Below are 258,972 nucleotides of genomic sequence, written 5' to 3'. Positions count from 1 at the left end.
CAGATTAAGCATGAATTTGGTTGCTCAGATCTCAAACTTGGATTTGAGATCGATGGTTTAAGATGCATATCTCCAAACTGATCCCAGCCAATACTGGATAAGTGATGTGAATTTCAACTGAAATGAGAATCTCAGATCTTTGTTTTTTGAAGAGCTTTGAGATTCAGTGTTTGTTTATATCTCTGTTTCTAATGTGAATTTCATGCCACATTCAGTACACAGATCTGAGATCCGAGGCATTCAAATGCGCCCTAAGCAGCCTAAAGAGACCATCAAAACTTTGTCCATTCTAGTGGTCAACGCAGAGTCCATTGCTTCCAACCAACCTTATAAGCCCTATGTAACCTAAAGTGTGCACAAGTCATCATTGGTCACTTGTTGACTAGGTGTGATGCAGTAACAGGGCTGCGGATATGTTGCCCGACTTCTCTACGGGTTTGTTTGGAATCTCGGTGCTGGGATGGGTGTTTATGCATTTGGGATGGGAAGTGAGGCTCACTACAAGAAAAATTGTAATTAGCGACCGAAATTGCTGATGGATTTTTTCCGTCGCCAATTTGCGATGAATTAGCTAGAGAAAACTATTCATCGCTAACATTCGATTTATTTACGGTCTTAGCAACGGAAAAAATTTCGTTGGGAATCCGTCGCGAATTAGCGACGGCAAAATTCTGTCTCAAATTTTGTCGCAACTTTGCGACGGCTCAGCATCAAAAAAAATTTGTTGCTACTCCGACGCACATTTGCAACGAAATTTTATCGTCGATAATTCGTCGTTAAATTTCTCGTAAATTCTTAATGTGAGCCCCTTTTCCCATTCTGTTTCGTCAATCGCCCGACCACTGCTCGTCGGCCTCCCATCGCTCTCCCGCTGCCAGGTGACCTCTCGTCGCCCGCTCGATCGGTGCTCGATGACTTCCGTTGGCCCGTCTGCCTCTCGTCGCCCGCTCGATCGCCGACCTCCCATCGCCCGCCCGACCGACACCCGTTGACCTCCGTTTGCCCGTCCGACCAACCGGCGTCTGTCGACCTCTCTTGCCCCTTCCCATTTTCTCTCATGTTGCTCCTCCTCTGGATTTTCCGGCGAGCCCCGTCCAACAAACCCCGAACGCAGGTAAACATTTTCTTTTCTCGTATGGTGTAGTTGCCCCCTTCCCCCAACGATTGCCAAAGGGGCAGCAGAGGCTCGACAACCTCTGTCGAGCCCTCCCCACCTCTGTGTGGTCGACGGGGGACTGGCAGAGGCCCCAGTCGCTTCTTTTTCTTCGACATGATAGGGGGCTTCGCCCCTGTCCTTTTGAATGCCGACAGGGGGGGGGGGGGCATGTCGTCTTGACTTTGTCGATAGGGGCCCCCTTGTCCTCTTGACTTTGTCGACAGGGCTCCCCCTTTGTCCGTTGTCAGACAATGATCGGCAGAGGGAGAAGCCCCCTGCCCTTTTGTTTTCCCTGACAGGGGGTGGTCCCCCCCCCCCCCCCTCTCCTCGATAATTTCGGTAGGGGGGCAAAGCCCCCTTGTCTATTTTGCCCGGCAGGGGGCGAATCTTCCAGCCATTTTGCCCGACATGGAGCGGATCCCTCTACCGAAAAATTTAGCCTCTGCAGGGGGCGAGACCCCCCTGCCTCATGATTGATACGGGAGGGGACGAAACCTCCCTGCCTTGACCTTACTGCCGGTAGGGGCAGCGCCCCTGTCTGTCTCGCTTTCACCAGAGGGTTGTGTCTCCCTATCCGGAATCATTTCCGACAGGAGGCGTCACCCTCCTTGTTATCGGGTAATAAACTTCATGTTAACATAGTATCTCTTGCATATTTCTCAACGGATTTTGCTTGTGCCCCGCCACCCGTGGTAAGTAAGTGACAAAAGCAATGCAAATCGGGTAAATACCCGTGGTGAGTAAGTGATGCATGTGCATCACAGGTTATTTAATTTCTTGGATGCAACACTTTTTTGTTCACACTCATTTAGTTGTGGATATCTAGGACTGTTTTGACGGAGTTCAGAGATCATGTTGAGCATGATTTTAATGTATGAAAATAGAAGTGTTCTTATTTTTGAAGTTCGGATTCCATGCTAGTCATGGTAGTAGTTAGCGGGATATTGGAGTATGTTTGTTGTAGGTACATGTTTGGCATTATTTTGATATGAATGATTTGAATGTATTGCAATGTTTGATATGATTATATTCATGCTTGCATGAAGTTACTTTCAATTTGATTATAACTTTCATGTGAAATTGTATCATGAAAACATGTTTCAAATGAATGCATCGTGTTATGAATAGTTTGCACATGAAAATATTAAGTTATCATTTCATGCATCATAGTTCTTGTGATTGTATGACATTATATGTGTGTGTGTGATATATATATCAAATCATTACATCTACCACGAATGCATGATAAATTTGATATTTTCTTCATCATAGCATTCTGATGATTATCTTTTAACTGGTTAAGATACTATTGGTAACATCATACGACAAAATGACTGCAAACTGTGACTGGATGTACCGTAAGATAGTTGACAATGAGGTATCGCTTGAATATATGGATGATGTTGAAAGTTTTATTGAATTTACAATGGCAAGTGTCAGTACAGTGGATCTCACAGGTCGGATTAGGTGTCCCTGTAAGATTTGTAAGAACAATCGATTTATAGAATCTCATGGAGTTAGACATCACCTATGCAGGAAGGGTTTTGTGAGTGATTATCAGAATTGGACGTTTCATGGTGAAGAATTTAAGAACAATTTTGACACACAGGTGGATGTGGTGCACGATAATCCTTATATGGATTTGATATTTGATGTCGTAGGACCAGAACTGGGTTTTGCTATGAGTCTTAGTGATGTAACAACTGGGGTAGAGGAAGAAGCATCAAACGATGCAGCTAGCAGATTTTATGATTTACTTAGAGATGTTGATTAGTCACTTTGGAATGGTTGCTAGAGTCACATTATCTTATCTACAGTTCTTCAACTACTGAATTTGAAATTCGAGTTTAATTTGAGTCAATCATGTTTTGACTGTTTGTGCTCTATTGTGAAGAATATGTTGCCCAAAGATGAGAAATTGCCACAAAATTTCTATCGTGCGAAGGTTATGGTCAACGCTCTAGGTATGGGGTATCAAAAGATAGGTGTTTGTCCAAATCACTGCATGTTGTATTTCAAAGATTAGAAAAATAGCAGATCATGCCCGTCATGTGAGCATTCTCGATTCAAGCCAAAGACAAGAGGCAATGGTAACACGAGGTCAAAAGAAGTGTCATACAAGTCACTCCACTACTTCTCTTTCACCCCTAGATTGCAACGATTGTATATGTCTTCGAGGACAGCAAAACACATGAGATGACATGCAAATAAAGTTCAACATGATGAAGACAAGATCATGCATCATGTTGACGTCGAAGCTTGAAAGCACTTTGATCATACTCATTAGAACTTTGCAATGGAAGTGAGAAATGTTAGGCTCGGTCTATGTACAAATTGATTTAATCCATTTGGGGGTAGATCAACTTCATACTCGTGTTGGCCAGTATTTATAACTTCATACAACTTTCCTCCAAGCTTGTGTATGAAGTTTCAAAATTTTTTCTTGTCTCTATTGATCCCTAGTTCGACCTCTCTGGGTCAAAATCTTGATGTATATTTAAAGTCATTGATTGATGAATTGAAAGTACTCTGTGATGATGGTGTTCTCACATACGATGCCCACAAAAAATAAAATTTTAATCTAAAGGTTGTTGTTTTATGGACAATCAGTGACTTCCCTGCATATAGTAGTTATTTGGTTGGAGCACACATGAGAGGTTGGCATGTTCGTACTGCATATAGGATACAAAATCATTTAGATTGACGCATGGAAGAAAGTCATGCTAGTTTGATTGTGATCATCGATTTCTACCCAGCGACCATCTGTTCTGACGATAAAGGAATGTGTTTCGAGCAGGCACAACTGAAATAGAAGGTCCACCCACAAGATTTTCTGGCATAGAGATTTTAAAAAGATTGCAATACTTTTCATATGGACTGACATATGCCTGTAGCTCGACGCCCTTTCTTGGATTTGGGAAGGATCACAATTGGACAAAGAAATCTATATTTTGAGAACTACCATATTGGCTGACCTTATTGATATGATATAATTCGGATGTGATGCATGTGGAGAAAAATGTGTTTGATAATGTGTTTAATACAGTAATGAATGTGAAAGAGAAAACGAAGGATAATCCGAAAGCTCGTATGGATTTAAAAGTAATATGTAAAAGACCATAATTAAAACTCAAAGAGTACAATGGCAAAGTACTGAAACCAAAGGCAAGGTACGTGTTTGGACCAGATCAAATAAAGCAAGTATGTCAATGATTGAGACAGTTGAGATTTCCAGATGGATACGTCTCTAACATTGCTCGGGTTGTGAAGATAGACGAGGGACAATTATATGGGTTGAAGAGCCATGATTGTCATGTCTTTATGCAACGATTGATACCCCTAGCATTCCATGATATGTTAGACAAACTTATATGTGGGGTATTATCTGAGTTGAGTAGATTTTTTAGAACATTGTGCGCATCAGAAGTCGTAGTGTCTGAGGTAAAGAATCTCAAGAATTTTGTAGTCACTGCTATTTGTCAGCTAGAGAAGATATTTTTGCGAACATTTTTCAATGTTATGGAACATTTGATCATACATTTGCCATATAAACTATGGGTTTGTGGTCCTGTGCAATATCAGTGGATATACCCATTTGAAAGGTATATATTTTCTTATAGTTTTCTCTTCAATGCTATTGAAAAATTTATTGTAATCCGAGATGTATATTTTTGACAGATGCATGTTTGACCTCAAAAAAAAAGGTTTGGAATAAATCAAGAGTAGAGGGCTCTATTTGTGAGGCATACACTTTAGAAGAAATTTCAAATTTCTCATCTATGCATTTTAAACTTCACATTCCAACATGTTACACATGCCCACCTCATAATGATGATGAAGAACAATTTACAGTAGCTGATAAACTGTCGATATTTCAACTACTTGGGCATGCCTTTGATAGTTGCCGGCCAAGACTCTTGAAAGATCGAGAGCAAGACGCAACAAAAATCTATATCATTTTTAATTGCTTAGCGATCGACTCATACATCGAGTAAGTATATGTAGACGCAACACAAATCTATATCATTTTATGTTCTATACATGCATACATGGTTCAGTAATATAAGTATTTGATAAGTACAGACGATTTGATCTAGAGTTACGAAGAAAACTTTCACATCTCACTGATACAGAAGTACAAAAAGAACGTGAAACTAAGTTTGTGGCATGGTTAAAAAAGTTGGTAAGGACGATGACATAAATTGTCTCCGTGTAAACAACAATAACTTACTTAATTGGTCGTGATCACAATCATTGTTTATGTTTGTAGGTCCGCCATGGTGACGTTAAAGATCAAGGAATATGTGATTTACAAAATTGTCCCACCAAAGTTGTGCAATTTTACAACGGGTACATTGTAAATGGTTATTGATTCCATACAAAAGACTACAGTGTAAACAAATCAATGATGAATAGTGGCATGTGTGTCAAGGGTAGCAGCTACAGTGAAAATGAACATGATTACTATGGTGTTATAGAAGAAATAATGGAGTTGACTTACTTAGGCATAGATAATAGGGTAACTTTATTCAAGTGTCATTGGTTTGATCTCACTGCAATAAGAGTCGACAAAGCCTCAGGCATTGTGGAGGTGAATCATAAATCAAGGTTTGGAACATATAAATCATTCATATTAGCATCGCAAGCTCAACAAGTTTACTATACTTCATATCCGAGTATAAAGAAGTCAGATATAAATGAATGGTGGGTAGTTTGCAAGATGAAGTCCAAACTATACCCCCAGTATGATCAGTTACAGGAAGATAAGTTAACTGAAGATAGTGATTACTATCAATCAGATGATATTTATGACTTTTTTTATGGTCACGATGTCACGCATGATATGCATGTCATATCTCCATTGGTCGATGGAACATTCATTAAAGAATGTGATCCAAATGATATACCAAGTGGATGAGTGGACAAAGAAGAAGAAGAAAAGGAGGAGGAGGAAGAAGAAGAATATGAAAGTCAAACAAGTGATGAGGAAGAATTCTCAAGCTAGTGAAATAAATCTTGTAATACAAACCTCTATTTGATATGAATGATTTGAATTATTTGAATGTATTGAAATGTATTGCAATGATTTGAATGATTTAAAAGTATTGCAATGTTTGAATGTATTGCATGATATTTTGTATTCTTTGATACGTATAGAGTTATGATTTGAATGTATTGTAATGTGTTTTAATGATTTAAATATATTATAATATTTGATGTGAATGATTTGAATTATTTGAATGTATTAAAATGTATTACAATGATTTGAAGGTATTACAATGTTTGAATATATTGTATGATATTTTTTATTTGTTAGAATGTATCTTCGATACGTATAGAGTTATGATTTGAATATATTATAACGTGTTTGAATGATTTGAATGTATTGCAATATTTGATGTGAATTATTTGAATTATTTGAATGTGTTGAAATGTATTGCAATGATTTGAAGGTATTGCAATGTTTGAATATATTGCATGACATTTTTTATTTGTTAGAATGTATCTTCGATACGTATAAAGTTATGATTTGAATGTATTGTAACGTGTTTGAATGATTTGAATGTATTGCAATATTTGATATGGATGATTTGAATTATTTGAATGTATTGAAATGTATTGCAATGATTTGAATGATTTGAAGGTATTGCAATATTTGAATGTATTGCATGACATTTTTTATTTGTTAGAATGTATCTTCGATACGTATAAAATTATGATTTGAATGTATTATAACGTGTTTGAATGATTTGAATGTATTGCAATATTTGATGTGAATTATTTGAATGTATTGAAATATATTTTATTGATTTGAATGATTTGAAGGTATTGCAATGTTTGAATGTGTTGCATGATGTTTTTTATTCTTTGATTATGTATCTTTATTACATATAGAGTTATGATTTAAATGTATTGTAACATGTTTGAATGATTTGAATGTATTGCAATATTTGATGTGAATGATTTGAATTATTTGAATGTATTGAAATGTATTGCAATGACTTGAATGATTTGAAGGTATTGCAATGTTTGAATGTATTGCATGATATTTTTTATTTGTTAGAATATGGTTCATGGAGGTTACAGTGGTCGATCACCCAATGATAACCAGTCTCAACCTTCATCTTCACGGGTTGCTTCGATTGGTATATTATTTAACTAATTGTATACTTGATTAGTTTAAATGCGCGTTGTGTAAATTTCTAACTCATTTTTCTGCAGATGATGTTTTGTCTGCACATGACCCACCTACACCAGTTGTTTATACAAGTCACGAGACAACGCTAAATGCAGGGTCTTCTCAGTCTGACACAAGATGACTCATTCAAATAGTGTATATCGATAATCAACCGTAAGTATTTTATTTTCACTTATCCTATACTTATCTTATAAATATTATATATTGATAGTTAATGTGTACCAATTCATATGCAGCGCGAGGTTCGATCCATAAGAAGTAATACAAAAGATTATGAATTCACTAGTTCAACATCTACCAGAACTGGTCGTTCAATGAAAAGAGTACCTGAATGAGGTGTTGGACAGATTGTGGTCATCATTTATGGTATACAATCGTTTCTCATAGTTAATGTGTTTTATATTTAATTTTTTTGTTATAGTCATGTCTACTAACTTAATGAAAATATTTATAGGCTTCGAATCGCTTCGCAACTACGATGGAGGAGCAGGATGCGAGGAAGTTGTGGCAGAAGGTGGTTGTCAATCGATTTGCAGACATGCTGCACAATATGAAGACTGCAACAAGAAAAGCATTTGGCGGGATAGATGATCCACTGCAGTGGAAGAGCCATGAACCTCCTAGTATCAGGTCAGATGTTTGGGATGCAATGTACAACAAGTGGGCGGGGCATGAATTTTGAAACCGCTCAGCGAAGGCTACACAAAACTGAGCGAAAATGCTCAATTCTCATCTACACACAGGTGGATGTAGGACTTTTGGGAGCCACCTGAAGAAAATGGTAACTCATTAATCTATATATATTATTAATTTTATAAGTATTGTTGCAAACTTGTTAAATAATTCTTTTATCATTTAACTTCGCAGAAAGCATAAAAAGGAGGCATTGTGCCATATAAGAATGTGTTTGTTGAAACACATAAACGTAAGACCACGGGAGAGTTCATATCAGAGAAGGCGAGAACGACAACAATATGTATTTATTGTATTAATAAACATTATAATATATAAGTTATCATAAACATTATAATTCTTAATTATTAATTCATACTATAATCATTACTTTGTAGGAGTTATATGAGCAACAGATGGTAGAGCGATATGGCGATGACTTCACCCAGCATCCACCTTTTGATCCTGCAACATAGGTGACTGTAACAAGTGAACCCAAAAATGATCGTATGTTTGGGTTTGAGAGTAATATGAATACCTCACATGTCGTTGCTTCCTTCAGTCACGGCTCACAGAGTTCTCCCGTCAGCATCAGCTCCAAGCATCCGACTGACTTGCCTAATTCTTGGGATGGTGTATGCCAGCTCGTTAAGGACACAATGCGTGACTATTTACATGAAGCAATTTCCGATGTTGTCCGTAATGAGTTGTGCAATTTTTTGGGGGACAGAGAAACTTCATCTGCAGGTGCCTCTCAGGTATGAAAGTTTCATGTGATGTATTGCATGTCGTTAGATTTCATGTTACTTTGATTGCCTTAATTTAGATGCATTACATATAATTTATTTCATTATATTTTGTTTATCAATACTAACCTTTCTTTTCTCTTGTAGGTTGCTGGAGATAATCAACGTAGAGGAGCTGAAGGGGCAGATCGAGACAATGAAGAAGATGACACACAAAATCTTGGCAATGATTAAATTCATGTGTTGAATTTGTTTTACCTTCTTGTTGTTTCAAAAATGTAAATGTTCACTTGTAAATAATTATAACTTGGCGAAAATTATAGTGGATCGATAAATTGTTTTAGTTGTTTTTTATATATTTTTTTATGTGTACTTTATTTTTTATACACAAAAAATATAAATTGTATCACGAGAAATTTTTTTTCGATATTTATGTTTTAAACAATTTTATTCAAAATTTGTTTCTTGTTTGCGACGGATATTTTTTGTCGTTATTTACTACCGATGTTCAATTTAGCGACGGATTAGGGACGAATATTAATCCATCGCAAATGTGAATCAACCAATATTTTTGCGATGGATTTTAATTCATCGCTAAGTCCGTCGTTACAATAGTGACGGAATTAACGACAGATTTTAATCCATCACAAAACCAAAATCTTTGTATATTAACGATAGCCTTGCGATGAATCATGGCATTCGCTAATTCGTCGCAAATTAGCGACGAAATTTACGACAGATAGTTTTCATCACTAATTAACGACTATAATGTTGCGATAGAAGCTATCCATCGCTAAGTCGATGTTAATCCATCGCTAAACTGTTTAGCGATAAATTGGCGACAGATTGAGATCGTCATTAATCCACAGATTTCTTGTAGTGGCTCTTTCTCCTTTGTATTTACACTAAAGGATGGATTTGGCAGCTACCAGCTACCAGCTGGCAAAGCAGCTGCCCCTTCCTCAAATGGCCCAAGTATCTTTCGCCAAAGACATGGCTCGGTCTTGAACGAGGTTGGTGTGGACTTGTGCAACTAGTAGGTCCAAGTTTAGCTCTTTGGCCGAGTCAATCAGTTGCAAGACCTGTTTCGACTTACTGAGTTGATCATTTGAGTAGAGGCAGTTGAATCGAAACATGTCCCAAGCTTGGTTTGTTTCAAACATACTGAAAGGCAACATAGTCATTTTGGTTTAATTGTTAAAAATTTGGATAAGCCAAGTCATTTGTCCTTGCCCTTGACTTTGACTTCTTCGTTCATTTAATGGATAAGAAAATACCCCTAACCAAGACAACTCTTGAGACTGAGCAATGAAATTATTAAATTACCCTTGGTGATTAAAAAACCGTACACATTAGGTGGCCTTCAGTTGGTAAAACCCATGAGGTCCCCTGTCACAAGAAAGTACACCCATCTTCGACCATGCCGCAATATCTAACACCCGTAGATTTTGAACTTGTGATGTCCCATCAACTAGGTGACATTCAGAAATTGCCCCTACCAGAAGACCATTTGCTCAAGCTAGCGCTGCTCAAACCTTTTACATTGCAAAGTTGGATAACTCTTCCTTAAGTTATATTTAGGCTTTTAAGAGATATAAAAAAAATGACAAAATGACATTACTGTCTTTGTAAAATAGTGTGCTTTTCACAAAAGCCTTGTAATTTGCCAAAATTTACTTCATGTTCAAAATTTTAATTATCGATCTTCTAGGATATTTTCCCCAACAAATATAGAACAACATTCACAACTCATACTTGCTAATATTTCTAAAAATTGCAAATATCTTTAATGTTCTCAAAATGTGTGAACCTTTATTTATATAGTATGATTTTTGTAACTAATGTTCTCAAATTATGTGAATTTATTTTTACTAAAATCACATAAGGGACATAAGTGGGCAAATGTGAAAGTTTTTAATTAAAGGAAGTTTGCATATTTTGAAGACCCTTACAACTCATTATTAGCAAATGCGAGAGTATTTAGTAAAAAGAGATTCACACATTTTGAATACATTTGTCACCTTGAGTTGCAAAGGTCATTATATTTGTGAATGTCTTCGTGCTTGCGATTCTTTTTTTTTTTAGTAAAAAAGTTTGCATATAGTTTGATTTTTTTTTTTTAAAGGCAAGCTGGGGTTAGGCAGATCTTACCAATTACACTATACCATTGGATTTTGAACCTGCAATGTCCCAACACAAGGTGACGTGAACTAGCTGCTCCTACCAGACACGCAGAGCCCTGATTAATTACAAATTAATGCAAAAACAGATGGCCATGCTCACAAGGGCTCTGCTCGTTTAGTAGGGGAGACTCATAAACATTTCTAAGTTGACAACGAGATGACACGAGTTCAAAATTCACTGGTGTGTCCTTTGCTACAAGGTCATTTTTTATTTATTTTTTACGATGAGAAACCCTCACAAAGAACCAGGCCACTTAATGGGCCTGACCCACCACCAGATAAAACCTGGGGTGGGGTCACCGATACCCAAGCCCACCAGTTAAGGGCGGAGACTTCAAGGGGACCTAGGGTTTTATGCCAATATCTCAGTCGGCAAGGCAGTTTTCCTATTATTATTATAAAAAAAAAAATCACAATTTTCTTTAGCAAGCATATACTGGAGTCCTTGTGGGCATGGCAAGCTGTGACAGCGCGACCAGGGCTTCGTGCCGGGAGCGGTTTCTTCGGGTTATAAATTCAATATACTGGATCATTTATTAAAATGCCCTTAATAACTTTTGAAATATCATAAAAGCCGTAGCTTATTTTTTGCAATTTCTTGATCAAATAGGGGCAACCTAGGTATTTGAATGATATAATAAAAATTTCATGATAAAACAGATATTTCCTTTTCTTAGGCGCAAAGCAATGAAAATGAATAAAAAAAAAAGAGACTGTCAGTTGTGACTGGTAGATTGATAAGATCTTCTTGGTGGGAGACAATTACAGCTATTAAATAAATGCATTTATCCTTATATTCCAAAATTGACTAGAAATTTATTCTTACACCCAAACTTTATCCATCTCCACCCAACAGCCATTTTTAGATATTCTCCAACCCATATTCCAAAACTGGCCCTTTGGCCTAAGAAAATTCCAGGATTATCCTGGTTTTGTTATCTAGGCTGAAGCATATGGATGGATTTAGTTTGGATTTAGTCAAGATATGGTTTGTAGCCATGTAGGGTGCAAATGGGTCGGGTTTGCTCGGGCGTCAGATCTGAATCTGATGCTTTATTTCTGGATACAGATTCATGAAAGGAGTTCTGAATGTGTATTTGGATTTTATTACATATTTGGATTGGGATTAGTGTTTTTAATCGAATCAATGGTAGATTCGGATCTAGTGTGGTGCATTTGATGTGAAAAACCATGAGCCTGGTCTTATTTTATCAGGTCCAGTATTACCAAACATACTACGGATCCGGATTTGACCCTATTATCATTGAATCATATTTGGGTATGGGCTCTAATTTGAATCTAGGGCACGAAATTTGAATTTAAATTTGGATCAGGTACAGTTCATCCTGTATCCGATCCGTTTGCATCCTGTACTGGACCCGTAACTCAACCATATCTTGATCCAGTTTGGTTGTCCTGAAGATTTCTGACAAGGAGATGCAGGTCTTTCCTATCAATGGGTATGGGCAATTAAGGTATCTTGGTCCTTCCTCTCTTACTGGTTAACAAGGATTGCCTCTATCAGCTGACTCAGCTCCACATGAGGCCCATCAAACTGGGACCCACATGAAGTGCATCCAACGGCTATGATTATAGCCAATTGTGGTGGACTTTCAATCCCTTAGGTTGAGAGAATCCTTTGGGGACTCTACCATCGGTGGGCTCCACCATGAGTTTGGAGCCTAGTAGGTAGTGTAAGAATGTCAACGATACGGGTCTGGGTCATATATCCAATTGACCAAAAATGAACTTAGTTGTCGGCGCCAACCTTCCGGGTTTGGGTTGGATCAGATTATTAATTGGATATGGGTTCAGTTTTAGTATTTTACGTTGGAATTTGAATCGGACTCTAAATCCAACAACAACATATGACCTAGATCGCATGCTATAACGTATATCTGATCAGGATAAATAGCTGATCGGGTTTGGATTCATTGAAGGATTTCTCCATCCAACTCTGGGTCCGACCGATGTCTGATTAGGCTGCATGAATTTTTACCGTACCCGAATACAACTCTGATGTCTGAAGCTTTGTATTCCAACTGTCTGGGTTGTGTTTGGTTTCATAATTTTGAATCCAACTCCGAATAGATTAATCCGATTCGATCATTTAAACTGTAAATGTATATCCAATTAAGAAATATAGCTATTTGGATTCTGGATTCGATAAAGGCTTTTCTTTATCCATTTAAGAATCCAACTCTAAATCTGATTAAGCAACTTCTGATTAACATGGATTAAGGAATGCCTACATCCGGACCGAGTCTGGCCCGTGCATAAGCAGTTCGGTGTTAGTTCATCAAATCTGGATGAAGATTTGGATTTGGATCCGAATAGGAAGTGTTCTTGTGTGATCCATATTTGATTAGCTGGGTAAACCAGATTTGGGTCCGAACCCAGTTCACATTTTCAGATTAACATGAAAATGCCAAACTGGATCTAGCTCTTTAGCTTGTCATATCTGGAATAAATATGGGTAAATGATAGTTTGTTGGCCAGATGTATGACCCAGAACCTGATCTTGACATCCCATCTGATGGGTCTCTGTGAATGGTAAAATTAGGTGGCCCTTTCAGTGGATCAGATATGGATTTTTTTAGGCAAGTTGGAGGTAGTCCTTGTCAAGGATTCAAACCCAAAAGTCTATGGGTCTCCACCAATTTTAGTTATTACATTCATCCCCAAATATATTTTAATTATTTATGTAAATTAGGCCAAAACTCAGGTTTTCTTTTTTTTCCTAGTCCAAGAGAACCCCCTCCGTGCCTCTGGTTGATATAACCCTCATTATCGACCGCACATTATGCATTAATTAATGCATGAATATTTATGTTTAGAAAAAAAAAAATCTTTAAAAAAAATATAGTATGGGCTGTGTATCCAATTTTGTCATATATCAGGTTTGGATCATGTTAAATCTTAAATTCGAACTCCAAAGAAAAAACTCATATACATATCCATTTGTATTACCTCTTATTATTAATTTACCACAATTAAGCGCATTGTTTAATGACCTTTATTTTACCCTATTTTTTATGCAGTTTTCATCTGTATTTTTTAATGAAAAATATTTGTATGCATGTACATGAGCAAGTTGGACCCAGATAAAGCCCAAAAATGATATTTAGGCAATAATTCATTCATGACAACAACAATAAGAAGAAGAAAAATCTTGTTCAAACTGCCAAAAATAGCACAAGAAAATTACCAAATTGTAATATTGTAAATTCTACAATGGATATAAGAAGATGAGTGATTGTCAAGTTATGTTGTCCAATAAGAAATAAATGGGTAGCTTGTACATCTCAATTTGAGGTAGTCTTTTCTATAGGAATTTCATAGAAATTATGGTCTCCTTGTTAGTTGATGCAGGAGCGAGCGATGCATATTCGGGTCTATTTTTATTGAATATTTTGATATTCATATTATTTAATTTGAATACTTTTATTATTTAAATTATTTTTTAATGAATTTTGGATTTGATATTCAGATTTAATAAAATTAAGATAATTAAGAAGAGTTTTATATTTTTAAGAGTTTATTAGATTAGGTAGTTTAATTGAGATTTGGGACATCTCATCTATAAAAATATGAGAGCCTTATGTAGAAAATGGAGAGTTCAAGAGAGTTATTTTTCAGTATTTCATTTTAAATCAAATTTCCTGAAATTTTCCTGCTTTCTGATCAATTTCTCTCTTTTTTCTGTTTTTTTTTTTTTATTTTCATGCATAAGAATAGCATAATGTAGATTTTATCGTAAAATTGAGCCCTCTCAATTTTCATCTTTAATTCAATATTCACATCTATGCCTATTTATCTTATGTTATGCTTCAAGATTTCCAAATCTGTTACTCATAAGTTGGAGTAAATTATGAGCAAGTTTCTTTGGCAGCTGAAGTGAAACAAGTGACTCACTTGTTTCACTGGGAGACCGTTTGCACCCCAAGAGACGAAGGTGGCTTTGGCATCATAAGACTTTCTAAGGTAAATCTTGCCTTGTTAGCTAAGCTAGATTGGCTAGCAGCATGTAAGAAGATAACATGGGTGAATTTGGTATAAAATAAAAATACTGCTCCTCATTCAAGATAAAACAGTTAGATATTCTTGGGGTTGGTCCAGTATTTTGCAAATTGTTTCTAATATCTCCAATCTTGCTAGATTGAAGCTTGGAAATGGAAAGTTCATAGACTTCTGGCTTGATCCATGGGTGTACAGTATCCTGTTAGTTTGCATTGCTCAAAATGAGATTTTCAGAAAACTGGTTTGTTTGTTTGTTAAGGAACGACGCTTTGACCTACCAATAGATTGGAGAAACAAGCAAGAAAAAGCAAAAAAAAGAAAACAACCGCCACACACGAAAACAAGGATTTTACGTGGTTTGACAAAAAATTGCCTATGTCTACAATCATACTCAACTTTCTTCTTTATTGATTGAGATACCCAATATAGAGGAAAATGCCTCATTGAACAGAGTCTATAAATTTTATATGGAGCCTACTAGGATACAACAAGGTGTCTGAGCTAAAATTATAGAACTACCCTTCAAAAAAAACTGCCTCGAGGCTAACACCCTCAACCTCCACTTACAGGCACGGAGTCGACCTCCTTGCCAAAAAATTAAAAATTTATATGCAGGTAGAAAACAAGCTACACACTCCTCCAACATTGTTCGCTAAAGAATATCAAGGTAACAAATATGGTGCATATGGACACTATCATGGGGTGCAGTCTTAATGAATACAAGGTTGGATCGACTCTCATAGTTGATCTTCAAATTTTTAAGCACCTCATACACAATCAAAGATTTTGCTCAAATAAAGAAGATATCATACCGTGAAAGGAAAAAGAAGTTTTCAAATATAAATAAGCATGTAACTCAACTCGTGTACATCAACCAAAATTTAGAATCAAACAAGATTTTGATTACAAGTCTTTCTAATAAAACAAATAAGCATAAAAAATACAAAAAAAAATTCATGCAATAGTTTAAATAAATACTACTGCAATAAGAATATAATTTAAATAAACATCAAAGATATTCAACATGCAACAGGATAAAATATCATGCAGTTAATCATACAGGATAAGTAGAAAATCAAATAAACATGAAAATGGGTAAGTCGACTTCCTTAACAGTCGATTTGATGTTAACCTACACTATGAATCTCCATGTAAGTGTAACAACATTTACGCTTTCTAAAGATTTAAGAGACTAACATATGAAAATTTTATGTTTAGGAGCTTTGATTTTTAAATATAACATTTTTTACGGCAAAAGAACCCTCATCAAGAACCGGGTTACTTAATGGGCCCGCCTCCTGCAAGGTAAAACTCTGGGTTGAAGATACGACCTGCCTTACGTGCCCCAACCATGATAAAGCAACGAAAGTCTCCATGCACCAAGCGGGATTTGATCCTGGTCCTTCAGCTTGACACAAGAACCTACTGACCACATTGGGAGTCACCGCCGTGGTTTTAATTGTTTTAACATAAACCACTATCTTTCAAAAAAATTACTCATATAACCTCCTGGCTTACTCTTTATATATATCACCTAGCCTAGCTCTTCAATTCATTTTGAACCTTCTTTTTTTTCTTTTTTTAATTATTAAATGGTACTTTTATCGCCCTCCTTTTAACAGTTTCTTCAAAAAAAAAGTAATTTTAGAATGCAGGTGGTCATCTAAGCAAATTTGCTTGTGTGTGTGTGGATAATCCAAGGGAAAGACTCCATCACCAACAAGCTGGCCTCCGGTTAGTAAAACCCTCGAGGTCTCCCTACCATCAGGAAGTACATCTAGTTTGGATTTTGCAGCAAGGGATGCCACCAATGGGTTTCGAACTTATGACTTCCCGTCAATTTGGTGACATCCATAAGTGGCCTTTGCCAAATGAGCAGAGCCCTTGTGGGCAATTTAAAAATATATATATACTTTAGTGTTTCTCAAATGTTCCAAAATTCAGGCAGTCCCACCTATTTGTAAATTACCTTACATTATTTTTCACTGAATTTGTGATTTAAAGCCTAATAAAATTTTAATGGGACCCAGCCTGACCTTGCCTGTTTACCAGTCAGGGCTAAAGGGTCCGCCGGACCCATCAGGTCCAATAATTAATCAGGGCTTTGAATCCTTTGGGTCTGGGTCGGACTTTTTGGGCCTTAATGGGCCTCGGCCGGCCCTTAGTTGGCTCAAGAACAAGTGGTGGACAACTGGACATGGTCGATGATGATCATCATCATGAACCATCGTTTTCATTTGGCGGCAAAAAATCGACTCCAATATCCAACAAAGTAAAATCAAGGAGCAAAATAAAAAAAAATATATAGAAAAGAAGTAATCAAATTAGCAAAATATATGTAAAAAGAATAAAAGGTTAAATGGTTATTACAACTATATAAAAAATTCTGGTAGTTTTTCCCAATAAATAGGTCGCAATATATGTCTCAAAGGTAAAATCTCAATAATTTCAATATGTCAAAATCTTCTTATTCCAGCTTTTAATATGCCAAAATGACTTACTATTTATCCTCTCACTCTCATACAAACAGTGGTAGGAATGTGGTAAGTAGGGGTGGACAACGATGGGCTAAGCCAACCGGCCCGCCATGGGTCAGGTTTGGGTCAAGGTTTTAGGCTTCGTCCGTTAGCTATCGGGCCAAAACCCGGTCTGTTATGTACGTGGGGTGGGCAATGGGTCAGGTGGCTCGATGGGCCAAGCTGACCCAGCCCGCCATGGGCCAGATTTGGGTCAAGGTTTTAGGCCCCGGCTCGTTAGCTATCGGGCCGAAACCCTGCCCATTATGTACGTGGGTCGGGCCCTGGTCAGCACATGGGCTATCGGGGCTGGCATGATGGGCTTGAGCTATCTATTAATTTTTTAATAATATAAAAATAAAAAATTTGACTAATTGCACAGTAACTTAGTAACTGTTACTAATTAGCTAATTAGTTGCACTTAAAACTTGGCCGGCTCTAAACGGGCCAGCCCCATGCCCACCCCTAGTGGTAAGCTTTTGTAATCCAATGGAAGACTTGCCACAGCACATGGTACAATTCAAAAGCTATCTACTTCAAATTTTAGGGAGGATCAGGTGCAATGTAATTGCACACTTTTAGTGTGCTGCTGCACCCGATCTCCTTCTATCATTCCTTGGGCCCCACAGCTGACAGTCTATATCCTCAAAATGGAGGATGATGGCGGCACACTAAAAGTGTGCAATCACATTGCACCAGATCCTCTAGTCAAAATTTTCAATTACATTTCTAAGACAACTGCAAATTGTTTGAAATATCACAAATCAAGATCTCATATGTGGCCTGAACTTATAAAGGGTGACTTCTATACTACTATGTAAGGATAAATTACAGATAACGAAGGAGAGAAAGAAAAACTAAACCAAACATGTAAAAAGGAGTTCAACATTATCATCCACATCTATGATCAAATTAAACCTCACGTCTCTCTCTCATTTACTATTGATGCTAATATTTCAAGAAATATATCACGAGAATGGTGATTGAATCTCCATGAATAATTCATATCTTTTTTTGTGATGTGGAACTTTTATAGGGATCCGGGTCACTAATGGCCTGCCTCTTTCATGCCATGAAAACAGGTGTTGAATCTTGGTACGGATCATGAATCTAAAGATTGATTCAAGTATTTGATCTAAAATATGACTCTAAGTATTAAATCTCGAATGTATCATTCAATCTTATAAGAGAATCCAATGACCCAAAGTAGTAGATCAAGAATCCTAAGACTCACTTACATAGTGGTGGGCACACAACTCATTGGAAGAATCTAATGAGACAATTATGACTGAGAACCGAATCCTCCTTGTATCATTCAATCTCATAAGAGAATCCAATGACCCAAAGTAGTAGATCAAGAATCCTAAGACTCACTTACATAGTGGTGGGCACACAACTCATTAGAAGAATCTAATGAGACAATTATGGCTGAGAACCGAATCCTCCTTGTATCATTCAATCTCATAAGAGAATCCAATGACCCAAAGTAGTAGATCAAGAATCCTAAGACTCACTTACATAGTGGTGGGCACACAACTCATTGGAAGAATCTAATGAGACAATTATGGCTGAGAACCGAATCCTCCTTGTATCATTCAATCTCATAAGAGAATCCAATGACCCAAAGTAGTAGATCAAGAATCCTAAGACTCACTTACATAGTGGTGGGCACACAACTCATTGGAAGAATCTAATGAGACAATTATGACTGAGAACCGAATCCTCCTTGTATCATTCAATCTCATAAGAGAATCCAATGACCCAAAGTAGTAGATCAAGAATCCTAAGACTCACTTACATAGTGGTGGGCACACAACTCATTAGAAGAATCTAATGAGACAATTATGGCTGAGAACCGAATCCTCCTTGTATCATTCAATCTCATAAGAGAATCCAATGACCCAAAGTAGTAGATCAAGAATCCTAAGACTCACTTACATAGTGGTGGGCACACAACTCATTGGAAGAATCTAATGAGACAATTATGGCTGAGAACCGAATCCTCCTTGTATCATTCAATCTCATAAGAGAATCCAATGACCCAAAGTAGTAGATCAAGAATCCTAAGACTCACTTACATAGTGGTGGGCACACAACTCATTGGAAGAATCTAATGAGACAATTATGGCTGAGAACCGAATCCTCCTTGAAGAATGCTGATAATCACTGTGGCTGATGCTCACCCTAATCTGAAACCCAACAATAGGGGGGTTTTCACGAAAACACAAAAAGCTTGAAACCTTTTCGCAGGCCCCACTGGCTACGCAAACACTGCCCTCTCTTTCTCCACAGAAGAGAGAGTCATTTTCAAGGTGATCGGAAGAAGACTCCGCAAAAACCCTTGAGTGAAGTCTTGTTCTCCTGCACACAAACACCTTCTCCTAGGAGAAGGGTTTGCTCCGGCATCCTTCGTCTCAAGTGTCTTCACTCACTCTCTAAAGAGTCGTGTCAACAAAGCCATTTTACACAAAAGAAGATGCCTTGAGAATGGTTCTATGGAGATTTGAAAGTGAACTCAGCCTTTACATTGAGAAAGCAAGAGGCGTAATGACCTCATGAAAATTGTCTTACCATGTTTTCTTTTGGATTTCATAGGCTTTACAAAGGAGTCCAAGCAAAAGTGCATGAAACAAACACACCCGTAGGATGCAATGTGCAATCAATGATGGGTGGTGTACACCAAATGGGCCTGATACCCAACCTATTGTGAACCCTGTTTTGGAGCCTTCGTTACCAAATCCAAAACTGATTAAAATAACCCAAAATCAGAACTGAAAAAGTTAACAAATAGTGAACTGGTAAGAAATCCATGAAACAATTAAAGAGGTATCCAAGTATGCAGGATCCAGTAATGCCCACATCTACACCGTTTACATCCCCATTTTTCCTGATAGAACATCTGATGTGGATCAATCAAAAATGTATCCTCATTGATCCATGCCTGGATCTGGATCTTCATATGCAAGTTGTATATAGGATGAACCAACTCAGATCCCGATGTTTTCTGCTTTTCTTTTTATTGTGTAAAACCCTCCGATCCTGATCCAAAAACCATGTCCATATCCGACTGAGTGAATGAATTAATAATGCTTCTATGTGTTCTCCATGATGCATTCTCATGCCAACTTGGTACCTTGGATATACACTGTTTTACTTTATTCCTGTGGAGACTCGTGAAGTCTAACCCACGTAATATTGTAAATCTTTAGGTCAAGAATGAATAATACTTGAGAAGTTGCGGGATGCTGCGACGATGCTATTAATTTATGTGCTCTTGGGATATCGTTTGAACATTTATTTATTCATCTATGTGATGACTGGTTTAAATTGAGTGATGAAATTGTAGTATTTGAATCAAACACCTATAACTCGCTCAAAATTTTTAATAAAAAACAAACAAATGTTTCTGTTGTATTTATTAAAAAAAGTTGGATATATTTTTTGGGTTAAATTTTAAGCCATTACAGTAAGTCTAGACTTTATGTGAGTTTTTAATTAAAGGAGGTGATGTATGCAATTGTGTGATGCAAACCTGCTGAGCTTAAACTTTTAAATTCTAGAAGGTTAGCATCGGGCACATGTGAATCTCCTATGTTGAGATTCAAGTTAGTCATGTTCGCAAATACTTTATGTGGATTTTATCATATTCACAAAATGTTCATGTGAATCTTTTTTTTATTGAAATATTGTGACTTTCGAACAATGTATGTATCTATCGCACAAACATCAGCAAGTTCGCTTGTGCAAAGGATAAAAATGTCCTTAAAACGTCGAGAACCAAACATTTTGGACATGAAAAAGATTTCAGCAAATCGCGAGGCATTTTTTGAAATTGCACCATTTTTATAAAGACAATAAAACCATTTTTCTGACCATCTTTAATTGACAGGGTCTTCAAATATGCTCCCAACTTTTCTTCAAATAAGCTCCCAACTTTTGGTACATGTGAAGTTTCAAATAGCTTATTTGATTGGAGTGAGAAGCTCGTCCACATGAAATAACCAAACCTTGTATAGGAAACACCATTTGGTTTTGGAACTAAGGGCCACCATTCCAAAAGATTAAACCAACCAAACCTTCCATTAGTATAAGCTAGTCATACATGTGATCTGGCTAAATACGTGGAGGTCCATAATTAAGATCTTGTTAAGTTACGAGTGGGCCCTCAAATACATGTGGGGGCCCCACCACGGTGACACCACTTTACTGCAAGACCTGGCTCTGCTCGTCTGGTAGGAGCAGTTAGGGCACGCCACCATTTGTTGGGACATTGCAAGTTCGAAACCCACTGGTATATAGGTGGTAAAAGGAAGGGGCATTAATTCTATCTTCAGCTCTGTTACAGGAAAAAAAATGGTGTTTTCCCACAGGACCCTCCAGCTTTCCTATGAAACAAACAGGGGACTCTAGACCATGACATCCACCACTAAGTTGGACTGCTTTGATCGTATTGAAATGATACTGTAGTCTTGATTCTTGACTCTTACGGTGACTTTTTGAGAACGTGACTGCAACTCCCACTAATTCTTTTTTAGGGGTGCACAACGAGCCGAGCTAGCTTGAACTTGGCTCGGGCTCAGACTTGTCCCGGTAAGTAACCAAGCCGAGCTTGAACAAGAGCTCAGGCTCGTTAAACATAAACGAGCCGAGTTTGATCAACCATTAAAACCCTATTAAGTTCTGTTTGTAGTTGTATAATGAAGAATATTGCTATATGTATAATTTTTGTTTCTTAAAAATCATAAAAACTGGTTTAGCCCAAGTGGTTAGGGTGCTGTAACCTTGTGCATGAGATTCGGGGTTTGAATCTGCTTTTTATGCTTGTTTGAAAATACCTTTTTGAAACAAATCAACTCGGCTCGAGCCGAGCCAATTTTGCAAGTTGAGTGTTCAAGCTCGGCTCGTGTGTACCCTAGTTACAGATACACTGATTGCCTAACAAAACCGACACTAATTATACTTTAGTTATGTATGAGAAATGTGACCAAGAAATCATCAAAAATCAGCAGATGCATATATACAAGATAAGGGGGGGTGCAATGAACAACTGAGCATAAAAAGTGATACAAGAATGAACTGGTCTGCAGCAGGGAGGTAAAATATTTCATTGCTACCATCTATCAACTGATCAAACAAAGGGTCCAGGCCCCATTGAATAACAGCAGACGGATCGTTCTAGTTCCTCTCACAATTTAGATGGTATGGATCTCGTGCACACACACGCACACACATAATGGCATTAGCAAAGAAAGACCTTATCTCACCAACAGGCGCTCCGCTTGTCTGGCAGGAGCAGTTAGTGGGTGTCACCTTGTGTTGGGACGTTGCACGTTCGAATCCCAATGGTATAGTTGTATAACTGGTAGGGGTGTGCCTAACCCCAGCTTTCTCTGTCAAAAAAAAAAAAGAATGACCTTATCTCAATTTTTAACATGGACGCATCAGGCAGAATTGATTCTTAGTCCTGTGTAATTGGACTTTGAATAACAAACTGAAAACATAAGGCTCCAACACAAGATTATTGGCCTTTGATCAATTTAATTATGCATGCAATCTCTCTCTCTCTCTCTCTCTCTCTCTCTCTCTCTCTCTCTCTCTCTCTCTCTGATCGTTTCAGCTAGAGTCTACCATCCAGCTCCAAAAGGTCCTGATGCAAAGAAAAAAACACATGATGCCAGGAAGCCGATGGCCACATATTTTTCCTTGCATATGATACTGCTTAAACCTTCTCCAGGGCTCTGCTTCACAGTAGTTGGTCTAAATCAAAGGTCATCGGCATTTTATGAAACTAGAAACTAGGGTGTGTAGACCCCAACAAAATTAAACTATTTCCTGGGATACTGCATTGTTAGATTTTAGTTTGCAATGTCATCATACATTAACAAAAGTGAACAAGATGACCAAAGTACAAAACCTGAACTACCATGAAATTTTAAGCCAACATTAGGACACCCGACACCAGGCCAATATTCACTAGTTTCATCTCAAGTGCCGTATGTTGCAATACCTGAACTACCATGAAATGACCAAAGTACAAAACCTGATCTGTCGCTTGTGATCGAGCCTTAAAAGGCAAGCTGGGGTTAGACAGACCCCTACCAGTATCATTACTCTGTAAAACTGAACTACCTGTAGGGGTGCCCACGAGCTGGCCTCGAAGCCGAGCTCAGTCTCAAAAAGCTCGGCTTGAATCTAGCCGAGATTGAAAGGCTGTGTACAAACTCAGATGTAGAGGGCAGGATTTGTATCAAAGATACTCCATATACACGGCAAACATGATACCCACTTAGCTAAAAGCAAGTTATATGATCATTGGCCAACAAAAATACTAGAGATAGTAAAAGTAGTCTGTATATGCCTGTATCAGCTGAGCTTAATATGGCCAATCGAGTTTAATCAGGCTCGAATGCCTGAGTTGAGCCTCAGATAGCTCGGCTCGTTGTGCAGCCCTAATTACATGGAGAAGAGTCAGGTGATCCTTCCACAATTTTTGGATACCCCCCTTCGCTAGTATAGTTCAAATTGCTGTATGACTAATCTATCATAACTGTACAAAAAAAATCTCACTTCATGGGGAATTGTATTCCTTTGAGCTCTTCCAAAAAATTCCTTAGCCTAGCACCAAATCTGCTCTTCCTGATCATATAATGACTTTAGAATCTGAACTGACTAGTCACAGCCAAAAAATCGGATTATTTCAACAATATTTACAGATAACTCTCTTTTGGAGAGTTAAATGGCTCTGTAGTTTTCATTAAGGCCATTGTATTAAGTCCAGAGAGAACTAAAATAGAGGGGAAAGTATCATGAAATGACATGGGAATCAAATTGGAAACGGGCCACAATTAATGATCAACTTTCATGCCTATAGTTTTCAAGACCGTTGGATTCAAATTTAATTACAGCTTGAGCATATTAAAACCTAGAAAATGGATTTGTCCTTTTAGACGATCAATGAAGTTCCTGAATATACCATGAAGTTAGTTGTGCTAAACAATTTTTCACATGAATAGAACCAAGGGTTGGGGTGCAAACGGATCAAGTATGGTTAAATCATATCCATTGAAGATTAAATCCAGATCCAACGTATATGTGATAATACTGGATCAGGTACAAAGGAAATCAGATAAACTTTGGATCCAAATTTGAAAAAAGAAAAGCAGAAAAACCATAGACACAAGCATTGATTGTTCATTTGGAGATGCAGCTCTTGAGATATACAAGGGGCAAGTATATGGTCTAATAATGACTGTCACAAGGATATGGTGAAAACGACACGAGATACAGCATTATTGCCTAAATCTCCACTGAGAATATTACAAGAAGACACGGCACGAGAGCAAATCCGAGTAACAAGGCAGTCTAAAATGCATCAATGAACCGAACATCAAAAGTGTGAGGATGAATCTGCCACACGTTAAGTGAAGCGTACTCCTCTAAGCATTCCTTCAGCTGAGCTTCACTGTACCCCTGCAAAAATTCAAACCAGTCCAAGTCTCACTTCACCAGTTGTACCATAACCAACCCAAAACAAGTTCAAGATTGTCAAAATATGCAAAGATGGTACAGTTTGAACTTTGATGACTGAGCTCTTCATGAAGAAAAGAAATCAAGGTAGCTACAGTCATCAATGATGCACAGACTTCAGAAAATAAGGTCCATCTTAAATTGACAAGAATCCATGTACAAGATTTTGTATTAGAAAAGCTTACAACTTGCAGAAAGGGTACTAACCTTCCTGGAGATCCAGTTAAGTGCATGAGCATATCCCACATCCATGATGTTCATCCTTGCAGCTTCATCCCTTATGATAGAATAGATATCAGATATGGCATCTAGACCAGACCTTCTTCTTTCATCTGAATAGAGCGAGAACTTTGACATTCTCATCAACCTCAGAGCCTCGTCAACATCACTTTGAGATACAAATTTTGATGGTCGGAGCCTTGCCAGTGCCTAAGAAAGCATATACATATAATGACATATAGGTGCATCGAATTAAAAAGAAAACAAATAGGGTACTTAAAAATTTTCCAGGTGTAAGCATACCATTGCCAGCCGAAGGATACTGAGAAGTGTTCTGATTGTTGTATAAGAATGAGGAGTATTGGTCTTTGCTTCATCTTGCCGCATGCCAGCATACACGCTTGCAATGTATTCTGTGAGGTCTTCAGGAACACCTGGGTTCTCTTTCCTTGCCCTTGCTATAAAAGCTCTAGACCATATAGCAGAAAATAAAGCGTTGTTAATTGGTCACAACCAAAAATGCTGCAAATCACTTAATAAGTATTCTGGATAATAGATGAACAATGATTGTAATTATTGATTATAAGTTGAGAATTTTCTCTTAAGCAAAATACACACCACTATTTGTGAAAAGCTATTAAATCAAAGCCCACTTTCCAATGGTGCAGGAAGAGAGAGCTATAGGAGCTAAAGCTAAAAGCTGACAACTAATTTGACGAGACAAAAACTACCTTAGCAAAGATGGTTCAATTGGGTTAAATCCAAGGGAAGGCGGTTTCTGGTGTTGATGCACATAGGTGACATGCCTTGCCATTTCAAGATCACTGTCCATATCAGCCCGATCAAGAATTAGCCACAACAGATCAAACCTTGAGAGTAAAGCAGGTGGAAGATTTATGTTTTCTGCTGGAGTCCTACGAAGATCATATCGCCCCCTGAATAGATGAAAATATAATGAATTAGAGGGATTCGTGGCAACATTACAGAGGATCTTGTGGCTAAAAGATGGCAATTACTCAATCTGTAATATGTCTAAAACAAAGACAGAAAATCAAGAGGGAAAAAACTTAAGCCGCAATTACCATGCAGGATTTGCAGCTGCAAGAACAGCAGTTCGAGCATTTAGAGATGTAGTTATTCCAGCCTTGGCAATGCTAACAGTTTGCTGCTCCATAACTTCATGAATTGAAGTTCTATCAGATTCCTCCATCTTGTCAAATTCATCAATACCGCAAATACCCTTATCTGCTAGCACCTGCAGAAAACTTTTGGTTTTGCTGAGAATTTATCAAAGCAGCAGAACTCAAGAAAGTATTAGCCTTGAATCCAAAATGTAGAACAGAATTCCATGGAATTCCAGGATTTTCAGTTGATTTGAATAATTAATGAAGACAAACAGAAATTCTGAAAGCCAACAGTGCAGTTAACTATTATCCCTTTAATTTTGATGGCAACTCAAGCATCTTTAGATTATTCAGAAAGAATCATAAAGGGAATTTCTTAAGGACAATGCATAGTCAAGAGAGATATGTATATGTTATGAGCAATTTTCACTTAGTGCTGATAAACAGTAGAGAAGGAGATTGAAGCCCATAAAGAAATAATTTTCAGATGGAACAGAACTTGAATGCTTGGCGCTTAGTGATTTATCCATGTTCATATAAGGATCCAAAACGTTGGACTTACCAGAGCACCTCCTTCAAGCACCATCTCACCAGTGACAGGGTCCTTCTGAACAGCAGCCGTTAGACCAACCCCACTACTTCCTTTTCCGGTGGTATAAACCCCTCTTGGAGCTATTTTTATTATGTGCTTTAAAAGCTGGCTTTTGGCAACACCAGGATCTCCCATCAAACAAATATGCAAGTCCCCTCTGATCTGCACCCACGGAGCAAGTTTTGAAATATTTAGTAAAGTGAACAAACATCAATCAAGAAAAGAAATTAGTTCAAGGTTACTGAAAGACTAAAATTCCATAAAAGACCTCATAAAAGTAAGTAAATTTAAAATTCCTAAGAGACTACCTTCATTCCATCCTTCAGAGTCTTATCAGGAGCACTAACAAGTTGAAGAAGTAGAGCTTTCTTAACATCTTCATGGCCGAATATTTCAGGAGCCAAAGAATGCGCCAACTTATTATAAATATCACCCTCTTCTTGTAGACAATGGATCTGCTCTTCATCTTCCCCAAGTTCATATCTATCATGAGGGGAAAAAGTAGCAAAATCAGAACTGTAACAAATGAGAATCAACAATAGAAGAAGAGCATTGGCTATGAAGTCAAAAACCAACAGCAACACTAGTCGAATGAGTTGTTAAATATAGGTAGTCAAATATTTGATGCTTTTCACTCTGGCAACCTATATATACATAGGTATGTATGTACATATAGTATCATACTATCTAGCAGGTTCAATGATTTTCTGATATTTACATTAAATGTTCTGTCCATCTGACCATAGAAATGTTATCACCACAGTGTTTTTAAAAGAGTACAAGCAGTGTTGTGAAAAGCATTGAGGCGTAGCGAGAAGCTCCACCAAAAAACAAGGCGAGGCGTAAAGCGTAAGCCTAAATTTTTTTTTTTGAAAACTTCAAAAAAATTATAAAAAATCTCTAAAAATATAAAGAAATAAAGAAATGCTTTATTGATGAAATAACAACCAATAATAAATAGAAAATCTAAAATAACTACTAAAAATATGAGATTAACATATAAAAGTAACTAAAAACTGATTACATAACTGGAAAATATATGAGATTAACCAACAAAAGTTAAAATATACTAAGAAACTGATTACATAACTGAAATAACTGAAAATATATGAGATTATTCTAAAAAAAAAGTTGTCTTTCTGATTTATATATTAGTTCAGACTAGAGGCCATTGAGATGCATGTCTCTATGATGGTTTAATAGAGCATTCAGTTCCTCAAGGCTCTGTTTTTTTTCTATAAAGTAGCTTATTTGTATAGATAGTTGGAAATCCTATGAATTGTTTTACCAATTTAAGTAATTGTGTATTCTTGTTGATTATGTGACATCAAGCTATACATCTTCTTAGACAACTTATTGAGAGAGTACCTAGGGACGTTCTCTGGTGGACAATGATGAAGAAAGGTGTTTCTCTCAAGTACGTTAGTATAATTAAAGATATGTACGAAGGAGTAGTAACCAATGTCCACACTTGTGGAGGGGTGACAACCAATTTTCCTATAACGGTTGGGTTACATCAAGGATTTGCTTTAAGCCCTTTCCTATTTGCTATAGTGATGGATGAGCTTACGAGATCAATTCAAGAAAATGTGTCGTGGCGTATGTGAGTAAGAGTAAGACAAAATATATGGAATGTCGGTTTAGTAAGCAACAAAGTAATGATGAGAGTGTAATGAAGCTTGGTGAGCAAGAAATACCGGTGAATGATTATTTCAAATATTTGGGATCTATCATTCAAAAGTATGGAGAAATTGATAGATGTAAATCATAGGATAAAGGTTGGGTGGATGAAATGGAAAAGTGCAACTGGAGTGTTGTGTGATCATAGAATGCCATTGTGATTGAAGGAAAAGTTTTATAGGACAACTATTAAGCCCGCTTTACTATACGGTACAGAATGTTGGGCTGCCAAGAGACATCATATTCAAAAAATGAGTGTAGTTGAGATGCGTATGCTTAGATGGATGTGTGGAAATACAATAAAAGATAAGATTCGGAACGAGGAGATACGTAAGAAAGTAGGCATTGCACCCATTGAAAATAAGATGAGAGAATCATTTACGGTGGTTTGGACATATTCGGCGAAGGCCTAATGATGCTCCAGTTAGAAGGATGGAGAAATGGGAAAATATATTAGTTAAAAGAGGTCGGGGTAGGCTTAGGAAGACTTGGATGGAGATGATAGGAAAGGATATGAATGCTTTGAACCTCACCGAGGACATGGCATTGGATAGAAATGATTGGAGAAGGATTCATGTGGAAGACCCAGAATGATTTTCTTTTTTGGTTTATATTGCCAACCCCAATTGTTTTCGGATGAAGGCGTAGTTGTTGTTGTTGATTATGTGACATCCCAGAAATCTTGTTGTAAAAAAAAATTGCACCTCACACCTCCGCCTTGAGACAAAGAGGGTTGCTCCTCAAGGTAAGGTGTGCCTTTTACGCCTCAAGGCGCGTTTTTGATAACGATGAGTACACACATTAAATCAAGAGCTTTTGATGCCATTTAAAATTCTAAAAAATATTAGCCCCATATGTACAAAAATTTTATAACAAAAGACTTACAAAGCATGTTTCCCAATAAACAAACTATGGTCGTGTAGACACCCTAATTTTGACCAGGTCATTGAATGTCAAGAGTCTTATGCCAAAATCTAGTGTTTTCGGCCCATTTTAGAGTTATTCCAACTTCAGCTTCATTTTTGGCCTTCAAAACGGCATCCTCAAGATTTTTGTCCAAAAGATGAAATAAACTAAAGAATTCCAGCTTTCAAAGAAGACAAAAATTAGGTCAATGTGATATCAAAGTAGAAAGTTTGACCAGAACAAGGTGGACTTGATCAGTAAAAATCTTGTTTTTCAAGTAGGGCCCATGTTGAGTGCATTTTTTACCACCAAATTTATCGAATTCGGCCAAACTAAGCTAACATGTCGGAGTTATCTCAACTGGTTGCTAATGACAATTGAGGATTATCATTAGAAACTGATAATGATGCATTAAATTATCATTAGAAGGTCTTGAATTGTTGTTAGCATAATCCAAAAATGGTGAATTGTCGTTAGCACTCCCTTATGTGTAGTTAGCACTTCATGATGTATCATTAGCAGAATGTATCGTTCGTGACTCATTTGCCTCATTTGGTCTAGATTCACGCATAGGATAATGATAAACCAATAATAATGATAAACCTTTAGAAACCCACCATTCCTATCTCAAACTCTCAAAACTTCTATACAATGAACCTAACCTTCATTTAAGAATTCCAAAAACCCCCTCATGTCTATCTTCTTATCATAGAAACCTTAGCCCCTAAACAAGGTAACTCTAACCAATCAAAAAGAGGCCTTAAAACCTCCAACTAATAAGCTCATGACATGTAGGGATGCACACGAGCCAAGCTAGCTCGGGCTCAGCTCGGCTCGATAAAGCTCCACTGGAGCTCCACTCGCCCCATAAATCGATCGAGATTGAACTGAGCCATGAGGCTCGGCCGAGCAAACGATTCGAGCTTGATTGGCCTACCGAGCTCAAAAAGGCTCGATAGGCTCATATTTATATTTTATATAATATATATTAATTATATAAAAATAAGACTTGACAAGGACCATCTCTCTCTCTCTCTCTCTCTCTCTCTCTCTCTCTCTCTCTCTCTCTCTCTCTCTCTCTCTCTCTCTCTCTCTCTCTCTCTCTATATATATATATATATATATATATATATATATATATATATATATATATATATATATATATATTTGCAGCTCCAGCAGCACTCAAAGGGCCATGAAGGTCCCGGTGAAGGAGCACCAGTTGGCTCGAGCAAACCATGCCAATGGGGGAGGAAAACTCGTCCTACTTGGTGGCGAGTAACCGGCCTAGCGGGAGGCGACAGACGGCGGTGAAGCAAGATGAGATCTGAGGGAATGGTGGCATTGGCAAAGGTGGAGGAGGAGTAACGGCGGGCAAGGTTGGTGATGGTGGTGAGCTCTCGAAGGAGCTGATCGGGGATGGAGGAAGGAGGCGGGTTCAGAGGGTTGCAGATAGAGGAGAGATGGTAGAGAGAGAAGATGTTGGAACAACAACAAGGTTCAAATATCTCTCTCTCTCTCTCTCTCTCTCTCTCTCTCTCTCTCTCTCTCTCTCTCTCTCTCTCTCTCTCTCTCTCTCTCTCTCTAGCCCGAAATGAAACCAGCTCAGCTCGATACTCAACACGAGTCGAATCTGAACACCAATGGTCCAGGATCGAGCCGAGCCTATACACTAGTTTACATGAGTGAAACAAGCTTGAAGTTCAACTCGTGTGCATCAAACTTACCCCTATTTTTTCTTTCAAAATTTAAAGATCAAAAAGAGAAAAAATCTGCAGGTTTAATTGAGTAAAAAATATATGGTATTACCAATAGTAGTAACCATAAATTATAAATTGTAGACGTGAGAAACATGGTAAATTTATTCATTGCAATATTTACATGGCAATTTAATTGAATACCATGGTAAAAAATGTCCATACTATAGACATATTTAAGCAATGTGTTATTAAATATTAGCACGTGTCACCTTGAATAGAAAATAAATGATGAAAACCAAAACTAGAAAAAAAGGAAAGGACAAAGAAGTCAATTATTGTTGAACATCAGGTCCATGACCAAAGCATGTAACTAGGCTTGATAGTTTCAAAATATAGAACTAATAAAATAAGGAAATTAGAAGACTGAGTGGAAATTTGCACAAAAAGTAATAAATAACTTTTTTTTGCATGTATATGAGATGAACAAAATAGTTATCTTAGGTCATTCAAAGTCCAGAGTATTCTCCAACTCAATATCAAGAAATTAGTAAATGAAGCCCAAAAAGAAAAAAAAAAGGAGAAAATGGAACAACGTACTCCTCGTATCTTTTCTTGGAATGAGTAATAGACATTGCTTCCAAGAATATGTCGGCTAGTAAGCCAGCTTTCATTGCTCTAAAACCTGTATAAGAAATAGGGAGAAAAATCCCAGATACCTCAACCACATCACCAGGGCCAACCTGACAAGAAAAAAATATGTTAGAAATCAGAAACAACAAAGTTGTATGTCAATTAGTTTCTGTTTATCATCAAACCTTTCTGGTTAGTTCTCCTCTGATATGAATAGTCAAAGACCGTGGAAGGCAGCCTTTTGGAACATGCTGAGATAGCTCTTGGATTCTTGCCTATAGTAATGAGGGGAAAAAAAGTTAAAATGCTAACAAACCATGAAAATTGGACAATTAGTATATCAAATTAACTATGACTTGTCTCTATTTCATTTCAAATAGTTCATTATGCAGCTAGACTCTCCTATTAATGTTTAATGAACATCTAGTGCTATATAAAAGAAACAAGAAAATCAATGTAATGCACAAAATAAGTAATGAATACTGCTAAATTCCTCAAGATAATTGAAATCTTTGAAACCTAGTTTTATTGGATTTATAGAAAGGTACCATTTGTCATTCTAACCAATGTTGTCAGTATCGTATCGACACAAGAGATTGATACGATACACACTCGCGTCTCAATATGAGTGTGTATCGTAGGTGTATCACATGTATCATACAATACGATGTCTGCGAACTTAAAATGGGCAAAATTGTGCGTTTATGTTTGTTGGTTTTAAAGAGTTTTTGAGGGTTTCCCACACACCCTAAGAGTTGTGAGACCGTTTTGGGGGCCAATCTTTGCGTCGGAAAGAGGGCTTTCGTGATTTCGTCAAGAGTGCATTTCCACAATCAAGTTGGATCCACGAAAATTAAAGATTTATAAAGGTAAAAATAAGGCTTCACACTCCTCCAACAAAGATGACATCAGATGATCCGGCATGGTAATGGAGCACTCAAGTAATGAGTGAAAACCAATTGAAAATCAAGTGTAACTATTGCACTAATATTTTTGTTCATGTAATATGAAAGCATGAGTTGATGTTTGATGATGTCTTATGCAGCTCATAGAGACAGAAATGCTTCATATGTGATTTTGTGGTTGCAGTTTGTGCATTTCTTGTTTCATGCGTATTATAATTTTGACATTTTTCTATTTTTAAAAAAAAAATTTAAAAAAAATTATGACTTTTTATGATACAATACATATCATATTTTGGGCCCAACCAATACAGGTTACTATACAATACTTACAACCTTGATTCTAACAGTGAAAAACTTTTAGCAAGCAGTAAATTCTTTTATTAGACTAATAAAGAAATCTCAATAAAGGAGGATTCAACAATACGAGGAAAGAAAATGCAATGATTCTAAAAAGGGAGGCAGCTGCAGTCACAATTCTACATGTTTACAGGAACTAACTATGTATACCAATTACCACCAGATGGTGTTTGAGCTTTGTTGGGTTCAGATTATTTCAATTCCATTGATCCTTTTTACTTGACCCTGTTTACTCGGTAATCCAAAAGATCCATAAGCAGCATCTAATGGCTCCCTCATTTTCAAGAAAGATTATTAGGTTCTGACTCTTTTTCTCTCAAAATTTTCTATATGGAAACTATGGCATTTGAGCCCAAGCCCCTTGGTTAAGTTGTTGTAAGTCCAACCATACTTCGCATCCAAAACCATTTCCACAGCAGTAGAAAATGTCCACATTTCTAGCAATAAAGCAACACAAGACCGCCAGTGTTTTTGGGAAAGAATTAGTTTTATGGTCCTGCATATCTCAAATTTCAACTTTAGTAAGAAAGACAAATCCAGTGAAGCCATTACTAGGCATATTTTTTGTATACCAAGTAGTCAAAAAACATACTTTTTTATCTTAGAGCTTCTGGGGATACTTTCAGTAATTTGCAAAATGGGTTGATGTACTTGAATCATCTATATAATTATTTAAGAAAAATGTATTTTTTGTTTTTGCCCGTAGAATTTATAGAGCTAGATGCAGAAATGAATATCATACCTCTTGAAACTTCATGAACTTCGAAGCTCTTAGCTGGAGGATTAAGTTACCCTTTGTGTTGTTTGTTCTGCAACTACTTGATGGACACTCAAATAGCGGCATGTACACTCTAGCAGTAACCTCCTGTTTGTGGCATAAAATCATTATTATAAGACTATGAAAAATATACCTCAAACTTATTAAACAAGCTTGTTATTTATTTTCACATCAATAATTACAGGAAAATGGAGAAAATGAGTTGTTATAGCAAGGTGTGGAAAATAAGCCATGTCGAAGAGTTCTAAAAAATAAAAAATCCTGTTCACCTCCGAAGAAGATGTTACTGCACTTCTAAGAAGGCTAGCATTTTATTTCTGAATACAACGGTGATAATCCATTACTAAAAACCACTTTAATGTTATAAAGCAACCTTTTTACCTAAATGAGGGGAAAACAAAAAAGAAAATGTTCTATAAGATTTATCACCAAATGAAATGCTTCAATGGCATTGTAGCTTTGGTAAGCCATCCTACCTTTTTAAACATATTCTGCTTGAGTATTTAATTAAGTCATGTTGTTTAAAGATTTATGTGCAGACAAGTAGCAACTGTGATTGTGCCAGAGACATCAACACATGCAGTAAACATATAAGCCTAAAACAGATATGATCAAAGTTTGGTACCTGATAAATTTCAAACCCACACGCTTCACATGTATAGACAGCAACCTGCATCAAAGGCTTGACATTGGAGCAACGAGTTACAAGGCCAGATACCTTCACAAGCTGGCCAATATATGAGGAATTAACCTCTCGAATAGTAAATACCCGCTCTTTAGAGAAGGGTTTTAAGTACACCTCACTGCAGTCAGTGGACAAGCAAGTTAGAATTTATGTTGTAAATCTATCATTCGCAACAAGACAAGCTAGCAGGTTCACCATTCTTATTACGTATTACTCTTCACAGTTGAGTGAGTGGGAAGGAAAAAGAAATGAAAGATGCAAACAAGGTAAACCTAGTGTAGTTTTATCAATGTATAGCTGCAGACTCAGCATTCTTATGATAACCTTGAAGAATGACCAAGAAAAAATTCAGGTACTATTTCAATTTTCTAAAGCATGCATATGTGCCATTTCAGGGAAAACACTTTGGCAAACAATATTCTATTGATCATATATCACAACCACAACCATCATACAAAACAAGTCTGGAGTTCCAAGATGTTGCATTTTTCAAACCATATGCTTATCATTATTGTTCAATTTTGTTGTCAACCTTGACAAAATTTTACTAGTGTTGCTTGTTCAAGAAAGTTTCAGAAGAATACTCATTCTTCAAAAAATTTTACAAGCCAAAGCAACTGACTTTACTTCATCCTGAATTGCAGCTTGTTTGGTCATAAAGGCATCACTCCAACCATTTTAAAATAAGACATATAATTTGCTTTCAAACCATGGTCTCAAATGTCGTTCTCGGGAAAATCTCACGATATTTACAAAAATCTGATTTTCTGGAAAATATTGGTATCTATACAATAAATAATACAAAAAAATTGTTAAAACATTGTTAAGATATTAAATTCATGTTAAATTGTGATATATGTTACTATGTTTCAAACTTCAAATTAAAAGGAGTTTTTGTCCTTGTTTCCTTATGTGAAACAAAGGTAATGTTCAAGTCCAATGCCTAGGGATTTGCTGCAGCGCTGACAGCAAATGATTACAAGTCAAATTATGGAATAAGATCAACCAATTTTTACATGCCCAGACACGTAGAAAATTTTCTGTAATTTGTTGCAATTAAGTGCAGTATATGTGAAGAATCAAGCATGCATGAGGAACAAAGTTGCTAAGAAGAATATCTTTCTCATGATCAAAATATTCACTTCAGCTTAAGTAATGAACATGTGGTTTTGCTTATGGTTGTTAATGCAACCAATTATAGGCCACATTTGTGTTGGATAGAACAACAACTTGAGCAGACCATGCTTGCTTAACAGCTATGTAACACTGACTCTTCTAACAGGGCACCACACCCACATTGCACCCGCACCCATGCAGGTGCAACACTTGGACATGGCTTCCTTTGTGTCAGATGAAGTCAACCACATTGAGGTCCATTTCTATCCAAAAGTAGATTCAGTTAACCCTAACAAATTCCAGTTTTATATATATTATATATATAAATACATAAATGCACACACACACATCCATATATTTATATATATAAACCTCCGCACCAGTGTGGTTTTATTTTTTATTGTTGAGGAATAACAATTGTAGATTATTAATTGGATTTATTGCATTAATTTATGCATGATGAATTGATGATATGATCATTGTTTTTATTTCATTAGTGTTAACTTAAAACTGTTAAAATATATATATATATATATATATATATATATCCTCCCCGCATCCCCGCACCCAAGTTTTTTTACAGTGCGCCATATCCGCACCCACATCTGCACCCGCACTTATGTGACAGCTTAACCGCCAAGAAAGCAAAGAGCTGTGTGGACTAAATACGAGACAACTTGGTTGAAATCGCTTGTCTTCTTTTCAATTTTTCCCTTTTCCTTATCTTTTGGTGGGGTGGGTGGGTGGGTGGTTTGAGGTCAAGAGACCAGCCCCACCCAAGTGAACTGAGCCTAGGTTTGAATCAGGCTTCAGGCTATGGGCACAGGCCATCAGTTTAACAATCAGACCCTGTGGTGGTGTATCAGAAAATGGCATCGTTCAATCATTTCATTTTCCACACAATCTGAAGTATTTTAATCACTTTCAAATGCTCAATGCTTTCAATAGGCATGATATTGCAGAAAAAAGGTTAAAATCACATCAAGAATGACAAGTAATAATAAAGTAAGTTCATTTATGTCAGAGATAAAATTGGCAAGGTGGTACATGAAAAGAAAATGGCATCATTCAATGATTTTATTATTCTTAAAAATCTTTAGCATTTTCATCATCTTCAACTACAAGGTACTTACAAGAGACGCTTCATCTCAGGAGGCATTTTCTGAAACGGATCTGTAGTATCACCAGTCTCTGTATTTTCTTCTAATCTTTGGGTCATTAATATATCAACATCATCATCACCTGGATAAGGTACTGTTGGTTCTGGCAGAAGTTCATCAACAGCTTGTGCAAACAAACTAATATATCTGCGGGTATTTGTTCGAACACGTTGAACAAGTCCTTCAGAGTCCTTAAACTGCCAAGATCAAAGTGTTTACATGTCATATATAATAATATATAGTTCTAGATAAAGTTAAAATGGAGGCTTGAAGGAATTACCGTGTCAAGATCATCCAATTCAATTTCAATGGTGCGCAATGTTCTATTGGCAACGTCTTGCTGCATGAAGTTATTGTTGCAATGATGAATACAATACTTAGTCAGCAACAATGAATAATATATTTATATACACATGAAAAAAGAAGATAGCTAGGATTGCTAACCAACAATGAATCTAAATTTCTTAAGTTCCTTAAATCCGACCAACTCTTCCCAATACGACTACAAACAAAGAAAAAATATTGATTTCATTTTGGAAGCTTACAACCATCACATTTACAGTTTACAATATGCTTCCTGTTAGGAAAGTTTTAAAATATTAAATCTTGATGATTTTGTTTACTACCAAAAGTGTTTTGAAAAATGTTTAGTCCCATATCTAAGAGAGAAAAGTTTTTCAAGAGGTTTAAATAGAGAGTTTGTTATCTATTATTTACTTTGGTAAGCCATGAGTCTTAAGGTGGATTGCGGACGTTGCTGCACATCAACGGACGCGCCGTTTGCGCACGCACGCACGTGCACACGCAAGGGCGCTTGAGTCGCAATGTGGCATTTTGATGGCGCACTTTGCACCTTTGGCTGTTTGAAAGGTTTTAATAGCATTTATATTGAGTTTATGTTGGATGGTGACTGTTAGACGGTTTTGAAGGCCTTTGATTGACAGTCAAAGGTGGGTGACCGTTCAAGGACCTTTTTCGTCCTATTTTCAAACCATCTGAATTATGGCCATTAATCTCATTTATCTCAAAACGTTTTGGCCTTTCTCACAAGTCTATAAATCCCTTCCTTTTCCGTCTTTTGAATTATCAGAATTTCTGACTCTCCAGTTTTCACATTTCTTTCTTCTAGGTTTGGCTTGCAGAGTTCATGTGTGGGAGAGGTCATATGTTCTTGCGATGCAGTGACTCTCTTGAGGTTCAAGCCTAGTTGTATCCTGGAAACTCAGTCGTAACAAAACCCTTTTTCGCATCTTCGGAATTTTCGGAGTGGGGCGATTGAAGTTCTAAAGATAGCGATCTTAAGAACGTGCCTCTAGGCTTGAAATCTCTTTTCTGAAATCCATTTTTCACAAGGTTGCTGTAACATTTCCTCCACCTAATAATCCGTGTTTAAACATTTTTCTTGTTCGAATGGTCTGTAAAACATGATTGTGAGCTTCAAGGGAAATTAAATCTAAAAGAAACCACCAGAAAGATAAAGATAACAATTTTTACCCTATATTTTGTTGGTATTTAACAATGCAAAAATATTTAAATCAGCATGACAAAACAAACACACAAAGCAGAACACTCATAAAGCAAATCAGGGCCATGACTATAAGACTGGCACGGTCGATACTCTAGCACATTTCTGCAAATCTCCAAATTGAAATTCCTTTTCATTCTCACGGTGTATGAGTTATCAAAATCCAATCCAAACACACAAATCAGCGATGTGTGGACCATCAGACTCTTGGATTAACAAAAGAAAAAACGAACAAAGAGACACCATTCTACCTAAACCCTACCCATGTATGCTGAAACGTTTCGTAGAGAGATAAAAAGGAAGATCGTACTTCTTCCCAGTATTTCCATGAATCGAGAATAATGTTCTGTTAACACAAATCTATCTGTTTCGGCTTTTCAAATCAATCAGAAGATTTTATCAAAATAACATTGAAGAAATGAAACCTCTGCATGATTTCTTCTTATCGAAGAAAACACGACAAATAAATCAAGCTACAACCTACATGAAACCCCGACGAAGCACACAAAAAAAGGAAATGTAATCTAATTATTAGATAACCAACTTTTTCCTTCCCTCCTCAATATCAACCACTCAAGAAAAGAAGTAGACGATGAGAAAGAGAGAGATGCTGACCAGGATGTTCATATACTTGACTTCTCCATCGGCATCGACGAAATTGCTCAGAAACTCCTTGCATAACTCTACAGGAGGTAACAAAAACACGAAAATTACCATAAACAAGACAAAATGGAACACTTTAGGCCGTTTAAATGGGAAAAGAAATGAAATGAAGAAAAGAAAAATGTGTGTGTGTGTGTGTGTGTGTGGGGGGGGGGGGGGGGGGGTGGCGAGAGTGAGATATTTCATGAAAAGTTGAGGGTTTTTTTTTTCATGAAGGACGGAGAAACCACTCCCAGAACCAGAGACCTAGTCGTGCTGGCTATGGCTGCCATACTTACGGTCGCTGTTGCAGCATTGTAAACCCGTGGCTTACCCGTCGCCCTCATGGAGTCGCCGCGCTTCCGCATTAATTCAAGCGGGTGACTCCCTGGGGAATGGAACCTTGACAGCCCGCCTACCGGCCAAGGCCAAACTCGCATTTCACCAATTCATGAAGAATCGAGGGATTAGGGTTAGGGTTTTACGCTTGTCTCCTTTGTAATCGGGGCCCGGCATTATTCTTCTCTTTCTTCTTTCTTCTTTCTTCTTCTTCTTCTTCGTTTCCCTCTGCGTCGATCGAGCGAGCGAGCCAGATAGAGAGATGAAATAGTCCGATTTAGGGCGGGAAATTTTGGCGGGAAGATCCCCTGATCTTTTTTACCAGGAATGCTCCTGAATGGCCATCGTTTTTACCATACTGGGACTATTTTTACTTTTAGGGTTTAGAGCAGTGCTTGCTTGACCTCCGAAAGAACCCAAAAATCAAGTATAAAGCGCGGAGAAACTCGTAGGGTTCCATGTGGAGATAAGTGATGACAGATGCCTTTATGGCTGTCCGGGCTTATTTCTTGAACTCAATAAAAATTTTCTTCTTCCACGAGAATTGTGTCTTCGTTTCATGAGAACTGGTTCTAAAGGAGTCAACAGGTCGGACCTCCGCTAGAAATGAGTGGATCCGAATCCGTATTTGGTGGTACTGGTCCAGACCCACTTATTAACTGATCTTCATTAGAAAAACTATACTCACATCCAATGTTGTCAGTATCGGTATCGGCCCTGAATCCTTTGGCCAACGATTCAGCAGTATCGGCCGATACCGATACTCTCGGCCAAAAAATAAAAAAAAAATTATTATGTATCAAGCAGAACGTGAAACGTTTTTAAAACCATTAAATTAAGATTTAAAAAATATTTGTTAATATTTTTTTACATTTATTAAAAATAACTGATTCAAGAGTGATGCGTATTGATTTTCTGCCGATACGATACCATATGTATTGACCGATACTCACTGATACTGACAACATTGCTCAGATCTGACAAGAATTACATAAACCAGAACTCGACGTGATCGATACCTGTTTTTTTTCATGTTTTAAATTGAAAATTGCAGATCTTAAGCCTAACTCGAGTCGGACCCAGGTTTGGTATAAAATTTCATAAACCATACCTAGTTTCCCATGCGCAAACCTCAGGTCTGACCTAGATAATTAACAGGACTATCTCCTTTGTCCTAACTGAACTGGATCTGGTACAGATCGGGATCAGATCATACCGCCCCACAAACTGAATGGGTATCGCAAAACGACCTAAACCTAAAGTGTTTCGGATCGTTGTTAATCTCTACATTATTTGGATTTGGAAATACTCATTGGAGGTTTAAGGGGTTTACTAAATCCAATTGGGTTGGATGCGGACCGACCCAAAGAGGTGTGGAGAAAAACGATACATAAAAAGTATAAGGTGTGGCTGCTGGGATTCGAGCCCAGGTCTCTACGGCCACAACGTAGAATTCTTACCACTAAACTACAGCCACTTGATGTGAAGGATATGAGTGATTTATTTATTTTGTATTTACACTAACATAAGCCTGGCGCACATTACAATAAATACGAAAATCAGAAAAAAGTGCTTACTCTGTCGAGGTAATCTGAGCCGTACATGAGCTCAATGCGGTTTCTTCAACGAAGTCCGTGTTTTGAATTAGGCTGTTCCAATAGGAATGTCAACGGGTCGGGTTTACCCGGACCAAACCTATAGGGTCCGGGTATGGTGAAGACCCGATTAAGAATTGGGTCCAAACCCAAAGGTCTGATTAATATATTGACCCGGGTATAGTTTGTGAAATTTTATATCGGACCAGAGCTGAGTTCCGATTAAGGCCTGAAATTTATCAGTATGGTCCGGGTCCGGTTCATGTAGTTCTTATCAGATCCGAGTATGGTTTTTCTTATAGTAGACCCAGTTCAGGACCCGATACCATACCCAAAAACCTGGTCCAAGTTTGGTTCTACCTAGGTCCGAACCAAACCCGACCCGTTGACACCCCTGTCTTCCAACCTAAAAACACCAAAAAATTTGATGTTGGTACTCTTAAAGAAGTGTTGTCAAAATAAAATTTTGGCCTTCATTGATTTCATCCTATAAGGCATCATTTACTGTATTTCTATATTTTCTTTATTTTAGACAAATTTTTTTAGTATTTGTATTCGACTAATTTATATGACATTTTTTTACATTTTTAGAAATAAATAAAATAAATAGCCTGGGTCAAAAGGATTCAATTCAATTTGAGCTGATTTTCTAAATTGTTTTGAAAAACAAATTAGTTCGCAAACAAATTCTAACATTGTCGCAAAGGGCTCATTCAAACTTGTAAGATAGGCTCGACAAATTTTACACTAATGATAGGTGTTTAGGTCAGTTTTTTTTTTTTTGCTTTTTTGAAAGGCAAGCTGGGGTTAGGCAGACCCCTAATAATGATACCATTGGAATTCGAACTTGCAACGTCCCAACACAAGGCGACGTGCACTAGCTGCACCTACAAGACAAGCAGAGCCCCCCGTTGGTTGTTCAGGTCACGCTTGTTAAGCAGGAATAGCCGGGCATTTTAGAGAACCATAATGTTTTTATTGCTGTGGACTGTTTTTTTGAATTCTTATATATATATATATATATATATATATATATATAGAGAGAGAGAGAGAGAGAGAGAGAGAGAGAGAGAGAGTAATGGGTCCGTGCTAAACCGCATGCTAAATAGGTTTTTTGGGCATTTTTATTTTATTTTTAAATTATGACCGTATAGATGTGATCTATGAAATTGTTTTTTTTAGGGATCACAGCTCTTGAAGTGTTTGACTCCAACACATTAGTGGGTTTTTATGAAGTTCAAAAAATCAACTGTCTAAAACCTTTGTAAATTTTCAAGGCTCCAAACATCATTTTTTTCATCAAAAACACATGATCCAGGTATGAATTCTCAGTAAATCAACAATGCCCAACACATTTATAGGGCTGGAACCCAATAAAAAGCACTGGAGAAGATGAAAAAAACAATTGAGCACACGGTTTAGCACGGACCCATTACTCTCTCTCTCTCTCTCTCTCTCTCTCTCTCTCTCTATATATATATATATATATATATATATATATATATAATGAGGGAAAACCTTGGTTCAGGTGGTGCACCAGGAAGAGATTGACACCCTGCCATATAACACACTCTTAAATGGTTAAAACCCCTTCATCACCCTCTTTGCTTATCAAGGAACCTGCTGCTTCAACTTGAGACAAGAGATGTGCAACTTGACCATTAAACTCTCTTGACGTCCTTCAACTCAAGGTTGTTAAATGTGATGAGGCGAAGTGAGGCATTGAGCATGTTATGAATCGAGACGTAAGCCTCGAGGCGTTGAAGCGTAAGCTTCATGATCAAAATAATAAAATATATAATATTAATAAAATAATAAAAATTTTAAAATAATGAAGATTGAGAAATCAAAGCCAAGGCAAGGGGATTGAACGTGCAAGAAATGACGATATATTAAATTTGGAAGAATAATACAATGTGTGACCGACCATATGGGACTAACAACCTGAACCTCATTGTCTATAAGTCAAGGGTTAACAACAGTCGATTCCCAGAAGCATAGAGGATCGTTCGGATGACAGAAGATCTAAAGGTTAAAGAGGGGGCTGGCCTAAAAACATATTTGGAAGCCTTGTGGAAGCAGCTAGAACTATTAAGGATACGACAACTGTGTGATGGATGAGAATCAAAGGGTGCAACATAGAAGGGAAGTCGGGGGATGGTTTGTGCAGTTGGAATCATCTTCCATGATGCAGTCACACAACAGAAGGCACCGTACATTCAAGTACGCTTTAGGTACTTAGTGTGCGCCTCAATACCTTGAGCATGCGCCTCACCTCCGAGGCGTACGCCTCTCACAACACTGCTTCAACTTGAAGATCTTAAGCCAACCCACCTAGCGAGGTGTGCGGAGCCCTTTTGAGCATTGAAATCCCATATAAACTAAACAGTTCACAGTTTTTGAAATATATAATAATAATAATAATGTTTCTAAGGTAGAACATGTCATAGTCACATTACTTGGAACATGTTCAAGCTTCAATTCGGACATTTGCAATTTGCAATTACTAGAAACGTCAAAAAATCATAAACTTGGGTACATTTTGTGCAGCACTACACTGAAATAGTTTTTTTTGGAAAACAAAGAATTAGCAAAAGTGTCAACCACAAAATTTTTTGTTGGGATAATCCAAGGGAAGAAACCCCCACCAGTTGGTAAAACCTTTGAGGTTCACCCTGCCTGCTGGGGAGTAGGCCCCGCTTCAACCTTGCAGCAAGGGACGCCACCGTACGTTTCAAACTTGTGACGTCCGTCAAACTTGGTGACATTCACAAGTTGCCCCTACCGTATGAGCGGAGCCCTTGTGGGCAGTTTCAACCATAGTTAGCACTACATGAAACAACACTGGTGACTAATGCATATCAATTTACTTTGGCTTTAGTATTGAGAGGTAAAAAAATGCGATGTCATAATCATAATCGAGTCCCATGCAAATTACATCAGGTCTTCTTTACAGGTCTTGTTAAAAGAGTTCATAAAATCTACAAAATATATACTAGAAGTTCTCTAGAAGTTTTTCTTTCCATTGGGGTTGTCCCAAGTCATTTTAAGGCGCTAACCTCTGCGCCCTCAAGGTTTGTCACCTGACATGAAGGCTGAAATTGGTGCATTCTCCAGTGGGCAGGGGGACATCAAAGGTTTTACCAACAGGAGGGCTGATAATATGTGGTCAGTATTTTAGGTTAGGGGGAGGGGAAGAGCTTGCCTTGTCTAGCAAAATAAAAAGGTATGCTTCATGGCACCTTAAATAACCTGTCTGACTCATATACTTATCTACTAAAGCATCACAGAGCAATAAAACAAAAGTTTTCTCAATAAAACATCTACTAAAGCATCATTATTGATTTTCAAAAAGTAATGCAAATTACCAGAAAGTTGCATTATCCCCAATAAAAATAATACTATTTATTTTTATAGAAAACAAATTCAAAGTTGTTTTCTAAAGGGAAATGAAGCTCACTCTGCAGAATTACAATGATGTCCTACCCTAGACAATACTCAGCAATCTTAATCTGCACTGGTTCAATTGGAATCATCCCTTGTTCCCTCTGATAGTGAAGCATTCCCTAGATCTGGAGTAACATAGGACGTTAACAGATGGTCTAGAGGGCTATAAGGGATCCATTTGACATCAGTAGCCTCCATATCTGTCTGGATACAGAAGACTGCTTTCAGCTGCAATTTGATTGTACACCATGTTAGAATTATCTTCTTGGTATACGCTCATGGAGATATTGTCTGCTTCAATAAGAGAGCACAACGATTTCACTCTCGCATTGATTGGCTGATTCTGAGTATTACAACATTCAGAAATAAGAGGATCAAGAAGCAAATGTCTGGCAATATTGTCAAGAACTTGTTGATTGGAAGAAGAGCCCATCGCTCCATTTGCTGAAAAGGAGGGATTATAGGCGACTGCATGCCCTTGAGAGAAATGGTTGACTTGGTTGGCTAACACCATGTAGTTTGACATATTCAAATTTGTGTTTTGAGGAACATCATGAATGCTACCCTGGACTGGTTCCCCATATCTCAGACTTCTACTATCATCAGAATCACTAACACCAATATCTTCATTAATAGAACAATCCATATCTGCATTCGTAGGAAAAGATACCATGAAGTTATTTTTGTTCTTGCATGCTTCTCATATATATGAATGTGAATCTGCACTAGTTTTCTTTCATAAAAAAATCTCTTATTTACAGGCAATATCAGAAGTAACCAGTGGTGGATAATCAAAGATATTCATACTTGAACTCGGGGAAGTTGTCTCAAAATCACACGCAGGTTTGAAATGCTCAAAGTCACCTTGATGAAGAGGAGCACTAACTCTTGGTGCGTCAATGTAGGCTTGAACTGGTGGATGAGAAATTTCATTTGAACTATTGAATCCATATGAAATGGTTGATTTCTTCTGTGTCAGACCATGGGAAAGATGACCTCCATGCCCTTGATACTCCTCATCAGTTGACTCAAAATATGGAGAACCTGAACTGGGAAAATGGGTCTTACTTAACATACATAGTCGAGAATCACATTGTAACAACTTTTCATAATGCTTCTCAAGAGTTCCTTCAGCAAATTGAATTAAGTGCCTCCTGTATAGAGAAACGAACATGAGCAACAAGATAGACCTTTTTTGTTTTTGGGGGCTCACTTTCTGTGTTTGTAATATACTTGATAAAAGGTTGAAGTCATTGCTTTTATATATTGTGCCTAAAAATATGAAAAACTCAATGACACCGTCTTTATGGAAACATGTGAAGACAGACTACACATACCAGAAATATATGAAGGGAAACTGGCCATTGTACACATGGTAAAACTCAACAATGCTTGTGTAAATACATTATAGTAAATTCAAGACTTCAACTCCTATTTACCTGCATGTAACTGCCTGACCTCCTGTAAAATCACGAGCAGATTGCCATAGAGTGTGCTTTCTAGGTTGAGGATTTGTCTCACGAAAGAAGTGGGGTACCCTTGAGATCTGCATTGTGCATAACAGTTATTAATAAATAAGATTTCAGAAAGACCAAATACGTAGGCTTTCATATTGATTCCCAAATCAAAGAAACACCACATCACAATGTCAAATACAAACCTCAATTTCCAAAGTGTCAGGCTTATTTTCATGATAAGTTGCTCTAAGAGAAGTTATATCTGACCACTGGACCTCAATTTTACTTTTCAATCCTCCTTCCAAAACTTCCCATACCAGCTTGCGCTTAGCAAAATAGCACTTGGCCACCAAGTCTCCAACATATCTTGAAACACGCTGCAAGTTCGAAAGCCATAATTCGACAAAGTATCCAGTCAGTTATCTGCCATATAAGGAATAAAAACTTATCCAAGTTTCACAACGAAACCGAATTGTGAAAACAGATTGTACCTCCCATGAACCTATCTTGAGAAAAGTTGCAGTGAAATTTGAAGCCTTCATCTTTTCTGCACCAGGAGGAATTAGATCTACATTGTCTACTTTATCCATTACCATCTCATGCTTGAGATTCTGCTTTGAATCAGACCTTGGCGATCGTCCTTGAGATAGTTTCATTTCAATGAGATCCAAAAATGATGGAGTTTTTCTCAATGTCAAACCAAGGGGACTTGACTGAGTTGATTCTTCATCCAGATCAACCTCAATCCACTGTAAATTTCAATTTGAAGACCATGCTATTGACTATGTATGTCCAAAATTATTTGCAGGGCATGGTAAATAAAATGAAAATGTGGAGATGAAAAACCATGTATTCAGATTAAAGCAAATGTTTGTAATCTTGAATTGATGGCCATCAATGACACCAACATCCTCAAACTTATTACTGTTGTTTGCTGTAAATGGTGTAAAATGAACTCAACAAGGTAAAGTGCAAGATTCCAATTCTACCAGTCTATCCAAATGCTAAGCACTGGAATCTGAAATTTTAAGCTTATAACTGCACCAAAAACTGCCCATGCATGATTTATTACCAACACAAAAATTAGAGAAACAGGAGCTTGCAGTATCATAAGTTCCTTGTTCCCCACAACCTTCGAATCTATGTCACGCGGGTGAGGATGAGGGTGCGGGTGCGGCGATGCGGCACTTTAAAAAAACTTGGGTGCGGGGAGGGTATATATATATATATAATATAGATAAAAATGGACTCGATTAGGGTTAACTGAATCTACTTTTGGATAGAAATGGGCCTCAGTGTGATTGACTTCACCTAACACAAAGGAAGTTGTGTCCAAGTGCCGCACCCGCACCCATGCGGTGCCCTGTTAGAAGAGTCCGTGTTACATAGCTTCAAATTCAAACTACCAACCAATCAATAAATGAGAGCATGCAACCATTATTTTTCATCTCTCATTTAGAACTTTATTTTATACACACAACTGGACCAGGGCACACTGAGAGCAAGCCATCACAAATGGTTGACATGAACCATTTCTTACTGTGTGCAATAGCCAGTAGGCCAATAAGGCCTACAGAGATCATTTAAAAGAACAGCACAACCAAGATGCGAGGGTATGTTGTCAACATGGTGCATGACAATCTTCTTTTTTCCCTGGAATCTTAAGAGACCATAGACCGTCATAACCTTTTTCATCCTGTGTGCAATCATGTCAACAATAGCTACTCATCAACAGTTCAAGTTGAAATAATACTGTCAGCCCTTCTGCCCATCTTGAAGCAGAGCAAGATGGGCTTATCATCAACCTCCTGTCCCACAACAGAGGATTATCATGCCCCATACATCAGGCTACAGGGCTTGTCATATCTCTCAGTCAATAGGCACGTGTCTCTATCTTCATTAAACATGCAAAGTCATGTTGAACTTTTTGCTATGAGCCATTGACTCATGTGAACCAAGTTTTTTCTTGGACATGTTTTCAATACAATAACTAGCAAAACTTCTCTTATAACCTGTATTGCCAACAAAACTTTGATAAACAGAGCAAACAAAAAAGGTCCAGAATGTCATAAAAAAAAACCTGTAAAAAAACACAAACTATACAATATAGACTAATTTAAAACAAAAACCTTAACATAGGTCCAAATTCACCAAATCTTGTGTTCAAATCACAATGGGTCTTGAATTCAAATCCAGTGGCTCCTATCCTCTAGCTTGTCAGAGAAAAAATCTCACATTTGTAAGTGCTTTTAGTTAGGAAATACCGAACAAAATCTATGTATACAAAATTTTTAAAAGTGAAAACCCCTATTGTTTGAGACAGAACCTATAAAACCAACCCTTGTAATTTTTGTAAGGCTTTGTGACCAACCTACAGACTTTTTTTTTAATGCATGTTTATAAAACTAAAGTGAATCGAACCATAATTACAATTTCCTATTTTTTCTGATCTGTCCTTTTAATGTAAAGCATTTTTATCCCATATTCATGTTTTAGTGAATCTCTGCTGATTATATTGCTAACTATGCCCAGGGTCCCTGGTTTCTAGATAGTTCTCTTAACTCCTTGGTGGATTGTGATGTCCAAGTTATAGAGGTGTCTCATCATATGCTGAGAATTCATGGCAAGAAAGCACATTGAGAGTGAAGAATGGTAAATAAATACAGCAAGGTCCACATCTAAGTATTGAGAAAGGATGGCTTCAATGCTAATTACATGTCGAAAACAATGATTTTACTTCTATGATTGAGAAATTATAGCCGCAATGCAAACATAAAATTCTGGAGTGTAGAAGTTCCACATGGAGCTGGTTGACCAGAAAAGTGGGATAAAACAATGCCCTGACTTATCACATATCCTTCTTTTCAGGACAAGTGGGTGCATCTAACTTCAAAACATGCCTAAGCAATCTTTGATATAATCTAACAAACACTATTTTCAACATCTACATACATAAAAATGCTTATCACCAACGATAAAAAAAACAGCAAACATAGAAAACAATGAAGTAACCCAACTTATTCATTGGATGTCTGTGTGTGTGGTGAATCAAAATTCAGAACACCTCCTATAGGTGATGATTGTGTTCAGGCGGATAGATTGTTCAGTAAAAGGATGAACAAGACAAAAAAAATCATAAAAGACATCTAGAAAAGCAACAAAAAGTCTAAAACAGAGGAACCATCATTTTTTTCGCTAAAAACAGGGTATTAACAACACTGAGTCCCATAAGAAAGTACAGACTCGCAAAACCAAAAACAAAAGTACAAAAAAACACAGAAACCCCTATAAATCATCAGCAACACAAAGACCAAAAAAGGAAGGTCATCACAAAGAAGGAGATGAAAAACCAAAAAAACGAAACGCATACTAAGATAAAAAATTCGACTAAACCAGAGAAGGAAAAACCAAACCTGTTGATTGGGTGCCACTAGTCTAAGACGCTTGCACCGCGACACCTTCTCCCCATAACCCACCATGGAAACAGGGCCACCATACTGATCCCCACAACCCACCATCCCTCTCCCACACCCTTCTTTCATCCCATGCAACCGACCCATCATCAAAGCAAAACCCACACAAAATAAGACAGCAAAAAAAAAAATGGAACAAAAGATGAAGACTTGGCCCCTCTAGACTTCTCCCCCTGACTGATTCCTTCTGATAAAAACTAAACCAGGTTGGAAAACGAAAGAAATCCGAAAGATGTTATGCTTTAAAAGGAGAGAGAAAGTCGAGAGGGAGAATATCCTAGAGAGAGAAGGAAGTTGAAGGGAGGCCCCAATTTCGGGGTTTGACGTCCCCAAGAGTCCAAGATTACTCCAACTGAGTACAAAGGGTCTTTATTCAACTCGAATTGACAACGGTGTACTGACGTCATGGACGTCCGTTGGCGTCATCCTGCCCCTGTAATTTTTGTTGACAGTAATGACACGTATGTCCCTTTAGGTTAGGTGAGAAATGATAGATTAGGGTTTGGCCATCGAATCTCTTATATGGACCTGAGACCACTTAATGAGTTGGGAATTGAGATTCAAACATAACCATTCTTATGATCAAGCTCATAATATCAATCAGGTGGGTTTTTTTTTGTGTGTGTGTCGGGCCAATACAGTGCTGCTAGGGCGGTCAATGGGTCTGGTTTGACCCAAATCCGACCCGTGCTACCAACCCCTATAGGATCTCGGTTCGGCGAAAAGGAAGGATGTCCAATTAGAATTCGGGTCGGACTTAGAGGCTGATTAGTATATGGAGTTGGGTATGGTTTATGAAATTTTGTACCAGTCCGAGAGCGACCTTAAGTTCCCCCTGATTTTTCAATGTAAAAAAAAGTATTATTTTACCATGACTGTGGTTTTTCTTATGGCAAACCCAACCAGACCTGGGTAGGGATGCAGTACAAACATTTCAAAGTCAAACTCAAGTTTGGATCCACCTAAGTCTGAACCAGGTCTGACCCGTTGACACCCGTAGCCCGTAGGTGCTGCCATGTGATTGGTCATTATGATATTGTTCATGACATTTCAGATGATCCATATCTAGATTTGGATGAAGAATTTCAGTATCAGATTCAGCTTTGAATCCATATTGGTTCTAATTAGGTCAGCAAATGTATTGGATATGGTCAATATTCGATCAGAGTCTGAATGTTATTCCGGATTTTGATCCTTTAAGTAAAATCCGAATGTGCATTCATGTTGAATTTGGATATGTTCAATTGGATTACTTGCGGATTCGGATAAATATTTTATTCTAGATATGAAATTGATCCGAATCAAAATCTGATCCATTTGCATTTTTTACATGTAAATAGTTTGTTTTCGTTTATTTTTTCTAGATCCAGTATTATCACTTATAATTCGTATTTGGATCAACCTTAGCTCATCATATCTAATTCGTACCTGGATTTGGATTCAGATCTACCATTTGCATTTTAGATTCGGATTTGGATCTACCAGGATCCAGCTCGAATCCAACCTGTTTGTACCCGTAGTTCTGATTTTGATGTAAAACCCTATGTCCAACCAATTCTTTTACCATGTTACAGTGCAGCAATTTGATTTATATGCATAAAAGAACAGATTCAAGAACTTTGAAGTTCATGATCTAAGTACAATGCTTCATGATCTTGTTTGCACTGCAGCACTATTATTGAAACCCTATTACTTCGCAAGCAAAAAATTTGAAGGGGATATTTTGGTCATTCCAAAAAAGTTGAAAACTACCAACTAAAGGAAATCTTATGCAATCCAAAAGCCCCTAAACTTTGAAACCAAAAAAAACGGAGCTGACTGATTTTCTTTTCTCCATAATCCAATAATTTTATTTCTAAGAAATGTTGAAAATATCTTTTTAAGGGTTAAGGGGCTTAATGTCAATCTGGAAATGATCAGGGCATCTGAAGAAATTTACAATTTGACAGAGTCTGAAGTGTTATTGAAGACAAACCGTCCGTTTCTGATGACGCCTCTTCATTTGGTCCTAATTTCATAAACATCCTTGTCCTGTAAAAGAAAAAAAAAATGAGTAAAACATTTCTAAGAATAGGAAGTCCCATGATATAAAAAAAAATTGAAGATTTGGCAATTATGTTAGCATACTCAACGGTTGCAGTTAGAAAAGTAGACTGTTTGGTTCGGGTCGGATGTAGCTAATACCAAATCCGACTAATCCGATATTGGCTAATCGATTTGGATTCGGATGGAAAAAAGTTGATACTACAAAGATTTGGATATCCATTGCAATCAAATATCAGCCGGATCCGGTCATGAAACCCTTATACTGAATCTGAATCCAATTACTAATCAAAGTCAATTTTCTTGACTGAATCCGACTAATCGGATTTAGAATTGAGTCGGATATCAGATATATCCAATCTGTTGACAACCCTGGTTGCAGTGGTAGTCATATCCATTTTTTTACTTGAAGAAACCACCCCCAGGCGCAGAGAACTAGCCGTGCTGACTCAGTCTGCCGTGCCCCACATCATCAAATCCTATTAGTTTTTTTTTTTTTTTATATATATATATATTTACATGAAGAAACTACCCCAGGATTAGGGGGCCTAGTTCGGCTTACTCTGTCTGCCATACTTAAGATCACTGTAAAACTTAGTGAGCTTAATCGTTGCCTTCATAGAGTTGCCACACTTTGGCTTGTGCAAAGGGTGACGCCCATAAGATTTGAATCAAATTTTACAGGTTTGATGACAAAAAGTTATATGATCAACTCTCTTGAGTCTTTTTTTTAAGCCAAGGAAAAAACATCACATCATCAACTCACATTGGCAGACCTGTAAAACCCTTAAGGTTTCTTCTGCTCACCATGGAGTACATCCAGCTTTGGCCTTGCGACGTGGATAAACTATGATAAACCCTAACTAAAAAGTTGGAGCTCTTGTAAGCAACTCTCTTAAGTTTTAGAGCTAAAGATATATACTATGAAAAATCTTGTGGGGCAAGGCTCATGCAAGTCCCCATTTGGTTCATTGTGCTCTCTTGTGACATTCACTCGGCTGGTGCCTGAAGCTTTTTTTACCTGCCACTTGCCTACCACAAATGGATAGGTGGTTTTCATATCGATTTGCTAGAAAATCACACTTGGATCATTATTTTTTAGAAAAAAAGATGATTTATAAAGTATTGAATATTTTTTAAAATTATAGACCGTTGATTTTTAATCTTATCAAAACCTAACTTGGTGTTGAAATCAGACAAACAATCCAAAAATCGATTCCCATAAAATCAAGCATGTAGATCACATATGTATGGTCAGATTTCAGAAAAAATATAAACAATCTTTTCAAAGCTTAAAAGGCACAAAAAGCTTCAAGCACCTACCCCTTACTCTCTCTATGTATAATATATAAAAAAAGTGATAGTTGCACAACCCTTAGGTGCACAGGTACCTGCACAATTGCACAGGAGCTTGATGTATAACCAGCACAAAAAAAATGCTAAAAAAAGTTAAAAATGCTTTTAAAGGCAGTTTTTTGACCAGCTAGAGATCCAAGATTTCGTTGAGACCTTTGGCGGCGGTTAAGAACTTTTGCTAAAAGAGCTTTCTTGCATTTTTGCAGAAAAAACACTGAGCGTCTATCACCCCTACGATGGACGCTCAAAGTCATTTCACTCAGGTTGCGTTCTTATGGAAGGAGCATCTCTCTCTTTCTCTCTCTCTCTCTCTCTCTCTCTCTATATATATATATATATATATATATATATATATAGTTGCTAGAATATGAGAATTAGAAAGATAGGCATTTTCAACACCTTTTTAGCAAATTCAATCACGTAGATGTGCTTGGCATGGCGAATTTGCTAGGAATCAACTATTGGAACGTATATTTTTGATGAAAAAGCATGATTTTTTAATGCTTCAATATTCATGAAGATCATGAGCCAGTGATTTTAAAGCCTTAAAAAAATCTTGTTTATACATCAAAATAAGATGATTCAAGAGTAGGTTCTTATAAGATTAAGCATGTAGATTCAAGAGAAAGGAACCAAAAATCCATGAAAATAGTGGTTCACACATTAGTTATCAGTTCACATTTTACTGACTCTCTCTCTCTCTCTCACACACACACACACACACATATATATATATATATATATATATATATATATATGTGAATCAGTAAAATGTATATATATTTTGATTATCTAACTTTGAATTAATTCTAACAAAAATCTATTAACTTTCTACGTACACCTTTGAGTGTACGTTTTGGCATCTGTCAACTCCACTGCTTCTCTTAGCATTTAAAAGTTTAGACTAACAGAAATGTACGAGTCAGATAAGATGAGCCCCCACAAACATGTGTCTAGCTAAGAATGAGTCAGGTGAGGTAGAGACCCTTAAACCATGTGACCCTTTTGAACCTTCCAAAGCCCCCCTGACCCATCCAGTGTTGCAGGAGGTCTCAACCCTGCCAAGCTGCCATCTCTCAATCATTCATTTTCAAGCATGGGGGGGCTTTACTTTTGTCGTCGCATGCCATTTTTTCCCACTTAACCTTGCCTCTTTCTCTAGTGGGAGTGAGTAGCTACAGTGAGTCCAATCATGCAAGTAATGCTGTACATGCCCCACTTTGATTAAACAAATTGCACGTAGAAGGTTGGGGAGAATTTTCTGATAGACAATGAAGACTGCTCATCAGGTCAGAGCTACATCTATAACCAGCTGGTTCTCGGTGAGAGTTCCTTAGACACACACAAAAAAAGAGATGTCCAAACCATAGGGGGTACATGGATGCTCTGAACGAGAAGAATTAGATCCTCATTGAAGCTTTTTTGAGGAAAATTGCTGCTTACCATACATAAGCAGATCGACAGTTATTACTGTAATTAATAAAAGGAAGGAATTGGTTTTCATTGTAATTAAATACATCACCCACACCCCCAATCTTTCTCTTTCTCTTTTTATCTCTTGCTTGCTTAATTAATAAATGTAATATCAAAGTTGTCTGACAGCGAAAGTGAGATATTTTAAAATTTTATAGAAACCAAGAAGAAAATGAATGAAAAAGACAAATTGAAAATAAAATGCAAAACCAAACTGAAAACGAAATTAAATTCAAACAATTAGTTAATTCATTTTCCCTTAAATTAATTGGTGTTTTGAAAATTTTGCCAAAAATAATTCTATAATAGATTGTTGACCAACTGAGGCACTAGTTATGGCTAGGGATGGGCATCGGGCTGGTCCGGCCGTCCACCGGGCTTTAAGTGTGGCCCGACCCATTTACTAACAGGTCTGGTTATGGCTCTATTCTTAATGGGCTCGGTTTTGAAGAGCAGCACATGTCTAATGTGAAGTGGGTCAGATCCAGCTCTGCCCAGCCCCAATCAAATTGTAAATAGTAACAAGTTCTCAACTTCCTATCCACCCAATTATTACTTTTTTTAGTTTTTATAAAATTAATGTAACTAATTAGGTAAATAGCAATAGTTAAGTCAAATTCTTTAATTTTTATATTATTAAAAAATTAATAAAGAACTCAGGCCCATCGAGTCGATCCGGTAGCCCACGGGCCAGCCCAAGCCTGGCCAGGGCTGGGTTTCGTCCCGATACCTAACGGGCCCAGGCTTAAAATATTGGCCCAAACCTGGCCTATGGCAGGCCAGGTCGGCTTGGCCCATCAGGTCGCTCAGCCCATTGTCCACCCCTAGTTATGGCCTTCGGCTTGAACTACAGTTGACCAAATGAATAGCAAGTTGCCTCATGAACCAGCGGATCTACACTACAACAAAGCAGTAGATTAGCAACAATCACATTCCGTCGCTAATCCGTCGCTACGCCTGTTAGCGACAGATTAGCGACGGTATGCTTACGTCGCAAATTTTTTGACGCTAACTGGCGACGGAATAAATCCGTCGCCAGGTTTGTCGCTAAGTGCGACGGACTAACGAGCGCTGTATTCCGTCGCCAATCCGCTGGTACTAAACGGCGACCATGGCTTGGCGACGGATTTACGTCCGTCGCTAGGCCGTCACTAGATTTATATGAATAGTGACGGATGGTTTCGTCGCTAATCTGTCGCAAACACGAAAAAAAATTAAAAAAAATTATTTGAAAATTAAATACCGAGAACGGTACAATTTATATTTCCTGTAAATAAAAAACAAACCACACAAAAAATTCCATATAAAAAGAATCTACAACAATTAATCGTTCCACCTCAAAATTAACAAGTTTAATTATTTACAATTCAACAATTACAATTAGGAAACATAAAAAAATAGAACTTCTTCAACACAGATCTCTAATCATCGCCAAGATTTTGTGCGTCTTCTTGTTCATTGCCTTTGTCTGTCCCTTCAGCTCCGCTACGCTGATTATCGCTAGCAGCCTACATAAGAAAAGAACAGTCAGTATTGATAAACAAAATATAATGAAATAAATTACACACTATATGTGATTCTATCATGTGCTCATGTGTGTTCTAAGGCAATAAAAAAATTCTATATATGATTCTATCATGCTCATATGTGCTCTAAGGCAGACAAAAAGTTATATATGTGATTCTATCATACTCATATGTGTGCTAAGGCAGTCAAAAAATTGAATATGTGATTATAGCATGTTCATATGTGTTCTAAGGCAGCTAGAAAAACTCTATATGTGATTCTACCATGCTCAGATGTGCTTTAAGGTAGAAAAAAAGCTATATATGTGATTCGATCATGCTCGTATGTGTGCTAAGGCAGTCAAAAAATTGAATATGTGATTATAGCATGCTCATATGTGCTCTAAGGCAGGCAAAACAAAAAAAATTATATGTGATTCTATCATAAATGATATATGTTCTAAGGCAGTAAAAAAACTCAATATGTGATTCTATCATGCTCATATGTGTGCTAAGGCAGTCAAAAAACTGAATATGTGATTATAACATGCTATATGTGTTCTTAGCCAGTCAAAAAACTGAATATGTGATTATAGCATGCTCATATGTGTTCTAAGGCAGTCAAAAAAACTTTATATGTAATTCTATCATGCTCATATGTGTTATTAGGCAGTCAAAAAACTGAATATGTGATTATAGCATGCTCATATGTGCTCAAAGGCAGGCAAAAAAATTTATATGTGCTTATAGCATGCTCATATGTGCTCTAAGGCAATAAAAAAGCTCTATATGTTATTATAGCATGCTCATATATGCTCTAAGTAAATAAAAAAACTCTATATGTGCTTCTATCATGCTCATATGTGCTCTGAGGCAGGCAAAAAGTTATATATGTGATTCTATCATGCTCATATGTGTGCTAAGGCAGTTAAAAAACCGAATATGTGATTATACCTGAGAGGGACCTGCAATCGAAGATCCCCTGTTCAGCACAAGATTGTTGATCTCATCTCGAAGAAAGGGGGCGACGGTGTCATGGAAGTAGTTATCCAATGTGTCCTTAATGATCTGTCGTACATCATCACCAGAAAGAATAGGTTGGTGCTTGGAGCTTATGTCGGCGAAAGTAGCCTTTGAGCCGTAACTGAAAGAAGCAATAACTGGTGAAGTGTTCGGATTACTCCCAAACCCGAACACACGACCTTTTTTGGATTCACCTGCTGCAGTCACCCATGCTGCAGGATCAAATGATGGATGCTGAGTAGCGTCATCGTCATATCGCTCTACCATATGTTGCTCATATGCCTCCTACAAAATAATGTTTAAAGTATGCATTAATAATTAATGATAACATTATGATAACTTGCATATTGCAATAATTATTAATAGAATAAATACATACCGTCGTTGTTCTCGCCTTCTCTGATACGAAGACTCTCGTGGTCTTCCGTTTATGTGTTTTAACAAACACATCCTTATATGGTACACTGCCTCTTTTTTCTGCTTCCTGCGAAGTTAAATGACAAAAGATTTAGTACACAAGTTTGCAACAATTCTTATAAAATTAATATTATATATTGATGAGTTACCATTTTCTTCAGGTGGCTCCCAAATGTCTTAGATTCACCTGTGTGTAGATGGGCTTCGGGCATCTTCGCTTGATTTTGTGCAGCCTTCGCAAAGCGAGTTCTAAATGCATCTCCCTACCACTTATCGCATATTTCATCCCAGTAATCTCTCCTGATAGTAATAGGGTCATGGCCCTTCCACAGTAGTGGATCATCTACTACGCCAGATGCTTTTTTTGCTGCAGTCTTCATAGTGTGTAGCATGTCTGCAAATCGATTGGCAGCCACCTTCTGCCACACCTTCCTTGCATCATTTTCTTCTACCGTAGTTGCGAAGCGATTCGAAGCCTACAAATATTTTCAGAAAGTTAGTAGACATTACTTAAATAAATTAAATATGAAACACATTAACTATGAGGAACAACTGTATACCGTGAATGAGGACCACAATCTGTCTAACACCTCCTTTGGGTACTCTTTCCATTGAGCAACCGGTCCTGGTAGATGTTGAAGAAGTGAATTATTAATCTCCCGTACTACTTCTTGTGACTCAAACCTCATGCTGCACATGAATTGTTACACAGTAAATATCAATATAAAATATTCATAAGATATACAATAATTGAAAACAAAATACTTACGGTCGATTATCGATATACACTATTCGAATGAGTCTTCTTGTGCCAGACTGAGAAGACCCTACTTCCTGTGTTGGTTCCTGACTTGTGTGATCACTTGGTGTAGGTGGGTCGTCTATAGGCGAAACATCATCTGTAAAAAAATACGTTATAAGTTCTCAGAATGCTCATTTGAACTAATCAAGCATCCAATTAGTTAATCAATATACCTATCACAGGAGCCCGTGAAGATGAAGGTTGGGCCTGGCTACTACTGGATGAGCGACCACTTTAACCTCCATGAACCATATTCTAACAAATAACATATGTCATACAATACATTCAAATAATTCACATCAAGTATTACAATACATTCAAGTCATTCGCATCAAGTATTACAATAATTCAAATCATTCATATCAGGTACTGCAATGCATTCAAGTCATTCACATCAAGCATTGCAATGCATTCAAATCATTCGCATCAAGTATTACAATGCATTCAAATAATTCAAATCATTCACATCAAGTATTGCAATAATTCAAATCATTCGTTGCATAAATTATAATACATTCAAATAATTTAAATCATTCACATCAAGTATTGCAATGCATTCGAATCATTCGTATCAAGTATTACAATATATTCAAATAATTCAAATCATTCACATCAAGTATTACAATGCATTCAAATAATTCGTATCAAGTATCACAATACATTCAAATAAAATTTTTAATCATTCACATCAAGTGTTGCAATACAACTCATGCATTCGCATCAAGTATTACAATACATTCAAATAATTCAAATAATTCAAATCATTCACATCAAGTATTGCAATGCATTCGAATCATTCGTATCAAGTATTACAATACATTCAAATAAAATTTTTAATCATTCACACCAAGTATTGCAATACAACTCGCATCAAGTACTGCAATGCATTTAAATAGAGGTTTGTAGTACAAGATTTTGCTCACTAGCTTGAGAATTCTTCCTCGTCACTAGTTTGACTTTCTTTTTCTTCTTCTTCTTCTTCTTTATTGTTTGCCCATCCACTTGGTACATCATTTGGATCATATTCCTTTATGAATGTTTCATTGGTCAATGAAGATATGACATGCATATCATGCACAACATCGTGACCATAAGCGAAGTCATAGACATCATCTGATTGATAGTAATCGTTGTCTTCAGCTAACTCATATTCCTGTAACTGATCATACTCGGGGTATAGTTTGGACTTCACCTTGCAAACTGCCCACCATTCATTTCTATCTGACTTTTTTATACTCGAATATGAAGTATAATAAACTTGTTGAGCTTGCGAGGCTAATATGAATGATTCATATGTTCCAAACCTGGATTTATGATTCACCTCCACAATGCCTGAAGCTTTGTCGAGTCTTGTTGCAGTTGGATCAAACCAATGACACTTGAATAAAGTTACCCTGTTATTCATGCCTAAGTAAGTCAACTCCATTATTTCCTCTATAACACCGTAGTAATCATGTTCATTTTCACCGTAGATGCTACCCTTGACACACACGCCACTATTTATCGTTGATTTGTCTATACCGTAATCTTTTGTATGAAATCGATAACCATTTACGATATACCCGTTGTAGCATTGCACAACTTTGGTCAGACCATTTTCTAAATCACATATTCCTTGATCTTTAACATCACCATGATGAACCTACGCACAGACATAAACAATGATTGTGATCACGATCAATTTAGTAACTTGGTGTTGTTTATAAGTACAAAACTTATGTTAGCTTCTTTACCAACTGTTTCAACCACTCCACAAACTTAGTTTCACGTTCTTTTTGTACTTCTGCATCAATGAGATGTGAAACTTCTCTTTGCAACTCTAGATCAAATCGTCTGCAAACCACAAATACTTATATTACTGAGCCATGTATCCACATATAGAACATAAAAAAATTTATAATTGAGTTGCATATACATATACTTACTCGATGTATGGGTCGATCACTCAGCAATTAAAAAGAATATAGATGTGTGTTGCGTCTTGCTCTCGATCTGTCAATAGCCTTGATCGACAACTACCAAATGCATGCCCAAGTGGTTGAAATATCGACAGCTTGTCAGCTATAGTTACTTGTTCTTCATCATCGTTACGGGGCGGGCATGTGTAACGTGTTGGAATATGAGGTTCGAAGTACATAGATGAGAAATTTGAAATCTCTTCTAAAGTGTACGCCTCACAAATAGAGCCTTCTACTCTTGCTTTATTATGAACCTTTTTTTTTAGGTCGAACATGCATCTGACAAGAATATACATTTCAAATTTTAAATATCTCTCATTAAAGAGACAAATATAAAAAAACATATACCTTTCAAATGGGTACATCCATCGATATTGCACAGGGCCACCAACCCTTAGTTCATATGGCACATGTATGATCAAATGTTCCATAACATCAAAAAATGCTGGCGAAAATATCTTTTCTAGCAGACAAACAGTGGTGATGACAAAGTCCTCGAGATTCTTTACATCTGATACTACGACCTCCGATGCGCACAATGTTCTGAAAATTTCGCTCAACTCAGACAATACCCCCCATATAGGTTTGCCTAACATATCATGGAATGCTAGGGGTATCAATCGTTGCATAAATATATGACAATCATGGCTCTTAAACCCATATAACTGTCCATCGTCAATCTTCACAGCCCGAGCAATGTTAGAGACATATCCATCTGGAAATCTCAGTTGTCTCAACCATTGACATACATGTTTTATTTGATCAGGTTTGAGCACGTACTTTGCCTTTGGTTTCAGTACTTTGCCATTATACTCTTTGAGTTCCAATTCTGGTCTTTTACATATTAATTTTAAATCCATACGGGCCTTTTAATTATCCTTTATTTTTTCTTTAATATTCATTACTGTATTGAACACATTATCAAACACATTTTATCTACATGCATCACATCCAAATTATGTCGTATCAATAGGGTCGGCCAATACGGTAGTTCTCAAAAAATAGATTTCTTCGTCCAATTATGATCCTTCCCAAATCCACGGAAGGGTGTAGGACTATGGGCATCTGTTAATACATCTGGAAAGTATCGCAATTTTCTTAGAATCTCTATGCCAGACAATTTTGAGGATGAACCTTCCGTTTCAGTTGTGCCTGCTTTAAACGCATTATTTTGTCGTCGGAACGGATGATCGCTGGGTAGAAATCGACGATGGCACTCAAACCAGCAAGGCTTCCTTCCATGCCTAAATCTAAAAGCTTTGGAATCCTCCATGCAGTACGGACAAGCCAACCTCCCATGTGTGCTCCAACCAGATAGCATACCATATGCAGGGAAGTCACTGATTGTCCATAGAACAACGACCTTCATGTTGAAATTTTGTTTTTTGTGGGCATCATGCGTGGTAACACCGTCATCCCACAGTACTTTTAGTTCATCAATTAATGACCTTAAATATACATCAAGATTTTGGCTAGGTGAGGTCGGACCAGGGATCAACAGAGACAAGAAAAGATTTGGACGTTTCATACACAAGTTTGGTGGAAGGTTGTATGGAGTTACAAATACTGGCCAGCATGAGTATGGAGTTGATCTACCCCCAAATGGATTAAATTCATCTGTACATAGACCGAGTCTAACATTTCGCACTTTCATTGTGAAGTTCTGATGAGTACGATCAAAGTGCTTCCAAGCTTCAGCGTCAATAGGATGCATGATCTTGTTTTCATCGTGTCGAACTTTATTTGCATGCCATCTCATGTGTTTAGCTGTCCTTGAAGACATATACAATCGCTGTAATCTAGAAGTAATAGGAAAGTAGCAGAGCGACTTGTATGGAACTTCCTTTGATCTCGTGCTACCATTGCCTCTTGTTTTTGGCTTGAACCGAGGATGCCCACATGACGGGCATGATATGTTGTTTTTCTGCTCCTTGAAATACAACATGCAGTGATTTGGACAAGCATCAATCTTTTTGTAACCCATACCTAAAGCGTTGACCATAACTTTCGCACGATAAAAATTTTGTGGCAATTTCTCATCTTTGGGCAACATACTCTTCACAATCATGCACAAACGGTCAAAACATAATTGACTCAAATTATACTCGGACTTCAAATTCATTAGTTGAAGAACTGCAGACAAGATAGTGTGACTCTCGCAACCGTTCCAAAGTGGCTCATCAGCATCTCTAAGTAAATCATAAAATCTATTAGCTGCATCGTTTGGTGATTCTTCATCTACGACAGTTCTTATATTACTAGAACTCATAGCAGAACCCAGTTCTGTTCCTGCGGCATCAAATATCAAATCCGTATATGGATTATCGTGCACCACATTCACCCGTGCATCAAAATCGTTTCTAAATTCTTCTTCATGAAACATCCAGTTCTGATAATCACTCACAAAACCCTTCCTGTATAGGTGATGTCTAACGCTATGAGGTTCTACAAATCGATTATTCTTACAAATCTTGCAGGGACACCTAATCTGACCCGTGGGATCCACTGTACTGACATTTGTCGTTGCAAATTCAATAAAACTGTCAACACCATCCATATATTCATGCGATAACTCATTGTCCACTATCCTACGGTACATCCATTCACGGTTTGCAGTCATTTTCTTATGATGTTACGAATAATAGCCTAACGAATTAAAAGAAAACAATCAGAATGCTACGATGAAGAACATATCAAATTTATCATGCAATATATGATGTCATACAATAACAAGAATTTTGATGCATGCATTGATAACTTAATATTTTCATGTGCAAACTATCAATGACACGATACAATTATTTGAAGCATGCTTTCATTATACAATTTCACATGGAAGTCATAATCAAATTGAAAGTAACTACATGCAAGCATAAATACAATTACATCAAACATTGCAATACATTGTAATCATTCATATCAAACAAATGGCAAACATGTACCTGCAGCAAACACACTTCAATATCTCACTAACTACTACCATGCCTAGCATGGACTCCGTACTCCAAAAATAAGAACACTTCAATATTCATACATTAAAATCATGCTCAGCATGATCTCCGAACTCCAACAAAGCAACCCTAAATACTTACAACTAAGTGAGTGTGTGAACAATAAAGTGTTACATCTAATAAATTAAATAACATGCGATACACTTGCATCACTTACTCACCACGGGTATTTACCCGATTTGCATTATTTTTGTCCCTTACTTACCACAAGTGGCTGAGCACGAGCTGGTTTCGTTGAAAAATCTGCACAAAAAAATGTTGTTTTAAAATGAAGTCACAAAAAAAAAAACCGAAGCAAATAAAAACATATTGTATAGGGCTTGAGAAACCTAGTACCTAATGACCTACCGAAACCGCAGGGGGTCGACCCCCTGTAGGAACACAGGGGGTCGACCCTCTGCCGGGGTTGACCCCCTACCGGACACGGCAAGGGGTCGACCCCCTACCGGACACGGCAAGGGGTCGACCCCCTGCCGGAACCGTAGGGGGTCGACCCCCTGACGGGGTCGAGCGTCTGCCGGGGTCGACCCCCTGACGGGGTCGAGCGTCTGTCGGGGTCGACCCTCTACCGGGGTTGACCCCCTGCCGGACATGATAAGGGGGTTGACCCCCTGCCGGGGTTGACCCCCGGCTGGACACGACAAGGGGTTGACCTCCGGCCGGACACAGCAAGGGGTCGACCCCCTACTGGACACGGCAAGGGGTCGACCCCCTGCCGGAACCGCAGGGGGTCGACCCCCTGCCGGGATCGACCCTCTGCCGGGGTCGACCCCCTACCGAACACGACAAGGGGTCGACCCCTTGTCGGGGTCGACCCCCTGACGGGGTCGAGCGCCTGCCGGGGTCGACCCTCTACCGGGGTCGACCCCCTGCCGGACATGATAAGGGGTTGACCCCCTGTCGGGGTTGACCCCCGGCCGGACACGGCAAGGGGTCGACCTCCTGCTGGGGTCGAGCGCCTGGCGGAGTCGACCCCCTGCCGGAAAACGCAGGGGGTTGACCCCCAATCCATTTAACGGTGGGGCCCGGAAATACCTGCGCTTCCTCTAGGCGGCGGCAGTGGAAGGTTGACGGAGAACGACTTCCGACAAACGGTGGGGGCCGGCAGAGAGGTCGACGGGATGGATAGGGCGGCAGGAGGGAGAGGGCGGCGGGCGGGAGCGGGAGCAGCGAAAGAAGAAAGGAAAAAGAGGGCTGGGATTAGGGGTTATGCGACATTTAGCGACGGCTTAGCGACAGATTACTTCCGTCGCTAAGCCATCGTAATTCAAAACACGAAAAAGGCGACAGAATATATTCTGTCACCCAGGCCGTCGCTAAATAGCGACGGAATATAATCCATCGCAATTCTATCGCTAAATGCCGTATTTATTACGTCAAAATATTCTCTCGCACAATCCGTCGCTACTTAGCGACGGATTTTGCGAGAGAAAATAATCTGTCGCTATTTTCGTAAAATTCTCCAATTATAACGACGGATGCATTTCTCTCGTTAATCCGTCGCTAAATAGCGACAAAATAATGTCGTCACTAATCAACTGTTTTTTTGTAGTGCTAGTTTGATAACACTGATTAACTCAGTCCTAGATTGCATCTAAGTCTTAATTCGAGCAATCATCTAGTCAGTCAACTTAATGAAAATCCAAACATTCAAATAAAGTTTGAAAAGATAATAATAAAAAAAAGTTTGAAAAAGTTCGACTTGATGGTGTGACTCAAACCAAGTTACACCTAGACTAACTTTGTTTTTTTTTTCTAAATAAAGGATATTCTTATTTTGATGACTAAAAACCCTCATCGAAACCCGGGTCACTTAATGAGTCCGCCTGAGTAAGGTCACTGACACCCAAACTCTTACGGAGACACTCACATATAATAGGAATCAAACTTGAGACGAAGGGATCAACACCTTCTCCCCAGGCCCGCTGCCACTGGCGACCCGGGTGGGTGTTAAAGGTCCAGCATCTTGACTCAAAGTCTAGTGCCTTACGCCATATTTAGTTAGCTTTCCCACTAAGAATATCCAAAACATGAAATTTTAACACATTGACTGCATTTCTTTAACTCAGCATCCGATATGAACAACTAAAAATTTAAATAAATCCATATTCTACAATAATGTGTTGGATCTGATTCAAAGGACCCACCTAACCCGATCCATTTGGACCCTAGCACCAAGAGATAAGTGTGCTCAACAACCACTCGACATCTATGGAAGCCACGTGGCACAGTGAAGGCCTTCGACAGGATAAATTACGTTAGCACATTCAGCACTGTTCCATCAAATGGAATGACTAAGAAAACAATTAAACAAATATATACCTATACACGAAAATTAGTACCTTGTTCGCTCGTTAGGTGCTCAAACTAAAGTCACTCACGCTGAAGCATCCATCGCATGGTGTGATGGACGTTCAACGTCTTTTTTGCTCAAAAACTTTTATTGGCGCTAAATTAGCGCCAATAAAATTCTAAGCGATTCACTTCTAGACTTTTACTGGCGCTATTTTAGGACCAGTAAAAGTCTTTTGGGGGCAAAAAAGACATTGAGCGTCAGCTTGAGTGACCTTCGTTTGAGCACCTAACAGTGAGCAGCTACACATCACTCTACTCATATATAGTGAAATGAAAACCTACAAAATACAAAGCTTATTAAATGACACATGCTATTGGATTTTCATGAATTTCTGGTGTTTTTTTGGAATGTCTGATTATGTTTGTTTTATAAGAATCACTTCTTGGAATATTTGATTTTGATGCATGGATAGGTTTTTATAAGGTTTCAAAAATCAACAGCTTACAATTTTCATAAAATTTTGAGGCTACAAATACTATTTATTTCATCCAAATGCATGATCCAAGTATCTATTTCCAGTAAATCAATCATGCTAAACACCAAAAAACCACTATCATTTTTCATTTAGAAGGTTTTGTATTTTGTTGGTTTCCATTTATCATCATCCCCTCATATATATATATATATATATATATATATATATATATATATATATATATATATATATATATATATATAGAGAGAGAGAGAGAGAGAGAGAGAGAGAGAGAGAGATTAAACATTCCAACTAATCAAGTACTCTCTAACTGTGACACACAATCCAAGAGTCAGAGTTTCTTCACGTGTGGATGACATGGACGCTAATTCGATCATGTCTACGTTATCAAATTTGCCACATCATATCGCCTTCATGGGCTTCCCAAATCATGTTAACGCCCGGGAGAAACCAATGTTGTTAAGTTCCGGTCACTAGGTGAATCAATTTCTTAAACAAAATGAAAAAATCTAATAGAAGCCGAGTCGGCCAACTTTCCCCATCAAATGACGTCTCATTTTAAAATAAAATTATTTAAAAACATTAAAAATTTTAATACCCTTGAATAAAGATATTAAAACCCCGAATTGAATTGGTCCATTTAGAATTGCTGTTGGGCCAATTAGATCTGGATCGGCTGATCGGAACAGCCAAAAATTGCAAAACCTGCATCCTAGATCTAACCCATTTGCATCCCTACATGGAACACACCCGGGAAGTTTCAAACTTGATAAGCTAGCAAAAATCAAGCAGCCCTCTAGCTGGGTTAGCAGAACAGTTCAGATCCGAAACAGCTAAATACATGGGGGAGTCAGATACCTATGGATTTGGAACAGCAAAAAAGTTGCAAAACCTCCATCTTGGATCTAACCCATTTGCATCATTAATGAGCACGACTGCCCAGTTGAATATTGAAAGCCACCAATAGGTCTTGAGCTCCGGCTGATTCAATCTTCGAAGAGTGGGACCGTAGCGCTAATGCATCACATAGTAAGTGGAGGAGCTATTTATGATTGGATGCATACGGCTGTATTTGACTCATGATGATTGCATCTTCACTTATCTCCATGACTCCATCCTCCTTTTGGCCATTCTTTTACAGAGCAAAGTTGAAAAGTATGGGGGATCCAACCAACCTCTTCTTATTTACGTGAAAGCCCACTTTTGCACTTCTTATCCTTTTGATGGGTGAAGCAAATGGGGGAAATGAGAGCTTTTTAACTTTTAGGTTTCAAAGTGCAGGACTAAACCTTTCAAGTTTCGAATATCACAATCCAGTGGATTCTCCAAAATTGTACAGACTTGGATTCCAAATACACGAGTAGTGAGTAGGTGCTTGAAAGTTAGATGTTTGATGGGTTTTTCAGTTTTTCCAGTGCTTTTTACGCGATTCCGGCCTTATAAGTGCGTCGGGCATGTTCGATTTACTAAGAATCCACACTTGGGTCGTGTTTTTGATGAAAAAAATGATGTTTGGAGCCTCAAAATTTTACAAAGATTTCGGACCGTAGATTTTTCAAACCTTATAAAAATCTACCCATGTGTCAGAATAGAACACTTCAAGAGCTGATCCCTGTAAAATTAAGTAAATAGATCACATCTGTACAGTCAAATTTTAAAAATAAAATGAAAAAGGCTGAAAACCCCATCAAGCACCTAACGTTCAAGCACCTACTCACTACTCTTAAATACATCCCATCTTTATGGACATATGCATAAAACTCCCCACCTTACACAAGACTGATCATGGTTAAGTGATGATGGGACACGGTTAACCCTACCAATTTTTCTAACTATCACTTATCCCACCAAGATGGGCGACTGAAAATGGAGATTTGTTAGAAACAAAGACTGCCACAAAAGAAACATAGCTGGGAAATCAACCTTGGTGGTAGGAAGTCTGCTCAACAATGGGCTCACTTGTTCTAAAACAGGCTTCTTGGATTAAAAACAAGCTTATTTGATGAGCCCGTCCTACTTAACAAGCCAAGCCTTGCTCAACTCAGTTTTGGTTGTGCACTTGAGCTCCCAAATTTAAAACATACTATTATCACATGACAATGTCCAGCTTGCATGCAAGAGGTTGAGAGTTCAACTCTTATAAGAAAAGGAAGACTCTTCATAGGCAAAGGAAGACCAGCTATAATGAGACACCGCTATGGAGATGAATGGAGGAGCTAAACTATCAGATACAGTAGGGTAGATGAAGTCCTTTACACCAGTTTCGGTCGCATGCCTAAGCTCAATCCGTCTGGACAATGACCCGGACTGACAAAATGTAGGTGACCAATATATAACCATTTTTAAAGTGTGGAGATTGATCCCATGCTTTGTGCTGCTTATCAAAATCCAGCGAAAATAGGATGCAACTGAACTTTGGATTACAAACAAGTTCTACGTCTCAAATATATAATGATGAACAATCATTAAGTTAGTGATCATCCTGAGTTGGAACGACCAGTATGTGTGGGGCGCACCAGATCAACAAAATACATAAGCATTTAAACTCCATATAAATGACCTTTGAAACATGCATCTCATTGAGTTACGGAATCCTTCACAAATAAATTTCAAAAAAATGAAAGCTGGACTGCTCCATCTGGATGTGGCATATTTATTTAAATTGGCAAACTTCCTGAATTAATGGCCTGCAAAACCCTTAATTCAAGACGTATAATAAAGCTCCAAGAGTTTGGGAGGAATAAATTCAGTTTTACATGCCAAACTGGCCAGACAATAGAGCAACTTGTAGGTAGAATTTTCGGGTCCTCCAGCAGAGGTTGCAAGCTCTCAAGAGCAAGTCATGTTTTAAAATGGAAAAGGAAATTTCAGACATCTGAGTGTTCAGAAAATGATCAGGCATAAACACATTATAATATTTTGTAAAAACACTTGTAATTTCCAGACAAAATTCTGTACATGTGATCTTAACAAGGATAAAAAAGTAGGAATAAAATGAGCAGAGGGAAGTGTACACATCTTTGCTTGCAGCATAATACGTTGGATCTATTTCAGGCCATCAGATCCACCACTCGACTCTTGGATAATTTTGCTTGGATCAGTTTCTCTAAAATAGCAGGTTCAAGAGGAATTGGATCAAGACAACGCTCTGCAGCCGCCACACAAACCTGCAAATTTCAAACAAGAAATTCGTTCATGAATTAAATTTCTCAAAGGACCCCTTTTTGCAGAACAAAAGCAAAAAAGATGTCATTCATGAATTCACTTTGGGAGAGAGATGCAGATTCCAATGGAACACATCAGTGCTATGACTTGATCGAGCCAGTCATAACGAAGTAAAAATATAACAGAACTCAAGAGATACCAGTAAAATATCCCCAACTTCTGAAAGACCAAATTAAAAAAATGCTTATAATTTTCAAATTAGATAATCTGATCCGATTCCGTTGTGGGTATTTCTATCCTACTATTTCCATTAAACTTGACCTTCAGAATTTGCCCTCAAAAGTCGCATAAAATGTATAATTTGACAGAACAAATCCACATAAAATATCCCACAGCTGTTATCATTGTTTTCAGGAGAACCATTTCTTGACCAGCTTCAGGTTCACAAATAAGTGTTAAAAGCAGTCTGTTGCCACGTGCAGAGTAGTGAAGACTTTCCCTCAAAATCACCTTTATCTTTTCTGCTGATTTCAGAATACCCTTAAATTCTGCACAACTGCAGCATGAAACAGACACTTTGTAAAGGAGGAGCCTTTAAGCAAGAACAAATGTCCACCAAAGAAACCGAAATAGACAAGCACAAAAGCCACTAAGGGCACACACCAAAGGGCTCACAATATATAAAAAATATTATTTTATTGAGTCACAAAGTATTCAAGAAAAGAAGCATACTTACAAAAGAAGGGGAGATCCCCTATATATACACATAAGAGAATGAAGAGAAAGAGTAACAAGAGGAGAGAGAGAGAAGCGGGCAAAGGTTTCTTCATAATCTATCTCATATTCTTGAGAATATCCTTCGGCTACTAATCTAGCGTTATACTTCTCAAGAGTCTTATCACTCTTGGTTTTTACCTTATATACCCACCTACATCTTATAGGTTTCTTTCCTTGTGGAAGATATTGAAGTGTTTAAGTTTTGACTTACTCTAAGGCTTTTAGTTCTACTTTCATGACTTTTACCCACTTGGAATGTTCTTTAGCTTGAACATAGGACGAGAGCTCTACGTAAGAATGAATTAATGCAATACAAGCCTGGTATTTGAATGAAAAAGGCTTAGATACAAAATTTTCTGGGAGCTTTGGTGCTCCAGATGATCTCCTAGATTGCACCTCATGTTCATTTTCAATGTTTGAATATTTCTCATGAATCCGACATCAAGTGTATTGCAAATAAGTTCTATCACCATGGGGTTGTTCTTCACTGATCATTTGATCTCTTGATTCATTGTCATTATCAAGAACAAACTCACAATCATCAATATCATGCTTCAAAATAAAATCAAATATAAAAGAATACTCAATTACTTTCTTAGATTTAATGACACATTTCTTGAAACATATAATTTTCTATTTTTAGAAGCAAAACACCTATAACCTAACCTTTTTGGTTATCTGCATATCCAAAAAAAGCACAAGAAATAGCTCAAGAAATAGCTCAGGGAGATAGCTTGTCATTTTTGTTGGTTAAGATAAAACACTTGCATCCAAAGACTTAATCTAGAATAATTAGAAGTAAGTTTGAAAAGTCTTTCTACTGGGGATATGTTTTACAATGAGAAGATGACATTTTGATTATAAGATACACAACGATCAAAGCGACTTCAGCCCAAAAAAATTTAAGTACATGACTTGAAATAGGTAAAGTTCTTTTGGCTTCCATGATATAGAGTTTTCTTTCCACCAAACCATTCTGTTGTGGTGTATGTGGGCAAGATCTTTGATGTGTAATACCATGCAAATTAAGATAATATTTAAATTATTTTGATAAAAACTCTCCCTCTAAATCACTGCAAAAAATATTATTTTTAAAACTATTTTGACCAAGTTATGAAAATTTTGGAAATACAAAAAAACTTTGGACTTATGTTTAAAAGAGTAAAGCCAAGTATGCCAAGTAAATCTAGAAAAGTCATCCACAAATATCACATAATATACATATCCACAAACAAACATTCGAATGGACTAACTCAAGTGGTCTAGTAGAATCAAAACTCCTCTCGTGAAATGGTAAGTTCTTCATTTTACCAAGAATACAATTATTACAAGTAAAATTGTCATCGTTACAAAATATTTTTAAATTTGAAAAATATGGAAATTTTGATACATTTCGATGTCCTAATCTTTTGTGCTACACATCTAGATCTAATTTTTTAACATTACAACAAAGTGTATTTTTTGGTACTTCCAAAAAGTCCATGTAGTAAAGGCCTCCTCTATGACCTTCCCCAATCAACTTTCCTGACTGTCGATCCTACACCCAATAACCATTTGATGAGGAGACATTACATCCATGGTTCGATATTTGTGAAACCGCTAAAATAATTAAATTCAATTTATAAATATATCTAATTTTTTGAATTGATTTTTTTTTGGAGTTTCGAAGGTTTCTTTTAAAATTTCCTATTCCTTTGATTTCATATCTTGATTGTTCATGTCCTTAGTCTCTTGAGGTGGACTAACCTAAGTCACCTTCTTTTATTCCATTTTTCGCAACTTGGGACATAAGGGTTTGGTGTGTCCTGGTTCATGGCAATAGTGACAAATGATATGCCTCTTATTGTCACACTCATTGCCTTGTCTTCCAAAGTGAGGTGACTTGTATGTGCGAGTACAACTTTTTGGCCTAGATACGATCAAGACAGACTCATCATCATTCTTGAGAATAAGTCTTTTCAATCTATTTTCCTCCATACTTAGCTTTTCAATTGTATCAACAATAAAAAGAACCTTTCCACTATGGAGAAGAGCCGACTTGGTGGCTTCAAACTTGGGTCGTAACCCATTTATGAATTGGTAGAAATGCTCTACATCAATTTGCTTTTGTCGGAGTTCTATACCAAAGGGCAATGCCACTTTGGTTCAAGAAAAAATAATTCTTCCCAAAAGTTCAAATATCACATTATAGTATTCGCTAATGCTCATATCTTCTTGAGTCAGGGTTCTAATTTTATCTTGAAGATTGCACACATGCAATATCTTTAAGGGAATACATTTTTTTGAAGTAGTCTCATTCATCATTGACATACTCACACTTAGCTAGGCTAGAGCATTTCTTTATGTCTATTATTGATAAGCCAAAACAATTTTCGTGTCTCTCCATTCTTTTCATTTTTTTTCATAATCGGTTATGGTTTTTGTCATCTCATCATCTTGAATTGCAACATCCATTCCATTCTCTACTTTGGTGAAGAGTAATTTAGGTTCCGGATCGGATCCATCGGCTAATCCCCACAAGCCTGGTGCTTCATGATTGAAGACCACATTACATAATTAGTGTCATTTAGTTTAGTGGTAACGACGACACTCTCTTTGTCCTTTATAATTACAAAGAGAGAGAGAGAGGTTGAAGTAAAGAAGGAACACGCCCACTTGAGCCACCATGAACACTTGACGAGTGATCCAGGAGCATACGAACAATGAGGTCGTCAACTTCAAAGATAAAAAGCACTATGACTTTGATATCATGTAAAGAAGGAGCCTTCAAGCAAGAACAAATGTCCATCAAATAAACTGAAATGGACAAGAACAAAGAGCCACTAAGGGCACACGCCAAAGAAAGCTCACAATATATAAAAAATAATATTTTACTGAGTCACAAAGTATGCAAGAAGCATACTTACAAAAGAGGTATATATACATATAAGAGAGGAGAGAGAGAGAGAGAGAGAAGTCTTCTAGCTGTCAGACTAGGTCGAACTGCTAGTTTGACTAGCAGTTAGATCAGCTCTAACAGCCAGCCCTAGTTTGACTAAGAAATAAAAAATATAAAATGTTAATAATAAATAAAAATAAAAATAAAAATAGAATATATATATATATTATATACATAATATATACATAATATATACATGTATATACATATACATAAACATACAAATGTATCTATACAGATAACATGTATAGATATATACACACGATGTACATATTTTAACACGCTTGACACTTTAATTCTATCTGAGAGTGTATCACTGATCTTTTCAGAAATTGTAGCGAAGAGCCGCATGTGTATAGACAGATCACAACTTTCATCTATCATTGCCAGCAGCAACCATTGGTTGCATGCACAAAATCACATGGATATAACTAGAAAAATTCATGAAAAGACAACCAATGTTTGGCATGTTTACATTTATCTGCCTAACGAATTGAATATTACTTTTACCTGCTCGGGTGAAACAAACATCTCTCAAACAGCCACTCCACTGACAATGAGCGACATGAACCGTTAGGAGACATAGAATTACTCTTTTACCCTTTATCTAAAACCTGTTTTGACTTTTGACCTTCCTTTTCCAGCATACATCAGTTTCTAGAGTCTTCGCTTCTCACTCTAGTTCTTGCTGATCGCTAGAACAAAGGTCATAGTTTTCTGGCAAGGTCTCTCTCTCCCCCTCATGTAAAAGACATTTTAGGGGTTGGGGTGACAGGTTTCTCTCCTTCTTTCATTGGTTTGTTTAAAAAAAATACATGAGGGAGAATCTCAATCTGAGAGTCATAAGCTGGAACGGAGATAAAAAATGGGTAGTAGAGGGCACTTCCACTCTCATGTCTTAGTATTTGTGTACAGGAGAGAATAAGGGGTTGCTTTGAAAGTCTGTTGCTGATGAGTGATAATAAATTGGTGAGCTCCCTTGGCAGCAAGAGAGAGAGAGAGAGAGAGAGAGAGAGAGAGAGAGAGAGAGAGAGAGAGAGAGAGAGAGAGAGAGGAGGGCTGCAACTGCTGCAATTGACTAGCTCTACCAATAGGCAAGTCCACGATAGTTGAGTCGCTTTCTGAGATGGGTAATGACAGCAATGGTGGGGAGGAAAAACTGAAAGGGAGGATGTGAGGAAGATGGCGATTGAAGTTAACAGGGGGATAACCGAGGGCCAAATTCATCACTAACCTACATGTTCAACTAGGGTTAACCTAACGGTGGTGTGCTAGAGCAGCTATCTGATAATTATCTGTAAATATTAGGTGGGTAAATATCATATTCAAAAGGTTAGGTGGGTAAACATAAATATACCAAACATTGAGCACCTTTTTGTGAATTTTCTAGATATTATCTATCTTCTGGGATTCTTTGGTGCAGGACCTCAAGTTCATAGTTATGAAGCTCAGAATTCCAATCAAGTACCTCATCGAGCAGGAAATCAATAGCTGCATCATCATCAGCGACTTCCTTAAGAGCAGCCCTCAGGAACTGGATATCCAACTGAATTTGCTGAAATCCGCTCCGATTAAATGTTTGGAGTCGTACAAACTGTTGAAAGCTTTTCAAGCAAAGTTTCACTATGGTTGAGATCACCGACTCCTGTGAATATAGAGTAAAACATTCATTTTCTCCCAAACATACCATGTTGGCAAACACATTCAAATCAATTAGACAATTACCTGTGTATACTCAATTTTTGTGAAGATCTCCATCTTTTGCTTTAAGAGCTTAGCAAGATGGCTTTCAAGCAGTTGGCTTCGACCTTGCTGTGTATTTGTCCGGTTGATTTTATCATCACGAAGTGGATTACTGCGAGAGGAATTTGTGCTCCCAGCGCTGTCAGAGCGGTGATGTTTTGGGGTGGAGCTACGAATTAAAACCTGTTTGACTTCATTCTCTGCAGCTTGCAGCTGAAAACAGGAAAATTTATTATGAACAAATATTCACATGCATCTGCTTTACAAATTCTCAGGAGTAATCTTAAATTGGTCAAAGAATTATGATTTGTAATTTGATTTTCTATTTGATTAAAGCAATGGCAAAACTTGCTTGTCTCACTATTTTTAAAAGAATTGAATTAGGATTTACCCTTAATCCCCTCTTTTATTCAATATGCTCTTGGATACCTGGGGACAGAAAAGGATATTTGCTTTTTCTAGAGTGTGTTTGCATGATGCGGAATAATTGACAATTCTGCAGGCCCCACACAAGCCAGCTACAGATGATAACACTTATTATGGTTATTTTTCATCTGAGTGTTAATTATATATTTCATTATTCCAGAGAAATTTGTACTTTATATGCAAGTTAAGCTTATTTTCCATTCACCAATGAAAATAAAATTAGTCCCGTGTTTCTATTCCCATTTACACTAACAAGCTCTTTACAGCTCCTACCGTGTATTTTTCCATGACTTTTTAAAATCGAAAAATATAATTTTTAAATTATATATTTATTTAAATTGATAAAATCGTGAGAAAATATATCAAAATATAGGTGATGTCAGCAAGGTCTGGGCATGTCCCAGAGTCCTCTGACATGAACTATTTGAGTTAATTATGATTTCAGAAATTTTCACTTTTTAACCTTTAAATTCGAGCGAAAATAGAGTAAAATTCAAGTTAAATTCAGGCAAAATTCAGAGGCAAAAATAAGGTATGACCACTGTTAGATTTGCCTCTCGTTGGCAACCTGTTTCCCGAAATCATATTACGATTGGCCCAAAAATTGCATTATTAAAAAATGACTGGCCTCTATTTTTGACATTTTTTTGAATTGGATTAGACTGGATCAACTTCGTTTGATCCAAGTTAATATGGATCTGGATTCTAGACCAGTCTAGGATCCAGATTGACTATGATCTAGTTCGGGTAGGATCCATGTGAATTTGGATCTTGGATCCAAATCTAGATCTGAAATCCATCTATGACTAAAGATAGGATGAGGTAGAGTTCTACATGGGGTAGAACTCTACCCCATAGTCTTCCAGAGGGGGGCGACACTCTCTCAAATATTCTTTAGAATATTAAATAAAAAATAATATTTAATAATAATAATATATCTATAAGATAGAGTAGAGTTCTACATAAAATAGAACTCTACCCATAAGAGGCATTCTAGAGGGGATGTCACCCCTGTCTAGAAACAATTAAAATAAAATAAAATATTAGAAACAATATAAAAGGGTTAGTATCTCCCTCTCTCTAGAACTCGTGTTCTAGAGAGAGAGAAAGTGAGATAGAGAAAAACCAAGAGAGGGAAAATCGTGTAGAGAGAGAGAGAGAAAGAAAAAAGAAAAGAAAGAAGGAAAAGAAGAAGAAAAATAGTTTTTCTAAGGCATCCATCGATTTTTCCACGCTACGAATCAAGGTACGGGTTTCTCTCTGTGAACACCCCAAATTTTCAAAGTTTTGTAAAAATGACCCTTTTGCCCCTAACTCCATTTTCTGAGAAATCGAAGCAAATTCTTCAGACTTTCTGGATTAAAAACCATATTGATCCATTCAAAATCATTTTCAGGTTCAAATCTAGCACTTTAAATCCGTATTTCCTCAAAATTCGGGTCAAAACCCATGTCTAAAGAAATTTTCTCAAAATAGTTTTTAAATTCTCAGAAAAATTCCTTTTTTTGAATATTTTTGCAAAAACACACACAAAAAAAAAATTTTATTAGTTTTAACTTTTGTTTTCTCACAAACTTTAGGATTTTTATTCTAAAAATACAAAAAAAAAAAAAAAGAAAAATAACATAAAAAACCAAAAAATTTGGAAAGATTTTTAGAAAAACAAAAAAAAATGATTTCGAGCCTTTTTGAAAAATAATTTTCGCTAAAGACCTCTGAAGCCCTCTTTTGTAAAAATTTGAAAGTTGAAAAAGGGGGGGGGGGGGGGGTCTTTGGAAAACACTTTTAGGGTTTTTCTTTTACCCTTCGTAAGGAAGAAGAGGGGGAAGGAGGCGCAGCCGCCCCTCCCAAAACTGTCTCCATGGCCGGCCGTTCCCCCCCCCATGTGCGATCTCCACGCTCATCCTCCATCCACCCTCCATCACGAAACCGCATACCTTCATCTCCACCTTCCATCTCCAACGAGTTTTCCACTCAAACCTTCCACTACTCCTTTAAAAGAAGGCATCCACCGCTTCTCGGAGGGGGGGAGAGGGGGCATCAATCATCTCCTGATCTTCGGAAGCACACATTTCTTCCCTGCAAGTCCAGTAAAGCCACCAGACTTCTCTCTGGTTTCCCCAGAAGGAGAATCAACTCCTTCTTCCCTCCGATCGAACGAAGAAACTCCAGCTTCGCCCCACCAGAAGCAGGCCTTCTGAAAAACGAAAGGAAAGGCATCCTTTCTCTTCTTCCTCCAAAATCCTCTGCAAAAAGAAAGTAAGCCTCCCCTTCGCATTGTTATTTTGCTTTGTTTCGTTTCTTTTCCACATACTTTTCTTTTAATGCACCTGTGGTAGACTCGACCTGCATATAGCAGGATCGGTCCATCAAGTGCTACAGCAACGGAGTCTCCTGATTCCTACATTTATTTTATTGCTGCATAATTTACTCGGTTCAAATTCTTCAGTTTACATAAGGATGGATGTTTGCTTATGTTATTTCAAGATAAATACTCCATTAGTAGTTTCTCACACCCGTGTTATGTTTGGCGTACCTCATAATTCGGCCACCGTTCCTTGTTATGTTCCTCACATCTTTGCAATTTACGACTCAATTCATTCTAATGATTCATGTTTCCTGAGATTGATTGCATGAAAACTGCGATTCAAAGTTGTTAGTTTATCTCCAGCAATGTATCTTTCCTAAAATCATAATTCCTTTTACAACGGGTGGTCTAGAGAAATATCCATGCGATCTTTTAGAGGTATGTCTCTGTAATGATGATTTACAGACGTTATACATTTTTTTTTTTTTTGTGTATCTTGATCAGCCATTAATCGTCAAGTGCCATGCTTATTTTGATCACCCACGGATCTAAATTCCTCGCGTTAATGGTCTCCAATATCATATACAACATTTGTGCATCATCTTCCCCTGCATAACCTGTTTCGATCCCACCAGGGATTGAGTCCAACTCATAATCAGGTCTAAAGACGACTTTCTCCCATTTTCATTTTGCCCAGAAATTGGGCAAAACTAAGGTAGCATCTACTGAAGATCTATGTACTCTTTTCCTGAGGATCGTTTGTTGCATCACTAAAGAATCAGATGGCCCACAACAGACTTGGTTGATGGTTTAAAACATCTGAGAAGGCTAAGCTATGGATACATTGAATGGATATCATCTCCTGTCACGAATGTAATTTGGCTCATTACAGGAAGTTTTCTCAACAATCCATCAGGCTTAATTCTCTCAAAAACTGAGCAGTCATGAAGATGGTGGCAGGCAGGTATACTACAATTAGGGGAATATCCACATAAGGACATGGTGGATAGGGCCAATTTGGGCATGGTTTCTCAGTTTCAGATGTAATGAACTGTGTAGTGAAATATCTAAAGGACAAAAAAGGCTGTTGCAGAGTTTTTCAATAAAAGAAACGTGCAAACGGGCTAAGAGGTAATAGAGGGGTTTGCGCTTGGAATAGCCGCCTGGCAATTCCGAGATGTATATCAATTTCGGAAAGTGTAGAGAAGAAGGGCCATCAAGCATCTCATCTGGACAATATTGAACTACAACTGTGGAAAACATGGGAAATGCCTACACAGGTTTTGAGATAGAGCTCCCATAATCCTTTGTTGGCAAGAGCATTAAGTATATCATATCAATCTTTTGCTGATAAAACACACTCATTGCTTATCCCTGCAATATCTTCTTCATGTTTCAGAATTAATGTTGTTGAAACATCGGCTGATAAAGCAACGGAAAAATTTGGTTTTGACTCATGGTATATTGCATATCTTTAAATGTTCTCTGTGTATATTCAGTACAATCACTACGGTCCACATTGTAACATTCCAGTTAATTTTCCTGTATGTACCATATTGTTTCTATATCTCACATGTTAACTTCCATTGTATCTTTTTTTTTTTTTTTCCAGTTATTTGTGGACTGATCTCCAAATCACAAAATGGAATTAAATTTTGATCATAATGAGGAGTTCGGTAATAGGATAGTTAGTATGCTGAAGGAAACAGTGGAACACCTAGTTCGGCCTCACCCAGTCATTCTTGTTTACTATGTGATATGTTGATCAGCTAACCCAAAAACCAGATTCTTGGTTTGTCGTGAAAAGCATCACGATATCAATCTAGAATCAGGTTCTAATTCATTGAAAGACCTATGTTTTGCTGACATAAAATTTGGTTTCGGCTCATGGCCTGTTGCATATCTTTAAATATTCTCTGTGTATATTCAATACAATCATCATGGTCCACATTGTAACATTCCAGTTAATTTTCCTATATGTACCATATTATTTCTATATTTCACATGTTAACCTCTATTGTATTTTTTTTTTTACCTGCATACTCGACTGGAGGTGATAATGCTGGCACAGTCATAGCAGGAGGTTTGGTGGCAAAAGGCCACTACCATTCACATTAGGGTCAAAAATCAGGATGTCAGTTCCCTGAGAGAATTTGATATGATCATAATCTAGGCCTACCAAGGCCAAACTGTCAGTTTATCCTGTATGCAATCCATATTTGTTTTATCTGTATTATATAATATGCGTAAATTCCTTTGTGTTATTATCTATCAGATCTCATCAGCATTGGTAGCTTCATGTTTTAGATTTGTAAAACATCATTCTCTGTTTTGGATAATTCCAGAAGTTTGTCAACACATTGATCTCGAGTTTTTGAGCAAACATATGGGGTCAGAGGTGGTGCAGCTATTAACATCCCAACACTCACCTGCATGTAACATCATCATCCCTTTGTAGCAGTAGTCACCGATTCAATGGGTCTTAACATCTGCATAATACCTGGAAATTGCATTTTACTGCTGAAACAAAGTGATCCACTACAGAAGGCCTTTTGATTCACTGATTCACATTGGGCCACTGTGACCTTTGCCTCCTACAGCAGCCGTGAATTGCTGTAATCCCTATATCAGTAACACTGTCATTTGTATTGGCTGCATCTATATTCTTTTCATCTACCGTTTCATAACATTTCCCATCTATTTCCTTATTACATTTTTATGGGGGCTTCATTGATATCACACCTCCCTATTGTATATACCCTCATATATATATGTACGTATATACCTATACACACTCATATACATTCGAATACACCCACATGTATATAAATATGTATATATATATATATATATATATATATATATATATATATATATATATATGTCATCATTTTGTCCTACATATCTTTTCACTATTTGATTTTCACATGACATATGTGATTTTCCTTCTCTCTTTATTACTAATCTGTTTACCTTGCAGGAAATATGTGGATAAAATTGTCATTTGGAGTTGTAAAATTAAATTCACATATTGTAATAGCTAGATTTGAATAAGAATTTACATTTCTTGCTTTAGGTAGAATGAATGAGCATTATAGAATACCATGAATGGTTTATTCCATGCATTTTCCTTTATTTCTCAAAATCCCCACAATGGTGAAACACGAATGGCACGTGCACCATTTCGTAAGAGGTAAGTTAATTCTAAGTTGACGATTTACATCAACGGCCATAGTCGGGGTGTGAACAAAACTTAGAATTCTTATCTTTTACGAAATAACATTGGATTCACACTGGATCCACTTTCAAAATCCATCATATTTTGTCAAAATATTTTTTTCTTTTATTAGAATTTAACTTAGGATTAACTCAAAATATATACCAATGGCCATAGTCAGGGTATATTGAGGGTTAATTTTCATTTTAAATTCTATAAAAGCACCAAAAGGGTATTTTATCCTTCACTTGAATTTAGATATGACTATTATATAATACATTCAATGACCATAGTCAGGAGTGTATTATATCATTAGTCTTGTTTAAATTCATTTGAAGAATGAAATATGATTTTCAAATCCAATTTCAAACTTATTCAAATTCATTCATCATATAGGATAGAATTGCATCATATTTTCAAAATTTACTTTTCAAAATTCCAAGTGATTCTTCTTCTTCATTTCTCAAGATCAAAATCTTATTCAAATCCAATTTTATCTCATTTCGAGATTCAAAAATCCAATTTCAAAGTCTAATTTGACTTTGAAGCTCCAAAAACACTTTATATTCAAACTTCAAAATTCCAACTCAATTCAAAATTCAAATTTCAAAGTTTAATTTAACTTTGAAGTTTCTGAGTCATCTTCTGATTCAAAAATCAAAGTTTTTCTTTAAGTTTTAAATCAAAGTTGAGATTGATTCTGAATCTCAAAATCCAAACCTTCCTAAAGTTCAATCTGGGTTTTTAAAACCCAGATCCATCTTCAAAAGTCCCATTTGGACTTTCAAAACCCAAAATACAAAGTTAATCTCAACTTGGATCCAGATTTCCAAGTATAGGACTCCATTCCACTTTGGATCTCCAATCACGGATCCAAATTCCATTTAGGATCCAAATCCTTATTCCATTTGGATCTCCAGTTACAGATCCAAATTCTATTTAGGATACAGATCCTCATTCCATTGAATCTCAAATTCAGATCCAAATTCCCAATTCTTAGGATCCAAATCCTTATCCCATTTTGGATCTCCCATTACAGATCCAAATTCCATTTAGGATCCAAATTCTTATTCTACTTTGGATCTCCAAACATAGGTCCAAATTTCTTTTAGGATCCGGATCCTCATTCTACCAATGGATCTCAGATTCAGATTCAAATTTCAATTCTTAGGATCCAAAAACCAACTCTACATTGGATCTCAGACTTTAGATCCAAATCCATTCTAGGATCCAGAACCCAATCCTACATTGGATCTCAGACTTCAGATCCAATTCCATCTTGAATTCCAACTTTCAAATCAATTCTATTTCTCAAAATTCTATTTAAATTTCCCACATTTCATTCTGATTTCAAAGATAAAATTCAATTCCATTCCAAAGACTTAAAATCCAAATTTCTAATTCAAAATCCATTTATGACCTTAAAATTTTCTTTCTTCTCCTTTCCTCTCAATTCCAAGATCATTTTTCCAAATCCAGACTCATATTCCAAGCTCTTGAATATTCTAAAACTTAGAACTTTAATCTTAAGTTCTAAGTTAGAAGTCATTTTCTTCATTTTATCAATTTCACTTCGAATTCTTCAAAATATTTTCAAAAAGAGCATACATCTTTGCATTTGCACAAGCATAATTCATTGTGCATTTAGACTTAGGATAAATATTTAGATAATTTCTTTGCAAAGCAAAAGGCATGAAATTCGACCCTTGGTTAGATTACCCCTGGTAAAGGCGCCAGGAACGGTCGAACCTCGTACCGACGAGCGGATCCCGTCTCCCGATTTTCCCGCAAATATTTCAAAAACGAAGGCGAGTTATTTCAAAAATCTTCAAAATTAAGGTCAAGTGAGACCCGCAAAAGAGTTTCCTCTTCCCTTCTCTTCTTTTCTTTTCTCTTCTCTCTTTCTTTCCGTTCTTTTATCTTTTCTCCCTTCAAAAGGAGGAAAATAAGAGGTTGGAAAGGAAAAGAGAAGGAAGAGAGAGAACATTACGAGAGGAAAAATTTTGCGATGATCACAGAAGTGGCGACCGAGATGGGACAGGTCTCCGTCCGGTCGAATTATGCCTTTTCCTTTTGCTTTGATCTTATCCAAGTCTTTATTCTATATATGTCAGCTTCATTTCCATGCAAACCTTAGGAGCCTAGACTCTGTCCTAAAGCTGACATCATCGCATATAGGATTTAAGAATGGTTTGGTAGGACCATATTGAGGAGATTATTCCATGCTCACATTAGACTTAGGTCTGAAATACAACCCTCCTCAATTCTAGGGATTGAATGTAAAAACAATGAATGCAAGTGTATGCTTCTCTTCATTTTAATCTATCTCTTTAGGACTTGCATTAGAGCCATCTGATTTCTTGCATGTTGAACATATTTTGAAAACCTCCTTACCTATATTGTCCCGGTCTTCACGTTGCTGGGCTGTCTCACTGAACCATAGTTCGGGAAAGAGCCTCACAACTGGACCACTTATTTGGGTTCGCGCCCCCCCTACCACGTACCTAAGGGCCATAGTCCGAGGTATATCGGTAGGTGCTCAAGGATGTTGGGAAGCCATTACCTTAGAACCGGAGAAATATTTCTATGCCACGTACTTCGAGCTTCGGCTTGGGTATATCGGCGTATCTTGATCGAAATCAGATAATTTGAACCTTAGAGTTAGGATTAAGGTCCTACAAGCCATTTTCAATATTGCATTTAGAGTCAGCCATTAGGGAGTGCTGTATGCGCATCCTTGTTTATGCAGCTTTGGTTGTGTGATATTCTATCCTCTCATATATGTGTATCAGACCCTTTTTCAAAAACCCTGGGTGTATTATTCAAAACTTGCCCTTATTTCTAAAAACCCCAGGTGTATATTTCTCTCTACCTACATTTTCTTTTTCTCTTCTAGATCAAATTTTCTTCAAAACCCTGGAAAATTTCTTTAAAATTTTATCAACCTTTTCAGAAATTTCCAGGTTGATTCTTTAAAGAGTCTATCCATAAGTCCTGCATTCTATCTAATTCTCCTTATTTTCTTTGCCTCAGTATCTCTCCGATGGCATCTGAATCTCCCGATACTATCTTTCCTTGGGATCATGTCCTCTATCAAATAAGGGATGGAACCCCAGATCTGCGGGTCATCCAGTCTCGTACTTTCTTCCCACGGTGGTATTATTCTTGGTTCGCCACCTTCTCACGTATGTTCCCAGATCACTTGGATGACTGTGGGTTGGAGATGGCATCAGCAGTAGGCAAGCGAGTCATCAATGGAGCGTTGATTCAGGCCATGGCAGAACGATGGAATCCACGTACCTGCACATTTTGGTTTCCATGGGGAGAGATGACTCTACTGATGGACGAGTTCAACGACATTATGGGATTGCCCGAACCAGATGGTCAGCCAGATGATCCTGTCGAGCAGCAATTTTTGATCAACATCAAAGGGGTAGATGTTCGAGAAGCCTTAGCAAGAGCAACAGGGAGCAGATCCTGGCCTCTCACCGAGATTGGTGAGAATCAGTTCATCGACCTGTTCGAATTATATCAAAAGTACGGAGCCTACAAAGAGGTTGACACTTTGTCCCGAGCAGCGAAGGACAGAATTCAGCACGCCATGATCCTGTGCACAGTGGGGTTAGCCTTCTTCCAAGATGGTCAGAATTTTATAGACATCAGAGTTGCCCAGCTCTTTCGGAGATGGGGAAGCAAGCAGACCCGTCAGCTCTCAGTCTCCATGGCCGCATTAGCCTTCCTTTATAGAGGTTTGGCTCGATTCGCTCTTGGGGAGACCATTCTGGTAGAAGGATGCACTTATGCCTTGCAGTCGTGGTTCCTACGCCACGTTCCCTCGAAGGCCAGTTCTTTCAGATTCAACAGTAAGCAACCAAAGACAGTCATCCAATGCCGAGCTCTGATCGAGAAGCTGCATCAGGAGGAGATCACCTGGGATTTCTTTGACAGAAAAGAGACTGTTCCTCGATACACTTATGCTCGTGACAAGCGCTACAAGTTGATGGGCCCTTTCTTTTGTGTCGATTATCAGCCGGAACGATGTCTGAGGCAGTTTTCACAGCGGCAGGTCCGTGCCAACACCCGTTTCCCGACAGGCAATGTGTCAGAATTCAACCTGCAGTCGGATCAGTGGTCTGGGGCATATCATGTCGCAAAATATACCTGGAACTCCTTTATTTCTCTGTCTATATTTCCTGGGCCAAATGTATCATCTGAATATCAAGAGTGGTGGCAAACTGTCTGCCCACCCTCTCTTTGTCCTTGAAAGTTACAAATATCAATAAAATTTTTGTTTTTTGGCCAAAAATGTTATTTTCTGTATTTTGTTTGTAGCACAAATAAAAGTCACAAAAACTTGAGTGACGACCTAATCCCAGGTAAAAGGGATATTCCTCCCGCATTTCTTCAAATCTTATCATGGTTGACGACCTCGCCTAGGTAACAAGGCACATTTCTCTGTTATCATCAAATGGTAACACAATAATCACAAATCATGCGATGACCCAATCCCGGGTAATGGGATAATCTCTTGAAATTGTCTACCAAATCCCCTCGTTTCTTGCTTTCTCTCGAAGAAATTATGATTTTCAAAAAGCTTCTCCATACTCTAACCATTCCCATATTCTGAAAAAAAGCTTAGGCATCTAGAAAATGGTTCAGACAAGGGCTGACAAGAGGGCTGCTCAACAACACAGTGACAACGAGTCAGAGGAGATGAATTCTCCTAGATTGTCCAAAAAGCACGACTCCGGAAATGAAAGCGATGTTGATCCGGCCATGTACCGGGTTTTTCAGAAAATGATGACTAAAATGATGGCCGAGCAGGCTAAGGCGGCTCCAAAGAAGGCGGCTTCTAAGACCAAGGCTAAGAAGAAGCCCATGAAAAAGCCAGTCAAGATCAGCAAGCAAAAGGTACAGCGTGACAGTACCTCTGAAGATTCTGAGTCAGCAGAAGAGAATTCTGAAGAAGAGCAGTTGATATACATCCCGAAACATCTGCGGCAGTCCAAGAGGCCGGTAGAGGAGCCAGTGTCAGTGAACAAGCCCAAGCATGGGCCCCCTGCAGAAGACTCTATCCAGGCACTGACCAAAATCGTCAAAGGCCTGCAGGTCCGGGATAAAGGAAAAAGGGCATACACTAGGCAGGATTTCTACCTTGGTTTGGAAGGAGACATCAATTTGGAGAATCTCCCCCGAAAATTCATTAAATTCGATGGATCCGGAGACCCCAAGGCCCACCTTGCCATGTTCTTCGCAGAATGCGCCCGGTTCAGCGAAGACAACCGTGCCCTCTTCCTCTGTTTTCCCCGCAGTTTGGAGGGAATAGCCGCCAAATGGTATGCCGAGCATGTCAATCCCATCGAGTTAAGGGATTTTGACAAAGTCGTCAATATGTTTGTGGAACGCTTCCTATTCAACACGGAAGCTCTGCCCACCCTGAACCACCTGTGCAACCTGAAACAAGAGCCCAATGAAAAGGCTAGGGATTTTATCCACAAGTGGAGAAGCCTGTGCAACAAAATGAGAAACCCTATCTCTGAGGAGCATGCCCTCCAAGTCATTCTCAACAACTTCTCCCAGCCCCTAAAAAGCCTCCTCTTCCCATATCCCTCCAAATCGTTTATTGAACTGACGGAGCGAGCAGAATGGCTCGAGATGGGAGTAGAGAACGGGATGTACGAAGGTGTTGCCTTAGCCAAAAATGTGCAAGACCCAAAGAAGAAGGCACACTTCACCTACTCCGCCGAGGTTCCAGGGGATGATCAGGGCAGTGGCAGTGGCACGAAGCCCGAGCAGAACAGAGGAAGGAAAGGGAAATTCTTCAAAAACAATGATAAGCCTCTCCCGACCGGTCCTCAACAAAAGGGGGACCTTCAAGAAAAACCTAAACATATAAACTGGAGCAGGGATCAGAAGTTTACTCCCCTCGACCAGCCACTGGAGAAGATTTTGGAATATTTGCTGTCTCACGGGATGGTAAAACTTCCCAAGGTGGCAGATCCACCAGTGCTCATGGGAAGATTTAAGGAACAATACTGCAAATTCCACAGAGCGATGGGCCACGACACTGAGTACTGTTTCGTCCTGAAGCATCTGATTCAGGATTGTATTGATAAAAGCATCCTCATCGAGGATGAAGAAGAGGGCAAAATGGACATTCTGTCCGCCCCATTCCCGAAACATTCAGTGTCAACCGTTTCAGAAGGTTCTTTTCTCCCGCAGAGTCACATACATCCTTGCTCCAGCAAAGAAATAAGTTTGCAGCATCAGGTGATGGTTCTACATCAGAGTCAACCTGCATTTCAGAGAGGGGATATCCTCTCATTTTTAAATATTAGAAACATGTCAGTTGAGAGTGGAAAGATCCAAGTTTTTCCAAAAAGATTTGTGAAAAGGGAAGCCTGCATAGAGGAAGCAGAAACCTCGGAAGCAGCAGAAGAACGGGCCAAAAGCCTTCAGAAGCCCATTACAGCGCTCTCCAATATCTCCATCTTTGAGTTGACTCACGACTCTCCCCAGCATAAAGAAAAACTAGATGATCTATTAAGAAAGATCAAAGTAAAGCCGGGCACCACGCCCGAAGACATGGCGCAGATAGTAAACCAAGCAATGACTAACGCGCCTATTACCTTTTCAGATGAGGACTTGCCTAAGCCTCATTCATTCCACAACAATGCATTGTATATAGTGGTCAGGACCAGGGGCATGACTGTCCCGCACGTACTCGTTGATGGGGGCAGCAGTCTGAATATTTGCCCAGAAATGACAGCGAAAGCATTGGGATTAAAGGAGGAAGAATATGTGCCTGATCCCATCACCATCTATGGCTTCGATAATCATGGGCAAACTGCCAAAGGCAAAGTCTTTTTGGAAATCTTCATCAATTACTCAGTGCATACTGTATTGTTCCATGTCGTCAATGTACCACCGACTTACAATCTTCTGTTGGGACGAACATGGATCCACAATGCCAATGCCGTTCCATCAACTCTCCACCAGTGCATCAAGTGGTCTAAGGGTGGAATGATCACCACCATTTTGGGTGAAGATCCTGAAGAGAGGCTGCCACAGCCTATGATTCCTCGACCGACATTTACAGCAGATATTCCAAGCATTCGAGAAGCAGATGAGATCAACCTCAGCGATAGTCTAGAGATGCTGAAACTGAAAGATGTCATGGAAGAGGAGAATATTGCAGCCACGGTCCAATGGCAGGGACCTTGTTTCTTCAAGTTAGGAGGACGCATTGATTACGCCTCCTTCAAAGATCACCCTTTATTCCCTCAGTTCTCCAAAGCCAGAAAGGGATTTGATCTGCTGATAAAACATGGATATCAGCCATTCCGGGGCATAGGAAAGAATGAAGATGGTATAGTGGAGCCAATCGTTCCTACTCAGCATTCGGACAATTCAGGGTTGGGGTTCACCCGCCAGGATTCCAGCAAAAAGACAGTTTTTGTCAAAGGAAACAAGTGAAGATGATGCCTTAGTTTTCCTGCTTTCTTTTATTCTCTTTTTTGTAGGGACAATACAGTCCCATCTTTTGTTAAAATCTTGTAAATACTTTACTTCAATCAATGAAAGATCAAAATTTTCTTTTCAAATATCCATCAATTCCTTCTTATACTTTGTCTATATCATCACTCTTGCTTTATATAAAATTTTTTTATTTGGCTCATCATACTTTCTCTTGAAAACAACCTCTTTTTGGCATTTTCAGGACCATTAAACTCCTGAATCAATGACAAGATTTGTTATCAATCCCAAGTATCTAAAATTGGCAAGGTTTCCTGAAATGAAAGACAGAGCAGAGGTCAGTCAGGCAACAGAGCAGACTGAAGAGCCAGCTGAATTTGATTCCACTATTCAGAATTTACCAGAATTTGCTCACATTCAGAAGCAGGATGAACCATCAGCCTTGGTTCAAGATCCAACTGAGGATATCAACATTGGGTCGGAAGATGATCCGAAGATTCTCAAAATTGGGTCGAGCCTAAGCGAAATTGAAAAAGCTAGACTCATCCAATTCCTCCAAAGGCATCAGGAAGTATTTGCCTGGACTTACGAAGATATGCCAGGGTTGGATATCAAACTGGTTGAGCATCGACTCAAGTTGAAACCAGAAGCCAGACCAATCAAGCAGAAACTGAGGAAATTAGACCCTCGAATTGAGCAACAAGTCAAAGAAGGACTGGAAGATTTATTGAAAGCAGGCTTCATCCGGGCCATTGATTACCCAGATTGGTTGGCAAATATCGTAGCAGTCCCTAAAAAGAATGGAAAAGTTCGGATCTGCATTGATTTCAGGGATCTCAATAAGGCCACCCCGAAAGATGATTATCCACTTCCTAATATTGACCTCTTGATCGATAGCACAGCAGGTCACGCCATGTTTTCTTTCATGGACGGATATTCAGGTTATAATCAGATCAAGTTGGCCGTCCGTGATCAGTCGAAGACCTCATTTACTACTCCATGGGGAACCTTCTGCTATACAGTTATGCCATTTGGGCTCAAAAATGCCGGGGCGACTTATCAAAGGGCAATGGCCGTTATTTTCCACGATCAAATGCACAAGAATATGGATGCGTATGTGGATGACATTTTGGTTAAGTCTAAAGAAGAAGAGGATCACCTCGATGCTCTTAGTCAAGTTTTTGAAAGACTTATTCTTTACAAATTGAGGCTTAACCCTCAGAAATGTGTTTTTGGAGTAGAGTCCGGCAAACTGCTCGGCTTTATTATCAGCAAGAAAGGGATCGAGGTGGATCCGGCTAAAGCAAAAGCCATTATTGACATGCCGCCTCCAACTAATCTGAGAGAGCTGCGAAGCCTTCAAGGGCGTATTCAGTCTATTCGCAGGTTCATCTCCAATTTGGCTATGAGATGTGAGCCTTTTAACCACTTGCTGAGAAAAGGAGTTAAATTTGAATGGGGATCAGAATGTCAGCTCTCGTTCGAGCGCATCAAGCAGTATCTCCTTAATCCACCAGTTTTAAAGCCGCCTAAGCTGGGAAAGCCTCTCTTGCTATATATTTCAGTCAATCAAAATGCCTGTGGTGGATTCCTCGCTCAGTATGAAGAAGGCAGTTTGATAGAGCACGCCATCTACTACGTGAGCAAAACATTCATTGATTATGAAAAGAAGTATTCTCAGATGGAGAAGACTTGTCTAGCTCTGGTCTGGATGTGCCAGAAATTGAGACATTACTTATTGGCTTCTGAAATCAAGTTTCTATCGAAACTTAATCCTCTCAGATACATTTTGGAACAACTGTTTCTCACTGGACGAATCGCAAAGTGGCAAGTCCTGTTGATGCAATATGACTTAGAGTATGTTTCTCAAAAGTCGATTAAGGGCCAAGCGATCGCAGATCAGTTGGCAGATTTCCCTCTGACAGAAGAAATTAAAACAGAGGATGATTTTCCTGACGAGCACATCTGTAATGTCCAACAGCCCCCAGTTTGGAACTTGTTCTTCGATGGCTCTAAAAATATGTCTGGCATCGGGATTGGAGTCCTGTTGATCACTCCAGAAAAAGAAATGATCCCTTATTCTCTTAAGCTTGGTTTCCAATGCACTCATAATATGGCCGAGTATGAAGCTTTAATACAAGGCCTCAAAATTCTGCAATGTTTCAATGTCAAGAGAGTGCACGCCTTTGGCGACTCACTACTTGTTGTCAGTCAAGTTAACACAGAATGGCAAGTGAAAGATCCCAAATTGATCCCATATCAGAAGATCGTCTTAGCTCTTATTGACAGCTTCGAAGAATTTCAGCTCAATCACATCAGAAGAGAGCATAATCAGATAGCCGATGGCTTAGCCAGTTTGGGCTCCATTTTATCATTCAAAGGTGGTGAGTCATGTCGCTCTTTCGAAGTTGGCAGACTCGAACAACCCGCTTTCGATTCAATTATGCAAGTAAATCAGGTCAATCAGAAGGAGGAGCCTTGGTATCGAAGTATCAAGAATTTCATTGAGTCTGGTGAATTTCCACCAGAAATGCCTAAAAGGGAGCAACGTGCAATCCAGCGTATGTCCACCCGATATTTCATTCTCGCCAATGTCCTCTACCGCCGTGGATTCAGTTCGGAGTATTCAAGGTGCTTAGACAAAGAAGAAGCTATGGAAGTTATCCAAGAGGCACACGAAGGGATTTGTGGTGGCCATGTCGGCTATCAGACTCTCGTCAAGCAGATCGTTCGAGCAGGGTACTACTGGAACACCATGCAGCAGGACTGCCATCGATTTGTGCGAAAATGCGTCAAGTGCCAATTACACGCGCCTTATATTCATGCTCCGGCCACATATCTACAATCAGTTGTTTCTCCTTGGCCATTTTCTATGTGGGCTTTTGACGTCGTCGGCCCGATTACTCCTTCTGCTTCCAACGGCCACAAATACTTCCTGGCTGCGACAGAGTATTTCACGAAATGGGTTGAAGCTGTTACTCTACGCACAGTAGAAGGCCGCCATGTGGTTTCTTTCATTCATAAGAACATCCTTTGCCGCTTCGGCATACCACATGATATTATCTCAGATAATGGAACCCATTTCAAAAATGAGAGGATGAAAACATTCTGTTCTAAATTCAGAATTTCCCATCACTTCTCAGCTCCTTATTATCCTCAAGGGAATGGCCAAGCAGAGGCCACCAATAAGATCTTGATTCGTATTTTGGAAAGAACTGTGAGGACAGGTCGAGATTGGCACGAGAAAATTCATGACGCGCTTTGGGCATATCGGACCACCATTCGGACTCCGACTAATGCCACTCCTTCAGAACTCATTTACGGGACTGAAGTGGTGTTACCTCTCCATATCCAAAAGCCCGCTCTCAAATTCGCTTCTCTCATAGAATTGCCACTTGATCAGTATCAGCAGCAGAGATTGGTGCAACTAGATTTACTGGATGAAAAGAGGCTCAAAGCAGCAGAGCACGCTCAAGCTTATCGACAGAGGATAGCCCGACATTATGCCAAGTCTGTCATTGAGAGAAAATTTCGAGTTAACGATTTGGTGCTCAGATCGACAACTCATCTCAAGCATCGACCACAAGGCAAGTGGTCACCCAATTGGGAAGGCCCTTATGTGGTTAAGGAAGCTTTGCCCCGCAATTCGTATCGTCTAATCAATGCAGATGGGGTGGAGATGCCAGATCCCATCAATGCTCTGCATTTGAAGAAATTTTATACTTAGAATTTTCATTCAAAAATCTTTTGTACTATTCAAAGAGCCATTTCAATAAAAATAACGATCTTCTATCAATTCTTACATTCTTCTCCATGATACTGGGGCATTTTATTTTAATCCATAATCATCTTCTTCCATCATATGCAGGCAGGATTAGACGAAAGTTCCTCTCCTCAAATTTTGATAATTCTTAATTGGTCCTGTGATTTTTATTGTCTTTTCATTTGATTCATTTTGCTTTGATCAGATTTACCTCAAGCTAATGCTCGTTTATGTCAAGTTTTAACAAATTTTCCAATCTTATTAAAAAAAAAATTTTCTACTTTTATCTCCAAATTACCCCTTCAGGTTAAGGGATAAACCTGATGCCTCCTTTCAATGAGGTATTCTCCTTATTACTTCCCCGTTCAGGATAAGGGGATAAATCCTGAATTATCTTCTAAAAACTCATTTTGAAAAATCTAAGCTCATCTTCAAAACCCAGTTCTCGCACTGGTTGTTTTCAAACTTTTCAATCATATATAGAAAAACCCGGTTCTCACACCGGTAACCTTCTAAAATCAGTCTTCTGACCAAAGACCTTTCTCCTTCTAAATTCAAGTTCTGACTTAAGTATTCCCAAAACTTCATGTATTTTTCAAAAGATCCAGCTTTTGCCGGTCATGTATTTCCAAAGGATCCAGCATCTCGTTGGTCATATATTTCCAAAAGATCCAGCATCTCGCTGGTCATGTATTTCCAGAGGATCCAGCATCTCGTTGGTCCTGTAGTCCAAAAGATCCAGCTCCCGCTGGTCGTGTATTCCAAAAGATCAAACCCTTAGGGTGCGACTCCTCAATTCTATCATTTCAAGGTCTTCAATTCTATCAGTTTCCCAACCTCTGGTTGTAATATCCTCAAAGTCTTATCATTTTCTCAACCCTCGGGTTATAATCTCCCAAATTCAATCACTTTCAAACCATCAGATTAAATCCTTCATTCTCAAAATCCAGTATTTTTCACTGGTCGGGATTTGAAATCCAGTTGTCATAACTGGTCGGGATTTGAAACCCAGTTTTATAACTGGTCGGGATTTGAAATCCAGTTTTCATAACTGGTCGGGATTTGAAATCCAGTATTTTTCAACTGGTCGGGATTTGAAATCCAGTTGTCATAACTGGTCGGGATTTGAAATCCAGTATTTTTCAACTGGTCGGGATTTGAAATCCAGTTGTTATAACTGGTCGGGATTTGAAATCCAGTTTTCATAACTGGTCGGGATTTGAAATCCAGTATTTTTCAACTGGTCGGGATTTGAAATCCAGTTGTCATAACTGGTCGGGATTTGAAACCCAGTTTTATAACTGGTCGGGATTTGAAATCCAGTTTTCATAACTGGTCGGGATTTGAAATCCAGTATTTTTCAACTGGTCGGGATTTGAAATCCAGTTGTCATAACTGGTCGGGATTTGAAATCCAGTATTTTTCAACTGGTCGGGATTTGAAATCCAGTTGTTATAACTGGTCGGGATTTGAAATCCAGTTTTCATAACTGGTCGGGATTTGAAATCCAGTATTTTTCAACTGGTCGGGATTTGAAATCCAGTTGTCATAACTGGTCGGGATTTGAAATCCAGTATTTTTCAACTGGTCGGAATTTGAAATCCAGTTGTTATAACTGGTCGGGATTTGAAATCCAGTATTTTTCACTGGTTGGGATTTGAAATCCAGTGTTTTCACTGGTCGGGATTATCAAAAATCCAGTTTCTCATAAACTGGTCGGGATTTCCAAAACCTAATATATATTTCATCTGTCCAGTTTTCTAAAGACTGATTTCTTGCACCATTTCTTTAAATTACAGCTAAATGTCTCATCAAAATCTATATTGAGTGATTATTTCATAAGAAATTCGTGAAAACTTTGCCAATTTGCTAAAAGCATTAGTTGATTCTAAAAGTCTGACTGCACGAAAAGAATTTTCTCAGATTACTTCTTCTATTTCCTTCCAAAAAAAGGTGAAACTTTTCGCGAAAAGAGGTAAAATTCAAATCTTTTCCTGTTGATCAACCAAAAGGATGTAAGAAATGTCCTCGATATGATCAATAAAAGAAATCTTCAATGATGTTGAAAAGCCAGAAGAGAATTGATATTGATCTTGGCTATGCCGCATGTTTTAAAAATGATTTTCTGACAATCAGGCAGTGGAAATATCTTGAGCTATAAAAAGAATCCACTCAACCCATCCCTTCTCATTTTCGTTTAAAAGTTGCAATCAAATATCCGCAAAAGGGATCTCTCAATTGTCGTCAAGATGAAGGCGAATTAAGCGAGTAGACCCCCGGGGCCAAAGAAGATTTGAAACATCTCCAAGATAACGGAGTTTGTGACGGATCCTTCCAGGGAAAGTTCAGATCACCGTCGAGATGAAGGCGAGTGTGATGGACCTACCAACAAACCCTAAAAGATATTTGATTTCTGCTATCGTCTAAAGACCTTTTGAGCCAGTGAGATCAATAGAACCCCTGAGATGAAAGAAGGATCGGAGCATCTCCAAGATGAAGGAGTTTGTGACGTGCCCTTCCCTGAAAAAAGAGAAAAAGTTAGGACATCCAAATGAAGGATGATAAGAAAAACCCGAGAAAGCCCAATGACTCAAAAGAGTGCAAAAAGATCATTGTGGGAAAAACACCCGGATATCAAACTGCCGAAGCTGCCAGAAGTCATCTTTTCTCGTGCAAAATTCTTTTATCAATATCTCTTCATTTCTCGCTTTTATGAAATTAAGAATATTTCTTCTATTCTCATATCAGGGAAATGGATAGCTTCCTTGAAGAAAATCATCAGTGCTAAAATTTGAATTTGACTCTTAGAAATGAAGAGTTAACCTCATTTGGGAGAAATACTCTAGGTAAAAAAGGGCATATCTTTTGCACATACGTGCACATTTCTAAGCATTTGAATCAGCTATAATTTTATCCTATTGGCAAAATTTTCTAGCTATTCCAAAAATAAAATAAACATTCAATATCCATTTTGATGCAACCTAGCGTTGTCTATATCTTCCAGAAGAGTTGCCTCATCCAGTGGAAGCTTCTCTTCCTGTCCCATCAAGGTTTTCTCATTAAAAGAATTCCGTAGGGACGACCCACTCAGGATAAGGGTTAAACCTGAACCATTTGCAAAAGATTCTTTGATTTCAAAAGCTATTTCAGTCTCAGCAATGAGGCGCACCATTTCTTCTCCCTTTTCAAAGCTTTAGGGAACCCTATATTTCCTCCTTTCACAAAAACCCCTATCGGATTTGTTCGTCCAAATTCCGAAGGTCCCATCGTGCTTTCTCCATTTTGAGAAACCCATATGGTAGATTTCCTATCCAGATTAAGAGTTAACCTGGAACCTCGCTTCGCGAGGTATCTTCCTTGCAGGTTTGGGTTAAACCTGAGTCACATTCCAATAAGATTCCTCGTTTTTGAAGAGATGTTTTCTTTCAGTCCCACCATAATTCTTCCCATCAAGGGACCCATGCTTCATATATTACTCCAAGAAAGGATCATACCCAAGCTTCATTTTCACGAGGCCTCCTCCAAAATGTCCCATCAAGGTCCTTGTGTATTTCTTTCCTCACTTCAAATTCATTTCTTGATATATCTTCATCCCATCCAGGTTAAGGGCTAAACCTGAATCATTCCAAAAAGAGTATCTTGTCTCACCCATGAGGCCTGATCAAAATTTTCATTTCCCACCATTTCAGAATTTCCATCTAAAGTCCCACCACGGTTTCCTCATTTTCTACTCAATCATATCATCTTCGAGGATTTCATCTCCCCAAAACCATTCAGGATAAGGTTTCAAAGCCTGAAAAACCATATTTCCAAAATAATTATTCCACACCCAGTTCAGATCTGCTGACTGGGGCATTTTCAAAATTTGGAGTGTTATCTTTGCCACTAAGCTCGGCTTTCAACCGGCTTAGTAGCAAAGAGGGGCATCTGTGAACACCCCAAATTTTCAAAGTTTTGTAAAAATGACCCTTTTGCCCCTAACTCCATTTTCTGAGAAATCGAAGCAAATTCTTCAGACTTTCTGGATTAAAAACCATATTGATCCATTCAAAATCATTTTCAGGTTCAAATCTAGCACTTTAAATCCGTATTTCCTCAAAATTCGGGTCAAAACCCATGTCTAAAGAAATTTTCTCAAAATAGTTTTTAAATTCTCAGAAAAATTCCTTTTTTTGAATATTTTTGCAAAAACACACACACAAAAAAAAATTTATTAGTTTTAACTTTTGTTTTCTCACAAACTTTAGGATTTTTATTCTAAAAATACAAAAAAAAAAAAAGAAAAATAACATAAAAAACCAAAAAATTTGGAAAGATTTTTAGAAAAACAAAAAAAAATGATTTCGAGCCTTTTTGAAAAATAATTTTCGCTAAAGACCTCTGAAGCCCTCTTTTGTAAAAATTTGAAAGTTGAAAAAGGGGGGGGGGGGGGGGGGTCTTTGGAAAACACTTTTAGGGTTTTTCTTTTACCCTTCGTAAGGAAGAAGAGGGGGAAGGAGGCGCAGCCGCCCCTCCCAAAACTGTCTCCATGGCCGGCCGTTCCCCCCCCCATGTGCGATCTCCACGCTCATCCTCCATCCACCCTCCATCACGAAACCGCATACCTTCATCTCCACCTTCCATCTCCAACGAGTTTTCCACTCAAACCTTCCACTACTCCTTTAAAAGAAGGCATCCACCGCTTCTCGGAGGGGGGGGAGAGGGGGCATCAATCATCTCCTGATCTTCGGAAGCACACATTTCTTCCCTGCAAGTCCAGTAAAGCCACCAGACTTCTCTCTGGTTTCCCCAGAAGGAGAATCAACTCCTTCTTCCCTCCGATCGAACGAAGAAACTCCAGCTTCGCCCCACCAGAAGCAGGCCTTCTGAAAAACGAAAGGAAAGGCATCCTTTCTCTTCTTCCTCCAAAATCCTCTGCAAAAAGAAAGTAAGCCTCCCCTTCGCATTGTTATTTTGCTTTGTTTCGTTTCTTTTCCACATACTTTTCTTTTAATGCACCTGTGGTAGACTCGACCTGCATATAGCAGGATCGGTCCATCAAGTGCTACAGCAACGGAGTCTCCTGATTCCTACATTTATTTTATTGCTGCATAATTTACTCGGTTCAAATTCTTCAGTTTACATAAGGATGGATGTTTGCTTATGTTATTTCAAGATAAATACTCCATTAGTAGTTTCTCACACCCGTGTTATGTTTGGCGTACCTCATAATTCGGCCACCGTTCCTTGTTATGTTCCTCACATCTTTGCAATTTACGACTCAATTCATTCTAATGATTCATGTTTCCTGAGATTGATTGCATGAAAACTGCGATTCAAAGTTGTTAGTTTATCTCCAGCAATGTATCTTTCCTAAAATCATAATTCCTTTTACAACGGGTGGTCTAGAGAAATATCCATGCGATCTTTTAGAGGTATGTCTCTGTAATGATGATTTACAGACGTTATACATTTTTTTTTTTTTTGTATATCTTGATCAGCCATTAATCGTCAAGTGCCATGCTTATTTTGATCACCCACGGATCTAAATTCCTCGCGTTAATGGTCTCCAATATCATATACAACATTTGTGCATCATCTTCCCCTGCATAACCTGTTTCGATCCCACCAGGGATTGAGTCCAACTCATAATCAGGTCTAAAGACGACTTTCTCCCATTTTCATTTTGCCCAGAAATTGGGCAAAACTAAGGTAGCATCTACTGAAGATCTATGTACTCTTTTCCTGAGGATCGTTTGTTGCATCACTAAAGAATCAGATGGCCCACAACAGACTTGGTTGATGGTTTAAAACATCTGAGAAGGCTAAGCTATGGATACATTGAATGGATATCATCTCCTGTCACGAATGTAATTTGGCTCATTACAGGAAGTTTTCTCAACAATCCATCAGGCTTAATTCTCTCAAAAACTGAGCAGTCATGAAGATGGTGGCAGGCAGGTATACTACAATTAGGGGAATATCCACATAAGGACATGGTGGATAGGGCCAATTTGGGCATGGTTTCTCAGTTTCAGATGTAATGAACTGTGTAGTGAAATATCTAAAGGACAAAAAAGGTTGTTGCAGAGTTTTTCAATAAAAGAAACGTGCAAACGGGCTAAGAGGTAATAGAGGGGTTTGCGCTTGGAATAGCCGCCTGGCAATTCCGAGATGTATATCAATTTCGGAAAGTGTAGAGAAGAAGGGCCATCAAGCATCTCATCTGGACAATATTGAACTACAACTGTGGAAAACATGGGAAATGCCTACACAGGTTTTGAGATAGAGCTCCCATAATCCTTTGTTGGCAAGAGCATTAAGTATATCATATCAATCTTTTGCTGATAAAACACACTCATTGCTTATCCCTGCAATATCTTCTTCATGTTTCAGAATTAATGTTGTTGAAACATCGGCTGATAAAGCAACGGAAAAATTTGGTTTTGACTCATGGTATATTGCATATCTTTAAATGTTCTCTGTGTATATTCAGTACAATCACTACGGTCCACATTGTAACATTCCAGTTAATTTTCCTGTATGTACCATATTGTTTCTATATCTCACATGTTAACTTCCATTGTATCTTTTTTTTTTTTTCCAGTTATTTGTGGACTGATCTCCAAATCACAAAATGGAATTAAATTTTGATCATAATGAGGAGTTCGGTAATAGGATAGTTAGTATGCTGAAGGAAACAGTGGAACACCTAGTTCGGCCTCACCCAGTCATTCTTGTTTACTATGTGATATGTTGATCAGCTAACCCAAAAACCAGATTCTTGGTTTGTCGTGAAAAGCATCACGATATCAATCTAGAATCAGGTTCTAATTCATTGAAAGACCTATGTTTTGCTGACATAAAATTTGGTTTCGGCTCATGGCCTGTTGCATATCTTTAAATATTCTCTGTGTATATTCAATACAATCATCATGGTCCACATTGTAACATTCCAGTTAATTTTCCTATATGTACCATATTATTTCTATATTTCACATGTTAACCTCTATTGTATTTTTTTTTTTACCTGCATACTCGACTGGAGGTGATAATGCTGGCACAGTCATAGCAGGAGGTTTGGTGGCAAAAGGCCACTACCATTCACATTAGGGTCAAAAATCAGGATGTCAGTTCCCTGAGAGAATTTGATATGATCATAATCTAGGCCTACCAAGGCCAAACTGTCAGTTTATCCTGTATGCAATCCATATTTGTTTTATCTGTATTATATAATATGCGTAAATTCCTTTGTGTTATTATCTATCAGATCTCATCAGCATTGGTAGCTTCATGTTTTAGATTTGTAAAACATCATTCTCTGTTTTGGATAATTCCAAAAGTTTGTCAACACATTGATCTCGAGTTTTTGAGCAAACATATGGGGTCAGAGGTGGTGCAGCTATTAACATCCCAACACTCACCTGCATGTAACATCATCATCCCTTTGTAGCAGTAGTCACCGATTCAATGGGTCTTAACATCTGCATAATACCTGGAAATTGCATTTTACTGCTGAAACAAAGTGATCCACTACAGAAGGCCTTTTGATTCACTGATTCACATTGGGCCACTGTGACCTTTGCCTCCTACAGCAGCCGTGAATTGCTGTAATCCCTATATCAGTAACACTGTCATTTGTATTGGCTGCATCTATATTCTTTTCATCTACCGTTTCATAACATTTCCCATCTATTTCCTTATTACATTTTTATGGGGGCTTCATTGATATCACACCTCCCTATTGTATATACCCTCATATATATATGTACGTATATACCTATACACACTCATATACATTCGAATACACCCACATGTATATAAATATGTATATATATATATACATATATATATATATATATGTCATCATTTTGTCCTACATATCTTTTCACTATTTGATTTTCACATGACATATGTGATTTTCCTTCTCTCTTTATTACTAATCTATTTACCTTGCAGGAAATATGTGGATAAAATTGTCATTTGGAGTTGTAAAATTAAATTCACATATTGTAATAGCTAGATTTGAATAAGAATTTACATTTCTTGCTTTAGGTAGAATGAATGAGCATTATAGAATACCATGAATGGTTTATTCCATGCATTTTCCTTTATTTCTCAAAATCCCCACAATGGTGAAACACGAATGGCACGTGCACCATTTCGTAAGAGGTAAGTTAATTCTAAGTTGACGATTTACATCAACGGCCATAGTCGGGGTGTGAACAAAACTTAGAATTCTTATCTTTTACGAAATAACATTGGATCCACACTGGATCCACTTTCAAAATCCATCATATTTTGTCAAAATATTTTTTTCTTTTATTAGAATTTAACTTAGGATTAACTCAAAATATATACCAATGGCCATAGTCAGGGTATATTGAGGGTTAATTTTCATTTTAAATTCTATAAAAGCACCAAAAGGGTATTTTATCCTTCACTTGAATTTAGATATGACTATTATATAATACATTCAATGACCATAGTCAGGAGTGTATTATATCATTAGTCTTGTTTAAATTCATTTGAAGAATGAAATATGATTTTCAGATCCAATTTCAAACTTATTCAAATTCATTCATCATATAGGATAGAATTGCATCATATTTTCAAAATTTACTTTTCAAAATTCCAAGTGATTCTTCTTCTTCATTTCTCAAGATCAAAATCTTATTCAAATCCAATTTTATCTCATTTCGAGATTCAAAAATCCAATTTCAAAGTCTAATTTGACTTTGAAGCTCCAAAAACACTTTATATTCAAACTTCAAAATTCCAACTCAATTCAAAATTCAAATTTCAAAGTTTAATTTAACTTTGAAGTTTCTGAGTCATCTTCTGATTCAAAAATCAAAGTTTTTCTTCAAGTTTTAAATCAAAGTTGAGATTGATTCTGAATCTCAAAATCCAAACCTTCCTAAAGTTCAATCTGGGTTTTTAAAACCCAGATCCATCTTCAAAAGTCCCATTTGGACTTTCAAAACTCAAAATACAAAGTTAATCTCAACTTGGATCCAGATTTCCAAGTATAGGACTCCATTCCACTTTGGATCTCCAATCACGGATCCAAATTCCATTTAGGATCCAAATCCTTATTCCATTTGGATCTCCAGTTACAGATCCAAATTCTATTTAGGATACAGATCCTCATTCCATTGAATCTCAAATTCAGATCCAAATTCCCAATTCTTAGGATCCAAATCCTTATCCCATTTTGGATCTCCCATTACAGATCCAAATTCCATTTAGGATCCAAATTCTTATTCTACTTTGGATCTCCAAACATAGGTCCAAATTTCTTTTAGGATCCGGATCCTCATTCTACCAATGGATCTCAGATTCAGATCCAAATTTCAATTCTTAGGATCCAAAAACCAACTCTACATTGGATCTCAGACTTTAGATCCAAATCCATTCTAGGATCCAGAACCCAATCCTACATTGGATCTCAGACTTCAGATCCAATTCCATCTTGAATTCCAACTTTCAAATCAATTCTATTTCTCAAAATTCTATTTAAATTTCCCACATTTCATTCTGATTTCAAAGATAAAATTCAATTCCATTCCAAAGACTTAAAATCCAAATTTCTAATTCAAAATCCATTTATGACCTTAAAATTTTCTTTCTTCTCCTTTCCTCTCAATTCCAAGATCATTTTTCCAAATCCAGACTCATATTCCAAGCTCTTGAATATTCTAAAACTTAGAACTTTAATCTTAAGTTCTAAGTTAGAAGTCATTTTCTTCATTTTATCAATTTCACTTCGAATTCTTCAAAATATTTTCAAAAAGAGCATACATCTTTGCATTTGCACAAGCATAATTCATTGTGCATTTAGACTTAGGATAAATATTTAGATAATTTCTTTGCAAAGCAAAAGGCATGAAATTCGACCCTTGGTTAGATTACCCCTGGTAAAGGCGCCAGGAACGGTCGAACCTCGTACCGACGAGCGGATCCCGTCTCCCGATTTTCCCGCAAATATTTCAAAAACGAAGGCGAGTTATTTCAAAAATCTTCAAAATTAAGGTCAAGTGAGACCCGCAAAAGAGTTTCCTCTTCCCTTCTCTTCTTTTCTTTTCTCTTCTCTCTTTCTTTCCGTTCTTTTATTTTTTCTCCCTTCAAAAGGAGGAAAATAAGAGGTTGGAAAGGAAAAGAGAAGGAAGAGAGAGAACATTACGAGAGGAAAAATTTTGCGATGATCACACTCTCTAAATCCTTACAAGACAGGAATACATATAAATCGATTTATGTATATGTATTAGAGAGAAAAGGAAAATATGATTCTAATATATATATATATGTTTATTTCTTTGTGTTTGTCGATTTTTCTTGTAGATACAAATCTAAAATATATATGTAAACATATTCCAGATTTGTCGATTTAATGAATTGACACATGAGAAGATGCATGTAGATAGATTATCGATTTTTTTTCATGCTTATATACATGTAAATTAGATCATTGATTCTCTTAATCATGCATCTGATTATATGAATTTAGTCTATAGGTAACAATTTTCTCATTTAGCCTGTCTCTGAAAATATATTATCGATAAGATTTGTTGGATCCCTTTTTGCTCGTACATACCGTGTGTATATATATATATATATATGTTCAGATCTGATAATTTTTTTAGACATACATATAGCTTAATATATTTTATTGTTTTAAGCTTAACGTGTGCATATACATGCACCTGAACAAATGCATTTGAATTTTTTTTTTCGATCTGCCGAGTATATATACTCATGCAGATCTGATTCAGATCTGCTGAGTGTGTGCTCATGCAGATCTGGTTCAGATCTGCCGAGTACAAAATTATTTTAATTGGATATGATTCTTCCATATGCTATATTAGATCTGATTCTGCCATATGCTGTATTGGAATTGATCTACCGATATGCTGCTTTGGATCTGATCTGCCGAACAATATGCATATGTTGATATGGATCAGATCTATCAAACATGTATATGCTGTTCTGGATCAGATCTGCCAAAAACATGCTGTTCTGGCTCAGATTTGCCGAACACATTAACTTTATTTTTTTTCAGATCTACCAAGTACTTGTTCATGTTGTTTTGATTCAGATCTGTTCTAATTACATGTTTATGCATTGAATCATTTTGTTTTGATTCAAATTTGTCCTTGACACATGCTCATGTATGTGCTTACATTTTATGTTCAATTTTTATTGAGTTTAGCACTTACATATGTATGAAAACCCGCATGTATTATTGTGTACACAGGTTTGGCTGACTCAATTACATGATTACAATCATGTACGCAGATCAGCCAACATGCTTACATGGATCAACCAACATGTTGAAAATGCGTATTTTTCAGCATTGTACATGAATCGGCCCCAGTTGTTGGCTTTGTAGAAATTTTTGCATAGTTGATTGAGTACATGAAATTGGTCATGTAGATGTTTAAGGTTGATACATGTCTTTTTGAGATGCTACATAAACCTGATTATGATTTCATTAGTTTGCAAATGTGTATACCATACGCATGAATCTGATATTTATTTGATATTTGCATGATTGTAATCATATGCATGTTTGGTTGATTATGCATGGAATTGATCATGAATGGTGTGCTCTGCAAGCATTGTATTCGCATGCGTATGTACTTGGTTTAATGTGCATTCATATTTTTTGTGTTTTGAATGTGCATTGTGAATATGTTTGAAAACAATGTTTGTATTGTATGTTCACTGAAATTTTGCAAAGATGCATAAATTACTTTTGAGATGTGTTGATGGTTAGATGTGAACCACTACAGGCCGTGTATGCCAGGAGCATGTGTTGCTCCAACTGTTGATTTTATTTATACAATGCAAAATTTATTTATGAAAATTATTGGTTTTCCAAAGTTAATTGCAATGTTAAATTGTGAGGGTCAAGCCCAAAATCGGTTTTGCATGTTGATTTGCAAAATGATTCTGATGTAAAGAACTTAAAATTATTTAAAAGGTAAAAGAGACCAAACAATGTAATTAATCACTTTCTTGATGTCATTTTCACAGTGTAAGAATCTTGGATGTCGGTCATGGAGGACTATGAAGATACTAAAACTCTGTGTGTAATTGTTCCCCTAAACCCAATATGGTAGAATACTTCCTGACCACGGTTTTAGGAAGATTCAACTACTTTTCCTGGAGATGGTATTGTTGACTCAACTGTAGTTATTGGTCTACTAAGAAAATGGTGTCAGTAGAGGCCGATTTCCCTGATGTTGAGGCATTAGATATTGATTTCTAATGTTCCGATGGATGATGTTGATTCCTGATATCAGTCGAGGAACAAGTGTAGAACCCAGTAATAAAATACCAATTATGTGTTAAGCTACAACTGAGAACCTAACTAGAATTTCGAGAATTTGTGCCCGTTTTGAGTATCCACTAGTTTTAAGAAAAAGTGAAAATTAAATTTGTGTGCATTTAATAGGGACATGCATGCAAAAACAATTCGGATAAATAACTTAATAAGTTATCTATGCATGTGCATTTAATCATGCATATTTTACTGTTCAGCATTAGTTCATGCATTCATGCTCATTTTGTTTCGCATGATATTTGTTTATGTATGATATTTAGTTATAGTAGAATAAATGTCGTAAGTTATTGCTTGTAATTTCTTTGAAATCTATGCATGAATTGGTTTATGTTATTGTCTTTATTGTTTGAATTTTTAGAGGAATTCCTAAAAATGACTTCGGTTCTTACTCGTTTTCTTAAAATTGTTTTATAGGCACAGATGCTCAGTGATGTCCTGACTAGCTGATTGGAGACTGCGAGTTGTGTGACTGATTCCTGGTTCATGACAGAATAACTTATGATATAGACGATTTTTGGTCTTAGTTTATTTGACAGTTGATTAAATTAATAAAGTTTGATTTATTCTTCAGTTGATTCAGTGAACGTTATGGCTTGTGGTTTGGTATATTAAATATATGATGCCCTGGATCCTTGGGTGTGTTTCCGCAATTGTTTAAAAAGAAATTCTACTATTTTCACGAGGGTCAGTTGGGGGCGTTATACCTACTGACCAAAATTTTACCTCTTATTGATCAAAACTATCGTAGCACAAAACACGTTGATTTCTGCTTTATGGAAACAAACCAAGAGTCAGATCAATCCCAATGAAATTAAAACTCTGACCAGTAGACATTGTTCACTACAACATTATAAAAAAATGATAATGATGAGACACTAATTATTGGAAACCCCATCTATATAAAACCACCCGAGGAGATGATGTAATGGCCAAAATGCATTTACAGCACTAGATTCTAGAAGGCCCTTTTAGCTGATCCAAATTGGTCTCCATGCATCAAAATAAATTTTGTGACATACGGGAAATTTTACAATTTCTATTGTGAGGTTACCAGATTTGGGAAAATATTTATGATTAAAGGATACTGATCGGTGGCAGTTGGGGAATGAAAAAGCACATTATATCTTGCCAGGTTTGGGTTTTACATTTTTGTGGACATTGAATGATTGTAATTTACCACCTTTCTGATGTTTCTGCCTACAAATATAATAGTGCTTTGCACCACAAAACAAGCTCAAGATATTTGCTAAGAAGTGTGTCACTGCCCGCACGGAAAGATCAATTTTGAATGCACCTGCTGATTGCTCGTTAATGAGATAAACACCTATGGTTTCTAAGTAGGGCCGGAGCCACGTTATGGGGAGGATGGGCACGTGCCCACCCTGACCCACAGAAATACCCCAAGGAGGTATGGGTTAGGGTGGGCAGTGCCCACCCTGACCCACATGAAACGTGGGCAGTGCATGCCCTGACGCGAGTCAGGGTGGGCACTGTTGCCTGACCCAAGGCACGCTCTGACCCATCCCTTTCATTCCCAAATCCATCCCCCCCTACCCTAAATGGCTAAATCCCTAACTCTCTCTCTCTCTCTCTCTTGGAGCTGAGATTCTCTCCACTGTTACCAGAGTAGAATATTGGTGATGAATGAAGTCATTTTTTTCTTGGAATCTTTGTGGGGTCTTATGAATCTGTGTGGTGTTTGTAGCGCATGTTGTTCTTTCCATGGTATGAATCAGTCAGACTTTTTTCTTGTTTTTTCCGTCCTCTATTTTGCTTTTGTGTGTGTGTGTTATTGGATTCAAGTGTAGCATATGGGTTGCATTTGAGGCTCCCACTGAAGATCTTGTTTGCCTGATTGTGTTCATAGTGGTCTGTCATTCCTTTTGTTGCTCTCCTCCACCGATCGAATGTTGCTAGGGCTCATTGCTTATTTTGGACCATTTTGATGTATGGTCGCTATAAGCTCGCTGCTTGCGGCTCTCAGGATGGTGAGTGGAACCAAAATGCCACCATATACAGAAGATTAAGTTGCTGCTTGCATCACATGGATGGTCCGGTTTTTATGGCTACAATATTATTTCTATTTCATTTGATCTTTTTTTTCATGGATGGAGTAGGGGAAGCGGTATTTATGAGAGTCACATCAGTTTGTGTTTTTATTGTGTGTACTGTGTATATATAAACTATTTCAAGACGAATGTCCATGTAAAACATTGTTTGTGCTCAAGGCTCATGTCATTCCTTCATGTCTTGAGAGGATGGATTCCTTAGTTGAATGTGATTGGTCTCTAAGTAAAGCCTGGTTAGCGTTTATTTTTTCGTATAAAACTTGTTAAATGATGTTTGGTCAAGTTCGACCCGATCTGGTTTGGAGTCCAAGTTGAGCATATGCAACTTATATTTCTACTCATTTGCCTCATCTTGTGCTGTTAGAAGAAAAGAAAAACGAGATTATTTTAGTTTTAGTTCCAAATAACAGCAGTCCAAGCAGTTTACCCATTAAATCCATCCACCAGATATAGATTTGGCTAAGGTTTAGAAAGTTGGATTTATTTACTGTTATAGAATATTTGGAAAATTAAAGAATGATGGTAAAAGAGAACACATGCATTTGATGTGATTATGAAGAACTTCCAAAATCCAGGCCGCCACAGTTCATCATGGTTGATCACCACACTTAGAGACCAAATAAGATGTGATGAAAGTATCTAATGTCCATATGCATTTGGTGTAGAAAGTTGGATTTAGGGTTTATTTCTTTTGTTTCAATTAGCATAGATGAGAATTTTATGGTTTTTTTTCAATTAGCATGTATTTGTTTTTTTTTGTTTCAATTAGCATGTATTTGTTTCAATTAATTCAGTTCTTATTCACTTATTAAATACTTGTTACTTGTTATTTAACACACTGCAGTTCCTCAAATTTTTTTGCACTTGCTATTATAGTTTATTGTCACAGAAATTAATTTTCCTTTTTACTGTGCAATTGTGCCCACCCTAGCTTAAATTCCTGGCTCCGCCCCTGTTTCTAAGAGCAACCTATATGATAAATGACATGGTAACCCATCTTCAATCTTCATAATGATACTGCAGTGCATGAAAACTTGAATGCATTTCATTTCTCAAAATATTAATACAACTATATTATAAAAGAAGAATGTCCTCCAGCTAAGTAACTTAAACTTAAAGAGCATACAATTAAATTTACCTCTTGAAGAAGCAAATCCACAAACATATGCACTTCTCTGGGCTCCTTATGCTGTGAAATTGTCCATTACAAAGTCATAAATGCCAACTTTTCATGCTTTGACTAGAAAAAGCAAGTTGAAGGATTTCAGTTACCTTGATCCAGTTCGGTGTGGTAATCCTCTTTTTCAGAAGCACTGAAATTTTCTGGGTTTTCATATTGACATACTGCAGGAAATGACAAAGGAAACAGACATCTTGAACAACTGAAAAATGTTTCATAACACAAATTAATCGGACAAGAAAGTTCTAGCCTCAATACAGCATTCTAACTTATGTTATCTAGACATCAACAGAAGCCAAGTTATGAAATATCAGACATGCCAAGGCTTAAAAAACTGGTTGCAAGGATATGACCACACACACACGTGTAAGACATGTTTACAAAAAGGTGTATCAAACTAGTGACAGAATGCATGAGAGACTGATAGTCAGATAGAGTACTCAAAAGTTTAGAGGGGTTGTGAAACTAGCAATATAATCCATAAAAGGCCAAACTAGGTACTGGTATTTTATTCTGCATTTTATACTTGATGATTCACATAAAACACGAATACATGATTTCAAAGCTAAATTATCTATGGTTATAGTGTTAGACAAAATTAACTATAAAAGTAGAATTTCAACCCTAGAGGAAATTTCATTATCTACATCCTTCAACATAACCATGCTCACTTCATCCAGTATGTTCCTTTCACTGTGCCCTCCCCCAGAAGTTGGTCAAATTCATAAGTTGTCAACAGGGCTGTCATTTCATATTATGCAGTTTGGAATCCACAGTATGCTTTAAAAAATAACTTGATGAATATATCTTTTGGTTACATAATTCGTGTCATTAGGAATACCCTCTATATTTAGAAAAATAAGACTTGGTCCATTAATATAATCATAGTTATTATATTGTAAATAAGAAGTTTCGGTTGCATTATCTGAAAGATCTTTGCTTTTATGACATCTTTACCATGCTTATGAACTTTGAAACTAGATGCATTATAAACTTCAAAAAAATAAGAGTCTAAAAAGAAACTAAATCCTACAAGGTGCAAAAGCTTATCGCCAGCAGAACGGAATATTCTGCAGATCTCTGTAGGTAGAAATGCAGGTCCATCTTCATAGTCTCTAATGCCACCACCAGAAAAGTAAGCAGCTATTTCCTGCATATTCACAAACATAAGATAGGAGGATGAAGGGTTGAAACAAAAAATCAATTAAGCTTTGCAGCAGAAATAAATGAGAACACTAGGAGAACCACAACAGAACAAAGACCAAAAAAGATGAGGTATCTTCTTGCCTCAGTGATTCTAGGAATTGCACTTTGTTCTATGAAAACTGAGAGCTGGGCTAGTACAAGAACTAGTCCAGTAAGCACTTTGTCTCCTTGTATAACATCAGGTAGATTCTGATCCATATGTTTTGCTGGTATATTTCCACCAGAGAACAGAATGAAATGGTCATGAAGTGATTTAAAGAAGTCCTGAAATCCTTCTTGCACCCAATCAATGACAGAGTCTCTTAGCTTTGCCAGTAATTCAAGGTTCTCATCCAGGAGCTGGCGAAAGTCCTGCAAATGAGTAATCTCCAAATTGTGAAGCTGAAGGGAAAGATGAAAAATGTTCAGAAAAAACTGCAAAAAATAAATAAAATATTCACTTGTCACATGGATGTGGGTGCCAGCACACTAGAATTTTTCCAAAAGAACGGTACTTGTGAATGGTGGCTCATGTGTGTGTGGATATGTGCACACATTTGTAAGTATCCAGCAGTACCAGCCTCTACACAGACAGGACTGTCAACCTATCTCACATGGCATGGCTGAATGGACATGGAACATGCTGATTTTCTGTAGTTATATATTAACACTAGTACATAAGTGGACAAAACATGGGAAGAAATTAGGGTATCCTTGTGACAGCTGAAAACAGGTCAAATATGGTAAGATATCCAACCAACCAAGTAGGCTTGCAGCTGCTTGCAAAGCCTTCCTACCTTTTACCATAGAATTGCATTGTATTCCTTCCCCGCTCAAGTACATGACAAACTCATGAAAAAAAAGTTGCTATACTACCCATGTTATACCTTTTCTTTTTTATAGGAAAGCTGGGAGACAACCTCCTGGGATTCAAACTTGAGACCCCTTGGTTATGAGAGTGTGACCTAATCATCCAGCTTTCGACTCTTTATCCCCCACAATATTCAGCTAACAAAGATTGGTTCAATCATGAAACATTTAGCTCTCAGCCAGCCTCATCATGCTTACCATGAACCGTGTCTAATTCATTCACGTTCAGATTCATGTAAACACAATCTGTAGGCAAAGTGGCACATAAGATCATTATATCTAAAATATCTCTAAAACTTGCACAGATGTGGCCTCCACTTGTGCCCTTTCATTTCTTCCAATTAAGGTTCTCTTGCAACAATACTTGCAATCACAACCATTCATGTCATTAGGACATGTAGAACAAAGATACAAGTCAACAGCCAAGAAAAGCTACAAAAAGTGATTGTGCAATTGGCTTTGACATAGAATCAGTGAGTGACTAAGCTACTCATCAAGTAATGGCCAGTTAGTCATTGGTACTCATTTTTCTAAGCCATTGCCTGCCTATAGATCAATATTGGTTTTCAAAGAGAAACACTAAATGGTGTTCCTCCAAAAAGATTAGTTTGTTACAGCAGAAATTGAATCAGTGGAGAAAGAAGATCCAAGTGCCGCACAATCAAATCAAGTTGACAAAAAGCATTAATAGTTCAGCCTCTTATTTCAGATAACTAGCTAGGAGGGGGGAAAATCAAAATAGAGGAAAAAAAGGTACCAGTAGGAGATCCATGCTGCCTTGCATCACAGCCTTTTTGCTACTCTCCAGAGCAATCTGTATCAAATTCTCTTGCACCGAGTCTTTTTCTTTACTGCCCATTCTAGTAAGGGCAGCTGCCAATGAAACTAAAAACTTTAGCTTTGTTTGTCAACTAGATTCTTCATACAAATCTAGAAAAACTAAGTTTTCACATGAGTAAAAACCTATCCATTAATTCCTTAACAATGGTTAAGCAAAGGGTTTCCAGTCAGTTAAATCCCCACCCACCAATCTATCATCATTATTTTGTTTCAACTCTTATCTGATGCAGTGTACAGGATTTAGAGGGCAACTAACAAGTTTCTTCAAAATTTTGTTTCTAACATACTCATGTAGACTTCATTTATCATTAAACCTTCGATTTTCAATATATTAGTGAAAAGAATCTAACATAAAATTGATGTTCGTTAGCGGGTCTAATAACAAATGCACTAATGTATGTTGATACTTATGTGAAGGAGTACACACACAAACACACCAATACTGATTACAGCTATTTCATGGGATAACATGCAAATAACCATTTATCTCAAAGAGATCTCAGACTGCCACAAAAACACTTATATGTTATTCCCATACCATATATGTAATGAAATGGTAGGCTCCACGAATGCACTTAAATCTACTCGAAAGGAAGTATCTAAAAGATAAAAGCATAAAAATAAATAACACTTTATTTATGAGAGCAAAATGCTTAAAAAGCATTTAGAGGAATGATTTACACAAGGGGATGCACCCCTATTTATACAAGAGTATTAAGGAGAGCTCATAAGGAGCTCTCCCTTTCTAGCTGTTGGAACTTCCAACAGCTAGAATTCTAGCCATTGGACTAGTTCCAACAGCTAGAAAGTTGGTCAAGTTCCAACTGAAACTTGACCAAACTAGATGTATCTAGTTCTAATAGAACTAGATACCAAAAAAAAAGAAAAATTACAAAAAAATTAAAAAGTATAAATACAAAAATATATAATAATAATATTATTATTATACATGTGTTGTTTACATTTTAACACTCCCCCTCAAACTTACGGTACAATGAGCGAAAGTTTGTCTAAGAGGAAGTGAAATCTAGGAGCCGCGAGAGGCATGGTGAAGAAGTCTGCTAATTGGTATTCTGACGTCACATATGACAAATCAATGGTTTCATGCAAGTACTCCTCTCTGATATAGTGACAAATACAATCCATCTCAATGTGTTTGGAGCGCTCATGGAAAGTCTGGTTGCTTGCGATGTAGATTGCATTCTTGTTGTCACAACACATTCGTGAGGCCTGTGTTGCTTCAGCTCTCATATCAGCGAGCAGTCACCTGAGCTAGACAACTTCCATTGTGGTGGTTGCATGGCTCTATATTCAACTTCAGTGGAGGAAAGAGAAACCTTCTGTTGCTTCTTGCACCTCCATGATATTAGAGATTCACCTAAAAATACACAGAAACCAGTGGTTGAATGCCTATTATTAGGATCACCTCTCCTGTCAGCATCAGTATAAGCAATTAAATCTAATGATGACGATGCAGACAAGAAGAGTCCTCGTGAGAGAGAACTCTTTAAATATCTAATAATAAGTAAAACCGCTCTCATGTGAACAGAAGTGGGAGAATGTTGAAACTGGCTAGCTGTGTGCACAACATGTGATATGTCTAGCCAAGTGATGGAGAGATAGGAAAGTGCTTCAACAAGTTGTCGGAACGGAGTGGGATCATCAAGACGCTCTCCATCATCAATTTTCATTTTAACATTTACCACTTCTAAAGTGTCCACCTTATCATTTGTAATGCCAGACTTGGAAACAATATCAAAAGCAAATTTAGATTGAGATATCAAATACCCACGAGGGGAATAAGCAACATCTATTCCTAAAAAGTATCTCAATAATCCTAAATCAGACATTTCAAAATGAGTTTTAAGAAGAGTTTTGATATTGGTAACTCCCTGGTTATCGTCTCCAGTGATGATCATATCATCCACATAAAGAAGAAAGATGATGATACTTGCATCAGATTGCTTAATAAACAAGGCAGTGTCAGTCAAACAAGAATGAAATCCAATATCAGTCATCACATGACTAAATCTGTCATACCAGGCTTTTAGTGCTTGTTTGAGGTCATAAAAGGCCATCTCAAGACGAAGTGTTTTACCCTTAGGAATACTAATACCAGACGGAGCTTCCATGTAGACTTTGTTAAAATGTATACTCAAAAACATTATTGTAAATATAAATATATATACTTATATACATAGAGATACGTATATATATATTATATGTATACGTATCTCTATATATAAGTATATATATTTATATATTTTTCCATTTTCCCCTTTTTTATTTTAACCAAAAAGGGTATTTCTATCTTTTTACATTTTGCGCATATTCCATTTGGAATATGCTGTATTTTTTTCTTTTTCTTTTTTGTAATTCCTTTTCTTTTATTTTTTCCTTTTTGCTTAAACAAAAAGGTGCATTGGGGGTCTCCCCAATAGAGTCATTGGGGAGCCCCCAACGGTCACAATTGTGACCGTTGGGAGCTCCCCAACAACTCCTTTGGGGAGCCCCCTCTTGCACCTCTTCTCTCTTGTATAAATAGGAGTGTTCCCCCTTGTTGTAGAATAAGCTTGAGAGTCTCAAGCATTTGCTTCTATTTTATGAAATACATGCATTATTGCATGTTTATTATTTATACGATTTTTGCGTATTTTGTTCAAGTGTTGTGAGAGTGCTTTTGTGCACTTCTTTTATAAAGTATTTGTGCTTGTATGCGTATTGTCTCTTCGTAGACAATTTCACATGGTATCAGAGCAAGGTTGGTGATTGAAGATCGTGGGATTCTCCTTTTTTTGAGTGCCTCAAAAATCGTGCCTTCAGATCTTTAGAGATTGAAGTGGTGGATCTTGCTTCTCAAATATTTTAGAAGGATCTTGTGCAAGCTAGAAGTTGAAACATTTTAGAAGGATCTTGTGCAAGCTAGAAGTTGAAACATCACAGGCATGCCCCTCACAGTTGCATCAGGTTCTAAAAATGTTGTTCCGCAACTATTTTTCAGGGGCCGACTCTCGCGGTGCGGTCAAAATATGACGGATAAACAACAAATTTTTGACGTTGCCGTCGAACTCTACGACTTTCCTCTCGTCATCTCCTTCAACCAACGACTCACCCTCACTCTCACTATCAAACGCTAGGGGTGGCAAAATCTGACACGACCCGCCAACCCGCTTCTTAGCTGGGTTCGGGTTTGGCTTAAATGGGTTCGTGTCGTAAACGGGTCGACCCGCTTAACCCGTTTATTAAACGGGTTGGGTTCGTGTTAGGGGTATGCCAACCCGCCAACCCGTCTGACCCATTTAATAAATGGGTTAGGCAGGCGGGTCAACCCGTTTACCTGAACCCGACCCGCCAACCCGACCGATTTATCGCAATATTTTAGTCACGGGTTGGCGTTCTCCATCGGCAATCGGCATCAACCCTGTCAGAAGCAGCCCCTCCTCATCGTCCTTCTCTCGATCTCCCACCGACACGCCTCGAGCTCGTCGGAGACGGGGCAGTAGCCAGCGAGCGTGATCTTGTCGTCGGAGGCGGCGACGGAGCTGAACTCGAAGATGGTAACGGCGTCGGGCCTCGACACCTCCATGGCGCCATTCATCCCCAGGACCTCCAGCTCTCCCGTCAAAATCCTTACCGAAAACCCGTAGAAACCCCAAAAATCTCCTTCATACAAAAGAGTACAGAACCAATAACCCACCCTGAAGCCACACCGACCGTTCAGAAGAACACCCGAAACTGCAGAGCGTTCAACCTCGCAGAAGACAGGATCTCCCACCATCATGCCTCGAGCTCGTCGGAGATGGGGCAGTAGCCGACGAGCGTGATCTTGTCGTCGGAGGCGACGACGGAGCCGAACTCGAAGACGGTAACGACGTCGGGCCTCATCACCTCCATGGCGCCATTCATCCCCGGGACCTCCTGCTCTCCGGCAACCGCGTTCGTCGTCGGCTTCTCCGTTTTTCGCAGATTCCTTCCCCTTGCCATCCTTGGACTGCGGCGCATCACCCTTCCTTATGGAGAACCACCGGCACCACCCCATTTTCGCTCTCCCTAGGGGTTAGGGTTTTGGTTGGGGGGGGGGGGGGGAGAAGTTAGGCGGGTGGGTCAACCATGTTACTCGAACCCGACCCGACCCGACCCGTTTATTAAACGGGTTAACCGTGTCGTGTCGAGTTACCCGCTTAATAAATGGGTGGGGTTCGTGTTTGCCACAACCGACCCGTTTAATAAACGGGTCGGGTTCGTGTTGAGGTATGTTGACCTGCCAACCCGCCGACCTAATTGCCAACCCTATCAGTGTAACACCCCAAAATTTCAACTTGTGATTTTCGAAAACATTATCGAAAAACCTTTCAAAGATTTTAAGTTTTCACTTTTAAAAGCGATAGCGGAAGACATTTAGAAAGGAGCAAAAGTTAACAAATCCTGGGTATGTTAGCTGAAAAACCATCATTTCACATGAACAACTACTTAAAGGAATTGAGGAAAATAAAACAATAGATCATTAATAAAATCTGAAGTTTATTACAAAATGAGCATTTTCCCAATGTCCAATAATCTAAAGAAAAACTCCAGAACTCAGAGCTAAGAACCGCCGCCCCATTCTACATGCTCTGGTATGTTAGGCCCACTCGAGCATCTTGCCTGTGAAGGCGAGTTGTCACCATTTATGTGATCTCAACATTGTGTTATATGCACGCTTCAAGATGGTCACAACCTCGTTATCCAAACATCGTAACACCCAGGGGACGTACTTGTCCAAAAGTACGATCATACCTACCTAGAGGTATGACTACGATGAGAGGGCAACATTTAAGGTCCTGTGATTCTTTTAATCCATACATGACATGTATTGCTCTTTGAGCATTTAGCCTCGGGAGGCCGACATTATTTCATTTATATCAATTAAGTGTTGATTGTCCACTTTGAGGTACTCAATGACCTCTCGTACTATTTGTACCGTACCTTTCTTAAGGTCCGGTTACGATAGCAAATTCGTGGGTTTCTCGATGGATAACCCATCACAGTATTTCATAAAATCAGTAATATACTTGGCATGTTCAAATACTAAGAAAACAAGAAGTCTCAGACAAGTCCTGGGATCGCTGTGCATCCAATCATTTCTTCCGAGTAACCACCTCGGGGTACCAATAATTGCATTTAGCAACGCATACTAGATCACAAGCTTTATAAGCAGGAATTCATTCTCGAGGAGTCAGCCTTGCTTAAGGAAACACCTCCTCTTGAACTTTTAGTACTTGTACACAATTTCACATATTTCCATAAAGGGGCAAAATGTGGTACGTGCACCTGCACACCCTACAAGGCTTGCCTGAGGGTGGCAACAGGGGCCTCTGGCCCCTGTCTCTTTTTCTGTCGAGCAAAGGCTCGACAGGGGCCTTTGGCCCCTGCGCTCCCCCTCCCTATTCATTTCCTTGGCAGGGGCCATCGGCCCCTGCCCCTTTCTTTTGAAAAGCTGGCAGGAGCCGAAGGCCCCTGCCCCTCCTTTCTTTAAAACCAGCAAGGGCCCCCTAAGGCCCTTGCCCCTCCTTTTGAAGACTCAGCAGGGGCCAAAGGCCCCTGCCCCTCTTACTGTTATCACGGCAGGGGCCGATGGCCCCTGCCCTCCTTTAGATATCCGGCAGGGGCCGATGGCCCCTGCACCTATCTCCTTTAACGGCATGGGTCATTGGACCCTACCCCGTTCTTTTTCGTAACTGTAGGGGCCGATGACCCCTACATTGAGTTGCGGAGAAACCGAGTTTTCTCCCTATCTTTATTCGTTTTATGCATGCTAACGTACTTTTGCAGTGTTACGCAACGGAGCCCGTTCGCACCCCGCGAACTAAACCGACGATCACCTCCGCTCGTAGACGATTTTTTTTCTCGGAATACCCCAAGGTAGGAGAAGTTGCACAAGGACTTAAATAATTAAATTAAGCTTAAATAATTAAAGATCGAAAGGACTTAATGATATATTTATATACATATACGTATATAAGTACACTTTTAAATCAAGGACGCGGTTTCGCGATCCTTGTCCTTTGCTTTCACATTTCCTATTTCTGTTTGCTGTCGCGCTTTGCGCCCAGGCTTTTGTTTTAGCAATTACTACTTACTATCTTTTAATTCAAGGACGCAGTTTTGCGATCCTTGTCCTTTGCTTTCGCATTTCCTATTTCAGTTTGTCGTCGCGCTTTGCGCCCAGGCTTTTGCTTTCGTATTTACTACTTACTGTCTTTTAATTCAAGGACGTGGTTTCACGATCCTTGTCCTTTGCTTTCGCATTTCTTGTTTCTGTTTGCCGTCGCGCTTCGCGCCCAGGCTCTTGCTTTTCGCATTATTGTCTTTCGTTCTTGCCTTGCCATCGACTCAGCGTATTCGGAAGGAATACCTATTCCTCTTTTTTTTACCCAATATGTTTTGGGAAAACCCTTGATCTGGGGCAAGATCAAGTTGTTGGGTGATGGATTCATTTGTGAAGCCCATTTACCAAAACCAGTGTCGTGACTTGCATAGCACCTAGACACTGCGTCATCAGTTGTCAGATTCGAGAAAATCACATGCCATATGTTGGCAAGTTGTGGGTCGTTTCGAAAGATTTAAAATGTTAAAATAGTTTTTTAAAACATTATATCTCTGCGAAACACACTCCCGAGGCTCCTATTAAGGACCTATATCTCTTTCCTCGTAAGTGTACTCTTGAACATGCGAGGCATGTTAGTACTACGATGATTGGATGAGAGGGTCTTATGACCTCGATTAGTGCTTTGTGCGCGTTGTTGAAAACACATATAAAAATGGGATTGCCTTCATAGGCAAGATGCTCGTTTTGGTCTAATGGACCAGAGCATGAAGAATGAGGCAACGGCTAAGAAATCCCGTCGCGCACAATTCAACCTGGCTTCGTCAATAGAGAGGACGAAGGGTACCAACTCCGATGGACAAACCATTTATGACTTTCTAAAAGGGCAAAAGACCCATTTTTCCCCAGTCATCGGAGGTTAGGGGATGAATAGGGGCTACATAAGTTAGCCTAACACTTCTGCAGAAGTTGGATGCATCCCTATCAAGCCTTGGGGACTTACTCTCTTGACCATCGATCGTCTCCATAGGAATAGGATTCAGTCAGACAACCGAGGTATCTTAAAATACTTAACATAATAAACACTCGGCTTGGACTCGACTGTTTCGACTCACGTGTCATGTATGTACCCGCATGGCCAGTTAACAAGTAATAACTAAATTGAGCATGCTCACCTTTTCAGTTTGTTATACTTAGCTTGTTTCTTCAGTCTATCTGCTTAGTTTGCTCGTTACTACCGGATGCATAAATTATTCATGCCTAATTTAGTTATTTCTGTTTTTGTGCTCTCCTACTAGTTTTTCGCAAAACTAACCCATTTCATGGGTACAGGTGACGAATAGGTGCATCAGGCGATGGCGCGACTGCGAGATGATTTAAGGATCCACTGTTTCTGCTCGTAGTTCTTCTCCTGGACATTTTGGTTTTTGATACGGTTTTCCCTAGAGGAAATCCAAATTTTGTACAAACTTGATACTCTCTTTAAATAGAAGAAATGGTTTCTTAAGTATTATTGCATATCGTCCATGATAAATCTTTGTTCTCTCGCTAACGTGCCCAAGGTTGTCAAACTTGTTCTTTTTCTTTTAAAGAAATCATTTCTGCTGATTTTAAAAATAAACACTGTAAAGAAAAAGAATTTTTCAACTATTTCAAGGAAATTATAAGGTTTGAAATTTTGGGGCGTTACAGACCCGACCGATACGGGTAATGATACGCAACTTACAACCTTGGGTGTGACATCGTGCACCACCATTGAAGTGGGTTCTCTAACCAAGATAGACTCCATGTGCCACTGTCCTGTTGGATAACCATCAAGCTCGCCGTTTTCTTTTCTTCTTATTCTTCCTTTGCGGATACCCATCAAGGTCACTGTTTTCTCTATCAAATTCTTCATTCATGTTGAATGAAAGTTTTTCTGTGTTATGTATCAATTTAAAAAGACCATATACTTTTTACTTGTTTGGGTTTCACTCCCACACAACACAATCGCCCTTGGGAAAATATAACCAGAAATTACAATAACATATTTATGACTAAGCCAGAAAATTTACCTGAGACTTGAGATAACAGCCGAGCGAATGAGCTGGTGACATACTGGTTTACAACAGCACGGGAAGCCTGAAGAACTAGGTAAGATGTCAACTCGTGATACAGAAAGTAGATTACATGACGGAAGGCATATGTGCTAAATGCAAGAATCTCACAAGCATGTAGAACATTAACATACGACACAAGCATCAATTGAGAGAGAGAGAGAGAGACCTCTAAAGAGAAAATGCAGAGAGCTGCTTCAGGCAAAACTTCATCCATCACTGTCACATCAGTCCAAATAACTCCTGCAAGTATTCCGAAAGACACAACATCAGGGTCTAGAATGCTACTTACTAAAGCCACAAACTAATCCAATCCAAATAAATGAACAGGACACGCAACACAACCATATGAATAGACATATTTGAGCTTTACAAAACTGCAAACAAGACAAACTTGGCAAATAAAAAAGTGAGGTTAGCAAGCATAATAAAAAAGCTGAATGATAACTGTTAAGTTGTATATATATATATATACCCATTAGGGGTATTTTGGTCATTTCAGTCTTTGTAATAGGCTGTGCCCATTAGGAGCACATTAGTCCTTTTATTTTATTTCTACTTTTTTTGTCTCTTTTAGCTTTTATAGGTCAATTTGGTCAAAGACCAAATAGAACTGTTGGTAGCTCCCAACAGCTCTATTTAGAGCCGTTGGGATGCTCCCAACATCCCAACGACTCTATTGGGTCTCCCTTGTCTATATAAAGGGGATCTCTCCCTTCTCTTGTTTAAGGCTTTTCTCAAGCATTTTTATCCTAATAAAATCCTATATTTTTTACTTGTGTTCTTGGCCCTTAAGTAGCTTACATGCTTGTGTTTTTGTATTAACCCATAAGAGGTCCTTGTTGTGTATGTTCTTGTACTCTTGTAAGCTCATAAGAACCACCCACTTGCATTATTTTTCTTTTTCACTACATGGTATTAGAGTCTCCGTGCTTCTTGATTGTAATTTGTATTTGAAGATAGCGTGGTGGACCGTGAAGATCGAAAGAGCGTCGGTTAGTTGCTTCGGGAAGCGTGTCATCGATCTCTTCAACTTCTTTTTTCCTCCCTCTTCCTTTCTCTCTCCCTCTCTTCTTTTCTATTTGGTTCCATGGTCGATAAGTTGTAACCATTGTTTCCATCAAATTTGATGGGACCAACTACTACATGTGGGCCACCGCGGTAAAGAGAATCCTACTTGGGAAAGAATTGTGGCACTTGGTTTATGGTTCTATTCCGAAACCTCAACTTATCCTTACCACAGTTGTTATGGGAGAAGATGGTACATCTAAAGAAGAGACCCTTAAGAAAAATAAGAGGGATAAAGCTTTCTTCAACTACAAAATTAACTATAATGCATGAGAAGTAGGTCATGCTAAAGTGCTCTCTCTCTCTCTCTGGGAAGCATGTGTGAGGAGCCACGTGAGAATATCTTGGAATTTGAAAGAGCATACGAGGCTTGGACTTTTATCAAGCAAACATATACTCAAAGAGATGTCCCTCATAAATGAGAAAATACATATATGCAAGGTGAGAAGTGTGTGAATACTATGGATCCTTAAAAACCCTTTGGGACTAAATGGCGAAATTGGAGTCTATTTGGGGCATACCCAATGATGTTCATCAAAGAAAGAAAGAAATCTTAGAAGAGTAATTTTTTCAATTTTTGCAAGGTCTTATACCTGAATTTCAACATGTGAGGGTCACCATCACTCATCGTGCGAAAAATGAGCCTCCACCTCTTCATGAAATATTGGCCGAAGTATGTATCGAAGAGACTCGATTGAAGACCATGACCAAGTCCAAGGAACCTAAAGATAATGTGTTGGCGGTCCAAAGACCTAGTGCCAACACCAATACCTACAAGCAACCTCACTTCACAAGACCCAACTTTGGAAGGCAATGTTATGATGAAGGAAGGAAAACCGGGGCACATTAAGCCTTATTGCCCCAAATTTAAAGGAAAAGATGAGTGGCGAGCGTAGATGTATCACATGAGGATAAGAATGGAACCAATGGAGATTTCAAATCCATTGGAACCGTCATTATCCAAATTAGTAGAAGTCCTACAACCGCTTCTCAAAGGTTCATCTTCTTCTATCACGGGTGTCGTGGTTTACTCTTCTTCTCTTCTAGGTAAAATTTCTTGGCTCTGGGACTCCGGTGCCTCTTTTCATATCATAACTATTTACTTTCCGAATATAGAATTCAAGTAGATCTAATGTTTTCACCGTCGATGGCTCCTCTCTTGACATAAAAGGCATTGGTGATTTTAAAAATTCTTTTAACTTTTATATAACAAAAATTAGTTTTGTTTCAAAACTCAATTTAAATTTTCTTTCTGTTTCTCAAATAGCCGATAATGGTTGTAGAATCTCATTTTCATCGAACCAATGTTTGGTGCAGGATCTCCACTCCAAGATGCAGATTGAGGAAGGACATAGAGAAGAAAATCTTTACTACATGGACTAACAAGTTATTCCTCTAAATGCATTTTGTTCAATATACAAAATTTAAATATTTTTTTCGGCATCAAAAGCTAGGTCATCCTAGCATATCTAAATTATCCAATGTACCTCATTTGAGAAAATTTTGTAATGAAAAACTTGATTGCACGGATTCTATTCTTAGAAAAATGAAGGGCATTCCCCTTTCAAGAGAAACATTTTTTGCTACTAAACCACTTGAATTAATACATTTAGATGTAATGTAAGAGGACCAACACCTATTGTATCTAAGGGTGGCTTTGCATATTATGTGATCTTTGTCGATGCTTATTCTTGGTATACATGGATTTACTTTCTGAGGCACAAAAGTGAAGTGTTTGAAACTTTCAAAACTTTTCATAACTCAGTCAAAAATTTATTTAAGTCCAATATAACTATTTTTCCTTCCGATTTAGGAGGAGAGTTTATGTCAAATGATTTCAAAAAGTATTTAAAATTAAATGAAAATATTCACCAAAGATCTTGTGCGTATACCCTTCAATAAAATGGCTTGGCAAAAAGAAAACACAGGCATATTATAGAAACTATTATAATACTTCTCATTTTAAAAAATGTCTCAAAGGAATTTTGGGTCAAAGTCACCCTTACCGTTGTTTATCTTATAAATCGTACTTCCTCTGTCAAGCTTCAAAACATTACCACTCTTGAAAAACTTTACAAAACTTTCCTTGATTATTCTAAATCGAGAACTTTTGGATGCAAATGCTTTGTTCTTACCAACAAAAATCATAAATTGTCCCCTTGTGCAATTCTTTGTGTTTTTCTTGAATACAGAGAAACCCAAAAAGGATTTAGATGTTATGATCTGCATAATGATAGACTCTATATCTTTAGAAATCTAACTTTCTTGGAAAAAGAAAGTTTCTTTGATCAAGATGTGCCTAAAAGCTAGTAATTACTCTTTTTTGTTTGAATTGTTTCCTAAAGATAAGATTCTTTGAGTATTGATATTTTGAATGAAGAACCTCAACTAAATCCTCCTGCTGATATAATTCATGATGTAGATAGAAGTAACCATCCCAGTCTTTGATATAGCAGAAGGGGCAATGATAGTCAACCCAATGCCTTAGACAAATATTTTAGCCTTGAGTCACATGAATCTAATACCCTTAAGAGATCCACTAGGGAATCTAGACTACCAGAAAGATTTGTATCCTATGAGTTTTTCCCCTTAATATAGAGCCTGACTAGCCAAAAAAAATTCTTATTTCGAACCTAGTTCTTATAAACAAGCCAAAACCCATCAAGAATGGATAGAAGCCATGAACATACAATTTGTATTGTTACTATAGGGAATATCGATACGATACACACTCACATCACGATACAAGTGTATATTGTATATGTATCATACGATACAGGGCATATTATACGATACAGGGTCAGTGCTCTTAAAAAAGGGTTAAATCATAATTTTTTTAGTTTTGGGTTATAAACACCTCTTAAGAGTCGACTCCCTTATTTGTGTAGAAGCCATTAGAGAGGTATCCACACACCTTAGGACTCGTGAGAACGATTTGAAAGCTGGTCTGTGTGCAAAGAAGAGAGTTTTGCGATTTGTTCAAGTAATATTGCATTTTCACCATTTTTCCACTCAAAGAAGTGGGTCAGAGTAAAAAAAAATCTATTTTTTTGCTTCTTATTGAGCTTTTTTGGGGGGAAAGATGCCATCAAATGATCCGGCATGGCAATGGGGCACTCAAGTAATAAGTGGAAAGCGATTTAAAATCAAGTGCAACTATTGCCATACTATTTTTTGGGGTGGTATCTCTTGGCTGAATAATCATTTAGCTGGGACACATCTCAATGTTGCGGGCTGCACGTCAAGGAATTTGCTGGATGCTATGAAATGGCAATGCCAAAAATTACTCACTAGTCTGAGAGAAAAAAGACAAGAAAAAAGATGAGTGAGGTAGAAACGAGTATGCGCAATCCTGGGAAGACGAAGATGACATATCTACTTCTAATCCTACAACCCCTAGCATAGCATCAGAAATAGGAAGTTCTGCAGCGAAAGAGAAAAGTGTGATTGGTGTTAGTAGTAGTAGTGTCGCATGCACAAAAAGAAGAGTAGGAGGGAGTTTTTCGAGAGGAGGTAGAGCTAGAGGCTCTATTAAGAGTTTTTCCTCTCCTAGGGCTACCCCTGGGGCACAACCCGACATTTGTACTGCTATGACTCAACATTTAGTCGAGTAGGCAAATGTCGTAGTTAAAAAATGACTTTATGATGCCTTCATTCCTTTCAATGCAGCAAATTCTTTTTATTTTCAGGTCATGGCAGATATGTCATAACCAATATCGAGCCTGGATATAAAACACCTTCATATCATGCTTTGAGAGAAAAAAATTTAGATACTAATGTGAATGAAGTAAAAGCATATTGTGATGAAATAAGGCAGTCATAGAGAGAAATTGAGTGTAACATCATGGCAAATGGACAGACATACAAAAGTCAAGGACCTTGATAAATTTTATTGTCTATTGCCTAAAAAAACTATGTTTTTTAAGTCAAATGATGTGTCTGATACACCCAAGACAACAAATGTATTGCTCAGGGTATTTGATCAGGCTGTTGAAGAGGTTCAATCTCAAAATATTGTTGAATTCATTATTGATAATGTAACAAATTATAGGCCAACATGTAAATAATTAACAAAAAATTATAAGTCATTCTTTTGGACCTCGTATATTGTGCATTGCATAGACCTCATTCTTGAAGACATCAGCAACATGGATGAGATAAAACACACAATTGAATGCTGCCAAGAAGTTACTAAACTTATTTACAATCATGTATGGATTTTGAACTTGACGAGAAAGTACACTAGTAGTGTTGAGTTGATTCATAGTGCAATTATTAGATTTTGCTACAATTTTCTTACAGTGCAAAGTCTAATAAAGAATAGAACTACACTAAAAAATGTTTTCATCAGATGACTGGAATGTATATCCTCATGCACAAAAAATAAAGTCAAGAGAAATTATAGATATTGTATTAAGAAGTGAATTTTGCGACTCATGTGTGAAGTTGTTGAGAATCACTATACTTTTGGTAAAGGTGCTTTGATTGGTTGACAGTAAAGACAAACTAGCTATGAGTTATATCTATGAGGCCATGTATAAGATAAAAGAGGTCATTAGCGATAATAAGAAGAAAAAATTGCACATCCCTATATGGAACATCATTGATCATAGGTGGACTGGGCAACTTCATCAACCTCTTCATGATTCAGTGTATTATTTAAATCTTGCATTTAGATACTCCCCTACATTTAAAATGGATAGGGAAGTCAACAAGGGACTCTTGAATTGCATTGAAAGGTTGAACCCTGATTATGGCGTTTAAGAGCAAATTCATAAGAAAACAAAAACTTATGATAATGCATTGTATGGTATTGGGAGACCTGCAATAGTGTGACACCATGCCATGATCTATGTCACATGGGTGCGGGTACAGGTACGGGTGCGGAGCAATTTCAAAAATTTTGGACACGGGGACACAGCTATATATATATATATATATATATATATATATATAACAATAATAAGATTATAAATTTTAAAGCAAAAATAAAAAAGTAATTTTGTTGAAGTAACACAAACTTACCAAAATATAATACATAAAGAAGCTTGTGAGTGTGATACCGTTTTGGATCCGGGTCAGGTCTAGATCCGGACACGACCCGAGTCCAAATTAATTTTAATAAATGGACAAAAATAGACTCGGTCAAAGTTGATCGAGTCCAAAATGTAGATGAACTCGGCCCCGGTGCATTGACCGAGTCCGACACTTAGTTGACCGTGTCTGCCCTGTGTCCGAAGCCGCACCCGTGTCGGGGCATGTCGACGCAGGTGCGTCGACCTTTTAGCCGAGTCCGTGTGACTTAGGCCACGATGCATCCAGGTAATTTATTTTGTTTATTTCAATTTCATATTGCTATTTAGTTATGATGTTTTGTATGATTGTATTTGTTCGTCTTATTGATTTCTTATTTTTTTGTTTTTTTCAGACATTTGGTAGACCAAATTTGGAATTGATGTTTCAAACTTGAGAGCTTTTGTCATTCACATCCAAATGTGTAGTGCAAGTGGATGCGAGAAAAATTAGTGTCTTTAAGCAAATACATACAAAACGAGAAAATAGATTGAACAAATGGCTCAATGACCTCGTCTACGTTCATTACAACTTACGGTTGAGACAAAGGTATATAAATTTATAATGTTTTTTGTTATTTCATGTGTTTATTTAAAGTTTTTTATATCATATAAAACCTAACTAATTTTAATTTTTTCATGTCATTTTTTTAGGCAACTAGAAAAGTTATCATCAATGAAGCACAAAGAGCAAATTGATCAAATTAGTTTGGAAAGTTTTGATGTATTGGATGCATGGGTTCAAGAAGAAGCATGTATTCTAAATGAATAGGACATTCAGTGGATAAACATGGAAGGAGCTTATGACGTAGGTGATCAAGAGCCCACGTACATTAGAGATGATGTGAATGTCGAAGGAAGAGAAGAAAAAGAAGAAGATAATGATGATAACGATGACGATGATTGATGGTATATTTTTAAAAAACTTGGTTATTGTCTCATGTGTTATTTTTAAAAAGACTTGGTTATGATGTCTTATGCAGCTCATAGAGACAAGTGCTTCACATGTGAGTTTATGATTGTATTTTATGCAATTCATCATTGTTTCATGTGTTATGATTTTTTTAAATTTTTTGCTTATTTTCCCTGATTTGTCATGATTTTTTTAGAAATTTTAGATTTTTTTATTATAAAATTATGATTTTTTACAATATGATACAATACGTATCTTATTTTGGATCCGATCGATACAAGTAATGATACAATACTTACAACCTTGGTTAAAACCAAGAGTGATGCTTCTTTGAACAATATAAGACTTGGCTAGTTGGCAAGGATTATTCCAAAAAATATGATATAGACTACGATGAGACCTTTGCACCAGTAGTTAGGATGACTTATGTCAGAACCCTTATAGTTGTAGCTGTCATTAGGAACTGGCCCATCTATCAGATGGATGTCAAAAATGCTTTTTTAAATGGTGAATTAAAAGAAGTATACATGGATCCTCTTCCAGGATATGAAATTCCGGTAGGAAAAGATCTTTATTTACGCAAGGCTTTGTATGGTTTGAAACATGCTCCTAAAACTTGATATGAAAGATTTAGTTATGTTATGGTTTAAATCTTGTTATACTGACATTGTTATGTTTGTTAAGCAATCTGATGCAGGTGTTATTATTCTTCTCTATGTTGATGATATGATCATTACTAGAGGAGATAAACAGGGATTTAGTTGTATAAAAACTATTTTGAAACAATTTTGAAATGACAGATCTAGGTTTCTTTAGATATTTTTTAGGGATTGAAGTAGCATATTCGGCCTGTGATTATTTTCTGACTCAATCCAAGTTTACCACTAAGATTAATGACAGGTATGACATTACAGATGAAAAGAGGGTAGATACTCTTGAAGTTATCAACGCAAAGTTGAAGATCGATGATAGGACACCCTTGAAAGACCCCACTCCTTATCGGCAGATAATTGGGGCCCTTATATAACGATCACTCGACCTAAGATTTCTCATGCATTACATACTGTTGAGACTACGATGTTTTTAGTAAAATGTTTTTAGTAAATAAGTTTTTCTAAACTAAAGGTTATTTGAATCTTATTCTTTAATGAGGGACCTGAGTGTAATTTTGTTCCTTGGACTCTCTCTATTTAATATAGAGATTAGCCCTAATTGAATAACATGTTCTATTATTCTCCAGCCGTCTCTCTCTCTCTCTCTATCTCTCTCTTCCTCTTTCTCTCTCTCTCTACCTCGGTTTATGCGCTTCTCACCTTACCTGCTACATGGTATCAAAGCCATCGTCCTTGGGAGCGTGAGCTCGTGCCCTGCGCCAAGTTCGAGTTATTATGGAAAAAGGTGTGATCGGTCTGTGTTTTGAAATAAGTAATACAGATCTGATAACAGATCTGAGATCTGACAAATGTCATGACTCAGATCTGTAATCAGATCTATTGTTTATGGTGGATATCTATATACATGTTGATAAGTAAGAGTTCTGAGCAAAAGTCGTGAAACTGATCTCTCTCTTGGCTGTCGAGATTTATATTGCTGGGAGATGCTGTCGTGAATTACTTTATTTATGTTGATAAATACGTAGCTGTCGTGAAACTGATTTCTCTCTTGGCTGTCGTGATTTGTATTGCTGGGAGATGCTGTCGTGAATTCCTTTATTTATGTTGATAAATACGCAGTTGTCGTGAAACCTATTTCTCTCTTGGCTGTCGTGATTTATATTGCTGGGAGTCATGAAACTGATATTATTTTTGGCTGTCGTGGTTTATATTGCTGGGAGTTGCCGTCGTGAATTCCTTTTGGCTGGTTGATAAATACGCAGCTGTCGTGAATACCTTTATCTATGTTGATAAGTACAAGTGTTGTGCAGAAGTCGTGAAATTGATTTTTTTTTTGCTGTCATGAGGTATATGGCTGGGAGCAGATGTCGCATTATGTATATGGCTGTGAGCAGATGTCGCGTGATTCCCTGATGTGCTGAAAAAAAAAATTCTGTTTGCAGGAACCGTGTCTTTTGAAGTGGGATTCTGTGTTGGGCACTGTGGTATCACACTCTAAGTCGTGTGTTGGGTGCTGCTACTGGTTGTAGTAGCGGCGAATGTGTGATGATAACACACTCTAAGTCGTGTTGGATGTGTGATCTTGATTTACAGCCTATAGTCATCTTTGGTTGAGGTGAAAGGTTTTGGTCAAGTTTCTTTAAAATTATATTTGGAGTTTGGATCTGAACAGTCGAAGGTCGTGTTTCTCAGATTTCATTGGTGAAGTCAAAACTTGATACAGTCAGGCTTGTTGTTGATTGTGGGTATGAGCGTGTGGTTGCTCCTGCATTTTGTGAATCAAGCCCACTAGTTTATATTATGGCTCAAGTGATTAAATCAGATGCAGATTCCTCCAATGATTGTGTAACTCTTAGCAGGGTTGAATATGACGAGCTCCTTGCTTTACTATCATCCAATTCAAAGTCTTATGTTGCGGAGGTTGTGTGCTCGGCAGGTGATGGCCTATCTGCTCAAGGTGGTAGGTGGGTCATTGATTCTAGAGCCTCTGGTCACTTGTGCGGAAACTCGAGCAATTTTTTGAGTTTAAAACCTGTGACAGGTCAGAAAGGGGTACGTCTTGCTGATGGTAGCTCTTCCCCAATTGTAGGGCAGGGAAACATGTCTATTACCCCTACTCTTCAATTGTCACATGTTCTTCACGCTCCTTCATTTCCACAGAATTTATTGTCAGTTAGTCGAATGACAAAAGAGTTGAATTGTAGAGTGATTTTTGATCCTATGGGATGCACCTTTTAGGACTTGCTGACGGGGAGAAGGATTGGTGGTGGCTATGAGGAAGGTGGTCTGTATTACCTTCACCAACCAGAGGTTTCGACCCACTCTGTTGTTACATCATCCTCAAGTCCTCTATTGTGGCATCATCGTTTGGGTCACCTTCCAGTGACAAAACTTCGTCGTGTCATTCCTCATATACCTCCCTCAGTTTCTTTTCAGTGTGAAACATGTCAATTGGGAAAACATTGTCGAAGCTCTTTTCCCTCCAGTCAGAATCCATCAAGTCAAGGATTGTTTAATCTTCTTCATGTAGATGTGTGGGGTCCGAGTAGGATTTCGAATAGGTCTCAATGTCATTATTATCTAGTTATTGTTGATGACTTCTCGAGACTATCGTGGGTGTTCCTGTTAAAAGATCGGTCTCAAGGTCCTGTCATTCTTAAATCTTTAATTGCAGAGATAAAAACTCAATTTGACATATGTGTTAAAATTGTTCGCACCGATAATGCTCTTGAGTTCAAATCCAAAGACTTACTTCAATTCTACTCTGGTAATGGGATTCAACCTCAATTTACATGTCCCCATACCTCCCAGCAAAATGGGGTGGCTGAGAGGAAACATAGACAAATCCTTAATGTTGTTCAGTGCCTTATGATTCAATCCAATATGCCTGCTACATACTGGGGCAATGCAGTTTTGACAGCCGGGTTTCTTATAAATCGCATGTCGTCCAGTTCTGTAGAAGACCAGATCCCAATTCAAATTCTCCATCCAGAGGCTCCTCTCTTTCCTATCCCCCCTAAAGTTTTTGGATGTGTGTGTTTTGTGCATAAGCTGGGTCCTGATCGAGCTAAACTTGTTGCGCAGTCTATTAAATGTGTTTTCCTTGGGTATCCTAAAAACCAAAAAGGATATCGTTGCTATGACCCTATATCTCATAAAGAGTATGTCAGTGCGGATGTTACCTTCTTTGAGTCTAGTCCTTATTTTTCGAGTACTACTACAAGGTTACAAGAGAGTCAGGGTGATGTTTTTCCTCTGCCAATTCCCCCTTTTCCTTTAGAGTCGTTCACTCCAAAGCCTGTGGCTCCATCCTCTGGGGAGTCTCGATACAGAAACCCTCCTATAGTGTATACTCACAGGTTACCACCTACCTCCATGCCCCCATTATCTTCTTCTCCTGAGGTAAGTATCACTGAGCATACTGAAGTTTCTACTATTGATGAGGATCTTCCTATTGCTCTGCGAAAATGGAAAAGACAGTGCACCCTTCATCCCATTTCTCAGTTTGTTTCTAAAGTTAATCTTGGGGATTCTATGAAGAAGTTTATCTCGGCTTTGTCTGCCTCCTCTGTTCCGCTTCATCACAGTCAGGCTCTATTCGACCCCAAATGGATGCAGGCTATGAAGGATGAGATGGATGCCCTATGTTCCAGGGACACTTGGGATTTGGTGGATCCTCCAACTGATGCAGATATTGTCGGCTGCAAATGGGTATATACCATTAAATATAACTTGGATGGGTCAATTGAACGGTACAAAGCACGGTTGGTTGCAAAAGGGTATACTCAGACTTATGGTGTTGACTTTTTTGAAACTTTCTCCCCAGTTGCTCGACTTGGCACGATTCGTCTTGTTCTTTCTGTTGCTATGCACCATGGATGGCCCTTGTTTCAGTTGGATGTCAAGAATGCCTTCTTGTATGGGGATTTGCATGAAACTGTCTACATGCAACAACCCCGAGGCTTCGAGGTTCAGGGGGAGTGTAAGAAGGTGTGCAAGTTGAAGAAGGCTATTTATGGCCTGAAGCAGAGTCCAAGGGCATGGTTTCACAAATTATTTGAGGTAATGTCTAGTTTTGGCTTTGTCAGGTCAGCTTCAGATCACTCCTTGTTAATCAAGAAAACCAGTGTTGGAATTGTTGTTATGATGGTATATGTCGATGACATCATATTAACAGGGAGCAGTGCCCAAGATATTTCTGCCACAAAAGATCATCTTGAGAAACACTTTGTTACTAAAGATCTTGGTCACCTTCGATATTTTCTGGGTATCGAAGTTGCAAGAAACAAAGAGGGCTTAGTGTTGTCTCAAAGAAAGTATGTGTTGGACTTATTAAAAGAGACTGAAATGCTAGGAGCCAAGCCAGCTAATATTCCAATGGATCCCAAAACTCACATGTTCGATGAGAAGTCTGAGTATGTAGACAGTGCCAGCTTTAGATCCTTGGTGGGTAAGTTACTATATGTGATTGTTACTAGACCTGACATTTCATTAGCTGTGAGTAAAATCAGTCAGTTCATGGACAAACCTACAAAAGTTCACTGGGATGCAGCTATGATGGTTATTCGGTACTTAAAGGCATCTCCTGGTAAAGGTCTGTTGTTTAAACGAAATCCATCTTTGGACGTTATTGCTTACACTGACGCGGATTATGCAGGATCTGTTGAAGATAGGAAGTCAACATCTGGATTTTGTGTGTTTGTGGGAGGAAATCTTGTTACCTGGAGGAGTAAGAAACAAACCGTTGTAGCCAGGTCGAGTGCTGAATCTGAATACCGAGCAATGGCCCAGACTGCAGCTGAGATTATGTGGGTAAAGTCAGTCTTGACCGAGCTTCAGGAGAAAGTATCTCTACCTATATTGATGATGTGTGACAATAGGGCTGCTACATATATTGCCAACAATCCAGTGTTTCATGAAAGGACTAAACATATTGAAGTTGACTGTCACTATGTTCGCGACTTGGTTCAGGCTGGGTATATCTGCACCGATCATGTATCTTCCGAAGATCAAGTAGCTGATGTTTTTACCAAAGCCCTGGCGAGACCAAATTTCTCAAAGTGTTGTGACAAGCTGAGCATGATTGATATCTATGCTCCAGCTTGAGGGGGAGTGTTGAAACTAAGATGTTTTTAGTAAAATGTTTTTAGTAAATAAGTTTTTCTAAACTAGAGGTTATTTGAATCTTATTCTTTAATGAGGGACCTGGGTGTAATTTTGTTCCTTGGACTCTCTCTATTTAATATAGAGATTAGCCCTGATTGAATAACATGTTCTATTATTCTCCAGCCGTCTCTCTCTCTCTCTCTCTTCCTCTTTCTCTCTCTCTCTACCTCGGTTTCTGCGCTTCTCACCTTACCTGCTACACATACAATAAGCCAGTCTCAGTATTCTCCAACAATTGTGTACGTGTTACGTGCATTATTCAATATTTACAAAATTTTATTTCTAAAGGAATTTTTTGTCTTCCTCCCCACTTGAATTAATTGCATATATTGACTCTAACTGGAGATGAGATCCTAATGATAGATCCTCAACTACAGGTTTTTGCATGTTTATAGGTGATTCACTGGTATCTTGGAAATGCAAGCAGCAAAAGGTCTCTTTATCATCAACCAAAGCTAAATATTGTGTCATGGCTACCATGACATCTGAAATCATGTGGTTGAGAAAACTATTTGAGGACATGGGGGTGCATATGCAATCACCCTAAAGGTTATGTTGTGACGATAAAAATGCCATCTGCTTAGCTGACAATCACATATTTCATGAACAAACCAAGCATATCAAGATGGATTGACAATATATTCATAAATAATACCTTTAGAAGACTATTATTTTACCTTATGTAGCATCGAAGTTCCAGTTGTCTGATTTCTTCACAAAAGCGCTTCCTTCACCATGATTTCATTTCTTACATGGGTCCTGGATCCTGACCCAGATCCAGCCTCACGCTAATAGCCTCCCATAAGTTGCACATGGTTATCAACCATGAAGAACTTGCTTCTTAAGTATCAAAAATTGTTCTTTGTGAGGCCTTTGGTAAATAAGTCAGCTACTTATTCTTCAATCCATATATATCTTGTCTCTATCTCTTGATCGTCTACTTTCTGACGAATGAAATATTGATCAATTTCAACATGTTTTGTCTTACCATGCTGCACATGATTTACCAAAATATTGATAGCCCCTTGATTATCACATAATAATAGTGATTGAGGAACAACTTCTACCAAATCATAAATGTATTTGATCTAAGTCATTTCAGCGGTAACAACAGCCATGGAACGATATTATGCTTCAGTACTTGACCTTGCTACAACCTTCTGCTTCCTACTACTCCATGAGACAGGATTCCTTCCAACAAAAACACAATATCCAAAAACAGATCTTTCATCGGATCACCAACTCAGTCTACATTTGAATATGACATGACCATCATAATATCTTCATCTGCCATTCTTTTTCTGTAAAACAAACCATCTCCTACAGTCCCCTTTAAATATCTCAGGATTCTTTTCACGGCCTGCGATTGACAGCAAATACACTGTTCATACGAGTAAATGTAAGATATTGTAGCATTCCAACCACACTTCTGAACTTTGTTGGGTCATGATATAATTTTCCTTCACTAGCACCCAATCTTTGGTGAATAGGGACAGTTGTTGCAGCTGGATTGCATTCCTTCATCCCTGTTTTATTAAGGAGATCCACCATGTATTTATGATGTGTAAGGATGAAGGAATCATCATTTTGATCAACCTCTATAAAAAAAAATATTTCAACAAAGCAAGATCCTTCATCTTAAACTGTTTTGGTTGCGGTGACAACCCCTTTGTCATCTTTAACTTCCTACACAAGAAACTCAGATGGAGCAACTATTGATCCATCTAGGTGACGAGCAAGATCCTAACTCCTAATAAATAGAATGATTTGCCTTTTCCAAGTAAGGAAGTTGGAATTATTGAGTTTTTCATAGATCAATTGACTAAGAAAATTGGCAGAGATGAACACTTGAGAGGAATTTGGATCCATGAGGAATAAATAAAAAGGAATAATACCAAACGACAAATCCCAGGTATGAAACGAATAAACCACGGATACAGATGATAATAAAAAAGACAATATCACACGACAAATCACGTGCAGAGAACGATAATAAGCAAGGACAATGTTACACAATAAGCCACTTTTTTTGTTGGAGTGAGATTAAACCAGTACTCAACGATTACTAGTAATCACCAAGAATGTTTTTCAGCAAACCAATATATCAATATCAATGTTGGGTTGTAATCGCACCAAAATCATGTATCAAATATTGTGTGATGCAAAAGGAATCAGATTCAATCAGAAAGAAATAAGGTAGGAAGCAAGAATACCAAACATGTTTTTTTTATTTAGAGAGAAACGTGACCCAAACATGTTTTGAGAGGGGAACGTGTTAAGAAGAAAGAAACAAAGATTAAAAGGGGATTAGACGATTTGATCTATAAAGATAAAAAAAACAAAACACATTTTTGAGAGAGAAATGTGACCCAAGAATTCAAGAGAGGAAAACTCAATCAAGAAATAACAAGAAAAAATAAATGCAGATTTGATGAGAAAAGACTGATCTGAAGAAGCTTTGAAGAAGAGATTGAAGAGAATAGATGAATACCTGGAGGAAGAAAAATCAGATCTTGAAGGTCACAAAGATTTACCAGTCCTGCTCAGGATCATGGCTCTGATACCATGTTAGAATTAGGGTTTTTGAGTTTCCTGCAGAGAGAAAAGAAAGCAGCAGCATATGGGGCTGAATACACACGATTCCCAATATGGAAAATCATGCCTCTTGCTTTTCTTTTATATTGATCTGTGGATAAGTTACATACTAGAAATACCCTCATTTACATATGATACAAAGAATACTAATGAAGGGCATTTAAGGCAAGGGAAAATATAATAAACAACACATCCCATCATAATCTAACACGGGTCCTAGATCCTGACCCAGATCCAGACTCACGCTAATAAAGAGGTCCTTGTGTATGTGCTTGTGCTCTTGTAAGCCCATAAGAGGCACCCACTTGTATTATTTTTCCTTTTTCATTACAATAACAATTAATAGCACTCTCATCACACCTTTCTTTTTTTTATGTTTTAATACAATTTTTTCCTCTGTTTTACAAAATAAAAAAGGATCTTGAAAAAGGCATCCACCAAATTGGAAGAGAAGATATTGCATATATGTTTAAGGGTTTTCATCATCTCAACAGAAATATATATTCACCAAAGTATATGCATGGAAGCTTAGTTGTCATAGGCGCTAGGCAGAGCCTAGGCGGTGAGCCCCTAAAAAGGCGAGGCCTAGGCAGTACCCAAAATAAATAAAAAAACATAAAAAACATAATAAAAAACATGTATATTGTCTTCTCTTTCCTCTTCTTTTTCTTCTCCTCCTCCTCGAAGAAGAAAACAAATGATGTCTTCAAAAAAAAAACTTCAAAAAAAAATCAAAAAAGAAAAAGCGTAGGCTTTAAAAAAAAGCCTAGGCGGCAATATAGGGCCCCACCACCCAGACTTGGTCGCCCAGGTTGACAACTAAGCATGGAAGAAGACAAAAAGTATAACATCTTGACAAAACTTTACCATCAACTCAAATAAACACTCACATATACAATAAAACACCATTTGCTGGATCCAAGCATTGCTCAACATCAACATTAGCTAAAAGCTAAAAGCTAAAAGCTATTGAAGAGGTCTTTCACTTGGGAATAGAAGCTTGCATATCTCATCTATTGAATTGGCCATCATTTCTTCATCATAATCATAATAGTGTCAATAAAATATCCTTTGTTTTTTGATAGTTTTGGTCCCCTTGTTTGCTGCCAAGTCTGGTCTTAAAGTATTGTATTGGATACAGTTATCAACAGATACAACAACAACAACAACAACAACAACGCCTTCATCCCAAACAATTGGGGTCGGCGATATGAACAAAAAAGAAAATCACTGTGAGTCCTCCACATGAATCCTTCTCCTCCCATCATTTCTATCCAATGTCATGTCCTCGGTGAGGTTCAAAGCATTCATATCCTTTCTTATCATCTCCATCCAAGTCTTCTTAGGCCTACCCCGACCTCTTTTAGCTAATATATTTTCTCATTTCTCCATCCTTCTAACCGGAGCATCATTAGGCCTTCGCCGAATATGCCCAAACCATCGTAAACGATTCTCACTCATCTTATTTTCAATGGATGCCACGCCTACCTTCTTACTCATTTCCTCGTTCCGAATCTTATCTTTTAGTGTATTTCCACACATCCATCGAAGCATACGCATCTCAGTTAGACTCATTTTTTGAAAATGATGTCTCTTGGCAGCCCAACATTCCGTACCATATAGTAAAGCAGGTCTAATTGTCGTCCTATAAAACTTCCCCTTCAACCGCAATGGCATTCTATGATCGCACAACACTCCAGTTGCACTTTTCCATTTCATCCACCCAACCTTAATCCTATGATTTACATCTCCATCAATTTCTCCATTCTTTTGAACGATAGATCCCAAATATTTGAAACAGTCATCCACCGCTATTTCTTGCTCACCAAGCTTCACTACACTCTCATCACTACTATGTTGCTTACTAAACTGACATTCCATATATTCTGTCTTACTCTTACTCAACGTAAAACCTCTTGCTTCCAAAGTCTGTCTCCATAATTTTAACTTAGCATTAACCCCAGCTCTAGACTCATCAATCAAAACAATATCATCAGCAAACAACATACACCATGGCACATTCTCTTGAATTGATCTCGTAAGTTCATCTATCCCTATAGCAAAAAGGAAAGGGCTTAATGCAGATCCTTGATGTAACCCAACCGTTATAGGAAAATTGTTTGTCACCCCTCCACAAGTGCGGACATTGGTAGTTATCAACAGATACAATTTGTGCAAATCAATTTGATACCATGTGGGATTAGTTTCATGTTAAATTATAAGTTGATTGTTGACTTGTCTGATTGGGTGTCACCTACCTCAAGCTAGTGAACCAGCAGGCATGTGTGGTTTCATGTTTATGTGGCTCAGTTTGCTTGCAGATGTCCAAGGATGTATAGCCTAGTCATTCTCTGATCTTCATAATTGAGCTCAAATGTTATCATAGTATAGACTGATATTAACACCAAAATGACTCTAATGGCCAGAAATTCATTAAAAATGTCTACTAAGCCTACAACCATATGGTGAGTAAGAAAAGCTTTGTTCCTATTCAAGAAACTCCAACCTCATATGTCCTTTGCGAAAATACAAACAGTGAGACCAAGAGAATTTAAACAACAATTAGCGAAGATTAACAAAAGAAAAACAACCAGGCCAAAAATGAATTGCAAATGTCACATATAAACTTTGTCAATACAAGTATGCAAACTTGCCAACAAGAAAAAAGTAACAAGATATGGCAACACAATTAGCTATGACTAGCAATATGCATTATAGCATGATGAACACATTCATTACCAAAGCAAAATTTCAGGGATGAAGTAATTACTAAGCATCATCAATAGATCTGGTGCGTTAATATTCTTCTTTATGTTCTGCTGAATAGTTTCAAAACGCCTAACACAAAAAGTAACAAATAAAGAATATGTCAGCCATAGGTTGGATCTTGAATGCTTTCAACAAAGATGACATGGCCTCCAAGTGCCGGAGACACTAAAGGTGGCTGTGGTAGAATTGTACTTGGAGAAAAGAGCCTTTGTGATTTCTATGAGGTGCCTTTCAGAATCAGGGAAAATCACTCGATAAGCACGAACCATCTTAGCTAGCTCACCAATTGAAGCCTGGACATAATATATAACAATACATGGATCATGCTCTTGGAGACAAGCCCATTATAGAAAACTTGCTCAGAATTAGAAGAAAAAGAAACTACAGGATAAAAATTGAAGGCATGAATCATGCTTTTGGAGACAAGTCCATTATAGAATACTTATGCAGGAAACAAAAGGATAACCATTGCCAATTATTAATATACCACTTACACAAAAAGATATAAAGCATTCACTCACAGTATACAAATGATTAAAATCAGGAAGGGGTGACTCCCTATCTTTTTGGGTGGATCCTTGACACTAGGGCTGACAAACGTGATGAGCCGCTTGTGGCTTGGCTCATGTTCAGCTCATAAAGAGCCTGTTCAAACTTGTGAAATAGGCTCAGCAAGCCGAACACAAACAAGTGTTCAGCTCAGCTCGACTTTCATAGGATCGTTAAATAGTAATAAAAATATTTACAATTACATCTATTTTATATCATACAGTATAGACGTTGAAGTATTTAGCTTGCAAGCAATAAGAGTAGAGTTCAAACCCTACTACTTATAGCTCTGAAACAATGTATTTATTTTCTAAATAAGTCAGTTCGAACTACGCTCATGGGGTTACAGTTCATGCCTGTTAGTTTCAGCATTAAAATTTTTTATTTTGTATGTAAACAAGCCAGCTCAAGCTTGGCATATGTCTACCTCTACTATCACTATTCTACTTGTTTTTATCCATGTGGAATGTCAGTTCAGCAGTAACAAGAATGAGCCGAGCTTGAACACCCTCTGTTCGGATTTGTTCGGCTCATTTACCAGCCTTACTTGGCACATAGAGGTTCCACTTTTGATTGTTTTTCCAAGGCTGTTTAGAGCTTCCAGAGATCCTAATATTCTAGTCCATCAATGCTGGATCATTAATGAAGGTACATCAGAGAAGAGGAGCTTCAAGATTGGAAATAGCTCTTGGAGGGTACTTCCCAGCTTCCAGCTAAATGAGGATGATGACAAGGAGATTTGATCTTGCTCTCATTCTTCTATCTTCATTGTGGCCTCATTCCATAGGGTGCTTACTGAGATTGGGTATGGCAATTCTTCCTTTTAAAGCCTTGTGGGGATGGTGACCTTCTCCCAGGGCAAAAAATGATCACCTAGTTGCTGTTATTAGATAAAGCTAGTATCTAAAGCAACTTAAAACTAAAGGGGATTCCCCTTGTTAGTAGATATTGCACATGTTTTGAACCTGAGGAGTCTACTCCTCAGCTCTTTTGGAGCTGCTGTCTTCCAAGCATTATTCAAGTTTGCTTGGCCAGACCTACATGTGTGCACATATGAGGGTTCATGCATTAGGGATCTCCTTTTGGGTTCCCAATCGTTGAGGAATAGCAAGCGGGGGAACTTCATTTAGAGATGGCGGTTGAGCTTGGTGACACATCTAGTTGGAAAGGAACAACAGGCTGTTCAAAGATATATCTTATTCCTTTAGCCTTATATACAGGTTTATGATCAGATGTTTTCTTCTGCGCTTCAACTAAGTGACTTAACACTAATTTATTTTTCGTAGACCCTTTCACATTCAGTTCTGAGGATCAAATCATACAATGTTGCTTGGGTGTTGCCTTGTCACCTCCATTATTATTATTATTAACATTAATTTATTTTTGTTAAAAAAAACTATATTATGAAAATGCCGCTTTGGGACTGAAACAACAAAACGCATTCAAAACATTGTTTTGAGAATGGCTTCCAAAACAATGTTTCAAAGGTCAGCCAAATGCTCCTTAGAACATATTGGGAATTAGTCTTTTCACACCTTTTTTTTTTCTTATAAGTTTGACCAATAAGTTTGAAATTCAAGGCTTTGCTACCTGGTTTGTGCTATTGCTTGGAGATGTCAGTCCATGAGAATCAGAAAGGCTTCCAATTTTGGCAGGACCACCCAAATCAAAAGAAGTAGAGTTCTTCTCTTGAGCTTCTCTCTGAAGTTCAGAGAGGAAGTGGTCTAACTTGTCTTCAAGTAGTTTTGTCTTTAAGCTGTCTACCTGGCAACAAACACCAAAAATGAGAGTATTCCTTCACAGAAAATCTAACCAGAAAATGCAGTCAAGGAAACAAGGTACTTTTTAATTCAGCAGTGATCAAATTCATTAAATAAATAGCAAAAAGACAATTTAGCTCATTGTTCAAACTAAAGAAAAATGACCAGAAGCAGATTTTATCTGCTAACCATGAACATGAGCTCAAACATTTACCATATGTAACTCCAAGAATGAAGCCAGAAATAATGCATAATTAGTTGACTAGAATATGACACTTTCTAGCATGTATCTCAAGAAATTAGTTTATGTTGTTGAGCATCAACATCAGAGATTTTAATACATAGTAGAACAAAAAAGAAAAGATCATTTTGATGATTAGCATACATTGTTGCAAGCTAAGAATGGCTGGGAAACATCAACTCCTTGATTAATGCCAGCTATGTCACACGGAAACTTCACTTAGCATGTGTATTCTGGATCAATGTGATACCACACTCTGGACACTTTATGGACACTAGACATCACGAGCACAGACAAACCAGTTTCACACAGTCAACATTGTATCATTAACTTTATATATTTTCTTTTATGATCTTATTTACTTATTTCATATTCACTTGAATTCTTTTCTTTTAAAATCTGTCATCAATTACATTACATTTGGATTTCAGTTTACTTTCATTATTTGATGTTCCTAATTATAGCAATTTAGAATTGTTATTTTATGCACACACACATATAAATCTATGTGTGTGTACAGGCTTGTCCCCGTGTCCTAATTATTGAAAATTATCGAATCCTAACAACCAAATCTGCATTGTGTCCTGCTCCTGCATCCATATCCATGTGACATAGAATGCCAGTAATCAATGAGTTTGGTTGTGAGTATCTGCACGAGTGATACTGTGATAGATGATTGCAGATACAATAATAACAGACTGCTTTCTTTGCTTTTCATTGGGAACAATGAAGCAAAAAACAATTTTTTTTGAAGAAAACCAAAAACCAGCATAAGTACTAAAATATTCTTCTAGATTCCTTCAATGTCTTTCCAAAAGAAAACGAGGCAAGATAAACAAATATGCTAGCCAATATATTAATCATACTATACAAGAGAATCACTTTTTCTTTTCACCTTTATATTTTTTGAACAGAGGACCACCTATAACAAGCATTATCCTTGTCTGCAGGTAAAAAAAAGGCAGGAGCACCTCTGTATTGAGTAAATACTTAAAAGTGCATCCATAATTTTGTATTGACCACCATTAATAACAGTATTGTAAGTATGGCAGCGCATCGTACGACACCATGATATATATCGTGGCTATCGCCCCATGTGATATGATACACACTCGTACCGCAATTCAAGTGTGTATCGTATTGTATGATACAATGCGCAAAATACACCTTTGTATCTTCATTCATAACATATGTTGAAGTTCTGAAAATAAACACAGAAATCTGGGTAGAGAGAGAGAGTGAGAGAGAGAGAGAGACGGCAACTTAGAGAAAAGAAGACTTCTTACTTTTCGATTAGGGCTAATCTCTATATTAAATAGAGATAGTCCAAGGAACAAAATTACACCCAGGTCCCTCATTAAATATTAAGATTCAAATAACCTCTAGTTTAGAAAAACTTATTTACTAAAAGCCTCTTAGCCTCAAAACTTATTTACTAAAAACCTCTTAGTCTCAACACTCCCCTCAAGCTGGAGCATAGATATCAATCATGCTCAGCTTGTCACAACATTTTGAGAAATTTGGTCTCGCCAGGGCTTTGGTAAAAACATCAGCTACTTGATCTTCGGAAGATACATGATCGGTGCAGATATACCCAGCCTGAGCCAAGTCGCGAACATAGTGACAGTCAACTTCAATATGTTTAGTCCTTTCATGAAACACTGGGTTGTTGGCAATATATGTAGCAGCCCTATTGTCACACATCATCAACATAGGTAGAGATACTTTCTCCTGAAGCTCGGTCAAGACTGATTTTACCCACATAATCTCAGTTGCAGTCTGAGTCATTGCTCGGTATTCAGATTCAGCACTCGACCTGGCTACAACGGTTTGTTTCTTACTCCTCCAGGTAACAAGATTTCCTCCCACAAACACACAAAATCCAGATGTCAGATCCTGCATAATCTGCGTCAGTGTAAGCAACAACGTCCAAAGATGGATTTCGTTTAAACAACAGACCTTTACCAGGAGATGCCTTTAAGTACCGAAGAACCATCATAGCTGCATCCCAGTGAACTTTTGTAGGTTTGTCCATGAACTGATTGATTTTACTCACAACTAATGAAATATCAGGTCTAGTAACAGTCACATATAGCAACTTACCCACCAAGGATCTAAAGCTGGCACTATCCACATAGTCAGACTTCTCATCGAACATGTGAGTTTTGGGATCCATTGGAATATTAGCTGGCTTAGCTCCTAGCATTCCAGTTTCTTTTAATAAGTCCAACACATACTTTCTTTGAGACAACACTAAGCCCTCTCTGTTCTTGCAACCTCGATACCCAGAAAATATCGAAGGTGACCAAGATCTTTAGTAACAAAGTGCTTCTGAAGATGATCTTTTGTGGTAGAAATATCTTGGGCACTGCTCCCTGTTAATATGATGTCATCGACATATACCACCATAACAACAATTCCAGCACTGGTTTTCTTGATTAACAAGGAGTGATCTGAAGCTGACCTGACAAATCCAAAGCTCGACATTACCTCAAATAATTTGTGAAACCATGCCCGCGGACTCTGCTTCAGGCCATAAATAGCCTTCTTCAACTTGCACACCTTCTGACACTCCCCCTGAACCTCGAAGCATGGGGGTTGTTGCATGTAGACAGTTTCATGCAAATCCTCATACAAAAAGGCATTCTTGACATCCAACTGAAACAGGGGTCATCCATGGTGCACAACAACAAAAAGAACGAGACGAATAGTGCCAAGACGAGCAACTGGGGAGAAAGTTTCAAAAAAGTCAACACCATAAGTCTGAGTGTAGCCTTTTGCAACCAACCGGGCTTTGTACCGTTCAATCGCCCCATCTGAGTTATATTTAATGCTATATACCCATTTGCAGCCTACAATATTTGCATCTGTGAGAGGATCAACCAAGTCCCAAGTGCCTCGAGACCATAGGGCATCCATCTCATCACGCATAGCCTGCATCCAGTTGGAGTCGACTAGAGCTTGACTGTGATGAAGCGGAACAGAGGAGGCAGACAGAGCGGAAATAAAATTCTTCATAGATGCCCCAAGATTAACTTCTGATACAAATTGTGAGATGGGATAAAGAGTGCACTGTCTCTTTCCCTTACGCAGAGCAATGGGAAGATCAACATCAGATGTAGGGACAACAGTTTGCTCAGAAATACTTACCTGAGGAGAAGGAGGTGATGGCGGCATGGAGGTAGGAGGTACCCTATGAGTGTATACTATGGGAGGGTTTCAGAAGCGAGACACACCCAACGTTGGAACCAAGGACTGAGGAGGAAGCGACTCTAACGGAAAGGGCAGAATCGGCAGAGGAAGGATATCACCAAGGCTCTCCTGTAGTCTTGGAGTAGTACTTGAAAAATAAGGAATAGACTGTTAAAGTTCTGAAAATAAACACAAAAATCTGGGTAGAGAGAGAGAGAGAGACGACAGCTTAGAGAAAAGAAAACTTCTTACTTTTCGATTAGGGCTAATCTCTATATTAAATAGAGATAGTCCAAGGAACAAAATTACACCCAGGTCCCTCATTAAATATTAAGATTCAAATAACCTCTAGTTTAGAAAAACTTATTTACTAAAAGCCTCTTAGCCTCAAAACTTATTTACTAAAAACCTCTTAGTCTCAACAACATATTTTCCTAATATAGGATGTTCAATGTTTTATTTAATTCATAATTATTTTTTAGTTAATATCAATGTTTTATAGGACGACTATTAGGCCCGCTTTACTATATGGTATGGAATGTTGGGCTGCCAAGAGACATCATATTCAAAAAATGAGTGTAGCAGAGATGTGTATGCTTAGATGGATGTGTGGAACTACAATAAAAGATAAGATTCGGAACAAGGAGATACGTAAGAAGGTAGGCGTTGCACTCATTGAAAATAAGATGAGAGAGAATCGTTTACGGTGGTTTGGACATATTCGGCGAAGGCCTAATGATGCTCCAGTTAGAAGGATGGAGAAATGGGAAAATATATTAGTTAAAAGAGGTCGGGGTAAGCCTAGGAAGACATGGATGAAGATGATAGGAAAGGATATGAATGCTTTGAACCTCACCGAGGACATGGCATTGGATAGAAATGATTGGAGGAGAAGGATTCATGTGGAAGACCCAGAATGATTTTTTTTTGGTTCATATTGCCAACCCCAATTGTTTTGGGATGAAGGCATAGTTGTTGTTGTATCAATGTTTCTTGCATTATGATTTTTTTTCTAATTTTATAAAAAAAATTGTGTTTTTTTTACGATACAATATGATGCATATCTTATTTTGGGTTCAGCATATACAGGCTCTGATATGTTTTTGACAACCATGGTTCAAAAACATTGGGTATTTTTTCAAGAGAAAGAAGAGAAAATTAGCCAAAGAAAATGTTCATTATGTACACTTAATGTTTTTACAAGAAAGAATAATCCATTAACAAATAATGCACATGTTAACCTACACTGGTGATTCTTCATTAAATAGTTTCCTTTTGTTATTTGGATCAAAATGTGATGAACTAAAAGAAAAGGTTATATATATGCTTGAATTAGAATATTAGAGTAATCCAAACCCAATGGGTCTCCAGCATAATTGCCATTTCTTCTCCCAAGTGAGCTTAAGCCTAAAGGCATGTCGGACCAGATTTATGCCCCAAGAGTGCTTCACAACAGGCCTAGATGGCAAGCACCATAGGTTGGCTCAATAGTTGTGGGATTGCCTGGGGCCCAATGGCCCATACAGAAACAGATAGCTTATGTAATTGAGACAAGATGTCGGTCATGTGGCAACTTGAACAATGATCTCTATTCATACCAAGACCCTTGCCATAAGACAAGCCACCAGAGATTTCAAATTGGTCCTAGATAAGTTCGGTCATATGACCTTGGGATGATTTTCCCTGGATTAAAAAAAAATCCACTAAATCATTTTACAAATTTGTTCTATTTAGTTGGAATCCAACTTCAAATCAAAGTATTCATTGAATCCCATTTAAATTCTCAGGGTTTAGTTACAATTCAATGAGTTCTGATAATTATAAACAAGATAATTGAAGACCTGCATATTTCAAAGTTCCATCAGTTAAACATAAACATATAATGATTACTTCAATATTCGGCCCATTAGCCATGCATAATTACTTGACTACCTTGGTCAACATAAATTAGATCTCTATCACTACGGCTAGTGGTCGCAAACAAGCCAAACAAACCAAGCTCCCTTATTCAAACTCAGGCCATTTAGTGTCAGTGCCAGCACAGACTTGGGCTCCAGCTTGGCTTGCCATCAGGTCAAGGTAACCACAAGCGAGCATGTTTCTGCAAAAATTTAAATCAGGAAAAAATCAATGCTGACCTCCTTCAGGCACATATGCCAACCAGCTAGCCCATAAGATGTTATCAACTAGTTTACACGTTACATGTAATGTAACAAGTCTAGCTGAGCTGGGATGAGCCAATTAGCCCTTGTTCAGGATTCAACTCAATAAATGAAGCATGCAATTTGCATTGACAAAGCCTGTTCTATTAGCCAGATCAAGCTGGTATTGGGCAGTCATGAATTGTTCAGTTCATCTAGCACCCCTTACTAATGCCAAGTCCAAATTCTAACATAGAATGGTTATGGATCATGCCCAAATTGGGTAAAACTTAATATAAGAGTCAAGGAGCAACAAACTCGTCTGACATTTTAACACAAAATAAAACAAATGGATATTCACCATGGGTTCAGCATTCTACCTAAGCAAGTCACGTGCAAACCACCATCATCAAACTTCAAAGTGAATGCCAGTGTTGGAAATGCGTGTGATTGCAACCACATTTTGTGAACATCCTCAACAACAATGAACATTCTAACAATACATTCAAGCACATAACAACAAATATAATGAAAGAAATACCAAACCGGTTCACTGCTACAAGGAAAAGGCATGAAAGGCAACAATACTGACTATTATCCCAATGATGAAACAAGTCAATACATTTCTTCCAAAACATGAATTTTTAGCATAAGTTTTCCATTACTTAATTTGATAACACTTTAATATGGAAAGGTCTGTCCATTTGAATGTCTAGCAAAATGTTTAACATACCGGAAAACCCAATTGCCTGAGAAGTACTACAGCCTCTGCCCTGGCTTCTACTGGTTCAGAATCTGAAGAAAGCCTAGCCTGAACTTGACAAAACATTAAAACTAAAAGGTAAAAATAAAAAATAAAAAATAATTCAGACTCTTAATGATACAATCCATGTCCTTTTCTCATATAATTGCACCTTGAAATAACCGTCATCTTGCCCTTGCAACACAGAGACCAAAGCAAGGTTACTTTAATTTCATAGGTGACAATGTTGTTAAGATAAATGTAATATTGTGGTTTAGTTACCAAGGTATACTTAGATAAAATTATCGGTGCTTCCTTTGTATTTGTTATTCTTTGTATCACTTTTGTTTTCTAGGTATATTTTTGGTATACCTATTAGGTATTTAGTATTTAGATTAAGTATACTTAAATGTATACTTGTAAGGTTAGAACAGGTATTTTTATATTTGTACTTTATGTTTATTTTGTAGCCACTATTTAATTACTAATATTTTTGTAATTTTTTTAGTCAAACTGTTTGGACCAAGCTAGCCGTTAGAACTATGTCTGACGACTAGTTGGAGGAAGTCCAACTAGCCATTGGACCTCTCTCCAACTAGTCGTTAGCCTAGTCTTCTCCATTTCTCTCTCTCTCTCACCCCCTTATATAAAGGGTGTGTATGAGTGTGTTTAAGTGAGAGATGATGGATGTATATTGAGTGTGTGTGCATGAGTGTTGTAGTGAGGTGTTTCTTGCATGTTTTTTGTGTTTATTTTACATCAACAAAATATTTAATTTTTATGTCTTGTTTTTTCTCTTGTATTTGCATGCCTTATTGTATCTAGTCAAATGCATTTAGATTTTATCTATGTTGTTATATTTAGTTTCTTGTGCCTCGAGTTTCACGCCATTTCCTGACATGGTATCAGAACCAAGAACAACTTTCTTGGTATTTTGTTTCTTTGGTCTTAAGACTTTTTGGTTCGAGTTCGTGCTTCATGAAGGAATCATGATCGATGTATGGCTTGAATTCAAGGGAGATCTTGATCCGGTAGTGAAAGATAGAAAAGTACTCATTTTTCATATCTTTTGAAAAATTATTTGTTAATTTTAAGGGTCTTTTTTTTAATTTCCTTGTTTTATGTTTGTTAATTAGCAAATGATTGATATCTTTGAACTCTTTTTGGTATATGGGGTTATTTAAAAAAAACCTTTAAATATTTTTTAAACTTAAGTATTGTCCTTTTTTTTGGATATAATTGCATTCATATTTGTGTTAATTTAAAATTTTATTAAATATTTTTATAAGGTTTATAATATTTATTTGATTTTGGAAAATGATATTTATATATGCATGAGCACTTTATAGTACTTAGAGATTTTAATATTAAATCATGTTTTTTCATGCATGACATGTTTTTTTATGAAAATCATACTATTATAATGGTTGGAGTTGTAATACATACTCTTGTATTGAGTGTATTAGGCACTTTAACTTGTATTTTAACATGCAGTAGATATATAGGATCATATTGTGATGCATGTGTTCTTTGGATATTTGTTTTTCTTCATGCATATTTTGTGCATTTTGTGAGATTAATAAAATTAATACTTTTTATTTGTATATATTGAGATTGGGTATTGCTTCGGTATCGGTATTGTTTCCTTATGGGTCTGGGACCCGATCCATATCATGTAAATGTTCTTTGGGTCTTGTTGTATTTGGGTCTGATGTAGCATACCATACCCGACCCACATTGTACATTAGGTATTATATATTGAGGCTATAGGGCACGACGTGAAGAAGTGAACAGAATCATCAGTCGGCAGCCCCCTTTCACAACGATTCTTCTCTCTCCACTGCAGCAACATATTCTGGTACGATTTCTCACATGGTATCAGAGCAGGGTTCCATCTAATCTCTGTTCAAGGGCGTGAAGTTGATCCCAGAAGGCGTGTATTGAGAGATCAGTCTTCGAATCCCAGGTTATCGTGATTTTGTCCCTCCTCTACTCTAATAAGCATCCTCTTGATTCTAATCAACGTATTCTAAACAACGTCTTCCCTTCCAGTCTTAATCTATTGATTCTCGGTTTCTGATTCTATTCAAGGGCGTAATCGGCTATACCCTTTCTCACGCTGTTATTGGGCTGCACAGGTAATGATTCTGATCTACACAGAATGTAATCAGACATGCCACCAACTCCAAAGGTTACAACACAGATCAAAAAATAAAACTAACTGAAGAAAAGAATTTGGATTTGACGTAACTGAGAAAACGCCAAAAGGAAAAAAAAAAGAAATTTTGCAATGGGTTAAAATATATATGTTTTGTTTCGATTCTGATATAAAAAATCAGATTTCGTATTGAGAAGGACAGATCTGATAAGATAATCAGATCCTGAAGAGTCGACAGACGCAGATATGTGGACTGATTAGATCTGAAAGGGATGATAAAAAAAAGGGATATTTAGATCAGGAGACGATGGCAGAGGTCACAAAATTTCAAGAAGTTGTCTATACACAGCGAAACAGGACCAATGATCAGCAACTTGATGTTCTACTCAGGAAGACTGCGCGGACCCGTCGTTCCATTGAAATGTGGGTTAGTTATGATAACTTCTCTACAGATTTACAATTATTCATTTCCCAAGTTGTGAAGCAAGACGAACCTGTCACCTTCTCACAAGCATCTAAATCAGTCAAATGGATGGAGGCTATGAATGAGGAGATGGAGGCCTTACATGAGTGGAACTTGAAAGGTTGTTCCTAGACCTTCAAATAACAATGTCGTAGGATCTAAATGGGTTTATAAAATAAAGTATAAACCTGATGGATTTATCGGACGTTAGAAGGTGAGGTTAGTAGCTAAGGGCTTCACACAAGAATACGGACAAGACTACGAAGAAACTTTTAGCCCTGTGGTCAAAATGGAAACCATTTGATTAATCTTGTCTTTGTCAGATAACCATGGGTAGCCCCTCAGTCAACTAGATGTCAAAAATGTCTTTCTGTATGGCAATATGAAAGAAAAGGTGTATATGGAGCAACCCTCTGGTTATGCAGAAAACAGCTCCAACACACATGTTTGCAAACTACAAAGGTCAATTTATGGTTTAAAACAGGCCTCTCGCTCATGGTTCGACAGTTTCTCTCTTGAAATTCAAAGGCATGGATTTCTTCAATCTCATCTGGATCATTCCCTATTTTTCTTTCGAGATCATCTGATAACCACTTTGATTCTTATATATGTGGACGACATTGTCATTACTGGGAATTCAAATGACCATATAGAAGTCACAAAAGCTTTACTGAGTAAGAAATTCAAGATGAAAGATTTGGGTAATTTGTGGTATTTCTTGGGCGTCGAAGTTGATAAATAAGGTGAACGTCTCTTTCTAACTTAGCATAAGTACACCTTGGATCTATTGTATAAGGCAGGAATGAAAGACTGCAAACCCCTTTCTACCCCTAGTGTGCTCAATCATAAGCTTAGTTCCCAGGATGGGGAACCATATGCAGATCCCACACAATAGCGCAACATTGTAGGTATGTCGTAAATCAAGTGTCTCAGTTTTTGCATGAACCACACACAGAGCATACAGAGCATATGAATGTTGTTAAGCGGATTCTTCGATACTTGAAAGGAACTCTTGGGGATGACCTAGTTTATCATCAATCTAAAACTAAAGATGGAGGACACCAACTTGTTGTATACACAGATGCAGATTGGGCTGGAGACCTGGATGACATGCAGTCGGTGTCAGGGTACTGTGTTTTCATTGATGGGAATCTAATAGCTTGGAGCAGCAAGAAACATGTTGTTGCACGGTCTAGCACTGAGGCTAAATATCGATCTATGGTAGCAGCCACAACAGAGGCGACGTGGCTGAGACATCTTCTAACTGAATTAGGCGAGAATGTTATGCCCACCACTTTCTTGTGTGACAACCAGAGTGCTATACAAATAGCCTTCAATCTCATTCATCACAGTCTCACGAAGCATATAGAAATTGATCGGCACTTCATTCGACAGAAAATTGAAGACAAAGAGGTTGAACCTGCTTACATCTCCACCGCAGATCAAGTAGCTGATTTGTTCACCAAAGGTCTTACAAGTGTAAAATTTTGGTTTTTAAAAAGCAAGTTGTCCATGGTGCAACACCATGCACAACTTGAGGGGGGTATTGAGATTGGGTATTGCTTCAGTATCGGTATTGTTTCCTTACGGGTCTAGGACCAGATTCATATCATGTAAATGTTCTTTGGGTCTTGTTGTATTTGGGTCTGATGTAGCATACCAGTCCCGACCCACATTGTACATTAAGTATTATATATTGAGGCTATAGGGCATGACGTGAAGGAGTGAACAAAATCATCAGTCAGCGCCCCCCTTTCAAAAAGATTCTTCTCTCTCCACTGCAACAACATATTCTGGTACAATTTCTCACAGTATATGCTCTCTTGCCTTATTAGCTTGTGTTTGTGCCCTTAGTGGCTTTGTATGTGCCCGCCTTCTAATTTATTAAAATTAATATTTTAAGTATGTGCTCTTTTGCATTAATGGCCTTGTTTGTGTCATTAGTGGTCTTGAGTGCTTCCATTGCCCTTGGGTGGCTTGCGTGTTTTTAGCCCTAGTGGCATTGTGATTATTTCATTGTTGACTATTTTCCTCTCGAATTGCCTTTCATTTGTCATTCTTGTTAGGTTATGTCTTCTGAAAAATTTGTTACATATTATTGTGAGACTTATGTATGTCTTATTTGTAGCTTCTCATGAGGATATGCTTGTATCTTATTTTACATGTGATTGTGATGTAATTCATTTGAGGTTTCGAACTCCCTTTGTTATATTTGATTTGAAATTTGTTTCTTCAAATCGATTCTTGTTTATAACCTCTTTTTTGGAATGTGATTTCCAAAGTTTTCTTCTGGCATTGGTTTAGTCTGTCACATTATTTTCTTTAATGCACAATATCATTTGTTTGGCCTTTTGGGGGTGAGTTGTGTGTACCTCGTTATTTTGTCAGTTTAGATTGCCTATTTATGAGTGTAGTGTTGAAACTCGGTTTGACTCTAACTGACGATTGTTTGATCTCTGGTTCTCTGAGTGTGTTTTATAACTCATTTGCTTATTTGGTCATTGTTATTATGTTGGATACTTGTCTTGATCTTTATTTGTGACGTAACCATGGTGGTTCTTATAGATTAAATCTTATAATATTGAAAAATTTATTATTCTTGCATTGATTTGAATATTATTTTTCAAATCTTCTTGCTTATTTTTTTTCCATCAGTTTGTTTTATTACAGTATTTTTACCTCTCTTGTTTTTTCACTCTTCCCTCTTATTTGAGCGATTTTTTCTTTGGACAAGGGATCTTGTTTATCAGTTTTACAACCACGTGTGTGATGAGTTATGTGCACCCGTTGTAGTTGATTGTATTATTTACAGTTTTACAATCATTTGTAAGGTGAGGTGTGTGCCCCTCTTACAGTTGTAGCTATGGTTTATTATCAGTTTAGATGCCAATATTGTTAGTGCATAGCCACTAGTATGGTTATGGCTGGCATTTGTTTTTTTATTACTTGTCCTATGCGCTGATACACTCAGATTTTGAGGTCGTTGAGTTGGAGGTCAATGAGGTGATTGTTTGTGGTGACCAAACTATTGTCAAGATTTGCATATATCATGTCTCTTCTTATGGTGTTAAAATTTGTTGTACGTGGGATTTCTAAAATCTCTTCATATATTTTTTAATCTTTTTCGCTGCCCTTTTGTCCCTTTACGGGAAATGGTTATTATTTTTTTTAAAACTCCATTAGCATGCATTATGCATTACCATGTACCTTGGTTGCATAGATTGATATATATTTATATTTATTTCATATTGATATTGTTATTATTGTTAAAATTTATAATATTGTGATTCTTTTGAGCCTTTGCATTTCTTTGAGACATTGAAGTATTGCTTTATACACATGATGTTTGGTTATTAACAATTCGATATATTTGTTTAGAATTATTGATGATTTATATCTTTGTATAAAATGTCTATCTATGTCATTGATATATTGTTTGAGCATGGTTGCTTCTTGATAGTCTATATTTATAGGTGATTATAATTTTGGTCCCCTGTAATTTAGTATTTTGTTTCTACCTTTGAAAATATGATCTTGTGAATATGGGTATTTGACTTATTGGATTTTTTAGAAATGGTTTCAAAGTTATCTTAGTATTTCGTAGTTCTTCTTTGATGGGTTATCGTATCTCTTAATTATTTCAAAGTATTTTGAACTAAGTTTTCTAGTGTATCTTTCTTTTAAATTATTAACTCTTGTTTCAATGATTATTAAAAATATTTTTGAAATATTTCTAAATAGTTTTTGTTTCTTTTCTCATGAGTGTTTGAATCAAGGTTGCCATACTAGGAAGCGGAAGCGAAAAACGATCCAGGAAGCGAAAGTGAGAAGCGATGCATTTTAAAATGTATAGGAAGCGGGAAGCGATGAATAAAAAAAGCAATATAAGAATTGAATGAGAATAAAAATGGAACACAAATAAAAACTAAAAATAAAAGTGACTATTCTTAAATTTCATGATTTTTTAGTGTAAAAATTAAAATTTTAACAAAATCTAAAAAAGATGACTACCAATTTAAAGAAAGCACATGGAAGTGAGCGAGAAGCGTGAGAGAAAACACATAAAAAACATGAAAAGTAGAGTGAGAGAACATATAAGAATAATAGATGAAGTGTGCGGAAAGCATAGGAGAAGCGTGGGAGAATCGAGATTCTCATCAAATTTCGAAAGCGAGGAGTATCGGGCTTCCAAAGCGAGCTTCCTACATAACTAAGAAGCTTTTGGTAACTCTTGTTTGAATAATTGTGATTTAAATTATTATTGTATTTTCTTGTGTTTTTCTATGTTTAACCATCCTCTCTCCATATATACATACATATATATATATATATATATATACACACACACACACACACGCACACACATTGTGTTATAATCCCTTGTAGTTGTTGTTGTGTTGCTTCCTCATTGCAGGAACTAAGGGAAGTCGTAGATTAAGTCAAAGTACCATAGAGATTTGAAGATTAAAATGCTTGGAATTCTAATGAAGATTGAAGTTTGAAGAAACCTTGGAACTTGAAGATCTCATCTTGAAGATTATTTATGAAGGCATTTGAAGACCTTTTCTTATCTTGTTTTTGCAAACTTTTGGTTTTTCACCGTAAGTTTGAGGGAGGGTGTTAAGATAAATGTAATATTGTGGTTTAGTTACCGAGATATACTTAGGTATATTTATCGGTAGGGGTGGCAATCGGGTCGGGTTGGCGGGTCAACATACCTCAACCCAAACCCGACCCGTTTAATAAACGGGTCGGCTGTGGCAAACACGAACCCGACCCGTTTATTAAACGGATAACCCGACACAACCCGCCAACTCGTTTAATAAACGGGTTGGGTCGGGTAAACGGGTTGGTGGGTCGGGTCCGGGTAAACGGGTTGACCCGCCCGCCTAACCCGTTTATTAAATGGGTCAGTCGGGTTGGCAGGTTGGCATACCCCTAACACGAACCCGGCCCGTTTAATAAACGGGTTAGGCGGGTCGACCCGTTTATTAAACGGGTTAGTTTAAGCCAAACCCGAACCCACCTAAGAGGCGGGTTGGCGGGTCGTGTCAGTTTTTGCCACCCCTACTTATCGGTGCTTCCTTTGTATTTGTTATTCTTTGTATCCTTTTTGTTTTCTAGGTATACCTATTAGGTATTTAGTATTTAAATTAATTATACTTAAATGTTTACTTGTAAGGTTAGAATAGGTATTTTTTAATTTGTATTTTATGTTTCTTTTTTAGTCATTATTTAATGACTAATATTTTGTAATTTTTATTTTTGGTAAATTTTTTTAGACCAAGCTAGTGTTAGGCTAGTCCTCTCCTTTTCACTCTCTCACTCCCTTATATAAAGGGTGTGTATCTATGTCACAGGGACACGGCAAAAGGGCCTTCGCTCCTGGTGCCACACCTGGTGCGGCAAACACATCAGAGAGAGAGAGAGAGAGAGAAAGCAAAATGCCCCCATCGAAACCCTCGACTCTCACTCCCTGATCTCGCTCCCCAAAACCCTCGTCTTCCTCCTCTCTCGCACTCTCTTTTGTCTTCTCTCTCTCTCAGCTCCCCTCTTCCCCCTTTCTCTAGTTTGGAAAACGAGAGGGAAAACCAAAGAGAGAGAAATAGGGATAGGGGAAAACGAGAGAGAGGAGAGAAGGGAGGAAACGAAACCAAAGAAAGGGAAGAAGAAATATGAGAGAGAGAAGAAGGAGAAGAAGAAACAAAGGAAGTGGTGGAGAGAGAGGAGGAGGAGGAGGAGGAGGGGGGGATGCGTACCTGGCATCCTCTTCTTCTATAGATGCTGGAGGGAGAAAGAAGGCAGCATCACCACGATGGCCAACAATGGCTCCACTGCCACCACATCCGAGAGCACCACCCACTACCGAGCCATCCTCTCTCTCTCTCTCTCTCTCTCTCTCTCTCTCTCTCTCTCTCTCTCTCTCTCTCTCTTGTAACACCTGGCGCAAACCAAGTGTTATGATAAGGTCTGAATGGACCCAAAGTCTTATTTAGGTCCATTCAGACTTGAACCAAATTTGGATCCAAATCTGTTTATCTCATTCTCCGGATCCGGATAAGTTTCAACCACAGTCACCTGTATTGTTAAAGGTAATTTCTCGAAGAGATTTTCAAAAGTTGATAAATCTCGAGAATATCTCGGCAATATATAAAAAATTAAATAAAAATTCTAAAAAATAAGTAAAAATACTGAAAATAGAAAAATAAAAGAAAACTAAAATAAAGACCTTAAAATAAACAAGATAAATTGATAAATGATCAACTAAGTTAGCTTTTAAAAGCCTTAAAAAGTATTTTTACTTTTATTTTCTATTTTACCCTTTAAAACTTTTAAAAACCCCACGTTTTAAAGTTTTGAATAATCCCCAAAATACCCTTTTTTCAAAAACAGCCCCTCACGACACTCTATTTGGGGATTTTCTCATATCTCACCCAATACTCAAGATTTTTTGCAAATCATTCTACTTTTATTAATATAAATTAATAGCAAATTTTTTTGTTTTTTAAATCCCTCATTTTTCATATTTTTTGAAAACAAGATCTTTTGAAAAAAAAACACGAAATGTGCAAAACACATCGATTTGATTTGGTTTTTAAACCAAATCATACCAAATTTTGAGGCCAAGTTTGTTTTTTTCTTTAAATTATAGTGATTTTTCCAAAATTTTATCTATAATAAATTTGGGTCTTTTTAAAAAAATCAGAATCCGAAAATCATGCAATTTCTGTAGCGATATATCTCGCGATATTATCACAAGATATATGAATTGCCGATATATTGAATATATCGTGATATATTCCCGTTACTAAAGTTTGGCTTGAAATTGCTGATATTTTCGCAATATTTTCAATATATCGGTGACTATGGTTTCAACATAGGTGTGAATCAGACATGTGTCAAAGCTGTCCCAGATCAGTTGGATCTGTTTAGACCCATGTCCGATTCAGGCTTAGGTCAAAGCAACCCAGATCTGAATTGGACCTGGACCTATTGTGACCCAAGTCAGACTCAGTCTTGCGTCAAGGATCTGGGTCTGAATTGGACCTGGGTCTATTGGTTTGACTCAGTGGGATTCAGACCTGGGTCAAAGTAAACCGAGGTTTGAATCAGTCTGGGTATACAGAGCCAGGTCTGGCCCAGATTATATATATATATATATATATATCACTTAAACACACCCATACGCACCTATGTCGCATAGGTGCGGGTGTGGCGATACGGCACTTTAAAAAAAAATTGGGTGCGGGAATATATAGGTGTGTATGTGTGTGTTTAAGTGAGAGATGATGAATGTATATTGAGTGTGTGTGCATGATTATTGTAGTGAGGTTTTTCTTGTATAATTTTTGTGTTTATTTTACATCAATAAAATATTTAACTTTTTATGTCTTGTTTCTTCATGCCTTATTGTATCTAGCCAAATGCATCTTTATAATGCATTTGGATTTTATCTATGTTGTTATGTTAAGTTTCTTGTGTCTCAGGGTTCTGTGCCATTTCCTGACAAATGCTTTCTCATCCCTGACACCAATTTACCCAATCCTGCTGTACAACACACACACACATAAATTGATTTACAGAAATGTCAATGACATGAAAATGTTTTCAGTTGCAGTGCCCTTTTTCTTCAGATTAGGTATTTCTCTGCTTTTAGGAATGCAAGAATATGACGAGATCATCTATCATTATCCCTATTTTAATGGGCAAAAGATTTGATGCTTCCTTGTATTCATTAGATATTTTGACTCCCTTTCTCATATGATTTCCTCTCATACATTTTTGTTCCATCTTTTTACTTTTTTCTCTATAGAATAAATGCCTTTTGTTAGGAAACAAAAAATAACATCAAATTTGGCATACAGTAATACACCTTTAAACGAGAACAAAAATAGTAAAGCATTAATTTTTCCAAATTTTAGGAAACCTCTTTGATTTGGATCCCCGTGTTGCGCACACACACATGCCGCATGCTCAAACACATGCACACGCACACACACAACAGAGCTGGATCCCTGCATACTGGTCCCCACAGGGGAACAGATTGATGCAGAAGAAAATGGTTTACCTCAAGATTTTTTACTATTTGACTAATTGCGGCTTCCGAGTCTCTCTTACAATCTTGGAAAGATGAATCACCATATGCCTGCCATATAAAAACAGATTTGTCTCGTTATGCCTTCAGAAAGATGACAGGAGATAGACTATGCAAAAAAGATAAAGAATGAAACAAGATGAAAGTGCAAGTGAAAAGGTAAACCTCTAGAATTGGCATGGCACCAGTGTAGTATCTCACAGCATCTCCATAAGCTCCAGTTTTCACACATTTTGTTAGTTGAATTGGAAGATCATATATAAACTGCTCCTCAGAGATAGAGTTAGACCACTCAAATGAGATCATTAGATTATATATAACAAATTCTAGTACATACAACTTACAAGATAAGAAATGGGTATGTGCTAAATGAAATATGCTAAATGGGTTTTTTTGGTGTTTTTTTCGCAGTTCCGACCCCATAAATGTGTTGAGCATGGTTGATTTACGAGGAATCCACACCTGGATCATGTGTTTTCGATGAAAAAAATGATATTTGGAGCCTAAAATTTTTACAAAGATTTGGGACTGTAGATTTTTCGAATGATATAAAAACCCACCCATGTGTTGGAATCAAACACTTCAAGAGCTGATCCCTATAAAATCAAGTACATAGATCACATCTGTATGGTCAGAATTTAAAAATAAAACGAAAAAAACCTGGAAAACTCATTTAGCATGTTTCATTTAGCACGTACCCATTACTCACTACAGCTGATCCCTATATATATATAAACACCACCCCCAGAAACCTTTTTTTAATAAAGTATTGCATATATATGAGGCGCCCTAGCTACGATATTATAGGTTTCTTCCTCTTGACCGAATCTGTAACCTGCATTAGCAGACTCATTTTCAGTAGTCTCCCTGATCAAACTAGAAATTTCAAAATTTTAGCTTTTGTATAGGGGGTAATAACCATTACACGATTTCTATACAATTCAAAATTTGGATGGAGTTTTTTTTTTCTTTTTTTGGAAGAATCAATCTGGAAATTTGTAAATTTGACCACTAGAGTTATGATCCAATAAGATTTTTCGGGTGCAGAAACATGTTAAATCTTAAACTCAGTTCATAGGACATTCACACCTACATCACCACTAGAAAAAGAAAAAATGCAATAATAGAAAAGCAGCCAAGGAGAGACATATGCTGCAGATGAGGAGTGATGCAATCAAAGGAACATCTTTAATGAAAAAAATGGGAAATATGAGGAAACAAGAGACGGGGAGAGAAATTAAAATATCAAGTAGAAAGATAAACCGGGGAAGTTGGAGAAAAAAGGTTATCCTGCAAGGCTGAAATACAGATTAAGACACTATGTAATCTTCATTACTGGACCTCAAAGCTAAAAGTTCAAACTATACACTATCCAACAATAACAAGAAATTGCAAATGTAAGTACAATAGGAAACAAGTGAGACAAGATATATTCAGGGATAAGACTCACAAGGAAATCACCTGAACTTGACGTAAAAGGTTTCGAGTGCGATGCAATTTCTCTATATGTCCTCTCTTTTCATAAAGAGATGTATTGACACGATCACTTCCAGCTTGAACAGACATTATCTGCACAATAGATAATCTGGATCTTGCAGTCATATTAATCAAGAACAAAAATAACAATCACAAATTTTCTTTGTCGACAAAACCTTATTGAGCAGCTGCTCCATGTTCGCTTCCATGACAACAATGTTTGTTTTCATCCTGTCAATACATAACATTTATAATTACAATACGAGTTACAATGTGAATTTTACATCATTCGCTCCAAGAAGTATCCTGTTATGAACTGTATTAAAAAGATAAGAAAAAAAAAGGAAGAGGACCAAAAACAATGATACTGAAAACTAAAAAAAAGGATTCCAAGGAGATATATGAACAATGAGGACAAATGACTACGAGATGGATTACAGGTAGCAGAATATGTCATAAAGCTCGGTGAGAAGCAAACTTGAAGATAAAGAACACTCTTAAAGCTTCAATTGGATGATACCTAAGTTAACATAGTTATCCAACTCAGTAATCAGTATAGAATAAGAAATTTTCTCAAATGACTGTACGATCATTATCATTACCAACAACCACAACACCATCATCATTGTCTTCAACCTTTAATAAAACATTAAAAAGACCAAAATAAAGAATTTCCATATGTGTGAATTATTCACAAATTTCAAAATGTGCTTCTCATTGATTTGTAGGGCTATGTACATGCACAAGTAAATAATCATCATCAAGTCTTGTCACATCTACTTGGCATCATCTTTTGGTGTCCTATTTCTTCATTCATTACTATAAAGTCCTCAACCCTAGCCAACTCCATCCTTTCATAGCATCTCATACTATGCACACTTCCATATATTTATTGATCTTCTCTTTCTCCAAATCCAATAAACATGCAATACACTTCCCCTTAACACTAACAACATTTAATATCATTGTAAAACATATCCAAGCCATCACATGAAATATTCCTAATTTTCTCTTTTATCAGTACCACTGACACTAATTCCGATGTATTTAATCATAATTCTACCCTTTCACAATATTCCAGAAAACCACCACAACATATAGATCTCAACTATATGCACTCTATCCTCTTATCTACTACTTGAACGCTCTGCACCAAATAGAACTGAATGACGGATAAGGGTGCATTTGCAACAAACAGCATGAATTATATCACAAGAATCCTGATAGATGAAAATGTTTCTCAAAAGGGTAGTCAGAAAGCATGTGAATCATGTTTAACTCATACAGAACAAAAAGATTAAGGAATCACATTTTATGAGATGCTTGTATCGAAGATGGGTAGTCTCACCTTTTAATTGTGTCAGTGGCACCAATGAACTTGTTGTAATTTTCATAAACCAGCATCTGAAGATCAGTATCCAAATTTTTTATCTCAGCCGCCATTTCTACATGTTTTTGAAGAAGACTCTCCAAATTTGACCTCTGTATCTGCAGGAAGGCAGTAATACAAACAATCCTTGATACCAAGAAACACTAGCATAGATTTGAAAATATAGTCAATAAATTCACTCCAGTGCAGAAACGTATCACAGAACACCAAAATAAACTTACAGAAAAAGCAGAGCAAGTCAAGCACTATAACAAAATCAAAATGGAGAAATAACAGCCGAAAACACCGACTTCTTAACATAGAGAGGAAACCCGAGGAGGAACAAGTCTAATAAAAAATATAAGAGTTACATCCGAAACCAAAAAACATAAAAATCAGATGGAAACTTTCAGAAGTTGTAAACCCTAATATCAGCAATCGCATCGTGAGGACTAGGTCAACAGAGGTAAATTCAACAGGAAATACACAATAGCGCCAAACTCTGCAAGCAATGCACCACCAAAAAAACCAAAAATCACACACCTCAAAGCCCAAACTCAGTCAGAAGAAACCTAATTTCCACTAAGCACAACATCCATGAGCAGTCAAGCAAGCAAAACGCACCAGGTTCAATCTCAAAACCTCTAATATTCACCAAATTGCGCAAATTCTTGGAAGTCATAAAACCCTAATATCAGCAATCACTTCTTGAGGGCTAAACCAAAACACATAAATTCAACAAAAAATACGCAATAAAACCTAATTCGGCAAGCAATGTGTCGGCAATACGCTAAAAATCACACACCTCAAAACCCAAATTCAGTCAGAATAAACCCTATTTTCCGCTAAACGCATCGCCCAGACGAAATCAAGCAAGAAAAAGGCGCCAGATCCAAACTCAAACCCCGCTGATCTCCGACGAATTATGCGAAAACGAGCCGAAACCATCCAAACCGAAACCCTCAAAGAAGTCGAGAGAAGACAAAAGAACCAGAAAGACGGATGATCGAGAAGTGCATACCAAGTGGGTCATGTAGAGATCGGAATCGAAGGAGGGGGAGTCGATGGGGTCGACCGATCTGATGGAGGCCTTGCCGACGGAGGCAACGGGGGAGTAGAAGCTGGAGAGCAACTCCCTCATCTTCCTCGCCTTGTCGTCCATCGGCAGATCGACGGCCATCCTTCACACTCTCTGCAATTCCTCTCTCTCTCTCTCTCTGCGATTTCTCCCCGCCCTTTTAAAGCCTTCGCCCGCGTAAAATTGAACGGTCATTTGCAAATAGAAGACTTGTTACTCGTGTATCTAAAAATAAATAAAAAATTATTGAATTGTGAAAGAAACATTTACAAAAGCACACCTAACGTTTAGCCTATTTACAAACACTAACTAACTTTTAAAATATTACAAATACATGCTTAACTTTTGAGAATTGTACGAATCCGATTTGGTGGATTCGGTATTAATTTTGCATTGAAATCTGAATCCAGATTTGATTAATACCCGAATCCGATTAAATGTAAATACCTTGTTTGAGGCTAGTCGGATCCGAATTCGGTTTTATCTTTTTCCATCCGAATCTGAATCAGATTAGACCAGATCCGATTAAATTGAATACCGTAATGCCTAGTTCCTACTTCCTACCCGTTGATATCCCTAACTAGGCGTGTATTTCTAATATTTCAAAATTTAGGCTTTCATTTGTAAATAGACCAATAGTTAGATATCTTATTGTAAATTTTCATTAAGGAAAAACGATAACGTGTGAACGGGTCAGACTTTCTCCGGACCCAATGGATCAGGGACTGCGTCCAACATCAATGTGCTACTGCCGATCCAGATCTGGTTCCAGATCCAAACGGCCCTAGATTAGGCACAACCATATTCAGGGTCTGGTTACATATGGCACACACCAGACCAGATGAAATCTTATCTTTGTATGTTTTTAAGTTGAAAAATAATATATTGTGATCGGATCTTGAGTCATACCTAGGGGTGTCAACACCTCAGATATAATCGGTTATCCTACCTAAATCTGAATCCGATTAGTCGGATTAGATAGCCAAATTTGGAGCGGGGTATTGAGTTTTGCATCCGAATCCAAGTCTGAATCCGACCAAAATATGATTCGGATTATGTGTAAATATTGGATTTTAAGCTAATCAGCTTCGGATTTGATTTTATCTAATCTCATCCAAATCCAAATCCAATTAGGTCAGACCTAGTAATTTTGACCCGAGCCCAACACATTTACATCCCTAGTCATACCGCATAAAATCTTAAACCAAGACAAGTCCATATAATGTTGGATCCCAAAGGTCCAACCTGATCACCAAGTCGGGCCTACGTCACTAAGTCCGAACCTGGATCTTATTAGATCTGAACTGGGTTGAATTGGGTCATACCTGACCTGCTGACAGCCCTATACAATGATTAAAAATATTTCCAAGGGTCGACTTTCCACTTTCCACGCATGTTTGCAAACCCTTGAAAAAACACCACTTTCTAGGGTTTTTGAAAAACGGAAAATCAAGCAAACCACTTTCTCAAGTACTTACAAACTTGACAAGATGGAAAACTAGACGGCAGATCATGTGCAATCACATTGCAGACTTTAGTGTGCCGCATCCACCCTCCATCTTCTGTTGCGCCCCACAGCTGACAGGTTGTACCCCTGAGATGGAGGGCGGTCAGGTGCAGTGGCATACTCAAAATGTGCAATGTGATTGCACCTGATCTACGGTCTACCCTCGAAAAAATAGAATTTTCAATTGTGTGTAAATTTATAACCTTTTAAGGCATGTTTGAAAACAGAATTTCCCAACTGGGGACCTCGCTACTTTTTCTCCCTCAATTTTAGGGGGAAACTTTTTCACAAAATGGTGGAACAGTGGGGAGAAGTTTCCAGTGAAAAGATCAGGTGCAATATGATTGCACAAATATTTGTGCATTAAGCACCTGATCACTCCTCATCTTGGGGATAGGGCCTGATGGAGGGCAATCAGGTGTTTAATGCACGAATTTTGTGCCATGTGATTGCACCCTATCCCTGACTCGAAGTTTCTCTGTCTTTGTTGGGGGAGTGTGGGCCCACTAAAAAAGTGGAGGAGAACTTCCTCCCTATCTTCAAACACACCATGAGAGGCAAATTAACATACTAAAATTTTCCGGCCGTACATTATTTGACAAAATTTCCATCTCATATTTTTGGGAAAAGCCCTGACAAATAGGATTGTGTTCTACCACAGGCATGCCTGCCGTAAAAACCAATGCTGTCAGAATCGTATCGGACCATGATTCATTTTCTAAACGATTCAGTTCGTCCATAACGATTCTGAGTTGAATCAGGAAACTTTTAACCAGCAGCTGGTACGTGTCAATAAAATTATTAAAATATATAAAAAACTATTTGTAATCGTATTTTCAAAAAATAAACAGATTCAGATCAGTTGTACATCAAATTCTTGGCGATACGATACGAATCGACCTATTCGCAAGGATACCCACAACATTGGTACAAACACACCTTAAACGGGTGCATCCAAACAAGCCCTGAGTGGAAATATAATTGGTCGTTGAAACACTGACACGCATTTGAATATTCACAATCAAATGATCCAAAATGATATTGGAATAGGAACCACAGGCTTTGCTTGTGAGCCCAATAAAAGAGAGAGACAGAGAAAGAGAGAGAGAGGCTAAGAAACGAGCCAAGCAAACCAAAGAGGGTGTTCAAGCTTGGCTTATTCTTGTGGCAAGCCAAGCCAAGTTCGAGCTCATGGCAATCTAGAGTCAAACGAACTGAGCTCGAGATAGCTCATTTAATAAAGGAAAAAACAGACATTTTTCAAATCTGAAAAATAATAGAATTTATACTTTAAACCTATAAAGTCAAGCTCAAATTGGCCCATAAACAAGCCAAGCAAACCAAAGAGGGTGTTCAAGCTTGGCTTATTCTTGTGGTAAGCCGAGCCAAGCTCAAGCTCAAGGCAATCTAGAGTCAAACGAACTGAGCTCGAGATGACTCATTTAATAAAGGAAAAAAAACATTTTTCAAATCTGAAAAATAATAGAATTTATACTCTAAACCTATAAAGCCAAGCTAAAATTGGCTCAGAAACGAGCCAAGCAAACCAAAGAGGGTGTTCAAGCTTGGCTTATTCTTGTGGCAAGCCGAGCCAAGCTCGAGCTCATGGCAATCTAGAGTCAAACGAACTGAGCTCGAGATGGCTTATTTAATAAAGGAAAAAAAACATTTTTCAAATCTGAAAAATAATAGAATTTATACTTTAAACCTATAAAGCCAAGCTCAAATGGGCTCAGAAACGAGCCAAGCAAACCAAAGAGGGTGTTCAAGCTTGGCTTATTCTTGGGGCAAGACGAGCCAAACTCTAGCTCATGACAATCTAGAGTCAAACGAACTGAGCTCAAGATGGCTCAATTAATAAAGAAAAAAAAACATTTTTCAAATATGAAAAATAATAGAATTTATACTCTAAACCTATAAAGCCAAGTTCAAATTCACTAATTTACAAAATAAATGATTGTTGGGCTGGCCCATTAAGTGTCCCGGTTCTCAGTGAGGTTCCTCGTCATAAAAAAAAAACTTATTCTTGCAAGAAAAACTTCAACCATTTTACACTATATAATATAAAATATATGTAAAATATATTTATTACTAGTTGGGCTTATACAAGCTAAAACAAGCTGAATATTCATTGTTTGGCTTGTCGAGCCTATTTCACGAGTGCCTTGTTTCGCTTCCCAAGACTGGAGAGAAGGTGGAAAATGAATTTCGATACAGAGATGAACAATGCACTTGTCCATAGTCATTCAAACTGGAACCCACTTCATTGTAGTCTGTAATCAACGAAGGATGCTGTGATATGCTACTATATTCATGAATCAATCATGTATATGTTAAAACCTCAACATTCTTTTTTTTTAAGAGAAATTGCTCAACATGTTCTCTCTGAGAAGAGAAATATCTCAACATATTAAACAATGTGAAAAGTGATTGCCTCACCGTAAAGTCAAGTTGAAAGTTTGGAAAATGACGGTACTGTACGAAAAAATTTGATGCATTTTTTCCAAATGCCTCACAATTTACCAGACTTGCCAAATGGACAATTCTGCACATACCTAACTTTTTCTGAACTCTTTTACCCCTCACAGTCACAGCTGCGAATTTTCAATATGCGCAGGTCACGACCCTAAAAGTTGATGGACTTGAGAAACTCGTCAACAAAATCGCAACTGATATTGTGATATTCTAAAAATTATTGAGAAAATCCTTTACCTTGCAAAATTTTCAAGAAGTATCGTCATGTGAAATTACTAAAAACTTGTGAAAGTCTTATATTACAAAATTCACAAAGAGTATCATAATGGTATTGCAAAATTCTTTTTATTGCAAAATTCCAATTTATATAATTAACAATTTGTTTCTCAAACCCTTATTTACATTTGGATGCCTTATTTTTGCAGCTTTAGGATTCTTTTGGTTCACGATATTTAGGCAACATTTTGACTTTACAAAAATCCCTCATCAATGACTGTTCATCGACAGTGATTCACCAATGGTGGAAAACCCTAAAAGCATGAGCGACACTTCATCAGTAATTTTTTCTTGTAAAAGCATGACAAAACTTCATCAACGGTAAGTTTTTCCGATAAAAGCATTAATGGCGAGAAGCTCAACTATACTTCATTGGCAATAAAAATATCAACGGTGGATTTTTTTTTAGTAAAAGCATTGGTAGTAAAATCTTATAGTATGAATGAGATAGAAAACAAAAAATACATCGTCACTACAAAAATTGATCAGCTAAAAATTTGTTTTCATCATAGATAATGATTGAAATGTAGATATGAGAACATAAGCTATTCTACAATTTTTTGAGAAAATTCATGAGGGCATGAGAAGGGTAAAGAGGTCTTTAAAAAATTAAGAACCTTTAAAATTGTAGATTTGATGGATTTGATACATTGTAAAGCATTTTTTAAAACACATCATTTTTATCGTACAATAAGATCATTTTCCATTAAAAATTTATAATAATTTTTTACTGCATCCCGGACAGTTATATTTACCTTTTTCCCAAAATTGAAGTTTTCTCTTCAAGACAAAAGGCACCACATACATGGAAGATCGACGAGATCAGATCAGGTGATCCATATTTGACATCTTTACCGTCCAATGCTTCATCAATTTGTGGATGGTGATGATGCCAAATTACTTTCCTTAAAGTGACTTGACGGGATTACCAGATCTCCACAATATGATTGCTTTCACTTTTACATGTTTGTCAGAGTCAGCATATCACCACTCAAAAAGATATCTACACTTGCCTCTTAGAACATTGCTCTGACTACCCATGTGATAACAGGGGCATCCGAGTGAGCCAGGATCAGGTGCCACCACATGGCACACTTTGAAGTGTGCCGCTGCACCTGATGCCCTCCATCTTTGGCTGACAGTCTATCAGTTGTAGGGCCCAAAAGCAGATGGAGGACAGCTAGGTGCAGAGGCACACTCAAAGCGTGCCATGTGATGGCACCTGATCCTGACTCCATCTGAGTCCTGCTAAGATGTATACTAATAAACAACGAGTGTTTGAATGAAAGACAACTGAATGAACAATTACTAAAATAAAATTACAAGTGACAGATCCTTCTGCCTGTACAAGTTCTTTATCAGGATCAGAGGAAAATTAAGAATTATGCGCACCCAGGTATCAAGAAACTTCTCAAACTATAATGCAGTTTTCATGTCTACCAGCAACTAAAAGCATTTGTGCAACATCAAAATTTCATTCTCGCTAAAAACTTTCACAAGATGGTAAATCCCCAACCTCTTGTTGGTGTTGCTTGAGCCGACTGGCTAAACTGTCGTGGGAATACGGGTGAATTCATATTAATCTTCAGAATATATCAAGGGGCGAGCGACCTTTACCTTAAGGAATCTCGAGTAAAAAAATTGAAACATTTTAAATCACCAAATTGGAAACAAAGGATAGAGTAAAGCGCAAAACACACTCATGCTCTGGCCAACCCAAGGAAACAAATGGGATTACTGCATGAATTGTCCTGTGAAATTTTACATCATAAAAGATGAATTACAGGAAAAATTTGTGAAACATAGTTACCTAGTTGTGATAACTTAGGATTCGCTGAATGTAATGTACCTACAAAAAATGGAGCAGCTCAAAGAATTAAGACTCCGCGATTATTTGTTACTCCCATAAGCAGCCAATTCCCGAAAGGCGGCAGATGAAACAGTCATCATGGAAAGAATATCTACTCGAACACAACCTTTTTCTCTGTGACTGGATCGTCAATAAACGCTAAATCAAATATCTGGTTGTAATAATCGACGAAATAGACTTCAAGGCCTTCTTTCACGTTGGGCGCAAGCTCATCAAAATCCCTTCGGTTGGCAGATGGGAATATTATAGTCTTAACATCACTCCGCCTTGCAGCGATTGTCTTTTCCTTGACCTAGTTGTCCCATAAAAAGATTGTTAGATAAAAGAAGCATAAGCCAGACAATTTGGAGCCACAATTAAATACATGATAATGAAAGGTACCAACATATTATAGAGCCGATACAATGTAAAAGAATAAACATTGTAATTAGCACCCTTGTTTGAATATGATCCATGAAGATGGGCACAACATATACTTATTTTTAAATAACAAAAGGATGATAACACCTATTAAAATAGGTCAACATACCCCACCGATTGGGAGAATCCGCCCCATCAAAGTTACTTCCCCAGTCATGGCAAGGTCATTCTTCACACGCTTCCTCATAGCCAATGACAACATAGAAGTAATCATGGTACAACCAGCACTGGGTCCATCCTTTGGCGTAGCACCTGCTGGCACATGAAGATGGAGCTTGGAGGTGGAAAAGAACAGGTTTTCTGGATCTTTCTCAAGTAGTATCGATCTAGCTACAGTATGCGCGATTTGGGCACTTTCCTTCATGACATCACCAAGTTGACCTGTCAAATGCAATGCACCTTTTCCTTCTCCTTGTTCCACAAGAGTTGTCTCTATATACAATGTAGAACCACCCATCGCAGTCCATGCAAGGCCCATCACAACACCCTCTGGTGTCTGGTCATATATTCGATCGGCATGAAATACTGGCTTGCCAACAAAATCAGACAAATTGGACGTGTCAACAGCTAATTTATCCACGGTCTTACCAACATCTATTTCCTGAATAATATCAGCTGTTTCTTTATCCTGGCAAAAAAAAACAAATAGGCCAACTAAAGTATTACCATAACATGATTTAATGGGAGATATTCTCAAAATAACACAAATTAGAAAAGCACTTTAATCTTCTAATAGACCTCTGAATCAAGAGGTTGCCCAGAAACACATGGGCTTTGATCTGCAGCTGGCTCCAAACTTGAAGACTCTGTCATTGTGGAGTTTTCACAGGCCTGCTCTTGGTTTGCAGCTTCTTCAGATTTGATATTCATAGTCTCAGCTGGAACTTCAATAGTTTCTTCAGTAGGTGGATGTTTAGAATCAGCAGCCTCAACTTCCTGAATGGTGGCAACTGTTGATGGCTCATTTGATACCCCCTGGCGTACCAGCTGCAAAGCAATCTGCCAGACAAGGAAGGCATGGAATTAGTGATTTTTTTCTGGTGGATAGCAAGTTTGCCAGGCATTAAAGGAACTTAAAGATCACTCATTCATAATTTATACAGATCAGAAGATCATAGATCAAGAAAACAACATCTCTTTCTAGTATTTGTTGATAGCCATCAAAGGGGAATTAACTCTGTTGGATCAAAATATTATAAGCACCACTCCATGCGGAAAGTTTGGCATAAGTTTTTCCATCTTGACTGTAAGCATGAGCTCTACCATCAGTACCCAGCTCTGGGTTTAAGAAATAAGTCATGACAGCTGTCTGCTATCAGATATAAGACTTTGACAACGATCTCCTGAAGTACTCGTCTTCTGGTTCTAGTAGACCTGATTTTGGACCTGTACCTCAACACTGTATCAGGACCATAACTTTTTTTTTAGATTTATAACCCAAAGAAACTGCACCCGACACGAAGACCTGGTCGCGCTGGCTCAGCCTGCCATACCTATGGTCGTCGTGCCGACAGCGTAAAACTCTGAGGCTAGGACCCCTGCCCCCGGGGCCTATGCTATGCATTGGCTTGTGCAGAGGGGCAACGCCCATGGGAATCGAACCTTGACTGCCCGTCTAGCAGCCAAGGCCCCACCCCACTATGCCAACTCCCGTTGGGGCCATTTGGGGCCATCAGGACCATAACTTATTGTTTAATCTTTCCCTTGAGCAACTAAAGTATAGGAAACACATCAATATAAGAGATTTGCAGGAAATTGCTTAGCAATAAATTTAATGGCTTATGTATCAGAAGTGAACTAAGATAAAAATATAAAAACTACCAACAAATGAAATATGGGCATGAGCATCACACATGCCAATACAATAACAAAAGGGGGTAAACAAAATGGAAGGTTGCAACATGTGATGAAGTAGCCACACAAAATAACTGATGCTTGTGAAGTCGAGTAGGAATGTCAGAGCTTGTGCAAGATGCATAAAAAAAAATCACAAACAGGGATGCAAACCATACCTTACGGTAAATTTTGTCTATGTGCTTTTGAAGATTGCGAACGCCCGCTTCACGGCAGTAATTTTCTATAAGTGCAAGAAGGGCAGCATCAGTCACTTCAACCTGGATCAGCAAAGGCTTGTAGATAAGTGAATAAATTTATAACTTATGGTGACTACCTAAGTCTAAAGCATTACCATGTAGATGAGACAAAGCTTGTAAAGATGATGATGACGATGATGATGCTGTGACTAAATAACAAACCAGAGAAAAAAGAACACCGTGTTTCACTCATAAATTGAAAGCTAACCTGTTCTGGCTTGATACCACATGCTTCACGGGTTGCCTTCTCCAAATAATCCCGAGCAATATGCACCTTTTCATCAGTTATATAGCCAGCAATAGAAATAACTTCCATCCTGTCTAGAAGAGGATTTGGAATCATCTCGATAACATTAGCTGTGCAAACAAAAAGAACCTACAACACCACAAGAAAAACATAGATGAGTAATTAAACTAAGATAAAACTGTCAATCAGTTTCCTCTAGCCATTTTAGATATTTAGAGTCTTCTCAGAAAATAAGGCTGCTACTATCCTTAAAGAAACAACACAGTCAATCTAATGAAGGTTAAGAACTGTCAAATTAAAAGTTTGTTAAGAATATGGGTTAGATCCATAAGGGCATACTTGTCATTCAAGTTAGATAAGGCATGTGGTTGGATTTGTATTAGGGGCACTTTTGTACATTGGTCATATACATATATAAGAAGGAATAGGACGTCAATCCTAATTGGGTCGTCCTCATTGCTGCTTCTAATTTCTTTCTTTCTCATCTCTATCTTGCAAGACATGACTCCCAAGGCACAAATCGAAACTGGTATCAGATTTGGGGCGAGATTAAGTCCTCATCAAATCAAAGACTGATTTCTCTGTTCAGATAAGTTGATTATTCTTGTTTCTTCCACCCTCTCTAATCTTTTCCTCTTCTCAAATATCTATTTTTCTTAGTGCTCTCTTCCTTAATCCCAACACCAAATTTGTTCAACCCCAGATCTGATCTGGTTCAGATTTAGATCAGCAGACAACAAAAAAAGGAAAAAGGGATCCTGACCTTAAAAAAAAGGAAAAGCTAAAAAAAAAAATCGTATTTGGGTCTAGTTATTCTCATATTTAATCAGACCTAAAGCCAAAAAAGGCCCAAGTTGCTGACATCAGCATCTCTGCTGATTTCTCATTTCTGTCAAATCTTTTTCTGATTCAGTAGCTTTATTTTTTGCAATCTGTTCTGTATCTTGCTTGTGTTTTCCTTTTTGTATATATATATATATATATATATATATATATATATATATATTCCTTTGTTCCTTGTTTTCAGCATCCTGTGATTTTTGTGTTTTCTAGCAGTCCTTTGTGTTAAAATGTAAAACTGTACATATATGTATATATAATAATATTATATTATTATATATATAAATACATTTTTAATTTCTTTCTTTTCTGTATTTTTTTTCCTTTATTTTTATTTTTTGTCTTTATGTCATCTAGTTCAGTTTGAACTAGAATGACTGTTGCTAGTCAAGTCCTGTCCAGACTTGACTAGCAATAGAGCTGTTGGACTGACACATTCCAACAGCTCTAAATAGAGCTGTTGGACTGTGCCCAACAGCTCTATTGAGTCCTCTTTCACCTGTGTATATAAAGGGGTGCAGCCCCTCTTGTATTTCACTCCAATGCTTCTTAAGCAATTGGTTTTTCATATCAATAAAGAATACATTTTTATTTTTATTTTGTTTCCAGTTATACCCTTTTTAAGGGTTATGCTTTAGTGTCATTCTTGACACTTGCTCTTGTTAATCAAAGCTCGTGTTTCGAAGATCCCCATTTCATTTCATGGTATCAAAGCCGCGGAAGTACTAAATCTTGAGGAAAAGCTGCCTCGGTTTCCGTGCCCGTTTGCAAAAGTGTTCGCCACTTGAAGAGAAGTGTTTTATCACTTCATTGGAGAAGATTTCACATCTTGTTGTATTGTTTTTTTTTTTTCTTTCTTTCTCATTTTCCTTCTTGTTTCTCTTCTATCCCTATTCTTTCTCTCCTTGTAATCGATGGATGACAATGATAAAGTCACCATCATGACTATGAAACTAAGCGATACGAACTATGTAACATGGGCTTCAATCATGAAGCACCATATATGGGGAAAAAGCTTATGGGGGATTGTGGATGGTTCCGATTCGGAACCTAAGCTATCTCTTACTAAAAAGGAGGGAGATAAAGACGTCCCTCTATCGGAAGAAGAGAAAATCAAGGCTATTGCCTCATACGAGAAGAAATGGAAAGAATGGAGAATATCTCATGCGAAGATAATGTCATGGCTTATCAATAGCGTTGACATTAAAAAATGCTCAAGTCTTGCCAAATTTGATCATGCCGATAAGGCATGGGAATACCTTAAGAATATGTATTCCCTTAAAGATATTGCACACGTGTGCAACCTCCAAGAAAAAGTTCGAATGATGACACAAGGAGACAAAACTATTCGTGAATATTACAATGGGTTGTCCGAACTTTGGGAAGAACTTTCCCTTTTAGAACCAAAGTGGCATTGTGCCGAAGACATCGAGCTTCGTCAGAAACAACTCGATGTTGAACATTTTTACCAGTTTATCACTGGATTAAGGCCGGAATTTGAAACCACTAAATCGGCCCTACTTCACTGGGGAAAAATTCCTTCTATTGTGGAAACTATTGAAGAGTTAACAATGGAAGAAAATCGTCTCCGGAAAGGTTCTTTAAAAATTGAAGATGATTCCGTTTTAGCCGTGTCTAGACCAGGGAATCATGTTCGATCATATAGGCCTCCTCACTTTAACCGACAAAATGGTGACTATGATAAGAAGAAAGTTATTTGTCATCACTGTCATGAACCGGGACACTACAGGCCACAATGTCCCAAACTTAAGGAGCTGAGAGAAAAAAGAGCTGCAATTGCTGGATCGGAGCCTAAAGATCAGGATGCACCAGTTTCCCTGGCCCAACTAATGGAGATCCTTCAGCCTCTCATCAAAGGTGCTTCTTCCTCATCTGAAGCTTCAACCGGCGCAGCAGCCTCATCTTTTTCTGATTTAGGTAAAATTTCTTGGCTTCTTGACTCTGGTGCATCTTTTCATATGACCCCAAATAATCAAAGTCTATCCAAATGTGTTAAAAATAAAACAAGTGTGTCAAAGGTCTTTACTGCTGATGGGACTTCTCTTGAAATAGAAGGAATAGGAGATTTTGAAAAAATTTATAAAACAAAATTTTTTTTTTATTCCAGAAATTAGACATGTTCCCAAATTAAATTTAAATCTTTTATCTGTATCTCAAATTTCTGATTATGGGTGTAATATTTCTTTTTCTTCTCATGGTTGTTGGGTACAGGATCGCCAGTCAGGCAAGCTGATTGGGGAAGGCCATAGAGAAGGAGGACTCTATTACATGGATTTTTTGGAAATGCCGAAGAAAGCTTTTTGTTATAATATTCAAAAAATAGAGTTGGAACTGTGGCATAAGAGACTTGGTCACCCACATATAGCCAAAATCCAACATTTTCCAAATCTAGGGAAATTTTGTAACTCTGAATCATTTGATTGTAAAGATTGTATTCTCGGCAAAATGAAAAGATTACCATTTCAGAACAGAACCTTTTTCTCTTCAAGACCACTTGAATTAATACACTCGGATGTTTGGGGTCCTGCACCAGTAATTTCTAAAGGAGGATTTGTTTACTATGTTATTTTTGTCGATGATTTCTCCCGACATACGTGGATGTACTTTCTCAAACATAAGTCTGAAGTATTTTCATACTTTCAAACTTTTCATAATATGGTTAAAAACAAATTTCAAAATGATATTACTATTTTTCGCACAGATTCAGGGGGAGAGTTTTTATCCACAGATTTTCAAAATTATCTTAAATTGCATGGCATCACACATCAAAGATCTTGTCCTTATACACCTCAACAAAATGGACTGGCAGAACGAAAACATCGTCATATTATAGAAACCACTAGAACTTTATTAATAGCAAATCAAGTCCCTAAAGACTTTTGGGCAGAAGCTGCCTTAACTGCCACTTATCTCATTAATAGGATGCCATCTTCTTCGTTACAAAATATCACTCCCATTGAAAAACTTATGAACATTTCTCCAGACTACTCTAGATTAAGAATATTTGGGTGCAAATGTTTCATATTTACTGACAAAAATGATAAACTTTCCCCTCGTGCGATTCCCTGTGCCTTTTTAGGATATGCTGAAAACCAGAAAGGTTATAGATGTTTTGACTTCAAAAATAATAAACTATATGTGTCTAGAAATGTTTCCTTTCTTGAAAAGGAGAGCTTCTTTGATTTTAGAAAATTAAAAGACGTCACTGAGTACTCCTTTTTGCTAGATCTAACATCAACATCTGATGAATATGACCTTGATTGTAACTTTGATGATGATCCAAGAATTATTGATCTTAATGTTGAAAATGAAGAAGTTCATAGAGATACTAGTATTCAATATTCCAGGCGACAAGAGTCTAATACTCCATGTGCACTTGAGAAATATTCTAACATTCCAACTAGACAATCATCCCGAATCTCGAGGCCTCCAGAAAAGTTTGTATCATACGAGTCTTTCTCACCCACATATAGGGCAGTTATTGCATTAATTCACTCATATGAAAAACCATCCACATATTTTCAAGCAAAAAATGATATCAAATGGATAGAAGCCATGAAAGTTGAATTAGATGCACTTGAAAAGGCTTCTACATGGAATATTCAAGATCTTCCTCCAGGGAAGAAAACTATAGGATGTCGATGGGTTTATAAAATTAAAACCAAGAGTGATGGTACTCTTGAAAGATATAAAGCCCGTTTAGTAGCCAAAGGTTATGCCCAAGAATATGGGATTGATTATGAAGAAACCTTTGCTCCGGTGGCTCGTATGACTACTGTCCGAACCTTAATTGCCTTAGCTTCTATCAAAAAATGGTCTATTTTTCAAATGGATGTCAAAAATGCTTTTTTAAATGGAAAGCTAGTTGAAGAAGTATATATGGAACCCCCTCCTGGTCTAAGTATTCCTAAGGGTAAAGTCCTTCGCTTAGAAAAAGCTCTTTATGGACTTAAACAAGCACCAAAAGCTTGGTATGATAGGTTTAGTCGTGTTATGATTGATATTGGTTTTCAATTCTGTTTAACTGACACTGCTTTGTTTATTAAGAATTCTGATGCAGGAATCATTGTGCTTCTTCTTTATGTGGATGATATGATCATCACCGGAAGCGATAAACAGGGAGTTGAAACAATCAAAACACTTCTTAAATCTCATTTTGAAATGACTGATTTGGGCTTGTTGAGATACTTTTTAGGCATTGAAGTTGCTTATTCTCCTAGAGGATATTTATTATCTCAGACTAAATTTGCTTTTGATATTATTTTCAGGTCTGATATTACTGATGATAAGAAAGTTGACACTCCAGAAGTTGTTAATGTTAAAATGAAGATTGATGATGGAGAACTTCTTGCAGACCCTACTCCTTACAGACAGCTTGTCGGGGCACTTTCCTATCTATCCATTACCAAACCAGATATAGCACATGTTGTTCATACAGCAAGTCAATTTCAACATGCTCCTACTTCTGTTCATATGGGAGCAGTCATGCGTATTATCAGATACATCAAGTCCTCTCTTTCACGAGGACTTTTCTTATCTTCCTCCTCTTCTCTTGATTTAATTGCATATACTGATGCTGATTGGGGAGGTGATCCCAATAACAGACACTCAACCACTGGCTTTTGTGTCTTTTTAGGGGAATCATTAATCTCGTGGAGGTGTAAAAAGCAGCAGAAGGTATCTCTCTCATCCACCGAAGCTGAATACAGAGCCATGGCAACCACGACCATGGAAGTAGTTTGGCTCCGACGACTGCTTGCTGACATGGGAGTTGAAGCAACAAAGGCTTCACAAATGTGTTGTGACAACAAAAGTGCGATCTACATTGCCAGTAACAGAATATTCCACGAACGCACCAAACACATCGAAATGGATTGTCACTACGTCAGAGAGGAATATCTACACGGGATAATTGATCTGCCATATGTCACTTCAGAATATCGGTTAGCAGACCTCTTTACAAAGCCTCTCGCTGCTCCCCGATTTCACTTTCTCTTAGACAAACTTTCGCTCATTGTACCGTAAGTTTGAGGGGGAGTGTTAAAATGTAAAACTGTACATATATGTATATATAATAATATTATATTATTATATATAAAAATACATTTTTAATTTCTTTCTTTTCTGTATTTTTTTTCCTTTATTTTTATTTTTTGTCTTTATGTCATCTAGTTCAGTTTGAACTAGAATGACTGTTGCTAGTCAAGTCCTGTCCAGACTTGACTAGCAATAGAGCTGTTGGACTGACACAGTCCAACAGCGCTTAATAGAGCTGTTGGACTGACACATTCCAACAGCTCTAAATAGAGCTGTTGGACTGTGCCCAACAGCTCTATTGAGTCCTCTTTCAGCTGTGTATATAAAGGGGTGCAGCCCCTCTTGTATTTCACTCTAATGCTTCTTAAGCAATTGGTTTTTCATATCAATAAAGAATACATTTTTATTTTTATTTTGTTTCCAGTTATACCCTTTTTAAGGGTTATGCTTTAGTGTCATTCTTGACACTTGCTCTTGTTAATCAAAGCTCGTGTTTCGAAGATCCCCATTTCATTTCACTTTGTACTTATTTCCCTTTAAAAAAAATCTTTTCCTAATCCAACCTTCAACTCTTCTTTTCTTAGCCAACTTGTCACTGACAAATTGGATTCTTCAAATTTTATCACTTGGAAGAAGCAAATTGTCCCTTCCATAAGTAGTTTAGATTTGATGGGGCATCTAGACGGGACTCTGACTGTGCCTGCGGAGTTCATTGTGTCCCAAGGTACTAAGGAAGGACATCAGCCCTCTCAGAGTTCATTGTGTCCCAAACCCTGCCTTCACAGCGTAGAAGAAAAATGATCAATCGATTGTTGCGTTCATTACGGCCACTCTTTCGCGTGAAGTCGTATTGTAGATACCTTTTGGTGTTTTAGCTAGAGATCTTTGGTCAATATTACATCGCTGGTTTGAACAAATATCCACTCCCAAAATTTATCATCTAAAGGGGGAGTTTTCTAAGATAAAAAGAGTGGATTCAAGTGTCCTAGAATACCTCAATCGTATCAAGGCAATCACAGACCAGCTTGCAACAATTGGTGCTCTTATTTCAGATGAAGATATTTGTATGAAGACCATGCAGGGTCTTGCTTAGATTTCTTAAATTAGTGCTTTTTATAGTTAATTTGATTAGGGTTTTTTTTTTTAATTTATTAGGGCTTTGAATCAAAAATTTTAAATTAGTTTTTTTTACAATTAATTTGATTAGGGGTTTCTTTGATTTTCCTTAATTAGGGCTTTGAATCAAATTTTTGTAATTAAGGCTTTTTATAGTTAATTTGATTAGGGATTTTCTTGTATTTGATTAGGGCTATTTTTTTTATTTTCTTTGATTAGGATTTGAATTAGGGCTTTTTTTATTTAATTTTATGGTTTATTTTTCTTGTAGTTTAGGGTTTTTTGGTTTATTTATGATTTATTTTCTTGCATTTTAAGGTTTTATGATTTATTTATGGTTTTTACATTTGTATATAAAAACTATGATTTCTTTTTTTTTCAAATTACCCAAAATTTAAACATTTTTTGGTACTTGAATCCAGATTGAGATCCAAACTCGGGGCTAAAATCCACAATTTTTTGATAAACTTTCATAATTAGATCTAATATGACATTGATTAAAGCATTTATATATCAAAAAAATATCAATTATTATTTTTTCTCAAATTACTCAAATTTAAAAAAAAATAATATTTAGATCCAATCCGGAGTTAAAATCCATAATAAACACGTTAAAACTTGGGTGGACCGAGTCTTAATCCAAAACAAAGTAATCCAGCCCATTATCCATGTTGTCAGCACAACGGATCTAACAAACGTTCGACTTTAAAACACAACTTCCATGTAAGGTTGAAACAAACGTTGGACTTGGTACAATTGTTACAAAACAGACAGAACCTGTGATCTTTCTGTTTTGTTCCGTCCAATCTTGGACAAACCATCAAACAAGTCCTTAAGGAACAAAGTTCCTAAAATTTTTATTTCTTAATTAGTTTGTCATATTTGTAGGAGCCATGAACTCCCATTTGATTCATCTAATAAAAGAACTTCTTTTCCATTTGAGTTAATTCATTCTGATCTTTGGGGGCCAGCCCCTATGTCTTCTCGAAGTCACGGTACTACGTAAGCTTCATTGATGATTTTAGTAGTTATACTCGGATCTTTTTCCTTAAATCGAAAGATCGGGTATTTTCTACCTTTCAGCACTTTAAAAATTACGTTGAAAATCAGTTTTCTCGAAAAATCTCACATTTAAGAGTGATGGTGGTGGTGAATACACATCTAGTGTTTTCAAACAATACCTTATGGATCATGGGACTCAGAATGAGATGTCTTGTCCTAGGACCCCTGAGCAGAATGGTGTGGCTGAGAGCAAGCATAGGCACATCACAGAAAATGCTCTCACTCTGATGGTTGAGTCTAAGTTGCAAACTGATCTTTGGACAGAGGCATTCCACATTGCAGTTTCCTTATTAATCGCACGCCATTGACTACATTGAATGGGGATTCTCCATATTCTCTTCTCTTTTGAAAGGATGCAGATTATTCCCTTATTCGTGTGTTTGGATTCCTATGTTATATTCATGTTCATAAATCACTTCATGACAAATTTTCACCACGAGCCCAGATTTGTCAGTTTGTTGGATATGATGATGAGCATAAAGGGCACAGGTGTTTTGATTACGATACTAATCATTTTATAATTTCACGAGATGTTATTTTTTATGAGAACAAGGCAGAAAATTATGGCAATAAATCAGGATGCATTCAAGTTGATGATCTACCCAGTTTTTGGCCCTCAACTAGCACTCCAATTGAGGATACGTTGAGAGCAGATCAGTCCCAAGAAGAGTCCAATAGAATTATCACTGATGTGGGAAATAGTTTTGGGACAGATCTGAAGTCATTGCAGCAATTGAGCATTCAGCAGTCCAACATGCAGCCATCCGGGAGCACATGGAACATCACAGCCTCCTACTTTTCCACGTTTTTCTGAAGTCTATGAGAAGTGTGGGAAGGATGTTACTCACTCACATGCAACATGAGCATAATCAAACCAGAATCCTATTGGCTTGCAGCCTTGTGTTTTAAATACTTCAGAAAATGTGGTGTCGTATTCAAATGTACAATTGAGAAAGACGTCAAAGGGTAAGGCATCGTCCAGAATGATTTGTTAGTTTTGAAGCCTTCTTGGAGATACTACTTGCATCTATAACAGACGCTAGAGCAATATGGCCATAATAAGCGAATCTGGGACAACAGAATCATAGTAGCACTCTAGTTCTGGCAAAAAAATGTGAGATCCCACATATAATTTGAATGAAATGAAGAGAGAAGGGAGTGGGGGTTAACTGCTGCCCACTATGTCCTTGCATGACGGGTCACCATGGGTGCGAGCTGGAGCTGTCGATAGCTTATGGCTAGAGCAACGGGAAGGGCCCCAGCTGAGAGAACAGTTGGGATAACAAGCGTGAACCCAACAAGAGGTCAATAGGAGCAGCTGGCAAGCGCTTGGTAGGCCAACAGTCCAGTGAGTGACCCAGGCAGGGACTCGAGAAAAGTGGAGCATAGTTCAATATGTTTGACAAATCAATGGTTTTTGTATGATTCATTGATGTTTGATACCACCTCTTCAGCTCTCCATACATGCATATGGCAGCAATGATTGTGTCCTGATGTCATTATTACCTTTATAATTAATGATGAATCACAACATGCATAGACATGATTTTGCTTAATAAGTAATGAACTCTGGAAGAGTTGTTTTAGCTCATTTGTTATTAAGATATGCCACAAATGATGGTAATGATTTCTCTGAGAAAAGAAGGCTTCCAAGGTTGCTTCACTATGAATCACTACACCGTAAGTGGATGCCAACCTAAGAGCACATGAAATTGAAAGATAATGCATTACTATTGGTCTTGCAACTTTTCCTAAAAGCACACACAAAAATGAAGGTGGCATCTAATCATAGGGAGGCCAGTTCCTGTATCTAGTTGTTAAAATGGAAACTTGAAGAAGTCAAGAAGGGTTAAAAAAAATGTTGACCTGATCCTCCCAATGTGAAAATGGTGTTCAATATCTGCTTTTCAGCTTTGCTCATAAGTAAGACAATCCAAGATTATTCATAAAGACAAGCAGATATTCTTAAATACTAGCACTGTTATACACTACTATGGTACTACTATTGTGTCTGATAGATGATATGCATGATTTCTCAGATCACCTAGATAATATTTATGTCTAGCATTTATATCTCATTCATGGAGATCAAAATGTACAAACCTGCCACTTCTATTTGTCTTGTTCTTTAAAGTTGTGCATGCAGATAATTTATCAACACCAAAAAAATGCATCAGTTCCTACATCCCTTAAAAGTTTTCACCAAGATTCAAAATTTGGCTCATGGCCTCCTAAAATTTTCTAAATCTTCTTATCCTCCAATGAACACTAATAGCTTCATAAAGACATTCTGCAATATGACGTATATAGAAACTTGGGACACTTGCAACAAGAAATACAACAAACAAAAATATATAAGCTTGTATAAACCAATGCTACATTAACTCGCCTTGGATAAGTCAATAGGAACATCAAGATAGTGATCGAGAAAGTTTGCGTTTTGCTCCGGGTCAAGAAGCTCTAGTAAAGCACTTGCTGGATCCCCAGCATGCCCCCTTCCTAGCTGTTGAAAATGTCATGTGAAGCCAAGATATTAATTTAATGTGAGAACTCAATCCAAACGCACAGGGAAACCAACAAGAATAAAAGGAAAGCATGCAAAAACAAGAAGAAGAAATGATGGCGGCAAAGTGAAGGAAAACATCACTGCAGAACAACGTACCTTGTCAATCTCATCAATCAGAACAAGAGGATTAGCTGTTCCTACATGTTTCAAGCATTGCACCATTTTTCCAGGCATAGCCCCGACATAGGTTCGACGATGCCCCTGAATAAATTTTTATCAATACATATATATTCCATACAGCAAACATGAAAAATTACAGGCACCACTAGTCCATAGAAACCACTCTAAAAGAGAACCCTACCTTGATTTCAGCCACATCGGCCAGACCTCCCACAGAAAATCGGTAGAACTTCCTATTCAAGGCACGTGCAATTGAACGACCAATGCTGGTCTTACCTACTCCAGGAGGTCCTGAAAGACAAATAATTTTACCTGCATTGAAATAAGCACAAACCCACCAGTTATAATCAGTTAGGACCTTCGGATCTGAAAAAGCAAAAGGTACAAAAAAGGAGGAGGTGAATTCACATGATCTAAGGATTACATGTGATGTGGACAAACAGTAACATGAATCCCCTAATAGGAGTCAAAACGAGCCTATCTAAGGAAATAAGGCCCCCGTAAAAAGTACATCAGGTCTCCAGCAACTCAAAGTTGGAGAAGCTAAAAAGATAAATAATATAAATGTCCAAATAATACATATCTAGATTGTTCCTTTTGAAACAGTGAACAAACGTCATATTTTTTGAAGAACAAACCTGTCAGATATTTACCTTTTATTTACTCTAACTGAAGCCATTGTCTCAAATAACCATGTATAGATGATGATGAAAATAGAGACTGATGTTTCGATGTTTCAATCACTCATATGTTAATTTATGTCTACCTTAAAAAATCACATTCAACAAATTTTTAACTTCTGGAATTAAAAGTGTCAAGAAAACTCCACGAAAGAATGGTCTGAAAAAGTTGCAGCATATTGATACAGTATAGCGTTCATATAAGTCCTTTGGTGCTACCATACTCAAAGATGCCTATTTGCCCCTGTATGCTCAGCCTCTTCACACAATCAAACATAGATATAGGATGGTGACAGGTGAGCACAATAAAATTGAGCAGCAGATCTATGTTACACATTTTTAACTTAGATTTTTATTCATAATATATTGCAAATATTATTCACGCATTCATGCTTTAAGATGACAATGATCACAACTAGTTTTTGAGTTTTGAACATAGTTTTACAAAACTTTCATTTAGAACAAAGTTTGCCACAAGTTGTGTCCCTAACACATATCTGTAGCTATGTAACACTGTAACACAATTTTGGCATCATATTAATTTACTTTATCTTCCTTTATGTCATCTATAAATTTATCAATGTTCTTGCCAAGTTAAGCATCAGATATAACAATATTATTTTTTGAGAGAAATATATATCAGTATTATGAGAGGGCACATGAGAAATTGGATGTAGATTGGCTAGGAGGTCCATAGTTATGGGGTTCTCTAGTTTAGGCTGCAAACCATGATCTGTTCCAACTTCCAAAGAATACCAGAGCTATTTTTAGTTCATGATCCTGCCCCAGTCTATCGGGGTATTTGAGACTTGGTGGCCAGCAATTTAGTACTACACATCTGGGTAGGACTAACACTTCCACCAAAACACTGCTTGGGTGCTATAGCTATTTCATTAGAATATCTATAAGGACCAATATGCAAAAGAATAAAGAACTCATTCAAAATTAAAGATATGGCTGAAACTATTTTACAACCTCAAATTAGTAATCAACTATACTTCATTAGATTATACAAGATAAAAAACAAGGATAGTGGCAATCAAGGTGAGAATTAGTAGAATATTCACACTATGAGCCTTCAACACTAATACTTGCCATGGTTGATTTTTCTAATTCTTGAACTCGCTCATCACCCAAAAGTTGTAGACCCTCTTAATACATGTGTAAAAATGTGTCTACAAATAAAGTTCAATGTACTTTAATTTTCACATTGATGTATACCTTTTATTTACTAGTTCCTTTTAATGTTTTCCTTGTTTCCCTCATTTTCTTATTTCTTTTTTATAGATGAAGAAAAAAGCCATGCCCAACATGAGTCAGTTGCATTCTACTCACACATCAAAGACCAAAAAAGTGCAATTCAAGTAAAAGTTTTGCAAAATGAGGGGATATTCTTTCTTGGCCAAAGATGATTAATAAAATGTCGAAGATAGGAAATAAAACTATTTTATGTTCATAGTATCTTAACTTTCAGCAGCTGCTAATTGGCATCCTGATAGATCATGATCTTGATGTCAGGATTTTCAAGAGAGGTCCAATTACAAAAAAACTAGTGAGAAGAAGCACATCCAGAAGAATACATGCATCAAAACATCAATAGAATTAGTGTAAGAGTAGTTTTACATCATCAAATGCATGCTTGAGATCTTGACCATAAAGTTCAACTTAATGATTAGGAGACAGAGAAAAAAGATATAATGAAAATGTCAGGCCTAAGGTAAAAAACATATCATCAAAATGAATACAACATAAGTCTCTGTTAAGATAGGGCTAAAGTAGGAAATATAATCTGGAGTCATCACATACGAAAATTCGCAAAATGGGATCCAATAATAACCTTGTGAGGTTCCTCTGAGTTTCCCCACAGCAATAAATTCCAATATTCTCTCCTTAACATCAGATAATCCATAATGGTCCTCATCTAATATCTTCTGAGCATGATGAACATCAAAATTTTCATCACTGCATAAAATGACAATAATATTCATGATGAAAATTTAAGGATTTCCTGCATCATAAGAAGAAAACTTTTTGAAAGGTATATGGAGGTCGATTATGTGCAACCAAAACACAAAACAAAACCAAAATTTCACTCCTTAAGGTAATGATGTATCCAAAATGACCAGAAAGAGGTAACTTGTTCATAGAGAAAGAAGAGAAAAAGGGATGATATACAAAGCACCTAAAGATTTAAACCAATGCAACCATAAAAAGAAAAACATATTTATTTTCTTTTAGCAAATGTGTAATGAAAATGAGGCATCTCATACCATCCAATAGATGATAAAGCCATCTAGTATAGAAAAGAGAAAGAAAAACATGACCATAATCTGCAGAAAGCATAACATATTAACACCAGCATCACAAATTTAATGGAATTGACAACTATCTGCAAGCAAAGTCATCTGACCTACAACAGTCAAATGACATCAAAATCAAGAAACATAAATTGCCTAGACACAACCAAGCATTCAGCAGAAAAAAACACAACATGAATGAGATGCATACTATGTTCCATTCACCATTACTCAACCATAGAACAAGGGAAAAAAATATCTGATTTAACACTGATGCTACATGAAAGAAGTTATGAATGTTGAAGATTGTTGGAACTTATAAGGCCTCCCATGTATTTCTAGTGAGTGATAAATAATAACTCCTCCACTACTTTCCAGTTTCCACCCAGTACCTTTTTAGACTGACCGTGGATTGTCATGCAGATCTGCTTCAAACTGACCAAGGTAGATCTAATGTTTCCATGTATGCTCAATTGATTACATGCAGCGTATGTTGGACTCCTGTCAATGCAGGAACCTAATGCTCATAGGTTTTGCAGGTAGCAACATATAATGGGGAGAATAAAAAGCTTTTGGTATGTTGGACTCCTGTCAATGCAGGAACCTAATGCTCATAGGTTTTGCAGGTAGCAACATATAATGGGGAGAATAAAAAGCTTTTGGTATGTTGGACTCCTGTCAATGCAGGAACCTAATGCTCATAGGTTTTGCAGGTAGCAACATATAATGGGGAGAATAAAAAGCTTTTCTCCTGGCCTTTGGTACACGTTGAAGCAATCTAAGTGCCCCAGATATTTGCATTGCGTGTTAAACCCCCAGTTATGAAGCACACTATATCTGTTCCCTTGCGACTTACAGTGTACAGTTGCGCTAGAGTCTGTTTTGCTTTTGTTGAGTCTGATGTAAGCTGCCCGGTTCAGGTGAATCAATACCCCGAAGGGGCAGCCCGTATACTTGAACTGTAATAGCCTGCGGGCAAAATTGTGAATGAATTAAATGCGTTGAGCTTTCTTTTGTTCACCCTCGTTGTGATTGCAACTTCTCTCCCTCTATTCTCTCTTGCTCTCTTGCACTCTGATCATAAGCTTCCGCGACCGGCAAGCGAGCTGACGAGTAGGCTTGCGGCGGTAAGGAAGGACCGTCGCGCCGCGCTGGCCCATTGAAGGAAATAGGCCCGTGACAAGTGGTACCAGAGCCCGTTCTCGTGCTGGGGAAGGGACTCCGGAGTCGGTGTCGACAGACACGCCGACAGGCTGCGATTTGTGAGCAAGACATCGTGGCGCCTTATCAACACTTGCGCAACACCAGAGGCAAGGCAGTTGCCGAAGCTGAGGAGATGGGTTCACCTCGGGGCCAAGAAGAGTTGGCTACAACTGTTAACAAGTTGGTGGAAGATGTGACTTCGCATGATGAAGCGATTTCACGCGCATGTGAATCATTCAATGGATTGAATGATGTGGTGGCGAGCCTGCAAGAGCAGGTGAACTTACTAATGGAGCAGGTCACTTCGTTGACGACTACAGTGACCGATCTTGAGTTGAGGAACCGTACGTTGCAGCGGACGGTGACCCTGAATGGCGGAAATGGTGAGAGACCATCAAGGATTGATGTACCTAGACCCGCAAAATTCAATGGTTCTCGCGACAGCAAGGCCATTGAGAACTTCTTGTTCCAAGTAGAAGACTACTTGGATATCCAAAATGTGACCCTTGAAGATCTGAGGATCAAGGCTGCAGCGGCCTTACTTGATGGTGATGCTATCGCTTGGTGGAGGCGGAAGCGCAATGACATGGAGAGGGGTCAATGTGTGATAGACACCTTCGACGACTTCAAAGTAGAGTTGCGCAACTACTTCATGCCAAGAAATGCGCAGAGACAGGCTTACCGAATGGTTCGTGAACTCAAACATACTGGTTCGTTGCAGGACTATGTCCGAACGTTCCAGAAGCTTATGCTAGAGATACCTAACATGCCAGAAGACGACATGCTCAACTGGTTCATTGTGGGACTTCAACCATGGGCACAGTCCGAAGTGGAAAGGAGCAACCCCCGTATTTTGGAAGATGCATACGTGGCGGTTGAGCGCTTAGTTGATACTCAGCGCAAACCTTTCACCCCATCAACCAAAGTTGGGAAGAAGCCTGACCACGGAGGCAAGAAGGATGAGCAGCGCAACGATAAAGGTGAGGCGTCGACACGCCATCAATCCGAAAAGAAACAGAACTACACAAAGCATAACAACAGCAACAAGGGTGCGGTTGTGACATGTTGGTTCTGTGGTGATAGACATATCGCCCGGCAATGCCCAAAGCGCCTTGTAAAGGACGACGGGCAAGCCAATGCTGCACAGGAAGAATGCAGCGATACTGAAGGCAGTGACACTGAGACCATGCAACCGAGGATGGGCGTCATGCGATCGATTAACGCAGCTAGAAGTTGCGCAGCTAAGAACATGCAGGTCAGTAAGGAACTTATGTACGTAGAAGTCATTATGAATGGAAAGTCTACTTCGGCAATGGTAGACTCCGAGGCCACACACAACTTTGTCTCGCGGGAAGAGGCAGAGCGGTTGGGCTTGAAAACAGGGCCAAAGCAGAGGACTATCAAAACAGTAAACTCTGAGGCCAAGCCCATTCTTGGTGAAGCAAGAGATGTGGCTACTCAAGTGGGGAGTTGGGTCGGCAAAGCCAACTTCTCTGTGGTGCCCCTGGACGATTTCAAGGTGATTCTGGGTATGGAGTTTCTGCGAAGCCAGAATGTGATGATGCTGCCAAAGTTTAACACGTTGACGATCATGGGATCGGACCTGTCCCACACAGTGCAGTGCCTTACGCAGAAAGGCAAGTCTTCAGTGTTATCAGCAATGCAACTGAAGAAGGGTGTCAAGCATGGGGAGCAGACATTCTTAGTTGCAGTGCGTGCAGATGAAGGGAAGGTAGAAGCAGCAGTGCCGCCGACCCTAGCCCCTCTATTGGAGGAGTTTCGGGGGGTGATGCCTCCGGAATTGCCAAAGCGTCTTCCGCCAAGACGCGAGGTCGACCACAAGATTGAGTTGACCCAGGGAGCAAAGCCTCCCGCAATGGTTCCATACCGTATGGGGCCAGCAGAGTTGAAGGAGCTGCGCAGGCAGCTAGACGAGATGTTGGACGCAGGCATTGTTCGTCCATCAAAAGCCCCATTTGGTGCCCCGATCCTTTTTCAGATGAAACATGATGGCTCTAAACGGTTATGTGTGGATTACCGGGACTTGAACAAGTTCACGGTGAAGAACAAGTACCCATTGCCATTGATAGCAGACTTGTTCGATCAGCTAGGCAGTGCCCGTATCTTTCCAAGCTAGATCTGCGATCGGGTTACTGGCAGGTGAGGATTGCCGAAGGTGATGAGCCGAAAACAACTTGTGTCACCCGCTATGGTGCTTACGAATTTCTAGTAATGCCATTCGGGTTGACAAATGCTCCAGCCACGTTCACGACTTTAATGAACCAGATTTTCTACCCTTACTTAGACAAGTTTGTGGTAGTCTATCTGGATGATATCGTGATCTACAACAGTAACATGGAGGAACATGTCGGGCACTTGCGAACAGTGTTTCAGGTGCTGAAGGAGAATGACCTCTGTGTTAAACGAGAGAAGTGTCTCTTCGGGCAGGAGGAGATCAGCTTCCTTGGCCACGTTGTGGGGCGTGGTGTGCTGCGTATGGATGGGCAGAAGATAAGGGTCATCCAGGAATGGGTTCCGCCAAGCAAAGTGCCAGAATTGCGGTCATTCCTCGGCTTGGCAAATTATTATCGGCGTTTCATCGAAGGTTATTCCCTCATTGCTGCGCCCCTCACAGATTTGTTGAAGAAGAATCGGGTATGGCTCTGGACAGGAGCGTGCCAAGATGCCTTCGAGGGCTTGAAGAAAGCCTTAGTGAGAGAGCCAGTGCTGCGACTGCCTGATCACTCGAGACCCTTCGAAGTCCACACTGATGCCTCAGACTTTGCCATTGGCGGGGTTATTATGCAAGACGGGCATCTGATCGCATATGAGAGTCGTAAGCTGAAGGATGCAGAGAGGCGGTACACAGTGCACGAACGTGAGATGACCGCCATTGTGTATTGCCTCAGGACCTGGCGGCACTACCTTTTGGGTGCCGAGTTCGTCGTCAAGACGGACAATGTGGCCACGAGCTATTTTCAGACGCAAAAGAAGCTGACGCCCAAGCAAGCTCGATGGCAGATGTTTTTGGCTGAGTTCGACTTTGCCTTAGAGTACAAGGTTGGAAAAACCAATGTTGTGGCGGATGCTTTGAGCCGTAGGGCTGAATTAGCTGCTGCGCGCGCAGAGCCTTCCGAAGTGCATTTGGTGGGTGCATTGCTGATTCGCATCCGCGAGGGTACACAGCAGGATCCGACCGCACAACACCTTGTTTCTCTGGCGCAGGCAGGGAAGACTCGACGATTTTGGCTACAGGATGGCCTCCTGGTAACAAAAGGGGGACGCATCTTTGTACCACGGTGGGGAAGCCTTCGCCGAGAGCTACTCAAGGAGTGCCATGATACACTATGGGCCGGCCATCCTGGTCAGGAGCGGACCTTAGCACTCCTTGAGCACGGCTACTATTGGCCGCAGATGAGAGACGATGTTGAGGGGTATGTGCGGACATGCCTCATCTGCCAGCAAGATAAGGGGACAAACCAGAAGGCTGCCGGTCTCCTTGAGCCTCTACCAATTCCAGAACGTCCTTGGGAAAGCATCTCTATGGACTTCATTGTTAGTCTGCCAAAGGTAGAGGGCCTCAGTTCTATTTTAGTCGTGGTGGATCGTTTCTCAAAGTATGCCACCTTCATCTCAGCTTCCAAGGAGTGCCCTGCAGAGAAGACTGCAGAGTTGTTCGTAAAGCATGTGGTGAAGCATTGGGGCATACCAAAGAGCATTGTGAGCGATCGCGATGCTCGCTTCACGGGCAAATTCTGGCGTGAAGTATTTCAGTTACTTGGCTCTGATTTGCTGTTTTCAACAAGCTTCCATCCGCAGACAGATGGGCAGACAGAGCGCATCAACGGGATACTGGAGCAGTACCTTAGGCACTTTGTTAGTGCCAATCAGAAAAATTGGGTGAAGCTCCTTGATGTGGCACAGTTTTGTTATAATCTGCAGAAGAGCGAATCTTCAGGCCACAGCCCATTTGAGATAGCCACGGGGCAGCAGCCACTGACCCCGCACACTCTTGCCGCACAAGAAAAAGGAAGGCCATCCTTCGCCTATCAGTTTGTTCGCGACTGGCACGAGCAGAATGAGTTGGCGAAGGCATTCTTACACAAAGCGGCGAAGAGAATGAAGAAGTGGGCGGACAAACACCGTCGGCCCGCAGGGTTCCAGGTTGGGGACCAAGTGTTGGTGAAGTTATATCCTGGTCGCACAGGCATCTTCCGCGGGCGGCACCGCGGACTACTCAGAAAGTATGAGGGACCCTTCACCATCACAAAGAAGGTGGGCAAGCTGGCATATAAGCTGGAGTTGCCCCCAGACTTCAAGGTGCACCCGGTGTTCCACGTGTGCAACCTCAAGCAGTTCCATCCAGATGATGGAGACCCGGAACGCAATGTGCCGCAACGCGCTCCCATCATGCAGAGGGCCCCGGCAGCACAACGGGCCGAGAAGCACCTCAGTCAGATCCTTCGCCACAAGGTCAACTACTTGGGGCAAGCGAAGAAATACTTGGTGCAGTGGGAGAAAACAGCGGAACCAACGTGGGAGCCTGCATTTCGAATGAACAGCCGCTACCCGGCTGAAGTCAGGGCTTACCACGAAACAGATGGCGCCGAGGACGGCGCATGATTTGAAGGGGGGAGCATGTTCCCTTGCGACTTACAGTGTACAGTTGCGCTAGAGTCTGTTTTGCTTTTGTTGAGTCTGATGTAAGCTGCCCGGTTCAGGTGAATCAATACCCCGAAGGGGCAGCCCGTATACTTGAACTGTAATAGCCTGCGGGCAAAATTGTGAATGAATTAAATGCGTTGAGCTTTCTTTTGTTCACCCTCGTTGTGATTGCTTCTTGTGATTGCAACTTCTCTCCCTCTATTCTCTCTTGCTCTCTTGCACTCTGATCATAAGCTTCCGCGACCGGCAAGCGAGCTGACGAGTAGGCTTGCGGCGGTAAGGAAGGACCATCGCGCCGCGCTGGCCCATTGAAGGAAATAGGCCCGTGACAATATCCATACAAGTACCTGCACTATCTGGCTCAGGTTGAAAGTCTAGCTAGTGAGCAACAGGCTTTAAAATATGGGCAAAATCCCTGCTTGGCACGTATTTTAGAGGGGCTGACTGGGCTAGGCAACCATGTCCGATGTCCACCCCTAAGTTGAGCTAGTAGGATTTTGTGTTTCCAGGTAGAAATAGCATATTGGTTCCCATCACAGGGGGTTTATCTTTTTCAAGCTTGACTGTTATAAGTGAAATCAAGGAAAACCTTTCAATGCATGTGTTGCCAATTGTCAAGACCAGCCCTCAGCAGCGAGTCGGTATGCTCCTGCAGCCGTTTTGGCTGACTTTTGACCCACTTTCGTCTGTCCAGTTCAATTCACATTATTCAGATGATTCGCGGTCTTGGGTAACGAAAGACCAGACCGAGGTTGCCCCATTGTCACATTATTGTCCAACTAATATGTGTTGCATCGACAGAGTCCAACAGATGCTGTCACATGGGTGTGGGTGCGGGTGCGGGTGCGGGGATGCAAAACTTTAAAAAACCTTGGGTGCGGGGGTGCGGCGGTGCAAAACTGTAAAAAATTATATATATTATATATATATATTATATATATATATATAATTTTAAAGTTTTAACAATTAACATTGTCATAATATCATTCATCATGCATGCAATATATCAAATTAACAATTCTACAATTTTATTCTACCTTACAAAAACTAACACCGCAATTAAATCAACCTAAATATCAATCAAATAAGTAAAGCAGAAAAGAACTAAATTACATACCAAAAGTATATCCTAAAATGTATATGACGATGAAGTAATGGAACTTAATAATTTTCTGCTTCATCATTAAATGCATCATAAGAAAAAAGACTGGGCTCAGATAATTCCATGTTTGTCACGTTGAAACAGCGAGATATATCGCTAATTCTATAGTTTTGACGTGTCTTGTTTTTTCATTAAGAAATCATGATCCAAGAGTCGATTCTCACTAAATCAAGCATGCTAAACATATCTAATGGTTCGGATCTGTCATAATGTCATAAGTTATTACAGATCTGAACCATTAGATGTGTTTAGCATGCTTGATTTAATGAGAATCGACTCTTGGATCATGATTTCTTAAAGAAAAAATATGTTTTTATGAGAAAAAAAACCTATACAGGTAAGATTTCGATGATCCAAAAGTCGGAACGACAGTCGGCGGGGCAAGGCCCCTGTCAGAAAATATCGGCATTCGACAGGGCTTTGCCCCTACTGGAGAATAACAAGGCTCCCTGCCAAAAAGATTGTCGGTAGAGGCCTCGCCCCTGCCGAAGAAATGACTGACGGCAGGGGCAAAGCCCCTGCCAGAGAAAGCTCGTCGACAGGGGTCTTGCCCCTGCCAAAAAAATAATCGATAGGGGCAAAACTCCCTGCAAGGAAAATGACGATCGGCAAGGGCTTTGCCCTAGCCAAAAGATACAGTCGGCAGGGGATGGAGGGAGGCAGGGCTTCGTCGTTCCTGTTGAAACTTCGAGCGACAGGGGTGAAGCCCCTGCCAGATAGGACTCAGGCGACAGAGAGGGGGAGGGGCGTGGCAGGGCCGCCGACCCTCCAATAGCACAGAGAGGTGGGAGGAATGGGCGGCAGGGGCCGTCGGCCACCTGCCGACCGTCAGGTAGGCCCCAAAGAAGAGGGTGAGGGTGGCAGGGGCCACCGGCTACCTGTCGGACCCCCTCCCGAAAACAGAGAGGGAGGAAGGCGCGGCAGAGGCCACCGTCCTCCTGCCGACGAACACAAGAAGGGAGGAAGGAGAAGACAGAGGGAGAAGTGGAGGAAGAGGAGCGTACCTGTGAGCTCCGGTCGTCGTCGGGGTTGCGTTGATGCCGACGATCGCCGAAGGTTTGTGACGAGGGAGAGGAGGAGGTGGTGTCGGTCTCCCCTAAGAGACGTTGGGAGGAGAGGAGGCGAGCGAGAGAGCAGAGGAGCGCGGGAGAGAAGAGGAAAGTCCGCGACGACGGCGGAGAGATCGGCGTCGGGGTTCGGCTGCGAAGTCGGGAGGAGAGAAAGGAAGGATTAGGGCAAAAAAAAAGTGCCCTAATCCTCTCTTCACAGCCCTTTTGATTGAGCAAATTTTTTTTAAGTCTGAAATTGGACCAAAATGACCCTAGGTGCGTTGACCGTACCCAGAGTAAGGTTGACTGCACCCAGGGTCGGGTTGACCGCACCGGGTGCCACACCTGCACGCGCACCCACATCGACGCGAGTGCGGCACCTGGTTTGTTGAATCCCTGTGTCTTAGACCAGATGGTTTTTCATGGTCAATTGCATGAATAAACTTCTGGTGGCTAACAAACCAATCATTTTAGAGTTGTTCTGAAATGGTATCATTGCCTTGAGTGTAAAATGCTTTTCATTGTATTTATAACTTTAACTTTTTATTTTAGGCAAAATGGGCACAGCACGGGGGCATGAGTTTTTATCATGCAATGTCTTTTTTTTCTTATCTTGGGTTTCGGCTGTTAAAATGTACCTCCCAAAAATCTCTGTTGTAAGTATAAATATATATACTTATATACATAGAGATATATATACATATATATATATATATTATTTGTATATGTATCTCTATATATATAAATATATATTTATATATTTTACTTTATTTTACCCAAAAAGGGTATTCTTGTAATTTCCTTTCTTGCGCATATTCCATTTGGAATATGTTGTAATTTTTCATCTTTATTTTTCTGTATTTCTTTTTTATTTTTTATTCTTTTTGCTTTTTCATAAAAGGTGCATTGGGAGTCCCCCAATAGAGTCGTTGGGGGCTCCCCAACGAGTCCTTTGGGAGCCCCTTTGCACCTTCTCCTTCTTGTATAAATAGGGGTGTTCCCCCTTTGTTTTTCCTAAGCTTGAGAGTCTCAAGCATTTGCATCTTTTATGAAATACATGCATTATTGCATGTTTGCTATTATTACGCTTTTTGCATATTTTGTTCAAGTGTTGTGAGAGTGTCTTCGTACACTTCTTTTATAAAGTATTTATGCTTGTATGTGTATTGTCTATTCATAGACATTTTCACATGGTATCAAAGCTCGGTTGGTGATCGAAGATCGTGGGATTCCTTTCTTTTCGAGTGCCTCGAAAAGCGTGCCTTCGATTTTTTGGAGGTTGAAGTGGTGCATCTTGCTTCTCAAATATTTTAGAAGGATCTTGCGCAAGCTAGAATTTGAAATATTGTGTTAGTATGCCCTTTCTCCCTTCCTCTTTACTTTATAATTGGCGAAAAAGAGTCTCATTTTACTTTTGGTTTTAAATTAAATGGGTCCAACTATCATGTTTGGGCCGGAAACATGGAGGCTCACGTAAAAGGGAAGGGGCTATAGGGTTATGTGCAAGGCACAATTCCGGAACCGGAACCGAAAATAACAAAGGTAAACCAAAGTGAAATCAAGATTCTTGAAGGAGAAGAAAGGGTCAAAGCTCTTGAAGATTATTCTAAGAAGCACGATGAGTGAGAAATGAAGAATTTCAAGGTTCTTTCTTGGTTCTTTTCATCCGTTAAAACTAAGATTAATGCCAACATTATTAAGTTCAAAAAGACATCCGAAGCTTGGCATTATCTTGAGAAAATGTATACATCAAGGGATCTATCCCACAAGTATTATCTTCAAAAGAAGGCGCTCTCCCTTTCTCAAGGTGAAATGACTATTAGGGAGTATTATGCCGATCTTTCATCCATTTGGGATGAGCTTGTCATGCTTAAACCAAAATGGAGTGGAGAGGCAATCGAACTCCGTCACAAGATATGTCACACGGACTCGACTAGGGAGGTGCCGCACCCGAGTCGACACGCCCCGACACGGGTGCTGCTTCGGACTCGGCCCGAACTCGGTCAACGCCGAGTCGGACTCGGTCAATGAGTCAAGGCCGAGTCCGTCCACATTTTGGACTCGGTCAACTTTGACCGAGTCCAAAAATGTCCATTTTTAAGACAAAAAACAAAAAAAATCAAATTTTATATATCTTTTTTTTATAACCAGACTGTGCAATGCAGTTGCACAGTCATAGACTGTGCAACTGCAACTGCACAGTCTGTGTGACTGTGCACAGTCACAGACTGCATTGCACAGACTGTGTGCACAGTCTGTGTGACTGTTTCACAACTTATGTAAAAATATGTATAAAACACGATAAAAGGTAACCCAACCATTTGAGGTAGCTAAATAAATGCTTTTCCAGTTTAAAAAAATACTAGTTTCACAAGTATTAGAAAAGCTAGCTTAAGAACTACCATAAAGAAATGGGAGTGCCAAATTGAAACTTTCGAAAAAAATTAAGGTCATAGTTTTGGCTACTTAATTTACTGCAGACTTGAAGTTTACTATTACAAGTCAATTTAAATTATATCTGAAAAATGATAATATCCTTTTATCTTATATAGTTCTGGCTACTTAATTTTAATTGTTTACTAGAATTATATATATATATATAGCCGAGTCCCCGTGTCCAAAAATTTTGAAATTGCGCCGCACCCGTGTCGCACCCGCACCCATGTGACATAGGTCACAAGCAACTTGAAGAAGATCAGTTCTTCAATTTTTTGAATGGGCTAAGACCCGAATTTGAGCAAATAAGGTCATCTCTTCTATCCTCATTTACTCCTCCCTCTCTTGAAGATGTACTCACCAAATTAAGTGGTGAGGAGACTCGTATGAGTTTATGTAAACAAGGATCAAATGTTCTTGTGGTTCCTTGTAATTATGAAGAAAACAATGAGGCCAATGCCGTATCAAGACCCGGAAACAATGTAAGAACCTATCGTCCTCCTCATTTTAAACCGCAAAGTCAAGGTGAAAATGGTGGGCAAAGAGGAAAAAGGGACTATAGTAAAATTGTTTGTCATTTCTATAAAGAACCGGGGCATATTAAACCCATATGTCCCAAATCGAAAAAGCTTCTCGCAATGGCTACCACCGGTGCACCACATTTGTGACCGTTTGGGGCCCCCCAACGACTCCTTTGGGAGCCCCTTTGCACCTTCTCCTTCTTGTATAAATAGGGGTGTTCCCCCTTTGTTTTTCCTAAGCTTGAGAGTCTCAAGCATTTGCATCTTTTATGAAATACATGCATTATTGCATATTTGCTATTATTACGTTTTTTGCGTATTTTGTTCAAGTGTTGTGAGAGTGTCTTCGTACACTTCTTTTATAAAGTATTTATGCTTGTATGCGTATTGTCTATTCATAGACATTTTCACATCGGCATGCTCTCGCTCTCACTGTCATATATATATATATATATATATATATATATATATATATATATACACACACACATATGGGAATGAAAACCTACCCAATAGAAAACCTCCTAAACCTACCCACTAAGAAACATTTATCATATTTTCATTTTTTTCGAAATTCTGACCTTACAGATGTGATCTATGCACTTGTGTTTATGAGAATCAGTTCTTGGAGCATTTAATTCTGATGCATGGATATGTTTTTAACTTTTTCTAAGGTTTCAAAAATCAACAGCCTACAATTTCATAAATTTTTTAGGCTCCAGAGGCCATTTTTCCCATCCAAAATGCATGATCCAAGTGTCTATATATAGTAAATCAATCATGCTGAACACATCTGTAAGGTTAGAATTTCGAAAAAACACCGAAAATCTGATAAATGTTTCTTAGTGGGTAGGCTTGGGAGGTTTTCTATCAGGTAGGTTTTCATTCCCCTATATATATATATATATATATATATATATATATATATATATATATATATATATATATATATATATATATTCACCTTACGATTTAGAGCACACAAGACACCCAGAAAAAAACAACAAAACACCAAAAAATCATCTTTCTTTTTCCCTCAAAGAATATACACATGAAGAAGTGGGTAAGCTCTAAGGAAACAGGTGAATGCTTAAATATCCTGAAGAAACACACAACACAAGTATAGATGAAGGTAAGTGAGTATATTGCGCATGTTTATCTGTGTGTGTGCAAATCTAGATATATGAAAGAAGAAAAAGGAAATGACGGCATATCCCATTTACATGCATATAGGCTAGGAAACAAACCCATGCCGCAAAAAAGGAACTTCAGATAGTGTCAGAGTTTGAGATACAAGTACATATTACATAAATTGCAGTATGTACCTGGTGAAATGATTTTAAATATAAAAACTAAACAGTTGCACAGATTGTATGTAAACCACAATGTATTACAGATACATGAAAATTATTAGAAGTAGAAGCTCCATGGCTCTTCGAATACAAGAAACATGCATATGCACCTACAGTTATATATCAGTAGACAGCAAGATCAAAAATAATAAATCTGTAGTTATCCACCAGACTATGGACAACAAATGATGGAAATTTTTGTGCATTTGCAGGAACAGTCCAAAGTGTCAATGTATGACACAGATACCATGAGGAAAAAAAAGAGCAGTCAACCAACTAACCTATAGTTTCCCCATGGCAATACAGTAAGCCAATCAAGATAATTACGGGTTACACTAAACTCGCTTGAACTAGCTTCTAAAAGTTGCAACTTTGTGAGTTCTTCTTCAATAACTTGCAGAACATTAGGTGGGCATTTATCCTTCTTTGTTTCAATTCTTTCCCTAAATTTTGCTGCAAGAAGCCATAACAAGAAAAGTGAATAAAGCATATTGAAATTAAAAGGTTGTCAGAGTATATTTTCTTGAAGAGGAAGGTTCACTAAAAGTCTAAAACTAACCTGAAAGTGCTGTCTTGTCATCTGTCTCCAAACCAAGCTCCTGGATCAAGACAGATGAAGTTATATTCCTGTAAAGTGTAGACTACTCATGAAGCAAGAATGCCAACATACAGTGACCATTGGCAACAATTGCAACACCATTTTGCTTTGAAGTATTTGCAATGGTAATCATCTACGTACTCATAAGGGAAATAACAATAGAGTGTTAAAGTAGGTAGATGCAACAACTTCTCTATCCAAGAAAAGTTTATTTTTTGTTAATAATAAAATGATAAACATTAAGATCAATAAAAAGGTCCAACAATGAGAAGACAAATTTTTAACAGCAAAACTCCAGGAGTTGACTATATAATCATGACTAACCTTCTTTAATGCCTTGAGTTGCTCATTAAGCAGATAACGACGCTGTTCACCACTTACTTTTTCCTCAATTGCCTTGGCTATTGATTCCTAGCAGTGTAGATATGGACTTAGTCCAAGGCAGAATATGGACAAGTATAGCTTTAACATGCCCCTAGCAAGCATGTTAAAAAAGAATGAACAAAACTTCCACTAGAATTACCTGTATTTTGCTTATTTCCATCTCCTTCTTTACAAGTTCTAATGTAAGACTCAGCCGTTTATACACCTGAATTGCAGCCAAATTACATACTAATCATATTTAAGGGAAAAAAATAAATAAAACAGAAAAATTCAATGAGAAACAGAGTAGGATAGATGCAACAGCATCTATACCAGATAAACGTTAAAAACTTTAAACACTTGGAAGTTCAAGAAGTAATAATATCCAGTTCTGATGTAAGTTGACAAAAACTTGTAGCAATACATTTAAAGGAAAATATGAATGACAAAAAGCACAGTTATACAGACATACAATGATCACTGAACAAGACCACTACTAAGCACATAAATAGAAAAGAAAGTATCAAGCTGCATATCAAGCAATCAGGTCATACTGGGATTCTTAGAATGATCCACGTGAATTATGGCTGGAAAAGAACAGGGCAGTGATCAGGCTAGATGAAATTGTTTCACATGTACGCTATAATTGATTCTCCCAATGTTTCCAAAAGCAGAATACTGGTTTAACTGAATACACCCTGTGTAGCGCTATGGATATAGCAAAAGTCCTTAGAAGTCCAGTGGTTGCTCCTAAACATAGCGTTTCACATTGCTTTACATATTCCTCTTTTTTATGACGAGGATATATTATATACTTGAATAGCATGAAGCAAAGAAAGCATAAAGAAGATGATCATAGTTTTCTCTTTGAAGGACTAAAGAAGACTTTCAGTAAAAATACAGTGCGTTAGGTCCATGAAAAGGACCGATCTGAATACAAGGTAAAAGAATAAAATGCATGGAAAGACATTTCATCCTTGCATGATAGCAGAGAACACAATAGATCTGAATAAAATGGTGTGGATTGTTGTGCATCCCTTGTAATAGGATCTGCAGATATCAGTTTGATGAATTGCCTATGACAAGCAGAACACCAACAAAGGGGATCACTCTTAAGTCCTCTGCTTTCTTTGGCCCATTAATTTTCAGTTGTTAGTACTGCTTCTTCCTTTTTTTTAAAGAAAGTGACCTTCTGTTGCCTATGCTAGGAGTTCAAGTCGTGCCTCAATCATTTTTGGGTCATCTTGCTCTCTAACCAGCTAATGATCATTCCATCTTTGCAACAGCAGAACTAGAGAACTCGATAGGGCTGAGAGGGCTTCTTGTCATGTACATTATTATCACAAGTCTTTTATAGACCTCATTACAACGTCTAGTAGGAAATAGGACAAAAGTGTCCTTGATAACATACGACAGTAAAAAGAGTCCAAAAGACTGAAATAACCCTACAAACAACAATTGACACTAGGGTATATACAAGCAGTCAGAATTGGCATTGAGAACATTGTGACCACTGTTAAAAATATGCAAGCTAATCACTTTGTCTTCACAATTCTTTAAGTCAAATAAAGAAACAGAACTCAGAGCTCTTTTGCATTTCATTGTTGGTAAAATCTTTTCCAAAAACAAATAAGAATGAAAATATTACTGAAAATATAATTTAAATAATGATTTTATGGGTCCATTTGCTATCGATTTATATCCACAAATTTAAATCATTCTTTCTCAAGTCGTATGAGGAGAAAACTAACTACACATTTCTAGGGGGGGCATATTGCCCACCCATCTATCCCAATGAGCCACCTATCAATTCCTTGCAGTTGAAAAGTAAGCTACCATGGCCTGGCAGCTATGTCTCCTTGAGAACACCAACAAACTTACTTTCAAAAAAGAGGATATATACGGCATTGAGAGTATGCACTATTCCCTCTTTAATGAACTTCCATGATGCACATCATGGATCATGTAGTCTTTTTACATCTTCTTGGATTACTATATTAATCAAACCTGTGCACTGTTCAGATCTCACAACAAAGTCTCAACATGGTTCAAGATTTTAATACATAATGGTTAGTAGTTACCAAGACATACAAGAAAACCATGAAGCAAAAGAGAAGATCAAGACCTTTTTGCATCAAATCACCCCAAGATTGCACATTTAAGTTAACAAGTCCAAGGAATAATGAACAAATGGAATTGGTAAATTACAAACTGATCATACATTTGCACAAGAGAAACCAAATTCCAACAGATCAAAAGACACTTGCATGTTCTTTCATGATATTCCATTTCCACAACCAATATACAATATGATAAAATGTTTCTGCTACAATTTTTCTTGTACTTACCTCAAGCATGAATAAACAGGACACATAGAAGAACAGTATTTCCCAAAGTCACTGAAAACCACTAATAGAACATCATCCTTTTAAACAGTTTATTATCAGTGCGCAACAACAGCAACATTTCGGTAACAAAAGCTTAATAGAATTATAACCAAATATCTGAAATATCAAATGTTTGCCTCACATCTAATTCTTCGAGCACTTGTTGGCATTGCAGTTTGTTTGCTCCAGAAAGAGCAGCTCCAAAATCAGCCAACCTTGGATAATTAAATTCACCAATATGCTGCAAGGGAATAAAAAAAAGGATTTGAGAAGTTCCAAAAGCCTACAAAAGAACCTTGCAAAATTTAAACATATCAATCAAGCCACTATCAATCAGAAACTTTCGGTCAAGATTAGCAAACATGACTTATCCCCAACAACTCCACCGAATGAGACGTTCTCAACCACAGGGATTGAGCAAGGTTACTATTATCCTTGTTTATGCTAATAGTGGTTGAGTAATATACTGATTTCTTATTTTTCCTTTCTCTCAGAAAAAATATATATTAATGCCTTAAGACATCATTTTGGTCTTTCAGTTCATAACCATGTAAATGATATATCATCTATGTCTTAGTGATGAAATTCTAACAGGCATACCAATACAAATTGTCACTCATGCTTTCCTCTTTGTTTTTCGCTTTGTTTCTTAGCAATCTTGGTATTGGAGCTGATGGCTCCCAGATGAAACAGAATGTGCATGGGCTAAACAGAGCCACTGTTCACTGCCAAATTGTCCTCTTTGGTGACCCAATTGAAGCCATGGTAGCTTGGCTTGACCTGAGATGATTGTCATGAGGATAGACTGTAGGCCACTAGATGAATTTTTAAAGCGATTTTACAGATTTTTGTGGAGATTTAAACAATATGGGATTCTATAGAGCAACTTTAGCATCTTTAGGCATATCGTTTCAATTTTCTTCTTTTATAAAATATGCCCCTGTTCCTTAGGTTAAAATTAGGAAAAACCATTTAATCTTTGATGAATACAAGAACTATTCCTGTGAAGACTAAGTATGCCCACAAAGAGCCCACTGGAATACTAAGGTTCTAATCATAGTCACCTGTATCGTTAAAAGGTAACTTGTCAGTGAGGGTATTTCTTTGAGAGATTTTCAAAAGTTGATAAATCTTGGGAATATCCCGGGAGTTTAAAAAATTGAAAAATATAAATAACAACAAAAAAGCAAAGAAAATAAAAACTTTTGCATTATTTTATTTTCAAAAATATAAAAAAACATGTTTTAAAGGTTTTAAAATATAAAAGAAACAAAAAAAATAGGAAATGCAAACTTTAAAAAAAAGATTTCTCAAAAATACCACGATATTTTGTTTTTGGCGATATTCTGAAAATATCGCAATATATTTTCGATATTACCGGCTACCTTGAAATAGCCGATAATATCGCGATATTTTCAAAATATTAGCGATATCGGTGACAGTGGTCCTAATAGTGTAAGTCTGACAAAAGTGTAAAAAATGGCTAGTTAAAGCCAAAAGGATACTAACCCTAATGTTGAAGGTGATGCAAAGGTAGTGCTCAATCTTGGCAGTGTAGGAGGAAATGTGACAACTCAGTTTCCAAGTTTTACTGTAATATATCACAATTTTCCACTATTTTTAAATTTAATAAATATAATTTCTTATTTAAATAATGATATTTTCGATATTCGAAATAAAAAAAATATAATATATATACTAATAAATAAGTGGATCTTGATATGGATCTTGGACCCATTGCCAAGATCCATGATCAAATTATAATATGGATCTTGGACCCGTGGACCTATGTCACATGGGTGCGGGTGCGGGTGCGGGTGCGAGTGCGAGTGCGAGTGCGAGTGCGAGTGCGAGTGCGAGTGCAGATGCGGGTGCGGGGATGCGGCACGTCCAAAAAACCCGGGTGCAGGGGTGCGGCAAATAAAAAATAATATATATATATGACTTACAACCAGTTTTTTTTTTGCTGGTGTGTTTGTTTGAAAACTTGTTACCCACGTTCTGCTTGTTGTGTACTTTGGCGCAACGGGACAAAATTGATGAACCGAAAGGATTGGTGATCTGATCGACCCAGCCTGTTGCGTTCTGCTGACTGTCATGATTCAATCATGTCTGAAACTCCCTGGTCTTCACGAAAAAAAATATAAGTGAAAGGTTTGATGTGGTTTGTTGGAGAGAGAGTCTTCACAAGGCCTACGGCTCCACCGCCACTGCCACGCCACTGCCTAGGGTTCTTCAAATTTCATTTTATATACAGTTGCACACAGATCTTCGATCTGGACTCTAGATGACAGCTAAAAGAAATTTATTGGATTTGACATGTGGAAAAAAGAGGTCTACACCAAGCTACAGCTAGAGCACCCATCTCGTCAGGAGAAAAGTGAATACTAATAGCCACCAAGGCTACCACCACCATTATCATTTATTATGGAGAGAGAAAATTCTGACGAAGAAAGATCGGGATGCCAACAAAGCTTTTCAGATGTTGTGGACACAAGTGCCCCTTTATAAAACAAGAGCAGCAGCAGCAAGCAGGCATCCACGCTTCGGCTGTTTCATCCTTTCATTCTCTGCAGGGATCCAGCAAGGGGTGGGGAGAGGTGAAGAATCTAGAAGTCCTCGTCAGGGAATAGGCAAACTCTAAAGAGACTGAAGCTATCAAGGCCAAAATCAAAATCCAGCAAGGGGAGGGTCCCGCTGCGTGGTCAGCTGTCAGCAGAATTTTTTTTTTTAAATTCCGCAGCCCATTTCAGAGGGCAAATTTTTTTAAAAATAAAAAAATGGACCAAAATGACCCTGGGTGCGGTCAACACACCCAGGGTCGGGTTGACCGCACCCGGTGCCACACGCGCACCTGCATCGCGTCGACGCGGGTGCGGCACCTGTCTGGCCGAATCCCTGTGACATAGCCGTGGACCCATTGCCAAGATCCATAATCCATTTAGGCTAAGATTATTAGAAAGTGATAAATATATATATATATATATATATATATAATATATGTATATGTAAGTCTTAGTCTAGAAAGACTTCTATTTTCATACAGAAATAGAAGGCTTTCTATTTCTAAAACACATGGGACGTCTCCTCTAGTAGAGTCCCTTGTGATCTAAAAAACCAATATCAGTGCACTCTCGCAATACCGATTTTGGGAGAGAGGGAGAGGGCTGAACACAAGAAAAACAAAGGAGAGAGAGAGCATAAATGGTGAGAAAGAGAGAGAGAGAGAGCAGGTTAGAGAGAAAAAGAAGAGGCTGCAGCATTACCCAGCAGTCTTTTCCCTTCAACGTGTTCTTCTTCCTCCTTTTCTTCACACAATAGTAGAGGTACGGGTTCTTCTCTTATTCTGATGGTCGAGGGGTTTAGCATGGATCAAATCATGCATGGGTAATAAGAGGACCCAATCTGTGTTTTATGCACAGACTTTGATCTTCCGAATCTTGATTCCTTGATTGTTAGACCAATCTGTTTTGATTGGTTTTAATAAACCTAAAAAGATTAAACTCCTTTATGATTTATTGATGTGATTAAATTCTGGTTAAATTGGGCATACATATATGTCTGTGTTCTCTGTTCTTGAACAAGGTTCAAGATGGATTTATAGACTTTTAAATCTGCATTTTTACTGGATTTAGGTTTAAGATAAACAAATTGTGTTTCTTTTGCAGAACCAGTTTTGGAATCTGAATTTCTGGTTGGATTTAATACAAAGTCTGTGTTTTGAATGACGCAAACTCTAGAGTAATAAGCAACTTCTATACCAAGAAAATACGTTAAAAAGCCCAAATTAGTCATTTTAAAATGTGTTTTGATAAGTCTTTTAATGTTTTTAACTCCCTGTTTGTCATCTCCCGTGATGATCATATCGTCTACATAAAAAAGAAGAATATCTACATCAGAAATCTTAATAACCAAATCTGTGCCAATTAAGCAAGATTGAAATCCAACATTATGTATAACTTGACTAAACCTGTAATACCAAGCCCTTTGAAGCTTGTTTAAGGTCATACAAAGCCTTATCTAAACGAAGAGTTATTCCTTTATTCCTTTAGGAATAACTATATCAGACGGTGTCTCTATATAGACTTCTTCAATGAATTTACCATTGACAAATACATTTTTGGTATATAGGCCATTTCTTCATTACGGCAAGGGCTACTACGATTCTAATTATGGTCATCCTAGCAACAGGTGCATAATAATATCCGCATCAGAAATCTTAACAAAGAAATTTGTGTCAGTTAAGCAGGATTGAAATCCATCAAGTATAACTTGACTAAACCTATCATACAAAGCATTTGGAGCTCATTTAAGGCCAAAGAAAGCCTTATCTAAATGAAGAGCCTTTCTTTTAAGAATAATTATACCAGGCGGTAACTCCATATAGACTTATTCAATCAATTTACTATTGAGAAACACATTCTTAACATCTATTTGGTATATAGGTCATTTCTTCATAGAAGCAAGGGCTACTATGGTTATAACTGTGGTCATCCTAACAATAGGTGTGAAGGTTTTCTCGTAATCTATTTCATACTTCTAGGAGTATCCCTTGGCAACTAACCTAGCTTTGTACATTTTAAGATTTTATCAATCTTGGTTTTTATCTTATAGACCCATCGATAACCTATGAGTTTCTTGGACAGTCCAAGTGTTCTCTTTTTCTAAGGCATCAAATTCTACCTTCATGGCTTCTACCCATTCAGAATGTTTCTTTGCTTTAACATAGTTTAAGGGGTCTACGTAGGAATGTATCAATGCAATGTAAGCTTGATACTTGGGTGAAAATGACTCATAGGACACAAATTTCTCAGGGGTTTTTGATATCCTATATGACCTAATTTGTATTTTTACATGGCTTTCATTAGTATATCTTTCAAGGGCACGTGGATGTTCAGAACTACTACGCCTGAAATATTGAATAGAGTCCTTATTTTGAGATTGTTCTTCACTTATTTCATTGTCATGAGATTCTTCACCACTCATTGATTTTTAGAACAATCATCAAACTTTGAAATTAGATCCAACAAAAAAGAATACTCACTTATGTCCTTAGAATTTTCAAATTCAAAAAAAAATCTTTTTCTAAGAAAGACACATTTCTTGAAACATATAGTTTTTTATTTTTAAAATCAAAACATCTATAGCCTTTTTGGTTATTTGAATATCCCAAAAAGGCACAAGCAATAACACGGGAAGAATGTTTATCATTTTTATCAATGAATACAAAACATTTGCATCAAAAAAACCTTAGTCGAGAATAATTAGAGTAAGTTTGAAAAGTTTTTCAACTGGTGATATATTTTTCAAGATAACATATGGTATTTTGTTAATAAGATAAACTGTGGCCAAAGTGGCTTCGGCCCAAAATTCTATAGGTACTTGATTTGAGATAAGCAAAGTTTGTGTGGTTTCTATGATGTGCCTACATTTTCTTTCGGCCAAGCCATTTTGTTGTTGAGTGTAGGGACAATATTTTTTATGTGTAATACCATTTGATTCTAGGTAATCTTTAAAGTCTTTTGATAAAAATTCTCCCTATGATTTAGTGAAAAAGATAGAGATATTCTTTTAAAATTGATTTTTAACCAATTTATGAAATATTTGAAAATATAAAAAGACTTCAAATTTATGTTTGAAAAAGTAAATCCACGTGTGTCTAGTAAAGTCGTCGACAAAGATCACATAATATACAAACCCACCCTTAGATACAATAGGTGTTAGGCCCCAAACATTCGAATGTATTAACTTGAACGATCGTGTAGAGACAAAAGGTCTTTTTTGAAATGGCAATTTTTTCATCTTCCCAAGAATATAATCTTCACATATAAAATTTTCAAGATTACAAAATTTTTTCAAATTTGAAAAATGTTGCATTTTGGATATATTAGGATGGCCAAATCTTTTATACCGTAAATCCAAATCCAATTTATGAACATTACAACAAGAAGTATTTTTAGATATTTCCAAAAAATCCATGTAGTATAACCCTCCTTCTCTATAGCCTTCCTCAATCAGCTTCCCTGATTGGTGATCCTGCACTCGACAACCAATAGAAGAGAAGGAAACATTATACTCATGGTCAGATAATTGAGAGACAGACAAACAATTTAGGTTTAACTTGAGAATATATTTAATTTTTTGAATAACTCTTTATCTGAAGGGATGTCCCATCAACAGTAAAAACATTTAACTCTCTTGAATTACGACATTCGGATGAGATATCACTATTTGGTGTTATATGAAATGAGGCACCTGAGTCAAGAAGCCAAAGAGTCTTACCGGGGTCAGATGTGCCAACAAAAGAGATTGTGGCTCCGGTTGATGAAGCTCCTTTGAAAAGAGGTTGAAGAGCTTCTACAAGTTGAGTCAAGGACATGCTTCCAATGTTTGATTCTTGTGTAGCTTTGAGCAGACTTTTCTCTGGTGCAACTGATGCTACCTTCTTCTCATAGGACCTCTTTAATTTAAGACAATGTCTTGACATGTCTCGATTCACAACAATAATAACAAATAATTTTTTTCTTCTCAAAGTCATTGTCTTGTTTTCCATAGTTATCATTGTTTGGTCTCCCATAATAAGGTGGTTTGGAGGCATGGATATGGTTTCCCGGTCTAGACACAGCTAGGACCGAATCATCATTTTTAGATTTCTTATTTTTTAGTATATTTTCCTCCATACTTCCCTTAACCAGTATCTCATTAGTGAAAACTTTTCCTTTATAAAGAAGAGCCGATTTGGTAAACTCAAACTCTGGTCTTAGACCATTGATGAATTGATAGAAATGTTTTGCATCAATTTGTTTTTGACAGAGTTATGTGTTTTCGGGATAATGCCATTATGGTTCAAGAAGAGCCAAGTCATTTCAAAGGTCGGACAATTCACTTAAGTATTCTCTAATACTTTTTCCTCCTTGATTCATAATGCGTACTTTTTCTTGTAAGTTGCAAATATGAGCAATATCTTTAAGAGAATAAATTCTCTAGAGATAGTCCCATGCTTTATTTGCATGTTCAAATTTAGCTAGACTCGATTACTTCTTGATTTCAACAGTACTAACGAGCCAAGACATAATTTTGGTGTGCCCCATTCTCCATTCTTTCTATTTTTTCTCATTCGTAGTCATAGCCTTGGTCATATCAGCCTCCGTAAGAGGTATCGCCTTATCTCCTTCTATCTTAGTAAAGATTAGTTTGGGTTCCAAATCTGACCCATCCACTAATCCCCGTAAACCTTTCCCCCATATGAAATGCTTCATTATTGAAGCCTGTGTTACAAAGTTTGTGTCATTGAGTTTGATGGGTTTTAGGGCGTCATTATCATTGTCATCCATGTTTACAAGGGCTAAGAGAAAGAATAGAAGATAGAGAGGAGAAAGAAAAAAGAGGAAATAATCAAAAGTATCACAAAAACTCCACCACCAAGAGAGCACCTCTAATGAAGAACATGAACCCACGAGCACTCCACCACCAAGAGAGCACCTCTAATGAAAGCACGAACACACGTGCACTCTACCACCAAGAGGACAACAATCTCACAAATACTTGAGTAAATTTTGCAAAAGAGACTTTATCTCTTCAAAGTCATGAGTGGCATGCTTTCCAATGCACCAAAAAATTAGCTTGATCTCCAAGCTTTGATACCATGAAAGGAAACAAGGTTCTACAAAATATATTCACCATGAGAAGAAGGTGGACACTTAAAGAGTTTCACCATCGTATGACAGGAACACACACATGCGACAAAATGGGCTCAGACACAAGTATCCACTGAAGGGGCAAACACAAGGAATAAAAAATAATATTTTATTGATCAAGACAATGCAAGAAGCATACTTTGAAGAGGGGCTTTGCCCCATATTTATACACAGTGAGAATAGGACTCATAGAGAGTCGTTGGGAGCCCAACGACTTCCTATGTTGACTAATTCAAAACCAAAAAGCAAAAAACCTAAAACATCTAATCCTAGTTACACTCTAGTTATATTACATATATATATACATCCAGTAATATCACATTTTCTCCATGATTTTTAAATTCGAAAAATATGAAGTTTAAATTATATATTTAATTAAGCTAATAAAAATCATGAAAATATATTAAAATATAGGTGACGTCAGCTAGGTCTGGGCATGGCTAAGAGCCCATTGACAAGACCTAGATGAGCCAAATATAATTTGAGAATTTTTTTGCTTTTAACCTTTAAATTTGAGCAAAAATCGAGAAAAATTTAGGTGAAATTCGAAGGCGAAAATAAGGTATGTGTACCGTTAGATGCGCTTTGTAATTCTGAGCACGTTGGTAACTTATTTTTCTGAAATCGGGTTACGGTTGGCCTGAAAATCACATTTTTCCAAAATGACCCGCCTCTATTTTTGCCTTTTTCTGTATTGGATTTGACTAGATTCGCTCTGTTTGATCCAAGTTAATATGGATCTGGACCTAGTCCATGATCCATATTAACTAGGATCTGGTCTAGGGAGGATCTATATGGATTTGGATCATGGATCCAGATCTGGATCCAAAATCCATACATGGCCAATTTAAAACTTGAAATCAATTTAAAATTTAAATTAGATAAGGTAAAGTTTTACCTAGGGTAGAACTCTACTCTATGGAGTCTTTCAGAGGGGCACAACACCCTCTGGAATATTCTTAGAATATTATAAAATATTTAATAATTAAATAAAATAAAGTAATTAAGAAAAGGATCATAATTACAGGATAATGTAGAGTTCTACATGAAGTAGAACTCTACTTGATAAAGCCTTCTCTAGAGGGGACGTCACCTTCTAGATAAAATCTAATTTGAAAATAAGAAAATAAAGTATTATAAAAGGGGTTAGTCTCCCTCTCTCTCTAGAAAATTGTATTCTAGAGAGAGAGGGAGAGAGAGTTAGAGAGAGAGTGAGCTAGAAAAAAAGAGGAAACCCCAAACTCACGTGGAGGAGAAAGAGAAGGAAAAAGAGAAAAGAAAGAAAGAAAGAAAAGAAAAAAAATAGAAGAAAAAGAATAGAGGAAAGAAAAGAAGAAGAAAATCCAACTTTTTCATACATCCATCAATTTTCTCCCATCTTTTTTCTACGCTATGATTAAGGTACGGGCTTCTCTCTAAGTTCTTACCGGGAGAAATAAGTATAAATCTGATTTTATGTGTAAGTTTAGATGGAAAAGGAAATTCTGATTCAAAAAAATATATACACATATATAAAGTGACAATTTCATATATATATATACGCATATATGATTATTTCTTGTGATTTTGATTTCCCTAGGGTATCAAATCCTAAAATATTTATAGTTTTTATTCTTGTAGATGTCAATTTTCTTGATTTGATGTGAGCATGCCATAGATTTTTCCCTGCTTAAGCATATGAATGCATGTATTTGATTTTTGTCGATTTTGGATATGCATGTTGTCGATTTCCTTTTTAATTGCCATAGATGATGAATATATATATAATAGCCTTGTCGACCTTGCTATCTAATGAAATATTTTTAGCATGTTCTGGAAATACCTTTTGAATCAGATCTATTTGTGTGCAATCTGATCAGACTTGCCAATTTTTCTGTGTAGGCATATCTAATCATACTTGCTGACTCTTTTTTAGTGCAATCTGATCAGAATTACAACATTTTAAGAGAGCGAATCTGATCAGATCTGCCCAACTATTTTGATATGCAATCTGATCAGACCTGCCAATTTATATATATGCATACGATCCTTTGTTATTGATTATATTTTCAACATATTCTGATAATATCATGATTCAGATTTTGTTTTGCTCATGCCTATATATATATATATATATATATATATATATATATATATATGCACTTATGTCCAGATTTGATTATATGCAAATCTGATCAGTATTGCACTATTGCTATGTTTCAAAAGTCAGCAAATTTGATCAGACTTGCCGAGTTGCACAAGTATGCAAATTTGATCAGACTTGTTGGGTTTCGGAAAGAAGCAAATCTGATCAAACTTGTCGATTGCTCTTGTATGTGCAATCTAATTAGATTTGTCGATTTATGCATATAAGCAAATTTGATGAGACTTACTAATTGTCAACCCAATCTGATCAGGCTTGCCAACCCATAATGGGTGCAAATCTGATCATACTTGCAGTGCTCCACGTGTATGCAAATCTGATCAGACTTGTTGACCCTTATTGGGTGCAAATCTTATCAGACTTGTAGTATTTCACACGTGTGTAAATCTGATCAGACTTGCCGACCCTTATGTGGGTGCAAATCTTATCAGACTTGTAGTATTTCACACGTGTGTAAATCTGATCAGACTTGCCGACCCTTATGTGGGTGCAAACCTGATCAGTTTTGCAATATTTTGGCATGTGTAAATTTGATTAGACTTGCCAAGTCTCTTGTATACGCAAATCTGGTCCAGATCTATTGAGGAGATGATTGAATTGTGAATTCAAATCTGCCTTGTTGTTAGCTCGATAAAAAATTCTTGCATAGTTGAATTTGTGCATGAATATGATTATGTTTGAGATTAATGTATGTATTTTCTGAAATAGTACAGAAACATGATTCTGGTTTGATCAACATGTAGTTGTGCATATCATACGCATGAATCCGAAATTTTATTTGATGTTGCATAAATATGATCATATGCATGTTTGATTGTTTATGCATGGAATTGATCAAGTTAATGTGTTTTGCGAACATTAATTTGCATGTGTATGCATTTGTGTGTTGAATGTGCACTGTGAACATGTTTTGAAACAATGAGTGTGTTGCACGTTCACTAAAATTTTGCAAAGATACATAAATCACTTTTGAAATGTGTTGGTGGTCAGATGATAACCACTACGGTCCGTGTAGGCCAGAAGCATGTGTTGCTCCAATTGTTGTTGATTTTATTTATGCATTGCAAAATTTATTTCTGAAAAGTTATTGGTTTTCCAAAACTAATTGCACTGTTAAAATTGTGCAGGTCAGAGCCCGAAATTAGTTTTACATGTTGATTTGCAAAACAGTTCTTATGTAAAGAACTTGAAATTATTTAAAAAAGTAAAAGAGACCAACAGTATAATTAATTTATTCTTTGATGTCTCTTCTATAGTGTGAGAATCTTAGATGTTGGTCTTTGGAGACCGTGAGGATACTAAAACTCTGTGTGTGATTGTGCCCCTAAACCCGATATGGTAGTTCACCTCTCGACTACAGTTTTAGGAAGATTTAGCCACTTTGCCTGGAGGTGGTGTTGTTGACTTAGTTGTAATTATTGGTATACCAAGAAAGTGACGTCAGTGGATTTTAATTTTCCTGATGTCCCGACATTAGATGTTAATTTTTAATGTTTCGATAGATGGTATTGATTCCTGATATCGATCGAGGAACAACTGTGAAACCCAATAATAAAATACAAATTGTGTGTTAAGCTATAACTGAAAACTTAACTTGGACTTCAGGAATTTGTGTCCGTTTTGAGTATCCGAAGGTTTAAGAAAAAGTGAAAATTAATTTTTTGCGCATTTAATAGGGACATGAATGCAAAAGAAACTCTGATAAATAACTTAATAAGTTATTCATGCATATTTATTGTTCAGCATTAGTTCGTGCATTCGTGCTTATTTTGTTTCGCATGATATTTATTATCGCATGATATTTGGTTAAATGCTTGAATGGTAAGTTGACTGTGATGAATTGTTGTTGTGATATTCATCTGAAATTTAGGAATGAATTTGGTTTATGTTATTTCCTTACTGTTTGGATTTTTAGAGAAATTCGTACAAAGGACTTTGGTTCTTACCTGTTTTCTTAAAACTGTTTTACAGGATCAGATGCTCAGTAATGTCCTGAATAGCTGACTAGAGACTGCCAGCTTTGTGACCGGTGTTTGGTTTTCTGACAGAGTGGCTCATTCTTGATATAGACAATTTTATTGTTTTAGTCTATTTGACATTATTTATTGAATTAATAAAAGTTGATTTATTCTTCGTTGATTCAATGCACTGTTTGGTTTGTGGTTTGGTATATTAAATTTGTGAGGCTCTTGATCCTTGGGTTAGATTCTGCACTTGTTTTAAAAAAAAATCCACTATTTTTTTTACGGGTCAGTTGGGGTCATTACATATACATATATGTATGTATAATACATATGTACATTTATTTTTAACAAAGACCATGTGGGAAAAAATGAGAGAGGGGGAAAAGAAGACAAAGAAGGGAGAAGACGAGAGAGAGGGGGAAGACAAGAGAGAGGGAGAAGACGAGAGAGAGATTACATAGAGGGGAGAAGATGAGGGTTTTGGGAGTGAGTGAGAGAGAGAAGGGAGAAAGACCAGGGGTTTGGGAGAGAAAGAGTTGAGGGTTTCTGGGGGGTTCATTTCATTTTTTGTTTTGTTTTATTTATGATTCGAGTATGAACTAGACTTGACCCACGGCGTACCCGCATTGCATCCGGTACCCGTACCCGTATCGACATAGGTACGGCAGCCCAGATGCCGTGTCGTGGTTACATAGCCCGATACCAAATAAGAAATACACTCAATGCAAGATGGCATCACAGCCATGGCATGGATTATTAATTTTGTTCTTGCAAAACATTGATTTCCCAAAAGATATACATGCAAGTATTCAATATCACCAATCAATCTCTGCCTCTTTCTTCTCAGGCCTTTTGTCCTCTACCAGTTAATCCGTTGCACCAAGGTTCATCTGTTCAACCTTCTAGCACTCGATATGTTTTACTAAGGATCATGTTTTGCTGGAAGCTATATCATTAATCAATCTCTCCCCTTTTGGAAGCTATATCATTAATCAATCTCTCCCCTTTATAAACAAACTTAAAACTGAACCCTTTATAAACAAACTTAAAACTGAACAGCAGATGAGACAACGATAATAAGAGCAAGAAAAAACATACAGCAATATAGAAAGATAACAAAGCTAATGGCCCTATGCATCATGAAACATGGGACATATATCAAAGGTCAAAACACATTGATTCATCAAAGTAGGTATCCACCTGAGTGTAAGGTTGAACATGGTCTTTCCAAAGAGAACCAGTCTTCAAAATATCACGCAATGTTGCAATAACTTCAAATGAAGTTGCTTTTATGACATCATCATCCTTATTATATGGTTTTTCCTGCACAAGTTTAGTAATTTATCATTAATATCCAAATATCAACCATATATCTGGTCATACCATACCACCGTGAAGACTACACGTGTATAAAAGCACCAAACATCCAAACGGAAGCAAATTCATGGTGTACAGATATGTCATTAACATAGTCAGAATTGTGTATAACCTTCCAAAACAAATTTTCTCTTTGAAACAATCATAAGGAATCTCCATTTGCTTAGTGATGTAGTCAGTTACCAATGAGAGACCATGTCTCTGAAACTGGTATAGTTAAGGACTATCTCCACTTACCATTCATACAACTTGTATATTTAATGTGTTAGCAAGCAGCAAAAAAAATTGTCCCCCTTCAGGTGCCAATATTCTATTTTGCCTTATTTTGAAGTGCTTGATGGACAAGCAGTAGTTACAAATTTGATATTGAAATGGAAGGCATGAGTAAGTCAAATGGTGGCTTTCATTAAAAAATATCACACGACTCTCTTGGAACATGACTCTCTTGGACATACTCTTTTCTTTTTTTCTTCATTACTATAATGAACACAGCTTAAAAAATTGAAATCATGCAACAAAAAACATGTCGCTCCCAAAATCTGATGAAAATGCCTTAAGTCATGCAACAAAAAACATTTTGTCCCTGTGATGTTTGGTGTAAGTGGTTCCAGACATAAAGATAACTATTTGTAGTAGATAAAATGATGTGCTATAAACAACTTCATATACAGGGCACAACTATGTCAGACAACGAGATAAGTGATAAATGGTCACTCTGTTTGTCTAAAGGCTTACTCGAGATCATTTAGTGCACTCTATGGCCTAAGCTCGAGCCCAATCTTGAGCTCATGAAAGGGATAAAGCTGATTAAACAGGAATTTGAATTTGCACTTGAAATGTGACACATTCTGATCTCTCCTCCTATCAACTATAACAAAATATTTATTCATCGCTCTTTCTTCATGAATATATTGGCATTTGAAAATTGTCACAATCAAATCATGATATTTCAAAATATCACCAATATTTGTAAAATAGACTAAAATATGAAGAAATTAATCTAGAGAAACATACGAGGGAAATATATAATACACATTGGATTGTATGTGTGTTGCTAGTACCCAGAGCCCTATAGATACCAGCTCTAACATTGCATCTGGGCATTTTCATACATGTGGCTGCACATGCACATGCCCACCCACCTACCAACACTCCATCAATACATGCCTAAAATAGAAGAAAAAGGCACCAGAATATAGAATAGTTAAATGATATAAACAACACATACCTTGATATGGTCAACTTTAACTGTGAGTGGATCCTCGTCATCCTGCACACAAGTGACAACATGATTAAAGACTAACATCTGAAAAAACAGTACAAACTATTAGAAAATTGGAAATATAGGACTGGCAAACCATCTCAGTTATCCGCAGTCGCCGATGGCCCAAAAGCACCACTTGTTCTCCTTGAATGTTAGTAATCTGTTGAGAAGCATATTCAACATTAAAAAAAAGGCTCACTAAAAGTGATTCCACAAAGGGGACCACAAAGTAATTTTGTAACTTTGTATTAGAGAAATAATCAAACAAATCCTTGCATTTCCTCTGTTACACATAATGGAACTACTATTGAAACCACTTGAGCCTTCTCAAACAACAATTGATACCTGTGCTAGAGTACCGACTTCATGGAGGCGTTCAAATAACTCTTTTCCCTTGAGGTCATATATGCTTTTTTCAGTTTCTGAACCTGTTACAATGCTTGGATCAGTTCCAGGTTCATCCTTTACAAGGAAGGCACCAGCATATCGTACTGATCTCTTGTAGTTTTCCGTCAAAGCTGCTAATAGTTTTGGATCCTGTGAAAATCCACCGATTTTAACTGAGACTTCCTCTCCAATAAGAACCCAAACAAAAAATTCTGTAACCACTTGTAAGTTAGATGGCATGGCAGTGAATTAAAAAATGAATACAGGCAGAAGCATCCATAACAAATTCAACATAAAAATTCCATGGAATTGTTAGTCAAAATCAAATATCAATAGCATTGCAAGGCAGAAGAGAGGAAACAAGCTTAAAGAAAAATTATACATCATGGCTATCACAAATAAAACAAATATAAAAAATTCCCTCTAAAAAAATGCAAAAAAAACGAAACTGTTTATTCCCTCTCAATATCCATATCAGAAAGCATACAATAGAAGCCATATTGAAACTTAGTCCAATAGGTGCTTTTTACAATACCTTCACGTATGCTTCAAAAAAACATATACAATACCTTCACGTATATTGGCATGTAGAATCCAGGAAATAGAGGCCTGTGTACTAAGGGCAATGCTAAAACCTGCAATTAAAAGCAAAGTGGGACAACAATGAGGACGCTAAAGATAGCAAATCACGGGAAATCTAATGACATAAATTTCATTACCAAGCAGAAAATTATTGGATAAAATGTACTAAAAAGATTAATCATTATATGTGATTGAAGCAATTGCAACAAAAATTAGACTGGAAATGCCATAACTCCAGTTGTGAGTCATGTCAACTTGATGAACAATACAACCATGGAATTGGAATGTAGCCAGAAGGTTTATTAAAAAAGCAGCAGAGAAGCTCCAAGAAAGCAGTAGCCAACAAGGTAATGCTAATGTTGCATTTGATTAGCAGACAAACTACAAAAATATTGAACAGATTTCCACCCATGAATCCATAGAGAACAGTTTTGAGGTCTCTAATAAAGGCCTGGAGGAAATCTGTTGCTACCAGTAAAGGACCAACTCAATTCTTGTTTCCTTCTTTTTTCAACAAACAATCAAAGAAACACAAAAACACCTAACTTATATCAGAGTGAGACTCATAGTTCAAGAAACAGATATTGGTCTCAGAAGAGATGCAACATTTTGAGTATGAACAATTAGTAGAAGTGATTGTTAAAACAATATATATATATATATGTCTGCAATTTCTTTTTTTGAGTCAGGGGTATTTTGGTATTTTCCCTTTGTAATAAACTTTGTCCACTAGGGACAGCCTTTTTTATTTTTTTACTTTTTATTTTTCCTTTTGTCTTTAAACCAAAGAGTCGTCGGAGCTGCCCAACAGTCATAAATATGACCGTTGGGAGCTCCAACGACTCTTTGGAGCTCCCAATGGCCTCCCCTTTATGTGTGGTATTGTGTATAATCAAGGTTGCCAAACTAGGAAGTGGAAGCGGGAAACGTACGGGAAGCGAAAGTGAGAAGCGAGGTATTTTAAAATTTATAGGAAGTGGGAAGCGAAGTATCAATTTGAAAGACAAATACGAATAAAAAATGAAGCAATATGGTAACTAAATAGGAATCGAACAAGAAACAAATAAAAACTAAAATAAAATTGATCATTCTTATATTTCATGATTTTTCACTAAAAGAGTTAAATTTTTGTTAAAATCTAACAATGAAGGTTACCAATTTAGAGAAAGCACATAGGAAGTGAGAGAAAATACATGAAAAACATGAAAAAAAATGTGAGAAAAGTATATAGGAAGCATAGACTATGCGTGTGGGAAGCATAGAAGAAGCGTGGAGGAATCGAGATTCCCATGAAGTTTTGGAAGCGAGGAGTATCTCGCTTCCAAAGCGAGTTTCCGGGAAGCGAGCTTCCCACCTACCTAAGAAGCTTCCGATAACTCTGGTATAAATAGGGGTTAAACCCCACATGTTCTTTCAATGCTTGTGTTAAGCATTTGATTAATAAAGGCTAATACTTTTTACATTCTTGTGTATTTCTTTTTTGCCTTATTGACTTTTGTATTGTCCCATAGTGGACTTGCATGCACTTGTATGATTATGATTGTGATCTTGTAAGCCCTTATTGGTTGGTGTTTCGTGCTTTCGCATATTTCATTTCATGTATCAAAGCCATAGTGTTCTTGGATTTATGAAAAGTTGTCATCAAGTGATCGTGTTCGTGACAAAGTTTCCTAAGGGACTGTGCTCTTCTCTCCATTCCACTCTCTTCCGCTTTCTCTCTTTCTCACGTAATGGAGACCAAAATCAACCTCTCATTCAAGCTCAATAGAAAAAACAGCTCAATAGAAAAAACTGCATGATGTTGGCATATGCTATGGAAAACAATTTCAAAAGGGGTATGTGATGGGCACTATCCCCGAACCCCAACTCAAGCTCACAAAAATTGAAGGAGGTCAAGAGAATGCTTTAGAGGGAGATGATCGTGCCAAGGCCATTGAGGATCATCATAAGGAAGTAGAAGATTGAGAGAGTAACCATGCAAAAATTCTTGCATGGTTCATGAACAATGTTGAGCTTAAGGTATGTGTACACATTGTTAAATTTCGAAAATCCAATGAAGCTTGGATTTTAATGAAAGGTATGTATACCAAAAAAGATCTTACAAAAGCATATTTTTTGCAAGAAAAAGTTAGAACTACCAAGCAAGGGGACTTAAGTATCCAAGATTTTTATAGTGCTTCAAATCATCTATAAGATAAACTAGCACTTTTAGAGCCTAAGTGAGTTGACATTGAAAATGTGGAACTTAAGCAAAAACAAATGGAACAAGAGAAATTTTTTCAATTCTTATATGGGTTTCGTCTTGAATTTGAGCAAGTTAGATATTCTTTCCTACATAGATCTACTCTTCTTTATTTTAAAGATGCTATTGCCGAAATTGTCCAAGAAAAAACTTGTCTTGGTATGAGTAAAAATTGTGATGAAGTGTTGGCAGTATCTAAGCCCGATAACAATGTTAAGACCTATAAGCCTCTACACTCTAGGAGGCAAAACAACTATACTAATAATAATAACTATAGTGACGGGGGAAAATGATTATTTATCATCATTGTAATGAGTTAGGTCACATTAAACCAGTTTGTCCTAAGTTGAATGGAACCTTCAAGTATAAGGTTGCTTTCATTGAAGAATCTACTCTTAAGAAGGAAGGAGAAGAAGTCAAAAGTGGAGGAGATCTTAAAGACACACTTGGCCAAATATCCATGTCACTTCAACAAATTCTTAAAACAACCTCATCTACATTGGGTGTCGCCATTGCATCCTAATCTTCACCAGGTATGTATTCTTGGATTCTAGATTCGGGAGCATCTTTTCATATGACCCTTCATAAGAATGCCTTATCCGATATATGTACTAACTCAAACTTGTCTTGTGTTTCTACCGCCAAAGGAACCACTTTGAAAATTGAGAGCATAGAAACTTTGGATTCTAAAAAATGTTCTAAATTTTTTTGTTTCAAAAGTTAGAGTTGTTCCCAAATTAAATTTAAATCTTTTTTTGGTCTCTAAAATTGCCAACCATGTATGTGAAATATCTTTTTCATATAAAGGTTGCTTTGTATAGGATCTTCAGTCCGAAAAGCAGATTGGGCAAGGCCATAGGAAGAGAGATCTTTCCATTATGAACTCATTTTCTCTCATTTTAAAATCTTTTTATAACCATGTCCAAGATAAGGGAATTGAAACTTACCATAAAAGACTTGGACATCCAAGCTATTCCAAAATGTATCTTTTTTCTTTTGAAGAGAAAATTTATAATAAAAAGGATACGACTTGCAAAGATTGTATCCTTGGAAAAATGAAGCTAAAAATGTTCCTTATTGGATTGAAGCTATGAACATAAAACTAGATGCCCTTAGTTAAGCAAAAACTTGAAATATAGTCACATTACCTTTAATAAAAAAAGTCATTGGATATAGATGGGTTTTCAAGGTCAAAACCAAAAGTGATGGAACTCTAGAAAGATACAAAGCTAGGTTAGTAGCTAAAGGATACTCCCAAGAGTATGAAATTGACTATGAGAAAACCTTTGCACCCGTAATTATAATGACTAATGTTAGGACTCTAATTGTCATTGCCTCAACTAAAAATGACCTATATATCAATTAGATGTTAAAAATGTCTTTCTTAATAAATAACTAAATGAAGAAGTCTATAGGAATACTCCGCCGAGATTTGATATTGAAAAAGAAAAATCTCTTAAACTTTTAAAGGCTTTGCATGGTCTTAAACAGGCTCTTAAGGCCTGATATGATAGATTCAGTAATGTTATGATTAATTTGGGTTTTCATTTATGCTATATTGACAATAGTTTAAAAAGTCAAAGGGTTGACTCGGCCCGATCACCGGGTCAAAAACCAGGTTGAACTCGACTTTAACAAAACTCAGCTGAGTCATGGGCGAGTCAACCGAGTCATGGGCGAGTCATGCATATATATACATATATAATATATTTTATATATAATTACATATATTATATGAAATATAATATAAATATTACATATTATATATATATACATATATGATTATATATGTAAATATATTATAAAAAAGATCATGTAATGTATATTAGATATAATATATTGGTAAAATACTATAAAATATAAATAATAATCATAACATATACATATATTTATATATTTTATATAAAATATAAAGTTAACATGACCCAGCCGAGTCACGAGTCACTCAAGGATGAGCCAACTGACGAGTCACTGGGTTTTAAAACCTTGATACTGACACTGCACTTTTTTTCAAAAGTACAGGTACCAAAATTGTTATCTTTTTACTTTACGTAGATGATATGATAATAACAGGAAATGACAAACAAGGAGCTAGTCATGTTAGAAATGTTTTAAAAGAAAATTTTGATATGTTCATCTTAGCATTCTTAAGATATTTTTTAGGAATTGAAGTTGCATATTCCACCAGAGAGTACATTATTTCTCAAATGAAATTTATTGCAAATATTTGTGCTAAATCTGAACTTTCAGATGATAAGAAAGTGAAAACTCCTGAAGTGGTGAATGCTAAATTAAGACTTAAAGATGAGACTCTTCTTTAAGATCTCATACTTTACAAACAGCTAATTGGGTCTTTCACTTATCTGTCCATCACCAGACCAGATATAGCACATGCAGTTCATTTTCCTTGGCTATGGAAGCAACTATAAGGGTTTTTGTGTTTTTTTTAGGAGATTCCTGAAGATGCAAGAAGCAACAAAAGGTTGTCCTCTACTGAAGCAGAATACAGAGCTATGGCAATGACAACTATGAAACTTGTATGGTTAAAAAATCTTCCCAGAGAATTGGGTGTCTGTTAAAATATGTTGTACATATATATATTTATATATATAGATCACGACACATACACATATATATATTAATTATATATATGTCTATGTGTCTATCTACATATAAATATATATATATATATATTTATATCTTTTGTAAAATAGACCAATAGGGGTAAAACAGTCTTTTTACTTCTTGTCGCATATTGTAACTTTTCTTCTTTTCTTTTATTTCTTTTTTCATTTTCTTTATTCTTTTCTTTTCCACCTTGGAATGGGCCCCACCTAGGAGGACGTTGGAGCATCCAACGGTCATATTTATGACCGTTGGAAGGGCTCCAACGTCCCTCTAGGAGCCCTTCCAAGGCCTCCTCTTTTGTCTATAAATAAAGGGGTTTATCCCCATTGTAAAGCATGCTTCTTTGAAGCCTTTTGAGTGGAATATATATTTTTCCTCTTCTTTTGGGTGCCTTACCACTTTAAATGGTTGTGTTGTTCTTTTGCCCATTAGTGGCTATTTGTGTATGTGCATGCTCTCTTGTTTTGCGCTTGGAGACTTCATCTGGCACTTCATTACATGGTATCAGAGCCAGGTTGATAAAGCTTCAACGGATCTTCTTTTGACAAGCAATATCCCTCTCTTTCGTGCATTCATATTCCTCTTCTACAAATGGCCAACAAGGATGCAAAAATCGACCTCTCATTCAAATTGGATGGGACCAATTATCGCATGTGGGCGGCCACTATGGAAAACAATCTCAAAGGTAAAAAACTTTGGGGTTATGTATGTGGAACCATTCCGGAACCACAATTGAAGTTAACAAAGTTTGAAGGTAATGAGGAAAAAGCTTTGAACGAAGAGGAAAAAGAGAAGGCTATTCTTGATTACTCTTCTAAATTAGAAGATTGGGAAAGTGAGCATGCTAAAATTTTAGCATGGTTCATGAACAATGTTGAATTAAAGATTTGTGCAAATCTCGCCAAATTCAAGAAGGCTAATGAAGCTTGATTCTTTATGAAAGGCATGTACACTCAAAGGGACCTTGCTAGGCATTTCTTTCTACAAGAAAAGGTAAGAGCTACCAAACAAGGTGATATGAGTATTAGGAACTACTATAGTGCCTTATCTTCTTTATGGGATGAACTTGTCCTTCTCGAACCCCAATGGGAAGGTAGTGCTATTGCTATAAGGCAAGAGCAAATGGAAAAAGAAAGATTTTTCCAATTTATTCATGGGCTTCGCCCCGAATTTGAGCAACTTAGAGGATCCCTTCTCCATAGGGCCTCTACTCCTCTAAGTGATATTTTGGCCGACCTATGTCAAGAAGAGACTCGTTTGGCATTAAAACGAGATGTTGATGAAGTTCATGCCGTGTCTAGACCCGGCAACAATGTAAGGCCATACAAACCACCTCATTTTTTCAAAAATAATGGTGGTGGAGGAAGGAAAATTATTTGCCATAATTGTAATGAACCGGGCCATATTCGTCCGGATTGCCCAAGATTTAAAAAGAAGGTGGCCTCCGTTGGTGAAGCTCCTCCAAATGAAGACTCAAAGAAAGATGGTGACATAAAAGAGTCCCTTGCTCATCTTACCGAAACTCTTCAACAATTCATAAAGATGAGCTCCTCTCAGTTCTCCTCTACACCATCCACTTCCGGCGCCGCTATCTCCTCCTTCCCAGGTATGACCTCTTGGATACTTGATTCGGGTGCCTCCTTTCATATGACTCCGAATGCATCACTCTTATCAAAAACAAGTCTCAACAAATTTAAATCTTTTGTCTCCACTGCCGATGGAACATCCTTGGATGTTGAAGGCATTGGGAATCTTGAGAAAACTTATAATGAAAACAAAGAATTTTTTGTTCCCAAAATTCGAATTATTCCAAAACTTAATTTAAATCTATTTTTCGTTTCCCAAATTACCGATTTTGAATGTAATGTCACTTTTTCACCTACCCATTGCTATGTGCAGGATCTCCGGTCCGAGAAGCGGATTGGGCAAGGCCATAGAAGAGGGGATCTTTATTATATGGATTTTTTGTCATTGCCAACCAAATCATTTTGTAATCATGTTCAATCCAAAGATATTGAGACTTGGCATAAAAGACTTGGACATCCTAGTGTTTCTAAATTGTATCTCTTTCCTTTTTTGGAAAAATTTTGTAATACAAATACATTCACATGCAATGATTGTATCCTTGGAAAAATTCATTCGCTTCCGTATTCTCATAGTAATTTTGTGTCAAAAAGACCTTTTGAACTTGTGCATTCCGATGTATGGGGACCGGCACCCGTTCTGTCCAAGGGAGGCTACTCCTACTATGTTAGTTTTGTTGATGACTTTACTAGATATACATGGGTATACATTATTAAAAACAAATCCGATGTCTTTAATAATTTTAAAGAATTTCATATTCTTATTCAAAACCAATTTCAAAACAATATAGCTATATTTAGATCTGACTCTGGAGGAGAATACATGTCTAAAGATTTTCAAAATTATTTCAAAACAAATGGAATTTTACATCAACGATCTTGTCCTAAAACCCTGCAACAAAATGGTCTTGCGGAAAGAAAACATAGACATTTAATTGAAACTACAAGAACACTTCTTGTTTCTAAAAATGTTCCTAAAAACTTTTGGGCCGAAGCTCTTCTTACCGCAACATATCTAATCAATCGTATGCCCTCTGCTTCTTTAAAAAATGTATCACCTTTTGAAAAATTATTCAAAATTACTCCAGATTTTAATAGATTAAGGATATTCGGATGTAAATGTTTTGTGCTTATTCAAGGACAAGATAAACTATCACCTAAAGTTATTGAATGTGCATTCATTGGATATGGTGAAAATCAAAAAGGTTATAGATGCTATGATACTCGAAATAATAAACTCTATATATCAAGAAATGTAAATTTTCTTGAAGATCAAAATGGATTTGATGTTCACACATCTAGAGAAGACTTTGACTATTCCTTCCTATTTGATCTTGCTCCTAGAGTTGAAACACCAGATGCAATTACTTGCGATAATACTTGTGATGGCATCTCACATCATAATGATATACTTCAACATGATAATGATTCTCAAATTGAAAATCTTAATGAAATAAATGTATATACCCGGCGGTCAGGAAATGAACATCAACCTGCTCTTGAAAGATATTCTCAAGATCTCTCATTAGAAGAACTTGTTAATGCACCTAGGAGATCTTCTCGTAATAGTAGACCTCCACAAAAATTTGTATCTTATGAATCTTTCTCACCTAATTATAGGGCTTGTCTTATGTTAATTCATTCATATCATGAGCCTACTTCTTTTAAAGAAGCTAAAGATCATCCACATTGGATTGATGCAATGAAAGTTGAATTAGAGGCTCTTAACAAAGCTCAAACTTGGAGTATTATTCCCCAACCACTAGGAAAAAAGGCAATTGGGTGTAGATGGGTATATAAAGTTAAAACCAAGTGTGATGGATCTCTTGAGAGATACAAAGCTCGTTTGGTTGCAAAAGGCTATGCCCAAGAATATGGAATTGATTATGAGGAAACCTTTGCTCCCGCAGCTAGGATGACTAGTGTGCGAACTTTAATTGCCTTAGCCTCTATCAAACAATGGCCTATATATCAACTTGACGTTAAAAATGCCTTTTTAAATGGAAATTTATATGAAGAAGTCTTTATGGATCCTCCGCCAGGTCTTGAAATTGGTAAAGGAAATATTCTAAAGTTAAATAAAGCTCTTTATGGTCTTAAACAAGCACCTAAAGCTTGGTATGATCTTTTTAGCAAAGTAGTTCTTGATAATGGTTTCTCTTCATGTTATTCTGATACTGCTTTGTTTGTTAAAAATTCTAATGATCACATTACAATTCTGTTATTGTATGTTGATGACATGATTATCACAAGTAATGATAAGAGAGGTATTGACCTTATTAAGAATATTCTCAAAGAAAATTTTGATATGTCTGATCTTGGTTATCTAAGATATTTTTTAGGTATTGAAGTTGCATACTCCCCCCAAAGGGTATGTTCTCTCTCAGATGAAGCTTGCCTCCGACATTATTGATCGGTCTGGACTGACTGATGACAAGAAGGTGGAGACGCCAGAAATAATCAATGCCAAGATGAGAGCCAGTGATGGCACTCCTTTAGCTGATCCCACACCTTATCGTCAATTGATTGGGTCTCTCACATACTTATCCATCACTAGGCCCGATATTTCTCATGCAGTTCATAGTGCAAGTCAATTTCAGACCGCTCCCTCCACCATTCACATGGTTGCTGTCATGAGAATTATCAGATATTTGAAAGGCACCATAACAAAAGGATTATTCTTACCCTCCTCTTCACCTCTTACTTTACTTGCTTATACTGACTCTGATTGGGGTGGTAACCCCGATGATCGTATTTCTACCACAGGATATTGTGTGTTTCTTGGAGAGTCACTTATCTCTTGGAGGTGTAAGAAGCAACAGAAAGTTTCACTCTCTTCTACTGAAGCCGAGTATCGTGCGATGGCCACTACCACCACGGAGATCGTATGGTTAAGAAGTTTGCTTAAAGATATGGGAGTCTCATTCTCAACTCCCTCAAAGTTGTGTTGCGACAACAAGAGCTCTATCTACATTGCCAGCAATCACACCTTTCATGAAAGAACAAAGCACATTGAGATGGATTGTCATTATGTTCGTGATGAGTTCTTACGAGGCACCATTCAATTGCCTTATGTTCCAACCGAATACCAGTTGGTAGACTTCTTCACCAAAGCTTTGCCATCGCCTCGTTTCTTCTTTCTCCTTAGCAAACTCTCAGTGATCTCACCATGTGTTTGAGGGGGGGTGTTAAAATATGTTGTACATATATATATATTTATATATATAGATCACGACACATACACATATATATATATATTAATTATATATATATGTCTATGTGTCTATCTACATATATAAATATATATATATTTATATCTTTTGTAAAATAGACCAATAGGGGTAAAACAGTCTTTTTACTTCTTATCGCATATTGTAACTTTTCTTCTTTTCTTTTATTTCTTTTATTTCTTTTTTTCCTTTTTTTATTTTCTTTATTCTTTTCTTTTCCACCTTGGAATGGGCCCCACCTAGGAGGACGTTGGAGCATCCAACGGTCATATTTATGACCGTTGGAAGGGCTCCAACGTCCCTCTAGGAGCCCTTCCAAGGCCTCCTCTTTTGTCTATAAATAAAGGGGTTTATCCCCATTGTAAAGCATGCTTCTTTGAAGCCTTTTGAGTGGAATATATATTTTTCCTCTTCTTTTGGGTGCCTTACCACTTTAAGTGGTTGTGTTGTTCTTTTGCCCATTAGTGGCTATTTGTGTATGTGCGTGCTCTCTTGTTTTGCGCTTGGAGACTTCATCCGGCACTTCATTACAGTGTCGACATCTCCAAACCTTCAAAGATGTATTGTGATAATAAAAGTGCAATTTACATTGCCAGCAACCACACCTGTCATGAGTGCACCAAGCACATCGAGATGGATAGTTATTATGTTCGTGATGAATTTCAAAGAAGAACTATTGAGCTTCCCTTTGTCACTTCATAATTCTAGCTTGTGGTCTTCTTTACTAAAGCTCTTGCTACTTCACGGTTTTTGTTTCTACTCAACAAACTTTTGATATTTACACCGTAAGTTTGAGGGGGTGTTAAAATTTTATATATATATATATTAGTCTTTTTTTCTTGTAATAAATTATGTCCACTAGGGACGATTTTTTTTATTTTTTTACTTTTTATTTTTCTTTTGTCATTTAACCAAAGACGGAGCTGCCCAATGGTCATATTTATGACCGTGGGACCTACGACGACTCTTTGGAGCTCCCAATGCCCTCCCCTTTATGTGTGGTATACTGGTATTGTGTATAAATAGGGGTTAAACCCCACTTGTTCTTTCAATGCTTGTGGTAAGCATTTGATCAATAAATGTTGCATTCTTGTGTATTTCTTTTTTGCCTTATTGACTTTTGTATTGTCCCATAGTGGACTTGTGCATGTGCACTTGTATGATTGTGATCTTGTAAACCCTTAGTGGCTAGTGTTTCGTGCTTCAGCATATTTCATTTCAGTGATAAACAGTAAAATTTTGTATGTGATGCTGCAAAATGGATGCAGACCTCCAAAAGGAAGGCACCCATAGAAGGAAAATTTGGATGAAAAGACCCAGTCCAAGAAAATTAAATTATTCAAATAATAAATGATAGAATGATCTGAATAAATGATATTCATATGGTTCAAGAGGGAGTACCCACTTGGATACTACTGTGAAAGTGCAAACAAAATATTCCCTACAAAAGGATGCTAAATGCAATCATGTGTCATGTGGTTGGGGAGCAAGATGTTAAGGCTTGCATGTGTGGGAGCAGCACAAAGCCTCAAACAATAAGAGTCTGGTTCGGCTGTCTGAATTTAGGCCTTGCCTGTCCATCTGCTGCTAGGTCCGGAAATGACACTAAGCAAGGTCAGCGCTATGCCCTGCTGATCTGCTGCATCTAGTCCCAAGACTATGGCAAAGAATGAAAGCCAAGAGCTGTCATCCATAGTAGTTACTTCCCACCTATGCCAACAACCTGTATGTCTCATATTTCTTGAAAAAAAGTTATTGGGTTGAAAGGATTTGGTATTTTACTTATGTGATAGTTGATATCAGTGACGCCACGAGAACTCCAGTTGTGAGTCATGTCAACTTGATGAACAATACAACCATGGAAGGCAGCCAGAAAGTTTCTTAGAGAAGCTCCGAGAAAGCAGTACATTATAGCCAATAAGGTAATGCTAATGTTGCATTTGATTAACAGACAAGCCACAAAAATATTGAACAAAACTAAAGAGAATAGTTCTGAGGTCTCCAATAAAAGCCTGGAGGAAATCTGTTACTACCAGAAAAGGACCAACTCAATTCCTGTTTCCTTCTTTTTTTTAACAAACAATCAGAGACACAAAAACACTTGCTCAACTTATATCAAACTTATAGTTCAAGAAACAGATATTGGTATCAGAAGAGATGCAACATTTTGAGTATGAAAAATTCATAGAAGCGATAAAACAATAAAATTTTGTATGTAACAAAAATACTATGCTGCAAAATGGATGTAGACCTCCAAAATGAAGGTGTCCACAGAAAGAATTTTTGGAATAGACCCAATCCAAGAAAATTAAATTATTCAAATAATAAATGATACAATGATTTGAACAATAAATATTCATATGGTTCGAGAAGGAGTATCAGCATCCACTTGGATACTACCACAAAAATGCGAACCAAATATTTCCTACAAAAGGATGCTAAATTTGATCATGTGACGTGTAGTTGAGGAGCAAGATGCTAAGACTTGCATGCATGGGAGCAGCTAAAAAAAAGAGTCTGGTCCGGCTGTCTGAATTTAGGCCTCGCCAGTCCATCTGCTGCTAGATCTGGAAATGGCACTAAGCGAGGCCAGTGCTATGTCCCGCTGCTCCACTGCATCCGGCACCCGGACTATGGCAAAGGATGGAAACCAAGAGCTGTCGTCCATGGTAGTTTCTTCCCACCTATGCCAACATCTTGTATGTCTTGTATTTCTCGACAAAAAGTTTTTGGATTGATAGGATTTGGTATTCTACTTATGCTATAGTTGATATCAGTGAGATTGATATTCATATCTTTCTTCTTATAACTAATGGTTTGACCCCATGAGTGGGACCGCTACCCAATAGCATGTTGCCATCAGAAGCAGAAATACAAGTTTTTCTCAGAGAACCCCAAAGTGTTTCATAGGAACTATAAAGAGATCCTTTAACGATAAAAAAAATCAGTTCAGCAGGAGGATACCTATAGAAGTTTTCACAACTCAATCATGTATGATGGAATTAACAAAGATTTTATCCTTTCTAACTCTATCTGTAAAACTCTATAGAGTCGATAATTAAAAGACACAAACGATATATCCAGCAACAAGACAGAAATCCCCAATTACAACTCCAAATTGCCCCGAATCCAATCCTTCTATGTACATAAAGCCCCAATTGCTTTCCTTCTTTCACTATGAATTTAAAGAGGAACTAAAAAAACAAAAAACAAAGAAATCTTTCCAACGATATCAACAAAAACAACCCAAAAAAGAAATTGAATTCCACCATAATTGAACCGACTGACCGATAGATAGTCCTCCAGTTTCGGATTCGTGGACACCATTGCCGTCGACGACTTCGCATCCCCTTCCTCGGCGCCCTCCACCACCGTTTCCACCTTCGTCTCCGCCGCCTCCGACCCGTCGCTAGCATCAGAACAGAACGCCCTCGTTCTAGAACCCGGAATTACGCCATTGTATCCCCTCAAAGCGCCCAAGACCCTGAGCAAACCACGCTGCCTCTGCCCCGCATTGCCCGTATGAACGGAGAAACTAGAAGGGAGCCTCTGAAGCCGTCCCTTCAAAGAAGGAACCGCTAAAAGCTTCAACATGGTTAATAATTGATAGGTGTTGGAAGCCAGGGAGTGAAAAGCAACACCGCCCACAAAGCAAAGAAGGATGTTCTACGTCTGCGCATACAAAAAGAATCAAAGAACTCCGATTTTGGGCAGGTGGGGAGAGCGGAAAACTGGGATAAAATGATGGGAGAAACTGGATTTTGAGAAAAGGGGAGTGTGATAATGGAATTTTGCGTGTGGGGAAAAGAGGTAACTGTGAATATGGTGATAAACACCACCTACCCAAAATAGAAGGATCTTTCTAAGCGTGCACGTAGAGATGGAAGGAAAAGAACTATGGAGAGAGAGGGGGAGGAGTCGGGGCGGAGGCTCGAAAGCTCGAACTTAAACCCTACCAAAATATTTCCCTTCTCTGTAATATTTGGGGTTCTAAGTGACAAAAGTTTTTATCGGAAATTTCTCGTTTTTCAAAAACTCGCGAGAAATTGAAAAAATTCCATAAATCTCGCGTTTTTTTTGGAAAAATCTCGGCAATAAAAAATTAATCAAAAAATGTAAAAATTATTTTTTATAAGAACGTATTAATAAAAATATAATATTTTTTAGCGATATATAGTCATTTAAAACGTAAATATTCGTTTAAATCACGGTATTTATCTTTTTTCATAAATCTCGCGATATTTTGAGAACTCGGGGGAAGTTGCCGTTTTAAACTTTCAGGCAATTTCTCGCGAGATTTTCATAAATCTCGCAATATTTGTCACAAGACTTGCCCTTCTCGTCATAAGGGGGTCCAAACGGATTGGATATGACCCTGATCATTGTTGGATCCGAATACAATACCTTTAATTTAGAAAAGTAGGTCCTAAACTGAACCCAAATCCGAATAAAGTAATAACTGGGTTTAAAAGCGACCAACACGGACACTAGCCTAACAAGACCCAAGTTAAACTCCAGCTTTACAAGGATTGAATCGGCTTTTTGGTTGGTTCAAGATGAGGTTGGGTCTAGGGTTGCGAATGGGTCGAATCCATAAAGAGGAATTTGCAAAATTTGACTGTCCCGGATCCGAAACCAACCAGACTCCCCAATGTATTTTGAGATCCCAAACCCGACCCCTTTACATCCTAATTGGGTCTTTCATGTAGTAACGGGCATTGGGTTGGACTATACTCTTCTCAGTCCCATGATCCACATGACAGCATGAGCATAGGTGTAGAACCGCGCTTCCCAGGGGTGGGAAACGAGCCGAGCCACTGGTGGCTTGGCTCATAAAGAGCTTGTTTGAACTCTTAAAGTTGGCTCAGCAAGTTTAATATGAACAATTGGCACTCGGCTCAGCTCAACTCATATAAACTTCTTAGATAGTAAGACGTATTTTTTAGAAACATTTTACATTAGTTTTTTTGTAATCTTATTTATTTCAGCCATAAGATAATACCCTTTTTTTTCATAAACAAGCCAAATCAAACTTGGCTTTTTTAACTCGGGCTCGTTATGAGCTAGAACCCAAGCCACTTGTTTATAAACGGCCGAGTTTGAGCATGTAGCTAATGAGTCATGGCCTAAAACACTTAGCCAAACCCGGGCCATGGTCGGCTTAGCCCACCCCTACCCGTATCCGGTAATATAAGCAACGTCAGGTTTGGGTTCAGGTAGGAACCAATTAATTTGGGTTGGATCCAAAAAATTAAGACTTCAGATCCAATCCTATCTTACCATGCAACTGGGTGGGCAGCAGGTAGGGTGGCCTAATGGGCCAAGCCAACCCGACCCGCTATAGGCCGGATTTGAGTCAAGGTTTAGGCTTGATCCCATTAATTATTGGGCAGAAACCTGACCCGTTATATACATGGGCTGTTCGGGTTAGAACTATTTATTAATTTTTAATAATAGAAATATTTTTAAAATTAATTAATTGTATAGTAACTTGATAATTATTATTATTTAGTTACATAAATTTTATAAAAGAATAGAAAGATAATTAATTGGATACATAAAAACTTATTAATTATTTATTATTTACCTAATTAATTTCACTAATTAATTGGGTTTAGCTAGACTCGTCCTGCTTCACATTTTTCCATTAGGTCAATGAGCAGTTCTTCAAACCCGAGCCCATTAAAAACTTAAGTAAATGGGTCGGGTCATCTTTCGCCCGGGCCGCCTATAAACGGGTCGGGGCTGGGCCGGGCCAGCCCGATGCTCACCCTTAGGTGCAGTATCTTTCGCGCGTTTTCCTGCTTTCCTCTAAAAAAGAAGGCAGCTTCCGTCTCGATTGCCGGAAAAGGTAGTTACCGGTCGCCGGAAAATATCCTAGCGCGACTTCCGTCGCCGAAAACGCGCCATTGATGTCGTGCAGAGACCTAGACTCTCTCTCTCTCAGAGGCGAAGTATAAGAAGACGAAGAGATGGAGCTCTTCCGACGGTTACTCTTTTCTCCGATTCGATCGACGAATCCACCGGAAACCGTTCTTCTTCAATTTTTGAAGTCTTGCCTCTGGACACCATCTTCCCCAACCCTAACCATAACCCTAATCCCGATCCCGACGCCAACAAAACCCCAACCCCGATAGCGTCTCCGCGGCGTCGACAACCTCACTTCCGGATCGAAGCCCCGGGCCATTGTTGTTCTTCTCGAGCCTCTTTCCTGATTTCCAGGACACCACACCCTTGGCCATCTTCTCCCAGAAGGTTCAGAACCCCAATTTCTTGTTCCCCTCGCACTTCGCCAACCAGAGCCCTAGTTTCGTTCACAATACAAGCCCTCTAGGGCTCTTTAGCGGCAACCCCTTCAAGCTGCCCACTCCCCCAACATGGTTTCCGAACGAAAATCCTATTTCTAAGACCGCCAAGGAGCAACGGACAGCCTCTCGCAGCGCGAAACCTAGCTCGAAAGCCGCTGCCGATCCACCGGCTAGCTCTGCCAATCGAAACTGCAATTCGAAGGCCCCAACTGCGGGCAAACGCAATGCTAATAATCGATGTTCCAGCAATCCGCTGGCCGGGCTGGCTCAACCGTTCTTCACTGGCAAGCGCAAGCATTGCGGGCTTCGGCGGAGAGCCGCCTCTTTGTTACCGCCTTCAGTTCGACCGAACAATCAGGTTCCCTTGGATGCTTCTGTTTCTGAAAATGGTGGTAGTTATTTTCTTAATTCTGGTATGGATTCGAGCAATACTGTCGAAGGAAATAGCGTAGAATTAAACGATGAAATAATCTTTATAAACAAGAACGCCACTGCAGAGGCACTCATTGCTCTATCTTCTGGCTTTCCGGCTGATATTCTGTCTGAAGAGGAAATAGAAGCAGGGGTTGTCTCGTTAATTGGAGGCATTGAACAATTGAATTACATTATAATTAGAAACCACGTTCTCAGTAAATGGAGAGAAAATGTCTCCAATTGGTTGCACAAAGAGGTTTTTGAAGAAATCATCCCTGCCCGCTTCAGGAACCTGTTGGATTCTGCATATGGTTATTTGCTTTCTCACGGGTACATAAATTTTGGGGTTGCTCCGGCGATAAAAGAGAAGATTCCGAGCAAATCAAATACAGTGATAATAATTGGTGCTGGGTTGGCTGGATTGGCATCGGCAAGGCAATTGATGGTGTCGGGCTTTAAGGTCGTGGTTTTGGAAGGTAGAAAGAGACCTGGTGGCAGGGTTTATACCAAGAATTTGGAAGGCGGCAACAAGTTTGCAGCTGCCGATCTTGGTGGCAGTGTGCTCACGGGAACTCTGGGCAACCCACTTGGGACATTGGCAAAACAACTCTCCTACCCTTTGCACAAGGTGAGAGATAAGTGCCCTTTGTATAAACCAGACGGGCAACCTGTGGATCCCATTGCAGATGTGAAGGTAGAGAGCTCGTTTAACCGTTTGCTCGACAGGGCTAGCAAGTTGAGGCAGTCGATGGGTGAGGTGTCGGTCGATGTCTCATTAGGTGCAGCTCTTGAGACGCTTAGGCAGGTTTATGGTGGTGCCGTCAGTGAGGAATAAATGGGTTTGTTCAATTGGCATCTTGCAAATCTGGAATATGTAAATGCCGGATTGCTGTCCAAACTTTCACTTGCTTATTGGGATCAGGATGATCCTTATGATATGGGTGGTGACCATTGTTTCCTTCCTGGAGGAAATGGGCGGCTGGTACAGTCTTTAGCTGAGAATGTACCCATTCTTTATGAGAAAACTGTGCACACTATTCGCTATGGTGGTGATGGCGTGCAGGTGCTTGCTGGTAATCAGGTGTTTGAGGGAGATACGGCCTTGTGTACAGTTCCTCTTGGCGTGTTGAAGAGCAACTCTATAAAGTTCATACCAGAGTTGCCTCAAAGAAAGCTTGATGGTATAAAGAGGTTGGGATTTGGATTGCTGAATAAGGTGGCAATGCTTTTCCCAACTGCATTTTGGGGAACTGATCTGGATACGTTTGGTCACCTGTCTGATGGTCCAAGCTGTCTAGGGGAGTTTTTTCTCTTCTATAGCTATGTGACTGTTGCTGGAGGTCCACTTCTGATAGCTTTGGTTGCAGGGGAAGTTGCAGTCGAGTTTGAATTGAAACTATGAATGCCACTGACGCTGTTACTCTAGTTCTCCAAATTCTCAAGGGTACTGTTGATCACAGTGTTCATCGTCGTCTTGCTCTTATTATTTTAATGTGTTGTTGATCCTCGGTTTTCTGAACTTTTGTTTTATGCTGAACTCTAGGTATTTTTGAGCCGCAGGGAATTGAAGTTCCCGACCCCATCCAAACAGTTTGCACAAGATGGGTGAGTGATCCCTTTAGTTTAGGATCATATTCTAATGTTGCAGTAGGTGCATCAGGGGATGACTATGACATCCTTGCTGAAAATGTTGGAGAGGGAAGGCTTTTCTTTGCTGGTGAGCATACCACTAGCCACTAGGAGATACCCTGCAACTATGCATGGCGCATTTTTGAGTGGCTTTAGAGAAGCTGCTAATATGTCTAACTATGCAAATGCTCGCTCTTCAAAAATGAAGGTTGACCATCAACTATGCGATCGAAGAATTTACAGTCTTATGCTGCTCTCCTTGCTGATCTGTTCAGGCAGCCTGACCTGGAATTTGGAAGCTTCTCTATTATATTTGGACCTCAATCGGCTGAATCTAAATCAGAAGTTATCTTAAGAGTCACACTTGGAGGATCAAGGAAGAAGGGTAGCACTGATGGGACAAAGCCTGACCAACAACACTCTAACAAACTACTATTTCAGCAGCTTCAATCTCATTTCAATGAGCTGCAACAGCTTCATATTTACAGCTTATTATCGCTCCAGCAAACACTTGAACTGAGAGAAGTTAGAGGGGGAGATGAAGTGAGACTAAATTACCTATGTGAAAAATTAGGTGTGAAACTTGTGGGCAGAAGAAGCTTGGGCTTAGGTGCAGAATCCCTTATTGCTGCCATCAAGGCAGAGAGGGGAAATAAGAGGTCTGCTTCATCTTCTATTACTCCATAAGCTTGAAGTGATTGAGTTGTCTGGGGTGGTTTTATTGTTAGGTATGAATTACCTCATGGGCCTGCACTTTGGAGTGAAAAATGGGGTTTCGACCAATTTATTTGACAGTGAGCCCAGAAGCAGAACGCCAGTTGGAGACTCGGTTTATATGTAGACTGACAACAGGCTGAAGTATTCTGTATGATGTTTTTATCCTTGGTTGCTCCTGCTATTTTTTGAAGCCACCCTCTTCCTCTGCTTTAGTAGCATTGTATCAGTTTGGTGCAGAAAAAATCTTGTTGAGCTTATATCTCTGAGGAGCATATGCGGATGGGATGGTGAGACTGAAAGGTTAGAGGCGGGTCATATCTTTTGATAGATGATACAAATTTTTCTAGTCCAATTGTCATTGACATGTACTAAAAGTATTATGACTTGGAATCCAATTGGTACTTGTAGAGGAAGTATGGAGTCAAGGGTACCTATCTGCACATTTGGATTCAATGCTGGTTTTTGATATCTAGTTTCAACTGACTGCTGAGATCAAATGTGTCATTAACTCATTATTGTACGTGGAGGCTTCTATTGTCAGAAAGGAGAGTTACCGGTTCGCTTTTAAAAAGATTCCTGAATGATTGTACTGTTTGAATTCCATTCATTACGTTACGTTGCCTCCTTCATATATCCTTTTCCTTGAACTTTTTGCATTGACTTCATAATGAGCTGGGCTACATGCTCGGCTTGTTTGAGCTCGGGTCGAGCTTGTCCGCTAATATAAATGAGCCGAGCTTGATCAAGTAACTGAACTCGATTAAGCTCGTATAAGTCATATGTAGATTTTTTATTTCCAATATGACAGTAGCTATTGTTGCTTTAATGGTTAGAGTAGTAGTAGGTATTGTTGCTTTAATGGTCATTGATGCTGTATATGTTTTCTGCGTGCTTTCTAACAGAAAAAGGGGGCTGTACCCTAGCTGTGAGTGAGTAAGGGTGTCAACGGGTCAGGTTTACCCGGACCCGACCGGAACCAAACCCTATAATGTCCAGGTATGGTGATAAATAAGAAGACCCGATTAAGACCCTGGTTTGGTCCCGAATGTCTGATTAGTACATGGACTTGGGTATAGTTTGTGAAATTTTATACCAGACCTGGACCCGACCCGAGTTCCGATTAAAACCTGCAAATTTTCAATGTAAAATGATAAAAAAAAATATGGTTTTACCAGGTCTGGTTCATGTAGTTCTTATCGGGTCTGGGTATGATTTTCTTATAGTGGACCCGATTAGTCCCAGGTCCAGACCAATACCATACTCGAAAATCAGGTCCAAGTCTGGTTCCACCTGGGTCCAAACCAAACCTGACCCGTTGACCCCCCTAGCTGTGAGGCCTTCTGCCTGTTTTTTAGATGGTGGAGGGATTGAATCCTGACCCCTTTGACGTAAACCATATTCTTTGTATGGATTACGGCTCAGCTCGAGCTCGGAGCCGAGCCGAGCTTGAACAGTGTTCTTCAAGCTCGACTCCAACCTCGAACATCTCTGGAGTCAGGTTAAGTCTTGCTAATAACTACCTCCCATATTAAAAAAAAAAGTTAATAGGATAAGTTTCTTTCCTATAAAATGGAAGGCTTTTCATCATTATGTATCTGAATTTTACTTCTCTGAATCTATGCGTCCTACTTGTTTCTGTCGTATTTTATGTTTGTGATTCCATGCAAATACATTTTTCTATTTTGTTGTCTTGCTATACCCTAACCTCAATTTTTTTTATTCAATATGCTTGATTTTCTACAATCCTTGATAGTGTTATCTCTAGCAGGAAGGTAAAATGTTCATTCCTCACACCAAACCACCGGATATCAAGTAAATTGTCATAACCTTTGAATAGTGACTTCAGTGCCTCTCAAAACTTACTGCTTTCTTTTTAAGATTTTGTCCCCTTCACTTATCACAGTTAAGAACTTCAATCTTTACTTGGTTCTTCCTTCTGAAAGAAAGTGAAAGTTATTGGTGCTTTGCCCCATGTTTCTAAATTCACAATACATTTTAACCTAGAAAATTTCATAGAATCCCATTGTCATGTCAACTGCAGTATCTGTGTTGGTGAAAGTCACAGTATCTTAGCTGAGGTGTTTGTCATGTGAATCCTCTTCAGGCACTCCTCCAGTTTTCTCACAACCCTAGAGCTGCTTCCTTATGTCTTATGTAGTCAACATTGCTACTCGGTGCTTACAAGCCAGACCCTAAAAGGCTTTGTTGGCACCTGGACAGGACTAGTCAGCCTAGTTGGGGCAAATAAAAAAAGGAAGAAAATTTATAATAATTTGCTAAAATTCATAGCAAACATTTATTCATCATGAAATCAAACAACCAGGTGATTATGAATGAACTGCAACAATAACTGGCATTCATTTACAGAATAAAACTCGTAACTAATTTACATGAATTACCTAATAGTAAACTTCAGATTGATAATAAATAACCAATAATGAATATCCCAATACATCTTATAGGTATGCATATTCATAAATACAATACAGCAATTAGCATTTTTTAATTGACTAAAACAATAAAAGATTACAGACCAACTTTAGATCACATACATAAACACAAACACAGAGACACGTGGCACGCGCACACACTCACAGATACAGTTTGCTTTTGTTAGGAAAAACCACGAGCAAGAGACAATCAAAAGGAAACAAAGAACAAGAACGATCAAACAAAACACAAGAAGAACACAGATTTACGTGGAAAAACCTCTCCTCAAATCCGAGAGAGAGTAAAAAAAACCACGGCCGCCCAGAGAGAAATATTATTACTCTTAACATACAGTTACAAGCTAGGGAAAGAAAAGCGAGAATATAAACAAGGCAAGGGCGACAACCCTAACCAAATCGGGTCGGATCCACTGAAAACCGGGTCCCAACCTCCCTGGACCCCCGCCCGCTGACCGCGCAGCGGGACCCGCGCCGGGGGGAGCCCCCGGACCCCCCTTCCTGCAAGGGCAAAAACAGTGAATCAGGCTCCACAACTCATCAGCTTTTGCATTTTGGTCCCTATTTTCATTAGATGGTTACATCTTTAATGTGATAATCAGACAGCAGTCTATATTGACAATTGCAATTGTATAATTTAACACAAAAAGAGGTCGAGGTTGAACATTTACTATGATTAATATGTGACACTTCATGGTGAGACTTTGACTAGGGCCGGTCCCAAAATTCTGCCCTCCAGCCCTGCCTTCATCTCTGTTTCATGTCCTCCATCCCCAGTCCAAATGGGACGAGGTGGGGAGGGGGCCCGTTTCTCCTCGGTCCACTGCCATCCCTAAAGAGTATTTTACTAACAGAACGGAGCGGGGCAAGGTGGAGTGGGGGAAGCGTAAGTCCATCCCGGCACGGGGTTTTGATTTTAACCTTCATCCCCGCCTCCATCCCTGTTTCATGTCCTCCATCCCCATTCCAAATGGACCAGGCAGGGAGGGCCCCGTTTCCCCCGGTCCACTGCCATCCCTAATGAACACTCACTGTTTGTGCTTAGCTCGCTAACACCACACAAGCTTTTGACTAGTCTGCACGAGCTTTATGGGAGCTGAACCAGTAGAAGATGAAAGCAGATTGGTTGGTTTATCAGCCCCTAGGTGTAGGTGTAGGTGGAGATTATACCGGGAACCTGCAAAAAAATGAAAAGAGATGTGGGCAGGACTCAGTTTTTCCAAAGGAAAGGCGTATGAGATGCTTGTGTATCTTAGTCCATGCAGACCGAATCCTAGCTTCTTGGAAGAAGCCAACTTCTATGTAAATGTGGTGCAGCCATAAAAGATTTGAACCTAGACAGCCCGTCAAACGGTCTAGGCCCCATCTCACTATGCCAAACCCCTTGGGTCTTAGGGACTCTGGATTTATCGAATTAGAAAGATAAATATCAAGTGAGCTTAACGAACCGAGAGTGAGGGATTGAAACCCTCTGTTCGAATAGCTTGTACAACAGTTTATTATACTCAACCATCTGTCCAAATTGCAAATCAAGGGATTACTGTAATCTCAAAATGCTTTTCTATCCGTAACTTATCTTGTTTGAAAAAATGGCATCGAGCCAAAAAAATGGATTGCAACTACACCCAGTTGACCAAGACTCCAGAATATATAGTCGCAATTAAGGGTGTCAATGGGTTGTGTTAGACTTGGACCTGGCCCAAACCCAATATGGCCAGGGTTTGTTGATGAAGAAGGAAGTCTGATTAAGAATTTGTGTCGGTCGGACTCACCGGGCCTGATTAGTATACCAATCAGGTCATGGGAATTATTGAAGTTTTGGAAAGGGTCCAGACCCATTAATCACAAAACTTCTGAAGGGTTGAAACGAAAAACTATGAGGTTTCTCCTAAATGAGTGACTTGGTATAGATGATGAAGTTCATACGGTCTCTGTTGGGGTAGCCATAGTTTTTTTTTTTAAAGGCAAGCTAGGTTAGGCAGACCCTTACCGTTTGTACAACTATATCATCGGGATTTGAACCTGCAACGTCCCAACACAAGGTGACGTGCACTAGCTACTCCTACCAGACAAGCGGAGCCCTCCTGTTGGATGGGGTAGCCATAGTTATAAGCCAAACGTAGAGCACCAACAAAACGTTATGATCCGAGTACGAGTTCTAAACAATATTCTTTGAAAAATATGAGACAATAAAACGGCATAAAGAACAAGGAATTATAAAGAAAGGCAAACCCACCCAAAATACGACTTTAGTTTGGTGTGTGTTCTATAAAACGGTGAGGTTCTTCGTCGTAAAAAGAACTGTTTACAAACCAACGGGGGCTCCACGTGGTTGGTAGGAGTTGTCGGTGCACGCCTCCTTGTGGTGGGACAAGAGCTGATCTTGTAAAACGGTGGGTGAGGTTAGCAATCTCACCCAATTTACAACCACAAAACCCACGCTACTGTATTGTAGGTTAGTACAAGTGGAACCCACAGATAGAGACTTAAGCAAAATTGGTTTTGAGGTTTGATGTTTTATAATCAAATCGGATTTACATGTGCATGTTAATTAATGTATTTCATGTTATTAATGTTAATCAGCATGTTAATATCTTTACAAAAGTCATGATGTAATGGTTTTGATTATTCAATGTGATTTAGGGTTAAGCACAAGTTTTTTGGAATATATCCATGATTTAGGTTTGAATCATGTTGATATTTTTATTATGTAAGCTTGAAAAAGTTTAGTTAATTGATGTAATTCATTGTAAAAAGGTTTAGAATATCTATAATCATGTTTTATTATGGTTTAATATCATCCTTGATCTTGATTATTGAATGTATTGTGAGTTTCGAAATCTTTGTTATTCTGTTTTCATTTTTAATCTGACTAGTTTCAAAAAAAAGTTGTTTCTTCTAAAATATCAATCCAAAAAAATAAAAATAAAAATACTGAAACGTTTTAAACATTCAAAGTTTAATTTTAGAATCTTGTTTTGCTTAGTTTTAGTCAGTTTTAAGGGGCAAACATCCATTATAAAAAAAACATAATGTTTTTATCCTGTCTATAGAGCCGTTTCTAGGGGTGGCAAAACCTAACATGACCTGCCAACCCGACTCTTAGGCGGGTTCGGGTTGGGCTTAAGCCAACCCATTTAATAAACGGGTCGACCCGCCTAACTTGTTTATTAAACGGGTCGGGTTCGGGTTGGGGTATGCCAACCCGTCTGACCCGTTTAATAAACGGGTTAGTCGGTCGGGTCAACCCGTCAACCCGCCAACCCAACCCGCGAACCTGAGAACCCGTTTACCCGACCCAACCCATTTATTAAATGGGTTGGCGGGTCGTGTCGGGTTACCCGTTTATTAAACGGGCCGGATTCGTGTTTGCCACAGCCGACCCGTTTAATAAACGGGTCGGGTTCGGGTTGAGGTATGCTGACCCGCCAACCCGTCGGGTCGACCCGCCAACCCGACACGATTGCCACCCCCTGTTTCCACTAGTTGCTTTGAAAAATCTGAAAATCTATTCAAAATGACTTCATAATCTCACCCAGCGTTTTACATGATCCGCTCTTTGGTGGGATGTTGTAGGTTCAAACTCCAATGGTACGTTGAATAATAACCAGTGGGAGTTTGCCTAACCCTAGCTTGCCTTTAGAAAAAAAAGAATTGTTTACAAATAGATTCTTCTTGAGAAGGTTCCATCAATGTTCAACAAAGGCAACTTAGCCCGGGTTGCCCCCTGTCAAAGCTAATGGTTTCAACTGGTCAATCCATAGTGAGGAATTTAAAAAAAAGAAAAAGAAAAAATATACTAACTAAAGATCCCAAAAACTTTGACTTCACCATGGAGAACATGGGCGGCAAAAAAAAAAAGATTATGCAAGATTCTTGTTGGGGGAGGATTGGACAGAGAAAGTCGTTCTTGGGGCACAGACTCTTTATTCTTTAAAGCTGTTTCAAGATCCAAACTACCGTTTGGTTTTGGAAAAATTTTCTGTCAAGGGAAGGAAAGCTTTGAACAACTTTGGTAAAAAAATAACAAAAAAAAATCATTTATGTACATTTTTTAGATGCGTTATGTCATGTTACAATATAATCGATGTGTTACATTTTTCTTGTTATACTCACATTTGGGTGCTTCAGATCCAAGGATTTAAGGTGAACAAACACAAGATCTCAAATCTGAAATCCCAAATAGGTCTGGGAAACGAGATGAGCAGCTCGTCATTCGACTTGGCTCAGAAATTTTGTTACTAGCCAACTCGTTTAGGTAAATGAGTCCAGTACAAACATGGCAAGCTCGGCTCGACTTGTGTAAGCTCTTTTTACATATTATATGTTTCATATATATAATATATGAAATTAGGAATAATACATCAGATGAGACTGCATGAGAGTAAATTGGAGTGTCCCTGAGAAATAGGTTGCCAGGATATTTAGGTATTTTTATGTGGCTGGAAGCAAATGAAAACCAACACGCAACTCCATGGGGTCAAGGGGCAAGCCCACTGAGTTTTACGCTGTCAGGACAGCTACCTTAAGTATGGCAGGCATAGCCAGCGCAGCTAAGTCTTTGATCTTGTGAGCGGTTTCTCCGCGCGCGTAAATAAAAAAAAAAAAAAACAACTGATCACATGCATGGTTCTCATATTCTAATTCCTGCAGTTAGCTGTCATACAACTTGATTATGAGAAAAAAAATGGAATTGCAATTCTGTTTTTTTAAGGGTCAGCATGCCAATTTCCATGTGAACCTAACCAATTTTTTATATTTGTGTATTGGTAGACATGGATCATGTTAAGCATTCCGAGTATTCAAGAGAAGTTGATCAGCACAATACCATCGAGAATTCTTGACGAATCTAAAGTAAACATTTCTCAATGATTTGGCTCTGATAGAACTTCTGTCCATGTTCATCTTTACATTAAATGAGTTTAACATTTTTTTTTATGACAAAGAACCCTCATCAAGAACCGGGTCACTTAATAGGCTCGCGCTCCTACAAGGTAAACCCAGGTGGAATCACACTACAACAAAGCAACAGATTAGCGACGACCACATTCCGTCGCTAACAGGCGTAGCGACGGATTAGCGACAACGAGGCGACGGTATGCTTACGTCGCGAATATTTCGACGCTAACTGGCGACGGATGTATTCCGTCGCCAGTTCCGTCGCTAATTGCGACGAACTAACGAGCGCTGTATTTCGTCGCCAATTTGCCGGTACTAAACGGCGACCAAGGCTTGGCGACGGATTTACTTCCGTCGTTATGTCGTCGCTAGGTTTATATGAATAGCGACGGATGGTTCCGTCGCAAACACGAAAAAAAATTAAAAAAAATTAATTTGAAAATTAAATATCGAGAACGGTACAATTTGTATTTCCTGTACAATTTATATTTCCTGTAAATAAAAAACAAACCAAAAAAAAATTTCATATAACAAGAATCTACAACAATTAATCGTTTCACCTTAAAATTAACAAGTTTAATTATTTACAATTCAACAATTACAATTAGGAAACATAAAAAAATAGAACTTCTTCAACACAGTTCTCTAATCATCGCCAAGATTTTGTGCGTCTTCTTGTTCATTGTCTTTATCTGTCCCTTCAGCTCCACTACGCTGATTATCGCTAGCAGCCTACACAAGAAAAGAACAGTCAGTATTGATAAACAAAATATAATGAAATAAATTACACACTATATGTGATTCTATCATGTGCTCATGTGTGATCTAAGGCAATAAAAAAACTCTATATGTGATTCTATCATGCTCATATGTGCTCTAAGGCAGACAAAAAGTTATATATGTGATTCTATCATGCTCATATGTGTGCTAAGGCAGTCAAAAAATTGAATATGTGATTATAGCATGTTCATATGTGTTTTAAGGCAGCTAGAAAAACTCTATATGTGATTCTACCATGATCAGATGTGCTTTAAGGTAGGCAAAAAATTATATATGTGATTCGATCATGCTCGTATATGTGTTAAGGCAGTCAAAAAATTGAATATGTGATTATAGCATGCTCATATGTGCTCTAAGGCAGGCAAAGCAAAAAAATTTATATGTGATTCTATCATAAATGATATATGTTCTAAGGTAGTAAAAAAATTATATATGTGATTTGTGCATGCTCATATGTGTTTTAAGGTAGTCAAAAAACTGAATATGTGATTATAACATGCTCATATGTGTTTTTAGGCAGTCAAAAAACTGAATATGTGATTATAGCATGCTCATATGTGCTCTAAGGTAGGCAAAAAAACTTTATATGTGATTATATCATGCTCATATGTGCTCTAAGACAATAAAAAACTCTATATGTGATTCTATCATGCTCATATGTGTGCTAAGGCAGTCAAAAACTGAATATGTGATTATAACATGCTCATATGTGTTCTTAGGCAGTCAAAAAACTGAATATGTGATTATAGCATGCTCATATGTGCTCTAAGGCAGTCAAAAAAACTTTATATGTGATTCTATCATGCTCATATGTGTTCTAAGGCAGTCAAAAAAACTTTATATGTGATTCTATCATGCTCATATGTGTTCTTAGGCAGTCAAAAAACTGAATATGTGATTATAGCATGCTCATATGTGCTCTACGGCAGGCAAAAAATTTTATATGTGATTATAGCATGCTCATATGTGCTCTAAGGCAATAAAAAAACTCTATATGTTATTATAGCATGCTCATATGTGCTCTAAGGCAGGCAAAAAACTCTATATCTGATTCTATCATGCTCATATGTGCTCTAAGGCAAGCAAAAAGTTATATATGTGATTTGATTATGCTCATATGTGTTCTAAGGCAGACAAAAAACTGATATGTGATTATACCTGAGAGGGACCTGGAATCGAAGATCCCCTGTTCAGAACAAGATTGTTGATCTCATTTCGAAGAAAGGGGGCGATGGTGTCATGGAAGTAGTTATTCAGTGATTCTGTAACGATCTGACATACATCATCATCGGAAAGAATAGTCTGCTGCTTGGAGCTTATGTCGGCGCAAGAAGTCGGTGAGTCATAACTAGAAGAAGCAATAACAGGTGAAGTGTTCATATTACTCCCAAACCCGAACACGCGACCTTTTTTGGGTTCACCTGCTGCAGTCACCCATGCTGTATGATCAAATGATGAATGTTGAGTAGCGTCATCGCCATATCGCTCTACCATCTGTTGCTCATATGCCTCCTACAAAATAATGTTTAAAGTATTCATTAATAATTAATGATAACATTATGATAACTTGCATATATATTGCAATGATTATTAATAGAATAAATACATACCGTTGTTGTTCTCGCCTTCTCTGATACGAAGACTCCCGTGGTCTTCCGTTTATGTGTTTCAACAAACACATCCTTATATGATATACTGTCTCCTTTTTCTGCTTCCTGCGAAGTTAAATGACAAAAGATTTAGAACACAAGTTTGCAACAATACTTATAAAATTAATATTATATATTGATGAGTTACCATTTTCTTCAGGTGGCTCCCAAATGTCTTAGATTCACCTGTGTGTAGATGGGCTTCGGACATCTTCGATCGATTTTGTGCAGCCTTCGCAGAGCGATTTCTAAATGCATCTCCCGCCCACTTATCGCACATTTCATCCCAGTAATCTCTCCTGATAGTAAGAGGGTCATGGCCCTTCTACAATAATGGATCATCTACTACGCCAGATGCTTTTTTTGTTGCAGTCTTCATAGTGTGCAGCATGTCTGCAAATCGATTGACAGCCACCTTCTGTCACACCTTCCTTGCATCATTTTCTTCCACCGTAGTTGCGAATCGATTCGAAGCCTACAAATATTTTCAGAAAGTTAGTAGACATTACTTAAATAAATTAAATATGAAACACATTAACTATGAGGAACAATTGTATAACATGAATGAGGACCACAATCTGTCTAACACCTCCTTTGGGTACTCTTTAAATTGAGCAACCGGTCATGGTAGATGTTGAAGAAGTGAATTCCTAATCTCCCGTACTACTTCTTGTGGCTCAAACCTCGTGCTGCACATGAATTGTTACATAGTAAATATCAATATAAAATATTTATAAGATATGCAATAATTAAAAACAAAATACTTACGGTCGATTATCGATATACACTATTCGAATGAGTCTTCTTGTGCCAGCCTGAGAAGACCCTGTTTCCTGTGTTGGCTCTTGACTTGTGTGATCAACTGGTGTAAGTGGGTCGTGTACAGGCGCAACATCATCTGTAAAAAAATACGTTAGAAATTCTCAGAATGCGCATTTGAACTATTCAAGCATCCAATTAGTTATATGATATACCTATCACAGGAGCCCGTGAAGATGAAGGATGAGCCTGGCTACTACTGGATGAACGACCACTATAACCTCCACGAACCATATTCTAACAAATAACATATGCCACACAATACATTCAAATAATTCACATCAAGTATTACAATGCATTCAAGTCATTCACATCAAGCATTGCAATGCATTCAAATCATTTACATCAAGTTTTACAATGCATTCAAATAATTCAAATCATTCACATCAAGTATTGCAATAATTCAAATCATTCGTTGCATAAATTATAATACATTCATATAATTGAAATCATTCACATCAAGTATTGCAATGCATTCGAATCATTCGTATCAAGTATTACAATACATTCAAATCATTCACATCAAGTATTACAATGCATTCAAATCATTCGTATCAAGTATCACAATACATTCAAATAAAATTTTTAATCATTCACATCAAGTGTTGCAATACAACTCATGCATTTGCATCAAGTATTACAATACATTCAAATAATTCAAATCAAGTATTGCAATGCATTCGAATCATTCGTATCAAGTATTACAATACATTCAAGTAAAATTTTTAATCATTCACACCAAGTATTGCAATGCATTCGAATCATTCGTATCAAGTATTACAATACATTCAAATAAAATTTTTAATCATTCACACCAAGTATTGCAATACAACTCACATCAAGTACTGCAATGCATTTAAATAGAGGTTTATAGTATAAGATTTTGCTCACTAACTTGAGAATTCTTTCTCGTCACTAGTTTGACTTTCTTCTTCCTCTTCTTCTTCTTCTTCTTCTTCATTGTTTGCCCATCCACTTGGTACATCATTTAGATCACATTCCTCTATAATTGTTTCATCAGCCAATGGAGATATGATATGCATATCATGCGCAACATCGTGATCATAAACGAAGTCATAGACATCATCTGATTGATAGTAATCGCTGTCTTCAGCTAACTCATCTTCCTGTAACTGATCATACTCGGGGTATAGTTTGGACTTCACCTTGCAAACTGCCCACCATTCATTTCTATCTGACTTTTTTATACTCGGATATGAAGTATAATAAACTTGTTGAGCTTGCGAAGCTAATATGAATGGTTCATATGTTCCAAACCTGGATTTATGATTCACCTCCACAATGCCTGAAGCTTTGTCGAGTCTTGTTGCAGTTGGATCAAACCAATGACACTTGAATATCGTAACCATGTTATTCATGCCTAAGTAAGTCAACTCCATTATTTCCTCTATAACATCTAGTAATCATATTCATTTTCACCGTAGCTGCTACCCTTGACACACACGCCACTATTTATCGTTGATTTGTTTATACCGTAGTCTTTTGTATGGAATCGATAACCATTTACGATATACCCGTTGTAGCATTGCACAACTTTGGTCGGACCATTTTCTAAATCACATATTCCTTGATCTTTAACATCACCATGGCGAACCTACGCACAGACATAAACAATGATTGTGATCATGATCAATTAAGTAACTTAGTGTTGTTTATAAGTACAAAATTTATGTTAGCTTCTTTACCAACTGTTTCAACCACTCCACAAACTTAGTTTCACGTTCTTTTTTGTACTTTTACATCAGTGAGATGTGAAACTTCGCTTTGTAACTTCAGACCAAATCGTCTGCAAACCACAAATACTTATATTACCGAGTCATGTATCCACATATAGAACATAAAAGGATTTATATTTGAGTTGCATATACATATACTTACTCGATGTATGGGTCGATCGCTGAGCAATTAAAAAGAATATAGATGTGTGCTGCATCTTGCTCTCGATCTGTCAATAGCCTTGATCGACAACTACCAAATGCATGCCCAAGTGGTTGAAATATCGACAGCTTGTCAGCTACAGTTACTTGTTCTCCATCATTGTTATGGGGCGTGCATGTGTAACATGTTGGAATATGAGGTTCGAAGTACATAGATGAGAAATTTGAAATCTCTTCTAAAGTGTACGCCTCACAAATAGAACCTTCTACTCTTGCTTTATTACGAACCCTTTTTTTTAGGTCGAACATGCATCTGACAAGAATATACATTTTAAATTTTAAATATCTGTCATTAAAGAGACAAATATAAAAAAACATATACCTTTCAAATGGGTACATCCATCGATATTGCACAGGGCCACCAACCCTTAGTTCATATGGCAGATGTATGATCAAATGTTCCATAACATCGAAAAATGCTGGCGGAAATATCTTTTCTAGCAGACAAACAGTGGTGATGACAGAGTCCTCGAGATTCTTTACATCTGATACAACAACCTCCGATGCGCACAATGTTCTGAAAAATCCGCTCAACTCAGACAATACCCCCCATATAGGTTTGTCTAACATATCATAGAATGTTAGGGGTATCAATCGTTGCATAAAGATATGCCAATCATGGCTCTTCAACCTATATAACTGTCCATCGTCAATCTTCACAGCTCGAGCAATGTTAGAGACATATCCATCTGGAAATCTCAGTTCTTTCAACCATTGACATACATGTTTTATTTGATCAGGTCCGAGCACGTACTTTGCCTTTGGTTTCAGTACTTTGCCATTATACTCTTTGAGTTCCAATTCTGGTCTTTTACATATTAATTTTAAATCCATACGGCCCTTCGGATTATCCTTCGTTTTTTCTTTAATATTGAACACATTATCAAACACATTTTTCTCTACATGCATCACATCCAAATTATGTCGTATCAATAGGGTCGGCCGATACGGTAGTTCTCAAAAAATAGATTTCTTCGTCCAATTGTGATCCTTCCCAAATCTACAGAAGGGTGTAGGACTGCGAGCATCTGTTAATACATCTGGAAAGCATCGCAATCTTCTTAGAATCTCTATGCCGGACAATCTTGAGGATGTACCTTCTGTTTCAGTTGTGCATGCTTTAAACGCATTCTTTTGTCGTCGGAACGGATGATCGCTGGGTAGAAATCGACGATGGCACTCAAACCAGCAAGGCTTCCTTTCATGCCTCAATCTAAAAGCTTTGAAATCCTCCATGCAGTACGGACAAGCCAACCTCCCATGTGTGCTTCAACCAGATAACATACCATATGCAGGGAAGTCACTGATTGTCCATAGAACAACGACCTTCATATTGAAATTTTGTTTTTTGTGGGCATCATACGTGGTAACACCGTCATCCCACAGTACTTTTAGTTCATCAATCAATGGCCTTAAATATACATCAAGATTTTGGCCAAGTGAGGTTGGACCAGGGATCAACAGAGACAAGAAAAGATTTGGATGTTTCATACACAAGCTCGGTGGAAGGTTGTATGGAGTTACAAATACAGGCCAGCATGAGTATGGAGTTGATCTACCCTCAAATGGATTAAATCCATCTGTACATAGACCGAGTCTAACATTTCGCACTTCCATTGCGAAGTTCTGATGAGTACAATCAAAGTGCTTCCAAGCTTCAGCGTCAACATGATGCGTGATCTTGTTTTCATTGTGTCGAACTTTACTTGCATGTCATCTCATGTGTTTAGCTGTCTTTGAAGACATATACAATCGCTGCAATCTAAGAGTGATAGGAAAATAGCGGAGTGACTTGTATGAAACTTCCTTTGATCTCGTGCTACCATTGCCTCTTGTCTTTGGCTTGAACCGAGGATGCCCACATGACAGGCATGATATATTGTTTTCCTGCTCCTTGAAATACAACATGCAGTGATTTGGACAAGCATCAATCTTTTTGTAACCCATACCTAGAGCGTTGACCATAACTTTCGCACAATATAAATTTTGTGGCAATTTCTCATCTTTGGGCAACATACTCTTCACAATCATGCACAAACGGTCAAAACATGATTGACTCAAATTATACTCAGACTTCAAATCCATTAGTTGAAGAACTGCAAACAAGATAGTGTGACTCTCACAACCGTTGCAAAGTGGCTCATCAACATCTCTAAGTAAATCATAAAATCTACTAGCTGCATCGTTTGATGATTCTTCATCTACGACAGTTCTTACATCACTAGAACTCATAGCAGAACCCAGTTTTGTTCCTGCGGTATCAAATATCAAATTCGTATATGGATTATCGTGCACCACATTCACCCGTTTATCAAAATCATTTCTAAATTCTTCTCCATGAAACGTCCAGTTCTGATAATCACTTACAAAACCCTTCCTGTATAGGTGATGTCTAACACCATGAAGTTCTACAAATCGATTATTCTTACAAATCTTGCAGGGACACCTAATCCGACCTGTGTGATCTACTGTACTGACACTTGCCGTTGCAAATTCAATAAAATTGTCAACACCATCCATATATTTATGCGATAACTCATTGTCCACTATCCTACGGTACATCCATTCACGGTTTGCAATCATTTTGTCGTATGATGTTACGAATAGTATCCTAACCAGTTAAAAGAGAACCATCAGAATGCTATGATGAAGAAAATATCAAATTTATCATGCAATATATGATGTCATACAATCACAAGAATTATGATGCATGCATTGATAACTTAATACTTTCATGTGCAAACTATTCATGACACGATACATTAATTTGAAGCATGCTTTCAGTATACAATTTCACATGGAAGACATAATCAAATGTAAAGTAACTACATGCAAGCATTGGATACAATTACATCAAACATTGCAATACATCGAAATAATTCATATCAAACAAATGTCAAACATGTCTCTGCAGCAAACACACTTCAATATCCCACTAACTACTACCATGCCTAGCATGAACTCCGTACTCCAAAAATAAGAACACTTCCATATTCATACATTAAAATCATGCTCAGCATGATCTCCGAACTCCAACAAAGCAGTTCTAGATATCAACAACTAAGTGAGTGTGTGAACAATAAAGTGTTACATTCAATAAATTAAATAACATGTGATGCGCTTGTATCACTTACTCACCACGGGTATTTACCCGATTTGCATTGTTTTTGTCACTTACCACGGATGGCGGGGCACAAGCGAGTTCCGTTGAAAAATATGAAAAAAAAAACACTGTTTTAAAATGAAGTCACCACGAAAAAAAATTGTTCTGGCAAGGGGTCGACTCCCATGCTGTTCCGGCAGGGGGTCGACCCCCTTACGGAACATAGGGGGTTAACCCCCTTACAGAACGTAGGGAGTTAACTGACCCCCTGTTCGGGCAGCGGGTCGACCCCCAGCCTGTTACGGCAGGTGGTTAACCCCCTGCCGAGGTCGACCCCCTGCCCGGGTCGACCCCCTGCCCGGAAAGGCATGGGGCAAGAGTCCCCTGCCGGAAAACGCAGGGGGTTAGCCCTCTGCAAGAAACGAAGGGGGTTAACCCCCTGCCGGAAAACGCGAGGGTTAACCCCCCGCCGGAAAACGCGAGGGTTAACCCCCCGCCGGAAAACGCAGGGGTTACCCCCCTGTCGAAAAACGCGGGGGTTAACCCCCTTCCGGAAAGAAGGGGGTTAACCCCCTACAGGAAACGGCAGGGGACGCAGGGGGTTAATCCCCTGCGTTTTCCGACAGGGGGTTAACCCCCTCCGTGAAAACAGGGGTTAACCCCTTGCCGGAAACGGCAGGGGGTTAACCCTCTGCGTGAACCGGGAGGGGGTTAACCCCCTGCCGAAAATGGCAGGGGGTTAACCCCCTGCGTGAAAACGGCGGTTAACCCCCTGTCGAAAATTACAAGGGGTTAACCCCCTGCGTGAACCTGGAGGGGGTTAACCCCTTGCGTGAAAACGGGGGTTAACCCCCTGCCGGAAACGACATGGGGGCGTCCTTTACCTTTCTCTGGGCGGCGAACGGTGGGACCGGCGGACGGTGGGACAGGCGAACGGCGAGACCGGGACCGGCGAACGGCGGGAGCAGCGAAAGAAGAAAAGGAAAAGCTGCCTGGGATTAGGGTTATTCAAAAGTTAGCGACGACTTAGCGACAGATTAATTCTGTCGCTAAGCCAACGTAAAATCAAATTTACAAAAATAGCGACAGATGATATTTCGTCGCCACATCCGTCGCTATTTAGCGACAGACTAGATTCTGTCGCGAACGTCGTCGGTAAATGGTGCGATCGTAAAGACAAAACAGTACGTCGCAACATCCGTCGCTAATTAGCGACGGACTAGGCGATGGACTATCTTCCGTCGCTATTTTCATAAGATTCATTAATTATAGCGACAAATGTTTGTCGCTCGCTAATCCGTCGCTAACTAGCGACGGAAAAATTTCGTCGCTAACGTCTGTCGCTAACAACGTATTTTCTTGTAGTGTCACTGACCCTCAAGCCCTTATGGAACCCACCAGGCACGCGCTCATCCACCAAGAGTGGAACCTGCATTTTCTTTTTCTACAAAGAAAGCTGGGGTTAGGCGGACTCCTACCAGTTATACAACTATACCATAGGGATTCGAACTTGCAATGTCTCAACACAAGGTGATGTGCACTAACTGCTCCTGCCACACAAATTTAGTATTAGGGCATAAAGTGTTGTGTTGAATGAACCACGCACATGGAATGACACCATATCCCCAAATTGCTGATGCTAGACAAGAAAGGGCTATTCTTGACCATCGTTTGCATGGTCTACGGCTCATGGTGAGGAGATCTCTCCCCACCGAGGGAAAGTAGATGGTTCTTTGGGAGTTGAGGCGCGCCCACGGAGTTTTATGCTATTCGGTGAACAACTATAGGTAGTCCCAAGGGGGTTGGCATAGTGGGGTGGCACCTTGGCAGCTAGACGGGCAGTCAAGGTTTCATTTTCATGGGCGTCGCCCCTCTACGCAAGCCAACACGTAGCATAGGCCCCGAGGGCAGAGTTTCTAGCCTCGGAGTTTGATGCTGCTGGCACGATGACCGTAGGTATGGCAGGCTGAGCCGATCAGGTCTTTGTGCTGGGTGAGGTTTCTTCGGGTTATAAATAAAAAAATAAACTATAGGTACGGCAGATTATGGTTAGCGCAATTAGGTTTCCGACCCCATGTGCCATTTTTTTGCATAATAAAAGAGAAAAGAAAAGAAAAGAAAAATAAGGGCTGCCCAGGCGCTTTTTACAGATACATTCTCTTTGCCACTCCATTAAAAAAACACTAAAACAATGGTCCAAAAGATCATCTAACAAACGGTGTTGTTGATCGTGTGTTCCAGCTTGTATATGATTTTCACCGTTTTGTAAAGTACGAAATTTGGTTTAGTGCCAATGCCATTGCTTGTCTTTTGTTTAGTCGATCTTATTTCTTATATGAACGTTTAAGGTGGTGGTAGCCCCAAGGCTCTATTGGAGCTAGGAGTGTCAATTAGGTCCGACCCGGATTCTAATCTGGTCTTCTTATTTATCACCAAACCCTGACCCTATAGTGTTTGTTTCAGGTAGGGTTCTAGTCAAACCCAACACATTGATACCCCTAATTGGAGCTCACCAGTTACTAGCCTTCTTTGACCTCTGGGTAGTCTCTTGTGCCTCAAGGATAATGTTCTTATCCGTTGGCTTTCTAACTGTCTTGTGAATTGGGAACCCACACCATAACTTTGTAATGCCACTTTCAAAGTTTAATGGAGTCATTCTATGTGTAGGACATGGGTATTTGTTGGTGCCCCATGATTTCAAAAGTTAAGCTAATCTGGCCCATGGGGTGGCTCTTCAAGGGGCATTTGATTGTGGGGACAGCAGCGTCCCCAAGTCGCTGCAGTCTGTGTTCCACGTATCCAACACATACAGCGGATGTGTGGGACACCTGGAACACGGTATCCCACGCGTTCCGCAGGTGTTTCGTGGTGTTCCAGTCCTCAGCTTGGGGTAGTGGTGTTTGAAACACCTATGACAAAAAAAAAGAGAGGAACACTTGGGACAAAAACTCAACTTGTCAAGAATACCTCTGCTCAACCAACAGCGTTCAAGCATGCCTGTTTTACACAGTTCTCTCAAATGCCCCGGCCCTTCAACGTCTCAAAGTTGACGGGATGTCACAAGTTCGAAACCATTGAACATGGTAAAGAAAGTTTTTTTTTCTAAAGCTGTCGACCGGTGCGCGCCTTTTGCCACAAGGACAAACTTAACAGGGAATTATGCTTGGCAGCTAGGAAGGAGTACTCATCAAGTTTTACACCATGAACACCTTAGCACATGCAAAGGAGCTGTAGACAGTCAAGTGAAATTCAATCCATGAACAAATTTGATCTATGGACAGCGTCATTGTGGTAAAGGTTGTAATGTCAGAGGAATCATTACCGCAAGGCATAGAGGGGGAGGTCATAAGCATCTATACCGTAAAATTGATTTTTGACGGAACGAAAAAAAACACATCTGGTAGAATCGTAATCATATAATACGACCCTCATAGAAATGCATAGATTTGTCTCATATACTTCGAGGATGGTGAGAAGAGATATATTTTACATTCCAACGGGCCATTGTTTCTAGTGCAAAAGTTCCTATATCAATGGGAAATGCCCTACCTTTGAGTGCAGTTTAAACCCAAAACAATGCCATGATCATCAGAATCTAAGTCCAAACCAAAACTATGATTTAATTAAAAAAGAAAAAAACCAATTAGTTTATTTGTTGCATGCTTTTTATTTGGGATGGAAGTGGAAGCTGCCAAATATCCTGGATTTGGCAGCTAGAAATGGTATATGTCAATTCTATGCTTTATGCTTTAGTGTAAATACAATGCCACTTCCCATCCCAAATGCATTAACTCCCATCCCAGTTGCCAGTTTACAAACAGCCACCTGGTAGTTTGACCAACTTTTTGCCAAATGCATCAACTCTTATCCCAATTCCCAGAATCCAAACAGGGTCTAAGTTTCTTCAACACTCAATAGTGTATAATTAACTCAAGCTTATGATCATTCCTTTCACCTGTCTAAGTTGATCAATTATTGGAGCATCCAGAAATTGTGCCAACATGATGAACTGTGGACTAAGGAAAGAACAGCTGCACCAAGAATATAATAACTCCTTGGACTTTGGTAAATTAATGAGACAGCCTAATTATCAATTAAGGGGATAACAATGTTAATTATAGTATAATGAAGATGCAATAGGGAAGGAATTTTAAGCTTAACTGCTTAATAATTCTAGTGGTGATGGGATAACTATCTATTTATTCCAAAATCGTTCTGTATCGGCCAAAAAATATTACATGTCAATCAGAACATGACACATATTAAAATCATTAAAATAATATTAAAAAATCAATTTTAATATTCTTTACATTTATTAAATAAATGGCCGATTCAAGGGTGTTGCGTATCGATTTTTTTGCCAATACAATACTTATCATAAACACCTATAGTGACAACATTGGTTTAAAGCATTTTTAGTTATCACCCCAAATACATATACTGGTGGCGAAGGTCCTAGCCTTAGAGTTTTATGCCACCGGAACAACGACCATAGTGGCAGGCTGAGCCAGTGCAACCTTGTCTTAGATCCCGGATGCGATTTCTTAGAGTAATATTGTATATATATATATATATATATATATATATATATATATATATATATATATATATATATATATATCAAATGCTCCAGTTAGATCAGGCAGATTATCTAACAAAAATCACAATTCAACCTGATCCGTACCTTATTTGGGTTGTGTTCCTATTGACCTGAATAGTATTCGGGTCGAAAAATTAGGTTTAGGTTGGTTTGAATACCGACGGGGATCCAACCCATTGACAGCTCTTCTTTGCACTTACGGTGGCATAAGTGGTGTTACGGGAATAGACTTCGGGGTTATTTACAAATAGACACCCCAATTTTTTTTCATATTAAGTTGCGTACCCAAAAGTTTTGACATTCAAATATACATACCACATTTATTTACACCTGCAATTAGTTCCTAAGTTGGCCTTTCCCATTCTAACTCAACTACTCAAGTTCATTGCCTAAAAAGAAACTACTCAAGTTAATTATTTTATAATTAAGAAAGAACCGGGGATGGAGGACATGAAACGGGGATGGCAGTGGACCCGAGAGAAACGGAGCCTCGCCCCGCCTTGCGCCGTTTGGACCGGGATGGAGGACATGAAACCGGGATAGAGGTGAGAATGGAGGTTAAAATCAAAACTCGTGTGGGGATGGAGGGGAGAAATTTTGAGACGGGATGGGGTAGTCCGCCCCGGTTCACTGCCATCCCTACTTGGCATTGAAGAAAAATTATAAGAAATGCCAAAACTTAAGTAGGCCACAAGAAAAATGAATTAAAAAACTGGTTTCACGGATATTATAATCTTTCTCATGGACACTATTTCATATGAATAGCTGTATATGGCCATGTAACAAGATTGGTGGCCATCCATCTCAAAGATGCACGGTGGCCAATAAATTAAGGTGCCTGGTCATAAGGGTTGCACATGGGCCCAACGAGTCGGCAACCACAACCCAACAAGTAGTTGCATCCCATTCAATTTTGAAGGGACCAAATTTCAACATGCTTTTAATGCAGTTTTTCAACATAATAGAAAAATAATCACATGGATGGATGGATGGTTAGCATGTCATGCTAATTGATGAAGGATAGGTTGCCGTAATCAAAGTTCAAAACCCCTGACCCCACCTATACTCAAGTTTAGAGATAAAAGAAGTCATTAAGTTAAATATAATTATTTGCCTTTATCAGTTGATAGATTTTTACGAGTTCAGTTCAACGATCTGTGTTTTTTTTTTGGTGGGGGGAAACCAGGTTCTGGTCAGCCACAAGTAGGGGTGTCAACGGGTCAGTTTTGGTTCGGACCCAGGTGGAACTAGATTTTCGGGTCTAGACTAGGGTCTACTATAAGAGAAACCTCAAGGATTTTACCAGTGTAAGGTTTGCTGGTGTGTAGTCGATGATAAGTGGTTTTTCCTTGGCCTAACCAACAAAAAAAGAACATGTATGAATAGCCTTCTAACAAGTGCAGTGAAACCAAATACCTTTTTTCTTTGGATTGATAACTTGAAGAAACCGCACCCCACAGGAAGACCTGGTCATGCTGGCTCAGCCTACCATACCTAGGTCGTTGTGCCGGCAGCGTAAAACTCCGAGGCTAGCACCCCTGCCCCGGGGCCTATGCTATGCATTGACTTGCGCAGACATTGCCGGTTTGAATCGAACTTAGACTGCCTGTCTAGCAGCCAACCCACTAGGCCCAACCCCCCTTTGGGCAGTGGAATGGTAGACCTTGTTCTATGAAAGTAATGTGATAGTAAAAAATGTCATTTGATTTAAATGAAAATTGTTGAAACAGAGAAGTTTTTTTTTTTAAGTACATGCGACCTCAACCCCCTTTTTCCAAAACTTATCAAACATCGAGAGAACTTCCTGAGGCAAATCTTTTAAAAAATGTCTTTATGTACACCATTGAGAAAAAAAAATTATTTTTATTTTAAGTCGAACAAATCAAAAAGTTTCCTTTTAGTAAAAAAGGACCGAACAAATTTTTTGTTAACATAAAAATGTCTAAGAGATCAAATGACCTCTTAAGAGCTTGACCAATGGGTAGGATGGAGACACACAACCTTCCCACCCTAAGTTTGGTGTGAGTCAAGCTTGTCTAAGCTAAGAATCTCGTGTTAAATGAGATAGTGGATGGTTTGGTTGCATTTAGGGATGGCAATGGACTGGGGCGGGAGCGGGGGACAAGGTCTCCACCCCTGCCCTGCCTCCATCCCTGGTCCAAATTCAATTTTCCATGAGTTTACGAAACAAAAAAAAAGGGAGATTATTGTGGCGGGTATGGTTGTTTTCAGCATGGTGGGTGATATGGACCGAAAGAAACGATATCTTTTTCAGGGGCATCAAATTCAATTTTGGAAGGCTACGTCAGCGGGTTATGTTTGATGTGTATCTGACTCTTAAATTACATAGTAGAGACGGGGGTTTGGATCTACTTGTACTCTGAACTGTGCACCGTCACCATCTAGATGGTGGCTGTCTTACTCTTATGTTCCTCTCTCATCCAATATTCGGTTGGATGTATTTTGGTAATGTTGAATGATAAATGTTCTTCTCCATCCCTGGTCCAAACGGGGGCGAGGCTGGGCGGGGCCCGTTTCCCCTCGGTCTATAGTCATCCCTTGAAGGATTAAGGACAGGGTGGGGCGGAGATTGGGATGGAAATGGGGCAGGGCAGGGGAAAGTGTAAGTCCATCCTGCCTCCATCCCCGCATGGGGATAGATTTTAACCTTCACCCCCGCCTCTATCCCATTTCATGCCCTTCATCTCAGGTCCACTGCCATCCCTAGTTGCATTATCATAAGGAGTCTCAAACTCCACTAGCGCGACAAGAGGTGGGACACATAAGAAAGGGTGGTTGTGGGGCTCTACCTGGGTTTTTTTCTTTGTCATAACAAAACAATCTCATATTCAAATCACATGAAGGTTATCCCTCAATTTTATTGGAGAAAAAAAAATCTTTGTATCCTTTTAGACGGATATTCTATAAGTTAAAAACTAATGTAAAATACCAAAAATTAATAAAAAAAAAAGTCACTATAAACTTTTTCTTTTTTGGTGGGCAAGGTCAAAGAAAACTCCCCCGTCACGGACCCCACATTGACATGCTTCTGGTTGATAAAATTAAAACCCTTGAGGCGCTCCCCTTGCCTATCGGAGAGTACACCCAATTTCGATTTTGGGGAAAGGGACACCCCCATGGGTTTTGAACTCTTTGCATCTCATTAACTTTAGTTCGAATCAATGTTGTCAGAATCGGTGCCTATAAGCCGAAAATCGATACGATACTAACCTGAATCAGTTATTTTTTAACAAACATAAAAATGGTTAAAGTTATTTTTTTAATATTATTTTTATGGTTTTAACATGGGCCATGTTTTGATTGATACGAAAATATTTTTTAATTTTTTTTTGCTGATTAAGAACAATTCACTTGAGAATCGGTATCGGCCAAACCATTTAGGGCCGATACCGATAATGACAACATTGGTTTGAATAAAGGCATATCATTCCTTTTGTTTTTTTAATGGTTTAAGCCGGGAAACTGGTCCTTATTAATGAGATGCATCCTCTTCAAATGCCATATTAAACATATTAAATTACTACTCTATTTGAAATATTATATTCTTAACTTATTAAGAATCTGTTATTAACTTGGTAAACTCTATTTTAAATGCTTTTAGGATATTTGGGAGGTATATTATAATTTTTATTTAGATATATTTAGTTCATGAAAAAAAATCAGTGTGGCCTTCTGATGTGACATCATATCACTTGGTCATTGTGATTAGTATGTAGCAACAGAATTCCAAACTTTTGATTGCACCCAGATTCACACCAAATTGTTTATTCATTGGGTTGCAACCATTATCACAAGCGTCAATAATTTAAAGTTTTCAAACAATACAAAAACATAACAAAAAAATGAAAAATAGTAAACCTGTTAGTATGATCAGGGATGACAGTGGACCGGGGTGGGGCTGGGGATCTCAAAATCCTGCCCTCCATCCCCGCCTTCATTCCTGCATGGGTTTTAATTTTAACCTCAATCCCCGTTTTATGTCCTCCATTCCCGATCCAAACGGGGTGAGGTGAGATGGAGCCCCATTTTCTCTTGGTCCATTGCCATTCTTAAAGAAGGATTGAGGACGGGGCAAGGCGGGGATCGGGGCGAGGCAAGAGAAAGCCTAAGTTCATCCCCGCCTCCATCTCTGCATGACTTTTGATTTTAACCTTCATCCCTGTTTTTATGTCTTTCATCCCCTGCACAAACAGAGTGAGGTGGGGCAGGGCCTGTTTCCCCTCCCTCCACTGCCATCCTTAAATATGATGATAATATTGTGATATTTTAAAAATAAGTGAAACATTGTAGATATTTTTTCTGTATATTCAACAACTATAAAGCTGGAAAACTATAAAGCTTTCCACTCATGGAAGGGAAAAATTGTTTGACATTCCACCCAAATTAATAGGGGAAATTCCTATAACAATAACAACCCTCACTTTTTTATAATTTTCTGATATGGGCCACTGATTTCCTGAAAACTGCCAAATAGGGATCTTGGCGTTTCTGAATTTCCTGGTACGTTAATAGTAGATAAGGCTGCAAACAAATGGGATATGGTCGGATATCCAATTCCAGTCCTACATGTTTTTTGTTTTTTATTTTTTATATGGATTCTTGTTGTAGGATCTGAATGTACATTCGGATCTGTTCAATCCCATTACTTTTCGGATTCAAGTCGAATTTGATTATGAAATACTAAAATAAATCCAAATCCAATTATCAATCAGATTTAGATTTCTTAACCGAATCAGATTAATCGGATTCAGAATTAGGGTGGATATCGAATGTATCCAATATATTGACATCCCTATTTTGTAGGGGTATCAATGGGTTGGGTTGACCCAGACCGGACCCTTATCAAACCATACAATATCAGGGTATCGGGATAAAAAGGTGGGTCTGATTAGAATCTGGATCGGATCTGAATAGTACATGGAGCCGGGTATGGTTTGCTAAATCTTATATCATACCCTGACCCAACCCAAGTTCCGATTAAAACCTATGTTTTTTTAATGTAAAATTAAATAAATAAAAATGTTATTTTTCTGGGTATGGATTGGGTCTGGTTCATATAATCCTTATAGTATTTGGTTATGATTTTTCATTTGGCAGATCCGATCGAACCACGTCCAGACTGGCACCTGCATCTCAAAGTCGGATCCTTGTTCAGACCCACTGGGTCCGAACCGGCTTCGAGAATCGAGCCTTTGGCACCGGTTGATTGGAGAGTAATTTGAAAAAAACAGAAAACTATGTCGGGAATATTAATTTGAACTAAAAATTTGGTGGCCAATTTAACATTATCAAAGATAAAAGTGAAAAAAGGTTTTAGTATACCAGAGGCCTTTTCCTCCCGTTGTTTTCAGGCTGATCCATATTGCCAATCTTTCTTATAATTCATAAAATAATCTTCTCAAAACACAAAAAATCATAAAAAGTTTATACAAAATTGCACGCCTTTCTAGAAGGTTGTAGGAAAGTTGGGCACGGTTTTCTTTCACTTTCCTCATTAAATAAATACAGTTGTCAGCCACCATCAGTGGGTAGATTCCCTGGATGCTTCCAAACTATACCCATTTATCTTTATTAAAAGATAAAGTTCCAACCTCCCCTTCATCTATATAAATTGAGGTTCTTGCAACCTTTGTGACCTTCTTTCCTTCATCTTTATCTCCTTGCCACAAATTTTGACACCCTCTTCTTCTTTTCCTTCTTCTTCTTGGTGTTTTTGGTTTGTTGGTTTATCTTCAGGCGAGTTTCCCTCTCTTTCTTTGGTTGTTGGTTTTTGTGGTTCTGTTTGTTTGTTTTGTGTTTGGCACGGGAAAAAAACCCAATTCAAAGGTTTTTTTTTTAATCATTCTTTACTTTCCTTCTTCTGGTTTTGATGGTGGTGGTTTTTGGATTTTGCTTAAGAACAAAACCCATTTTGGGTTTTAATAGCTTGGCTCCATGGATCTTGAAATACTCATGTTATTTTTTGGTTTTTGTTGGTGGGCCTTGTTTTACCAGGTTCGCTGGGTTCTTTTAGTGATATCTTTAGTTTTTTCCTGTTGGATCTCTGGATTTGATGCTTTTTCTTTGATGGGATTTTATGTTTTTTTTTTTCTGGATTTCTGTCTCTATAATATTGGTTTCTCTTTGTGGGTCCGTCTATTAGATGCATAATCTGGTTTCCATATTGATTTCTTATTGTTGGTTGCATTCTTTTTTCTTTCAAATGCATAGTTTCTTTTGGTTGGTTTGATATTGGGAATTGCGTCATCCCTGGTCACCATCTTGACTGTAGTTTCTGTTTCTGATTTTTCCTTTTACCTGGTAGATCTTTCATCTGAGAAACCACGTTTCTAATATGAACTGCCTAAACCATAATTCTGGAATGGCGAACGACCCGAAACAATTTCCATTAACGAAACATGTAAATCCATTGGAAAATAAGGAATGCAAATGTCCGCAGACATGGTTGTTGATGTCTGCTCTTGTTTCAGAGTTGTTTGCATGTCTTGTGAGATTTGCTTCTGCATTTCAAG

General features: G+C 38.0%; 4 protein-coding genes, 1 long non-coding RNA gene, 1 other non-coding gene and 2 pseudogenes across 11 annotated transcripts in view; 2 read left to right on the top strand and 6 right to left on the bottom strand.

Moving 5' to 3' along the window:
- Nucleotides 1–24,639: 24,639 nt before the first annotated feature.
- On the bottom strand, nucleotides 24,640–39,598 carry PRL (Minichromosome maintenance (MCM2/3/5) family protein). The gene is made up of 15 exons (XM_090004029.1): nucleotides 39,524–39,598; nucleotides 39,012–39,079; nucleotides 37,152–37,211; nucleotides 36,845–37,068; nucleotides 34,536–34,713; nucleotides 33,875–33,997; nucleotides 32,056–32,145; nucleotides 31,838–31,980; nucleotides 27,263–27,437; nucleotides 26,925–27,116; nucleotides 26,321–26,493; nucleotides 25,970–26,173; nucleotides 25,542–25,707; nucleotides 25,227–25,448; nucleotides 24,640–24,962 (listed from the first exon to the last, which is right to left on the bottom strand). Exons 1-15 carry the CDS (start codon nucleotides 39,552–39,554, stop codon nucleotides 24,855–24,857), a joined length of 2,157 nt encoding a protein of 718 aa, XP_089860155.1. The 5' UTR covers nucleotides 39,555–39,598; the 3' UTR covers nucleotides 24,640–24,854.
- A 1,184-nt stretch (nucleotides 39,599–40,782) lies between these two features.
- Nucleotides 40,783–40,854, bottom strand: TRNAH-GUG (transfer RNA histidin (anticodon GUG)). Its single transcript has one exon. It is a non-coding gene; the product is annotated as a tRNA-His (tRNA).
- Nucleotides 40,855–44,603: 3,749 nt separating this feature from the next.
- LOC149839197 (uncharacterized) lies at nucleotides 44,604–49,474 on the bottom strand. Its single transcript, XM_090003949.1, has 6 exons — nucleotides 49,290–49,474; nucleotides 46,368–46,625; nucleotides 46,080–46,253; nucleotides 45,859–45,965; nucleotides 45,497–45,573; nucleotides 44,604–45,067 (listed from the first exon to the last, which is right to left on the bottom strand). The coding sequence occupies exons 1-6, from the start codon at nucleotides 49,437–49,439 to the stop codon at nucleotides 44,604–44,606; spliced, it is 1,230 nt and encodes a 409-aa protein (XP_089860075.1). The 5' UTR covers nucleotides 49,440–49,474.
- An 18,930-nt stretch (nucleotides 49,475–68,404) lies between these two features.
- LOC149839196 (vacuolar protein sorting-associated protein 51 homolog) lies at nucleotides 68,405–159,824 on the bottom strand. Of its 4 annotated transcripts, XM_090002370.1 has the most exons (21): nucleotides 159,600–159,822; nucleotides 158,558–158,697; nucleotides 157,386–157,440; nucleotides 157,195–157,302; nucleotides 155,899–155,997; nucleotides 155,707–155,784; nucleotides 145,009–145,086; nucleotides 138,532–138,705; nucleotides 136,585–136,685; nucleotides 136,394–136,461; nucleotides 118,365–118,438; nucleotides 118,154–118,220; nucleotides 109,932–110,047; nucleotides 108,407–108,676; nucleotides 108,153–108,269; nucleotides 107,212–107,283; nucleotides 107,078–107,128; nucleotides 74,335–74,565; nucleotides 74,078–74,254; nucleotides 69,405–69,450; nucleotides 68,771–68,896 (listed from the first exon to the last, which is right to left on the bottom strand). In XM_090002370.1, exons 1-20 carry the CDS (start codon nucleotides 159,756–159,758, stop codon nucleotides 69,436–69,438), a joined length of 2,250 nt encoding a protein of 749 aa, XP_089858496.1. In that variant the 5' UTR covers nucleotides 159,759–159,822; the 3' UTR covers nucleotides 68,771–68,896; nucleotides 69,405–69,435. The 4 variants fall into 4 exon arrangements, with proteins under 4 accessions (XP_089858494.1, XP_089858497.1, XP_089858495.1 ...); XM_090002368.1 differs by lacking the exon at nucleotides 69,405–69,450 and having other exon boundaries at nucleotides 68,405–68,896; nucleotides 159,600–159,824; XM_090002371.1 differs by lacking the exons at nucleotides 69,405–69,450; nucleotides 159,600–159,822 and adding an exon at nucleotides 159,384–159,461 and having other exon boundaries at nucleotides 68,405–68,896.
- A 5,793-nt stretch (nucleotides 159,825–165,617) lies between these two features.
- On the bottom strand, nucleotides 165,618–227,073 carry LOC149839195 (lon protease homolog, mitochondrial-like). Of its 2 annotated transcripts, XM_090002366.1 has the most exons (21): nucleotides 226,960–227,031; nucleotides 226,405–226,788; nucleotides 213,421–213,486; nucleotides 212,810–213,001; nucleotides 212,559–212,624; nucleotides 212,429–212,470; nucleotides 211,024–211,146; nucleotides 198,162–198,260; nucleotides 195,793–195,858; nucleotides 195,594–195,680; nucleotides 195,231–195,270; nucleotides 194,953–195,124; nucleotides 181,824–181,948; nucleotides 179,488–179,618; nucleotides 179,283–179,387; nucleotides 179,010–179,123; nucleotides 168,506–168,673; nucleotides 168,217–168,318; nucleotides 166,943–167,203; nucleotides 166,314–166,832; nucleotides 165,618–166,076 (listed from the first exon to the last, which is right to left on the bottom strand). In XM_090002366.1, exons 2-21 carry the CDS (start codon nucleotides 226,708–226,710, stop codon nucleotides 165,876–165,878), a joined length of 2,985 nt encoding a protein of 994 aa, XP_089858492.1. In that variant the 5' UTR covers nucleotides 226,711–226,788; nucleotides 226,960–227,031; the 3' UTR covers nucleotides 165,618–165,875. The 2 variants fall into 2 exon arrangements, with proteins under 2 accessions (XP_089858492.1, XP_089858491.1); XM_090002365.1 differs by having other exon boundaries at nucleotides 226,405–227,073.
- A 2,015-nt stretch (nucleotides 227,074–229,088) lies between these two features.
- Nucleotides 229,089–235,221, top strand: LOC149839194 (protein FLOWERING LOCUS D-like; annotated as a pseudogene).
- A 4,848-nt stretch (nucleotides 235,222–240,069) lies between these two features.
- LOC149839193 (uncharacterized) lies at nucleotides 240,070–241,566 on the bottom strand. Its single transcript, XR_016431471.1, has 2 exons — nucleotides 241,469–241,566; nucleotides 240,070–240,262 (listed from the first exon to the last, which is right to left on the bottom strand). It is a non-coding gene; the product is annotated as an uncharacterized LOC149839193 (long non-coding RNA).
- A 16,498-nt stretch (nucleotides 241,567–258,064) lies between these two features.
- LOC149839192 (bZIP transcription factor 53 pseudogene) overlaps nucleotides 258,065–258,972 on the top strand; it is a 1,912-nt pseudogene continuing 1,004 nt past the window's right edge. The window contains exon 1 of the transcript XR_016431312.1: nucleotides 258,065–258,196. The product of XR_016431312.1 is annotated as a bZIP transcription factor 53 pseudogene (transcript). The remainder of the gene's footprint in view (nucleotides 258,197–258,972) is intronic.

This window comes from Nuphar pumila, chromosome 4 (genome assembly GCF_984573655.1).
Source record: "Nuphar pumila chromosome 4, dmNupPumi1.hap1.1, whole genome shotgun sequence".
NCBI lineage: Eukaryota > Viridiplantae > Streptophyta > Magnoliopsida > Nymphaeales > Nymphaeaceae > Nuphar > Nuphar pumila.
This window is presented reverse-complemented; position numbering and strand designations above follow the sequence as displayed.

What these genes read in the sequence shown, in the direction of transcription:
- LOC149839197 (XM_090003949.1), bottom strand. Translation starts at nt 49,439, where the DNA reads ATGATGGGTCGGTTGCATGGGATGAAAGAAGGGTGTGGGAGAGGGATG. An exon ending in GGTCAGGCAGTTACATGCAG is followed by an intron (nt 45,574 to 45,858) that starts GTAAATAGGAGT and finishes TTCTCTATACAG; the next exon opens with GAGGCACTTAATTCAATTTG. An exon ending in ACAATGTGATTCTCGACTAT is followed by an intron (nt 45,068 to 45,496) that starts GTATGTTAAGTA and finishes CTACGAATGCAG; the next exon opens with ATATGGATTGTTCTATTAAT.
- PRL (XM_090004029.1), bottom strand. Translation starts at nt 39,554, where the DNA reads ATGCCGGGCCCCGATTACAAAGGAGACAAGC. An exon ending in CTCTGAAGGATGGAATGAAG is followed by an intron (nt 27,117 to 27,262) that starts GTAGTCTCTTAG and finishes CCGTGGGTGCAG; the next exon opens with ATCAGAGGGGACTTGCATAT. An exon ending in GTATCCTTCGGCTGGCAATG is followed by an intron (nt 25,449 to 25,541) that starts GTATGCTTACAC and finishes ATGCTTTCTTAG; the next exon opens with GCACTGGCAAGGCTCCGACC.
- LOC149839195 (XM_090002365.1), bottom strand. Translation starts at nt 226,710, where the DNA reads ATGTTGAAGCTTTTAGCGGTTCCTTCTTTGAAGGGACGGCTTCAGAGG. An exon ending in AAGTGCTCGAAGAATTAGAT is followed by an intron (nt 195,859 to 198,161) that starts GTGAGGCAAACA and finishes GCTGCAATTCAG; the next exon opens with GTGTATAAACGGCTGAGTCT. An exon ending in TTCCTATTGACTTATCCAAG is followed by an intron (nt 168,674 to 179,009) that starts GCGAGTTAATGT and finishes GTGGTGTTGTAG; the next exon opens with GTTCTTTTTGTTTGCACAGC.
- LOC149839196 (XM_090002368.1), bottom strand. Translation starts at nt 159,758, where the DNA reads ATGGCCGTCGATCTGCCGATGGACGACAAGGCGAGGAAGATGAGGGAG. An exon ending in GCAGCATGGATCTCCTACTG is followed by an intron (nt 108,677 to 109,931) that starts GTACCTTTTTTT and finishes ACTCATTTGCAG; the next exon opens with GACTTTCGCCAGCTCCTGGA. An exon ending in TGGATTTGCTTCTTCAAGAG is followed by an intron (nt 74,566 to 107,077) that starts GTAAATTTAATT and finishes TCCTGTTTTCAG; the next exon opens with CTGCAAGCTGCAGAGAATGA.